Consider the following 288,358-nt stretch of genomic DNA (forward strand, 5'->3'; position numbering starts at 1 on the left):
CCACCACCATCTCCCTCCTGAACTACTGGCAGTATTCTCAGCCCTGCAGCCACAGCGGTATTCCTAAAATGTAGGTCACGTCATGACGTTCATTAAAAGTCCTGCATGGACGCCCCATTTCACCCGAGGAAAAGCCCAAGTCTCCATAATGGTCCGCAGGCCCAACATGAACTCAGCTCTGACTCCCACCTCCGAGCTCTCCTGCTTCGACCCCCTCCCTTACTCTACCCCAGCCACTTGGGTCTCTTTCCTGTTCCCCCAACTCATTAAATATGCTCCAGGGCCTTTGTACTTGCGGTACCCTCTGCCCAGAGATGTTCTCTCTCACCTTCTTCAAGTCTTTGTCCAATGTCACTTCAATGAGGCCATCTCTTACCACCCTGTCAATTCTTTATTCTCCTCATTGGACCCTGTTCTGTTTCTTCAACTAACCACTTTTACCTTCTAATTTACTACTTTATTTTGCTTATTTATTCCCCTGCCTGGAATGTAACCAAGGCAGGTATTTGGTTAGTTTCCTGCTGTATCCCCAGCACCTGCAACAGGGCCTAGCCGTAGTAGGGGATGACTACATAGTTATCGGATAACTGAAAGAAGGCACAGTTTGGACACCTGCCCTCAGCTCTGTCTGCAAGGCCAAGACAAGGAAACCCCACTGGGGACTCTGCCTCCTCCGCAGAGGGCAAGGGAGCTGGCATCTGAGCTGGCAGTCCTTGCCTGGCTCAATCCAGCTCGCCTGAACAGACATTGACGGAGCCCTGGGCAGGTGCTGTGCCTGCCTGAGACGGATGGGGCTCCACCCACCTCGAACTGGGTGGGGCGAAGGCTGCCTGGGGCAGAGGGGGCCTGCTGAGGGGCACAGGCCAAGCCAGGCCCAGAGGGATCTCCCAGAAACCTGAGATGGCAGGGCAAGCTCAGGCAGGCCTCCCCGTCACACCCACCTCATACCCCAGGCCCACTAGTCCGGCCTGGCCCGTGACCGTCCCCAGGGTCACTGCCCTTTCTAGGCCCTATTCCTGAGGGTCTGCGGGGCTCCCAGTCTCTGCCTCCCTCCCTCCCTCCCTCCCGGGTCTCCCTCCTCCACGCCCCCATTCGGCCAGACCCCTACCACCACAGCCCCTGCTCTTCCTCACCTCTCTCTTCCACGCCTTCCCCCTCGAATCTGGACCCCAGCCCCAGCCCCTCTCCAGGTCCCGTTCCCGGGCCTCCTTCCCCGACCCGGCTTCCGCCGCACCTCGCCCCTCCTCGCGCCTCCCCCTCCCCCCGGCCCGGGTCTCGCCCCGGCCCCGGCCCCGACCCGGGCCCGCGCTGCGGCTCCGGCCCTGGCCGGTAGGGGCCGCTCCTCGCGGCGCCCGGGGCCCCGCCGCGCCAGCCGCCGCCGCCCGCCTCCCCGCCCCTTCCCCAGCCGGCGCTCCCGTTACGCCGCGGAGCCGGGAGCCGGAGCCCGAGCCCGCGGCGGCAGCGGGAGGCGGCGACGGGGGCGCCCGGGCGGCGGCGGCGGCGGCGGGGCCTGCGGGGCCTGCGGGGGGGCGGGCCGGGCCCGGCCAGGCCGCGATGGCGACTAAGAAGGCGGGCTCGCGGCTGGAGACGGAGATCGAGCGCTGCCGCTCCGAGTGCCAGTGGGAGCGGATCCCCGAGCTCGTCAAGCAGCTGTCGGCCAAGCTCATCGCCAACGGTACGCGCCGGGCGCTCCGGCCTGGGCTGCTGGAGGCGCCGCGGCCTCCGCCGATCGCCGGGCCGGGCCCTCGAGGCGCGGCGGGGCGCGGGCAGGGGCGCGGCCGGGTCACGAGGGCGCTGCGCCCGGAGATGTGCGCGGCGGGGCTAGGGCCTCGGGAACCCGGGGTCCGCGGAGCGGCGCGGTGGGGGCGTCTTGCGGCCGAGGGCTTGTGCCGGGCGTCCCAGAGTTCCGGCGTGCAGGGAGGGCTTCTGCGGAGTCAGGGGGTGGGTGTCTCGGAGTCGGCTGCTGTACTGGGGTCCCAGGGGGTCAGGGGCCGGCCTAGGGGCTCTGAGAAGTTGGAGGCGATGGGGGGAGGGTGCGTCCTCAGGACTCGGGTGTGGATGTATGGGGATCCAGGGTGTGTGTATGGTGTACTCGGAGTCACGATGTATTTACGGGGCTCCTGAGAATGGGGGTGGTGAGCAGAGACCCCTGGGAAATATGCTGTGTAAACAGATGGCGTTCAAGGGGCTCCAGGTGGAAGCCCAGGCTTGGGGTGTGTGGGGGGCGGTGGTGGAAGTCAGGTTGAGATGTGTCCCAGGGTCCAGAGGGTAGGATGTCGAAGCTGTGCATCTAGGGAGGTCGGGTTTGGGAATATGGGGGAAATAGAGTCAGGGGAGCCAGGAGGTAGAATATTGTGGAGAGAGGTGGCAATGTGGTAGAAGAATGTTGGGAAATGGGGTTGGGTGTGTGAGGGGCTTGGGGCCTAGAGGAAGAGGGGGTCGGAGAGATCCAAGGAGTAGGAACCTGGTGCCTGGAGTTAGTCTATGACCCGGTTGACTCAACTGGTTCTCATACCCAATGGAATCAAAATTGCATCCAAAATACCATTTCAGAGCACAGATCCACGTGTCCTTATTTGTTTTGGAAGCAAGTATCCTTAATATTTGCTTGTCTTTTAGTGCCCGCCAAAACCGCAGGCACCAGTGCACTGGTGAGAGGGCAGAGGTTTTGTCACATTTCATCTCAGGCTTCCTGAGGCTGGTGAGCACATGGTGGCTGAACAAATGAATGAATGAAAGAATGAATGAATGACACTGTTCTGAGAAAGGACCGCCACACAGTTTTCAACCTTCTCGCCTCAAACTACCCAGAAATGGAGAGGGATGTCATGTGTCCTCTTCAGGAATGGTTTATATTTGTGCCTTTTATGGTATCAGAGTCTCAAAATAAGAACTTGGTTTTGTGCACTCTCAACTGTGGTACCTTGCTTTGGGCCGGTATTTCCTGGGCAGATGCAGGTGCCGTGATCATACCAGGGGCATGGAGGAAGCACAGACCTACCTGGGCTCAGCATGTGGAACATGTTGACTCTTCTCAGTTAAGCGAGCATTTGAGGAAAAGGTGTTCAGTCCCCTGGGCCCCAGTGGCAGCCTGACCTTGCTGTCCCTGTAAGGGTCACGAGCTTGCCCTCTTGCTTCTCTTCCCCGTACCTGCAAAGTTTTCTTGTTTCTTCAGAGTTCGACAATCCTGGGTCTACTTTGTCACTTCTCAGCTGTGTGGGCATATAATACCTTCAGGGCAGTTTGATTTTAGGATTGAATAAGTTCATTTGTGAGCCCCCTGGTTTTTCCCTTCAGAACCCACTTGTTTCCTGCTTTATTTACTCATTCAACCAATATTTGCATGCCCACATGTGCCAGGCATCAACAGTGGTGAATAGCGCTGACCAAGCTTCTACCGTCATGCACTTACCTCCTCTGAGGAGACAGATGGTAAGCAAATATGGACATAGTAAACAAGGTAGCTTCAGATAGTGAGAAGTGATTTGAAGAAAACAGACAAGATCATGTGACTGAGAATGATGGGTAGGGGAGGTGGGGTAACTCAAACTATGGTGGTCTCTGGAATGAGAGAGTAGATGGGCTTTCAGTGGCTTGAGCTGATCTTACCTTCACGGCCCCTCTAGGCTTGGCTCCCTTTCCAAGGCTTGGTCCCTAGAATCTAAGCCACAGTCATTAATGGGGCTTGCGGGGGGAGCAGGTTGTACGGGGCACTGTGGTCCATGGGTCTATGTGCAAGCTTGGTTTGGGGAAACTCATGAGAGAGAGATTTCTGCCCCAGAACCCACATGGTAAGCAGCAGTCATTGATGGCCAAAGGTCACACAGACTAGAAAAGGTCAAAGAGATTGCTCAGGAAGATAAAAAAAAAAAAAAAAAGCAAAGAAAAAGGATGAAACAAAACAGAATTATTGTGGCTTTCCTTTGGGGTTCAGAGAAGTGCTTGTAGGAGGGTCTTTCCCTTTCTTTGGCTGATGGGGGCTCCCTTGACTGGCAGTGGGACTTCCTCCTGGCTTTGGGGGCACCAGACCCACCTGGGTGCACTAGACCTCAAGTTTTGGGCGGATTTGGCAAAATCCCTAAGCTAAAACATTTGCTGTTTAGAATAAGGACAGCGAGTTAATGTCGTGTTTGTCATACTAAGACAGTTACCTTGAAGGCAACCACAGGCAGAAAAGGGCACAGTCTTTGGAACCAGCCAGACCAGTGCCTGAGTCCTGGACCTGCCACTTCCTCACTCTGTGACCTTGGTCAAATTACTTAACCACTCGGAGCCTCAGTTGTTTCATCTTAGAATGAGGATTAAAAGACTTACCTTGTAGGGGTTGTTATGAGATTCAGAGGAGTCTAAAGACTCCCAGGGCTAGCCACAGAGCCTGACACCTTAGTAGGCAGGCCCTTCATTCATTCACTTATTCATTCATTCATTCCACAAATACTGAGTACTTGCCAATGTGCTAGTCACTGTTTTAGCCACTGGGGATCTACCAGTGACCACATCAGACAAACATCCCTGCCCTTACGACGCCCACATTCTATTAGGGAAGGGGCAGGGAGACAGATAAATAAAATCATGAAGTAAAATGTACAGGATGTCAGATGGTGGTAAGTGGTATGAGAAGAGTAAAGAGGGGAAGAAGGAAGAGTGCTTTGGGGTGGGATGGGGGTGGGGCTGGTTTAAATGGGAGGCCGGGGAAGGCCTCGATGGGAAGGCAGCCTCCGAGATAAGAGCTAAGTTGGTGGAGTGTGTTCCAGGGAGGGGACTTCAAGGGCAGAAGCCTGGTGAGGGCAGAGGGGCGGCAGGGCCAGATGGCATGGGGCCTCATGGGTCATGCTGAAGGCTTTGGGTTTTCTCTGAGTGACGTGGGAGCCACGGGAAGGTTCTGAGCAGGGGAGTCACTCGTTCTGGATGCTCCCGCTTGCAGCGAGCCTCTCCGCTCAGCACGTCAGCTACGTGCTCGGGGCATGGCAGCCCCTCCCCGTGGAGGGCGGTAAATAGCGGACACTTTCAGAGCCTGCTGCTTCAGCCTGACTCCCCTGAGATAAATTGGTTTAGATAGTTTTGCCAAGAGGTGTACAAGGAAGAAAAGGGCCAATGCCAAGCTGGAAACAGAGCCCAGAAGTTCCTTTTCTGCCTCATACCCCACTGCAGTCACTGTTTTTAATCCCTCCATCTCAAGGAACCAAAATGTGTGGCAGCTAAATGCCAGGCCCCGATGAGTTCCAGCAAGAAGGTGGGGATGGGAATACATGCAAGCTAAGGGGCATGGGAGGGTCCACTCAAGCCCAGGCTCTTGCTACCTCAAGTGTGGTCAGGGGCCCGGCAGCATGGGCATCGTCTGGGAGCATGTGAGGAGTGCAGACTCTCGGACCCCACCCCAGACCTGCAGGGGATTGGTGGGCACAGGGAAGTGGGAGGGGCCCTGGCCTGGAGATGGCGTGGCCGCCCGAGGGGTCAGGGGGGAACACGGAGAACCGCACATCGGCTTCTTGTCGGCTCGCAGGTCAGCCCTGGCCCTGGGAGGGCAGTCCCAGCTGCCTTCTCTCCCCAGAAGGTCACCCTCTAGCCTCCTGGTGGTTAGGTTCACTGCTGTGTGAGAAAGTGCAGTGATCTGGCCCCTGGGCTTCAATTCGGACTCTGCCTCTGGCTGGCTGGGTGACCTTGAGCCAGTTACTTAACATCTCTGAGCCTGCGTTTCCTCATCAGTAATATAGGGTTAATAATACCTAACCCATCAGGGTGGCTGTGAGGATGAAATGAGTTGATATATGTTAAACTTGGTATATGCAAAATACCGGTATTCACTCCCTCCTGCTGACTCAGCATGACCCTGGGCAAGGCAGGCCAGGTCCTGGATATCACCTGGTTGGGAAAAAGTGTGGGAGACCTCGAGATGACACACCTGAGCTGTGCCTGGTCAAGACTTCTGCATATTTCAGTAACAGAACAGGCCTTTTGGAGCGTGCACCCGCCCCGAAAGACAGCCGCTCGCTCTGAGGCGGTGTCAGCCCCTCCACACTTCCCCAGGCTGCTCAGCGTCTCAGACGGGCTCAGTCGCTGAGCTCACTTAGAACAATTAGGCCCTAATCATAGTGTCTCCTTGAAGGGACCATCGCCCTTCTGGTTAGGTGTGATTTGGGGTCACTTTAATTACCTCTTGGTGAGGGGTAGGTAGGGAAGTGGTGCCTGAAACAAAGAATATTTAGGGGGGCAAAGTTTGGTTATGAAATATACTTAGACCTTTGCGTGAGAGTGAGGTTCTCGCCTTTGCCAATAGCTGATATTCCTGTGGTTTGAAGGAGGGCACGGGTGGCACTGTGGCTTCCCCTTTCGGAGGAGGGCTGGGCTTGCTCAGGCCCCTGGAGATTTCCCAGAGACGGGGAGAGGTAATGGTGGATGGGGGGCCCCTCTGCCTGCCCGAGGGGCTTCTTAGGAAACAAGGCTGAGGTGTAACTGAGAGCCTGCAGCGGGGTGAGAAGGTGGCCCTGGCGTGTAGGAATGGCGTCTTTGGACATTCCTGGGGTCCAGCGGACTCTCGGGAAGCCCCCAGACACAGGGGAAGGAAACGTAGGAGACGCTCCCTCCTGGCCTTCCCAGGCCAGCGTCCTGCTTTCAGATGCTCTGTCCTGCTGTCCTCTGAAGGACATGCCTTTGTGGCAGACCACACGTCCTGAGTTTTGGATCCAGAAGATTCACTTATTCCACAGTAGCACATGGGTGGCTCTGAGCTTGGCATTGGGGCGCATGTGGTCGTGGCAAAAAGACTGTGACCTTGTGGCTCCACACAGTGGGGCTGGGACCGCTCGGCTCCTCCTCCACGCCGCCCCCCCGCCTGCCCCCCGCCTCCAGGGCACAGGAATTTCAGGCTCCGAGTGGAGAGGAAGGAGGATTCCCGACATCCATCCGCTTGGCCAGCCGGCCTTTCCAGCCTGACCTCCCATCCCCTTGGTGCGCCCCCCTCCGTTGGCTGGTTTGGCCTCCCGGACCTTCTCTCTCCCCTTGCTTTTCATCTCTCACCTGTGCTCAAGCTGTTGGGCTCCAGAGTCCTCTCTGCAGGTCAGAAGCCTACCCATCTGTCAAGGTCTGGTTCAGGTTCCGCCTAGCTGTCCTTCCCCCACAGAAAAGGCTGTTTGCCTCTGAGAAGACAACCACAGAGAGTCAGAACCAGATGGGCCCTGAGAGATCACATTGGATAGCAGTTTTCACACTGTCCTGTCGAGAAACCACCCTGGTGACCAGGTGGGCAGGCCTCACTCACTGGAGCAGTTACATTTTCCCTTAAAGTTTCCTTTGAAGGAGGGCTATTGTGCTTAAAAAAACACATTTGAAACCCACTGATCTAGTCCAACCTCCCCATCTTATAGATGAGAAAACAGGCCCAGAGAGAGAGGTGTCTTCCTTAAAGCCACCAGCTGGCGATGGCAGAGGTGAGCAGAGTGGGTCAGAGGTCTGGACCCTGGGTCAAAGTGTTACTCTGCCTTGAGAAACCCCATGTGTAAAGTGGGGACACACATCCAGAGTTCCTTTTCTGAAACCCTTGGGGCCAGATGTGTTTCAGGATGCAGAATTTTTCGGAATGCAGTGTATATACTGGACATTATATGACACTCTCCGTGGGGTTAGTGGCAGTGCTTCATGAGAAAACAAGCAGTATTTCTGCGTTAAAACATATCAACAGTCATTGCAAAAGGGATAAATAGACTCCAAATAACCTTATGTTGGTTCAGTTTAATTGCCCAGTAAGTTAACAACAAAACCCAGCTTTTGGTTTGTAGAGAGGTCTGGATTTTGGAAATTATGGACGAGGGATCGTGAACCTGTAATGACAGTGCTAAACCGGTAAGGTGGCTGGAAGGACCACATAAGAACAGAACAAAACAAGCCAAAGAGCACCTGAAGGTGCTTTTAGCCCGGGGCCTGCACAGAGTAAGCCCTTAGCAGAGATAGCATGGGCTGTCTCATGGTGGTGGGTGCTAGCGTCTCCCACCTCCCCGCTCAGGGCCGCTTCCCCTCCCCCACACTGTCTGCTGGGCATGTGCCTGGTCTCCCCACTGTGGTGGTCCTTCTGAAGGGCGGAGGGCGTGCTCCTGCTTTAGTGGGCCACCAGCCTCCTAGCCCGCACTGGGTGTGCTGTGTCGAAGTGGCCCGCAGACTTTCACCAGGGGAGGCTCCTGACCGGTTGGAACCGGTCTTGCAGGAAGCAAGGCTGAGGGCCTTCCAAAATGGATGTGAGGGCCAAGGTACAGGTGATGACCCCGTCCCTGGGGAGTGTTGCGCTGCGAGGACTGGCGTTTACCTGTGGGGCTGTCCATCCCGCATTCTCCGCCTCCAGTCATTTTGCTTCTTCCTAATTGGGCCCTGATTTTGTTCAGCTGTCGGCCTCTCTGAGTGCCATGTGTTTTATGGTAGGTGGGCCTTGGCCCCAAGGGTCTACTCCCTTGCCTGTCATTGGTTGAGGCATGAGCATGTGACTCAGCTCCAGCCCATGAGACATCAGAGACATCTGCTGTGGGAGGGGGCTTCTGGGAAGGATTTCTTCACGCTTAAGAGTGATGTACATGCTTAAGAGGGAAGAAGAACGTTCTCTCTTCTTGCCCTGGAAATGGTTCATGCTTTTGAGACGTGGAGCTGCAGCCATTTTGTGCCAGGAGGCACTCGGCTCAGGAGTGAGGGGGCTCCGTGGGTCACGGAGACACAGGGAGAGCCTGGCCATGCTGTCGAGCTGCTGACGCTCCACGCCTGCAGCGGTCCCTCCCTGGACTTCCTGTTACCTGAGATAATAAACGCCTTCTTGTTGAAGCCTTGTTGAGTCGGGTGTTCAGTCATTACTTGCTACTGAAGGCGTTCTAACTGGTGCACCTCTTTGCTTACCCAGAGCACCTGCCGCCGGCCGGCTTTGCACCAGGCGCTGCACCCAGAAGGGCCTTTGCTCCTGATTCACGTCGCCCTCAAGTGGGTGGATTCCTGTCCCTCTGGGTGACCTCGTGCTTGGCAGGTGGTGGAGGGTTCCAGACCTTTGACTTGTGTGAAAGCCATTGCTTCCCATCTGAGGAGCCAGGAAGAGGGAAGAGGTCTTTTTCTTTTTAATTTTGAATTTTTATACAATTTGGAAAATTTACTTTCCATTTACAGTTATTACAAATATTGGCTATATTCCTCGTGTTGTACAGTACATCCTTGAGCCTGTCTTACACCCAATACTTAGTACCTCCCACTCCCCCACTCCCCCACTCCTATATTGCCCTCTCCCCCAACCTGGTAATCACTAGTTTGTTCTCTATATCTGTGAGTCTGCTTCTCTTTTTTTAAAAAAACATTTTATTTATTTATTTTTTAAATAAATTTATTTATTTACTTTTGGCTGTGTTGGGCCTTCATTGCTGCGTGCGGGCTTTCTCTAGTTGCGGTGAGCGGGGGCTACTGTTCGTTGCGGTGCGCGGGCTTCTCATTGCGGTGGCTTCTCTTGTTGCGGAGCGTGGGCTTCAGTACTTGTGGCTCGCGGGCTCAGTAGTTGCAGCTCACGGGCTCTAGAGCGCAGACTCAGTAGTTGTGGCACACGGGCTTAGTTGCTTCGTGGCATGTGGGATCTTCCCTGACGAGGGCTCAAACCCGTGTCCTCTGCATTGGCAGGTGGATTCTTAACCACTGCGCCACCAGGGAAGCCCCCTGTTGTATTGTTTAGATTCCACATATAAATGATATCATGCAGTATTTGTTTTTCTCTGTCTGACTTATTTCACTTAACGTAATGCCCTCCAAGTCCATCCATGTTGCTGCAAATAGGAAGAGGTCTTCTGAGACGTCTCAAAACCATCCCCGTCAGCCACCAAGATGAGACTGAGCAGAGTCTGGCAGGCGGGTGAGATGAAAGCCACGTAAACTATAAAGGGCAGCCGCAGCCACAGGAAACCTGGTGTTGTGGCCTCAGGCCCTGCTACCCTCCAGGTTTGTCTGTCCCTGTTCATCAAGCACAGCACGTGGTGGAGGTGCCAGAACCAGGCAGAACAGATGTTTTTTGGTCCTTTCACGGGCTTGCCAGACATGGAGTCAGAATCCCCAGGCATTTGCCCTCTGAGTGACCTTGTGCACATGACTTGAACCACTGAAACCTTAGTTTTCCCGACTTCATGGGTGTTAAAACAGTGCCAGTAAGGAGGGAGAATGAACAAGCATTTCTTGAGCTTCAGCTGTGTGCTGGATTCTGAGCATGAACTTTTACGTGGATCCCGGTTAATCATCACAACAGCCACGTGGGGAGTGGGGTCGGGGCTGTGATTCCCATTCAGGGCACGAGTAGACCGAGGCTTGGAGCTGTTCATAGAATAGGGCTCTAGCCCACTTACGCCTCTAGTTGCATTATTCTACACTAATGTTTTTCTGAACTTTTCAGATCAAAGAATCACCGAGCCGGCTTATTAGAGCCCGGTTTGTAGGGCTCCGCACGCGGTGGTTCTGATGCAGCCCGTTTGGGTTGGGGCCTAGGCTTCTGCGCTCTTTCTAAGCTCCCAGGTTGTGCCAGTGCTGGCGGTCCGTGGACACGCCCTGAGCTGCACCGAATTAAGGGAGCTCAGACCTTATGGATTGCCAGACCTCCCATGTAGGGTGGCGATTCTCGGTCCAAGATGCGGACTGGAAATCTGCATTTCAAAATTGAGCCTCCGGTGATTTGTGTCCTCAGGCGCGTCTGAAAGCCCCTGCCCTCAGCCAGCATTCTTAGCATTTAAGGAGCACCTCCTGTGGAGCGGGGCGGGGGACGCTGCACCAGAAGAAGTAGAGCCGAGAGAGTCACCAGCCACAGGAAGCTTCCCGGAGTCCCAGGCTGGGTCCGAGCTTCTGCTTCGGGAAGTCTTGGTGGCGTCGGGTTCAGGGAACAGGGTTGTTAACCAGCACCCGGGGGGTTGTGGCGCAGGGAGTTCCCGGACCACACTGAGGCGTGATTGTCCAAGTGGTGGGACAGCGTCACCTGCGGCCCGAGGAGAACAGTGACAGCATCACTGAAGGCTACAGCGTGCAGCTGGGTTACTGGGCGCCGAGGGTGGCGGGTGAGGCCTGGCAGAGCGTGGCTTTCGGCGGCCTCTCCCGGTCTTAGCGCCGAGAGTCCTGTGTCCCGGAGCCCCCTCAGTCCTGGGCAGTGGGACAATAGTTCACCCTCTTAGGCGGATGGAGGTATTTTAGCAAAGAGGAAAGGAACCTAGTACAGGAGAAAGCGGTGGATTTTGCCCTGTTAGATCCGGGTTCAAATCCTGGGTCCGACACTTACTGCTCTTCCGGCCTTGGGTGAATTACTTAGCTTCTCTGAGCCTCAATCTTTATCTCAAAGGTTACTTCGAGGAACAAATCAGATAATGCAGTTTCTAGCACAAGCATTATCTCAAGCAGCCTCACTGCATCAGGAGTATTGTGTGTGGAAGGAGGGTAGAAAGTTCCAGATACTCAGTCCTTTACAGGGTGTGGACGAAGTGGACAGGACAACAATAACAGCAGTGATAGCAAAGATGCTTAGTGGGGGTGGGGTTCTTGTTGTGCTGAGAAGCTGGCAACCACCCGTGTTTGCTGGGTCACAGAACTAGTAAGCGCTTCAGCCCAGGTCTGACAGATGCCTCGGGCCTTCTCTTCCAGCCACCCATTCGGCACCCAGTGAGGCTGGGGTAGGACGTAGGGGTGCTGCCATGGGTAATGGGGACACGAAGATGAATGAGACCACTGGGCTGGCTGCCCCAGGAGGTCACGGCCTTTTGTTCTTTTGTTCATTGCTCTATCCCAAGCACCAATCACATGGCTGGCACACAGTAGGTACTCAACTAATTATTCAACGAACAACTTGGCCTGTGCTCTGGAGGAGTTAACTTGGATTCATTTACTCATCAGACGCCTACTGAGCACCTCCTGGGTGCCAGCCCTGTCCTGAGGGCCTGGAACGCGAAGATCGCTGAGTCCAGGACATAGAGACTTGGCAGACTGGGCTCAGGGCTGGGGGTGGTGGAGGGACTGGGCTGTGGCGGCCCCCGGGGAGGGAGTGTCCACCCGCGTGTGGTTGCACATCTGAGCCTCTTGGTGTCGTCCTAGCGTGACTGGCCTGGGCCCGCCTGGGGCTGATGGATTGCTGTTGGGGCTGGCTGCCTGTGGCCTTCTCTCCCATCCCAGGGAGGGGTTCCGGTCCCCTCGCTGCCCCCTTTATCCCTCTTTCCTCCTCACGTTCGGGCTGGCTCAGCCCCTTTGCTGCAGGGCCGGGCTCCATTGAGGAACTGCCCCCTCTGGCTCTTGTAGGTTCGGAAGCAGCGTTCTCCCACGTTAGCCAGCCTTGGGGGAGTGTCCAGTTGGTGAGATGATACCCCTGAGGGGTGGGGTGGTGCCCAGCCCAGGGACCTGCAGTCAATGCCACCCTCCCTTCCCTGGTCCACCAGGCACCAGGCCGAGGCAGTCAGCTCCCCACTGAGTCTTGGGCCCGGAGGCCTGGGAAGGTGGGTCTCCCTGGCCCGTCGTAGCTGCCCCACACCCTGTGGCAGCCTCCTCCCCCCGCTGCCCCAGCACACACGCCGGCGGCGTGCAGTCACCCTTCTGCCTGGAGTCTCACTTGGAGAAATTCCTCAGGCCCCTCAGACCTCGCTTGCTTCTCACACCCTCCTGAGTGTCCCTGCTGGTCTTTGCACACCACCGTGCAGGACTTGGTGGTACCCGCCTCCCTACAGACCCTACCCCTTCAAGGCAAGGACTGGACTGGGGCTTTGGGTCTTCAGGAGGAGCTTGTTGAGTCCGTGTGGGTGTACGTTTAACAAGCCTGTGTGGGGCTGGCTTCCTGAGAGAGCCATTTCCGAGCCTTCTGGGCTGGCCTGATAACAGCCCCCCCTGCCCATTAGACTCACTTCCTGCCCTGCGGAGCTCTGGGGACAGGTCAGGCCAACTCCAAGCTCATGACTTCCAAGTTACCTTGTCTTTTCTTAGGCGAGGTTTCTCTAGGGGAAGTGCGTGCACGTGTGTGTGTGCGTGCGTGTGCTTGCGCGTGTGTGCGTGCGTGCGTGTGTGTCCAGCGTACTCGTCTACTCTGCTGGCGCAGAGGAAGCACGGTCTTCTGTTCCCACGTTTTACTCTCCCATCCTGTCCTTCGGCTTCTGCATTGTGTGTGGATATGAGGAGGCTTTGGCACGAGGCCTGGACCCTGACGATCCCAGAATGTCGTTTCTGCCAGCCTGAGGTAGACACAGGGAGGTCTGGTCTCAGTGAGCATCATGCCCCGACTGTGTGCCAGGCACCCCGGCGGAGGGAGCTGCGTCTCCAGAGACTACGGTACTTGGTTGGGCCATGTCTGTGGAGGGGAGACATGCTTATTGATTGACTCATTCCAGAAGTGTGTACGGAACACCTGCTGTGTGCTGAGCAGGGGAGGTGGAGCGTGGATGTGAGAGCGATAGGATGGAGGTCAGAGCTGAGGTGATGAGTTACAAGGATCTTGGCTTTCACTTTGGGTGAGGGGGAGACACTGCAGGGTTTGAGGGGAGGAGTGACATGACCTGACTTAGATTTGAAACAGGTGTAGGACATGTAATCCATATTTTCTAGTCAAGCTGTGTGCCCTTTTCTTCCCCATCCTCCTCCGTGACAGTGTCCCTACCCTGGTTCGGCCCAGCTCTACCTACCCGTGGGTCTGGCTGAGGAACGCCCTCACCTTGCTGACCACGTGCCCCTGCTGACCAGTGACCTCACCAAGGCACTGCCCCTCCTCCAGTAGGTCTGCGTTCCCCCTTTCCAAAATGTCTGTTGCACGCGTTCTTTTCTCTTCTTAGACCCTGTACATCCTCTGAATGCCTTGCTGTCACCCCTCGCTCATGACCTTGCCTCATTCTTTGTTGAGGAAATAGAAACAATCAGGAGACCAGCTCGTTTCCTCCCCCCGAGTTGACCCGCTTTCCTCCTGCCCTGCTTGGGGGCCTCAGTTCCTTCCAAAGGCCTGCAGCCCTGAATCCCTTTGCTCTTAATCCCTTCCATCCTCGCCTTCCCAGATTGGCCTCTGCAGTCCACTCTCTGCCTCCCTGGATCAGTTCTCTGTCTCTCTGTCTGGCTCTCCTGGACCATGCCCTGTGGGATGCACACATGCCCTAGGCTTCCTATTGGAACCGTCCTTAGCGCTACATCGCTGTCTAATTACTGCCTCATCTCTCTGTTCCCTTTTGGCAAAGGCTCTTCAGAGAATCGTCATCTCCTCTGCTCACCCTGGCTGGGCTTGTATCCCCTGGGCTTCCCCGAACCTTCTCATGTTAAGGTCTCCCCCCCCCACCCCCCGATGTTGCCTCCATGTTACCAAACGTAATGGTTATATTTATGCTCTTATCTTCCTGGATATTCCAGCTGCTTTGAACCCACTTGACCACTCCCTCTTTCTGGAAACTTCTAATCTCAGTCTCTCTTTCCTGGTCCTTCCCACTCAGTCTCCCCCAGCTTTGATGTGGACCCTCGTCCACTGACTTGATTTCTCTACTTGGATATCAAGTGTCATTTAACTTGGTTAACACAGAACTCTTGGGTATTTTCTTCCTCACCTCAGTACATGGCAAAGTGGTACCACTGTCCGCTCCACTGTGCAATCTAAAATCTAGAATTTACCTTTAATCCTCTCCTTTCCTCAACCCTCGTGCATTGGTTTCCTGCCGCTGCTATAACAAATTACTGCAGATTTACTGGCTTAGATCAATACAGATTTGTTTTCTTTCGGTTCTGGAGGTCAGAAATAGGAAATGGGTCTCACTGGGCTAAAATCAAGTATCGACGGGACTGCATTCCTTCCGGAGGCTGTAGGGAGGAGTCTTTGTCCTCGCCTTGTCCAGCCTCTACAGGCTGCCCGCACTCCTTGGCTTGTGGCCCCACCTCCATCTCTAAAGCTGGTGGTTCAGTGTCCTCCAGTCTCTCTCTCTCTGCTTCCATCACCGCGTCTTCTTCTCTGACTCTGACCCTCCTACCTCCCTCTTCTAGGGGCCCAATGTTCCCACCCAGATAATCCAGGAGAATCCTCCCATTTCAAGATCCTTAACTTAATCACATCTGCAAAGTCCCCTTTGCCAGGCAAGGTGACATATCCACAGGTTCCAGAAGTTAGGACATAGACGTCTTGATGGGGCGAGGGGTGGCTCCTATTCTGTCTGCCATATCTCCAGTCCATTCCATTAGTTAGTCTGGTTTATTTTATCTCCAAACTATGTCTCGCTCAAACGATTTCTCCCTCCCTGCGCTATTTCTCACCACTTACCCTCCTGTCCAAGTGTCTCTCACCTCTCGCCCGACTACTACAGCAACCTAACTGGCTCTGCCTTTGCCTCTGCCATGCTCCAACCCCAAGTTCATTCTCCACACAGCAGACAGAGGGATCTTTCCAAAACCTGCATCAGATCATTGCACACCCCCGTTTACCCCAAGCCCCCAACCAAAGACTTCCGATTGCACTCAGAGTGAATGCCAGACTCCTCACCTCGGTGTGTGAGAATGTTCATGATCTGCCTCTCTGTCTATCCCCACCTTGACCTGTTCCCTCTTTTCCAGCCACGCTGGCCTTCTTGCTGTTGCTAGAACACACCAGCTGTGTCCCCACCTGGGGCCCCTAGGTGAGCTGAGAGGATGCTGCTCCCTCAGCCATTTGCGTGGCTGGCTGTCACATCATTCAAGTGTCAAACGCCTCTCCTTGGAGACTCTTGCTCTGATCTGACCACCCAGTTTCAAGCAGCCATACACTTGCTCACTGTCACGCCACCCTGCTTTAGTTCTCTGCACATCTCTTACCACTGTCTGGCCTTTCTCTGGTTTGTCTCTGTCTCCTCTGTCCAGAAACGTAAGCTCCCTGGGGGCAGAGGCCTCTCCTGTCTCGTTCGCTGCTGTACGTCCTGGCGCAGGCTGGCTGGCGCCTGCATGTGCAGAGCCCTGTGAGGTACGTGGTTAGCTCAGGCGGAGGGAGCGGAGGAAGCTTCTCCCGGCGGACCCTGAAATGCATCTCAGATGATGCCTCGAACTTTGGCAGGAGAAGGGAGGCAGGCACAGCAAGTCCAGGCACCCTCTGGTGAGACACAGCCTTGGAAGGATGCTGAGGGCCTGGAGAGTGTGTGTGAGAGGTTGGCGGCCCAGGGAGAGCGGGTGCTTGTTTCTCAGTAGTAACGGCAGACTTAAAACATCTTCACATGGTTCTGAGATGGTGGAGTAGGTGGTGGGAAGCCCTCTGTGGGCGCCCAGACCAGCCGCTCTAGATGCAGAGTACACTGTAACACGGGCCATCTTCTTTCATTTTAAATTAACCAGTTAATACTTTCTAGGTAACGAATGTACATGGTTATTAAGACCTAATAATGCAAAGGAGTATATAGTGAAAGTAGCTGCCTCCTTACATCATCTCCGTGTCCTCTTGCTCCCTTCCACTGAAACGACCATTCCTGGGGGCCCTTTCAGAAACACTCTGTGTACCTATACATTTATAAGAAAGTATATTGTTGGTTTTTGGCTTTTACACACAGTAGTGACATACTGCACTCCCAATTTTGTATCTGTCTTTGAGTTGTTATCTATTACACTGTAACAAACCATCGGAACACTTAGTGCCTAAAACAACCACATTTTATTGTTTTTCATGATTGTGGGCTTATCAGAGCTTGCTCCTGCCTCGGTGGCCAGCCGTGGGTCAGCTCAGGGACGCTGCTGCCCTTGGCTGGGCGCTCTTACCTGGCTGGGTCTCACCTGAGACAGCTCAGCTCTGTTGCACGTGACCTTTCAGCCTCCTAGGTCCAGGCCAGCCAAGCATGTTCTCATGGTGGTTGCGGAGAAGCAAGAGGGAAGTAGAAGTGAATAAGCCCTTTTCTGAGCTTCTGTGTGCATCAGATTTGCTCCTGTCCTACCAGTTGGAGCAAGGCACGTGCCCAAGCCCAGGGTCAATGGGAAAGGCCACGAAGCACGTGGATTCAGGGAGGCATGAGGACCTGGGGCCATTTGTGCAACCAGGGTACCAGGGAGCTGTGTTTAGATCTGTTCCCTTTGTTTAATGGACACAGTCTGTCCCATTGCCTGGGGTGTACCATCATTCATTTAACAGGCCCCCTGCTGTAGTTCCTATCCTTTGCCATTACCAGTAGGGCTGCATGTAGTAAACTAAACATCCGTATATGTACATCTTTGTGCTCAAGAGTGCGTGTCTCTTTGGGAGAATTTGCTAAAACTGGAATTTTTGGGTCGGATGGTACAGGTACGAACATTGTTTTGTAGGTATTGCTGAGTTGCCCTCTGTAGACACTCCTATCGATTTATACTCCTCCCAACACTATCTGATGGTCTCTGTTTTCTTGTCAACACTCTTTGGGAGGCAGGAGGGTCACAAGTGCTGCAAACATTAAGGTACCTGTGATTTACAAGAAGCCAGAGAGACGCGGGGATGAAATTCAGAGTTCATACGGAGACTGGGAAATGCAGAGCCTGGCTGTCTTTGCTGGATAACAAAGGGGACAAACCAGTTCCTCCTTCCATAGGGGTTTGTTTTTTCCTCTTGGATTGGAGCCCCAGCAGGAATGGTTTGAATAGACCTAATGCTTCTCTATTGACATGTAAACTGAGTAGTTGAGATTTTTTATATTGATATCAAGTACTCCCTGAACAGAGTAGAAACCGAAGTTTTTTCTTCCCCATCTGATCAGATCTCTGGGTGTCAGCTGTTTATCCCACAAGGGAGAAGGCTGTGAGGAAGGAGCAGTCACTTCAAGTGGCAAAGGGCACAGCTCCTCCTTCCCTGGGCGGGGGTGGGGGGGTGCCAGGGCCACCTGGGCACAGAGCCGAGCCGGCCGCAAGGCTCATGGGACTGTCTGTGGACGTGAACCGGGGACCAGAATCCCCTGCCGGGGGCTAATTCCCCACACTCTTCCTGGTGAGGGCCCTCGGGAGTGGTCTCTGTTTGGCTTCCGGCTTCCTCTCTATTTGTCACTGGGAAGCTGGTTTCTGCCACCTCAAACCCCCAAAAATGCCCGTGGGAAAGTTGAAACCAGCCCCTGGGCCCCTGGGCCCCTGAGTCCTCCCCCCCTCCCCACTTCGGTCACCTGAGAATCCCAGCAGGTGGAGCAGGAGAGGGACTTAGAAACTGCCCGTCCCGGCTTGACCAGGGCTGGGAAGGAAGCTGGGCTCCTTCTCTTGAAGCTGACGTCCACATGGTTTGTGCCTGACCTGCTGGGGAGATGGGGCAGGAGCCATCTGGGTTTGAATCCCAGCGCCAGGACAGTATCCCAGCGCCTCACAGTAGCGAAAGGTGAGGAAACTAAGGCTCAGAGAGGTTAAGTAACTTGTCCAGTGCCACACAGCTAGGAAACAGAGGAGCAGGGATTCAAGCCCACGGCTGCCTGAGGCCAGAGCTGTTTCTCACATAGTACTACTGGGCTTCCCCATCCCGGGAAGTACACCCCGGCCCCACTTTGCAGTCCTGATGCTCTCCCCTGCGCCTGGGGGTGTGAATAGGCAAGTGGGGGAAGAGACACTCAGATTTAAGTCTTTCGGGAGCAGGATTCTGTGTTGCAACTGGAAAGCTCTCAAGGCAATTGTAGGGTGCACCTTGTTTGCTACCCAGTTCTCTGGGATCACTTTCCTCTCTTGCCTGATGTCCAATGTCTGGAAAACTGCTTTTCTTTTTTTTTCATATATTCTGTCTTGCTTTTGTGTTTATTTTAGATGGGAGGGTAAATTCGGTCCGTCTTGGCTGGAAGTGAAAGTCTATTTTTAACATTTTGATCCTCTTTATATATTTAATTCTTTAATACAGTGGGAATTCATTTCCTTGTGTGCCCCGAGGTGCCCTATTTCCTTATGCCTCATGGTGCCGGCATGTAGCGGGACACACGGTTGGGCCATGACAGCGGGGTGGGGGAACGTCTGTTTCTTTTGTCGATAGTGGATTCTGTTTGGGAAGCTGTGTGGTCCTTGGCCAGCGCCTGTGGAGCCCCCTCCATCACGAGCCTTGCAGCTTCTGCATAATTTCTCTGGCATGAGCTGCTTGATTTTTTAAAATAATTAATTAATTAATTAATTTTTGGCTGCATTGGGTCTTAGTTGCTGTGCACGGGCTTTCTCTAGTTGCGGCGAGTGGGGGCTACTCTTCGTTGTGGTGCGCGGGCTTCTCATTGCAGTGGCTTCTCTTTGTTGCAGAGCACAGGCTCTAGGTGCACAGGCTTCAGTAGTTGTGGCACTTGGGCTCAGTAGTTGCGGCTCACGGGCTCTAGAGCGCAGGCTCAGTAGTTGTGGCACACGGGCTTAGTTGCTCCGCAGCACGTGGGATCTTCCTGGACCAGTGCTCAAACCCGTGTCCCCTGCATTGGCACGCAGATTCTTAACCACCGCACCACCAGGGAAGCCCCGAGCTGCTTGATATTTTTAAGATTTCTGTCCTCCTCGTTGGGAGAGTGAGTGGCAGGAAAGTCACCTTTTTTGAAGGGAGGCCAAGAAAACAATTTGCTTGGGAGATTAATTAGAGCCTGGAAATTTAAAAAATTTCAAAAATGATTTTGTAGCCACCATGCTAAATTTCAAATTAGATTGTAAGCTCTTTACTCAGAATGTGCAGCTCCTTTTAGAACTGAGGAGCTGATCCTTGCCTACCTGACAGGAAACTCCCCCGACTACCTCCTCTCCCTCTCCCCGCCCTTCGTGGTTCAGCTCTTGGAGTTTCCCCAAGCAGCTGGTCTGAGTCATGCCTTTGCATATTCTGTTCCTTCTGCCTGGAATGCCCTTCCCTACATTTTCCTCCTTGAAAACATATACCTGTCACACTCTTGCTGAAGGTTTTGTCTCCTCCACCCAGCCAGAGCTACATGCATCTTTGTTAGAGCCCGCACCATGTTAAATGGTCTTGAAAGACCAGAACCTCCATGAGAAAAGGGGCGCTGTCTCCTAATTCTGAGGAGAGCCTCTTCCTCTCAGCTGAACCTCTGCCAGGGCCCACCCCACTGCTCTGAGAACACTAGACTCTCTTCACGTCTTAAATCAAGACTCTGGTGAGTGGACTTCCCTGGTGGTGCAGGGAAGGTGGTTAAGAATCCGCCTGCCAGAGCAGGGGACACGGGTTCGATCCCTGGTCCGGGAAGATCCCACATGCCGCGGAGCAACTAAGCCCGTGCGCCACAACTACTGAGCCTGGGCTTTAGAGCCCGTGTGCCACAACTACTGAAGCCCGCATGCCTGGAGCCCATGCTCCGCAACAAGAGAAGCCACCGCAATGAGAAGCCCATGCACCACAACGAAGAGTAGCCCCCGCTCGCCACAACTAGAGAAAGCCCTGGCGCAGCAACGAAGATGCAATGCAGCCCAAAATAAATAAATTTTAAAAAACCAACAAAACAAACAACAACAAAAAGACTCTGGTGCGTTGCCCCAGTGTTAGGAGATCGGTGAACATAAAGGGACGTGAATCCCACACAGCACTAGGGAGTGGTTTGTACACTCCTCTTCAACTGTGCAGCCCCTTGTTTACATAAACATCTTGGCAAGCCTAGGAAGTAAAAGCCAATGAAAGAGGAGAGGTGAAGAGTCTAGGGGTTCTACCAAAGCCCTCAGTTGGGTTCTGCAGAGTTCTGTTTAGAAAGCAGTGAACTTGGGGATGGGCATTGGTAAGTCTTCTCAAACAGTGTTTCTCAGCTGAAAGCCTGTTTTGTGTTTGGGAGATCTAGTTAGGATACGAGTTTGGCCACTGTAACAAAGGTCAGAATAACAGCGACTTGAGCAGAACAAGGTAAAAGTTAATGTTTCTCTCTCATGTACTAGTTGACCATAAGCAGCGCCCAGGGCTTGTGGCAGCTCCTGGCTGTTAGAGACCAAGGGTCCTTGTGTCTTGCTGCTCGCCATGCTCAGTAGATGGTTTCCACCTTGTGGTCTGGGACAGGTTGCCAGTATCTATCAGCACAGCCACATCCGGGCGGGTAGGGTGGGATGAAGAGGGACCAGTATCTATCAGCACAGCCACATCCCGGCTGGTAGGGTGGGATGAAGAGGGACTGGACAGCAAGCTCATCCCCCCTAAGGCCCTGGGCCAGATGCTGCGTGTATCCCATCAGCTGTAACTGAGTCACACGCAGCATCTAGCTCCCAGGGGCCCTGGGAAGCTCTGTGCACTGATGAAACCTGGGCATTCTAATGCTAAAGGAAGAAGGGGAGAATGAATATTAGGGGGCGACTGGCAGATGCTGCCACAGGCAGGGGCAGGCCTACCCTGGAGGGTGCAGCCCAAATGCCTCTGCCTGTCATCGAGTTAATTCACCATTTATTGTCACTCTTTGCCAGATGTTGTGCCCGGCCCCGGGACTCAAAAATAAACGACACTCAGGTTCTTCCTTTAAGCCTCTCCTTAGAGTCTAGAAGGGATTGGGGTGCTCAAGGTTGCTGGGACAGCTGGGGGTGGCTTGGGATGGGGCATGTCGGGGAGGAGATCCACAGCGCTTAGAGATCAGTAACGGCCAAGGGTGTTCTCAGCATCGCAGAGCCTTGCAAAGGCTTGGAGGAGTGAACCTGGCTGGCACATGTGGAGAACTTGGCCAGGACCTGTGTTCCATGCTAAGGGATTTGGGCGTCACCCCGTGGTGATGGGGCTGGGTAGGGAGGTGGGGGAGGGTGAACCGGTGAGTCTCTGAGTTCTGACCCCAGCTGGTCTTCTCACTCACCACACCCTGTTCTCCAGCCACTTTATTCAATGCAAAGGAAGCTTGCCTTTGCACCTTTCCAATGCTATGCTGTTCCCTCAGCCTAGTTTACCCTTCCCTCTCTTGTTTGCCAGTCCAGATCCTACGCATCCTCTAAGGCCCAGCTGAGTGGTGTGGTCACTCCAGGTCACCGCCTAGTCCCTACTAAGAACTCATTAGCTCCATTCTGCAGTCTTGCTCTGGTCACAGTATTGTTTCCATTTTGTAAACGGGGGAATTGATGCTTCAGTATGCCCCTGGTCCCACAGCTAGAAAGATGCAGCAGGTAGCAGAGGTCCTGATCTGTTGTCCTTTCTGCTTGCTGGCCTGGCGATTCTGCTCCGGGCAGCCATTTCCAGATGCAGGTGCAGAAGATCAGCAGCAGGGAGGTGAGCTGGAGGGGCAGGGAATGATGCGGAATAATTCAGAATAATGCGGAATAATGTGGAATAATGGGGAGAGAGGAATCCTCAGCTCATGTGTCCAGAGAGCCTTTCTTAGAATTACTCCCCAAAATGCTGAGGTTAAATCCTAGGGCCAAAGTCACAGAGCAACAAACTGAGATTTAAATCTGGGACTCTGAATCCCATTTTACTTTATTTTATTTTTTGGAAGCTTAAAATACACAGAAAAGAAATTCAAAGTATACTGATAGTCTTACCACTCAGAAATAGCCACTGTTAATATCCTGATATATATATATATTTTTTTTAAATTTATTTCCGATTTTTATAGAAGAGTTCATTTTTTCTAAAAGTAATATTAAATGATTCTGCTCAATATAAATAATTCAGACTTTAAAGATGAGAGCTTAAAAATTACCCCAAATATTATCATTCAGAAATTACTATCGTTTCCTCCAGTGGTAATCATTCTAGATGTCTCTGTAGGGATACAGACAGATTTAAAGAGAAATAGACACACTTTTATAAATAGTGATCATATTCTTGTTTAGTAGAGTAGCCACTAGCCACATGTACCTATTGACCCCTTGAATTGTGGTAGGTTTGAATCAAGGTGTGCTATAAGTGTAAAGTACACAATGGATTTAGAAAAATTAATATGTAAAAGAATGTAAAATATCTCAATAACTTAAAAAATACTGATTACTGGTTAAACTGATAATATTTTGGATATATTGAGTTAAACAAAATATATTAGTAAAATTAACTTCACCTGTTTCTTTTTTCTTTTTTAATATAGCTACTACAAATTTTAAAGTAACATATGGCTTGCATATATTTCTATTGGATGGCAGTGCACTATTTAGAAAATAAGGTGTTAGTAAGTATTCATGGAAAGAAGAAACTGAATCCGAAGGAATTGTTGAGCTCCAAATAAATGCTTCACCATGTGACAGTCATTTCCTAAAGAGTCCAATAAAGCTTTTTTTAAAAAAATATTTATTTATTTGGCCACACCGGGTCTTAGTTGCGACATGTGGGATCTTTTAGTTGCGGCACGTGGGCTCTTAGTTGCAGCATACGGGATCTAGTTCCCTAGTGACTAGGGATCGAACCTGGGCCCCCTGCATTGGGATCGTGGAGTCTTAGCCGCTGGACCACCAGGGAAGTCCCCAATAAAGCTTTAAGAAGATTGGAGTCATATTTGTTTTTTTTGTTTAAACATATATTACAGTGTTTTGAAAGATGAGGGCATGGCCCCCTGAAGTTCCTCCCAGTTTTTGACGTATTATTGTCTTTGCATCGTATTAATTTATAACAGTCATGTTCTGTTTTGTAATTCTCGTAGGCCTGCAGGCCTCTGCCTACATGTCCTTCATCCCTGAGCCCTGGATTTCTTTATTAGCTGGATTTCATTCTCAGGAAGGACTCATGCTTCTGGGAGGAAGCTGCTGTTTGGGCTGGCCTGTCCACGTGGGCTTTGCTCCGTATCCCCGGGCTCTGTGCCGACATGGCCTTGCGGCCCTCGGGGTTGATGCGGCCACGGGGCAAGCCTGACGTCCTCCGCATCTTGTAGGCAATTGCTTTCTCTTCTTGGACAGCTGAAGAATTTTTGTGTTCAGTAGCCTAACTCGGCTCTGTTTTTGTGTTGCTTGGTTCCTCCCAGGACCCTCGGTCTCATCTCTAAAAGATTATTTTCGGCTCCACAGTGCACAGACAGAGGCACTGCTGAGAACTATAGATTCAGCAGCTTTGGGTCACTGACCAGAGCACTTGGAAAGGCTCTTGTTACGGCTCTCGGCCTTCGGTAGACCTACTTCCCAAAATCTCAGTGGGTCCTCTGTGATATTTTTTTTTAGTTAATTTTAGATTACACAAATAATGGGCAAACCTGTTCTCCTTTCTAGGGCCAGGACATTACAGATAAAGCTAAAGCCTAATTGGCCACTAACCCCCGTTGAGGTTCTCCTTCCTGTACCCCAGTGGTAACTACTGCCATGGGTTTGAGGTATATCCTTCCAGACCTTTAAAAATTGCTTTTATATTTTCATACAATTATGTTCTGTCCCTTCACAGAAAAAATAGTCTGTGTTCAGGCCGATGTATGAATTGTTCTGGGTTTACTCAGAACAATCTGGATGTGTGGATTCCAAAGAGCTGCTCTTGGAGTGAGGTTTTTATTCTAATTAACGAGCCAACACAGACATTAACAAAGTTACAAGTATAAGTAATGCACTCTTAGGAGCAGAACCTTCATACAAACATTCCCAGATACCATGTCTGTAGAGCTTTGACTTTTAGGCAGAAACAGACTGCATGCATTCAGGTCATTTTGACACAAACTTGTTTTAAGAATCTGAGTACACAAGACTTTCTACCAGCTCATGTCCACGTATAAAGCAGTAGACCACAAAAGAGCTAGAAGATTTCACTGCATTGTCTCTGAAAAATACAGAGTATTGGGTTCTGTGTGTTTTGTAGCGATCATGCTGAATAAATCGTAAGACAACTTTGTGTTTTCTACTGAACTTGAGCTCTGTCCACATTAACGAGTATCCATCTTTCTAGTTCAATAAATACGGGACAGAGGAATGAATGCTTGAGCTACCACCCTTTTGCATTCATACTCTGGAACATTCTTAATTAAGAGAATTCACTGTCAGATGGTCCTGAGGTCCTTGGGGAGTTCCCAGCCCACAGACCATTCCTCACCCCCATTTAGCTTCTCACTGTGTTCTTTGTAGATGACATGGCAGAACTCCTCCTCGGGGAATCAAAGCTGGAGCAGTTCCTGAAGGAACACCCCCTGCGGCAGGGGGCCAGTCCCCGAGGCCCCAGGCCCCAGCTGACTGAGGTCCGCAAGCATCTGACCGCTGCCCTGGACCGAGGGAACCTCAAGGTACCGTGCGCCTCGGGATGAGGGCTTAGAGGGATATGCTGGCTCTACCGCCTCTGGGCAGCGTGTGCTCGGGAAGGATGCCCAGGGACGAACTGGGCGACAGGCGGAGCACATCTGTGGCTTGTCTTCTGAGGAGCAGGCCAACTCCCTGTGCAATTGATGTGGGGCTTCCAGACCAATAGGTTCTCTCTGACGAGAGTCTCTAATGACACATTATCCTGAGAAATGGCACTAATCTTCCCCAGGTGCTTGGAATAAAGCTGTTATCTGGGGCCCAGGACTCAATCTGACACTCTGTCCCACTGAAAAGAGAGAAGTTAATCAGGAGTGTCACTTACCGCACGATATCCTGCCTAAAATATGCAGCTCGTGAATGTCCCAGGCCGCTCTGGCCCGGACGGGGGTGCATATTGGTGCCGGCAGGCCTGGTACCTTGGTGTGGGAGGGAACCAGGGCAGGAACTTCTCTCTGCCTGAGCAATGACCCTAATCCTCATGGCACAGGAAACCCTAAGCGCTGCCCTTCTCTTCATCTACCCTGTTTCCTGGTCTCTATATTCAGCTTTCCCTCTCCCTCTCACGTCTTTCCTTGCTTGCTTCGTTGAATCTCTTTCATCTTGCCTTCCCTCCCCCCTGCCCCCTTCCCCACCCTGTTACTGCACTTACCGGTTTCTGGACACTTACCTGCCTGGAGTCTGGCTCTTACTGGCTTCCTGAAGTCAGCCTTGTTCAGATAGCTGACTGCATCCCACCATTCCTGTCAGCTTCTTTAGGGTCCCTTTAAAATCTCGGATGTATTCTCTATTGGGGAAGGGCAGTCTTCAGTGAACTTTTAAAGCTCTGAGTTCTTCCTTTCTTCCTTCCTTCCTTCTTTCACTTTTCTTCAGAGTTAGGGACAGTTGTCTCCATGTCAGTTGTTCTTAACGAAGATGGTTCTGGTGACATTGGTGGGTCCTAATCAGTGGGAAAGGGTGGGGGGACCTCATAGTGACAGCTGGTCAGACTCAGGTGTCCTTCCAGGAGGTATAAGGGTGAGACTCTGTGTTGGGGAGAGAGGTTGAAGATCACTGCTCCAGGCCTGGCACCTGGCTAGTTTCTATCCCACTTCGAATCCCCCTACCTTCATCCGGAAAAATTAACCTTTAATTTTACCACATGCTCATAGTTTTTGCTCCGCATCCTCCACAACCCAGTGCGGTAGTAAGAACATTGAATTTCAACTTAGAATTCTGAGTTTGCTTTCCAGTTGTGGATTTATAAGCTGTGTGACCTTGGGAAGTTACTTAACCTCTCTGAGCTTCACATTTTTTAATCTATAAGTGTACTTAGCTCAAGGTCATTTTGAGTCTCAGGTGTAGAAGTTCTTTCCAACTGAATAGCGCTAGATACGTGTCAGTTTTTGCTATTTTATTGGTTCTACCTAGAGAATTTTTCTCCTGTTGCCATTTTTTAGCTCCCTCTGCCTTATAAAGAGTGTTCCAAAGTCATATTGCTCTTGCTTGGGCGGGTTGACCCACTCACACTGGCTGATGTGAAATTTCCTCTCCTCTTGACCTTAAGTTCGGGTGTCTCCTAGCTGGGAGCTAGGGAAAGCCCTGTGCAGACACAGGTGCCCACAAAACACAAGTGAACTGAGGCTGGAGAGACCAGAGCAAGGTAGCCGTGTGGTGGCAAAAAGAGCCTGGGCGAGGAGTCAGGAGGCCTGGCTTCTGATTCAACTCAAAGAAAGTTGCACATGTCACAGGCAAGGTAACATGGCACCGGGCTGGAGCTGCTCCCCTCTCCCCCTCGGCCCAGGGGCCTTGGCCAAGCTGTTTCCTCCTCTGCACGAGGCCATAGATTGGACTTGCCCAGCAAGGCTCTCCATACCGTGCATCCATACTGCGCCTCTACTCTTGGAATTTTTTCAAGCTCCTGCGTATTTTCCATCTGGCCCTTCAAGTTACCTTTTTTTTTTTAATTAAAAATTTTTTCCGGTTTAATTTTTAAAACTTTTTTCTTGTGGTAAAATATAAATATCATAAAATTTGCCATTTTAACCATCTTTTAGGTTCAGTGGTTTTAAGTGCGTTCATATTCAGCTCACCACCATCTACCCCCAGAACCTTTTCATCATCCCAAACTGAAGCTCTGTGCCCAGCAAACACGAACTCCCTCCCCCTCCCCCTTCAGTTTGCTTTTCAGCCTATGGGTCTCAGTTCTGGGGAAAGAGGGAGGACACAGGAATCTCCTAGGAAGCCTTTTCTGTGTACCCAAGGCTGCCCTGTCCCCTCCCCTGGTGGAGAACCCCTGTGGTGGATGCTTTTTTTTCACAGCTCTTTTTCTCTTTTCTTCAGTCTGCTTTGATTTCTTTCTCTGTTTCCAAATATAATTCTGACGTCTTGCATTGGTGCCACTCCCTCGGGCCACTCTTAAAACCCTTTTGCTCCCTTCGTTCTCTTGCCTGTTCTATGTCCTCTGCGGTGCTGCCCCTGCTCCCTTTCAGGGACTGCCTGGAAGCCGACCACCTTGGCTGAAACAGCGGCTTCGCCATGCTCTGGCTGGTTACCTGTGTATCGCCCACCCCGTCTCAGCCACAGATTACAGGATAGTGCAGCTTCATGGTGTGCTTCTGTGAGCTGAAAAATCCGGCCTTGTGTAGCTGGGGTTCCAATGAGAATGCCTAGGAGAGGGTGATAAATCTGTTTCCTTATATAGATGGCTGGGTCGCCTCTTCTTTCCCCAGTGATGAGTGGGGCTTGAGGATGGGCTGAGGATGAGGTTGGTGGGTGTGGACTGGGGAAGCCAGCCTCTCCTGATGGAGAGGAAGACGAGCCCATCAGAGTTAGAAGTTGCAGCCTCTGGGAAGGGACCTGGGTCAGTAACCATAGCAAGCTGGAACAGCTCAGTGAGAAAAGTGTGTCCCTGGAAAGAAAGCAAGTCCTGACTTTTGCACCAATTTAGAAAGCCTCTCTCCTTGGGTTATTTGGGTTGCAATCTGTGGTATACCCCCAGTGCCGTGGGCAGGACCCACCAGGATGTCCGTGGAGCCTCCTTTTCTGAGACAGGTGCTCGTGTGTTTTGTTCATAACGCACGCCTTCCATCCTTGACCCAAGCCTGAGGCCTGAGGGGAGCCTGCTTTACAGCAGATTTATTGAAGTATAATTCACATGCCATGTAATTCATCCATTTAAAGTGTACAGTTCAGGAGCTGTGCAACCATTACGTCAATTTTAGAACATTTTCATCACCCCAGAAGTAAACCTGTAAGTATTAGCCGTCATCTCCCATGCCCCCATCGTCCCAGCCCTAGGCAACACTAGTCTGCTTTCTGCCTCAGCAGGCTCGACCATTCTGGCTAATATATGTCGCCTGTGTGACTGGCGACATATATGTCACTTTTTCACTCAGCGTCATGTTCTTGAGCTTCACCCATGTGGTCCCAGGGGTCAGTGCCTCGTTCCTGATGATGGCTGAGTAATATTCCGGGGGACGGCGAGACCACATTTTGCCTCCGCCCTCATCAGCTGCTGGCCACATGGGCTGTTTCCGCTCTGGGGCCCCCGTGAGCAGTACCGCCAGGAAGGCTCCCACGCCCGTCTTGGTGTGGAGAGCCGCGGGGCCCCGTGGGAGCATCACACAGCATATCGTAGGAAAATGTTTTTCTCTCTCCTTTTCCTTCTAGTCAGAATTCCTGCAAGAGTCCAATCTGATCATGGCCAAGTTGGATTATGTTGAAGGAGACTATGAAGCCGCTCTCAACATTTATGCCCGGGTGGGCCTGGAAGACTGGCCGCTGACGGGCGTGCCCCCTTACAGGTTGCGGATGGCCGCGGACGCCTACGCCACCAAAGGTGAGGCCCACGCCTGCTCTCCTGGGGGCCGTGCCCCGGGTCGCGCTGTGTGGAGCTGCAGGGCCTCCCCGGATCCTGCGCTTTGACCCCTGTGCCCTTGGCTGGGCTTAACCCCGGCAGCTCCCGGCGAGGCCCCTGGGGTCGCCCCACCACAGGCACTGGATCATTTTAAGCCCAGCGACACGGCGTTTCCTTAGAGCTGCGGCTCCTCAGTTATCCCCGAAGGAACAACTTGCAGTAAAGTTTCCTGATGATTAATGTGCAGCTTAAGCAGGGACCGTTCTTGGTAATTAAGATGCCGCACAGTGTATATACAGGGATCCTTACATATGGCCAGTTGGCCATGCGGCTGCTCTCATTTTTATTCATCAGTGCCACCTCTGGCTTAATTAAGGCTCAGTGGTCACTGAAACAGCCAGCCATGCAGTGTTTACCTGGGGGCCTAGGGACTCAGGGGATAGAAAGGGGAAATGTTGCCCTGGTTGCCACAGAGGAGTTTGTGATCTAATGTGAGGGAGTGCAGTCCCACGGGAAAAAAATGACAGAAAGCCAGGACACACACATTATTTGACCTTTCCAAGTTTCTACTTCCTCATCTATGAAATGAGTGTAATCACATCCACTTCATAGAGTTATGAGGATTAAGCCACATAATGTATGTTAAAGCACTTACTAAATGATATTTTTAAATGTCAGCCCCAAACAAAACAGCAAATGGAAAAAGCCAGGCCCAGTAACAGCTTTTCAGAGGCAGGAGAGGTCACTGTAGGCCAGCAGGGCCAGGAAGGCTTCCTGGAGGAGGAGGGACACTTTGAAGTAGATTTATAAAGGCCTCAGTAAGAAGGAGACCCTCTGAAAGCAGCTCCTCTCCTTCCTGCCACCTACCATCCAAACCATGCAATGTGGCTGACTGTGGCCACACAGAGGCCCGGGCCCTGGGTGGGTTGACCCTCTAGAACAGCACTGAGCTGGCCACTTGTATGCAGCCGGCTGTCTGCCTTGGTTATCCTATGCAATGTTGAACAAAGACCCAGCCAAGGCACACTTAAAGAGCCTTGTGACAGGGGTGACATGTTCACCCAGTTCCCTGGGGAACCTTGCTCAAGCACTTTTAGGTTCCTCTAATTAATCTTCTCAGTGTCCCTGTGGGCTGGGAAAGGATGCTGTCACTCTGACAGGCCACTCTGGTGGTTTAATGGGCACATCAGGGCTTCTGAGGGCCTGGGCCTGGACGTGCATCTGTCTGAGGTCTGTGCCACACAGCTGGCCTCTTTTCTCGCTGGTGTTCACCCAGCACCTCACATGCCTTAGGCTTATGGGAGCTGTGTGTGTGTGTGTGTGTGCGTGTGTGTGTGAGAGAGAGAGATTTGGGGCCAGGAACAATATTGTGCAGCAAGAGCAAGGCTTCATCTGGCAGTTTCCAGTCACCTGATTGACCTGGGGCCTCCTGGCTTGTAGCCAGGAGTTGGTTTGTCCTTTGGGGGAGGAGCATGGCTCTAAGACCTGATTAGCACCAAGAGCTCAGGTCTTGATTTGGGCTCTGAGACGGCCTGGTGGGCCAGACTGTCTGCAGGTGGCACCACCAGCTTAGTCTCACGGCTGCCGTGCAAAGTGGGCAAGGGGGACGGGAGGCTTGGTCCCCGAGTCTGGCCCTGGGTGGTGTGTGATGAGCAGTGGGCCCCAGCCATGGGGCTGAGGCATTTGGCTCTTGGGATATGCTGGCTGGCTCATGGGAGAAGGGAAGAGCTGTCCCCTCACTTCACCAGAGTAAGACTGGGCTGGAGCAAAGCCCAGGTGCACCTTGGATGGGCATGCACCAGCCCATGCCCCTCCCCTGTGCCACCTGTATGCTGCTGTCGGCCGGGGAGTTGACCTGCACACTTTCACAGGTCATCTCAACTTTTCCATGGTCCCCTGAGGTCTGACTCGACCCAGTGTCTCAGCCAGAGTCAATGTCCATGAACTCCCACGTCTGCTCTTGCAGCCATGGCCGGGAGCAGATTCCCCTGGCCAGGTAATACAGCCTCGGCTTGTTGGGAATCAGAAGCCAACGTCATTCAGTTGTGAGAACCTCCTATGGGCCAACACCACGTTAGGGTTTTATTGTCTCTTTAATTCTCCAAACCCCTAATTTACAGACAAAGGAAATGAGACTGGGTGAGGTTACTCGGAATGATATGGTGCCTACTGTGTGCCAGGCACTGTGGCCCTCATTTGGGTATCTCAGCCAAGCTTCACCATCACCCTATGAGGTAGACACTATTATTTTCTCCATTTTACAGATGAGAAAACCGAGGCACAGGGATGTTAGATATGCCATCCGGGGCCCTACAGCTGGGAAGTGGTAGAGCCAGGACTCAGCCTCAGTGGCTGGTTCCAGAGCCCATGCTCTCCTACTGAGTGGCGGGAGGGGGACTCAGTCTGAAGAGTGTTCAGCTCCAAAGCCCACGTTCTTAATTACTCTGCTCTGTTGGCACGTGGATGGGAATGCACTCAGGGCAGGTAAGGTTTCCGCAGGTAGAAAACATTCAGGTCACTAGAGAACACCCTAGATTTGTATCCATACCCCTCCTCTCAGCCCCACCTCTCACGTTCTTCTCCCTTAACTCCTTGCCCAGGTCCCTTGCTGTAAGTTCTGGCCCTTAAGCTCACGTGTCCTGTCTTCTCTGACACCCTCCGGGGCTCACCCATTCAGAGGCCATCGCATTTGATAGTATCACAGCCCAGTAGGTTAGAACTACTCAAACGTCATATTAGGACCAGTTGTACTGCGATCAGACACTCCAGCCAGTCTGTGAGTTCCACTCAAGGAGGAACTGTTTTGTTTGTTTGCCATCCTCAGAAACTAGCACGGTGTCTGGTGCCTAATTGGTGCTCAATTACTGATTGAAATTTGTAGAAGTTCCCTTGCTCAGATTTCTACCAAGCTGCCCATCGTGTAATTCAGGTGATTCTGGGTGCCTTTGCTTCTAGCTGTCATGGTCAGGTGCATTTTCTTTGCCCAGAGGTAACATACTGAGCATATTTCGATAATTCAGACTTACTCGCTGCCAGTTATGGGGTATACCTGTAAGAGCATGTTGACATCACACCATGACAGAGGCTGGCATGGATCCCTTCCCCAAAGGTTATACATTTCAGTTCATTTCCATTATCAGAGAGCCTCTAAATGGATCTCAACTCCCCCACACCCCGCATTCCCCCAGCGCCTTCCTCCTATGTCTTAAAACTAAGTAGAGAAACAGAGAATGAGAATAGAAGACCTGGAGAAACTCTTTAGCTTCTGGTAGAACTGGGTTAATCAAGTGAGTAGAAATCTTTGCTCTGAGTACAGATTGAGATATCACGTGAAATCTCCAGGACACCGAATGGCCACAGATGTTCTTTTCCCAAATGGGGAGGCTTGGGAACAGTGAACACATGGTCACTGTCTATTTTGGGACTTCGATCTGCTGGACATCGGCTAACTTTCTGCAGCTAGGACAGTGGGAGCTGTAAGTGGCTTGCCTTCCTAGAGATGGCCTTTATAAATAGCCTTGGCATGTTCCCTGTTGTAACAGAGGGACCACGAATGCATTGGTTCCAATTTGAGGGAAGGCCTGTGGCAGTCCTGCGATGGCCCACCTGGTCACGGTGGGTGGGCAGCTGTGTTCTGCGAGGTTGCTGTCGCTCCCCCGTCTGCCAGGGCGCAGTCCTCATCTGTGTGATGGATGACTGAAGCTGGGTGGCTGGCGTGCCGCAGCTTGTGGAAAGGGGAGAGGAGAGAGATGTCTGGGGTGAGCGGAAGTAACACACATCAGCTGTGCTGACAGTCCACTGGTGAGAAGTTACTATAGGGCCATCGCCACCAGGCACTTGGGAAAAAGAGGAGACTGGGGGGACATGTAAGCCTCTCATTAGACATGTCCATCAGAGCTTGGTCTCGGACCCAGGTGGGACCTGTTGGAGGATGCAGGGAGAAGAAAGTAGCCTGTGCTCAGGTGAATGAAAGGGAATGCGTAGGACCTGAGGCTTGGGATTGGTGCCCACGAGGAGGGAAATTACGAACCTGGAAACAGCAGCGTGGTATTAAACTTCCTTTCCAGATTGCATGGTACCAAAGCAGAGAAGGACTGACTCCAAAATATAAACAGAGCCTTCACAACCATCACTCATACAAACGTCTTATTTTCCAGCGGGGGAGACTATGCCAGAGAAGGTAAGGGACTTGCCCAGTGACACAGAATGAACTGGAGGCAGGGCCCGGACGTGGAGGTGTTTCTTGGTAGGAAACGTTCCTGTCAAGCTGCATGACGTCTGCCCAGGTGGAGAAGGCGGTATAGTGTTGGGAGCTTTGTGGGGCCTCCTCCACTTTCTTTATTCCTCCTTTGTTCCTGGGTTTGAAATTGCTCCTCTGACACACTGGCTCAGAGCTTGGGGTTTTGGAGCCAGACTTCCAGGTTTGATCTCTAGCTTTGTCACTTACTAGCTATAGGATCTTGTGCAAATTACTTTCACCTCACTGGGGCTCCATTTTTTCATCTATAAAATAGAGATAATAATAGTATCTACTTTATAGCATTGTTGTAGGGAAGAAGTGAACACATGTAAAGCACTTAGCACAGTGCCTGGCAGATCAACAAAGGTTAGCTATTTTTGTTCTTATGTATCCCTGGAGCTTGAACCCAAATGGATAGACCTCTTCAGAAGCCCCAGCCAGCTATGGGGAGAGGGGAGAGTTGCCCTAGTATATCTGCTTTGTGTGACAGAGGGCTTGGCTCAGGCTGTGGGAGAGCAAGCAGAGATTGGAGGCTCAGGGAGGAAAGGCTGTTGGTGCTGGAGGATGGGGAGTACCCAGTGGTCAGGGGCAGGTGGAGTGGGTACCCTAACGGGACTGCTTGAGGGTAGGTCCAGAGACAAAGTTCGTCCTGCACGTCACCAGTCTTGCCCCGGGCTGGCCCGGAAGGTTAGAGGTCTTTAGAGTTGGACCCACATTCATGGTTTTATCACAAAAGGCCATTCACGTTGGGATGGATCAGTTGATTCAAGTAGCGTTCCTTTAAGAGGCAAGAACAATTCACACAATTCCCAGATAGTTGTCTTCATAAGGAACATGCTAAATACATTGGCTGATAAGAGAGGAGATAGCGGAGGAGGAGAAACCAGCTCTGCTGGGCTTCAGGGAGGAGGGCTCGTCTCTGCTGACTGGACTTCACTCCCTGGCCAGAGGTCTCCCCTTCCCTAGAGTCTGCAGACCTCGTGGGCCTCTCACTTCGCAGAAGGGCGGGTGTGATGAGAACAGCAGCGGGAATGTGGTAACGGAATCATATAATGGCCTCCCCTTGGATGTGTTACTTCCTTCCTCATGTGAGACTGGCCCCAGAGCCCTCTTCGGTCTGCCCACTGTGTGCTCTGAGCATCGGGTCTTGGGGCATGGTGCCAAGAAGGAACTAAGGTGCCCGCCTCTCCGTGGGCAGCGCCGAGGGGCGAGGGAGCTCTCAGGGGCTTTCAGAAGTGCTGCCTGTTCCCTTAAGCTTGTAAGCACTGGTCTTCAAACATAGAACCCATCTCCAGAAAAGGTGTGGATCTCAGCCTTGCCCTCCCCAGCTTGACAACCAGTGTCTTCTCACACCCACGGACCTCAGCTTGCAGTAATCAGTCATTAGGCCAGAGGACAGAGACTTGAAACATTCACTGACAAAACGTTTTGGGAAGAGGCCCCTGGGAATTGCTCGCTGTCTTCCATGGGCCTCCTACCAGAGCAAAATTCAGGCAAATCAGCACAAGGGACACGGTTCATCATTGAGGGGCTTTTATTAGGTGTTGCTCACGGGCTTCTCCACCACACTTTGCTCAGTCCTGGGCCGCTGGGTGGTATCGAAAAAGGCCTGAAAGAAATTGAGCTGGAAATTCTTCAGGCGGTGGGTAGCTACGACTTGAGTACTGTCGTGCTCCCAAGAAGGCTGTCACATGTTGCGACCACAGAGGAAACAAATATCTTTAACCAGGGTTCCCCGCCCCCCACCCATGAAATGTAGGAGACGGGAGGAGAAGGGTGTGTCTGCTCTTTCTCCTTGGGGGCTAATTGTAACAGCCCTCTGGGTCAAGGTGAGGCCAGACTCCCGATGAGGTGACTTGAGGAATGAGTTTCCTAGAAGGTGGTTTACCTTTCTGCCTCATTTTTCTTCCTGGAATATTGTCTGTTAGGAGCAGCCTAGATTCCCCTGGGAAAGTGGAGACATGTTTGTTGGGGGCTTTCGCCTGGGGGCCCTGATGGGGGCTCCATCCTCAGGGATGTTCGTTTGCTGCTCCCAGGGGAGCCTGCGTGTGGTGGGTTGGGTCCAGGCTGGCCATGCTCCACCAGTGCCAGAGGCATCTGGGCGGAAGTCAGTGCTGGTCCCCTCGCACACTAGGGCCCCTGCCCTCTCCGGGCCGTGGGTTGACGTCTTCCGGACAGTTGGCGCCTATGCTCAGCTGACAGCTTCAGGCGCAGGCGTGGTGACCAGGGCTTGCCTCTTGAGCCAGCTCACGGAGACACTGGGTGGCAGAGAGGCTCTCAGGTCGCTTGTGTGCTCGGTGGGAGAGAGTGCCGGGAGAGAGACACGACAGCTGCTGGGACACGGTGGGAGAGGGGAGGGGCTGGACCGGTGGCAGGGTGTCCATGTCGCCTGCTCTGCCCAGCCCGACCCAGCTGCTCAGCAGATGTAGTGAACGCGTATGCTGTGCTCACCGAGAGGATGGAGGCAGACGTGCCGGTCCAAGTCAGCGACTCAGGCTCCATCCCGCAAGGCCAGAGCCCCTGCCTTGAGCGCGTGCAGCGGGTAAACCCACGCCGAAGACGCATTTTGAAGTTCTGCTGAGATCTGTGGGTTAGGGCCTTTCAGTTGTAGGTGAAAGAAAACCCAACTCAATCTGCCTTCGGGGGCAGCTGGATTCAGGGCTCAAAGGCATGGACGCTTTCTCTTCTTTTCCCAGCACATCTTACCCTGTGTTGCTTCCCATCTCAAGCTCCAGACTCTGAGTCTCTTAGGCGTAAGTCTTAGGAACCTCAGCCAGATTCTCACTGGGTCTTGTTGACCCTGCCTGGGTCACGTTCCCATCCTCAATGTCGTTACGGTGGCCAGCGACATGCCCTGTAACTGGCCCAGGACCTGCATGAAGGCTGTGACGAAGAGGGCGGGCCCTTCAGGGGAATGAGAGGGAGGGCAGATGTCCATGACAGATGACACAGCAGTGGCTCCTCTGAGTAGGAGCCTTCTTGTCAAAGAGGCTGGGGTTCTTTATGCCCTCTCTCCTTGGAGGCGATCCCTGCAGGGGAAAAGGAAAAGGGACAATTGAGGAGGAGCCAGGTGGCTGCTCTGTGACAGAGTCACTGTGGATTGGAGACGGCCTTGGGACCAGACCACATCAGGCAGTCTCCAAGGATGGAGGAGCCGACCTCGCCTGCGTGGAGGGCTCTTAGGGGAAGAGGGACTTGACTGTTCTGGCCTCGGGGATAGGGCCAGGGCCAGGCAGTGGAAGCTGCACGAAGTCCAGCAGTATTCGCATATCTGGAGATCTTTCGCACAGACACAGCCGCCTCAGGGTTCGGCTGCCCTGAGAGGTTGGGGTTCCTGTTGGATTAGCATTTGTGGAGCCCTCCCAGGAGCCAGGCATGCCGCTTTCAGATTTACCTGCATGCTTGCACTTTGCCCCGAGAACAATCCTGTGCCGTAAGGATGATCATTCCCTGCGGAGGGGTTGAAAGCCTGAATTTCAGAGGTGAGGTGGGATTCAAATCAAGGCCTGTGGACTCCAGAATCCATACTATTTCTGCTTTCCTGAGCTGCCTTTCAGTTGGAGTAGGGATGTCATTGATGGAATTCTGGTGTCAGATAACCTGCTAACCCTTGATGCTATTCTGTGATTCTTAAGTAAGTTAATCTAAGTCTCGCTTTTCTTATCTACACAATGGAGATAATGATACAAGAATACTGAGAAGAATGAAGAAGGCAAAATGGGAAAATGCTTTTAAATATATAAATCTGAGGTCAGCAAAAGGGAGCTTGTGTAGTCTTGACCTCAGGTATCCTGAGATTGGGAGCAGCAGTGGCTGTGATGGTCTCAACCCTCCCCATGGCCCCGCCTATCATGCTCCTTTGCTTGGGCAGCTGGTGGTGCTTCTAGCTGTCCTGGGTTGCCCTCTTGCCTCTTCCCCCATAATTTCCCTTTATTATTCTTCTTAATACAGACAAGATACATGTGCATTATATAAAAATAAGAAATACAGACCAGTCAAAAGAACATAAAAATATCCATCACCCTGTCTACCCAAAGCCAACCTCTGTTAACATCTTAGCGTGTTTCCTTCTAGATCTTCTCTATACTTATCATGCGTGTGGCTTTTTTTTTAATAAAATGAGATTATATCACATATACTGCTTTGTGACCTGCTGTCACTTTCTGCAACAACAGATACATTTCTGCAACATTTTAGCAGCTGTACAGCATTTCATTGCATGGATAAGCTATAATATATTTAACTAAAAAGCCTCTATTTTGGGCTATGTATGTTGTTTTCAGCTTTTCTCTGTTACATATAAGGCTGTGATGAATGCCCTCTCAGCCTGGTCTTTGTGCTTGTTCTTAATGATTTCCCTAGGAGAGGTTTCCAGAGGTGGAGTTTCTGGGTCAGAAGAGAAGTATTTCCAGACTGTGCTGCAGAACGGCTGTGCCTGTGTGCTTTCCTATCTGCACTATGTGGGACCAGCCGCCTCTCATTCTGACCTTTGATCTAAAAGTGAACATTTTTTTATTTAAAAAAATTTTTTTTAAATTTGTTTTATTTTTGGCTGTGTTGGGTCTTTGTTGCTGCGCATGGGCTTTCTCTAGTTGCAGCGAGCGAGGGCTACTCTTCGTTGCGGTGCGTGGGCTTCTCACTGTGGTGGCTTCTCCTGTTGCAGAGCACACGCTCTAGGCGCGCGGGCTTCAGTAGTTGTGGCACGCGGTCTCAGTAGTTCTGGCTCGCAGGCTCTAGAGCACAGGCTCAGTAGCTGTGGCGCACGGGCTTAGTTGCTCCGCCGCATGTGGGATCTTCCCGGACCCGTGTCCCCTGCATTGGCAGGCGGATTCTTAACCACTGCGCCACCAGGGAAGCCTCTAAACATTTATTCTTCACTTGTATGTTGAGTATAGGCTATTTGGAAAATAAAGAAAAATATAAAGCAAAAAATAAAACCAGCCACCCTACTGCCGCTTGAGTTAGTTAACAAATTTTACAGTTGTATTTTTGGGACCAGGGTTCGAGCCAACCTGGGCTGCACAGTGGTGTGCCTTATGGATATGTTTGAGCGAATTGCCTGTGGAACATCTGCGTTGTTTCAGTTTTTCATATTACAAGTATGCTCTATAGCTTTTTAAAAAAACAACTTTATTGAGATATAATTTACATCCCATTAAATACAACCTTTTAAGTGTACAATTCAGTGGTTCCGAGTTGTGCAACCATCACCACAGTCAATTTTAGGACATTTTCGTCACCCCAGAAAGAAATCAGTACTCATTAACACTCACTTCCTGTTATTTGATTAATGCCCACCCCCCCAGCTCTAGCCAGTCACTAATCTACTTTTTCTCTAGAGATTTGCCTATTCTAGACATTTGAGATAAATGGAATGTTGCAACATGTGATGTTTTGTGTCTGGCTTCTTTCACTTGGCATGTTTCCAGGGTTCTCACATGTTGCAGCATGTATCATTCCTTTTTATGGTTGAATAATAGTCCATTGTATGAAGGTACCACATTTTGCACATTTTCTTAATCCACGCATCAGTTGACGGACGTGAGGTTGTTCCTACTTTCTGGCTATTATCAGTAATGCTGCCTTGAACATTTGTGTACCAGATTTGGGGTGGATGTATGTGTTCATTTCTCTTGGGTACATACTTAGGAGTGAAATTACTGGCTCACCTGATAACTCTGTGTTTAACTTTTCGGGGAACTGCAGACCATTTAACAAAGCGGCTGTATTATTCTGAAAGATTCCAGTTTCTCCACATCCTTGTCAACGCTTTTCTGTTCTTTTGATCACAGTCATCCTAGTGTGTGTGTGAAATGGTATCTCACTGTGGTTTTTAACTTGTTTCCCTAATGACTAATGATGTTGAACAATTTTTCATGTGCTTATTGGCCATTTGTGTATCTTTTTTGGAAAAATGTCTAAGCAGATCTTGTGCCCATTTTAAAATCGGGTAGTTTGTCTTTTTATTATTGAGTTATAATTGTTCATTTTATATTCTAGATACAAGTCCCTTTACAGCTATATGGTTTTAAAATATATTCTCCCATTCTATGGGTTGTCTTTTTACTTTCTTGATGGTGTCCTTTGAAATGTAAAAGTTTTAAATTTGGATTAATTTTAGTTTATTTTTTTCTCTTTTGTGCTTTTGGTGTTGTATCTAAGAAACTGTTGCCTCATCATGGTCACAGATCTTTTTTTAACATTTAAAAAGAGTTTTATAGTTTTAACTCTTACATTTAGGTCTATGATCTACTTTGAGTTAATTTTTGTATGTAGTGTGAGGTAGAGGTCCAACTTCTTTCTTTTTTCTGTGGCTATCTGGTTTTCCAGCACCATTTGTTGAAAGACTGTTTTTTCCCCATTGAATTGTTTTGATGTCTTTGTTGAATTTAATTGAATATAAATGTAAAGGTTTATTTCTGGGCTCTCAATTCTATTACATTGGTCTGTATGTCTATCCTTATGCCAGTACTATCCTGTCTTTATTACTGTAGCTTTGTAGTAAGTTTTAAGATTGGGAAGTGTGAGTCCTCCAACTTTGTTCTTCTTTCCAAGATTGTTTTGGCTTTTCTGGGTCCCTTACATTTCCATATAAATTTTAGGATCAAATAGTCAATTAGTACCAAAAAAAAAAAAGCCTGCTGGGAATTTGATAAGGATTATGTTGAATCTGTAGATCAATTTGGGGAGTATTGCCATCTTAACAATATTAAGTCTTCCAATCTACGAACATGGGATGTCTTCTTTAATTTCTTTCAGAAATGTTTTCTAGTTTTTGGTGTACCAGTCTTACATTCCTTTTGTTAAATTTATTGCTAAGTTTTATTCTTTTGTATGCTATCATAAGTGGAATTGTTTTCTTAATTTAATTTTCAGAATGTTCATTGCTAGTGTATAGAAAACGCAACTGACTTTTGTATATTGATCTTTTATCCTATAACCTTGCTGTGTTCATTTATAAGCTCTAATAATTTTTTATGGATTCTTTAGGGTTTTCTATATATATCATGTCATCTGTAAATAGGATAGTTTTACTTCTTCCTTTCCAATCTGAATGCCTTTCATTTCTTTTTGTTGCCAAACTGCATTAGCCAGAACCTCCAGTACAATGTTGAATAGAAGTGACCAGGGCAGAGATCTTTGTCTTAGGGGCAAAGCTTTCACTCTTTCACCACTAAGTACTATGTTAGCTGTGGGTTTTTCATAAATGGCCTCTATCAGGGTGAAGAAGTATTTCTAGTTTGTTGAGTGTTTTTGATCCTAAAAGGGTGTCAGATTTTGTCAAATGCTTTTTCTGTTGAAATAACTGTGTAATTTTTGTGCCTATTCTTCTATTAGGATGTATTATATTGACTGATTTTCATATGTTAAGCCAACTTTGCATTCCTGGAACAAATCCCACTTGGTCATGGTATATAATCCTTTTTATGTGTTGCTGGATTTGCTACACTAATATTTTGTTGAGGATTTTTACATCTGTATTCATAATGGTGCAGTTTTCTTGGGATGTCTTTGTCTGGTTTTGGTATCAAGATAATACTGGTGTCATAGAGTGAGTTGTGAAGTGTTACCTCCTCTTCTACTTTTTGGAAGAGTTTGTGAAGGATTGGTGTTAATTCTTCTTTAAACATTTGGTAGAATTCACCAGTAAGCCATCTGAGCCTGGGCTCTTCTTCATAGGAAGTTTTTGGATTACTAATTCAATCTCTTGATACTCTATTTTAATAGATTTTAAAGCCATTACTTGTTCTCCACTTGCTTCTACATGGCATCTTTTCATTGGAGCCCTGAGGCTCAGATCATGGCAAACAATCGTGGTCAGAAAGGAATGATCTTTAGCCAGTTCCCATTTTCAGGGTAGATGACCGAGGAATGGTCTCTATTTTCTTCCACAACAATACCTTGAATAGCAGCTCACCCCATGTTACAGAGTAAACTCAAGTACACGTCCTCGTAGTCAAGGGAAACAGCACTTCCTATATTTGCACTTGATTGACAAAATCAGCTTGGTGGATGAGTCCTGTTTTTTCCTGCTAGAAAACTGTCAGCCACTGCCAGGTTTTAAACAGGAGGAATGACTTAATTAAGTTCATGAGCAAGAAGGATCTTTCTGGCACAGAGTGGAGAATAGATTAGAAGGAATTAAAGATTATGGGAAAGGAGACCGGTTGGGGAGGTGAGCTGGCTTTGGGTTCTGCATTTCAGGGGGCCTGACTTTTGCAGGCTGTTTCCGGGTGCCTGGGCTCCGCCAACAGAAAACACTGGCAGGAAATTAGGGAGCAAGAGGAGGGAGGGGTCAGGGTATTTTTTTTTCTCTCTCGGCCTTAGGCTGTACCTTTGACAGCGGCTGCATCTCTCCGGTTGTTCCAGCTGTAGCCAGACAGACTCTCCCTCTGTGGCTTCGGCTCCCACCAGGGAGCTTCTGCTGGGTTCCGTCTCCCAGCCAACAGCCCCAGCTCCTCAGCTCTTGTAACTCCACCTCCTCCCTCTATCCTTTCCAGCCCCGGGGTGTTCATGACCTTCTGCTCTTGCAGAATCCTGGGATGCCATACCATCCTGTTTGGCTTCTCATCTGTTTCATCCCTTATGTAGACAGTCCCATACACTGACTCTCCTTTATCTGAAAGAACTAGAGTGATTCCTTTGTCCTAGCTGGATCCTGACAGATAACTGCAAAAGCCTGGATTGCAGTAGGCCGTGGAGATGGTATGTGTGTTGATGTGGTTGAGGAAGGAACCAAGATGACTGTGAGATTTTTAGCTTAGCTCACTGGGCAGGCAATGCTGTTGTTGAACCAGGTAAGGATTACAGGGGGAGGAGCCAGTTTTCCTAGGAGGGTGGGGCGAAGATACTGCGTTGGAGTTGAGCGTGATGACACCTCTGCGACCACAAGGGGGTGCTGTCCAGGGAACCATTCTAATTCTGGGGCTGCTGCTCAGCACAAGGGTCTCTAGGCTCTTGGTTCCTTGGTCAAGATTCGGGAATTGACTGTGTGTAGATTTGGTTGCAACCCAGGAGTGGCTGCATCTCGTTCAGGGGACCACAGAGAGTGAGGAAGGCAAGAGGCCCAGCACATAACAGGGGAGCTCTACCTGTAGGCGGAGCGCCTGCCAGGGCTCTGGGCCCACAAAGGGAGGAGGGACGCAGGTGACAGAGAGCTTTCCCCTGGGGGTTACGGGACCTAGAACATGTGAGCATTTGCACATTTGTGGCGATTTTATATTCTTAAGTAGGTCGAAGTTAAAATGTGGTGAAGGCAGTAAGCAGTCTGAGGTTTTAATGTACCAGAGAAAAATCCACACTGAGGTCGTCAGGAGCAGACGCCCGCTCCCCCATTGTTACCTTTTCCCCTATTGTTGAAGCTCGGGTTCCTGATGCGTTCTGCTGACCATGAAAAGTCTAGGCACGGGCGTGCATCTTCCCCATTCTGGAGGCTCTGTCCTGGTCTGGCCAGGCTGGGCCCACATCCTGCTCTGTCCCACCCACGCTCTGCTCCAGGCCGCCTGCCGGCTGCCCGCCCGCCTGCCTCACCCCTGGCGGGCCTGTTCCCCCCTGCGCTTGTCTTCTCCCTCCAGCTGGGAGTCTCTCATTTCTCCTGTGAGGAGCCCACCCTCGGTGACACCTCTGTGATGACCTCTCCAGCTCCATCGTCCACTTCAACCTCTCCTTCCTCTGATTCTACCTCTATTTATAGTCAGTACCATCCAGTTGGGCATTCCGTTTTTAATTATTTCACACCTGTCACCTGCCTCTCTCGGGCTAGACTGTATGATTGATTAATTCATTAAATCAGCAGATACGTGAGTGCCTGCTCCGGGAGGGGGGGGGGGGGCTCTGAGGCTGCACCGCATCTAAGCTGCCGGCTGCGGATCCCGGCGTTGGCACCTGGGACAGTGCCTGCCACACAGGGGTGCTTGTGATGGGGTGGTTCTTTAAACATTCTCCCCTGGCGTCCAGGGCTACACTATCGAAGATAAACTCTACCCGAGTAACACAAGTTGCTTAAGCAAAAGTGCAGGGTTTTTAGTGTATTCTGAAATGCTCTCCATTTTAGATGAAAACAGATTTTGGTTTGGGCCCGATATAAAACAATCTTGTCTCTAATTCTTCTACCCACACTCACCTTCAGGTGGATCATCCCAATTTGTGGACTGTCTTTCAGGCTGTTTGGCTCTGACGAGCCCATCTCTCATGGCTCAGTTCTTTGAAATCCAGGGACTCTTTGGGCCTCCTTAATGCAGTTTTCTCCCCTGCATTGTGTGCTAGTGGCCGTATTTTTCACTCTTTGGACTTGGGGCCTTCTTTCTAGGTCCTTGAGGCCTAGACCCATATACAAAGCGGGCCAGGTTATAAAATGGGAGCAGTCCAGGCTCCCGTTTAATATTTTAAAACCAGGACTTCTGAGTCCTAGCACAGTGCTCGTTCCGCCACCACCCATCACTTGGCTTCCATCATTTCCAAACCATGTCTGGTGTTCATTTTCTTCCCCCAAATGTTCCTGATGCTTTGGGAATGAAAAAAGCATCCATATTTGGAAAGCTCAGAGCTCTCTGGGGGCGGGAGCAGAGCACAGACTGTTCTGGGGAGAGGGAGGGTGTCAGAGCCAGCTCTGCGCTCTCCCCCAGTCACCTTGGGACTGGTGCAGCAGAGCACGAAGCTGTGCTGGGCCCTGGCTGGGCCTCCCTGCCCAGTCCCTTTACCCGTGAGGCAGAGACCTGTGTCTGCCCTGCAGGGACACACCGCAGCCTCGCAAGACAGGGAGAGGAACTCAGGTTTGTTAAGCTCCTACTATGGGCCAGGTTCTGGAATAATAGTAGTAAATTATTAATAGTAATTACAGCATTAAAAAAGAAAAACCTTCCGAACACTCTTTAAGCACTTGCCCCCTAACGCCCTTAATCCTCCCACAGGTACCACCCCCAGTTAAGAGGAGGAGTAAAGGGTGGACCCTCTGTTTCAGACCCCCGTTCATTTTCTCCTTTGCTGTCAGACGCTTGCTTTGTGGACTGGGGCCGGTGTATCATTTGTGCAGGCGCTCCCGGGTGCAGAGGTTGCCGACGCCGCACCGAGAGAGGCTGAGTCTACCCTGGTGTGCTGTGAGGTGCCTTGGTTTGCGTTGAGTGGCTCCCAGAGCTGGTTGGACCTTGCAGGAGGTCTTGGAAAAAACATCCTTCTCCCTGAACAGCATCGATAACACTGGGGCTTCTTATTTAAACAGTAGGATTCTTTGGTACCCTGGCCACGTTCAAAAACCGGAATTCCACATTAAGCCTCTGAGCGGGTCACGTGCCAAAAGCTCCGTCGTGGGCCACACCAAAGTGGGGTGGGGAGGACCCTCCTCCACGCGGCGGGCACCCATCAAGGTCTTCCCGCAGTGCCGGCCGCCGCCGCCAGGGGGCGCGGGAGCCGCGTCCTCGCCCGGGAGTTCGAGCATGCGCAGAGCCGACCCAGCAGCCTCGGCCCTGAAATTTGGATCATTCTGAGATTCTCCTCGAGGTCAGGGAGCCGGGAAGGAGTGTGAACTTGCCAGCCGTCTTTATTAACCTTGGATCAGTGAGCCTCCTAAGGGACTCCTGGGTCATTTCTCGAAAGCTGTGCCTTGGATAGGCAATTACAGATAGATAGGCCTCGCCCGTTCTTCCTAGACCGGGAGCCGAACCTCTGCTGCTGCCTGTAGTCACGGCATTTACAGAGACTCCCACAGGGGCTGACTGCGTTCAGTACATTAAAGTCAGTGCATGGATGACTTGAAAAGAGAAAGGAATTACAAGTATGAATTCTGGTAGTGGAGGTTTAGCAGGAGTTAATATACCTCTTTTTTTCATGGACTGAAAAGTCCCAGGTCGTAAGGACTGTAGAAGAATCCAAAGAGGATTTTCCTAGAGTACTTCTTGGTAGATTAATATCAGGTCTTAAAGTGACAGAACCTAATCCTGACCTTTATGAATTGGATATTTGCTGATGACCATGACCTCCTAGGTATCCTGGAGCCGAACGACACACTAGTAACACGCAGGATGCTTCCTCCCTGGCAGGAAAATTCTACAGTCTTTTGGAGGCTGGGCCCCAGCTACTGTGGACCTGCCCTGGTAGTGAGCTCATTGCAGCGGGGCTCAGGGTTGTCTCTGCCAGTACCCACTGTGTGACCTTGGGCAAAGTATGAACCCTCTCTGGGCCTGAATTTCCTTATCTCCACGGTAAGGAGAGGAGAGAAGATAGGGGGATCCAGTTTTTTCCCTTTAGAAGCTGCTTTTTATTTTTTTTTTGAGATCGCTTCAGGGGCAGTGAAAAGAAGTAGTTTGATAGACAACTATCCATGAGCGGAGGGTATGGGGTGGCAGAGGTGGGGCCCGGGGGGGGTCCTTGCCGAGTGCTTTTGCCCATGTGCAAAACCCAGAAAATGTGGGAGTACGGGTGTGAGAAGGCGAGGAGCTGTGAGGCCGTGGCCTGCTGGGGATCTGCTGTGTAAGCCTTCTGGAGCTGTTTATCTCGGGCGCGGCACTCTCTCAGGCCTCTTCCCATCTAGATTTAACGGTTCTGCGGATGGTGGGAAGCTAGATGCTGCGTTGCATGTAGCCACTCATCTCAGGTTGCTAGTCAGAGCCTCCTGTTTATATTTAGATAGTGTAAGGAGAGTAAGAGCCCTTTTATTGCTGCTGACCCATGTTCATGTTTCACGTTGGTTGTGTTGATAGTCTCCTCATTGGTTCTTTTTTGGGAAACAAGCAGAGACAGAGCCCAAAGAAAGTTTGGGGCCTTACGTGAAGGTCCACTGAGGTGCTTGTTCTTAGTTCTTCTGTGATACCATGTCTGTCTCAGTCACCGTACTCTTTACTCTGTTTTGGAAATGTCTTTCTCCTCCATTCCACTAGAGGTGGGCCTTCTCAAGGGAGAAGACCGTGTCCTGCGCTGTGAAGCCCAGCCGTGGTGCTTAGTGAGAATTTGTGGAATGGAGAAAGGGAAGGCACATCTGTTCACTGGCCGCTCTCATTCCTTGCTGAAGTCAGGGCTACGCTTGGTGCTGTAGGGATCCCCTAAGGGTGATGAATCCACTCTTCTTAGGAAAGAAACTAGAACCAAGACCAAAGTTTACATGGTATCATGTATTAGCAAGGTTGAGGGTCTGTGCTAAAATGTTAACTATGCTTGATTCTGAGGGATGGGGACATAGATGATTGTTACTGTCTTCTCGACGCTTTTCCGTATTTTATAGATACTCCTCAGAAAATTGAGGAAGATTGCGGTTCTCCCCAGGAAAGGTGCTTATTGATAACAGTAGTTGTTATTTATCAAATACTTACTTTACTTGTAGCCAGGCACTGGACTAAACCTCATAATACTCGATTAGAGCAAGTGCTGTTATTTTCATTTGCTTGATGAGGGAACAGAGGCCCCGAGATATTGAGGAAGTTGCTCAAAGTCACAGAGCTAGAAAATGGAGGAGCAAGGGTTTGAATCCAAGTCTGTCTACTCCTGTATTTTCATGTATTTTCCATGTCCATGTATTTTCACTTCTTAATATTTTACCCAGCAGATTGGTAGTAGTAATAGGTGTCATTTTTAGCACAAAGATTACAAATATTATAACAAAACATAGGATTACCACCTGACCTACCAATTCTATTCTAGGTATGTATCCAAGAGAATTGAAAGCATTTGTCCATACAGAAACCAGTGCCTGAATATTCATAGCAACATGATTCAAAATATCCAAAAAGTGTAAACAACCCAAATGTTCATCAGCTGATGAATGGATAAGTAAAAAGTGTTATACCCATACAATGGAGTATTATTCAGCCATAAAAAAGAATGGAATATTTGGAACTAGACAGAGATGGAGGTTGTACAACATTGTGAACGTAGTAAATGTTGCTGAATTGTTCACTTTAAAATGGTTAATTTTATGTTATGTGAATTTCCCCTCAATTTAAAAAAAAGGAATGAAGCACTGATATATGCTACAATAGTATGTACCTTGAAAATATGCTAAGACAAAGAAGTCAGACGCAAAAGGTCACATATTGTAGGATTCCATTTATATGAAATATCTGGAATTGGCAAATCCAAAGAGACAGAAAGTGGGTTAGTGGTTTCTAGGGTCAGGGAGGAGGGGGGATGGGGAGCAAGGGCTAATGGGTAAGGTATTTCTTTTTGGGGTGATGAAAATGTTCCAGAATTAGCTAGTGGGATGGTTCCACAACTGTGTGAATATACTAAAACCACTGAGTTGTACACTTTAAACATGAATTTTATGGTATACGAATAATATGTCAATAAAGCTGGTATTTAAAAAATATATAAAAATAATTTAGCAAATGAATAAATGCTTCCTCCTGGAGACCTTCCAGCCTACTGTTATGTAACGAGAATAGTGATATAGAGAATAATCCTGATAGTGGCTGGGTTTTGAGTGCTTACTATGTGCCAGGTACTGTTTTAAGCACATAACATTTTACATATAAAGTCAGCTGTGGATTAGGAAGCAGGGAGTCTGGCTCCAAAGCCCACACTCTTAGCCACTATGCAGTACCGCTTTACATGTTAAAAGACAGATAAGTCCGAAATGTGAGAGGCTGAGAGCAAGAACTCGGACAGCAGAGGGTCTGCCACTTACTAGTTGTGTAGTCTCGGGTGATTTACTTAACAGCTCAGAGCCCCAGTTCCCTCATCTCTGAAATGAGGATGATAGTAAATTCTCCCTCGTTCCTGTGAAGGTTAGAAAAATTATTTTAAACTCTCAGAACGGTGTCTGGCATGTAGCTAGCACTTGTTGCATGTTGTTATTACTATTATATGGTTACTAAGTAGAGACTTTAAGAGCATTAATTCAAATTATAAACTCTTATTTAGTGAGCATTTCAGGTTGAATTAGCATCTCATTTGCTCACAGAATTATAGAGCTGGAAGGGACACTGAAAGATCGTCTGCTGTAGCAGGTGAATGTCTGATTCAAGGCCTGGCGTCTCTTTTTATAAGCAGTGTGTGTGTGTGTGTGTGTGTGTGTGTGTGTGTGTGTGCACGCGTGCATGTATGTATACGTGCACACCTCCTAAGAAGAATATGCTGACTCTGGAAGGAAGACAGCAATTTCTGAAAGCATCCAGAAGGGGCCACCTGTGCCTCCCAGCCCAGAGACCACTAAAAGTAGAGAAGCTCTGGATTGACGGGGAGTTCACAGGAGGTCTAGGCCACCCACCCCCCGCTTTGGGTGGTTTCCATTAGCGTCCCCTCTCTACACCCTGTGTTGGGGCTTGTCTTGCACTGAGTTGAGTACATCTGACACCTGTGGGAGCCCAGCTGTTCCAGAGGTGAGAACACAGGACCAGCAATCTGGGGCTGCCTGTACCAAGACCTTGCTTTGAGACTCTTGAATCTCTTTTCCCGAGTTACTTTTCAGCCTTGGAAACTGAGATCCCTGGAAACTGTCTTACTGCCTTTGAAGTCCTTGCCACAGAGACATGGTATTGTAATGACATTTTTCTGGTACTTCCAGTTATAAACTGCCCTGTGGGTCATGTTACAGCAAGACATCAGAGTGTACCTGGCCTGGGCCTGGCTTCAGAGATGCAGTTAAGATAAATGAGGAAACAATGCTTAATGTTTTAGTACGTAGTTGCTATAATTATATTTTATTGTGTTGCTTAACTTCATGAGAAATTAATTCCCTGTTCATTTTAATGCGATTAAAAAAAATCAAAATATTTGTTTTGGCTTGTAGTCCTGCACAGTCATTCAGCTCAAGATGGTGTCCCAGTAGTTCAGCCCTCACGGCACAGATGAGGAGCAGAGGCCGGTGATCCCGGGACTTGCCTAGGGTGATGCAGCTCCTGGTGGGAGAGGAAACCACTGCCCTAAGCTCTGGACTCCAATTTCTATGCCTTTACAATTTGAAACTCATTTTTATGGTCACTGCTCTTATCAGACACCGAATATGCTGTCAGCAGCTCCATGAGACAGGATATTATGAGCGGAGTTTTGTAGTTGGATAGACCGGGGGTCGAAACTTGGCTTTACCATTTACTAGCTGTGAGACCCTAAGTTCAATCTTATCTATAAGGTGCTGTTAACACCTTCCTCGCCAGAGTGGCTGTGGGGATTTTAAGTGGTGCATGTCAAACCCCAGGCACAGTACTGTGTTCTGAGTAGGGCCTTGACAAACAAACCTTTACTATTATGGAAACTGTGCAGCCTTACGCGCCCAGATCAGGCTCCTAGCTGAGGAATCTCAAGTTTAGACAATCCTGAAAGAATGTGGGGATGTTAACCCCTCAGTGATCACTGGATTGATTTATTTTTTTGGCAGTGAGATGTGTAGCTCTCCACTTCCTCAGCCAAAGCTCCAGTCCTTGAGGAAAGAAAATGGAGCTCCCTTTCAGAGGTGACGAAACCTTGGTGTGGAAGGAAACAAGGGACGGAGAGTCCGGGTTGCCGTATTATGTTGCATCTGTAAGATGCACCTAAACCGAGCGATTCGGGGGCTGAACTCATTTGAGCTTTTAAGTGTCCAGGGTCCTCAGCTGCCCCTCACTGACTGGTGTCCCCTCCCAACCGTGATGTCCCACTGGTCCCTGACGGCTGCACAGCACCTTTGCTTCCCGCAGCCCACCCTGCCTCAGACTCTTAGACCATCCATCACCTGGGGCAGGATGCACTTGTCCCAGCTCAGGGGCTCCCTTGTAATCTCAGTTCTGGCCCCTGTGCAGACCTCCTGTTTCTTTTCCCACAAGTTTGGGAGGAGGATAGTACCCATTAAACAGGCCCGAACAGGCTAACGCACATGGAAGAGCTTCAAAGCAGTCAAGTATGACCTAAATGACTTTATTATCATTAGTTTAGTTAAAATATGTTGCCCTTCATAGAAAGGACCTTTCAGAATCAGAAGTGAGTCCATCTGTGGGAATTTCCCATAGGAAGGGAGATAGATTTTGGGTCCATTGGCTACTCAGCATTCTTTAAATCACAGCCTGTAGTCAGCCCTTTTTCCACCCGTGCTTTATAGTTGGCCTTGATGATTGGTCATGGAGCACTTAATGTCTACTCTTCTGTACACGGCTTTGATTTTGGAGATGCAGATCTTATTGAGATGTTTATTAGGCATTGCTCCCACACCAGCTATTTTTCAAGTCTGTTTTTTATTTTTGTCATGCATTTCTCTGGAAGAAAGAAAGTAACCGAAAACATTATTGATGATAGCTTTCCAAACTGGCAAGGCATTATCTGACATTTTAATGGGGGCCAATTTGGACTGTGACCTCAGAACTCTGCTTCTCAGATAGTGTCGATCTGATCCCAGACACTTGAAAATTGACAGTCTAGTCCAGAGGTCCTGTAAGCAGCTTTTGACAGAGGACTGCATATTCTGGAACTGAGCTTCATAGCCACAAATTCACTGTGGTAAATCAAGACTCCACTGTTGCTCTGAGGTGTGCATGGTGGCACATGGAATGAACGTCACAGCATTTGGGAGAAGGAAAGGAGCAGTATTTACCATTAAGGGCCTCCTACCCGAGAATGGACTCCTTGCCAAAGACCCATTTGCCAGCCAAGACCTTAGGTGTCCACATATCTACCTAATCAGAACAGGAATCCACAGAAAACACCAGTCTCTCCTCATGGTGGAGGATTAAGTTGTGTAGCTGCTTTGAATATTCTTACCAACTATGCACGGCCCTGGATTGCAGCCCTAGATAAGTGGATTTCAGATATTTCAGAATGCGCAGTACAGATGATAGTAAAACTGTGTTGAACTGGATTTGCCTTTTCTTTGACTCAGTGGGCTTGTCAGATCCCTGGGGGCCTTGGTCATCTCCATGAGCTTCAGTGGTCAGAGTCCAGCCTGCAGTAGTCTCAAGTGCCAAAGACTAGACCCATTTTTTCCTGGCCCTTTGACATACTCTGGAGAATTCGTTTCCTTTATATGAAGTCCCTGATACCGACTTGCACATTATTTGGCTGCTTCTCATATAAGCAGAAGGCAGATTATGAAATAATTTATCTCTTTTTGTTGTTTTCTGGAGATTTTAATTTTGCACAAATGAGCACTTAAAGCACATTTAAGAAGCCCCAATCAAGTGCTTGCTTTTGAGTAGTTCCAGAGCTGTTCTACCAAATGGTGAATTTGTTCAGTTTGTCTTGTATTCTCCTTCGGAGAAAATTTTAAGAGGTTGAAACAGAGTTCACACTGGAGAAAGGATGCTTAATAATTTTCTTTTGCAACCATATAAACAACTTTGGCTCTAAAGGAAAGGGAGTGAATGTTGAGCGCTTAGGACTGGGGGGACATTAAAACAGTTATTATATCTATTCTTCATGTTCAAAAAGTTCAGTAGAGACATGGAAGTTAAAAATAGAACTGAATCTAATTTCTAGAGATGAAAACTACAATGTCTAAGATGAAAAGTACACTGGATGTGATTAATGGCAGATTAGACATTGAAGAAAAGATCAGTGAACTTGAAGACGTAGCAATAGACACCACCTAGAATGAAACAGAGTGAAAACTTTTTAAAAAGTGGAAAGAGCATAAGTGAGTTGTGGGATAACTTCACGTGGCCTAACGTGTGTAATTGGAGTCCCCTAAGGAAGGGGAAGGGTAAAAAAAACTTTTGTAGAAATAATGGCTGAATGTTTTTCAGATGTTATGAAAACTATAAATCCTCAGATCCAGAAAGCTCAGTGAGGCCCAAGCAAAAGAAACATGAAGAAAACTAAACCAAAGCACTTCATAATCCAAATTGCTCATGACCAGTAATAAAGAGAAAATCTTTAAAATAGCCAAAAGAAAGACACATTACATGCAGACGAATAAACATAAGGTGACAGCAGATTTGTTGTAAAAAACCATGCAAGTGAGAATACATAGAGGAGCATCTTTAGTACTAGGAGGGTGGGGGGCATGGGCAGGGGAAGCAACCTGTCAAGTGAATGAAAATGAAAATATTCTCAAACATGAAGGCCGAATAAAGCCTTTTTCAGACAGACAGTAACTGAAAGAAAGACCTCATCATCAGCTTAACTGCGCTATAATAAATATTAAAGGAATCCCTTTAGGTAGAAGGAAATATGAATCTGCACAAAGGAACAAAGAGCACTGGAAATCATAACTATATTAGAGACTATATCAGTCTTTCCTCATTATTAAAATGTCTTTAAAAGATAATCCACCATTTCAATAAAAATAATCATGTAGCATTGGGTTTATAATCTATGTAAAAGTATAATGTATATAATAAGAAAATACGGACTGGAAAGAGAGAAATGGAAGTATGTAATAGTAAAGGTGTTATGCTGTATGTGAATTAGTATAATATCATTTGACGTAGACTGTGATGAATTAAACCTTAAAGCAACCACTGGCAACAATCCTCAGAGACTTCCAAACCCTGTTTCAATAAATGATAGAACAAGTCACCAGATGATCAGTAAGGATACAGAAACGTTGCAACAACACAATCTACTAATTTTACCTAGTTGACGTTTATATGTCACTCCACCCAACAACAGAATACACATTCTTTTCAAGATTCTTACCAAGATTGACCATATTCTGGGCCAGAAACAAATTTTGACAAAATTAGAAGGGTTCAAATATGTTCTCTGACTTCTGTCAGAGATCCCCAAGACCACCCTCAGGTCAGTGATTCACTAGAAAGACTCACAGAACTCAGAAAAGCTATTATACTCATGGTTACAGTTTATTACAACAAAAAGCTACAGATTAAAATTAGTAAAGCCAAAAGGCACATAAGGCAGAGTCCAGAAGAGACCACAAGATTTAAGTCATCTTCTCGCAGTGGGGTGATATGGACAGCACTTAGTTCTCCCAGCAATGATGTGGGACAGCACTAATGGTGTACTGCCAGCCAGGGAAGCTCGCTCAGGCCATCATGTCCACGGTTTGTACTGGGGCTCAGTCAAGAAGGCATAGAGTGCCATGGAACTTAATTATTCGGTCTCTAGATTCCCTAGAGGTCAAAGTGGTATAGTGTGGCCTAAGACCTACACTGTAAATCACATTCTAAGTATAACTAAATGGTGTGGCCTGAGGCCCCAGATGTACAAAGACACTCTTATCAGGTAGAATATTCCAAGGGCTTAGAGCTTTTCTCCCAGCTGGTCAAAGGCCAGTCCTTTCTTTGGAATGTGCAGAGTTTGAACATCTCAAGCCTGTTTAGTCCTTTACTACATAGACCATAATGGAATTAACTTAGAAATCAATAACAGAAAGATCTTTGGACAATCCCTGAGTGTTTGGAAACTAAATAACACATTTTTAAAGAAGAAATCAAAAGTTAAGTTGGAAAGTATTGTGACCTGAATGAAAATAAAAACACAACATATCAAAATTTGTATGATACTGCTGAAGCAGTACTTGGTGAGAAATTTATCATACAAAGTGCATATAGTAGAAAAGGAAAAAGGTCTCAGATGTATACTTTGGCTTCCACCCTAAGAAACTGGAAAGGGAAGAGTAAATTAAGTCCAGTGTATGCAGAGGAAAGGAAATAATAAAGATCAGAACAGAAATGAAGTAGAAAACAGGAAAATAATAGAGAAAAATCAGTGAAACCAAAATCAATGAAATCAAAAGATCTTAATGAGAATTTCAACAAAACTGATAAACTGTTAGACTGTTCAGGATAAAAATAGAGGACACAAATTGCCAACATCAGGAATGAGAGAGATGTCACCATTGGAGATTCTACAGATACTAAAAGGATCAGGGAGCATTATAAACAACACTATACCAATACATTTGACAACTCAGAAGAAATGGACAAACTACTTAAAAGATGTAAACTACCAAAGCTCACTTAAGAGCAAAGATTATCTGAACAACCGTATATCAAAGAAATGGAATTTATAGTTAAAAACCTTCCACACAGAAAACTCCAGGTCCAGATGGCTTTACTGGTAAACTCTACCAAACATTTAAGAACAAAATAGTAATTCTACACGAACTCTTCCAGGAAATTGAAGGGAGGAGAATACTTCTCAAGTCATTTTATGAGGTTAAGACTTACCTTAATACCAAAATCAGACAGAGACATTACAAGGAACCTATAGACAAATATTCCTCATGAACATCGATGAAAAAAATTCCAAGCAAAAATTTAACAAATCAAATCTAAAAATATAAAAAAAGGATAATACATCATGGTCAATGGGGTTTATCTCAGGAAAGGAAGTTTGGTTTAATATTTGAAAATCAGTCGATGTAATTCACCAGATTAAATAACTAAAAGACAACAAGCCATAGACACAGAAAAAGGATTTGAGGAAATCCAACATCCATCTTGATATAAACTCTTAGCAAAATTGGTGTAGAAAGGATCTTCCTCAACCTAATAAAGGGCATCTATGAAAAACTGATAGTTAACATCAAACTTCATGTGAAAGACTAAATGCTTTCTCCCTTAGGTCAGGAATAAGATAGGGATGTCTGCTCTCACCATTTCTATTCAGCATTGTACTGGAGGTTCTTGACAGTGCAATAAGGCAATAAATAGAAATAAAGGCATCCAGATTGGAAAGGAGGAACTAAAACTGTCTTTATTTGCAAACAACATGATTGTGTAGAACTAACTGAATTTAGCAAGGGTACAGAATATAAGATCACTATTCAAAAATCTATTGTATTTCTATATGTTAGCAGTGAACAAAAGGAAATGAAAATTAAAACAATACCACTTACAACAGCATAATAAATATGAAATACTTAAATCTAACAAAAGGTTTGCAAGGCATGCACACTGAAAGCTACAAACTGTTGCTGAGAGATGTAAAGAAGACCTACATAAATGAAGAGACATACCCTGTGCATAGGTCAGAAAAGTCAATACTGATTTTAATAGACATTTCACCAAAGAAGATGTATGGATAACAAATAAGCACATGAAAAGTCAGTATCATTAGTCATTATGGAAATGCAAGTCAAAACCGCAATGAGCTACCACTTCACACCTACTTAGATGGCTATAACAAAACAGTCAGACGATAACAAGTATTGACAGGAATGTGGAGAAACTGGAATCCTCATAAACTGCTGGTGGGAATGTAAAATGGTATAGCCACTTTGGAAAACAAGTGTTTCTTAAACAGTTAAAAGTAAATTTGTTATCTGACCCAACAATTCCACTTCTAGGTATTTACCCAAGAGAATTAAAAATATATGTTCACACAAGAAAATTATACATGAATGTTCATAGCAGCATTATTCATAATAGCCAAAAAGGAAACAACCCAAATGCCCATTACTGGCAAATGGACAGATAAAATGCAGTATATCCATACAGCAGTAAAAAGAAATGGAATATTGCTGTAACTTGGAGGAACATTGAAAACATTATGCTAAGTGAAAGAAGTTAGACACAAAAGACCAGATATTATATGATTCTATTTTTATGAAGTGTCCAGAAAAGGTAAATCTACAGAGACAGAAAGCAGATTAACAGTTGCCTGAGCCTGGGGCTGAGAATAGAGATTGATTTGGGCAGAAAGGATCATTTGGGGATGATGGAAATGTTCTTAAAGTGGATTGTGTTGATGGTTGTACAACTCTATGAGTTTATTGAAAAAATGTTGAATTTTACTTAAAATGAGTGAATTTTATGGCATGTAAATTATCTCTCAGTAGAGCTATTTTTAAAAAATGATACACTGTATACTGATAATCCAGACACATAATATTGGTGAAAGAATAGACCAAAAAAATCAGTTGAACAGAATAGAGAGCCCAGAAATAGACCCACTCAACTATAATCAACTGATTTTTGACAAAGGAGCAAAGGCAATTCAGTGGGGAAAGGTAGTCTCTTCAACAAATAGTGCTGGAACAAACGAACATCCACATGCCATATTTATATATATATATATATAGAGAGAGAGAGAGAGACGAACCTTATACCTTTCACAAATATCAACTCGAAATGGATTGTAGACCTAAATGTAAAATGCCAAACTATAAAACTTCTGGAAGATAACATAGGAGAAAATCTAGGTGACCTTGGAATCTAGGTGACCTTGGATTTAGCCGTGGCGTTTTAGAGACCACACCAAAAGCACAATCCTTGAAAGAAAAAATTGATAGATTGGACTTTATTAAAACTAACAACTTTTGTTCTGTGAAAGACACTGTGAAGAGAATGAAAAGTCACAGACTTCAAGAAAATATTTACAAAATAGATATCTGATAAAGGACATGTATCCAAAATATACAAAGAACTCAAAAGTCAACAGTAAGAAAACAAACAACTGAATCGAAAAAAGGGCAAAAGATCTGACCAGACATTTCACCAAAGAAGGTATACAGATGGCAAATAAGCGTAAGAAAAGATCAATATCATATGCCATTAGGGAATTGCAAATTAAAACAACAATGAGACACCACTATACATATTAGAATGACTAAAATTCAAAAAACTGATAACACCAAATGTTGGCAAGGATGCTGGGCAGTAGGAAGTCTCATTCATTGCTGGTGGGAATGCAAAATAGTGCAGCCACTTTGGAAGACAGTTCAGTAGTTCCTTATAAAGCTAAAAATAAGGTCTTATAGAAAAACCCAAACAAACTTTTTGGCCAACCCAGTAATATTTATTCTTACAAAACTATTTGTAAATAAAATATATTTATTTAGCTATTTCTTACAAACGCATTCTTACCATACAATCCACCAGTTCCTCTTCTTGGTATTTACCCAATTGAGTTGACGTCTATGTCCACACAAAAACCTGCACGTGAATGTTTATAGTAGCTTTACTCATAATTGCCAAAACTTGTAAGCAACCGTGGTGCCTTTAAATAATGAATAAATGGAATGTTATTTAACGACAAAAGGAAGTTAGCTATCTGTCTACAAAAAGACATGAAGGGACCTTAAAAGCATATTTCTAAGTGAACAAAGCCAATCTGAAAAGGCTACGTACTGGATGATTGCAGTTATATGATATTCTGGACAAAGCAAAACTGTAGAGACAGTAAAAAGATTAGTGGTTGCCACGGGTTCAGGAGGAGGGATAGAGCACAATTTTCGGGCAGTGAATCAATTCCGTACGATGCTGTGATGGTGGATACATGACACTATGCATTTGTTAAAACTCACAGAACTTCACAACACAAAGAGTGAACCCTAATGTAAATGATGGGCTTTAGTTAATAAAAAATAGAGTCAATAAAAACAAAAGAAATCATGATGAAACATTTAAAAAGCGCAACCTCAATAAAGCTGTTAAACAATAACAAAATCTTTGGCCGATCTGCACCTTCTGTGACAACGTGGTCACCTCTGAGTTCCCCGGCACACTGTCCTCAGCTGTGGGCTCCCTGTGGATGGAAGTGGTTTCTCCTTCCCGTGCAGTATGACCACCTCCTGTCACCTTCTACAGCCTGGAGGGACTGTCACAGTTTGATAAGAGCACCTTGGAGGAGGCCGTTCTCAGAGTGATGCACGGGAGGCCCTGGGTCACTTGCTGGTGTTTGGTGTGTCTGGTCCCCTCTGCGGTGGTGTCTGCTCTGAAAGCCAGCAGCTCACTTGACAGGTGTTGCTTGGGAGGCCCCAGACCTGGGATCTCATTCCTGCTGTGCTGTTAACTGCCTGTCAGGTTTTGGGCGAGTCGCTTAACTTTACCATGATGGTTCTCAGCTTCTTCGTCTATAAAATGAGTGAGTTTCCCAGGGACCTCTCTGGCCCCTTCCAGTTGCAGAGCCTGACTGTGTCCGCATTGAAGCTTCTCGCGCCCTCATGCGTGGAGTGAACGTGTGCAGTGTGTGTTTCCCGGTACCCCAGGGCACTTGACACAGCAGAAACCCTCCCCGCGGGACTCCCTCTCTGCCTCCAATTGCAGGTGGGGACCTGGAGCCCGACGTGCCCCAGGCTGGTTGCCCAGAGCAGGGGCTGAGGTTGGTGCTGGGTTTACGCAGCAGCTGCTCCTCTCAGCATTGTTATTTCTCAGTCGTTCATGCTTTCATATCCCGTCCCAGCCCTGAACTCTCTCTTGGCAAAGAGTAACCCCTCCATCTCCCAAGAAGTGCCCACACAGCAACGTTCTGGGTGTTTTCTTGGCCTGGAACTGAGAGGTGGCTTGGGGTATTGTCATTGCTACAGAACTCTAGGGCTGAGAGTTGGAAGATTTTCCTGGTAACTGAGGCTCCTGAGAGCATTTAGAAATGTTTTATGTTCAATCGGTTAAGTGTACATCTTGGGATAGAAGATATTCTGTACCTGGTATTGTGCTGTGAGCCTACCTGTACTTTAAAAAATTCTTGAAGGACCTTGCAACATATTTGAATGAGAAGCTCTGTTAGATCTGAATGGAATCATGGTGAAGTACCTGATCAAATTCTCAACCTGGATATCAAAGTCAAATGGTGCTTTCTGTATCTTTAGGGACCTCCTTCATCTGTAACTTATGGATATTCTTTTTGGTACTCCATTTTGATGTTCCATTTTGTCCTTAAAGAGAGAGGGCAGAGTATCTGCTTCTCTCATATTATCTGGCCCTCTAGAGCAATATTAAAAAATTAAGCCCCATGAAAAACAACTTACCCAGTTTTTGTATGTTGATTTTTTTTAGGACTTTGTTTAGAGAAGTTGCCTATTTCTTCTTCTACCAGTAATCTCCATGTGGATCGGGAACAGGATGTCATCACCTGTTATGAGAAGGCAGGGGACATTGCACTCCTCTACCTCCAAGAGATAGAAAGGGTAAGTGAGGACCATGTGTTCGTTCAGTTGATAATTTTTTAAAATTTCAAATCAGATCTCACAGAACTGTGGTCAGCCTCTGGAAGCCTTCAACTTGTCTGTCTCTGGGTGCAAAGCTTTGCTTCTATTCTTTAGTGCTATGGAGAATATGGTGGTAAATGTGGCACCTTGTGAAAATAGATGGGTCAATGTTTGGGAAGCATTTTAACATCCTCTGAGCAGAAATGACACTATGCATCTATTTATACCCTCAGTGCCCCGAAGCTGGCTAATCATTCCTGTTCTCATGGGCAAAACAGGTTGAGCTTCCTTTGCACTTGCGTGGATTATGTATACCAACATAGGGTACATCTGGAGTCTGGGAGGCTTTACCTCAATGGTCATGCCAAAGGGCTGCTGGGGACTCTCAACCAACCTGCTTGGAGAGGCTGTGTATCCTTGAGACCATCCGGGATGGTTTTCTCCCAGCAGTCAGTGGTTTGCCTCTGCTGTGGGGAATGAAACCAGAAGCTGATCAGAGGGCCATCTGAGCAGAGAACGAGTGAGCAAGGGACCCTGAGCTCACACCCTCAGGCAGAGGAAGTTGAAGGCTGGATGAGGCTGGGGAGGGGTGGGCAACTTGTCTGTTTAGAAGGATCGCTGTCTTTGGCTCTGCTCTTTACTAAGTTACTTCCTTCACTTCTCAGCCTGAATTTTCCCATCTGTAAAAGGAGCATAATAATGGTTCCTACTTCATGGAGTTCTTGTGGGGATTGTAAAAGGTTGTTTAAATAAAGGCATTTAGCCCAGATTCAGAAACGTATTGGATTATTGGTAATTGACACTTACTTTTACTAAAAACAATAGCTCCTAGTCAAGTCTGCCCCTCGCAGAGCTTCCTGGTGTTCTAACCAAGGCTCGATCCTGATATTTCCCCTTTCAGACCCAGAGGTGCATCCTGTGAGATTGTTTGAAATGATTAGAAGTTCTGTGAGACTTTTTGAAAATGGTCAGAATCTTGTTTCCCATCAACTTATGGGTTCTCTGTTTCCTTAAGGATTAGAATAGAGGGGGACTACCAAAGTCTTGGTAGTTTTTGTTATTTTATAAGTGTACAGACTGGAAGTAGTTTCTTTCATAGAAATCTTTTTGTAGTGTGTTGATGTGGGTGGCAAGGATCAGAATTACCTTTCAAGATCAGGGAGAGTAGGGTGAGAGCCACAGAGAAGAGGTGGAGAGGATGATGGGAGTGGTGTCTGGCCTGGCCCATACCAGAATGGATTATACATCATGGTTCGCAATATCCAGGAATTCAGGAATATATTTGGCTGTCTTGCCAAAATATTGTTCTATAAGAAGTCTGCTATGAGAAAGGAATTATTTGTTATTCAGAATTTATGGTACGATCTTTAGAGAAATGATCATGCAGCTTGATTTTAAAATCTACCTGATTTTTGTTGTCTACCTCCCTGATGGCCAGTGCTGGGCAGCTGAGAAGTCTGCTTACGCCAGCTAAGCTGTTCTTGTGGACCCCACAGTCCTTGCCACATAGGGCACCTTATTTTGCACTTTACTCTCTGTTGTCACGCTGGGGCCGCCTTCTCCTGGCTGGGAGAAAGGAGGTTCATCTGTTATGTGTGTCTTTAATGATGTGGGAATTGGCAGATCTGGATGTACTTCCTGTTGTGTTCCTTTATAACCACCTATTCACCACTGGGTTCTTTAGCCAGACCAGAAAGGAGACTCTCATAATCATAGGATTTAAAATAAATATTTTTCGTTTTGAGGAAACAGTGATCATAGGATGTTAGATTTTGAGAAGAAAATGGAGGCCCAGAAAGGGAGACCCCAAGGACACACAGGAAGTTAGGGCCAAAGCTAAGATTAGAACTCAGCTCTTGTGACACCTAGTTCAGCATCACTTACTTCATTATCCCAGGCCGCTGCCAATAGATGTGGAACCCTGTAGTTTCTTACACCCTTATATATAGAAAGTGCTCAATAAGTATTTGACCAAGCAAGCCATAGCTCTTAGTAGTGTGGGGAAGCAGGCTCACTCAGTGTATGGTTCAATTTCAGGGTATATATTAGATGACTTTCACATTTCTGGCTCTGATTTTCCAGTCTGAGTTTTCCTTCATGGGAAACCACTTTGGGTCTCCCCAGATCCAGGAAGCTGGGATATTAGCAATGAGAGAGATTGAATGAATGAAACATCTGTTTTGACTGTAGTAGATGCTCAATAAATTATCTGTGACTAGTTAGAAGTCTAGGGGGAAAATGACCTTCCTTAAGTGACCACTGGGCTTGGTGGAAGTTCAGGGGTCTTTATGAGGCAAGACAATGGTGCCATGCAGAGGAAGATACCTGTTTGGCCTCTTTTTTCGTCCTTTAACTTAAACGACTTTTAAGAATTATGCTAAATTGAAAACAAATGTAAGGAAAATAAAATCTGAAGGAAGCAAAAGACTGGGGCAAGCTTAGGTAAATAGTGCTTTGCTTTTCTGGGTAGGTAGCCCTTTAAGTAGAAAACCCCACACACTCTGTTCCTGTGTTTGTTCTGCTGGGCAAAGGCAGTCTTTTCAGTGGTTTTCCCCTCATTTCCCAGCCATTCTTCCCAGCGAAGAAACTTCTGTTTGCCGGGACCTTTTGGCATTTTATTTATGTGTTGCCTCTTAATGTCATTCACTAGCAAGGATAAAATTTGAGGAGAACTTTTGAGCACAGTTTGGAGTATTGTGGAAAATGTTTTTTCATAATCTGGAACCATCGATTTGTTTCTGATGCAGCCTCATCCCTCTTCTAGTTTCTCTAAGAGTGGGTATGTTTAGCAACGTTAGTGTTGTTTGTTTCCTGAAGGGCAGGGGCTCTTCAGAAAGGGGGCTGACCTCGGCTTCCCCTCCAGGCGGCTAAGTTAAGTTGGGAGAGGCAGCAGGGCCCAGGGGTTACGTGACGCCGGGGCTGGGACCCTGGGCTTGCCACCTCTTAGCTGTGGAACATCAGGCAAATTACTCAACCTCTCTGTGCTGCCTCCGAACCTCAGCTGTAAAATAGCAATAATAATTGCCATAAGGCTGTTGTGAGCATAAATTGGGTTAACTCATGTTCTTCCCAGTACATGTGTAGCACACATTAAATGTTCGTTTTATTGTCATTATCTGTTCCTGTGTCACCTGGCAGTAGAATCTTTCCTAACCTTCGAAGATTTCAGATATTTAGATGAAAATATGGAGTATTTTAAACATGCTGTTTTATTAAAAGTGTTAAATAATTTTAAAGAGATACTTATGGAGTAATTTTTTCAGGAGAATTTGGTTTTCCATTTCTTGCCTGGAAGCTAATGGAACAACATGTTGCCTAGAGTCCCCATATCATACCTGGGTTCTGAGTCTCTGTTCACCCCGGCTGTTTGACCTCGGTCCAATCGTGTTTGTATCTGTGTGCTTCAGCTTTCCATTTTCATGGTGGGGTTAATACTGCCTGCCTTGTCTGGGGAAGAAAACCAGTGAGCCACCAGTGTTCTCCACCCAGTATGATAGGAGCTTTCCATGTACTGTTCTCCCTCCTTGTTCCAAACGGGGAGGCAGGGCCAAAGGAAATTTGAATCCCTGAAAGCCGTGTGCATTGTATTTATGTTTAGTGTTGTCCTTGTTACATTAGGGTCACAGAGACATCTGCTAGTAATTTTCTCTGATAGTTTGTTCTCTGAAGGGGAATGAAAGATACCTCCAAAATTATGCATATAGAAAAATGTAATCAAGGAAACCAAATTAGAATAGATGGACATGACATAGGTTGACCTTGATTAGTTTATCTTTGGATGGTGGCATTACACCAACAGTAAATAAAGTTTATCTGCCCCACAAGGAGCTTCTAAAGGTGCAATGATAGGAATAAAGATGACTTCACCCTCGAATATCATAATATGAGCCCTGCTTTTGGCAAATGAAGTCATCCTGTCTCCGTCCTTTGCACGCATCAGCCAACCAGCTGGGTATGACTTTCTTGAGCAGAAGCCGTGCCAGGGTGGAACTTTACCTCCTGCTGACAGTTCATTCCTTTACACCCTATTTTAGAAAAGAAGTTAATGCTAAATTATGGGACACCCGTAGATTTTCTTATGTGTTAAAGTTTTAAGAAAGAGCTGGTGCCCAAATGTTGCAGGGCCCAGCCTAGACTTCATCAAGAGTTGTTCACCGGTCATCGTGGTCAGTCCTTGAGTGGGTTCTGTCCTCCCCACAGGAAGAACTCTCAGTGACACAGCTGAGACGTTGGATTCACAACTGGATTAGATTAAGGTTACTGTGTGTCTTGAACTCGAACAAGATGTCCTAGGAAAAGTACTCAGTGCTACTGACACGGAAGGCAGGGTGTGACTCTGGAGGTCCACGTGGCTGTGCTTTTGGGTCTAAAACATGTGACCATGAAGAAAAGATGGATTCTCCCTTCTCTTCCTCCTTCCCAGTCCCTGCCTTTTCACTTAAGCTGAAGCAGCAGGTTATAGGTCATGGCTTAATGTAGTACATCTGAATAAACTAGTTCCTTAAAGAAATATCAAGAAACTGGCCAGGATGTTGCTCTGACTTTGAGGCCGCCATCTGACTGGCTGGGAAAGGAGGCTACAGCACACTTAAAGCTGAGTCAGAAAAGCCTGGAAACGAGAAAAGAACAGTAGCTTATTTTAATTTTTGTATGTTCTTGGTCAGTCTTTGCCCTCATAATTTTATAGCATTAAAGGGATCTATATCTGTCTTTTTTCACTCAACATTACATCAAAACTTCAAAGTGTTGTCATGGTTATGTAATATTTTATCAAGTGGATGGCCTCTATGATATAATTCACTTATAGTTGGGTATAGCCTGTTTTTATAGTGCTCTGGTGCCAGCTTCCTTCAGGTAGCTTTTCCCTTGTTTTGCTTTGTTTCCTAAGGGCAAATTCCCAGAAGTCGGGACATTTTTAACATTCTCGTTACTATATATTGTATCCAATTGCTTTCTACAAGTCATACTAACATCTTCTACCTTTGGCTGTACAGGAGAGTAGTGGTTGCTTTGCAGTCTTGACGGGGTTGCATTTGTTTCTATCTAAGTTACTTTGCTGATTTGCTAGGTGAAAACAGTACTTTGCCATTTTGGTCTGCATTTCTTTGACTATCAGTCAGGTTGAAATTTTTTCCATCTATTTGCTTACTAGCTATATTTCTTTTCTTTTTTTTAAATCACAGCATTATTGAGATATAATTCACATACCATAGAATTTACCCATTTAAAGTATTCAATTCAGTGGTTTTTAATATAGTCACAGAGTTGTGCAGCCATCACCAATATTTAATTCCAAAACATTTTCATCACCCCCAAAAGAAACCCTGTACGCATTAGCAGTCACTCCCCATTTACCTCCAATTTCTCCAGTCTCTATAGATGTGTATATTCTAGACATTTCCTATAAATCAAAGCATACAACATGTGGTCTTTTATGACTGGCTTCTTTGGCTTAGCATAATGTTCTCATGTTGCAACATGTATTGGTACTTCATTTCTTTTTATTGCCAAATAATATGCCATTGTATGGAGATACTACATTATGTTTATCCATTCATCATTTTATCATTTATTATTTGGGTTGTTTCTACTTTGGGCTATTATAATAATGCTGCTATAACTTTTTGTATGTAAGATTTTGTGTGGACAAATGTTTTCATTTTTCTTGAGTATATTCCTGAGAGTGGAATTGCTGGGTCACATGATAACTTTATGTTTAACCTTGTTATATTTCTTTTTTGTCTGTTTATACTTTCTCTCTGGTTTTAGGATGTAGTATTATAATTTGAATAAAGCTTTTATACCATAAATATGTTAACCCATTATTATGTTTGCTCTGAATGATTTCCCACTCAGTACTTTTCCATTTCTAAATTGTTCATAAATTTTAAATCTACTATATATATTAGTTGAATCTGATTACCTTTTTATTACATTTATTTCATTGTTTTAAAGCTGAAATATTGGGATAAATCTTCTCTAGGATTTAAAAAGTTTTCAACCATTTTCCATTTTTTAAAAAACAGCTTTTAATTTTCAAATCTTGTTGGAGAGACTTATTTTGGTGTATGATATTAGATATGACTCTAATGTTTTCCTCAAACTTCAGTACCACTTTAAGATGATCTTATCTTTCTTTTTTCATATTTTCTGTTATGTATTTTAAGTCATTTAATAAAATTTTAGACACAACAGTAATTTCTGAACTTTCCTATTTTGTTCTGCTAATCTTATATTGCACCAGTGTGACACTGTTTAATAAGTGCTTCTTTATGATATGTTTTAACATCTGAAGGGATTAGTAACTACTTATTTTTCAGAATACTCTTTGTCCTTTTCTGTTGGTATTTCTAGATGCATTTTAGAATAATTGGGATTTGGTCGAATTTTTATTAACGCTATATATTGGTTTGGAGAATTGTATTTAGTCTTTACTCATCTGTGACCATGATACCTCTTTCCATTTTGCAAGATTTTTGTTTTACAGACTTCAGTAGATGGGTGGTATTCCCAGATCTCTTCTATTTGTATTGCTTCGCGTATAGGATCATTTTTTTTCATTGTATTTTCACATAAAGCAATGCTTTGGTTTTTTAAATTCAATTACAGAAACATTTAATGAGTGCCTTCTTTGTTCTGCACACTGTGCTTGACACCAGGGGCACTAGAAGAAATAAGCCACAGAGCATGTCCTCAGGAAACTTAACTGTTTTCTGAGGACACAGGTCCATAAACAGCACGTGGGCTGCTTTGGTGGGGAACGCTCAGAGAATTCTGCAAGCCCAGAGAAGGGTCTTGGACCCGTGCGGACGTTCAGGGATGGCTCCTGGAAGACACGACACCTGAGCTGAACCTTGAAGGCTGACAAGGATAGCAGTATAGGATTATCAGCCACAATGCTGAACTCCTCCATAAAAATAGAGTTGATTCTTTTCATTTTTCTAAGAATATGAACATATGTCAGAGGAGTGATTTTTGTCATTATTCTTTCTTCCTTTCTAATACTCTCCACTTTATCTCTCTTTCATGCCCTTTCTCCAGACTTTTCTAAAACAATGTTATTTATAAAGGTAGTGGAAAGTATCCTTATTTTGTTCCTACTTGAAGGTGATACTTTAATATATCTCCAGTAAGGATTATAATGTTTACATGCTCATTAAATAGTTTCTCATTTGCAGTTCATAACAATTATGTAGGTATATATTATTATCCCCATTAATCAGATGAAAACAATGAAGATCTGAGAGATCAAAGGAGTTGTCCTAAGTCCACAAGTGGTGAGGAATGTCAGAACCAGACCTTGAACCTGGGCCTTTTGACCTAAAATCTTTGGCCCCTGCCCACTTTCTGCCATGCTTCCTCAGGTGTTGGGTGTGTGCTTTTGCCAAAACAGGCTGTACTTGTTAAGGATACTTGTTGGCAGTCCTCTCACAGGGAAGTGTTTATCCACAGAAAAAGTGGTGGCTTCGACACTGCCAAACAATGCTCCTGCCCAGGCCCATGTGTTGGAGGCTCTTTGTGAGGAAGGGATTAAATCCAAGATACTTAGACTTCAGGGCAAACTCTGAGCTAAGCCATTCTCTCTCTCTCCCACCTTGCATTTTTCCCATCCTGCCTCATCCTGGCAGCCCTGACCTTGTCTTTTGGACTTTGTTCTGCAAGCAAATGCAGACTAATAGGACAAAGGGAGAGGAGTCGGACTGCAGAGTCAGGTAGACCTGAGTTTCAACACCAGCCTTAACACTCGTTAGCCATGTGATTTGGGCAACTTGCTAAGTGGAGCAAAGTCTCAGTTTCCCCTTCAGTAAAGAGAGGGTAATAGTGTGCATCTCAGTGGGTTTTTGTGGGAGAATAAATGAGAGTCTATGTACCTTCATAGTGCCTAATGCAGAATAGGTTATTTTCTTACTGCTTTTTTCCCTGCATTTCTTATTGGCCCTGCAAATTTATTAATTCATTCATTTACTATGTGTTTTATTCATTTACTACATTTACTATGTTTATTGAATGCTTACCCTGTACCAGACACTGCAGTAGACACTGGATATATTAGTAAATGGAATAGACATGGCCCCTGACTTTGCAGAAGGTGCAGCACCATGGAGGGAGACAGCCAATAATCAAGTAAAAAATACATTAATAAACGCAATGAAGGAATAGAATAGGATGCTGTGGGAGGGAATAATAGAGGCCAGCCTGCTTTATGTTAGTGCTCAGGGAAGGCCCTTCTGAGAAATGACAATCAAGCTGATACATGAGAGGTGAGAAAGAGCATAAGAGTAACATGATCCAGACTGTGTTTTAAAAAATTATTCAGGCTGCTTGTGGAGGGTGGAAAGGAAGTTAAGGAGCAAGAGAGGACGTGGAGACTCTATTTAGGAGGCTGCTGTAGAAATCGAACGGGAAGTGATGGTAGCTTTGATGAAAGTTATGGTTGTGGAAATGGATATATACAGACGTTTGAGAAATAATTAGGAGGGAAATAGTAATAGATTAGATGTGCGAGAGTGTCAGGGTCTCAAGGCTCACTCCCCAGTGTCTGATCTGGGCAGCTGGCTGGATAACGTTACAGTCGCCCCTCGGTATCTGTGGGGGATTAGTTCCAGGACCCCCTGTGAATACCAAAATCTGCAGATGCTCAAGTCTCTTATATAATATGGCATAGTACAGTCGGCCCTCCATATCTGCAGATGTGGAACCCGTGGATACAGGACCAGCTGTATTTATAAGATGGAGTGATAAATAGAGGCTTCAGTTTTGGGCTGAATCTGGACTCCTAGGAGTGTAATCATGCTCAAAGTTTCTCTGGGGTAGAAGTTATATGGCTTTTGTCCCAGGAAGGCATTCCAGGAGCTAGGAGGGAGATGCCCAGAAAGGGGCCCTTGAAGATGAGCCCCATCCCTGAGGTTCTGGTGTACAGACCCTTCCTAAGACTGAGGCTGGACCAGGAGAACCAAGAATTTCTCCCTTCCACCACCAGCCACATAACAAACACAGCACCAAGTACTATGTAACAGCAGACTACTACTGGGAAAGAGGCGTGAATATGGAGAGAGAACCCCTCTGTAGTGCAAGCATACAGAGACTGCTAAAAACTGTGGGTGGAATAGAAACACTGAGGAAAACCCTCTGGCATCCCAAGTCCCACAGTTAGCAGCCCAATGCTGGAGGATTTTGAAGCCTGTGGTGCATTGGAGGTAACTATAGAAACAATAAAACCCAGCTCCAGCTCAACTACTGACTAGGTTGACTCAATCCCCAACACTTAGGGCCTGATAGAGAAAAGGGGTACACATTTTCAAGTGTAAATATTATTTAACTCAGTTTATTTCTGTATACACAATTGTCAACAATAAATAAAAAATTATAAGATACATATATATACACACACAAACAGGAATAAACAAATCACTGTGAAGAGCAATAAACAAAACCAAACCCAGAATGACCCAGGTATTGGAACTATCAGATAGGAACTTTAAAATACCCATGAGTTATATGTTAAAGGATATCATGGAAAAGATATGCAACATGCAGCAACAGATGGGAATTTCAACAAGGAGAAGGAAACTATAAAAAAAGTATAATTAAAATGCTAGAAATAACAAAACATGATATAAGAGATGAGGAACTTCTTTGATAGCTTATTAGAAGACTGGAAAGAGCTAAGAAAAAAACTTTCATTTGAAGATAGGATAATAGAGATTATTCAAAGGGAAACACAAAAAGAAAATAAAAAAGAGTGGGAAAAAAACAGAACAGAGCATCCAAGAACTGTGGGAAAATATCATATATGTATTGGGTGCCCCAAGAGGATAAGAGAGAGAAACTGGGACAGAAGAACTATTTGAAGAGAAAATGGTTAAGAAGTTTTCAGAATTACTGAAACACAGCAAAGAATCTCAGATCCAAGAATCTCAGAGAACCCCAAGCAGGATAAATACAAACACACATTTAGACACATCATAGTCAAAGTGTTGTAAATCAAAGACAAAAGTCTTGAAGGCAACCAGAGAAAAAGAAACTTTAAATACAGAAGAATAAAGATAAGAGTTATAGAAGACTTATCATCAGAAAATGATATGCAAATTAGAAGACACTGGAAAGACAAATAAAGACTTTTTTAGAACAAATAAAAGTTGACAGAATGCATTGCCAGCACACCTGTGTGACAAGAAATGTTAAAGAAGTTCTTCAAGCAGAAGAAAATACAGACCCACACAGTGAAATCAAGAACATCATAAATGGTTACAATGAAGGTAAAGAAGACTTTCTTATGTTTAATTTCTTTAAAAGATAATCGACTGCCTAAACCAAAAATATGAACAATGTATTATGGGATTTATAATATAGAAGTAAAATGTGTGGCAACAATAGCAAAAAAGATAGTGGAGGAAATAGAAGTATATTGTTATAAGGTATTTATACTATATATGAATTGGTGTAATATTACTTAGAGATATTATAAAGAGCTATATTGTAAACCCTAGGGCGGCCACTAAAAAATAAGAAAAAAAGAGACATAATTAACCAGTTGATAGTGGAAATGAAATGGAATCATCAATCCAAAAAAAAAAAAAAAGAAGAAAGTGAGAAAAAGGAACAAAGAGCATATGGGCCAATAAAAAAAAAACTAGCAAGATGGTTCCAACCATGTCAATAATTATATTAAATGTAAATTGTCTAAGCACCCCAATTTAAAGGTAGAGATTTTCTATCAACAAGAAAATGATTTAAATATTAAAACATAGGTAGATAAAAGGTAAAATTACACACTATGCAAACAATAATCAAAACAAAGCTAGAGTGGCTGTATTATATCATAAAGTAGAATTAGAAACAAGGGATATTATAGGAGATAAAGGGAGATATAATAAAAGGAGTCAATTCATCAAGACATTATAATCCTAAAAGTATGTATACCTAATAATAGAGCTTCAAGATATAGAAAACAAAATGTATAGAAGAGATTATAACATTAAATGTGTATAGTAGAAAGGAAGAAAAATTTCAAATCAATGATCTACATTTCCAACTCAAGGAACTAGAAAAAGATGAACAAATTAAAGCCAAAATAAGCAGAAGGAAGGGAATAAGAAAGATTAGAACAGAAATCAGTGAAACAGAAAACAGATAAACAGTAGAGAAAACTAGTGAAACCAAAAATGGAGTCTTAGAATAGATCAATAAAATTTGTGTAAACTATTAATAAGATGAACAAGAATTAAAGAGAGAAGACACAAATTATCAATACCCAGGAAAAAGGAGGCACTTCTATAGATCTATAGACATTGAAAGGGTGTAAGGGAAAATTATGACCAACTTTATGCAAATAAACTTGATCATTTATAGAAAATAGACAAATTCCCTGAAAGACACAAAGTACCAAAGGTCACTCAAGAAAGAATAGATAACTCAAGTATACCTATATGAATTAAAGAAATTGACTTTATCATTAAAAATCTTCCCATAAAGAAAACTACAGGTCAATTTGGCTTCCTTGGTGAATTCAATGAAGAGAGATTCAATTTAAGGGAGAAATGATGCCAGTACTATAGAAGCTTTCAGAAAGTAGAAGAGGAGTAAAACACTCCCTAACTAATTTTATGAGACCAGTATCTCTTTTTTTTTTTTTTAATTAATTAATTAATTAATTTATTTATTTATTTTTGGCTTGTTGGGTCTTCATTGCTGTGCGTGGGCTTTCTCTGGTTGCGGTGAGCGGGGGCCACTCTTTGTTGTGGTGCGTGGGCTTCTCATTGCGGTAGCTTCTGTTGCTGTGGAACACGGGCTCTAGGCACGCAGGCTCCAGTAGTTGCGGCACTTGGGCTCTAGAGCGCAGGCTCAGTAGTTGCGGTGCACGGGCTTAGTTGCTCTGCGGCATGTGGGATCTTCCCAGACAGGCCTCGAACCCGTGTGTCCTGCACTGGCAGGAGGATTCTTAACCACTGTGCCACCAGGGAAGTCCCAGAGACCAGTATCTCTTATGAATACAGATGCAGATATCCTCAACAAAATACCAGCAAACTGAATCTAACAGCATAGAGAAAGAATTATATACCATCAAGCGAGATTCTTTTCAGAAATGCAAGGTTGATTTAACGTATGGAAATCAATGAATGTAATACAACGTGTAAATAGAATAAAGGACAAAAACCACATGATAATGATAATCTCAGTAGATGCAGAGAACTCATTTGGCAAAGTCCAACACTCCCCATGATAAAAAAACACACAACAAACTAGAAATAGAAGTAAAGAAAAATTAAAAAAAAAAAGAAGTTAATATCCTCAACCTGATAGAAGGCATCCATGAAAACCCACGTCTAACAACATATATAACGGTGAAAGAGTGGATGCTTTCCTTCCAAGATGAGATTAGGTAGGAAAAAGAAATAAAAGGCATCCAGATTGAAAAGGGAGGGACTTCCTTGGTGGCACAGTGGTTAAGAATCCACCTGCCAGTGCAGGGGACATGGGTTTGATCCCTGGTCCGGGAAGATCCCACATGCTGTGGAGCAACTAAGGTCATGCGCCACAACTACTGAGCCCGCGTGCCACAACTACTGAAGCCCTCTGAGCCTGCACGCCTAGAGCCTGTGCTCCACAGCAAGAGAAGCCACCACAATGACAAGCACACTCACCGCAATGAAGAGTAGCCCCTGCTCGCCGCAACTAGAGAAAGCCAGCGTGCAGCAACAGAGACCCAACACAGCCAAAAAATAAATAAATAAATTTTTTTTAAAAAAAGAAGTAAAACTATATTTGCAGATGACATGATCTTGTATATAGAAAATCCTAAGGAATTCACACACAAAAAACTATAAATAATAAACGATTTCAACAAGGTTGTAGGATACAAGGTCAATATACAAAAATCACTTTTATTTGTATACACTAGCAATGAGCAATCTGAAAATGAAATTAAAATTGTAATTCCACTTCTAATAGCATCAAAAAGATTAAAATGCATTGGGATAATAAAAAGAAGTTCAAACCTTATACTCTGAAAACTACAAATCACTGTTGAAAGAAATGAAAGAACACCTACATAAATGGAAAGGCATCCTACATTCATGGAACAAAAGACTTAATTTGTTAAGATGACAACACTCCCCAAATTGATCTACAAATTCAACCCAATCCCCATTAAAATCCTAGCTGCCTTTTTTGCAGAAATTGATAAGCTGATTCACAAATTAATATGGAAATGCAAGGGACCAGAAGAGCCAAAACAATCTTGAAAAAGAACAAAGTTGATGGACTCACACTTCCCAGTCTCTTAACTTCCTATTGTACAAAGCTACAGTAATTTAAGACAGTGCACACAATTAGTATTCCTGAAAAAGAAAATGGAAAAAACCAGAATAGATAAGAAAATACAATTATATAATCAAAGAGAAGTTCTTCAACAAAGTAAGGCTTTATTCAGCACTTGCTATATACTGTGCTAAGTGTTCTATCCATTTATTATTCCATTTAGTTCATAGGACTGCACTAAGTGAAAAATTCTATTACCATCTCCATTTTACCAATGAGAAAACTTTAGAGACTGTGACTTGCCCATAGTAGTGGAGCTGGGCTTTGAACCCAGAATGGCAGCCCGAGTCCAGTGCCTTACTTGATACTACAGATCTGAATTTTTAGATTGAGAGTTCACGCTGTGTTCCAAGAATAGCTGACATAGAATGATGAATGGCAAGACAACGCCTGGTAGATTTTCTAGACTTCAGGGAGAAGAGGACTGCTCTTTGCAGATTGTCTACAGGGAGAACAATAAGGCTGGCTTCCGAGTTGTCCACAGCAACTGTCAACGTTGGAAGACTGGAGTATCGTCTGCCATGTTCTGAGGGAGAGAAAGTGGGAAATCCGAGAATGTCATACTCAGGTTTAGAGGAACAGAGACAAGAGACAGACATTCTTACACCTGTAAGAATTCAGGGCCTGTAGCATCCATGAGCCCTTTTTGGCAATATTCCACCAAGCAAGAATCAATTTAAAATAAAGAATTAAAGACACAATGAATGCATCTGATTGATTGATTGAGGTATAGTTGATGTACAATATTATACAAGTTTTAGGGGTACAGCATAGTGATTCACAATTTATAAAGGTTATATCCCATTTATAGTTATTATAAAATATTGGCTATATTCCCTGTGTTGTACTATATATCCTTGTAGCATATTTATTTTATACATACTAGTTTGTACCTCTTAATCCTCTACCCCTATCTTGCCCCTCAAATGCATTTTGATATAGAACTGATGCAAAACAATTATGGGGTAGAACATAATTGTTAGGTACCTTGGCAGTAAAAAACAGTACTATAACAAAAATAAGAGGCTGAGGAGAAGGCAAAGGAGAAGGTAGTATGATTATGTCAGTTTCCTCATTTTTGTTCTGGGTCAACAGATACTGTATAGTGTTGAAATATGTAGATAAAAGAATGACCTACTTTCTGTCCTTTCTCTGTCTCTTTCTTTGTCTCCCTGTCTCTGTCTTTCTGTCTGTATACACATATACACATACATATAACACACATGCATACATGTAATAAATATAACATATTTTTAACTTTAGAGAGACATAAATTTATGAACTATGTGTAAAAAACCCACATTTTTCTGAGGTTGAGTGATTACTTTGGTCACCCTTTAGTTTCTCCTGTCAAATTTAATTAAAATCAAAACCAGTATGTGTAACAATCTCAATGTTTGTAAAATGATTTTTATCTTTCTCTCCTCTTGATACATTTGTACACAGAGATAGCTGGGTTATCGTTCAATCAGTGTTCACTGGCTATTTCTATCTGGTAGAATTTGGGATGATTTTTAATTTTCTTTTTGTACTGTACTACATTGTTTTCACTTTAAAATAATCATGGCATTTTAAAAAATTAAAAACTATTATCAAAAGCAAATGGAGGATAATTTTTTAAAGTTTCAGCGTTGGACCCCCAAGTGGAAATGTCAAGGAAGTAGTTGGATATATGAGTCTGGGAAAGTCTAGACTAGAGATTATAAATTTGGGATTCAGCAGCATGTAGATGATTTTTGAGGAGTGGATGAGATCATCTTGAGAGACACTTAACAGAGAAGGACAAGGGCCCAGGACCGCACTCTCTGCGTCTCCAACTCTTCGAGGATGGGTGAGGGTGGAGCCAAAAATGACAGTTCTCAGAGGCAGGAGGAACACCTACCCCTACCTCTTAGCGCTTGCAGGGCCAAGGGCTAAGTCAAGAAGGAGCCAGGCAGTTTTGATAAGATGCTGGGATGTAGTTCAAAGGCAAGGGTTGCCCACCTGGATTTCGTTCCACAACGTATTGTTCGTTGTGTGTCTTCTACTTTTTTCCCCCTCCCAAAGCTCATAAGGTAGAGAACCAGCAATTGCTTCAACTCCATTTGGAGAATAATTTCAAGACCTCTGAAATATTTGGGGTTTGGCTAACAGCTGGATCTTTGGAGAGCTGCTGAGTCTCAGCAGATGTTGGCAGCATGTCTGGAGAGCACTCCTGTGGTTTTTAAATGGGCCACAAGTAGCTTCTGGTTGATAAATGCTTTATTTGACTTGTGAATTTAAGGAGAGCAGCCTCTGTAACAGTAGCTAAGTGTTTACCCTTCCCTGTATCCCCCTCAACTTGCAAGCCTTTCTCTTGACTAGTTGGCAGTCTTTCTGGCAGGGCTAAACACGTAAACCTTTAAAACCTTGTTATCTGCTGACAAGAGGTCAAGTTTGGGGAGAGGGGGAGTCGAGGTTGTTTTTCTCAACTCTCCCCTTGAGAATAGGTAGCTGCTGCCCAGTCCACAGGCCTCAGCTCTGTAGCCTGGTGAGTTTGCCCTCTCTGGTTAATTCCAGAGCCAGTGCCAATCACGGCACTCTCCAGCTCTTTCTGAAGCTCATCAAACTCTGGAGGGCTGAAGCCACGGGCCACCCATCAGTGACCTCAGCCACTGGTGGATGATGACCGTTTCTGTCCATTGCTGGACCGGCTTCTGTGTCACTCAGCCTCTCTGTCAACATCCTGGCCTTCGGCAGAGCCACTCCACCTCTAATGCTTCTCCTGGCACCGTACATTCATCAGCACCCTTCACTCCTCTGTCCTCAGTGCCAGGAGGGCCACACGTGGCCCGGGGTTAGCAGTTGTTCCCTGTCTCACAGAAGTCACTCTCTCTGCTTTTCTTATGCCTACACTTCTACAGCAGTGCCTTGCACTGACGTTTGCATACAGAAGTTAATTTTTCAAGTCCTGCAGTGCATTTAGAGACAGGGTTTGAAGGAGGTAGGCTTGCATGTGGATCTGATTAGTTTTCCGATTTTCTCCCCTTCTAGGTAATACTTTCTAATATTCAAAACAGAAGTCCTAAGCCTGGCTCTGCTCCCCACGATCAAGAACTAGGTTTTTTCCTAGAAACAGGACTACAGAGAGCCCATGTCCTCTATTTCAAAAATGGGTAAGCCTTCTTCTTTTTCTAAATCAAGTTCCTAAAGAAGGAAAATAGAAAGCCTTATAATGCTGTCTTCAGTTTAGTTTTTATCATAAAGCAATTTTAAATATAAACCACAATGGGAATTTTTTTTTTAAAAAAAGAATGAGCATAGGCTCTTTTGTCTCTTCTCCACCTGGCTCCTTACTTTCCCATGAGATCTGAAGGTGGGAGGAGGGAGGAGGAGGCTCCCCCATGAGTACGAGTCACAGTGTGGAGCATCAGGACCAGCGGGGGAGGGAATGGGGGCCATGCTCTGTGCTCCCTTGCCTCCCTGGGATGGTAATGCACAGGCCTCCCTGCTTTGCTGCGGGGAGAATTAATGGATTGGAAACCCTGGATCATCTCCCTTTGAACGGCTGATCCGTTTAGAGAACTGGATTTGCCAAATTTCAGACGGTTTTTATGAAAGCGAGTATGGCTGTAATGCCACACGGGTACATTTTCCCCTTGAGCCGCTTTTGAAAAGAGTTTTTAAAAGGTTTAAGAGCCTGCATGTAAGGGATAGCTCTCTCATGCATTTGATGCTTGTTTTCCTTTTCGTGTTGCTCTTACGAGAAATGCGATGATGCATGCCCTTCCAAATCTCTTCAGCTGTCCCTTGTTTTGACATTTTGCTGCAGGATACATGTGCGTGGAGACCAACAGTATGTATCTGGTTCCCCTGTAGCTCCTCCTAGGCTGTGCGTGGGAACAGTCCAATCGCGCTTTAAACTGCAGATTGGATAACTCAACAGGGGAGTTGCTCCCTCTTCATTTTCAAGAGCTTCAAACCTTGGGGCGTAGCTCATGGAAGTGGGATTTCATCTGCCCAGAGCCACGTGCTTCTGTTTCCCATTTGTTGGGGAGTAAATGCTTATTTTCCAAATCCTATTAAACTGTTTGTGGAGAAGGCCTGCTTTGCTCCAAAGGTTCAGATTGGCAGGGCCCACAAAAGGCTGCAATAAACACCCCGAAGTTTGGAATGGCTTGGTAGCTTTGGCATAGATGCTTTTGAGTTTGATCTCATCTGTCACTGATTGAGATCATCTGAGTGATGGTGCATGTCCTCTAGGCTGAGTTTTTGTTTTTTTTTTTTTAAGTATTTGTTTATTTATTTATTTATGGCTGTGTTGGGTCTTCGTTTCTGTGCGAGGGCTTTCCCTAGTTGTGGCAAGCGGGGGCCACTCTTCATCGCGGTGCGCGGGCCTCTCACTATCGTGGCCTCTCTTGTTGCAGAGCACAGGCTCCAGACGCGCAGGCTCAGTAGTTGTGGCTCACGGGCCCAGTTGCTCTGCGGCATGTGGGATCCTCCCAGACCAGGGCTCGAACCTGTGTCCCCTGCATTGGCAGGCAGATTCTCAACCACTGCGCCACCAGGGAAACCCTAGGCTGAGTTTTGAGTTCTAGTTTCTTTGCTGTTATAAATAGAGAGAGAAGGGAGGGAACGTAGAATATTTTTTCTGTTTATTCTCCCTTTTCACGATAAATAGTGTCATCACAGAGGAAACTCCAACCCTGGCTTTCCCTCCCTCTAACCTGTGAGTTTGTGTGATTGATATGCAAGTCCAGAGGCCGGAATGAATTTCCCTGGGGCTTTCAGGAGTCCCAAACCAATACCTTCTATTGAAAATGTTTTGTGTGAGATTGATAACGGTGGGCTGGGTAACTTATTTTACTGTTTGAAGCCTATTCGTCGAGGAGGAAGAAACGGGGCTATGGGGCTCTGTCCTCTTGCCCTGAACCTTTGGATGCCCACCAGAACCCAACTAAAAAATAATGATGAGAGGTTTGCACTAGGTGATGGATTACATGCTGGGAATTGCTTACTGGCTCATGTCTCATTTTATGTTACCCAAGTTCAAGAAGATTCCCATTGACATAGTCAAAGTTAAGGGACTGCTTAATTTTGAAGCCCCTCTTCCTTTTTTCTTGTCCTCTTGCTGTTCTCCCTGGGCTCTAAAGACCAGTGATGCATTGAGCCGGCTGCTCTGGAGGGCTCTTGTCAGCTGCAGTGTTCTAAAGCAGTAACAAGGGGTTACGTGGGTAGGTGGAGGTGAAGGCCAGTTTTGAGACCACAAAATATGGACGAAAGGAGAGAGACCAGTGGGAGGTTTTGGACATGCCAAGCGCTGTCAGGGCTGCTGACTTACACGGTGGGTCACTCGGGGCCCAAGAGCCACACCCGGGGGGCATTCATCAGGGGACGCCTACCGCCAGTGTCTCTGCAGAGCAAGTGGGGACAAATGGAGGTGGTTGCCATCCCTAAGCACCAGTGGCTTCCCATCTTCCAATGTGTTTGCTCTGCTCCTTCGTTGTCTCGCTCCCTTTTTGTGTTTCTACACTTAAAAAATATATATATCTGGAAGGATGTAATTGACAGGATTTGACTGATTTTCAGGGTTAGGAAAATGCATCATAGATGAGTTTGGCAATAAGAGTTACTAATTGGTAAAGCATATCTTTTTCTTTAGAAATATACTTAAATATGTTCAGCTTTTTAGTTGCCAAGCCCGTGAACTTGGGTCTCTTTCAGAAAGAACCTGACGCCAGGACCAGTTCCTGGGCCCCTCCTGATCCCTTAGATCCCTTTTCTGTTTACCAAATACTTTTATTTCATCGTTGATCCTCATGGCATTATATCTTCCACGTCCACCACCGCCCTTGGGGTTGGCGGTGTAAACAGTATCGCCTCTATTGCACGCACGGTGACCTGGCTGCCGGGCTTCTGACCTTTCAGTGCTGCCCGCACTGCAGAGGAAATGCTGTGTGCAGGGCCTTGGCTCAACCTTCAAGCCATGGCCTTGTCCACCATCCAGCCTCTCTTGTGAGGGAGCACTTGACCCCGGGATGAGACATTGCCGGGGGATGGTCCCCAGCCTCCACGAATTGGTGTTTCCTCATCACACTTTTCCTCATGTCTCATCTACAGCCTGTCACAAATCATATGTTTCTTCTTCTCTCCTCCTCCCCCTGCCCCTCTCCCCCCTCTTTTCCTCCCCCTCTCTTTCCTTCCTCACCCCCTTCCCCTCCGTCTCCGTGTTGCCCCGTCACTCCGCCTTCTCCCCGGTCCCCTTGGAGGGACCGAGCACCTGTCATCATCCCAGCCCCAGTGTCCTTGAGCGTGGTCTGGCTTGGCACACACCCACGTCGATTTCACGTGGGTTTCTCTTATCCCTCTGGGTGGCAGCAGCAGGCCTGTTACGGATGAGAAAAATATCCTGCTGAGGCGCTGCAGAGGGTGAGGGCAGAGAGCGTTAGCCTCGGAGGGCCAGGGCTGCTGCCTCCGAGCTTCTCGAATTTCCTCGCCCACGGTAGGCACTCGGATGAGGGCAAGCAAGGGCGCTGGAGCCAGAGGACCGGATAAGGGACCAGCCCTTCTCCTCGCTGGGTGCCAGTTTCTTTATCTGTAAAATAGTGCCAGAACCAGAGAGAGCTGTGTGAGGCGCAAATAAGAGAACGCACGTGGAGGCATTTGGTGCAGCGTCAGGCGAACAGGCGGGGGAAATGGTAACTTCCAGCGGTGATGAGGCCCGGCTGGCTTTCCAGCTGGAAGTGGGACCACATGAAGGTCAGGCTCCAGCTGAAGTGGAAGTTCTTGAAGCAGGCGTCACTCATTTGATTGCAGAGCCTCACACAGCAGAGTTTTCAAGGAAGGGCACTCGTATTTGACTGCTGGTGTGAGCGAGCTCTGCTCGAGATGCATAACAATTAGCTTGGATCACCCCTAATAACCGAGGGCCACCTCAGTGTTTCAGAGAAGGGGGGCGGGGACGCCTGGTGTGCGGCGGTAGCACTGGGTGTTCTGGGCAGTGTGCAGAGAAGGGGCCTCAGCCTGGGGCTCCCCTCAGCCTTCTGAGAAGTGTTGCCCCTCCTTGAGTCCTTGAGGCCACAATGCCAGAGAAGCTTGGGTTTGGGATGCCGTTTATTTACTCCATGGTATTTTAGGAATATTTAACTATACCTTATAAACAAAGGGTAGCCAAGGACACTTCAAGTAGCTTTGCTTCTTGTTCCACCACGTCAGGTGTGCTGGGTAAGCCACATGGATCGTAGTGTGTGTTTTCCCTGGTTCTGAATTGGTTTTAATTCAAGGCGGGTGGGGGTAGATTCGAGCAAGAAGGCAAATGAGCGTCAGTGTCTGGGAAATGTACCCGCTGGGTTGTCCTCTTTCCTAGGGTGCATCACGGAGTTCTGTGTGGGAGATCCTGTCTCGGAGAAGGTAGGAAGGCAGGCAATATGGTCAGACTCTGGGCCTCCCCCCCACGTGCTTGCAGCCAGGCCAGGGAATAAAGTGGGATGGAGGGCTTTTTGGAGTTGTGTTATTACAGTCAGTCACTGCTATGCGTTGGCTTTAAATAGACCTCTAATTACCACTACACATTGACTTTTAAAAGTTTTTCAACTTCCCCAGTCATCTTGTTGACCTTTGCAACTGTTCAGCCCTGCTCAGTGTAGCTTGGAATTAGAAGGCAGGAAGAAGGGCCATGAGGCCTGCGGTGTCCCATGGGCTGCTGAGGTTCCTGGGTTTGTGGCCTCAGAGAAACAGTAGCAGCAGACAGGCTCCCACAGGCCCTGCTGGGGGTGGGAGGGAGGGGGCGGGTGCCGGCCAGGAAGCGAGGGGCCTTGGCTCGATGCACTGGCCTCCCCAGGCACTGGAGCGACTTGGCCTTGTCCTCTGCATTCTTGCCTTCAGTACGTCTTCCTTCTGGCGGTGATAGAAGTGGTTGCTTTTTCAACTGCCCACTGCTTTTTACATTAGGAGTCAAATGCAAGGAACATGAGAAAATTCAGACACATTTCCAGTAAGCATTTCGCATGTATCAACTTTTTGTACATGACATTTCTCGAGAGATTCAGAGAGTAAAAAGAAATGAGCCTGCACTGTGGGAGACAGTAGGAGAAAAGAAAAAGGGTAAGATGTGAAAATAGGTAACTTTATAGGCGACAGTATGGTCATGTAAAAGAGTAAACAGTGCAAGAACACCTAATAATCACTTTAACTGAGCTGAGGTTTCCAGGCCCATTCATTCATTCATTCAGTAAAGTATTTATTCATTCATTTAATGAGGACTAATTGCATAGGAGCCAGGCCCTGTCCTAGCACTGGGGCTTTAATGCGGAAAAGGACAACAAAGTCCCTGCCCTCCTAGAACTTCACCTCAGGGAATTAATTAAAAGAAGCAGTCTCAGGATAGTCTGTACATGTGTGACAGGGGAAGTCCAGGTTGCCAGAAAACCAAATAAGGAGGCTGCCTGTTGAGACGGCTGCAGATTTGGGAAGGGGAGTAAAGCTTTGGAGAAGTGGGATTGAAATGATGTAGGTGCACAGATTTGGGAGAGTCAGGGGTACTTTCCAACTAGTTGGTAGAAACATGGGGTTAGAACTGTACTCAGTATTGTATATATTCTGCAGGGTATGAGGAGACCACTCTGGTTGGAGCAGAGGTTTACACAGTAATGTATGCGTTCCTATATAAACCTCCCAGCACAGGACCTGGCATGCAGTAGGTTTGGTCGGTTATCCAACATAGTTCTGCTATGTGCCAGTACTGTGCCTGGTACTGCGTTGGTGAATATAAGACACATAGTCCAGGTTCTCAGGGAGGATACAGTCTAGTGAGGGAGAAGATAATAAACAAGTAAACCAATGTTTATAATTACAAATCGTAATAAATGCTAGGAAACGAATGGGTGCAGCAAATAACAGAGGGCACCTGCTTAGGTAGGGTGGTCAGGCCAGGCCTCCTGAGGAAGTGACATGAGACCAAGACTTGAAGGATGAGAAGGAAGTAAGCATGCCACAAGCGGGAGAAAGAGTGGTGCAAGCAGAGGGCCCACCGCGTGTAAGGTCTTGACCCAGGAAAGTTTGATGTGTTTAGGAACCTGAAAAGAGCCCAGTGTGGCTGCAACAGAGTTGGAGTGGGGAGAGTCACAGACCCTCTTGGTCTGGCTTACCCTGAAAAGGCAGATCTACTATGGTGGCGTACACTGGGAGAGTAGTGATTGTCCAAAGAAAAATCCCCAAGTCACCAAAACAAAGGCGAGGTGACAATGGTGGGCAAGGCATTAGATGCTCACCTCAAAGATGACAGTGGTAGTAGGGACCAAGAGAAGTGGATGGATTAGAGATGTACGGTAGAACTGCTGTTGGTTGATGTGTGATCCCAACTGGTGTGGGGACTAGCTGATGAATTGGGTTTGGGGGGGAGCGGGAAGGGGGACAGAGGAATCAGGAATGACTCCCCGGTTGCAGTCGGAGCAACTGGTTAGATGGAGTGGGGACAAGGAGAGGATCAGATTCGGAAAAGGGGAAATCAGAGATTTGCCTTTGGATGTGTATCGTCTGAGAGCCTGTGAGATTTCCAAGTGGCAGTGTCGACTAGGAGGATAGATGAGCACAGGGGAGGTTGAACCTTGAGTTATAAGTTGGGAGTCTCAGCATGTTGATTATATTTAAAGCCCTGGACTGGATGAGATCTGAGAGGGACAGACCGTAAAGAGAGAAGCAAAGCCCAGGACCCAGCAGGAAACCTGCAGGAGTTGGAGTTGGGCCGAGGAGGAGGAGCCCATAGAGGAGCTGCCTGAGGTAGGAGGGAGCGTGTGTTCTCGTGGAAGCCTAAGGTGCCTGAAGAGGAGGAAGGGCTCACCTGATGATGCTGAGGTGCTAATAAGGGTAGATACCAAAGCACTGGATTCGATAGCGTGGAGAGCCTTTGTGACCTTGAAAGGACTTCTGGTGGATGGTCAGAGCACAAGCTAGATTGGGGAAAGAGCGGCACGAATGAAGTGGTGGCATCAGATGTGGGTCACTTTAAATAAATGTTATTTCCATTCCCATTTCCTTTTCCAAGTTAGGGTTCTTGCTGGAAGGATGGATGGTGGAGAGGTGGTGGAAGACTGAAAACCAGGCTAAGATGCAGGGAATTTATTCTTCAGGTGTGGAGAAGGATGGGGTATCAGGAAGGGCCAAGACTAGGGTAGTTCATTTGGCAGGAGTCTAGTGCCAGCAGAATCATGCCCACCATATCAGTCGGACTTGGTTCATTTTACTTGGTTTTCGGCCATAGGCTACGTTCTGATCTCAGCAAGAACCATGTATGTATTGGACTGAGAGAAAGATGGGGCGATGGAGGGAGTGGTGGTGGTGGGGGAATCCATGTAAGTGGGCTACTTCCTTTATTCGCAACAGCTTCAGGAGGGAAGTTTATGGACCGGTGTGAGTCCTGCAGCCTGGCCAGCCAGGACCACCTCGGTGATGCCACTTGTCATTCCAGCAGTCCTGTGTCTGGAAGACTTTGGGTCAACCTAGCAAACCGTGCTAAGCACTTCCCATGAGTCATTTCAGTAATAAGGAAAATTTTCATAATAGTTGAGCTGAAGGTCAGGTATAGAATCTGAAAACCCTGGAGTCCAAATGGTTAGAGCATATTTTTAAAAATCACTGCCCTTTGTAGATGAGGACTCTGAGATCCAGAGAAATCACATTCAATGATCATTTAATAAATATTTATCAAGAACCTCACGAGGTTATTTACTAGTGCCAAACACTGTTCTAAGGGAACAGGTCAGACCCAGTCACTGCCTTGATGGGGTTTACATTTTGCTCAGGGAGACAGTCAGTAAACAAGGCAGTGCTGGGGTGCGCTCAGAGCAGGAGCCTGAAGAAATGGCTCCTCTGCTTATAACACACCTGACAGGCATCTGGGTTCATTGTGACAGGGGGCACAAAACTTGTAGCCTTCCTATGAACAAATACCCTACACATGTCCTCCTGCACCTCCAGGTGGCCGCTGAGCGGGACCAGTGAGACAGGGCTCAATATTGGAAGAAAAGCCACAGTGTTTAGTGGGGGAGTTTGCCGCCTAGAGCCTGTGGTGGGCCATGAGTGGTGTTATAGACTTAAAGGCTTTGAACCTCTCTTTACAAGGAAAAAAAAAGATCCCATTTATATGCTATTCTGGAAAAGACCAAACAATGGAGACAATAAAAAGATCAATGGTTGCCAGGAGTTTGGGAGAGAGGGGAGATGAATACACAGCATATAGAAGTTTTTCAGAGCAGTGAAAATACTTTGTATGCCATTATAATGTTGGATAGGTGTCATTATACTTTTGTCCAAACCCATGGAATGTGCAACACTATTCACTTCCTTAGAGTGAACCCTAAGGTGAACTGTGGACTTTGGGAAATTTCTGTACCTTACTATCAATTTTGTTGTAAACCTAAAACTGCTAAAAAAACCTAAAACTGCTAAAAAAAAAAAAAAGAAAAGAAAAAAAAAAGAATTAAACAAGGCAGTGTGATTTATTCAGGGTCACACAGCTGGTTGGTGGCCTGTGCCTCCCCCTGCTGACACCCAGCCCAGTTTTCTCAGACTGACCACGCCCAGTTAGTGCTCTCTTCTTGAAGATGGAGCTCTGGGCAGCAGAGCTGCAAGGAATACATGCGACTCAGAAAATAAGGACTTTTAAAGCCAGTCTAGATGTAATTGTTGATGTAATGAAAAGCGTCAGCCAAGTCTTCTCTGTTTTGTTTCAGTGTAGACTAGGTCTGGCTCATCCCTTAATGCCATCAAAACTTTAGTATGAAAACAAAGGAGTCTTTGTCAGTCTTAATTATGAGATTCCAGGACCACTTTCCGTGATAAATTTTGGGGAATGAATTATGGGGGACGGGTGGTTGCTTTCAATGCACTGCATAAGCGCTTAGCACCCACGGCGTGTTCGAGGCCTGCGCCGTCAAAGCGTGATCAGCGTTCAGCAAGGTGGGTGCATCCAAGTTGACCTGTCCTGGCTTCAGCGGAAGAACGGGGTAGGTCATCTGAGGCTTCCAAAGTACAAGGCGGGGTAGGGTGGGAGCATGGGGCGTGGGGAGGGGGCCGGTGAACTAATTGGCAGTTACTTGCATCTCACAACCCCTCTCCGAACGGTTTCTCCCAGCTGTAGGCTGCCTCCTTCAGCCTCCATTCAGAATTGGAATTCCCTGAAAGATGAACTGGTACAGGAGATTATTCCAGTTCTTCACCTTGGGTTTGTCCGGGATAGTGATTTTCTATTTTCATGGAGGCAGGAGGGAAGGGGGAGGTTCTTTGTTTATTCATTCACTTATTTGTTCATCCAGCAAACATTTATGTGCTAGGAGCTAGGGTTGAGAGAGCAAATGATCCCAGCGGATTTTCTAGTCTAACAGGAAAATAAATAACTACAAGTAGGCTTACACCTTAGGAAAGGAGAAGAAGGCAATACTATCTCTTTAAATTTAGCCTTTCACTTTGCAAGTTTTCGCCAAAACAGATGGTTATATAACAGTGGTGGCTAAAAAAATCAAAATTAACTTTATTTTTTTGATATTTGCCAATAACTCTTGATACGACCGGAGATTGACCCTGGAATTTTCTGCTCTAGAGGCCGATATTTGCAGGCCAACCCTTGGGTCATGCTCTGGACAGGAGCATCATTAGTGAACATACACAGCAGGAACATAACAGGGTGGTGTGAGGACTGCTGCCCAAGTCTGTTTAGTTTCAGATGATTTGTTACAACATTCACTTGTTCTGCCAGTGTTTATTCAGCTGCTACTTCTGCCAGATGTTCTGCAGGTGCTGGGGGTGAAATGGTGAGCAGCCAGACGTGCTTCTTGCTTTCAGAGAGAAACCAGGTCCTTATATTCCTGGGTGTATAACTGCACCCCGAGATGGTGCTCAGGCGGCAAGGTACCCATTTCTGTGAGAGGCCATTTGGAAATGAAGTTGACCTGGAGCTGGTGGTGAGGGGCGGTTTCCCCGAGCAAGTGACTGAGCAGAGCCTGAAGATGAATCAGTGAAGAGGAGCTTGCTCACAAAGGCAAGGTGGGATGGGAAGTGTGCTCGTGTGCTGGTTAGACCTGAAAGGATCCTAAATAGGCATCAGAGGCATCTGGTCCAGCCAACCCATCCTTTTTCTCTGCTTTGTTTTTCTCAGTATTTAACGGGCATCAAATGTACTACGAACAGTGCTTACCAGGGATCTTCTTACGTTCAGTTAAGCGTTGCGACCCACAAGACTTTCACTGGCCACACTTGGCCCTCTATCGAGACAGACCTGGAACAGAACCGTAAGTTGCCAACCAGGCAGTGTCAAGGGTTTCTCTCCTATGTGAACTGTGCTCTTGGCAGCCCATCTGGCCCCCCAGGAGCTGTTCTCTTTGCCCCTCCCTCGTCAAGTGACAGCTCACGTGCTAGAGGATGAGCTTCACATGGAGTAGGGATGGGGTCTGCCCTGCCCTGGCTTAACGTCTCCCTGAGGGATATGCTCAGTTGTAAGTCATCACATCCAAGGAAGCCCAAAGCGGCGTTGTCCCCATCAGATATTTATAGTTCCTTCCAGTCCAGATGCAAGTTATCAGTCAGAGGTCATTTTTAATATAAGCAATGTTGCCTCGTAACATAATTGACATTCTAGCTTTATTAGGTTTCCAGGGAAACAGAACTAGAAAGTTAACCTAAGGTCAGATTCTCAAGCAGGAGAGGAAAGGAATTTGCTAACCCTTTGCCCACATTGTGTTTTTTTTTCCCTTATCTAATCTGTTTATTGTCTGTCTCCCATCACTGGAATATAAGTTCCAGGAATTTTTATCTGTTTGGTTTGGGGAGGGATCTGTACCTTGAGAGTATCTGGTATACAGTTGTACGTGAATGAATGAGTGAGTGAGTGAATGAACTTCTCATGTTCAGCCGAGATGGCTGTGGCTCACAGATGCCTGACAGTTGTGTGTTTTCTTTAAAATTAGTTCATGCAGCATGTATGTACTGAGAGCTAAGTGTGCAAGCACTGTGCTAGGTGCCGGGATGTAAGGAAGAAAAAGACAGCCTAGACGGGCCTCATGGAAGTGACCGCTCCTGTTGCTGTTTAGGGGGAGCTGTGCTCTGACCGTCCAGCTCTTCCCGCAGATGATGTCCTTCTGTTGGAAGAGGGTGAAGGGGGCCAGGTATCAAGTGGTTTCCTTGACCTCAGTAAGAAATAATACGTTTTCTGGGAAGGTCATAGGGACTTCTGCTGTCTGCCTTATCTCTGAGACTGGAGGCTGTTTCCAATAATGGTGGCTTTATTATAAGACACCCCCCAAGCAGGCCTGATAGACTCTTTCTTTTCTGAGAAGCTCCCAGCTTGGTGGAAAATTGGTGCTTGTAGCCCTCCTTACTTAAGCCTGGCATGTACACATCTGGATGGGATTCTAGCGTTCCCACAGCAGGAAAGAGAATGATCATTTTCCACGGTTTAGTGTTGAGAACATTTGCTCCCAGAGCCTCCCAGACCCGGATTTTTTTTTCAAGTATGTAGCTCTTTGAGTTGAAACCTCACAGGCTGAAGTTGGACACAGAAGCATGAGAGCCTGTTTAAGCATGGCCTTTGTAGGCAGCCCCTCAAGGGCAGGCCATTGAAATGACACATGTGTGTTGGGAAGGAGGAATTCATGTCCTGTCTGGTCAAGGAGGAAGCCAGATTTTACCCTCTCTGAGCCTGTCAGACTGTGGGGAGCTTTCTCGGTAATTTAGTGGCGTCTGTGCCACAGAGCCGGTCCAGATGTATCTGCCCGGGAAGAGGGGCGGATGGGCAGGAGGGTGTTGGGAAGGCATGCAGCATTCCTGTTCTTGGCCAGAGCAAAGCTCATCAACCTGTTCTTTCCCTTCCCCTTCCCTGGTTTAGGTGTCAAATGCGTTAATATTTTATATGAGGGCAGGGTGCGGGGGGTGGAGGCCCCAGCTCTTTTCAAGGGATATTTCCTACTTATTTCTTTTTAAGTCATCATTTTTCTCTCCATTCTTTTTTTTTTTTTTTTTTTTTTTGCAGAGGTATTTTTAGTCAGCTCTTAGAGAGAGTTGCAGAGAGGTTGAGTTAAAGCCCAGAAAATGACTGAGACATCTTTGGAAAATTTATGACTTTTCTTAGGAAATACTAGAACCTTCTATTGAAAGTGAGAGGGGCCATAAATTTTCTTACAAAGACCTGCCTTTATATTTGTATAGCAATGTCTGCCATAGATCTGCACACCAATAAGGATATCTACAATATGATTGTATGTTCTCATAGCAAAATCCCGCATTAAATTGTAAGATTTTTAAAAATTAATGAATTGTTTTTTTCAATTGACATTTGGTTTTTCCACCTTCCTCTGTATTTTAGGTTTGAAGTTTTACTTTTTATTCACAGGTGACCTTGGTGGTAATTCTCTAGGCCTGGCACAGACATACTGTACCTTTTTTTTCAGCTAGCTCTTCCTTCTGTGTCTTCTCTTTGCTGGCAGGTGCTTGGTTGATGGGTATGGGAGCTGGTTCTCCTTTGAATCTCCCTGGCAAATTAGCATCAGAAGCAGCAATCTCTGCATGTTGGAAACAAGCAGTTAAAATACCAGGAAGAATGTGATGTTGTGTTTCTTCTGAAGAATACTCAGGAAAACTCATTAGCCAGACTTGGTAAAACCTCTGAATTACCCATTTTTTTTAAAGATGCAATTATACTGCTTTCAAGTACATTTTGAGCTAGTTAAAAAAAAGAAGCTATTGCCTTCTCAGTTCCATGTATGTTTATTGAGAGCCTGCTGGGCACCAGTCACTAGGATAAGCTCTGGGATATGAGATGAATAAAAAATGTTCTCTGAGCTCATGGGGAAAACAAGGATGTCAACAAATAATTATAACACCTGATGAAAAGCACTGTAGAGAAGAGATGGGCTGGTGGGGGGAAGGAGAGGGAGGGGAGAAAGGAGGAAGAAGCACTTGCCTGGGTGCGTTCATCAAGTTCATTAGAAGAACTGACACTTGAACTTGGTCTTTGAGGGAGGGGTAAGACTTCCCCATCTCAGCGAGGCCTTGGGGGACAGCGCCGGTAGTCATGGTTGAACGCTAGAGCTACCAGGCCAGATACACGTTATGCGCTCTTGGCAGGCAGCATTGTCTAGAGGTTAAAAAGCATGGACTCTGGATCCACCTGCCTGGGTTTGAATCCTCCCTCTTACAGGCGCGGTGACCTTGGCAAGTTACTTAACCTCTCTGTGTTTCACTTTCCTCATCTGTCAACTGGGGATAATAATAGTACCTGCTTCATAGTGTTGTTAGGCAGATTAAGTGCGTTAGTAATTATAGTGTGTTTGGACAGTGGCACATGGTAAGTTTGATAAATAAATTAATAAAACCCTGCAGAGTGAAGGGTTTGTCAGCTCCCTAGAAGAAAAGGTAAGCATCAGCAGCTGAGAAGTCTGGGAAGATGATAGCAACAGTGGCAGTATAGTTTTGGGATCTTCTCATATCCTGTCATTAAAAAAGACACAGTAACCAGACAGCAAAACCAAAAACCCATGCACAGCATTTACAGTGAAACTAGATGACAAGGTGTACTCACGAACCCCAAAGTACAAGCTAATGGGGACAGACTACCAACAGCTAGAGACAAGCATGTTATTTGCATTTGTGTGGGAGAAAGCAGAAGGAAACAATGGGGGATCCGAGGGGCCTGAGGACAGCAGACCCGAAAATAGCCATCAAGACCACTGGAAAGCTTGTCTGGACAATTTGGGATTAGCTGCTGAAAATGAGAGGGTTTTGCCAAGTAAGGTCTAAGGGACTGGAGCAGTCTGGCCCCTGTGAAGCCTTGAAACCGACCCACTAGGGCTTTTTGCTGGGACTGGACCCCACAATGAGGAGAATGCTGAAAGTGGAATGAAAACTGACCAAGTGACACAAGAGACAAAAGAACGATCAGGTAGAGATAAAAGTGAAGGACGGGGAGGTAGCCAGGAATTATCATAAAGCAAGATGCTATTATTATTTTTTAGCAGCTTTATTCAGTTATAATTTATATATCAAAAATTCACCTGTTGTAAATATACAGTTCAATTATTTTAAATAAACTTATGCAAGCATTGCAGTCATTGGCACAATTCAGCTTTAGAACATTCCATCACCCTAAAAGTTCTGCATGCCTATCTGTAATCAGTCCCCATTCCTACCCGCAACTCCAGACAACCACTTGTCTGCTCTATAGATTTGCCTTTTCCAGAAATGTCACATAAATGGGATCATAGAATATGTAGTCCTTTGTGTCTTGCTTCTTTCTCTTAGGATAACATGTTTGAGGTTTACCCACGTTGTTGCAAATATCAGTAATCACGCCTTTGTATTGCTAAATAGTTTTTCCATTGTTTATCCATTCACCAATTGATGAACATTTGGATCATTTCCACTTTGGGGCTATTATGAATAATGCTGCTATGATCATTCATGGACAAATCTTTCTGTAGACATATGTTTTCATTTTCCTTAGATAGATTCATCGGAGTGGAATTGATGGGTCATAAGTTTATGTTTAACTTTTAAGAAACTGCCAAGCTGTTTTCCTAAGTGACTGTACCATTTTACATTCCTAGCAGCAGTGTATGAGAGTTCCAGCTTCTTTCCATTCTCTTCAACACTTGGTGTTGGCAGTTTTGAAATTAAAGCCAGTCTGGTGGGTTTGTAGTGGTATCTCGTGATTTTAATTTGCATTTCCCTAATGATTAATGATGTTCAGCTGTTTTGCATGTGCCTGTTAGCTATTCTTATATCTTCTTTGGTGAAACGTTTTCAAATCTTTTGCCCTGTTTTCAATTGGATTGTCTTCTTATTATCAAGTTGTAAGAGTTCCTTATATATTCTGGATACAAGTCCTTTATCAGATATATAATTTGCAGATATTTTCTGCCAGTCTATGGCTGGTATTCATTTTTTTAAATTATGTCATTCAGAGAGGAAAAGTTAATTTTCATGAAGTCCAACTTAACCAATTTTTCTTTTTATGGATTGTCCTTTTGGTGTCATAGCTAAGAAATTTTGGCCCAATCTAAGACCACAAAGTTTTTCTCCTGTGTTTTGTTACAGAAGTTTTATACTTTTAGCTTTTACACGTAGGTCTCTAATCTATTTTGAGTTAATATTTGTGTATGGTGTGATGTAAGAGTCTAAGTTAAAGTTTTTTTTTTTTTGCATTTAAATATCCAGTTATCTAAGCACCATTTGTTGAAAAGTCAACTCTTTTCCCATTAAATTGCCTTGACACTTCAGCAAAAGAATTAATTAATTGAGCATAAATATAAAGGTTTACTTCTGGAGTCTCTATTTTGTGTCATTGAGTTATATGTCTATTCTTAAGCCAATAGCACACTGTCTTGAATATGTAGCTGTATTGCAAGTTTTGAAATTAGGTAATGTAAGTTCTCTAATTTTGTTCTTTTTCAAAATTATTTTGGCTATTCTCAGTCTTTGATATTTCCATATGAATTTTAGAATCAGCTTGTCAATTTCTACCAAAAAAAAAAAAAAAAAGCCTGCCAGGATTTGGATAAGGGTGGCAGTGAATCTCTAGATCAATTTAGGGAGAATTGCCACATTAACAATAGTGAATCTTCCAATCCATTGTCTCTTCTTTTATTTAGATCCTCTTTAATTTTTGTCAAAATTTTTTTGCAGTTTTTATCACACAGGTTTTGAATTTTTTGTTAAATTTGTTCCTAAGTAGTTTATTCATTTTATGTTATTGTGAATGAAGTTGTTTTTTAAATTTTATTTTCAGATTATTCTTTGCTCATATATATATATATATATATATATATATATATATACTATTGATTTCTATATATAGATGCTGTATCTTGCAACCTTGCTGAACTTGTTAACTAGTTCTTATAATTTTTTAATAGATCGATTACTTAGGATTCTTACATATGGGATCGTGTCATCTGTGAATAAAAACAGTTTTACTTCCTCCTTTCCAAACTGTATGTCTTTTACTTCTACTGTCACCTTATTGCACTGTCCCAAACCTTCAATACAATGTTGAATATAAGTGGTGAGAGCAGACCTCTTTATCTTACTCCTGCCCGATCTTAGGGAGAAAGCGTGCAGTCTTTCACCATTAAGTAAGATGTTAGCTGTAGGTTTTTCATAGATACCTCTTTGTCTCTAGTAGTATTTCTTCACTTAAAGTCTGTCTTATCTGATATTAATATAACCACTCCAGCCATCTTGTGGTTACTGTTTACATAGTGTATCTTTTTCATCCTTTTGCTTTCAACCTATTTGTGTCTTTGAATTAAAGCACCTCTCTTGTATATCTCTTGCAGATAGCAGATAGTTGGAGCTTGCTTTTTTTATCCAGTATAAAAAAAATTGCCTTTTGATTGGAATATTTAACTCATTCACATGTAATGTAACTACTGATATGATTAGATCTACATCTGCCATTTTGCTCTTTGTTTTCTGTATGTCTCATGTCTTTTTTATTCTTTGTTCCTCCCTATGGCCCTCTTTTGGGTTAAACAAATACCTTTCAGCATTACATTTTAATTCCTCTGTTGATTTTTTACCTGTATTTTTTGAAAATTTCTATGGTGGTTCCTCTATGAATTACAAAACATATCTTAAATTATCAATCTATTTCAGTAAAATATGCAGGTTGGCTCTAATATAGCTTTATTTCCTCCCTCCTTTTGCTACTAATGTCTCTATATGTTATAAACACAACAGTGTGATATAACAATTATTTCCTCATACAGTCCTATTTTTTTAATATAAATTAAAAGAAGAAAAGATTTAAAAATATATTTAAACAATATTTTATATTTAACCACATATTTACATTTCTAGTACTCTTACTAATTTACTCCTGTGGTTTCAAAGTACCCTCTGTTGTCATTTCCTTGTAGTCTGAAGGACTTCCTTTAAAATTTTGTATTGGTCATGTCTGCTAGATATGAATTCTCCCACTTTCTGTTTATCTGGGAATGTCTTTATTTTGCCATCATTTTTGAGTGATAATTTTACGCCATGCAGAATTCTTGGTGATTTTTTTTTTTTCCTCTCATCACTTTGAGTACATCTTCCACTATATTTGATGAGAAGTCACTATTAATCTTAACTGTTGTTCCCCTCTATGTGATTAATTATTTTTCTGTTGTTACTTTCAAGATTTGTTTTTCAGCAGTTTTATCATTATGTGTCTCTGTTTTTCTTCAGCCTTTTTTTTTTCTCTGTTCTTTGGATTGGATGATTTTTATTCATTTATCTTAAGTTCAGTGATTTTTCTGCTATCTCAAAGCTGCTGTTGAGCCCATTTAGGGAATTTTTCATTTTAGTTATACTTTTTAACTCTAAAATCCCCACTTGGTTAATTTTTATAGTTTCTGTTTCTCTATTGAGATTCCCTATTTGTTGACTTGTTATTTTCTTTTAATCTTTAAATGTAGTTTCTATTAATTCTTTGGTCATACTTATAATAGGTACTTTGAAGTCTTTGCTAAATCCAATACATAGGCTCACTCAGAGTGAGTTTATATTGACTACTCTTTTTTTTTTTAAGTATAGGTCATGCTTCCCTATTTCTTTGATTGTCTCATAACAGATATAGTACAACCATAAACTAAAAAATGAAAGGAGAATGCTGATAGCATATGCAGAAAATAAGTTTTTTAGCTTTTCAGTAATCATAATGATGGTGATATGATTTGATATTGTGAAATGTTTTTGTGTAACATAAAATAGAGCAGCTTAATAGTCATGGAATGTTCTAATTCTGTTATCCCCCATGTCCTTGAGAACCAGGATTCTTGGTGTGAGAGAAAGGCAAAATAAACTTAAGATGGAAGGAATCAAGGAAAAACTCTGTAGTCCTGAATTTGTTTTTTTCTAATTTAATTTTTTAAAAGTATAGTTGATTTACAATGTTGTGCCCATCTCTGCTGTATCGCAAAGGGTCTCAGTTATACGCATATAGACATTCTTTTTTTTAATATTCTTTTCCATTATGGTTTATCACAGGATATTGAAAATAGTTCCTTATGCTATACTGGAGGACCTTGTTGTTTATCCATCCTATGTATAATAGTTTACATCTGCTAATCCCACACTCCCAGTCCTGTCCTCCCCTACCCCTCTCCCCCATGGCAACCACAAGTCTGTTCTCTGTGTCTGTGAGACTGTTTCTGTTTTGTAGACAGGTTCATTTGTGCCTTATTTTATTTTATTTTTTTATTGGAGTATAATTGCTTTATAATTGTGCCATATTTTAGATTCCACATATAAGTGATATCATATGATATATCTTTTTCTGACTTACTTCACTTAGTATGATAATCTCTAGTTGCATCCATGTTACTGCAAATGGCATTATTTCATTCTTTTTTATAGCTGAGTAGTATTCCATTGTATATATATGTACCACATCTTCTTTATCCATTTGTCTATCGATGGACATTTAGGTTTTTTCCATGACTTGGCTATTGTGAAATAGTGCTGCTATGAACATAAGGGTGCATGTATCTTTTTAAATTATAGGTTTGTTCTGGTATATGCTCAGGAGTGGGATTGCTGGATCATATGGTAATTCTATTTTTAGTTTTCTGAGGAACCTCCACCTGTTCTCCATAGTGGCTGTACCAACTTACATTCCCACCAGCAGTGCAGGAGGGTTCCCTTTTCTCCATACCCTTTCCAGCATTTGCTATTTGTAGTGTAGTCCTGAATTTGAATGACTGAATTGGAAATATCAGTATGAAATCATTAGGTATCTGTGTGTGTGTGTGTGTGTGTGTGTGTATGTGTATTTGTGTGTGCATGTGTGTAGATATACACATATATGTTTGTGTGTGTATGTGTGTGTGTGAGAGAGAGAGAGAGGAGGTCCTTTAAATAAGTCCTTCAGAGAGACAAGGAGAGGAGAGGAGGTCTGGCTCAGTGACTGACCCAGTAGCAGTGACTGTCCCTAGTGCCTAGGTTGTGATCTTGAAGTATCATTTTCCAATTTAAAAAACCTCATTCAGTTCTGGGGTAGGAAATAAATAAGACAAGCCTGTAAAATCTCTACATATCAGATAGCAAGAGAACTATCAAAGATTTCTAGTGCTATGTTTTCTGACATGGAATTCAGGCCATATATGGGACAATTTGAATTTCAAGAAGGATAAAAATTGCAATAGTCTCATCAAATATGTTTAAATTCATGAGTTCTAATTCAGTATCTAACAAAGTAGACAGAAAGAAAGAATCAAATGTTTTTCCTCCATTTACTATATGAACTGGAAAACCAAATATTAGATGAAGGGAAACACCTCCCTATAAAATTATTCCAGCTAGTAAGTGAAAATTCAGTGAGAGAATTAGAATGTCACCATTTTGTAACTCCCAGTGAATTAATGTATCTAACCATCAAGCATCAAGGGCAGCTAACAGCAAAAAAAGAGCAACAGCCGGACCCGATGTGCCTCCTGATGGAAGAACACACCACTGGCAAAGTCTTGCAAAGGGGTTGAACCTGAATGGGTGAAGCCTCAAAATCCAGCTCCCAAATGCAAGAAATACAGGGAAAGGAGGAATATATCGAACTGCATGACTCTGTGGTTTTCCTATCGAACTGCATGACTGTGTGGTTTTCCAGCCAATGGGAATCTCTACAGGTCAAGCAGTTCAGATTCTTTAACTGATAAATTGTAAGGAAAAGAAAGAGGTAGAAAGGGAACCTGTAGATTAACAGAGATTTTAAAGACTCATCAAGTAAGAAAAAAAAAAAAAATGGGCAAGTGCAGGGATGTATACTTGAGTGATTAAGCCGTAAGGAATGGAATGAAGCCATGACTATGAAAGTCAGGGGGGCAGTTACTTTGGTTGGATGGAGAGGCCTGTTAACTGGGATGGGGTGAGTGACGATGATCCTTTTTTTTTTTTTTGTAAACTTGGGTGATAGTTACAAGTGTTTTTGCCTTGTAATAATTTCTCAAGCGATATATTTGTTTTATGTGGCTTTCTGTGTCTATATTTTATCTAACAAAAAGTTAAAAAAAATAGTGGGGTGGATAGAAGGACACCGAGCAGGGGCAGGGGAAGGATCCCTGCACTGGGGGTCCCGGTCCTGGCTCCGCTGCCCGCTCAGCGCTGTTGGGCGGGCCTCTCCCATTCCCTCTCTGGGACTCAGTTTCCCTCTCTGTCAGTTGAGGGTAACGAGTCCTGTCTGCTCGCTAGATTGGTGGGAGAACCATGTGGAACAATGGGCTGGGGGTGGCGTGGGACCAGCTCGAGGCGATGATGGCGAACGTTTACTGAGCAGTGACTGTGGCCTCATGTGATCCTCACGGCAGCCCTGTGAGTAGCAGGTGTGCAGCTGGTCTTACCCTGGAAGACCCCGTCTCTGTCCTGAAGCGGCTGAAAGCCTCTTTTTCTTTAAAAATATTTATTTAATTTATTTATTTGGCTGCGCTGTGTCTTAGTTGCAGCTCGTGGGCTCCTTAGTTGAGGCTCGCCAGCTCCTCAGTTGCAGCATGCGAACTCCTAGCTGCGGCATGCATGTGGGATCCATGCACGGGTTCCCAGACCAGGGATCGAACCCAGGCCCCTTGCATTGGGAACGTGGAGTCCCAACCACTGCGCCACCAGGGAAGTTCCCAGCAGCCGAAAGTCTTAGGGAGGCTTTCTTGATGAGAGAGGGGACTCATTTGTAATTATCTTGTCAGGGGTCTATTAGTAAATGTCCGCTCTTCTGGATGGCTTAGAAGGGCTTGAAAATAGCTTATTCTGCCGAGCAAATTAAGTATTCTCCCCACAGATCATGTTTGCCCTGCTCATGTGCTTAACAAAGCTTTCTTTCTATAGATGGTGCAAAGGTACAGTTGAGCTCACCATCTGAGTGACTGGATGTGAATTCTGACTGGGAGGGGCCCCTCTTTGAGGCATATGATGAAAGCATCTGATGTAGAAGCTTGTCCTAACAAATTGTGGACAGACCCGTTTTTATATTATCATCGTTTTGTCAACGTTAGTCTCTTTGTCCATCCTGGTCCACTTCAGAGTTCTCTTTCTGCCGTGAAGGTTAGCTCACGCAGCAGAAATGCTCTGCTGTCCCTCTGTTGTCCGCCGCCACTGGCAGGGGCCATGAATCACAGCCCTTCTTCAGAGCCAGGTGTGTCCCGGTAGGAATTTGGCCTGGCCCTCGCTGTTCCCAGCCTTCCTTGCTTCTCTTCTGCCCTGTCGTGCTTTTGCTTTTGTGTCGTGGGAGCTAGTCACAGTTTCCAGACTGTTTGCAGGCTTCTGCGTGACAGGGACCATCAACTTTTCTGGGCACTGGAGTCAGACTGGGCCTGGGTTCAAATACCAGCTCTTCTGTCTGTGGGCTGTGTGATGATCACGGGCACGTTACATGATTTCTCTGAGCCTTTGTTTCTTCGTGTATAAAACTACAGAAGATGCTAAATAAATACTTGTCAGTTGAGAAAAAAAATTTTGACCGTAGTACATGATGGAAACCAGTTCTGATGTTGCAGTATTTTCTGCTAGACCAGAGGTACACAAACGTACCAGTGGCTGTCTTTGGCTTTTACCCGATAACAGTTTATGTGTGGACCGGAGGACCACGTGGGGGGTGCTGCGAGGGTTAGGGGAGGGGGGGGAATGGGAGGATTACGTGATTCTGAGCGCTGGGCCAGCGGCTTTACAGGTGTCATCTTATCCAGGCCTCAGGAGCAGGTATTAGTCCCATTTTACAGATGGGGAGGCAGGTACAGCAAGGTGAAGCCTGTTTCCCGGGCTCTTACCCCTCCCGTGGAGGCCCAGCGTCTGGTACTGTTTCCCTTCGCCTTGTTTCCAGATGTCTCACATTCCAGTCTCTGTTCTTCGTCTCATGATCACTCTCAACCTTTGCCCTTTCCTTCTTTTCTATCCCCAACTTACTAGTCTTTCCCAGCCTGACTCACAAGAACCTGTGAGAATTCCAAGCGGCACCATGCTGCCTCAAACTGGGCAATACTGCTTTGTTTTCCCCGAGAAAAATACCGGAGGCTTTTATGTGCCTGCTTCATGGCCAAGCTCCTCCTTTCCCCGCCGAGGGTGCCTGGTCTGGTTTTGAATGGGACCCTCGGGCTGACCTGGCCTGAGCGCCGCCTTCAGAGTTGCTGCCACTCCCCGTCCCCGCTCAGCTCTCCTCACCCTCATCTCTTGCCTGCTTGGCTCCTGAAGGCATTTGGACCCGTGACTCCTGGACATTTAAAGTCCTATATATATATATATATTTTTAATTTTATTATTTTATTTTTGGCTGCATTGGGTCTTCGTTGCTGAGTGCAGGCTTTCTCTAGTTGTGGCGATTGGGGACTACTCTTCATCGCAGTGCACGGGCTTCTCATTGTGGTGGCTTCTCTTGTTGCGGAGCACGGGCTCTAGGCACACGGGCTCAGTAGTTGTGGCTCGCGGGCTCTAGAGCACAGGCTCAGTAGTTGCGGAGCACGGGGTTAGCTGCTCCGCGGCATGTGGGATCTTCCTGGCTTGAACCCGCGTCCCCTGCATTGGCAGGCGGATTCTTAACCACTGTGCCACCAGGGAATTCCCTAAAGTCCTGTATATATTATTTTTAAACTGAGTCCCTTGGATTTTTTTCTCACTTGTCATAGCTTTTGAAATATTGTCCCCAGAGGTTGTTTTGGAAATGCAGTTCTGTTTCCTGCTATTGAAATGGAAGTGAACACTGCCCTCTTATCCTTGTATTGAACCTTCAGCTTAAGTACTGTGGTCCATCTGGAAAGACTGGGCCCCCCCCTTGATGTCCTCTCTGCCTTTCCCCTTCTCCACAGCCCAAGTGACTGGATGAACAGAATGGTCAAAAGTCCTTCTAACTATGTGACCCTGCGGCTTAGAATTCATGAGTGTTTGAAGCCATATTGTTAGCAGACCAGTTCTCCCTCCTAGGTTGTTTTCCTTCTGCTTTATTACTGACATTTTAAATGAGTATTAGATTGGCCTGGTGCGCATCAGGATTCCATGTAGTAAACTATGTCCCTTCTTGGAGGCAGGCCATGGAGCCCTGGCCTCTCTTGCGCTCCTTATGCTACGTGTGTGTGCGTCTTCCACCTCGGGCTGGTCTCGAGCAAACACTTCCCTCTGTGGAAGTGAATGATGTTGGTGCTGAGCTTTTCTCTTGTCAGCTTTGTATCAGGCTCTCCTAGAACTTTAGTGGCTAAACCGCCTGGACCACTAGTTTGAGCCACTAAACTACCTCTGGTGGCTCAGCCACCCAAGCTCACATTTTTGAGTTTGGACTGGCCCCTGTTGATTGATTCAGAGCAACCTCAAATTGATTCAGAGCAAACCTGTATTAACTGAGCCAGAACAAGAAGGACTCAACTGCTAACACCCTTGGTTCCTCTGCCTCATCTGTGTTGCCTTGGGCTCTGACCCTCGCCCTGTGGCATTTGGCGGAGACTCTCTGCTCCTCCCCATGGACACCAGCACTCCTAGGCGATGTCGCCATCCTTTCCTGCAAGAGTGACCACAGGGCCCCAGGAAAGAGCTTTTCACTCTTCCACCTGACATCAGTCGTGTCTTTTGTCATCGTGAGCATGGTAGGCTTTCAGTAAATAGCAGAGTGAATGAATGAATCAAACTGGGGAATATCTTTTTTTTTTCTTCAAAATTAAATGACTCCAAAGAAGTAAAACAGACTTTCGTGTCTGTGCGTTGACTGAAAGGTAGGTTCCAGAATTCCAAAACTGTTTGGATCAATGGCAGAGTTTTGAGGATAATAGTGATAATCATGGTGAATGCTTAAAAAGCACTTACTCCGTGTATGAACTCATTTAATTCCTACAGCCAGTCTATGAGGTGGGTACATTTGTTCTCACCATTCTACAGATGAGGAAACCGAGGCAAGCACTTGCCCAAGGTCAACAACTAGTTAAGTGAAAAAGCTTGGGTCTGAGGCCAGACTGACTCCCGGGTCCGCGTTCTATTTTGCCTAAGTTTGAGGACGTGGATTAGATGAGTACATGGATTTCCAGGTGGGTGCTTTGAAGAGCGAGCCTCATGTGTTAGACGCGCTCTGGTTTGTTTGTTAAAAGTGCCGTGAGATTGAGGAGTCCAGCTCTGCGTTAGGTACTGTGAGGCCTCTCGGGTCAAGCTGAGCCTCGTTACGATCCAGGTCTGCGGGAGGAAGCACGTTCGTTGGCCAGCCCAGCATTGCATCCCCGGGGTCCTCTCCTCGTGCGCAGTGGACACTCGCTGTGTATTGTTTGAATGAGCATTGGTATCCTTTGACTCATTTCCAAAGGTTGAAAGGAAGGAGGATGGGAGAGGAGCAGCCCTTTCCATATCCCTTGTTTCCCCAGAGCCTGGGGGTCGGGATGAGGGGAGGGAATGGGTAGGAGGGTGCGTAGTCCTTCCATCTGAGCCCCTATGGCAGTTTGTCCGGCTGTCATACATCACAGGCAGGACAGCTTGTCTGGCTGTCACATGTCACAGGCGTGAGCACCTGCTCGCTGTGCTGTGGCTGCCTGGCCAGCTGACTAGGGCGCCTGGGTTGCTCTGCTTTTGTCACGAGGAAGCCCTCGTTGCCAGGGTGGTCAAAAAAATGTTGTTAAGCCTAGTATGACTCTCATTAGGTTTGAAATGAGACTTACGGAAGTTTCGCCCGCTTGCTCAGTTCCCGGCGTGCACGGTTGTCACACCCTCCATTGCTATATCTAGGTTGCAGCTGGCTCGCTCCAGTGATCAGAGAGAGTCCTTTGCTAATGAGGCCAAGGTTGTGGGTTTGATCCCTGGCCCTTGACTACAGCAAGCCATCTGTCTTCACAAATGCATGTCACTGGATCTGAGGCAAGGAGTGTGCACAGAGGGAGAAGCTGGAATCCATTCTGGGAAAAACAGCTCCCTGACAGCCGGCCAGAAGTGGCCTTCCGTACTGTGAAGGATGTCTTTTTCTTCTCCCACTTTCCGGATCTGGACTTCTGGTTTCGATTCCAGACTCTTTCCACATAGATGATACTAAGGGTTGTGTAAATGAAGGGGAAGCAATTCCCAAGCCTGAGAACGAAGAGAAATTGACCTAGGGATACATGGTACATTTGTGTTTTTCTAGGGTTGTAAGTGTTGACAGTGTCCAGACGCTGACAGGGTGGATCTCCTGGTGTAGGAAGCATCTCTTCCGTTGTCCTCTTTGTGATCACAAACATGCTTTTCAGCCAGGAGATGGGGAAGGGGATTTCAGAACGTAAGATTGCCCTCACCCCGCAAAAAGCTTGCTGAGGGTCACTGGGTACCTGGTTGGCTCTGTGAGGCAGTTGGGACAAGAAGAGGTGAGTACGAGAGGGCCTGTGCTCTCAAGATGACCGCAGACATAAATACAAAGGAAAAGCACAGGTTTAGTGCTGTCTACACTCAAAATAGGTATAAACTTGGACTTCCCTGGTGGCGCAGTGGTTGAGAATCCACCTGCCAGTGCAGGGGACACAGGTTCGAGCCCTGGTCCGGGAAGATGCCACATGCCGCGGAGCAACTAAGCCAGTGCGCCACAACTGCTGAGCCCACGCTCTAGAGCCCACGAACCATGACTACTGAGCCAGCGTGCCACAACTACTGAGCCCACATGCCACAGCTACTGAGCCCACGTGCCACAGCTACTGAGCCCACGTGCCACAACTACTAAGCCCACGTGCCACAGCTACTGAAGCCCGTGCACCTAGAGCCCATGCTCCGCAACAAGAGAAGCCACTGCAATGAGAAGCCCGCGCACCGCAATGAAGAGTAGCCCCCTCCTGCCCCAACTAGGGAAAGCCCACGTGCAGCAACGAAGACCCAACGCAGCCAAAAATAAATAAATAAATAAATAAAATAAAATAAAAAAATGTACAAACTTGTTGGCCACACCAGGAGGCAGTGTCGTGTCTTCCTGGGGAAGCTCAGAAAAGGTTCTCAAAGGTGGCCTTTGACCTGGGTCTTGAAGGATGACTTAGGACTCCTTAAAGAGAGAGAGGAGCATGTGGAAAGGCACCTGGGCAGCAAGGTTTCCCTGAACTGTCTGAAAGGTTTTTTCAAAAGTCTCGAAATCCTCATTATCCACAGAACCCTCTAGAAGCTGTCAGGCTGGGCATGCCTGGGTACGTTGCTTGCTACAGGTGTGTCCCTGCTCTCCCAGGCACCCATGCTGCAACCACGACTGAGGATGCATGAGACGTATTCTGTTTAAAGGGAGCTTGCTGTGCTGCCTGTCAGTCCATGTGCAGTGAGAACGAAGGGGGTAAGAAGCAGGTAGAAAATGCATCCCCTTGGGGTCGTGGTTCACTCAGCTCATGGTAGTTCTGAATTTCATTCATTCAACACATATTTATTGAGCACTTTCTGGATGCCAGCTCTGTTTGAGGGGCTTGGGATATGGCAGTGAGCAAAACAAAGATCTTGGTCCTCACGGCGCTTATGTTCTTATGGGGGATGTGAAGCCATCCAAGCTTCCTGGTGCTTGTCCCGTGTTCACCAGTATATCCTCAGGGATGAGCCTGGAACCCGATATGTAATAGTGCTCAGTAATTATTGAAATAACCTACTGCTTAAGAGATTCAGAAGCGCCGGTTGGTAAGAAAGAACATGGAAAAAGCCAAATGATTTCTTAGCTCTGAGAGATCTACTGTGTTGACTTGTTCTAAAATTGATCTTTAGTTATAAAGTTCTCCACCACAGAGAAGGAGAAAAAATACTGAACCTACGCTGGCAGTGGTACCTTTCCCTTGTTACCCAGGAATTTGACATCCAGTATTTTATTCACATCAGAACTTTTTAGTTTGCAATGACAATGACAGTTGAGATTGAATTTAAGTGCATTGGTGGCCTGGGCCAAACTCTGAGGTTAGAAGAGAATTTGGAAGGACAGCTTAAGGGAAAAATTGTATTTTCCCACCCTGCTCCCAAGAAGTGAACATAAAAAATGTAAAAAAAAAATATATTGAGCTTGCAGTTGAAATAGCTGCCCATCACAAGGTGAAATAGTTCTCCCATCTCCGAATTTCTCCCAGCCTTGGTTTTCCGTTTGGATCTGGATTTTGGAACTCTGGCTTCCTTCCCGTATACGTTTCCCCCTTGGTTTGATTGTAGGTTTGTACGTCAGAATGTACATTTCAGAGACCAGCCTTCAGAAGTGCTGCTTTCAGGCCCCAAAGGGTCAAGAGGGAGGCCAAGTGCTGGCCAGTCAATGTCCTCCCTGGGTGTCCTCAGGAAGTCATGCTTCTGCACTGACCTAAGGGCCAGCACACGAGACCTGGAAGGAGGAGGCTCAGGGGGAGGAGGATGAAACCTGATGGAAAAGGGAGAAGAGAAGGAAAAAAGGAAGTAGGTCAAGGGAGGATTAGAACGTGTCCCTGTGAACCGTGGATGGGCTTTCCTTTGCCTGGGTTTGCACAAGAGCAAGGCTGAAGACCTTGCTGGCCTCAGAGCTCAGCTGGCCTGAGCCCTCCCTGCTGGGCTGGGGACAGTCGGTGATGTTGGCAGGTTTTGCCTGCCTGTTGGGCTGAACAACCAGCTGGTGCTCCAGGGACTTGCAGGCCCTTTCTCCTTGGTGAGAGCTTAGCTGTTGGGAACCGTTCCACGTGGAGGGAAGCGCACCCAGCTCAGGAAGTGAGGTGCAGGAGGTGAACCCCAAGTTCTGACAGCTTGCCAGTGCCTGCTGCTAGAATGCTGACCAGAACGTTCCTTTTAAGAATCGTTTACCATAATGGATTTTGACATCATTGCACTCTCTCAGTCAAGGGTGTTGAAATGGAACAAATGACCTCACGTCAAGGGTCTGTGGAAACCCTCAAAACCGGGGAAATTCCTTGTCTCTCTTCTCTTCATTTTGGAGTGGAGTTTTTAAGCAGCGATTCATTCCAGATAGTTCATGGGTCTCCACATTTTACGAATAAACTAATAGTTTAGAGACATGAAAACAATCATGTGGCTTTTGTTTATTTCCCTCAAATTGGGGTATTTCATAGCCTTTAGAATGTAATTCTTGCAAGTTAATTCCTTTTTTTGTTCCTTTCTATCATGATTATCCATCTAGCTTAAAAAATTTTTTTTCTGCTGTCATGGCAACAGTGGAAATGATTGCTTGAATAAAATTATGTGACTAAAACCATGTATGAATGGTATAAGAGTGGCTGAGAATTGTACGTCTTTGCGTTTAGGATATTTAAGCTGGGCGATCTCTCCCCTCCAGCCCCCCTCCCTCCTGCCCTGTGGGTGGGCAGGCAGCCTCATGGTTGTCCTGAAGGTGCCGTTTGACCAGCACAGCCGGAGGCCTCCTGAGACATTCTGCGGTTCCTGCAGATCCGCTGTTTACAAGCAGGATTCCTCCCAGCTTCAGGGAGAATCTGATTCTGAATCCTAACCTCTTCCCAGAAGTAAACTGGAAGCAGTTTGAGAAAAACTTGAATTAGCCTCAAAGGCAGTGTCCATGCGTCAGGCATACGCCCTCAGCTGCTACCGGTTTGGCCTCCTGTGCGGCGTCCCCTCGGTCACGGGAACTTCCTGCAGTCGCCACCAGAGGGCCTCGGTCCTGCACGGGAGAAACCACCTCGGCCTCAGAGGGGAGTTGAATTTCTCTACCCGTCGGTTCTCATTTAGGGCAGCTGAGGCCTCACCCTTGGACACCAGGCTGCTTCACCTGGGCCAGCAGATTTTCTTTCCAGTTTTGAACCAGTTCCTAGGAGAATCTCATTAGCTGGGAGCGCTGGAACGCATCCGATTTGTATTATGTATATATATTAATTTTCATATTAATGGTGTAAAACATAGACCTTTCTTGTATGCATATTTTGTTCTTTCTTCTAGAGCTGCACTTCAGTTTGAGGGCTCACATTTCTTTTGTCAGGAAGGTGAGAGGTTGGGTAGAAAGGCCCCAGCTCGCCCTCTCACTGGGTGTGGAGGTCTGAGCAAGCCGTTTCTCTTCTGTGTGCCAGCGGACTAGGTTGTGTCGGATCACTTATAGCTAGACAATTCTGTGCTTCCGTAACCGGATAGGTATCTCACTCTGCAAAGAGGGCCTGGGAGACGTTCCAAATGGCCAATTCCCATCGGATGGCCTTCCCTGACTTATAACATATAGATTTGATACTGCCTACTCAAGGCCTAATTTCCACCCTGCTAAAACAGCCCTTTAAACCTGGGTCTCCAACTATATTGTCCCAGTCCCACCTTATTTCACACAGTTCAAAATGCCATTCTTTTTGTACATAGTAGGAGCTTAATCTGCGATTCTGGAATAAAATGAGACTGCTCTGTCCTGCCCATCCCTTTTTTCAGCTGTAGCTGTTTTCTCCCCACCATGTTACTTAACAGAACCGAGCTTCAGTCCAAAGCAAATGTACTCTGGTGCCTGTGAACACAGATCCCATAAAAGCAAATGAAGGGGAAAGCAGCAGTGTAGATTGCATGTCCCAGGGCCTGTTACCTAATTTTTATTCACGTCTCCTTTAGTGCTGCCTGGACTGCCAAGCGCAAGCCTCTCTTTTTATGCCACCGTAAAGCTTCTGATCTGGTATCATCTGATATGTGTGGGTGAGAGGAATATGGGAGTATTGATGTATCTGTGCCAATAAACCATTACCTTCAAGTTCTGGGGCTGTTCTTGTGAATCAGAGTCCTGGGATGTCACGTTAGGTATAAGACACGAATTAATAGCCCTCGTGAGTGCTCGTAGCATACAGAACCCACCTTCAGTTTGATTTAATCCCTTTGTGTGATTTAAAATGTCATCCAAGAAGAGAGCTGAATACCTAGAGCATCTGCCACAGACTGCAGAGGCTGGCTGACAGGTCCGCACCGGCTGACCCGCTCTGTGGCTTTTTTGGAAAGCTGAGATGTGTTCTAACGAGCAGGTTATAAATATCACGGGGTTCTGTCGTAGGAGGTGGCGGTGCTCGATGTGAAGGGACCTGCTGGGAAACGCTCCCAGCTGAATGGGTCAGGCACAGCCTTCAGAGGGGGCAGACAGCAAGTGGGGTCTGGGCATATGGACCGGGATTTACTAACGAATTACTGTCCCTTCACGAAATGTGTCACCCTGCACGTCTCTGTGAGGTGTGTGGGCACCAAAATGAGGTATGCTGGCCCCAGTCAGGTGGCGCCAGCCTCCAGCCAGCGCTCACTAACTGTGGGAGGGGCTGTGACCCTCTGCCTCACTGGGGGCAGGAGGGGCCAATGGGTTTACTGGGCAGTGATGTATGTTCTCAAAGACGCGGAGTGGTTGCTTGGTGGAGCCCCTCATTCTTCATACCTTTTCTCTTTGTCTTGCCTATGAAGGTTGCAGGTCACAGGAAGCCTTTCCCACGTTGCACACAGTGCCTTGTTGATACTCCTGTACCCCTTTGCCACCCACCTTGCGGTGAAAAGATAGAGTTTTCAGCACCACTCAGCAGAGCAGGAAAACTCCTCAGCCACTGTGAGGTGGAAGATAGACTCTGGAAAGATATCTTTCCTTTTTTTTTTTTTTTTGCCTCGGATCTGATCTTCCGACATTTATTTTCTTGAGAAAATTGAATTGTGGAAGTTCAAAAGACCATTGATCCTAGGTCAAACTTTTCAGAGTTGAACAAAGATGGACAGACATGTGCAGAATGATGGCTTACAGTCTCGCCAACAGCTTTTATCTAGGCAAAATGCATTGAAATAGGTGTATAAAATATTTAACATTAATACACGCCAGACGGAAACCCTGTCAAATTCTGTTTGCACACAGGAACTTGACGAGAGGAGTCGGGAGGTTTAGAGAGATCCTCAGAGCAGTGGAGACGAGAACAACCCAGAACCTGCGAATGGTAAGTGTAACTAATGGCTTGGCTGAGGCCCGAGGCACTTCAAGCGCCTCTCTGTCTTTCATATGTGTCTTATAAATTATATATTATATATCATAACATACTATGTAATATAGACATTATACATTATAAATTATATCTCAGTGAAGCATATATATACACATATACATATGTGTATATATATATATATATATATATACACACACACATATACATATGTGTATATATATATATATATATATATATACACATCATACATTCACCCAAAGTCCTTGGATTTTAGTACTCACAGAATCGTTCAGCCATCACTAATATTTAATTTCAGAACATTCTCATCCCTCCCCAAAAATCTCCATGCCCATTACTAGTCAATCCCCATTCTTCCCTTTCCCCAGCTTCTGGCAGCCACTAATTTACTTCCTGTTTCTATGGTTTGCCTATTCTGGACATTTCATATAAATGGAATTATACAGTATGTGGTCTTTTTTGTGACTGGCTTCCTTTACTTAGCATAATGTTTTCAAGGTTCATTCACGTTATACCATGTATCCGTCTTTCATTCCTTTTCGTTGCAGAATGATATTCCATCGTACGAATAGACCACATTTTTGTTTATGCAGTCATCAGTCAATAGACATTTACTGTTTCCACTTTTCAGCTATTGTGAATAATGCTGCTACGAACATTCTCATGCAAGTTTTTATGTGCATATATGTGTTTATTTTTCTTGAGTATATACCTAGGAGTGGAATTGCTAGATCATATGGTAACTCTACATTTAACATTTGGAGGAATTGCCAAACTATTTGTCAAATCGGTTGCACCATTTTACATTCTCACCAAAAATTATGAGGGTTCCAGTTTTTCCACATCCTCGACAACACGTGTTTATTATCTTTTTTTTTAGTTCTAGCCATCCTAGTAGGGTGTGAAGCGCTGTCTCATTGTGGTTTTGATTTACATTCCCTGATGGCTAATGATGTTGAGCATCTTTTCAGTTGCTTCTCGGTAACGCTCTCTCCTGAAACATAAAAAATGCATCCTGTATAGCAGTTAGAAGGTAAACCCTCCTGATGCCAGTGTGGTGAAGGGTTAGTTGTATGTTGATAACTCATACCAAAACCCAGACAGAGCAAAGCAGATTAGCTCCTGAGGAGAACCTAGCTGTTTGACTAACTATATTGACCGTAAAACCCAGAAATAGACAAGCTAGTTAAATAAACTGGTTGATCAGCAGCTTGGCTCTCCTGTTGACTTGAGTTCTCTCTCTTTCCTTTTAAACCTTTCACCTTCCTGTCTGGGAGGCTCATTAATCATACCTCCACAGTTTACCCTTCAGAGCCAGAGTCATCGAGTGTTTGGGTGAAGGCCTGGTGCTCATGGAAGCTAAGAAGTGCCCCAGGCCCCAGCCATGTAGCAGCCCCACTAAGACTGCAGTGTCCTTGGTCTCGTCTTCCACACTGTTGTCCTCCCAATTATCATGAGTCCTTTAAATGCTGTGGGAGGGTGTTCAGTTGGGCAAGGCTAAGAGATTCCTGTCGTGGGAAATGAGGCTGTATCTTCATGCTAAGGATGTGGACATACAGCTCACTGGCCCAGATGGCTAAGCCATAGACTTTCCTAGAATTATGGGAGGTAAGACAAGACGGGCGACTTCACACACACACCCCATCAAGAACTCACTTGGTCTTCGATACCTACTTATGTATTGATATGATTTATGGGTGCCCTCAGAAGTTCAAACAAAACATTTTGATCTTCACAGTTCTTTAAGGGAAAAAACCCTGCAGAAATATGGGTAAAAATTGTTGCCGTCTATCTTTTCTCTCAAACTGACCTACTCCCAACATTCCATAAAACTTCTCAACTGGTCAGCATGAATAGCTTCTTCTAAGATTTGGAAGTACAATGAAAGCAACTGGTTGTACTGGCAAGTGTTTTTATAATTGTTTTAAAAGCACATTTAAAATGCCAATCTTTTGGGCTTCCCTGGTGACTCAGGGGTTAAGAATCTGCCTGCCAATGCAGGGGCACGGGTTCAAGCCCTGGTCCGGGAAGATCCCACGTGCCGCGGAGCATCTAAGCCCGTGCACCACAACTACCAAGCCTGCACTCTAGAGCCCGTGAGCCACAACTACTGAAGCCCACGTGCCTAGAGCCTGTGCTCTGCAACAAGAGAAGCCACCGCAATAGGAAGCCCACGCACCGCAACAAAGAGTAGCCCCCGCTCGCTACAACTAGAGAAAGCCCGTGCGCAGCAACGAAGACCCAACGCAGCCAAAAATAAATAAATAAATAAATAAATAAATAAATAAATAAATAAATAAATAAATAAAATGCCAATCTTTCAAAATTGCTTATAGACTCTCAAAAAATATATATTTTGTTAAGGAAATAAAAGGTTTTTCCTCGTTAATAGGTTGAGTGCATGCACTGCACTGTGAGAATCTGCCTGCTGCTTACTCCAATATTATTTTTCAAAATTAGACAATATCTTCCACTATTGTCTAAGGTTTATGCTTTTCAAATCAATGTGTTTTAACTTATAAAAAATCCTGTGAGGTAGGATTCTGACTAGAGATGTTAGGAAGGAAGACAGTTTTCTTCTTCTTTCTTTTTTTTTTTCTTTTTTCTGAGAAGTCCAGTGAAGAGGCTTCTAAAGAAAGCCTGTGTAGATAAGGCTGCCCCTGGGCACTTTCAGCTGTTAACTCACTGGTTGGTGTTAATGTAAGGGGGGAGTCACTTCCCACTCAATGTCACACTTGAGTTGCAAGTACACCTTTGGTCTTGGTTGCTGGTTCTCAAGTGACCTAAGTTAAACTGTTTCTAATCCCTTGAGTGCTTAACGAAAGTGTGCATCAGAACCATCTGAGGAACTTGGAGCAAATACACATCCCTGTACCTGACCTCAGGAATGCCAACTGAGTCAGTCTGCGGCAGGGCCTGAAAATCTGTATTTTCTAGTTTCCACAAGTGAGTCTTCGCCCACTCTAGTTGAGAAGCATTTCCTGGGAAGTCTACACTGGTGTCTTGGTTTCCAGTGGACATCAGGAAACTTCTCCAGCTATTGCCACTCATAAGACAGTGTTTCTATCAGCCTTAATTGCTGTATGATTCTTTTTAGATTAGCTGATAATTACAAATTTATGATATCCTTATGAGATGAAAAAGTTGCTTTGTAAACTCTGGTGTGAGACCATAGCAGAGAAGGATTTAAAAGTACATTCACAGCAACCCCATTTCTAGATAAGTACTCCAAATAATTGAAAGCAGGTGTTCAAACCAAAACTTGTATGTCAATGTTCATAGCAGCACTATTGACAATAGCCAAAAGATGGAAACAATCCAAATGTCTACCAACTGATGATTGAATAAACAAAATGTGGTCTAGCCATACAATGGAATATCATTCAGCTATAAAAAGGAATGAAGTACTGATTCATGCTACCACATGGATGAACCTTGAAAACATTATGCTAAGTAAGAGAAGCCAGACACAAAAAGACCACATATTATATGATTCCATTTATGTGAAATGTCCAGAAGAGGCAAACCTATAGTGACAGAAAGCAGATTAGTTGTTCCAAGGGGGTGGGAGGAGGGAGAATGGAGAGTGACTTCTTAAAGGGTATGGGGTTTCCTTTTAGGGTAAAGAATGTTCTGGAACTAGAGTGGTCATGGTTGTACAACATGGTGAATGTGCTAAATGCCATTGGATTGTACACTTTAAAATGGTCAGCATGGTGAATTTTATGTTATGTGAATTTTATTACAATTTAAAATCACATACAAAAAAGTGCATTTAATGACCCAGTTTGTACAAAGAAGTTCAAGTCTTCTTCCAGACCAGCTTCTCTCCTTTCCTGCCTTTAATTCTAAATGTATTTGAAATGTATTTGGGAGCTACCAACAATTTTTAGGCATTTAAACTGCAAGCTAAATATAACCTGAGTATAAAACATAAAAGGTATCATAGATATTGTTGATCTTGCTGATAATTTCTCATATTTAATCTCCTTTTCTGAACTTTATTTGAGATTTCAGTGAACACAGCCAACATCCTTCCTAATCGGTAATGCATGACGAGGTGATGCCTTTAAAATGTGCAATCACATCAAAACCTCATTTTAAAAATCTCTCTGGAAGGTTAATACCTTGAGGGAAAATGAGATCTAACATGAGCTATCCAGCAGTGGACAAGCAAACTGTTTTGAGGGCAGAGACTTTTACAACCTTAGAATCCCTCCATGGCAGATACATCCAGAAAGTGAAGTTCTTTGTTCATTTGTCTCCTTTAACATTTTTTTCTCAGCTATAGTGAGTGGAGGTTATTTTTGCTAGTTGACACTTTGAGCAGAAGTCATTTGCTTATATGACTGCAGTGAGATCAAAATGAGGCTGTAATGGAAGGTTTAAGAAAACAGTTCAGGAACTGTTTAGGTCCTGAAAATCGAGCTCTTATGAGATCTTTACAGATGGCTCAGTTGGGGATGATAGGAGTGCATTTAATTTCACATTTTTATAGACATTTAAAGCTAGTGGGTCTTACTCGGGAATAATGAAGAAAATTTGCCTTTACCCAGTGGTTATCAGAAACCGCTAAGCTAGTGATTTGGTTGCATTTAGGTTTCCTTGTGGTGTTTTAAGAGATTTCACACGGATGAAAGCCTAGCAAAGTTCTCTTCTGGAACATATTTGTTTAAAAAGGCTCCTTGTCAGGGAAGATCAGCATTCTTTGTCTTCATCTTCCAAAGAATGCTAAAACCTTGTGGAAAAACCTGCTGGTTGAAGTTGTATTTGGCCATCTCTGGCTGATTGTGAGGTGGCCTGGACCACCCTGAGATGCAGTGCTTCTATTTTCGGAGGGATTTTTTTTTTTTACTTCTCTTCTTTGTCACTGGAAGATTATGAGGTAAGTTAACTGATATGCATCAGTTAACAAAGTACTTCTTAGTAGCTGCCACATCTCCCTCCCGCATACATCGTATGTGATGCTGTTCTAGGCAGTGGAGCTATAGAGTTTGGAAAAACATAGTAATCTGCACCTAACTTAGAAGAACAAGATCTGGATATTTCTGGGTTTTCACAGTAAGAAAGGAGATCCCTGCCCAGCTTTAAAAAAGAGGTCTTCTTGATCAGTAGCCATAGTCACTTTGCCAGCTCTCCACTTTGCTCAAGGCCAGTGGGAGCCTTTGGGCTGGAAGGGCCAGGATGCAGTAAGAACGGGGCCTCAGGTACTGAGTCGCAGGGTGGGGCTGTGAAGGACTTGACCTTGGCACTCCGAAGACGAAGACATTCTAAAAATCTGCACTGAACATCATCTTATCATCAACGAAGAGATTTTTTTCAGGGATTACATCATCTAGGTTGAGTACTGGCTTTCTGCCAAGGTCAGGCTTTGGCAGGCCTCGGTTGGGAGGTGATGAAAATATTTGCAGTTCACCTATTATTTATAAGAGCTTTTGGAAAAGAGCTTAACTAAAAGTTTCAGTTGTTTCCGGTATAAAACATGTTTAGTGTTCCAGAGTATAACAGAGGCAGGGCAGCATTTGAAGGGCATGAACTTATTTTTTTTTTAATCTTTCAAATATCTTAGTGTATCATATTTTCTTTTCTTTTTTTGTCATCAACTGATATAATTTTCATCATAGGAGTAGAAATTTTTAATTATGAGTCTTGGAACAGTGATGACAAAGTGATGACTAAAAAATATTTATTAAATGAGCGAATGAATGAATGAATGATACAAAATAGATTCATGGCTGTGCCTTTGCTCCTTTGTGTCCCCAGACAATAGCCAGGCAGCTGGCGGAGATCTTGTTGCGGGGTATGTGTGAACAGAGCTACTGGAACCCTCTGGAGGATCCGCCATGCCAGTCACCTCTGGACGATCCTCTCCGGAAAGGAGCAAACACAAAAACCTACACCCTCACGCGGAAAGCCCGTGTCTACTCAGGAGAGAAGTATGGGAGTTGGTGTCCTCATTTGTAGGTTAGGGGATGGGAGGGAAACTTCAGGAAAGTGTAAGGATGAATAGAAGTTCAAGGGTAGATTTTTTTACCAGTTTAATAAAGATAGCTCTTTACTCTTCATAACTTCAGCAAATATCCATGCATGAGTGGGGACATTTTGAGTAGGAGAATGCTCTCATCTAGTGCTTGGCTGCCATTCTCAGCCTTCACTGTTGGTCTTTGGGATTTTCATTTCGTTGATTATAAGAACCGCAGAACCATACAGCAGTCAGCGACAAAGCTATTAGTAAGCCAGAGTTGACTTTTCTTTTCTTTTCCTCAGCAATTCCTTGATCCTTTTGTTTAAAAACTTGTTTTAAACTGAATTAGCTGTAAGAAGAAGGTGAATTTAATAACTTACAGGTGATTGGAAGGTGATGTCTCTTTAGAATGTTTTAATTGGTTTAAGTTTTGAATTTGGAACTTGATCACCTTTGAGGAAAATGGGCTAGCGAAACACTCCGGTCTCAGCCTGGGATTTCCCCAGGTCCGGGAAGGAGGAGGTGGGAGGGAGAGAGACCACAAGAAAGTGGGGAGACAGGAACAGGGGTTGACTCATTCTATTCCTCCCCTCAAAGCTTTCCTTCCCGTCTTTGTTCCTACAAGGACAAGGCATGATGGCTTTTCAGAACCTCTCCATGAAGCAAAGCGGAACGTGTAAGAATAAATACGGAAACCTTCTTTAGTCATTACAAATTGGAAAAATGGCTGAAAGACCACAGGCTGCTGCTTCTGAGGCCCCAGAAAGCACTGACAGAGATGGGGTGATTAGATAGTTATTACATGTGTGACTTCTGAACACAATGCCGCATTTTAAAAGGGGCAGCATTTCTCAGGGTAACTGCCTCTTAATCCTCTTCAATTGACCCTGGCATTTGTCTCCCTCCTCATCTTGTTCAATTTGCATTTCTTGTATGGATTCAGACTAGTGAGCATTTTCTTAACTTTTGCCTATGTTTACTCCTTAGTACTTATCTGGATTCGTAGAACATCTGTTCTAGCAACTCTCAAACTCTCACTTTTAAAATGCTGACCCCTCATTATGACCTATTTAGCAGCAGGATTGGGGTTCTTTTTTAGGTGATATTTAAATCTTAAAAATAGACCCTAGATTTTTCTTCTGCTTCAGATGCTTCTTAATAGCCAAAGTGCCAGTATATTGAAGAATCTAGTTCTTGCTCCCTCCTCCAATCAAGTTTGACACATGGATGGAGCTCTGTGTCTCTCTGGGTGCGATTCCAATGTGGCCTCACCCCTTGAAGGCAGAGAAGCTCACAGTGCTGGCCACTTCTCCCTTATTTCCTGAACCACTCAGCCTCTGTCACTCTTTTAACATCAGCTTCCCCATCTGTACAAGGAGAATTATCGAGGCAAAATGCAGATCTAGTTAAATGCAGTTATTAGTTAAAGGGAAGATTCCCATGTGACTGGTTACTGAGACACAAGTTTCATTTCACACAAATACACACAGTCATTTTTTTTAAACTGTTTCATTGAGATATAATTCACATACTATATAATTCGTTCATTTAAAGTGTACAATTCACATTAATATAACTTTTAATATAGTCACATAGCCCATCACTACAATCAAATTTAGAATACTTTCACTACCCCCAAAATAAACCTAGCACCCCTTAGCTGTAATCCGCCATCCCCCAAACACTTGTATTTTCACATGAATGTTAGGATCATTTTGTCTATTTCTGCAAAAAAAAAAAAAAAAAAAAAAAGCAACTGGAATTTTGTAGGAATTGCATTTAATCTGTAGCTCAATTTGAGGAGCATTGCCATCTTGACAATATTAAGTCTTCTGATCCATGAACATGGGATATCTTTCCATTTATTTAGGTTTCCTTTAACTTTTTTCAACAACAATTTGTAGTTTTCAGGGTATAAGGTTTGCACTTCTTTTGTCAAACTTATTCTTAAGGGTGTTTTGGTGTGTGTGCTATTCTTTTGGATACAATCACAAATGGAATTGTTATTATTAATTTCATTTTGGGGTTGTTCATTGCAAGTATATAGAAGTAAAATTGGTTTTCTATATTGATCTTGTATACTGAAGACTTGCTGAGCTTGTTTATTAGTTCTAATAGTTTTTTTTTTTAATTGTTATTTATTTATTTATTTATGGCTGTGTTGGGTCCCCGTTTCTGTGCGAGGGCCTTCCCCAGCTGCGGCGAGCGGGAGCCACTCTTCATCGCGGTGCGCGGGCCTCTCACTGTCGCGGCCTCTCCCGCTGCAGAGCACAGGCTCCAGACGCGCAGGCTCAGCAGTTGTGGCTCACGGGCCCAGTTGCTCCGCGGCATGTGGGATCTTCCCAGACCAGGGCTTGAACCCGTGTCCCCTGCATTGGCAGGCAGATTCTCAACCACTGCGGCACCAGGGAAGCCCTCTAATAGTTTTTTTAGATTCTTTAGGATTTTGTGTATACAAGATCATGTCATCTGCAAATATAGTTTTACTTCTTCCTAACATAAATGGCTTTTATTTCATTTTCTATCCTAATTGCCCTGGGTAGAACTTCCAGTACAATGTTGAATAGAAGTGCCAAGAGTGGACACCTTTGTTTTATTCCTGATCTTAGGAAGGGGAAAACGTCCAATCTTTCACTATTGAGTATGATGTTAGCTGTGGGTTTTCATAGATGCCCTTTATCAGGTTGAGGAAAGTCCCTTCTATTAGTAGTTCATTGAGTATATTTCGTTGTGAAAAGGTTTTGAATTTGTCAAATGCTTTTTCTGTATCTACTGAGATGATCATCTGGCTTTTGTCCTTTATTCTATTGATGTGATGTATTACATTAATTGATTTTCAGATATGAAGCCAACCTTGCATTCCTAGGTGAATCCCACTAGGTATATAATCCTTATTTATTGCTGAGTTTGATTTGCTAGTATTTTGTTGAGGATTTTTGCATCAATAGTCATAAAATAATTGATCTATAGTTTTCTTTTCTCATGATGTCTTTGTCTAATTTTGGTATTAGGATAATACTAGCCTCATAGAATGAGTGGGAAATATTCCCTCCTCTTCTATTTTTGAAAGAGTTTACGGAGAATTATTATTAATTCTTCTTTAAATGTTTGGTAGAATTCACCAGTGAAGCCATCTGGTCGTGGGCTTTTCTTTGTGGGAATGTTTTTGATTACTAATCCACTCTCGTTACTTGTTACAGAGCTATTAAGATTTTCTATTTCTTCAGTTTTGGTAGTTTGTGTCTTTATAGAAATTTGTCCATTTCATCTAAGTTATCTAATTTGCTGACATACAGTTGTTCATAGTATTCACATACACACACATACACACACACACACATATAATTTCTGTAAGATTGGTAGTCATGTACCCTCTTCCACTTCCCATTTCTCCTTTTAGTAATTTGAGTCTTCTCTTTCTTTTCTGGGTCAGTCTACCTAAAAAGTTTGTCAAATCTTATTGATCTTTTTGAAGAACTAACTTTCAGTTTTGTTGATTTTTCTCTATTGTGTTTCTGTTTCTCTAGTTAGTTAATTTCTGTGCTAATCTTTCTTCCTTCAGTTATCACCATCAGCTTTTAGCTTTCTAGTTTTGCATGTTCATACCCTTACTTCTGATTTATTAGTAAAGAGAGAAAATCTGCTTGGGGCTTCCTTATTAACAAGACAGGACTCTCCAATCAAGCAATTTTGTGGCAAAAAGATGTTATCACCAGTTCAGTTATGTGAGTTGGGAGGTAAAAAAGGGAATCCATAGATGATGTTTAAATCTCATTTTGGCCGGTGGTCCCTCCTCTCTCCCCTCTCCTCAGTCTCTTATGAGGAACATGAGCACAAAGCAAACTTTATGTGCCATAGATCCTTCCAGCTCCAGCAAACCACACGGACCATTCAGGACCATTGGTCATAATGGACAATAAATGAAAAATAACCTCTGCCAGAAAAACTCCCCTCCCTGTCACTGCAACCTGGACGTGAAGTGGGTACAAGATGCTCATCCTCTCTCCGTCTTAAATGTTGAAAGGAAATAAAATGCTGATAATCCAAGATAAAAAAAGAGAGGAAGAATCACGTGCCATGGGCCTCCTTGCTTCCTTTCTTCTAGATCTTTCTATGAAGAATTTTATTGACTTTTGTTTACTTATTTTTTAAGTAAGCTTTTTACTGACACATAGTATACATTGCGAAAAATACACGAACCAAAAGTAGAAAACTTGATGAATTTTCACTAAGTGAACACATGCAAGTAACTAGCATCCTGGTCAAGAAATAGACATTGCCAGAACCCTAGAAGGCCTCTCTGTACCCTCCCCCAGTTACTACTCCCTGCCCAAGGGTAACCCTATCCTGACTTCTATCACTGTAATTAGTCTGGCCCAATTTTTTTTTTTTTTTTGAAATTTACATGAATGGAATCATATATTAAGTACTTTTATGTTTAACTTCTTTTGTCTAACATTATACTGGAGAGATTCATCCATATTTTTGCATGTAGTAGTAGTTTGTTTTTGTTGTTGAATAGTATTCCATTTTATTAATATACTCCCACTTGTTGATCCATTCTACTCTTGATGGGCATTTGCGTTGTTTCTTATTTGGAGCTAATAGGAATAGTGCTGCTATGAATATTCTTATACATGTTTCTTAGTGCACATATGTGTGCATGTCACTCAAGTATATTTTTACTTCCATTGTATTCCTCCTTGTAAAAAGCACTTGAGGTGGCTTAGATAATTAAATGCATGTTAGACTAGATAATTAGCACTAAGTAAAGATGGAAGCTAGAAACCACTATTATGCCAGGAAGCGGATGATGATTTATTGAAAACTAGGAGTGCCATACATTGTGCTAAACTCCTCGGTAGGCCTAAGAGGAGAAAGTAATTATCATGGCGTGCTAAATACAGGTCTGAACCTCCTGGTAGCCAATGCAGAGGCTTTTGGTAAGGATGAGGATGCTGTTCAAAGTATAAAGATGGGGGACATTGAAGGGTCCTAACAACTACTTGATGGCAGAACCGAAGCTGTGAACGACCATCCCTTCAATCAACTTCCTCCAGGTCTAAGGCCCCAGTTTTCCGGCTCCACAAGGCTGAGGCCTGGGCACCCCAGGATCTCCCCTTGAGGCTCTTGGGCCCCAAGAGGATAATATCACAAAAGGAAGGCCCCAACAATTTTGACTGTCCACCCTGAGCTCCACACTTCCCTGGGCAAGGAAGAGGGAAAGAATGGCCAGAAATAGATCTAGAGAATTCATAATTATGGAGAAGGGGGCATTCCAGTGGGTAGTTTTTCAAGCATGTCTCTTAAAACTATCCTTTCCCCCTCCCCCGCCCCCCACTTCTTCCTGCCAGCCCTGAGAACTTTGCAGTGCCCCTGAGTACCCATCTTTCCTGCCTTGAAAAGAAGGGTAGAGGAAGTAGAATTAGAATCAGTTAATGTGCTACTTGTTAGCAGCTCTAGTAAAAATAACACAACCTCGCATTTAAGTAGGCTAGATGGCTCAAATGGAATTTGGGGATTATCTCTGGACTGAATTTGCTGGTGTTAAGTTATGATTAGAATGGGCTCCCTCTCTTTTCAATTAGTCTGGACAATGCAGAACTGGGTAGCTGTGAAAAAAATGATTAATGGTTCTGCTTTATTTATAAGGTCCCAACTTCATGTAAGCATGAGCCAGGATATCAGGAACTGATTGCTGGATGGGGATACACACAGACACACACACAGGCACACAGGCACACAGGCGCACACACACACATGAGCGTTCTTAATTCAAAGCCTGTTGGCTCTATTTCTGAATTTAAGGGGAAAGAAATGTTCCATCTCCCAAAAACCCAAATCACCTCAAGTTACCTCTTTAAGGAGGTCACTGCACATTCCAGAATCCTGCTTCTCGCTCACAGGACAGCCCTTTTATAAAATTTTAGCCCTGCAAGAGCAATAGGAACCATCCCACAGGTGGTTTCCTTACCTCCAGGGATGACCGAATTGTAAAAAGGTATCAGTCACTGGACTTTTCTTACTTCTCATGGTCCTTTGACACAATACAAAATTTGCCAGCACTTCAAAGAGAACGAATATTTGTAATCATTTGGAAAACATTTTTTTGGCCATTTTGGGGGGGAAATCATCCCTTCTCTTAAGTTAAATGATTGTAATATTACCCCTGGGAAGATGTAAATTTAGTCTTTATTTAGTCATCTCCAAAACATCCAGGAGTTTTTTTTAACCAAGTTCATTTTTATTGCACTCTTCTACCATTCCACAAAAAAGAGTTGGTGGGACTTCCCTGGCGGTCCAGTAGTTAAAACTCTGCGCTTCCACTGCAGAGGGTGCGGGCTTGATCCCTGGTGGGGGAACTAAGATCCCACATGCCTGCCTGGCATGGCCGAAAAACAAACAAAAAAACAAGAACCGAAAAAAAAAGAAACAGAGTTGAGTTTGGCCCAACTAGTGATAAGACTTACAATTCTACTCAAAGGATGCTAGAACTTTAGAACGGGGGAAAATGCTGGAGGTTTTTTTTTTTTCCGGCTGTGTCCCGCGGCTTGTGGGATCGTAGTTCCCTAACCAGGGATTGAACCCCCGGCCCCGGACGATGAGAGCGTAGAGTCCTAACCACTGGACCACCAGAGAATTCCCTGGAGGTCTTTTAAAACGCTCAAAGCACAAAAAATAGGATATAGGGAATGGAGATCAGAGTTATGTTTGGTTTTTATTGTTCTTTAATCCTGAGCAACATTGAGCTTAAAAGCTTTTTATTTTAATCCAAGATTGTAGAGTTCAGCCAAATCCCATAAAGTTGATGAATAAGACAGCTCCTGCGTGCCACGCCATAGTACACGTGTGTTTGAGTAAGATAGCTCACTAAGTTCTTACAGTATTCTAGAAATCATTCAAACTCTAAAATTGCTTCCTATCTCCTATTTCATCTAAATGACAACATACAATACGCCAGCTAGCAAGTAAGAGGTAAGAAGAGTACCATGTAGTGAAATGTCTTCAGTTTATACCTCGTAATGGGTTTAGGAGAAAGCTTGTGTTATTTAGATAACGTCAGTTTGTAGTGATCAAAATTTCCGCCTCTATAATAGGCACAAACGTTCTTTGGGCTTTTAACTTGGTTTCTACAGCTTTACCCAGCTGCCTGCTATTAAAATGCGTAGTTAAAATTTATACATTCCATAGATTACCATAGAAATAAACAAATTAATTCAGGGGCCCAGATTATACAGTATTTTTCATGGGTTCTACACTATATAAAAATCTAGAAGCTGTTAGCCTTCAGTTCTGCTCTTAGTCATGTATTTTGTGTTATTTTGAAATTGCCATATATCAAAGTCAATTTTCTTTATACAGCATTTTTTGTCCTCAAGAAAATACTGAAGAAGCCCTGTTGTTATTGCTGATTAGTGAATCAATGGTGAGTAGAATGTGTTTTTACATTTTTTTTCCCCTATTCCTATGGTCCCTGTTTTGATATGGTGACTCCATCAGGATAGTGATTCTTTTTCTTTGGAGAAGAGTACTTTCCAAAGGGGATACCTGATGGGAAAAAACTATAGTGGTTTAAAAAAAAGGGACGTTTCTAATTCTTGGACTGGCCAGATATGTCCCTGGGTCAGCCTGGAGCATGGAGCTTCTCTTCCCTTAGTTCATTCATTTATCCACCAAGTACTGATTGAACACTAACACAGTTGTATATGGGTAACTACAGCTAAAATGACCACCAAAGGAACCTTGAAAGGGGAAAGAAGCCCCCAAAAGGTAACCTTTATGAGCCTTCTCCATTTGCCTTGGTGGGAGGGAGAATTTGGGGGTGAAACACTTGTATACTTGAACCTCCGTTTTCCACAGCAGCAGTCTGATGAAACTGCCTCGTCCTCCTGCCCAGGTCCTCTCCCCAAACCCCCACCTGTTCCCCAGGCATTGCAGAGCTCAGGCCCAGAGAGCCCACTCCTGTTACCTGGCTCTGCTGTTGTGAGGGAGTTTTTGCCAGACCATCAAATTCCTTTGAAATGTTTTCTTAGTGTTTGGCCAGGATATCAAATGTAGGTCTACAATTTCATCACTCATCATTTACTGGGTTTCTACTCTGCGTATCACTAGACATGACAGCCCGGCTTGAAACATTCTGGAGTAATCTGTGTTATAGTAGTTAATACCTTGGCAAGTAAGTGGTGTCTGCTGAGCACCTGAGCAGAACAGCAAGCCCCTGGAACTTGGAGGGACCTAGAGGTCCTCACATCCACCTAGTTATTTAGACGAGGGACCGGAGGCCCAGAGCAGGCAGAATGGAGGCATCATGCAGTGGTCTGCTGCTTCTTCTAGCAGAGCATCCTGCCTTCTTCCATAACTCCCACCCCACCAGGCAGGCAGGAGGAGAAAGAAGGAGGAAAAGGAGTCGTAACTAAAGGAAGAGAAGGTGTTGCCTTCTTCCCCAAGCAGACAGTTTAAATGGAGGCGTGAAATACACTCGGGGAGAAAGACTTAGAAACGGAGCACAAGAGGAATGCCTGTGTGCTGAGTGAAAGAGGGGCAAAGAGGCTGGGATTAGGCAGGCAGCGTAGCGTTCTTGCCTTAAGTTAAAGCTTTGGGTTTTCTTGTTCTGTGAAATGGCCCCGAGATGTTTATAAGAGCGAGACTGCTTGAGTCACCGCTTCTTTTTATTTGGAAGCTCGCTGACATCATTGGCCCCACTTCCTCTGAAGGAAACAGGTTGCCCCTGCGGCTCATCTTTCCTTGACTGTCAGCTGGTGACTTAGGACGGTGTCATTTACATCCTCTACTCTGCCTTGGCACAGACGTGGAGGCACATATGTGCACAGGCTGGCGCCCAGTGGCCTCCAGTAACTGGTGTTCAGACGGGCAGGTCTCACCGTCATCAGTTCTGTGGGGGGGGGGGCGTGGGGGGGCTGCCCACACAGGCCTCATCGCTGGACTCTTCACACCCTGGCACTTGGCTTCCTTTGGGCAGACTTGGTTAGTAACGGCGTAAAAATTCTGAAAGCGTGGTGAGCATACACTTTCGATTTCTTGGACAATTCTGATTGAAAGTATTGAGTTCTATTGTCAGATCGTGTGTTCCAGATTGGAATTTGGGAAACATGGCCACATCTCTAGAATGCTCGCTCTAAGTGTTGTTGTCTTGGGAGTGATGTCCCCAACTCCCCTGCTCCCTCCTTGAAGTGGTAGAAACTAGTAATACTCAAAGTTCGGGTCCCCTGGAGGCAGTCAAATCTGACTGTGTCGTATTTAATTTCCAGGAAGTCTCTTCAGAGGATGGTGAAATCCAATGACAGTAAATATGAAGGACTAGGTTGCCAACCAAAATGATTATGTTGTCTCTGTAAATCATTCCATAGTTACGTAGGTAGAAATCTAAATTCAGTTGCCTTTGGAAGTCTTTTTTCACTTCCCTTGACTACTTGATTTTTTTCAGTTTTTAGACCGAAAATAGATGTGCTCAATTTCAGAACCAAAATGAGAATTGCCGGGCTTTTTTGGTGTCTGAGAAAATTGTATTCTTTACTGGTCCTAATTTTAACTTAGGAGCATAAATTTGTCAATAGTCCCTCCACCTACAAGAACTCATTTGGAATTGAACTGCATTCTTACCTCAAGTCAAATTAGTTTTCCCAGGAGAAAGGGGTTATCAGAACCGTATTAGTACAACTACCACTGAGACAATGTTCTGGGACATTTATTATTTGTGGACCTGTTTGAGGTTCTATATTGTACCTTTTTAATCAAAAAGCACTGATAGACTTTTTCTTTTAAAAAGAAAAAAAAAAACGCATTTGGGCATAACCTGAAAATCTCTCTTAAATGGTGTTTTGTCTTGTTCCCTTCTCTCCCAGGCATTGATCTCAATATGGAACATTTAGAGGAAATAAATAAAACGAGACCACTTACAGCAGGCCATGTTTTCCTCAGAGCTTCTTTTGTTGGCTCGAAAGGCACTCCTAACAAGAAAAACTTAGAATGAAATCTTCAAAAGCAGGCTTGTTTCCATAAGAGATGACTCACTTTGTAGGAAGTGGCCTGTCTTATATATTCTCATTTGTCTTTGACATTTAAGAGTAAGGAGTTTTAAAATGAGTAAGTACTGACAGGAGGCTACAGGGCAATGCCTTGGACTCACAGGAAAGAAAGCATTCACCTCGTTAGTGAGCAGGAGGTCGTGTGCGTGGCCTTTCCGACTGTCAGGCAGGAAGGTAGACATCAGCCCGCCTGGACCAGTGACCCTCATCCTGCACGTGCCACTTCCATGGGGAGAACGGAGGGGCCCTTTCTGTGCCCCTAGGGATGGACTTCTGTTCATTAGCAAGGAAAAGAAGACAGGAAAAAATCTAACTTTATTGATACTGAACTCCCTATTAGGGAGAAAAGGAAAATGGGCTATGTTTAGAGTCTCCAGTACATGTGATATGTCTGGAGGAATCAGGGGAGAAATTTCAAAAGTAATGAAAACAAGTCACTGTGAAGAGCGGTTGATTTCTAGATAGATGAGATGAATAAGCTTGAATGCACCTGCTGTATTTCTGTGCTAAGCAGTGGGGGAGTGAAATAGGCATGCCCTGGTGTTCTCCTGGGTCCTCTGTGCTAACGTCTTTTAAAACAAAAATCCGTTTGCTTCTTGCTGCCTCTTGTACATCTGTTTTGTGCTTCCCTAAACAAAGTTGAATTCGTTTCTGTAGTCTGTTCCAGTGAAGATGTCATATAGGGATTTGAACGTGGCTTGGGTGAGAGAGGGAAAGTACGCTGTATCTCTGTGGGACTGATGGAACTTGATGACACCATTTGGTGATGGGAAGTGTGGGGCCGGGAATTTTCTCCCACTCTTTAATGTACAGCAGAAACAGGAGCTACAAGTGAGGCGCAGCAGGGCTTCACTTGATGGATGATTCTGCTGCCCCAGAGCGCAGCTGTGTCTGCAGCGTGGCTGTCTGTGAACCCGAGCCCAGGAGAAACCACCCTGCTTTGCATCGACTCCTAAAGCTTCCTCCAGACGCCTGCTGACAGGGACAAGTGCCCGCCAGGCCTTCAGTGTTTGGATAATACCATGTTACCATGTGCCGTGGTGCTCTGGGGATTTTGAATAAATGACCCCTTGCTCATTTGTGCCCTTGTCTCCAGACCCTCGGCAAGCTCTCAGGGGCAGGAGAGCCTGGATGGCTTCTCTGCGCAAGGTGACAGCTGTGTGCACGGGCTGGCTCACCGTCTGCTTCTCTCTTCTGTGTTGTTTTCAGGCCAACCGGGACGCTGTGCTGAGCAGGATACCTGAGCACAAGAGCGACCGCCTCATCAGTTTACAGAGCGCATCTGTGGTCTATGATCTACTGACCATCGCTCTTGGAAGAAGAGGCCAGTATGAGATGCTGTCAGAGGTACAGCCCTTGAGTCTGGTTGACTTCCAGCAGTGGGTAGTGCTGGCGGTACCAGCACTGTGAAGAGCTGTGGGACCTGGTCTTGTCCCCACCACCCCCACCCCCCGTCGCTGGCAGACATGTGACCTTGGGCCCATCACTTAACTTTGGTTTCCATCTCTGCAAAATGCGAATTGGGCTAAACGATTAAGTGGTGGAATTCATTGGCGGTCATCTCCTACCAAGGGTCCATAAACCCACTGGGGTGAGTTCATGTATGAGAGAAGGCAGGCGTTTCTCAAGCAGTTTCTCTTTCAGTGTAATTTCCACCATAACCCCAATCTCCCATGTGTGATATTAATTTCCTTGTAAAACAGGTTTTATTTTATATAAGGTATCGATGCATAACTCCTGGTGCACTGGCAACTTCCGGCACAGTGTACGTTGGGTGAGCTGGTACAGGCTTCACGGGGAGTAAACACCGTCTTCACGTAGAGTCTTTCACTTGTTCAGAAGAGACCCCAGTTGCTCACAGATCTTGTAGCAGGCATTGCCGTCTCATGCCCTCAGCGGCTAAGAAGCATCTAGGATGGCAGCCTGACAGTTTACAGTTTCAGAAGAAGCTGGTTAATCTGACTGTGCGTTACTGAGTCCCCGCCCAGAATGCCAGATCCACCCTGGTAGGGGCTAAATCAGTAACAAGGTCATTTTATCCTCTCTTTAGTGGAGTAAAAAGAAAGAAGGGAAGAAAAACAACTCCTTTTGTTAAAATGAACTTTTCCATGTTATTTATCTTTCTTTTTCTAAATTTACACACATTGCAACAGCCTCTGGGCACGAGGACAGGGAATGAAATACAGTAACAGATTGGCTGAAATCAGATAAGCACCCAGCTCACCCTGTAGCCTGCCTGCCGGTGCATCGCCACATTAGGCAGGAGCCTTGGGAGAACAGATGAGCCTGCGTTGCTTGGATCTTTTTTTAGTCTTTGGTTTGGTGACTATACAGGGCAATGGTTACTCAGTCTTCAAAAAAAAAAAAAAAAAAAGCCCTCGCAATCTGGCTTAGATAAGGCAATGAGTCCAGATGTTCCTGTCATACACGGTACACCCCCTGGGACACTGCCCAGGCTTGGGATTGGTCCAGATTCTTTACCATCCCAGGGGCTTTGGCTTCCTGGGACCCTCTCCTTCTGGCCAGCTTAGTTCCTGTCAGCCGCTTCCACCAAGGAGCCCATCTGTGGGGAGAGTGCCACCCAGCTCACAGCTGAGTTCTCTTAAGGTGAACTCCCCTCCACCCACGACAAACCACTAAAAGTTTCTCGGAGGCCAAGGTTGAGTGTGGTTTGCACGTCTGCTTTCCTCCCATCATGTAGCAACAGAACCTGTCCCCAGCTTGAAATTCACCTGTGTCTGCAACAGGTGTGAGGAGCCTGAGGTGGCTGGCGTGGCTGACAGTCTGGATGGCCCCTGCCCACAGGCTTCTCGTCATGCCACAAATGACTCCAGGGGCACGGCTGTCATCCTAGCGGCATTCCTCCGCGAGCCAGCAGCTCCCTGGCATGTGCCTCTGCCCGGCACGGAATCCTGGGACCTTGTTTTCAGCCAGATGACTTTCACCTTGACATCACATGTAGCTTCATCTCGTGGTGATGACCTGACGCCCAAGTCACTGGGTAGTCCGGTTGGTTGCCGGAGCCTTTGCAATTCAGAATATGCTCTGGTCACATTGACAACAGTGGAAACAGCGTCAGGGATTGCCTTGAAGGTGCTGGAGCAGAACGGTGGAAGAAAGGGAAATTTATCACTGTACATCCCTTGGAGCCTTTTGAATTTCGTACCATATCTGTGTCTTATCTATTAAACATATAAATCGATGGATCAAAAATATATATAATAGAGGACATTCATTTCTTTAACACATATAAGTGCAGCCCCTGGTTCTGTGCCAGGGGCTGTGATTCAGGCCGGGGATGCAGCCGTGGGCGAGGCGGGGTCCCTGTCCGTGAGCGGCTCCCAGCCTAGAGGACGGCAGCCAAGCAGCAGGCAGTTGCCACCTGGGCTGCCTGCTGCCGGGGTTCTCCACACAGGGTCTCATCCAGTAATGAAGGATTTGAATCCTTGGCCTTAGCTTTTCTTGCTATTTCTACTTAGTTTTGCAGATGGAGCTTCCCCCAGTGCACATTTGGCGGCCACGGTGAAGCAGATCTCAGTAGAGCTGTCTTAGGAGGAAGGCGCAGGTGCACAGCATCTCGAGGGCTGGCCCCAGTTTTGGAGAGCTCACCTCCTGGAGGAGGGTCTTGGTCCGCCCTTGGCTGAGCACGGACCCCTCTCCCTTGGTCTCAGGCTATGACTTAAAGTGTCCCGCTTCCCTCATTTGCTGGGGTTTCCTTCCTCCCTCCCTCCCTCCCTTGCTCCCTCCCTCCCTCCCTCCCTTCCTTCCTTCCTTCTTCTCTTCTTTCCTCCCTCCCTTCCTCCCTCCATTCTTTCCTCCCTCACTTCCTCCCTCCCTTCTTTCCTCCCTCCCTCCCTCCCTTCCTCCCTCCCTCCCTTCCTTCCTTCCTTCCTTCTTCCCTTCTTTCCTCCCTCCCTCCATTCTTTCCTCCCTCCCTTCTTTCCTCCTTCCCTCCCTTCTTTCCTCCCTCCCTCCCTTCCTTCCTCCCTCCCTCCCTTCTTTCCTCCCTTACTCCCTCCCTCCCTTCCCTCCTTCCCCTTTTTTTCCCCCCAATTTGTATTGTATATTTCCTTCCTTCCTTCCTCCCCCCCTTCCTTTCTTTCTTCTCATCTGCTCTTCCATTTCCTGAGGACTTTAGGTTAAAAGGCTAACTGGATTTTTTTTTTAATTGCGGTAAATTTACATAACATACACTCAGCCATTTTAAAAGGTACAATTCAGTGGCATTTAGTACATTCATGCTGTTGTACAACCAGCACCTCTAATTTCAAAACACTTTCATCACCCTGAAAGGAAACCCCGTCCCTATTAAGCAGTTGCTCCCCATTCCTCCCTCCCCCCAGGCCCTGTCAGCTACTAATCTGCTTTCTGACTCTGTGGATTTACCTATTTCGAGTATTTCATATAAATGGAATCATCCATTATATGACCTTTTGTGTCTGGCTTCCTTCACTTGGCATAATGCTTTCAGGGTCATCCACATTGTAGCGTGTATCCGTCCTTCATTCCTTTTTATGGCCGAGTAACATCCCATCGTATGAATAGACCACGATTTGTTTCTCCGTTTATCAGTTGGTGGACATTTGGCCATGGCGACAGTGCTGCCGTGGAGTAACTGGATTTTAAACTTCCTACATTATTTCTCTGGGCCCCGCGGATGTTGGGATTATCATTATCATTCACGTGGCCATTGTTTATATCCTGTCTTCATCTGCTGCATCGTCACCACAGTGATCTTTCTCAAACACCCTTCTGTTGAGAAACATTTCATGGCTGTCCCCCTTGCCCCTTCTTTTTCTCCCTCTTTTTATTTTGTTTTGCTTTCCTTTTCCTCCTATAATGAAAACAGCTTCGTTGTCTTTCTGCCATGTGCTACAGCCCAGCAGACGCCTTGAAGAATCAAGCATTACCTACAAACATGGAAAAGAAAAAAGTCACTGAGAATCCCTCTCTCCTGAAATAGTTGACTACCCACTGACATTTTAGAGATCACTTTGTCCTATATCTCTTTATGAACAAGTGCATGTACATCTATGTAAGTTTCAAGGAACGGGACAGTATTATAGACGTTTTATTGTGGATATTCCGCATCCTTCTCCTCCCCTCCATTGACATCCCCACCCCAGCCCTGCCTCCTCAACCCCCAAACCCGGCTCAGCCATCTCATGTGTCCTGGGCACAGGCCCTAGAGTCAGAGAGCTTCGGTGGGAGTTCTGGTTCGGCCGCTTACTAGTTGTGTGATCCCGGCAAGTCATTAACCTCTTGTGCCTCAGTCTTTCCTTCTGTACAATAGGAATAATAATCACACCTATGTCAGATCATCATGAGGGTTATTCGCTAATTCCTGTGAAGTGCTCAGAACAGAGCCCTACACGTAGAGCTCATTAAACAGCAGCCGTGTGCTGCTGTGCTGTTTCTACTGCTGCGTGCCCAGGAGTTGCCAGGCATGTGGGAAGCAACTAAGTATACAAAAACACTCTTGTCTTCCAGAAACTTCCAGTCTAGATAGGGAAATCAGAAAGCAACACATGGAAAGGTAACCAGTTAGAGAAGACTAGATAGTGCAAGGCACGATAATTGCAGGTGAAGGGACTAGGCCAGGTGCAGCAGAGCTGGCAGGTTGGGGGCGCCAGGGAGAATGACAAACAGCTGACGTATGAATTGGCTCTTCGGGGCCTGATAGGAATTAAGTCTAAGAGCAGAGGGACACCCTCATTATCAAGGTCACGGAGGTGCAGGGACATGAGGCCTTGCTGTCATGGAGGGAGGAGAGGAGGCGAGGCTATTGGGTGGAAAGCATGCAGCCAGGTTGCCAGGCCCTGACGTGTCTGGCACATCACCCTTCAGCTGGTCTGTGAGCAGGTTGTCTTTGCCTCTGTGCCGCTGCAGGAATCTTCCTTTCTTCTGGGTGGAATCTTTCATGAGCAGAAGAGTTCACCTCCACCAGGCCGCTGTGAGAGAAGAGGTCTTGCCTCCTTCTCACCCCGTCCTCATACCTTCCTCCCTTCTCTTGTCCCCGCACAGCGTCAACACTCCTGCGTCAGGACGCGGCTAGCCCGGGCCCGGGCGCCCCCGCACCAGCAGGGACAGGGTTGGGTGGCTCCCAGCCCATCTTCTCTTAGTCCCTCCTGTCACGACACCTTTGCGTGTGTCGTAAGCATTGTGCAGACTCCGCCCCCTTAAGAACTGTGCTTAGGCAGGGAGCAGAGCCACTTTGCAAAAAAACTCTCCTCTCTGTCTCTGTGGTTCAAGAGGGAAGGCTCCCCTCGCATCTCAAGATGGGCTGCTTTCTTGTGTGCCCACACGGTGCCTTTCTTTCTCTCGGGGCGCTGTGCAGCCGGATCCTGAACGAGGAGCGCTGTGTGCAAGGGGAATTCAAACCAAAAGAGCATCACATCCTCATCCTAACAGGTTTAAATATAAGCGCAACGGTTACCGTATCTCCAGTGCTAGGAGTTTTCATGTTTTTAAAGACTGATGTGAAGCCCTGCTGAAAGGTTTGTGTAGGAAGGAACACTTCTTTTTCTCCCCCTTTTTAAACAGTAGCACTAGTTGGCATGACAACCTGCGCTATTAAAAGTGAAGCAACAAGCACCGCTTTCTCTGTTTTTTAGAATGAACCCAAGCTGCTAAGGAATTGTTTCTTGAATTTGACTATTAATGGCTCCATTTTGACAGAATGTTTTGGGGTCCCTTTTGAAGGGTGTGTGTATCCCCTCTACATGGACATGGCAGCTTTAAAGACAGAAATGGTATTTTTATCTTTCCTGTTGAATTCGTATTCATTTGTTTATGGTAAATCTCAACAACTTTATAGTTCTGTGGGTAGAACTGTGGCTAGTGCTTGTACCGAAGGGGCGTCTACACATCCCTACCCCAAACACTTACTTAATCAGGGAGCCTTGTAAAAAACACTTGAACGTCTAACGACATCTCTTTAACCGGCCTATCATTTGTTAGTTTACATTAACATTTGGTATTTCATGCAGCCTCACTCACTCTGCAGAAACCCAGCCTTGACCTACATGCCAGGGTCCCTAGAAGGCATCAGGGTGGCCTGATGCAAATGGAGCCGCAGACTTCTGAGAAATCAAGGCAGAGCGTTTGGTTCGTGATAGGTGCCCAATAAAAACTTGCTGAATAAACCCGTGCTTCAAAACCAATGTACATTCTCATCCTGCTTTTCTTTGGTTTGGGAGTAAACTGTCCCTGGATGTGCAATGAGTGTATCTTCCCCAGGTAGGCCCAAAGGTTAAAGGTCATTTACTTGGGAAATAGCAGAGGAAGAGGTGGACCCTGCTTGGGGCAGAGCACTGACTGGTGCAGATCCCAACTCTGGTCCAGCTTTGGGGGTCAGCCCAGTAGGGATCAACTACATCATTTTTGAATGACAGGCCTGCCCTGAAGAATCTCAGCCACTGACATGGCCACAGGTATCTATGTTCCCACCATTACGGGTATGTTTTTTGAATTAAGCATCATTGCTCTCTTCTTATGGCCCTCAAGGGAAAAAATTTTTCAGCTTAAAAAATGCCATGTTAACCATTTTAAAATATACAATTCAGTGGCATTAATTGGATTCACAGTGTTGCATAACCATTATGTCTGTTTCCAAACTTTTCCATCACCCCAAACAGAAACTCTGTACCTATTAAGCAATACTCCCCATTCCCGCAACCCCCATAACCTGGTAACCTCTAAGCTACTTTTTTGTGTCTATGAATTTGCCTATTCTAGGTACATTATACAAATGGAATCATGCAATACTAGTTTTTTGTTTCTGGCTGATTTCACTTAGCCTAATGTTTTCAAGGTTCAGCTATGTTGTAATAATATATCTGATAGCATGTATCAGAACTTCATTCCTTTTTATAGCTGAATAATATTCCATTGTGTGTATATGCCACATTTTGTTTATTCATTCGTCTGTTGATGGACGTGTGGATTGTTTTCACCTTTTGGCTATTGTGAATAATGCTGTGATGGACACAGGTGTACACGTATCTGAGTTCCTGCTTTCAGTTCTTTTGGGTATATGTCCAAGAGTAAAATTGCCAGGTCACATGGTAATTCTATGTTTAACTTTCTGAAGAACTACCAAACTGTTTTTCACGGCAGCTGCACCATTTTATGTTCCAAGCAGCAAGGCACAAGTGTTCCAGTTTCTCCACATTCTCACCCACGCTTTTATTTTTTGTTTTTGTTTTTTTGCTGTTGTTGTTGTATTATAGCCATTCTAGTAGGTGTGGAATGGTATCTCATTGTGAGTTTGCCTATTGACTAATGATGTTGAACATCTTTTCACGTGCATATTCATCATTTGTGTATCTTGTTTGGACAAATGTCTGTTCAAGACCTTTGCCCATTTTTTAAAAAAATTATTGTTTTATTTATCTATTTTTGGCTGCCTTGGGTCTTCATTGCTGCATGCGGGCTTTCTGTAGTTGCGTCGAGCGGGGGCTACTCTTCGTTGCGGTACGTGGGCTTCTCATTGCGGTGGCTTCTCTTGTTGAAGAGCATGGGCTCTAGGCGCCTGGGCTTCAGTAGTTGTGGCCCGTGGGCTCTAGAGTGCAGGCTCAGTAGTTGTGGCGCCTGGGCTTAGTTGCTCCACGGCATGTGGGATCTTCCCGGACCAGGGATCGAACCCGTGTCCCCTGCGTTCGCAGGAGGATTCTTAACCACTGCACCACCAGGGAAGTCCCCTTTGCCCATTTTTATATTGGGCTGTTTGTCTTTTTGTTGTTGAGTTATAGGAGTTCTTTATTTAATGTGTATAAAAACCTTAACAGATACATGATTTGCAAATACTTTTTCCCATTCTGTAGGTTGTCTTTTCACTTTCTTGATAATGTCCTTTGATGCACACAAGTTTTTAATTCTGATGAAGTCTAGTGTACTGATTTTTTTCTTTTTTGCTTTTGGTGTCATATCTAAGAATCCATTGCCAAATCCAAGGTCATGAAGATTTGTCTGTTGCCCCCCTTAAAGGACATCCAGAAGAATGGATCCTAACATTCAACCTATATTCAAGCATTCGTTGAACACCTACTTTGTGTAAGACACGCCTCTAGGGAGCACCTGGGACTCCTTACTTCCCTCCCTACATCTTGTGTGTGTCAAGGGGCAACCATGGTTGAAGTCCCTGGTGCCCAGAGCCAGGGGAGGACTGAAAACTAAGACCAAAAGGTGAGGGCAGTTGGGGAGGGAGGAGGGAGAGGAATGAAATGCCCATTTCCTGAATTTAGGGATTCATTTTGTAAGAATAACAAAGGGCTACATCAGCAAAAGAGCAGACAGAGCGGTATTTGAGCAGAAACCTGGCGACCCTTTACACACTGTGCAAACTTGATCCAGTTGCTTCACATCCTTGAAGGGAGGGCGTGCCGGAGGGTGGCGTCCAGCGTTCACGCTCTGTAATAAAGTCTGTGACCTTTGAAAAACAACCCACTCTCTACTCCTCCCACCATGGCCAGAGGCAGCGTCGGCCTCTAATTTAAGCATTTGCCGAAGTAATAAAGGTTTGACACTCCTCTGCTTGGAGCCGTATCGCTGTTTCGGGGCAAAAAGAGAAACGGGAAGCGGGGGCACGGATGTGGGGTTTGCTCTATTTTATTTCCAGTTTAAGGGGAGAAAACTTGAGCAAGCCTTGATGGGTGTTGTCTATGTTTTCTCAAAACTGGGTAGGAGGACTTTTATTTGTAGCTGAGAGTCCCATCAGCCTGCCTTTTAGAAGAAGCTTTTCCTGGCCCCAGACTCCTTGGAGAGTAGATCTCTCGAACTCCGCTTTAATTTGTACTTTTATATGCAGTTAATTTAGAAATAAGGGCTCTGACCTGAGCATCATGAGACCTGGCTTCTAATTTCAGGGCTTCCACTGTGTGACCCTGGGCCGGTCCTATCTCCTCTCTCTGGGTCTTAGTTTCCATGTACTTAGTAAAGTAAGAATGGGACGAGATAATCTCGAAGGTCAACACGCTCTCTGATTATATCAATCTGTGGGTCTAAGATAATGGTCCAAAATGTCTAAATTGCTTAGATAGTTTTTCATCGTTAAAGTAAGGAAATGAAATACTATTCATATACCATGTTAAATTTTTAAAAATTGTTACACACCTGCCAGGAATTACATTTATTAATTGATTCATTAAGTATACACCATGTAGAAAAGAAAACCTTCCTAATCAATCGAAGGATCTAGGTTACGAGAATTTGCAGGATATGGCAAACCTGTCCACAAAGGTGAATAATGAAGACAGTTCTCTATGTTATTTGTTCTATTTTAATAGTGATGAATTTTAGACTTCCCCTCCAGGCTAAATTTGAGGGGTATCTGATTATTTTATTCCTGCCCCCTCCCCCATGGGCTTTTGAATCTCACCGTTGAATTCCAAATATAGACGTTGGCTTTTCCTTGCTTGTGGTATCGTACAGCTGTCACTGCCATGCACCCAGTTCGTGTAATTGGGCTTTGCATACCAGGAAGGTAATTGCTAAATCCTTTTCTTCTGCCAGAAGAACTTCTCATCCCTGGAGCCCCCTCAGAGATGGCTGGTTTATGAACAGCCAAAATAGGAGACTGGGAAGGATGAGCTCTTGCTACCAAGAGGAAATAACATTTTTGGAAGTGACATTTTGACTACCACTCAAATGATTAGGATGCCAGTTAGAGTCTAATTATTGTTCTACCAAATATTCTTGGTATTAAATGAATGTTATCTGGGATTCAGAGAGAGGTGGCAGTAGTCTGATTACAGCAAATGGGCCTGTCTTTCCTGGTAGAGATAATACTGTTGCCAAATCCATCATCTTTTCTTGTAAGGGAGATGATTTGGAGATGTCACCTGCTGTTTTGTGTGGGTGACTCAGGGATCTGCAGATCTGGAGTCCATGTCCCTCTCCCCAGGCCCACATTGCCGTCTCTCCTCTGGACATTGGAAGTGGAAAAGGGCCTGCTCTCATCTCCCCCTTTCCAATTAGGGGCTCCCTTCCGCTCTCCCTCTGCCCTCCATTGGCACCCCAGCCCCGTTCCCAGGGCTCCTCGCTGCAGATCTAGCCCTGCAGCAGAATCCACTACTTCTTTGGTTCATGAAAGCGACATCAGCAGTAGCATGTTTATTGCATTCACTCTGTGCCAGACACTCTTCTAAGCATTTTACATGTATTACTTCCTTTAACCCTATAACAACCCTCTGGCTGGTGAGTGAGGTGTTTGGATTAAGCTCAGGCAGTCTGGCCTTAGAGCCGCTGCCGTCAGCACACGCTGCTCTCCTCTCGACCTCGTGCTGCCTCTGCTCTTCCTCTCCAGCCACCAGCCAGGCTGGGTCTGGGGGGCCGAAGCCGCCTCTTATATGCACCCCACTCCCGTCTGTCTCCATCCTGCAACACCTACATCTTCTTCCATTTTCATTAGTACTTCTTTTAGACTGGAACCGTTATTGAAATGTGAATTATCTCACTTTATAGCATATATTCTGTTCCCAGGCTCCCTACTTCATTAAAACTGGAATTTTTAAATTTATGGACAAGATGTTATGCTATCTGTGATCTGCATCAAAATAATATGTTGGGGAGAAATGGGTAGGGATATAAATGAAACAGAGTTGAGAATTGAGTTGGTAGTTGAAATAGGGTGAAGGGTACATGGGGATTTATTATGCTATTTCCCCTACCTTTGTCTGTGTTTAAAATTTTTCAATAATAAAAATTTTTTATCACCAAACTTCTTATTTATATCAAAGGCAATTAACTCACAGAGAACAGGAATAGTAATAATAAAAATTTTTAAGAAGAAAAAAAAAATGGAAATGTTTACTCTGTCACATACATGTGTGTTTAAGGTGCTTAAAAGGGATAGCCAAACAGAACTGGGGTGAGCAAAGACCTAGTCTAAGGGGCAGAGGCTGTGGATAGCAGATGCTCCAGTGACACCCCAAGTTCCCTTTGGTCTTAGGTGCATTCGCCTCCTTTGTGATTGAGGTATGTCGACCTGAGTGCTTAGAGATTTATATAATCTCAGTGTTTACAGGAACATAGGGGAGGACGTGTTACATAGCCTAGCGGTACGCTTGGCGTCAGGATTTCAGGAGCATCTGGAGCTGTCTGGGCACTTTTTCAGAGCCAGCTGCCGTCATTGTATAGAGGGTGCCAAGAGCCCACAGGAAGACAGAGCCATTGGCTCTGAGGCCGGAGCGCAAATACTTTTGAATCGGGGTGAAGGGTTAATTTGTAATTGCTGGTTTGCATTTCCTAACTCTCGTTATGACACCCCGACGGCTTATAATGGGATGTGGATAGTTATAGTTATGAGAATGGGGTCCGAACTGGGAGGAGTAAAGATCTGCAGTGTAGAGGAAACCATGGCCTGTGTACATCTTTGTCGAATTGTGCACCTTTGAGGTGGGCCACTGTGGTGCTGGTGGACATCTCTGGCATCTGTGAAGTTTCCTGAAAATTCTGCAAGCTGGAAAGGCCTCAGTCCTCAGAACTTCAGGGATCCCCAAGAGGACACAGGAGCGAGGGCCCCTCAGCAGTAAAAAATATTGTCGAATCTCGGAAATATTTCAGGGAACATGTGGCATTTTTAGGAGGCTTTTATTTAGCTATGCTTCGCTTTATGCAGTACGGGTGGGCCCAATCAGTGGAGTGGCTTATCTGTAATTAACGTCTCAGAGGCGGTGGAGTGCTATGGATAAGCGCTCCAGCTCTGGCACCAGCCCACCTGGGTGCAGATCCTGGATCTGCCGCAGCTCTCTGAGACCCTGCATGGTCACATGGCAGAGCTGTGCTCCATTTCCCTCCTCTGTAAATGTAACAGTACCTGCTTGGACCCTAATGTTGGGTCATTAGGACCAGCAAACGAGGCAGTTCTTGTAAAGCAATTAGAAGAGCACCTGGCTGCAGTGTTAGCAAAGAGCTTGTTGTCTCAGCGAGTCTGGGCGGTTGTAACAAAATACCACAGGCTGCGTGGCTTGTACACAACAAACGTTTATTTCTCACAATTCTGGAGGCTGGGAAGTCCAAGATCATGACTGGCAGATTTGATGTCTGGTGAAGGCCCGCTTTCTGGTCGCAGACTGCCCGCTGTTCACCCAGCGGAAGGGGCAAGGGATCTCTCTGTGGCTCCGCCCTCATGACCCAATCAACCCCAAAGGCCCCGCCTCCTAACACGGTCACATTGGGGATTAGGTTTCAACATAAGAATTCTGGGGGGCACAAACTTTTAGTCCGTGCCACTTATTAAGGAAATAATAAACATGTATCCTAACAGTTCGGTTCCATAAAGTTGTACTTTATTTTCAAGGGTCTCAGACTGAATCCTCTTCTAAAACGAGGAAACGCTTTGTAAAGTAAATAATTATTTCTGATATAATGTATTATACGTTTGAATTTTCATATATTAAATTTGGGTAAAATGATAGCTGTCATGTTCCATTTTCTCTCTTAATATAAGAATGTTAATTTTAGGTAATAGCTAACCTTTTTTTAAGCACCTACTAGCCTGTATCTGAAGTACTGTTCCTGTTGCTTATTATGTATTAACTAATTTAATCTTCCTGATAACGCTCTACATTAATTACTATTCTATTTCTCATTTTACAGTGAGGAATCTGGGTATAGAGAAGTTAATTGGCTTGCCCAAATTCACACACTTAATCTGTGGTGATTCTTTATTTCTAGCTGCTGTACAGGTCATGAATTCTCTATTCTGGAAGGTTCTCAGGCAGAAGTAGTACAACTACTTGTTGGGGGCTGGGTGGTAGAGGGCGCTATCAGAGGGGCCTGAAGCATTCGATTGGGTGCACCTTCAGAGCCTTGGTTGTAGGTAACAGACCCGACTTGTTAATTCAGGCAGAAAAGGCATGCATCTACCAATGCATACCGTTTAGCGCGCAGGATCCACAGAAGGCTAAAGAACAGGGGTGAGCAGAAATTAAGGAGGCAAGCCCCCTGCCCCAGTTTGGGAGGATACTGTTAACTCTGGAGGGCCTCCACCAACCCAGCTGCTACCGTAGCCCCCAGGCCTGGCCACGGAAAACAACTTCCAACGGCCAGCCCCCCTGCCCAGACCTCTGAATGCAGCTCGATGGCAGGAGCATCTCACTGGCCAGGCTCAGGTCACATGACACACTCCAGTTGCTTCCCTCCTTCATTCACCCTTAGGTTTGGTACCTGGAAAGCAGAGTCTGTTCCCCTTTTATCTAGGGTGTCCTTACCCCAACCCCTGCCTGAAAATAAACAGAAGAGTTTTGAGGTGATAGGCAGCCAAAATGACAAATGTCCCTTCCGTTAAGAGACTTCGACTAGATGCTTCCCAAGTTCCCTGGTAGCCCCACGATTCTGAGTCTACTCTTTATGAGGGCTGGTATTTCCCTGCAGCACCTGGAATGGAGCTCTATACCAATTAGGCTTCCATGAATGTTTCTCACTGAGGATATGAGTATGTTAGCCTTTGTCACAAAAGAAAATAAGGATGCACACTTATTTACAGGATCTAGCTTTCTGATTCAGAACAGACTGTTTCAGCTGTGAGCTCCTTTTGTTTATCAGGAAAGAAGTTGATATTTATCATTCTTCTTCACCAAAGGAGGCAGAAAAGCACTTAAACCTTTAAATGTCTCTGTGTACATATTTAAGTGCTTAGCGGTTGTATTGCAATGAATTACTTGAGTGGAGCTGTAGAACAAACCTCATTTTTGATCATCATCTACCTACTTCTCTCCACATACTGACTCCTTTGCCTAATTCTGTGATCATCATTCTTGTTTCCTTCTTCATCATCCCTCATCCCCCTTCCCTAAATCAGTTTCCAAGCACTGTTGGCTTTTCACCACTTGGCGTTCTCTCCTTAATACCTGTCCTCCCCCACATGTTCCCAGCCCATGCCACCCCACACCTGGGTTAAGTCTTCCCGCACCACCCCATCTTGCCCACTTGATCTTCTCAGTGAGCTGCTTTCCTCTTTTTACACCCACTGTGCTCCTTAAAGGCACAGTAATGCTTTCTTGTTGCTCATCTGTGTAGCAGAGCAGGTAAGAGGGCTCTGGGGACAGATTCAGATCCCAGCTCTGCTATTCAGTGCTTTTATTAGTGAGAGGTGTATCCAGAAGTAATTAACAAAACCAGCATATAGTGAGTGCCTTAACCAAATATGAGTTTATTTTTTCCCCATGGCAGGAAGTCTGATGAGAGGCAGCTGCAGCATCTCATGATATCAGAGGCCCGGCGCCTTCTCCCTTTCTGCTCAGTCATTCTAGAGAGTAGCATTTGTCCTCATGCTTCTCACTTCCTGGCTGCCCCACCTCCAGTACTGCGTCTGTGTCCCGGGCGGAAGAAGGACCAGGGCTGAGGGCAAAGTGTATGCCAACTGCAGATGCCCTCCCCTTAACTTCTGCCAACATCCTGGTCTAGGATGGAGTCACATGTCCACCCCCGAGTTTTCGACTAAGTGTGTTTCCAGTGTGATCAAAATAAGGGAACAAGTGTCCATTTTACATCCTACACCATCATTAGCATGGGCTTATTGACTGCTTATACTTCGCTTTTTAATATATTTTTTAGGGCAGGTTTTCACAGTAAACCAGCCAGCGTAATATTTGCTGTGACTTTCTCTGTGACTACCATTTAAAATTCTGGAATTCTTTCCTCTCCTCTCACCCCTTCACTTTACCTGTATCGTGACCTTCAGTGTCAGCTTCTCGGCGGCTCCTTTGTCTCTCAGCCCCAGCCCCCTGGCCCTCCCTCCTTGTCCATCCATTAATCCTCAGCGTCCCCCCCGCCCTCCTGCTCTGCTCCCGGGCTGCATGGAGCGTCACTGGAGACAAGTGGCCACATGGTGCCGTAGGTGCCACTGCAGGTCCACACCAGTCTTTGAGGTGCCCCTGATGGGAGCTCTCTGTCCTCTCAGGCTGAAGCTTTTGTTCTTGTTTAAAGCTTTTCTGTTCATTTAAAAAACTCCTAGCCCTGTTCTTTTTCTTCCTTCCCAGCAACCACCTCATTCCATCTTTAGAGAGAAAACAGTGGCTGAGCAGGACAGCTCCCTACCGGGCTCTCCTCTGTATCTTATGGAACCTGCCTCCATGGGAGAAGGCCTTACATGAGAGGCCCATTGTTCCAGGGGCCTGGCTTTCTAATTCATCTCTGCAGTTTCTTCTCTGCCTGCTTGTTCCCCTCAGGTTGCCTCCCCATTCTCTCTTTCTCTCTGTCTCTTTCTCTGTCGTTCTCTCTAATAAACACACACACACACACACACACACACACACACACCTGCATACACAGACCTTCTGTGCCATGGGTTTGCTCCCGGGTATGCAGGCCGGAGACTTTGGGGACCCCCTCCACTCCCTACATCTCACCAGCCACCTGCTCCTGCCTTGGGTGGCCCTTCCTTGCTGATTCTAATTCAGACACATTTCTTGCTTCTGTCCTTGTTTCTGAAGTCCCTGGACCATTCTATCCACCTTATTCCTGGCCTTCATCCACCCTGGTCATACACCCCCCTCGTCATACAGCCCCCTCATCCCGTGATCTTCCTTAGGTTCTGACGTGGTCGTGTCACTCTGTGCAGAAACCAGAGGCTCCTCATTGACTGAGTGACCTGCGTTTGTAGATCTCCCGCCTCGGGTGGGCACTGAGGAGACAGAGAAGCCAGGATCTCTGCCCTGGAGAGTTTCTCAGAGTGGGACTGGGCTGGGCTGGGCTGGGCTGGGGTGGGGTGGGGTGGGTGAAGACATCACGTTAACACAGGTATGAACTTTGGGAGCACAGAGGAGGGAGAACCAAAGCTGGGGAGGGGGAGGGAGATGGAACAACTCAGACAAGGAGCCGCCACGTCAGACTCTCAGTGACGTGGCCCCAGCCGCGCCTGCCTTCTGGCCCCCGTGCCCTCAGCTGGGTTTATACTGGACCACTTGTCATGGGCACGTCAAAGCGTACTCTTTCGTGCCTCCACGTCTTTGTTTGTCCCCCCTCTTCCTGGAGTACCGTTTCCAAATCATAGCTGTGTTTTTTCCCTTCTCATCCAACAAAACCGGCTCAAGTACCAGTCTTCCAGGATGCCATTCCTGAACCCCGTGACCACTTTCCCACAGTACTTTCTGTTTCCTCCTCTTGGGGCGCTGGTCAGTTGGGACCTTGTATTGAGTAGTTTGTGTACCTGCCTCCTTGCCTGTACTGGATGAAAAGCTCCTTGGGATCAAGGGTTGTGATGTAGTCAACGGTGGATTGTCCGCGGCTTCTGGCCCAGTGGGGTGCCTCGGGGGGCTGCTCGGGAGGGGTTCGGTGGAGGAGGAGGAGGGTGCTGTAAGCGTTCCAGGGAAGCAGATTTGGTAGGACTTCTCTTAGTGTGCACAGACGCAAGCTCACACCTGTCCGGCTGCGACACCGGCAATTCTTACCTGTCTGCATTTGTTCTTCTTTCCAAACCAGTGCTTAGAAAGAGCCATGAAGTTTGCCTTTGAGGAGTTCCACCTCTGGTACCAGTTTGCTCTGTCACTCATGGCTGCTGGAAAAGTGAGTCTCCCTTTGGAACATGCAATCCTCTGTGTTGATGGTTAACTTGAATTTCATGGGATGACGTGATGCCTGGTAGGTGTCTACACCAGCTATTTGAAACTGTCCTGTGGTCATTTATAAATGAGCGATCGAATTTAATTATTTGGGGCCAACATGGACACATCATTGAGAAGAAAATTTTGGAATTCTTGCCTTTTTCTAGTCATTGTAACTTTATTTATCTGAAGCTGTGGCTTAAACTAAGGTCAGTTCTTCACACTGACCCCTTTCACTCATTTGAGAGTGTAAACTATTCCTGGCGGGGGAAATCTGCTAATTATCTTTAGCAAGATGTAATATGAGGCAGTGTATGGTAGTGGTTGAAAGCAAGGGCTGTGGAGAGAGAGGTCTGGTGCTGCCCTCGAAGCCGTGTGACCGATGGCAGGTCACTTAGTGTCTCAGCTTCCTCTTCCGTCTCATGGAGAAGTGGTACCGACTTCATAGAATTGTCATCAGGTAGTGAGATGATACCCACAAGGTGTTTAGCATAGTACCCCCAAAACGAACACACTCAATAAAGATAATAGCCACTGTTATTCTTGTTAATTTGGGCCCTTTAGTGAATTGTAAAGTCTGAGACACAAGATTATTTGGGCTAAGTGGAGTGGTATGCTTTCAATTCTGAATGGTATGCTTTAAATTGGATAGTTTCTTTTTTATAATAACGTAAACCTCCACTGTCTTTATTTTCTTCTTACTTTTACAATGGCTGCACAAGTAGGGAATAAAAGTAGGGGGATTCTGGGGCAGCGTTTTCACTTGTTTTAACCACAGTTTACTCCCCGGTCCCCCAAAAGTTCCAAGCTCAGGTTATCACCATCCCCAGGCCCTTGCTTCATTGGGTGAAAGTTGGAAAACCTCACTAAGAGGGTATCCTAACCAGAAACCCCACTAGGAAGGCTTTAGTGTTTGGTTCTGTCAAAAATTTTGAGTTTCACAGAAATGATCTCCTTTTGCCAAGTCTGCTCGTGCGGTGAAGGTGCTGAAAGAGTGCATCCGCCTGAAGCCGGACGACGCCACCATCCCGCTCCTGGCCGCAAAGCTGTGCATGGGCTCCCTCCACTGGGTGAGTGGGGCTGGGGCCCTCCGCGTGTGCGGGGGCTGCCACCCTTTTGATTCCTAGGCAGACAGGAAATAGTAGCAGTTCATCAGCTACACAAAAGCAAGGCTGTTCAGAGCCCCGGGCTTCTGGCCTGGGCTCCAGCCCTCCTCAGGCCTCAACCCCACCCCAAGGACTTCGGGGAATCATTACAACTCCAGGTTTTTCTTTTTCATGGGAATGTGCTTCAAAAGTAGAAATGGTAAGATAGAATTGGAATTCCTACTCAGATGCATCCTGTATGCAAGTCATATGGGACTGAAAAAGTCTATGTCACTCAGTGATTCCCTCTTAGGAGAGCCTGAGTTTTTCTGTAAAGCCAAGAGTCAACCTCTACTTTAGCTCATGTGTAATCCCAACTTCCTTCATTCCTCTTGCTGTACAGAGGCTTTCCGCTTCAAATGTTCTTGTTCAGCTTTGAATCTGGGAAGAGCCTGATTTGTAACAGTTGTAGTACCTCAAAAATGTACTGTTTGAGCAGAAACTAGAAAACTCAGACAATCGCTGACGATGTATAGATGATCGCCACATACGGTGGAGTTTTAATGTCTTTCTCTAACTTCATGTCAAGGTTAGTGAGAAGAAGAAGTTGCCCAAAAGACTGAGGCACCTGGCTAAGGTTTTTTACCATTATGGTCCTTGCTGCTCGTTTTTTTTCCATCTATTCTCACGCAGCAGGGCGAAAGTAAACATTGTGAAGAAAGTGTCCTACTTCGGTCAAATTTTTCTTGGGAAAGTGTGGAAGAAAAAACACATTTTGAAATGTGGCTCTCACCTGAAACACAGCCGTGAAGGTGTTGTGTGGTCCGTGCAGGTTTTAACACTTTGGTGTGGCAAGTGAGGGGACATGCAGGCAGGCTCCGAGGGTGGCCGGAGCAGTGGACCAAATCTTTCGGTTTTGAAAATGCCAGCTTCCAGCTGTGACTCTGCCACACTCCTTCCAGCGATGGCATCGTTCATCACCATAACGCCTAACATAAACCTGACTCTTTTTTACAAGATGAGAATAACAAATCTTTTCTGTATTTTTTTTTACATTTTTATCATTAAAATTTCCAATACCACAAAAGTAAAGAGTATAATCAGCTATCATCCATGTACTATCACCCAGCTTCAATAACATCAACACTTACCATACCCCGAAGGAGCAAATCTTATTATTTTTGCCTCTAGGGAGTTGTGCAAAAGGTCTTATTGTGGGTGTAGTTTACAGGTGCACATTTTTCCCATTGGAATCTACCAGTGCGAGGTCTGTGTGCGGTGTATTGTAAAATAAATAGATGGAGTTTTGAAATTTCTAACAGCTTGTGGGAAAGAGAATCCAAGCCTAAAAGATTCTTTATGTCATGCAAAAAAGGAAAGACCCAAGCACAAAGTATTCCAAGAACTTTATTCTTTACAAATTATACATACATATATATATAACTTCTGAATACCTAGCACAATCTAATTACAGAGCCAATCAGTGAAAAATAGAGACGACAAAGAGCCCCACCAAGTATGGAAGTGACCTTGGAAAAGAGGGCAAAAAAGCAATAAGGAAAGGTTTAAAGCAAAAAGGCAAGGTGGGAATCCTGAGGACTGTTGAGAAGCTCAAATAAAGAAAACAGAATCACCAGAGTGGAACTGGAAGATCTGGGAGTTATTTTCACAGTGACTCATCAGAAATCGCTTAGGACAGCAGATGCTTACGGGAACTCATGTTAGAAATTCTGCAGGATGTTGGTGTTGTTTTTAACTTACCTGGTTTTTCAGTTGGAAGAGGCTGAGAAGTTTGCCAAAACCGTCGTTGATGCGGGAGAGAAGACGTCAGAGTTCAAGGCCAAAGGCTACCTGGCCCTGGGGCTTACGTACAGTCTGCAGGCCACTGACGGTGAGCGAAGTCCCTGCCCACGGGAGCTGGGGAGCCGCCAAGTCTGCACTGCAGGACGGGCCCATCCCGTCTCAGGAGGGCACATGGCTGGTTCCCCGTGTGCCGTCCCGTGGGGACCTGCCACCGCTGTCCTCTTTGCTTGGACGGGTCGGAGAATGGGAGGGAAGAAATGCAGGCCCCGTGCCCCGGCTCCCAGGCCCTCTTCACAGGTGCACTGTGCTGGTGGTGCCCAGCTGGCAGGTGCAGGGGTCTGTCCTGAGGAGTGAGGTGAGCAGGGCCCTGAGAGAGAATTCCCCCCACCCGGCCTTCACCTGACTCTGCCCCAGCGCTTGGCCTGAGCTCTCCCCGTGTGGAGGGATGTTGGGTCTTAGGCTAGGAATGTAGAAGCATTCAGGGCCCACCTCCTCCAGAAAGCATCCCTTGATTTATCAGTACCTGCCCCTTCTCCATTTGCACTTTTTTTTTTTAAACAACTTTTTTATTTATTTATGTTTTGGCCGTGCCGCGCAGCATGTGGGATCTTAGTTCCCCAACCAGGGATCGAACCCGTGCCCCCTGCAGTGGGAGCGTGGTGTCTTAACCACTGGACCGCCAGGGAAGTCCCCATTTGCACATTTTAATTCACAGATACGTACATGTGTAGTATAGCGGCTCATAGCACGTGCAGTGACATTGCACGTTTGGGATGTATTTACTGTTTTGGTGGATGGGCTTCCGGCTAAAAAAAAAATCTTAATTATGTTTTCTATACTTAATGAGTTTTCAATTATATGTTTGCAGAAAGGGTAAATTGGTAAATTGTTTTTCTGAACTCTTTCTATTATTCCTTTTACATTTTGTTGTTAAATGTAACACAAATACCAAAAAAAATCTCAAAAATGATTGTCCAACTCAGTGAATTAGTATAAGGGAAAATATTCTTATAAGCACCACCCTGCTTAGGAGATAGAACCTTGCCAGCTACCTGGGAGCCCTTTACGTACCCCTCCCAATCACAAGCCCCCTTAAGAGAAAACACTGCCCTGACTTTTATGGTACTCATTTTCTTTTGCTTCCTTTGTAATTTTGCTATAGTTTATTTTACATGTTACCCCAAATCTTTCTTTCCTCTGCCCTAAAATATCAAAGACCCTGGAGAAGTTTTGCTTATCAACTGATTTTCAATGATAGATTTTTTTTGCTAATTTTTCATATACACTTGATATACTGGCAATACCCAGAACATTTTTTTAACTATAGTAGGTTTTCAGTGAAGGGTAAATTTAATACCATATATTTATCCATATAACTTCTTAGTTGAAACTCTACACCTAATTAGCCCTGTAATTTTGGGAGAGTCACGTGACCCTGCTGGGTCTCATCTGTATCCATGGTTCACTTGGGACAGCTTTCTGGGTGCCTCTAGCTCATTCACTGTTGTTCTGAGTTAGTCATGGCTTACAGCTACATCCAGCTCTGGGCAGCCTTCCACCATCCTCAGAGCGATGTCAGGATGGGATCTGCCATGTTGGATTTGTTAGATAAGGACCACCTCCAGGTGCAGCCATAAATAGGTTCCTCTAGGACTTTTTCTGTTGTCCCAGTAAAAAGTACCTTTTTAGTTTCTACAAGACTCTAAGGTGGCATTTCTCACATGCTGTCTACAGGGGAAGTGCTGAGCTGATTTTCCGGTATCAGTGTTGGGTTTGCCCGGTCTGTCCCTGGTGTTCACATCAAGGTATTAAAGGTCCTAGCCATTGCCACCGTGAATTAAACTGGCCTTCCATGGCATCAGGCTAGTGTCCTTGGTTCTCGGTGCCAGAAGGAACTCTGAAGGCCATCTAATCCACCCACTGGTGCTTGAATCTCTTCTATTCCATTCTGGCAGAGCCATTCTTCACCCGTGAATTACATGCCTGCCCTTGAGAATGTTTTCCTCTCTGGAGTTCCCAGCTGGTCTTTTGAAGACAGGCTGCTATTCCTGGGGGTACCAAGAGTGACCAGCCAACTCCCACTCTCGCCTTGGCATGGTTCCACAGTTATGCCCAACAAGTGCAAGGGCCTCAGGCTGACCCGGCCTTCGTTTCCCATCCTCGACAGTGCCTGGGACAGGACTGGGCACATAAGCTCCCAGAATTTGTTGCTCTTAATCCAGTCAAACGTTTAGTTTTTGTGATGAGTTTTCTATTTGTCAGAAACTCCCTGATCTCCCATGCCACTGACTAACTGAACCCTTTTCTTAGCTTCTTTGCGAGGGATGCAGGAGGTCCTACAGAGAAAGGCGCTTCTTGCATTTCAGAGGTGAGTGGGAGTTCATCTTTTCACTCGGCTGTACATAATGACACCAAAGTATGATAAGTATAAAAAGAAGAGATATTTATAAAGATTATGTAAACAGTGTTTTACCCCTGGGAGTCTTTCCTCTCGAGTACCGAACAGACAGTATAAAACTTGCTGCATCACTTGTTGCCATGTAAATCTGCATTCTTGATCTGTTTATTCATTCAGGCACATTTTATTCATTCCTAATAAAGCGATTTCAGCTCTAAGAGAGGTACTTTTTTATGTCTAGGGAGATGATTCCTTTTATTAAAGACATTTTTTATCATCTAGAGAAAGGATCATTCTTTGCAACCTTTTTTTTTTTAAACATGTCAATCTGCAGATTTTTATATTACGAAATGAAAAGGCCAGATTTTAGGGCAGTCTCTGAAATACTTATAAGACAGTCAGGCTGGCAGGTCCCAGGCCTCTCCATCCCCGCCATGCTCCCATAATACCTTATGCTTATCTCCATCACTGTACCTTCCATGAAATTAGGAGAAGGCCTTATAATTAGAGAACGCTTGCATGTCCCAGTGCCCTTTCACACCCCTTACTTGATCCTCACCCCACACCAGTAAGGTAGATGGAACAAGTCGTGTGTTCACTGCAGGTGAGGGACCGAGATGCAGGGATGAAGAGGCGGAGCCCTGTAGCTATTGAAGTCAGGAAGGTCAAGGTCTCTGACGCTGACTGGCTTCTCTGGTACCTACTACACCACACTTCCCTCATTGTATTATTATTGCAGGCATAATAAATCACTAACATGAATCACTGTCTGAAAGTATAGCCCCATGATGTCCAATCTAGAATTGGTATTGATCCTGTCACCTTAAATATATCTGCGTTACTTGATTTCTTGGAATTATATTAGAAACTTAGTTACTTAACCAAAAGTTTTACGAGGACCTCTCAATACCTGATAACCGTTGTTAGATTTCTCTCCTTAGAATGAGGGTTACCTGAGGATTTGTCACGGTGTACATGCTCCTTTTTTTCACGAAATCATTATCGCTTGGTTTCATTTAGTCTGAAACACTTTCATCTCTTTTCTTTCCATTTCCTAGCAGGTTTGCCCATAGCTCCTTCACGTTGCCAGTCCCAGACAGGTTAATGACAGAAGGTACCAACTGACAGCTGCAAACAGACCTCCTATCTCTGTGCTAAGTTTTTGTTGATGTTCTTCGGCACGGAGTGTGGAAAGCATTTCCATTTCAAATGATCTGGAGTTTTAAATTTTCCAGTCCTAGTTTGTAAAACCCACACATGGATGCCTAAGAAAGTGGTCATTACATCTGTTTCACTGTTTCACTTTCCTTAAATCAGCTCATCTTACTGGCTCTCTAAAAACAGCCATGGTGGTGGTCTGCCTTGAGCCGCAGAATTCATAACTTCGTGTTATATAACAGCTGTTCCATTGGCCTGAATTTCTTTTTGTTCCTCTTTTGCTTAGTTTCTAATTCAAAGGGATTTTTAAGATATTAGTTCATATGGGAATAAAGAGGAATAAAATCCTACTAACCTACGTGATTATATTGGGGAAGGCTAACCTAAATTTGTGTTTATGTGTATTTAAGGATATTTTTCAAAGTAATAGAAATATTTGGTTTCAAGTACACATTAACTAGGACTATCCTAGTGTACTATACAAAAATCTATAAGGGAAGGATTTTAAGTAAATAAGAAGGATTTGTATTACTTCTTACATGTAAATGAGTATTTAAAAATCACTTGGATGAGAAATATTTTCTTACTATATATTTTAAATCTTCTCCCCACAATTCTGTTATTACTATTGTTTAGCAAATTTTGTTTAAAAAGAAAACGGTGTATCTCAAAAAGTGCTGAGGTTGCAGATATAGCGTGTGAAAATTAACTCAATTATGACTGGAGTCAGAATTCGAAAAGGTTTGCTCTCTCCTGGATTCAGAGAGGTGGTTTTTGAAGACATCCCAGTTGCATGATTGCATCTTAATGTTGAGACCCTCAGCTGTTCGTACACTCATAAGCTCAGCCCAAGAGGCTGAACCGATTCGTATGTCCTGTACAAAATTATAGTGAAGAAAAACCGTTGTTTGCAAAGCTTTCTAAGATGCTGTATTGATCTCAGTGGTGGCTCCTGGGGGCTCTCACATCCTACAGAGAAAAGCCAGGCTGGAAACAGTCGAGCGCATGTCTCAGTGACTTGCCCCCCAGTACGCAGGGATCCAGGCTGCTCCACAAGGAGGAGGTGGCGTGGTGTCACTGGTGTTTATCACTCAGTGTGGTAGAAGGGACACAATCTCACAATCTCACTTTTATTTTCCTCTCCCACTCCTAGCTTGAATTTAAGTTTGAATGTGGTATGTTTTGTGGGTATGGAGTGACCAGCCAGCCTGGTTTGTTGGGAACTGAGCAGTTTCCCAGAATGTGGGAGTTTCAGTGCAAAAACCAGGAAAATACAGGACAAACCAGGACAAGTGGGTCATCCTATGTGTGTAAGTAATGGGAGGTCCCTGAGTAATAGATTTAACCAGGTTTGCACTTTTCTTTCTTAACATAATGATACACTAATCCCATGTCTACTGTAATCAGGATTGAAGGGGACTTCAAGGAGAATTGGCTAAATAAGGCAGCAGGGTGATATGGTGGAGAGACCAGGCCTCGGAATTTCACTTCTGGCTTTACCTCTTTTGCTTGATGTTCTCAAACAAGATGCTTAATAGTAGATGCTTCATAAATTGTAGTTATTATTGTTACGAGGTACATGTCTTAATGGACCAGGGTCAAAATTGATCAGCTGTCTCTGTATTCTTGGTTCAGCTCCAGAGGATGTTGGAGCCAGAGTCTAGGAGAGTGATGGGGTGGACCTCAGGGCAGTCTAAGTTTTAGCCAGGTGATCTGGGAGGCCCATCCCATGCACTCCAGTAGCAGTCTGGCATACCCTTCTCAGGGCGCTGCTCCTACTGCACTGTAATGATCCTTTAGGTCTCCCCCTCTGTGGTGTGGGGGGGAGCTCCTCAAGGAAAGGCACTTGTATTATTCATCTCCAAGCTCCCTAAAGGTTAGCACAGGGCCTGGCATCACAGTAGGTACTGCATAATGTGGATGGATGGGTGAGTGGATGGATGGATGGATGGACGGATGGATGTTTGGATGGATGCATAGATGGATGGGTGGATGGATGGATGGATGGGTGGGTGGGTGTATGGGTGGGTGGGTGGATGGATGGATGGATGGATGTTTGGATGGATGCATAGATGGATGGGTGGATGGATGGATGGGTGGGCGGGTGGGTGGATGGGTGGATGGATGGATGGATGTTTGGATGGATGCATAGATGGATGGGTGGATGGATGGATGGATGGGCGGGTGGGTGGATGGGTGGATGGATGGATGGATGTTTGGATGGATGCATAGATGGATGGGTGGATGGATGGATGGATGGGTGGGTGGGTGGATGGGTGGATGGATGGATGGGTGGGTGGTGGATGGATGAGTGGGTGGTTGGATGGTTGGATGTATGGATGGATAGATGAAGGGGTAGATGGATGGATGGGTGGATGGGTGGGTGGGTGGATGGGTGGATGGATGGATGGATGGGTGAGTGGATGGATGGATGGATGGATGGATGGATGTTTGGATGGACGCATAGATGGATGGGTGGATGGATGGATGGATGGATGGGCGGGTGTGGATGGGTGGATGGATGGATGGGTGGGTGGTGGATGGATGAGTGGGTGGTTGGACGGTTGGATGTATGGATGGATAGATGAAGGGGTAGATGGATGGATGGGTGGATGGGTGGATAGATGGGTGCCCTCAGTGGGCCAGTGTCTTGCAATTCTTTCTTTTCCTATGGAATAAAAATGGAATTAATGGGTATGGAGGTGCTTTGACAAGGGAAGCACTTTGTGAGCATCCCTGTAGTGACATTTTTTAGGTCTCTGATTTTCTCTTAGCAGCCTCACCAGGTGCTCACAGCATGGGAATGGGATCCATAGCACTGCTCTAAATTCATGTACAGAGTCCAGCAGGCTTGCAGTTTTCAAGATCACTAATGTCCTTCCTCTCACCTGCATTGCTTGATGATTTCTGTCAAGCACATTTTCTGTGGGCATACAAATGTGGTGTTGTCACAGGAAGCCTAGCTGCTGAAGTTTTCCTGCACAACTGGAGCACGTTTTCTGGAGTCTACCTGAGATGAACATTTTGCACTTTTTCTAGTTTTTTTGAGCATCTCCATGTTTCCTTTTTTCTTTCATAGGCTAAAGTGGCCAGTTTAACGTATTAGCCAAATTATTGAAATAAGGTTTTTTTTAAAATGGGTATGTTTAAGTTGTGCCTCATTAGAAATTTGGCTGTTGGATATTCATTATTAACCAAGTTGACGATTCTTCCGATGTTGTCCTAATGTACCCCAGTGATGCCACGATTTCTAGAACTTCTGTTTGTTTCTTAGTGCTGTGGCTAACAGTTAATAATCATTTGAACAGGCTAAGGTAGGGCCTTTGGTTAGAACTATTCTTATCCACACCCTGAGTTCACCAGACCATTGTCAGCTTTTCACTTGGTTGGTGTTGGGTAGAAACAACCATGATTTGATTTAACTTCATTTGTAAAAAATCTAAACTGTGCTGAGAAAATTATAGCTCTGTGGAATTCTTTTTGAGAGTTGTAGAAAGCTGGTTTAATTGTGAAAGAAGATGAGATAAAATAAATAATGCTAAATTCAAAGTCTCTTCATAATCCATTTTGTATTCATTTTCCCTGAATAATTGGAAGAGACAGAAACCATGACATTCCAATCTCACTTTTTATGAACACCAAAGAAAAATACTCTTTGATGTACAAATTCATGGAAAAACCAATGCCTGTCAAGTAATAAAAACTGGGGCATGCTGAGTAGGCCTCTGCTAGAAATAAGACATCTCAAAGGGCAACACAGGCAAATCCTCAGCCTCGGCCTCTTAGACTAAAGTGAGAAGAGTCATAAGGCCGTGTCTGGAGGCAAGCTTACTAGTGAAGATTCCCCAGGGATGGGAGGTTTGCTCTTAAGGTTAAAAAAAGGACAGAGGACACCCCCCCACCCGCTAATTCCCCCCAGTCCCACACATGAGCTACCATATTTGCGTGAATAATGCCCCGGATTGTTGGACTTCACATATTTTCTGGATTGCAAACACTCAGAAGACCTTAGCCTTTTTGCCCACAGCAAACAGACAGTTCCATTAAAAAGGCCTTATTACTGTAGAAATCCATGCTTGGCATGTTTGCCACAATTGACTCCATAATGATTTGGCTTTCTTTTTCATCTTGAATTTGCTTTCTGCTGGTAGAAGATCCTCCCTTAATCACAGAATGTTGACAGAACAGCCTGAGGGTTTGTTTACTATCTGGGCCCCACCATTTGTAATTAGTCGGCTCCATAGTGCCTTTTAAAGAAAGTAAAAGTTTGTTTTTGTCTTCCCACCAGACTGTTAAACACAGAATTATGTCTCGTATACAGTCACATTTTGAGTTGCTTGTGGTACAAGATACAATTGACTTCCACATAAAAGCAAGAATGACATGTCTGCCATCAAGTAGGAGGCCAGCATAGCCTCTTCCCATTGGTGTCAAAAGCCAGTTGAAAGACTAAGTCTGGTGTCTGGCCACAAAGTCTTACATGTCATGGTTGCATGTAATTAGTTAAACTGCATGGAACTTAGTAGAAGCTTCAAAAGACTGAATGAATATCCTCCATTTCTCTCTATAGTTCATCAAAAAACCAAAACATCATTTTACAAACAATGCCAGGCCTTTGATTTTTATATGGTTTCTCTGAAATCCAGAAATTTGGATAAAGTAGCGTTAAGACCAAGCCAAAACTTAACCAAAGCAGCCGTCGCCTTGCCAAGTATGTTCACAGCCTCACCGTGTCCCAGCGTGACACGTGGACCTCTCCTGCTCAGCCCAAGGGAGGCGTCTGCTGGGGAGGTCAGACCTCGGGGCCTGTGGATTCTTCAACCCCAGGCTCCTTCTCAAAGTCAAGGCCCATTGGCTGCCATTTCAGATGCTAAACAAAACAGAAACGTGCTCCTGTGTCATTCCCATGTACAGTGGCAGGAGGAAACATGCATGCCATTTGTTCGTGGACAGAGGAGAAGAGTTTAAATGAAACATTAAATAGTTAAATTAAATATGGGGCCTTGGTAAAATAATTAATAAGAACCTACTGTATAGCACAGGGAACTCTACTCGATACTCCATAATGACCTATATGAGAAAAGAATCTAAAAAAGAGTAGACGTAAGTATAACTGATTCACTTTGCTGTACAGCAGAAACTAACACATTGTAAATCAACTATACTCCAATAAAAATTAATTGAAAAAAAATATGGGGCCTTGGTATAAATAAAAATACAAATGGGAATACCTGTTTGACATGAAAAATAAAAATGGCCTCTCTCATGTACTAATAGCCGCAAATACTTTTTCAGGGCCCACAGCCTGTCACCTACAGATCACCAAGCAGCTTTCTACCTGGCTCTGCAGCTTGCCATCTCCAGACAGGTCAGTCCTCCAATGTTCCCACACTTGGTGCCTGTTCTGTCTTGATACAGTTTGAGGGAGTAGCTGACCTGCTTTCCTTCACCTGAGGCCGACCTGGAGCCAGGGACTCTCAGAGGACGCTGCCTCCTCGCAGCGGAGACCCTGGTGTTTCGGTCAATTGGAGCATCAGCTGTGAAGACGCAAGGCAGGCAGGCTCTGCTTTTGGAGATTAAATCCGCACATCTGGAGGGTCCCACCTGGGGTCGGATGGCAACAGGGGATGCAGCCCATGGTGTATACCCTGACCGAGGAGTCCTCAGAGAGCCTTTGTCCCTTGCTAACAGAGCCCAGTGGTGAGCTGCATGGTGGGGATTTAGTCACTGCTGGGGCCTGGTCGTCATAAGCGTATCAGGGATGGACAGGAAGATGCCAGTGAGTGTAGACAAAAGAGACCAGTTCCTTTCAAATATGTAGAAGATATGAACAATTACACACAGTGGCTCCTCGAAATAGGAGACTCGACAGTATTCTCCTTGCTGGAGGGGCAAGCTTTGTTGGTCTTCATCTTCCCAGCGGTAGCTTCCAGAAGCTGCCTTTGCCATTCTCATACCCTCCCGTCCCCTCCCAGCTGTTCTGGAGACTCTGGCCCCAGGTCTGCCTGCCCACCACGTGCAAGACACTGGTGGTAACCCCAGCACATTCCTAAGTGCTGACTGGAGAGTGAATTGAAGACCAGTTCCCCAGACATGCCATTCCCCTGGCAGGCCTGGGCTGTCCGCATGTATCTGACTTCCCAGAGGCCAGGGAATGGTGCCGAGAAGTGGCTCCCCTTGGCGACCTGGGGAGCAAGGAAACCAAGAGAGCTTGTCTGTAAAGGTCCTCTCACCTGGCATTGTGTGGCTCACAGCTGGCCTGATCACGAGCTGCTGCAGAGACAGCTGTGGGCTGGTGACCGACCGTCCGCTCTCTCTCCTCCTCCAGGAGCTCCGCTCGCCTCCTCCTTGAAGCCCCCTTCCCATAGCAGGCTGCTCCTCTCCTTCCTCTTGCCCAGCTCTCTTGTTCAGTATCTTTCTCACTAGACCTTAGGTTCCCTGAGGGCAGGAACCCACGTCTGTCATCATTGCTTTGCCCTGGCAGCGGGGACACTGCCTGACACGTGGTAGGCCCTCACTAATACTCATTGAATGAAGGAACCAGCTTTGAATTCCTTTAAGTCAGCCTAGCCCTTAAGGACCTCACTTTGCACCCTGTATCAGTTTTTCCCTGATTACGCTAGTCATCCCTAAAAACGGATATCATGAGTGTACCTGCCTTTTGACCCTCCCAGAATACCAGTGCTGTTCACACAGCAGGCTGTCCCCCTGGGGAGGGGAGCAGTAGATGGAACCTTCTGGGTGCAGCAGCAGCCTTCGTGAAGTGGCGTGTAGGGCCGGATGATCTCTTCCCGCTGTGATAAGCTGTGATTCTACGGCTCAAAACAGAAAGCCTCTGTAACCAGCATTTTAAACTTACATCCATCAAAAATGGTATTTCGGAGAGGAAAACGAATAGATTTGGTAAAGACAGAAGTCACGGTTTCCTACTAAGGAGTGAGGTTACCGAGGGTTTGGGAAGAAGCAGGAGAGCTGAGAAGAAGTCCAGCCAGGGCCGGGAGTTGGAGGGGAGACAGAAAGGAGTCCCTGGGGTGACCGTGTAAGAATGCCTCAGTCTTGAGCCTGTTTCGAAATCCAGCTTCAGGTTCTAATTCTCCCTAGGTACTGTTAAACCTGCACAGAATCTCGGGTGTTCATATACCCATTGTGTATGCATTTTATCCATCCTTGTGCTTGGATGATTTTGAAGAAAGTCTTGAAGAGCTGTTGGATTTTGAAGGTTAAGGTTGTATCTGGTCCTACTTAAATTTGGATACACCTGCTCTGTATGTGGCATTGCAGTTTGTTTCTTGGGTGGAGTTCCTTTGGATTGTAGTTTGGAAAGGTGTGGGGTTGGTTAGTTTGTTTACATAGTTCCTTGATGTCTAACGGAGATGCAGGACAAAGGGACTTGAAAAGAATCACAGGTGTCTGATCCTCTGGAAAGCTCTGTTTAAGGTTCTGAAACTTATCAAGCACTTTAATTTCAGTACTACTTAAAAAATCAGAACAGTTCAGCTAAGTCAGTTTCATTCCAATAAAAACTGCTGGCAGTTTGGTATGGGTCCCCATTTAGAGTGAAATTATCCTGGGCATAATCGAAAGTAAATCAGTTTTGTGGAAAAAGAGACAAATTATTTAGGGAGAAGTAAGCGATTTGGTATTGGCAGTTATACTGAGAAACAGAGTCTCTTGTATCACTTCGTTAGTCATACTGTTGCTTGAAGGGGACCTCTGTTTTTGTGTTTGTGGTTAATATCCTGGGGCTGCCATGAAGATGGCTTAAAATCTGAGTGTGGCACATGGTGAAACAACTCCTGATATTTACAGAGAATCAGATACTGAAATGGTGGCTGTGTGTGTGTGTGTGAGTGTGTGTTTAAAAATTCTTTCTGGTTTTGTTTTAAACCAGATACCAGAGGCTCTGGGGTATGTCCGCCAAGCTCTTCAACTTCAAGGCGATGATGCCAATTCCCTGCACCTCCTTGCCCTCCTGTTGTCAGCACAAAAGCATTACCATGATGCTCTGAATATCATTGACATGGCCCTGAGTGAATATCCAGAAAATTTTATGTAAGTGATACTGGACTTGGTTTTTCCTTATACAGAAGGTATTGAATTTACTTCTTCTCGCAATCTATCTAAGTCCTTCATGCACATCCTGGTGGTAAATAGTACAGAATCCCCTTTACTCTTGTTTTTTCATGATATTTAGAAACAAACGTAGTCTGTCAGGTCAACCTGAGTTGAAATACTTTATCCATTCTTTCCCAATGTGTACCTTTGAGGCATACAAGATGATTTTAAATGCATTACGGATGAACATTTTTATTTTAATAGTTACGCATTTTTAAACGTACATTAGAGAAAATACAGCTGCCTATCAAAGTGTGATTTCATAGAAATTATTGCTCAGAGGGAGACTAAGAATTTTTAAATGAGTTGTTTTAAAGTGAATTTAAAGGGAAATATTAATATACATGGATATGGCAAAAGCTATGCTGAACAAACTCCAGTGACTGAAATTTGGGAAACATTGCTTTATAGCTTGTTTGTCCCACATTACATAAAGGACGCCCATTAGTTCCAGGTGATTACTATATTTTAGGCAACTTTGATCTGGATACCTGACCTCTTTGTGTCTTAGGTTTATTCTCTAGGAAATGGAATTCCTTAAATCAATCAGCAGTATTTGTTCGTAACCTAAGAATTGTCATTACAAACTGCCATGTGCTGGAATTGTCTGCTTATTCACCTCTTCCCTCTGAATCCCTGAATCCGGGCCTGTTGATTAGGCTTTGTTGAGAAGGACATTGTCTTTTGGGCTACTCATTTTATCCTCAGTGGAGTAGCCTAGTAACCAGTACACAGAGGCCAGAAACAGTAAACAGTCCTGCAGGCTGGCAGGTTCTCATTGTCTAAGTGGCGGGGTCAGCAGTAGGCGGGGGCGGCCTGGGGCAGGGGGAGAAGGGAAGGCGGGCTCTCTCCACTTCCAGAAATAATGCAAATTTTAAGTGGATCGGCCTTGGCTTTATTTCTCTGCCTCATCACCTCACTGTGGTTTTAATCAGTGTGTCTCAGCAAACTCCCCTCGGAAAATTGGTTCACACATTTCCATTACAAACATTTCTTTGTCTTCAAGTGAAAAGGGCACTTCTTTTCTCCCCATCGAGAAAATTCTCATTATAATCCAGGAAACCTCTGACTAGAGATTTCTCTTGTAGGTTCAGCTATTTATGCAGAGTGAATTAAAGAGCTTTGCCGCTTGCTCACGGAGTACATCTCAAAATGCCCACGGAGTCCATTTCTGGATTTTATCCAGAGCTGGTTAGCCCGTGGAACCGTCAAGTTGTTAAAGCACTTTCAAAAATACTCGGCCCTTTACCCCTCAGTAAAGTAGAGCCTGATGCAACTGAATTCAGTTTCTCTCATCAATACTCTTGTAAAGTGGCTGCTCCTGCCTCCCAAGCCCAGCACCTTCATTGGATGTTTGTTAGATGTTCGATGTTAGATTCCAGCATGTGGCTCTTGCGTAGACAGCCTGGGGTGTCATCTGAGAGGAGAGGAGGCTTATTAAACTAACAGCCACACCGCACAGTAAGCAGTAAACAGTGGTGGCTAATATGGTAATGCCTCCAAGTGACAGCAGCTGACAGCCTTTTCAAGTAGTAGAAGTAAGGAACAGCAGTAGAGGTATTTGAGGAATGCGAGCCTGTTATTTTAATGTTAAGCTGTAAGCTCAAAAAAGCAAAGCATATGGCAGCAGGGCTGAGAGCCTCTGATGACTTGCTTGCTTTTTAAATATTTGTATTTCTTCCTTTGTGGTGGGAAACTTCTTCCTCCCAAGAATACTTTATTAAAAGTTGGGGCCATATATAGTCAGTGGATCCCATGGTTTCTTCCCAACCTGGCTAAAACATTTCAACACCAACCTAAACAAGATTACGTGGGCACCTGTCCCAACTGCCATGTAGCATTATCCGTATGTTTGTGACAAGCTTGTCTCCAGCAGAGCCGCAGACTCTCGGAAGCCTGGGATGTCCTCGTGTCTCTCGTGTCCCAGCAGCCATAACCTACCACAGACTGAGTATGTAGTGGATGTTCCCTCGGCCCCTGCCCTCTGCTAGGGTCAGGCCTGTCCGACTGTTGAACCAAGAAGTGATTTCACTAGCCTCTTAGCCTGATGCGGAGAATTACAGAGCCTTTTGGTCTCCGTTAAACTTATTCAAGATACTTAAGCACCATCTTTTATCACTTCATGGTGACAGTAAGGACAGGTAACCCTGGAGAGACCAGCTGCTCCCCCAGGGGCAGTGAGCTGTCCTGGCCAGTGCATTGAAGGCATTCATACATGGTGATCACTCAGTAATTGAGAGGCATTCATATTAATATTATTACTACTGATACAGTGTCTTCAAATGTAATATTTTAGAATCCTTTAAAATGATTAAATATTGAGTAGAAGCAAAAGACTATTTATTAAATCTATTTAAAATGATAATACAACTAACCTATGTATACCCGCTTCTTAACTTAAGAAAGAGAACATTAATGTTGCCTGTGAATTTCCTGTGCGCTCCTGCTGTCCTGTTCCCTGACCTCTCCCCGCACAGGTTAACCACCATCCCGAATTCTAAAAAAAGTTTTTAATGATCTCCTTACACCACTCGCTTTCATTGCTTAACATTGTGTTCCTGAGGGCCATCCTTCTTGCATACAACAGCAATTTATTCATTTATACTGACAAATAGTACTTTATTGTATAAATATACCAAGATTTATTTTTTCTAGTTTACCGTAAGCGGATATGTGGGTTGTTTTCAGTTTTCAGCTGTTACACGAACGATGCTGCTGTAAATATCCTTGCAGAGTTCTCCTGGTGCCCGTGTGCAAGCATGTCGTCAGGTAGACACCTAGGAGCGGAATTGTTGAGTCATAGGATGCGTGTATCTTCAGTTTTACCAAATAATTCCAAACTGTTTTCCATAGTGGTTGTGTCCGTTTACATCTCCAGCAGCAGTGCCCAAGGGCCCATGCAACTCCAGACACCAACACTTGGTGCCCTCAGACTTGTTGGTTGCTAGTTAATGGTATCACACTGTGAGTTTAAGTTGCATGTCCTCATTATTAATGAGGTTGAACACCTTTTTCATGTGTCTATTGGTCATTTAGCTTTTCTCTTTTATGAAGCACATATAGAAGTCTTCTTTTCTAATCGGGTTGTCCATTTCATACTAATTTGTAAGATTTCTTTATGTTATGATTAAAAATGCTTTTGTTGGTTATGTGTTGTAAAAATCTTCTCCCAATCTGTGTCTTGTCTTTACTTTCTCTTAATGATATCTTTTGATGAACAGAAGTTCTTAATTTTAAAGTATAGTTGAATGTATCAATCATATCCATGGATAGAGACCATGGATATGATTGATATGATTTAAGAGACCTTTCCTAAGTTATCATCTCAAGCTCTCTCATGTTATCTTTCATCCTTGAAGCTAGGAGTCCATCTGGAATTGATTGTTTTATGTATGTGAGGTGTAAGGGACCCAGGGTAATTTTTTCCCATGTGGATACCCAATTGTCCAGCAACATGTATTGAAAAGATTCCTTTTGCGGTTTCTCCCCAGGGCCACTTTTGTCTTAAACCAAATGTCCATCTGTGTGAGGAGCTGCTTGTGAGCTTTCCACTTGGTTCCATTGGTTCAGGGTGCCCATCTCTGTGTGATTGCCGCTCTGTCGTCATTCTTACAACTTTATTATACATGAGGTCAATCCACCCCTGTAACTTGGTCCTCAGGGATATCCTGGCTGCCCTCAGGCCTTTGAGCCTTCATATAAATTTTCAAATTGGCTTTTCACGTTCCACCGAAAACATCCGTTGAGATTTTGATTGGAATTACATTTAATCTAATAGCTTAGTTTGGGGAAAATTAGATATCTCTAATTATTTAGGCCTTTAGAAAATACTTTTTAAATGAAGCTTTATAATTTTCTTTATAAAGATTTTGCTGATGTTTACTAGGCTTATTCCTAGTTACCTGAAAAAAATTCCATGCTTTTCTATTTAAACCTCTATTTAAGAGTTTAGGGAAATTTCCTTCTTCCGAGAAGGCTTGCTAAGAGTTTTTTTTTTCATCATGAATTGATATTGAATTTTATCAAATACTTTTTCAGTATTTATTGAGATGATTATATGATTTTACTCCTTTAATCTGTGAATGTTATATTAATTGATATTTTTAAATGTTAAATTAACCTTGCATTCTTGGAATAAGCCCAACATGATCATGATCTATTAGTTTTATAATGGATTCAATTTACTAGTTTTTTAAAGAACATTTACATTTATGTTCATGTGTGAAATAACTTGTAATTTTCCTTTCTCATTATATCCTTGTCAGGTTTTGGCATCAAGGTTAGGCCGGCCTCATAAAATGAGTTGGAGTAGTTCTTTTTTGTGTGTTTTGGAATCTTTGTGTAAGATTTGAATTATTTGTTCCTAGAATAATAAGTTTGAGTAGAATTTGCCTATAAAACCATCTGGGACTGGTCTTTTTTCCATGGAAGGACTTCTGATGCTTTTTAAAAATGATTATAGGGTATTCAGGTTTTTCTACTTCTTATTTTATTAAGCTATGTTTAATATACTATATATATTTTAAGAATTTGTCCATTTAATCTAAGTTCTAAATTTTATTGCCATAGAGTAGTTTATAATGTTTTTAAATTATTTATTGTCACACAGCATCTGTGGTTAAGTCTTTTTCATTCCTCATGCTGTTTAATGTGCCTTTTTTTTTTCTTGAACAGTCTTGCCAGAAAACTGTCTGAAACATTGATCTTTTCAAAGAACCTTTAGTTTTTTTTATCATCTCAACCGTATATTTACTTTCTCTTTTATGAATTTCTGTCCTTCTATTATTTCTTTTCTCCTATTTTCTTAGAGTTTGTTCTGTTTTGTTTTAGTTGGTTTTCCTTCTTAATTTTTTAAGTTGGATGTTTAGTTCATTAGTATTTTGCCTTTCTTATTTTCTGACATAAGCATTTAAGATAAAATATTCCGCTATGTACTGCTTTAACTGTAAACCACAAGTTTCAATATGTGAAATTTTTGTTATTGTTTAGTTCTAAATATTTTTAAATTTCCATTATTATTTTTTGATGAATTAATTATTTTAGAACTGTATTTTATAATTTAAAAATATATGGGTTTTTTTTAACTTATCTTTTGTCAATGGGCTTTTAACTTCATTGAATTGTGTTCAGAGACTATAATCAATATAAGTTTGAAATTTGTTGAGACTTGTTTTATGGCCCAGCATGTGGTCACTACTTATAAATATTTCACGTGTGCTTAAGAAGAATGTTTCCTGCATTTGGGGGTAATTTTTTTTACATTTTATTACATTAAGCTATCAACTGTGCTTTTCAGATCTTTTTTTTCTTCTTATTTTTTTTTTTCTACTTAATCTATCAGTTTCTGAGCAGAGGTATATTGAAACTACCTCTGATGGGTAGATTGATTGTCCTGTTTTACCCATAGTTAAAGCAATTTTTGCTTTATATATTTTAAAAGCTGTGCTATTAGGTACATTTAAATTTAGAATTGCTATGTCTTCCTAGTAAATTCAACCTTTTATCAATATGTAAGTAGTTGCATATGTAGTTTCAGCATTTTGCCTGAAAGTCTATTTTGTATGATGGACACATACCTACACATACAAATAGCCATGTATATGTGTACATATACATGTGTACACACATACTGTGTGTGTGTGTGCTTGGAATATCTTTTTCCATTCTTTGAACTTTTTATATTCTTATATTTTAGATGCACTCTTGTATTCATTAAATATAGCTGTTTTTTTTTTTTAACTCAGGCTGACAGTCGATCTGGAACATTTAGTTCATTTCCATTTATTGTAAATAGTGACATATTTGTATTAGTGTCTCCCACTTCATTTGTGTTTTCTATTTGTCCTGCTCTCTTTTCATATCTTATCCTCTCCTTTCCTATTTTAAATAATTATGTTTTTATTACATATTTTTCCTTTACTAATTTGGAAAAGAAACATTCTATTTTGGTTGTTGTTGTTTAGTGATTACCCTAGAAATTTTAGTGAGGGTCTGTTGTTGGCAAACTTTCTCAACCTGTGTCTAAAATTGTATTTGGCCTTTCTCTCAAAAGAGATTTTCAAACTAGATCTGTGATTCTAGGCTCACATTTCCTCACAGCACAGTGATCTTGCTCCTTTTGTCGTTGTTGAGAAGTCAACCTTTGGTTTAATTTTAGTTCATTTTAATGTCATCTGTCTTTTCTCTCTGGCTGCTTTCATTGCCATTCTTGCTGATGCTTGGCATTTTCACTGTGATACAGCTAAGAGTAGATCCTGCTTGGGACTTTTTAAAACTGTGGATTGGTCTTGTTTGTATTGTTTATCATTTCTAGAAAATTCTCAGCCATTATTCCTTCCAGTATTCCTTCTCCTATAGCTGGCATATCATTGGATCTTGCTTTTTTTGTTTAGTCTGATAAGTTCTCCCTTTTGTGTCAAGTGTTTGGTCCATTCACATTTAATATAATTAATGATGGTTGAATGTATGTTTGACATTTCTGTATGTGTCTTGTCTTTTTTGTTCCTCTAATACTGCCTTTTTCTTCTGTTGAAAACTTGTTTTTTTAAACCCTTTAACTATTAAATGCCTAAACAAAAGGATGAAAAATTAGTATTTGCTGATTATGTATTAAATATCTCTAACACACTGTAAGTTTTTTCCAAAATAAAATTTAACAAAGTACACATTTTTATATTGAACAGTGTTCACAGATTCTGATAGATTCACTATCTCTTATACTTGGTATAAGAGCCTCTATCGTTCTTCTTTTAAAATAGAGCTTTGCAAAAATTTCCTAATTGATTAATGTATTTTACTTAGTAATTTTCCTCATTGGCCCAAGAATGTAGAAGTAGATGCCAGGTGATGTTGGGAACAATTGTTTCTCCTAAAGACAGTGTGGCCAGGGCTTGGTCAGGCCCTCACAGACTTCGTGTTTCTGCCATGGGATTATTCATTTTTAGATAAAATATCGCAATGAGAACTGACAGTTTGTTACTTTTCTCTCTGGAAAATATACCAGATAGTATCATACCAATGGTGGCACATTTGAGAATATTAGTATAACTGAGATATTTTATTCTAATTCAGCAAGCCTTCCAATGGCTGCTAAAGGCAGCCACACCAGGGTGTATTTTCTTGCCCTGAGACAAATTGTGGTTGTACAACTTTCCTAATTACAGATTTTTAGTTGATTTGAACTTTACTCTTTCCTACTTAAGTAGAACACATACAGGCACTTATTCTCTGGCTCTCAGAGAGGTCATCAAATGAACAACACACTTAAGAAACCATCAAATGTTACCACAAAGCACAAAAAGTAAATTTTGAAACCTCTCAAAGATAAAAATAGAAGTGGGATCATTATGGTGTTTTCTGATCCATGACTTTGATATATCAGGTGTTGAAACAAATCCTCAAGTCACCAGATTGGAAAACAATCTTTTCTTCTGTATGTGGTCTTCTATTCTCGTACCCGTGGAAACAGATTTTTTTCAGACAATCGTGCTGCTTTTTACATCAACAGGAACTAACTGTATGGAAAGAAATGAACATATATAACGTTCATTCATTCATTCATTCATTCATCCATTTGTTCACTCATTTAGCAATAATAACCACTCGCATTTATGCACTGCTTTGTGACAGGCAACTCCTATCAGCGCTTCACATATTTTAAACTAATTTAATCATCATGAAACCATCAAAGATTGGTAGCATTATCATCCCCATTTTACAGATAAGGAAACTAAGGCATAGGGAGGTTTAGTGATTTGTCTAGTTGTGTACCTAGTAAGTGGCAGAGTCATACTTTGAACCCAGGCAGCCTGGCCTTGGCCTCTGTGCTCTGTGCCTTTGAAGCATTGCGTTCTTCCCACATTCCAGTTGCCGTGTGAGGTGTTGGACATGCCGCCATGGACAAGAGGAAGGCAATTTATGCTCTCTTCAAGCTAACAATCCAGATGAACAGGATTTTTATCCTATATCCTCTGTTAATCTCTTCAATAAACCAGAAAACTTGATGAGGATCATTCTTTTCTTGAGTGGAGTATATATACCTGGTTTAAAAAAAACATTACTTGGCAAGTAAGATTGTGCCTTTTTCTCAGTCTGTCTCACTTAACACACATAGTCTCAGAGAAACTCAGTTTAAGTTGAAATATCATCTTGAGTAATGTTTTGATGTAGTGATTACTGAGAGGCCAGGTGTTATGGGCTATTTTTATGTCTGAGCTGAGTGATGGAGTAATGAACATGCCTATTAAATTTGCATTTGATAGAAAGTTGGACCACAAGGAAAGAGGCTGTTCGTCTTATTAAACTAGAGAAATGATTCATTGGAAACCTGAAGGATGTCTGGGAGGGATGAGTGCAAGGTAACCAACCCAGGGATGCCTGTTCCTCAGATACAAGCTGGGGAGGGGATCTTTGGGCAAAGGAGAGTGGGTGACAGCCTAAAAGACACCACAGAACAAAGTGGAGTGGATTCAGTGGTACAGTAGCTTATTTAAAATCAACTTTCCACGACAACAGCAGCAAAAGAACTTGAATAAAAAGTGGACAGAGGACTTAAATAGACATTTCTACAAAGTAGATATTCAAATGGCCAATAAGCACATGAAAATATTCTTAGCATCACCAATCATTAGGGAAATGCAAATCAAAACCACAATGAGATACCATTAGGATGACTATTATTTAAAAAAAAAAACCCAGATACTAACAGGTGCTGGAGAGGATGTGGCGAAGCCGGAACCCTTGTGCTCTTCTGGTGGGAATGTATAATGATGCAGCTGCTTTGGAAAATAGTGTGGCCGTTCCTCAAAAAAATAAAAATAGATTACTGTATGATCCAGCGGTTCCACTTCTGGGTAAATACTCAATAGAACTGAAAGAAGGAATTCGAACAGAGGTTGTACACTCATGTTCATAATAGCAGTATTCATAATATCCAAAAGGTAGAAATCACCCAAGTGTCCATGGATAGATGAATGGATAAGCAAAATCTGGTCCATACATAAAACAGAATGTTATTCAGCTTTTTAAAAAGAAGGAAATTCTTAAAAAAAGAAAGAAAGAAGGAAATTCTGACATGCTGCAACATAGATGAACCTTGCGGACGTTATGCTAGAGAAACAAGCCATCCACAAAAGGACAAATACTGTATGATTACTCTTAGATGAGGTTTCCAGAGTAGTCAAAATCATAGAGACAAAGTAGAGTACTTAGTGGATACAGAGTTCCAGTTTTGCACGCCTGTCTCCCTGTCCGCCTGGGAAGAGAGCTTGTCTGAAGGCCCGGCTGCTGGGAGAAGCCAGGCCAGGGCAGCCACCCCAGAGCCATCCATCCCCGATGGTGGCATGCAGAAGGTTTATTTATTTCAGTGCTTTCATTTACAATGTCTCAGGTTCTCCTAGATATCTCATCCCACCATTCAAAGTATGGCGTATCGTCTTCAGAATTCATGCGGGGTGTTTCCTGGAGATCTCTGGATCCCCAGCCCCTAACCCAGAGCTTGGCTTGCTGCAAACATTACTACGCGTTTGTACACTGACGTCCCTGCTGAGCAGCCTAGAGGCCTTAGTTCATAGCTAAGCATGTTTGCCTGTGTTTCGTCTAGTGTCTGTTTCCGCTTTCACTCTGCCAAGTTCCGCTAGATGATAAAATGATGATGTCTACTTATTTCAGGGGTCATATACAGTTCCTGCTAGTTACCCAGCCAACTGTGAAAAAACCTCAAGTAGTACAAGTACAGTTGAATGCCAGTTCATTTGTAGTGGTCTTTGCATTTTAAGTTAATGACAAACAAAACAAAAACACCTGAGAGCTAAAGGAGAGCAAGAAAAGAATCTTCAAATTTATCTCCTAAGCATTCTTGTGGGATCCTGAGCCGAAAACAGCTGGTGGGGAATGCATCACCCACCTGCAGATGGTCAGACTTGCTCTCCTTTAAACATCCCTCCAGTGAAGGGTTAGAGAGCCCGCTTTCTGCCAAGTGTGTACCAAACCTCATGATGTGCTACGTGAGAACACAGAGAAGGTAAAGAGAGAATGTGGATAAAACGGGCCAGGATTCATGGGAGCAGGTTCTGTGCAAGGACCCGTGGCTCCATTCAGCCTGGGATCCTGGCGGGATGCCTCATCCACCTCTGGTCCCACAGAGCTGGCCAGCTTCGCAGCACCCGGCTGCTCTCTTCCTTTCTGGCGCCCTTCTTGACTTTGGGTGGAGGCTGCCATTTCTAAATTACAGAACTTCATGGCTTCCTTAGAGTCTGTGTCTCATCGGGCTGAGCCCTCTTCCTTCTAGGTCTAGGTGATTGTAGGATCCCCACTCTTTGGCATCTGCCTTTATCCCTGAAAAGGGCCTCCAGTGCATCTTTTCTTCTTGAGCTCCCATCCTCAGACGTGGGAATGTGGGGAGATCCAGGCCGTGGCAGCTGAGTCAGAAATAAATCCTGCAGAGATGGCTTTTGGGGAGCGGCCTGTCAGTAGATCTGCTCTTGGTTCACCCCCTCACGATTTTAGAGATGACCAATGGCTTTGTGGTTCAGACAGAATAGATTATTTCTTGTTAGAGCTGGGGTAGTTAAATGGAAAACTTTTTTTCAAATTTTTCCTGTTTACACGTTTATATAGCAGAGGGCTCACCGGGCCCAAGGCACTTGCTCACCGAATCGCTGACCAGAGCTGGGGGCAGGTTCTCGGCCTGCTGCTGCTCTGCACCCCGTTAGCCCCTCGTTCCACCTGGTCAGACCGTGCGCAGGAAACCGTCCTGACTGCTGCTTTGTGGATAGCACTGAATGAAAGGGCTCCCTTCATGAAAACGTCACACTCAGGCATGGGAGGAGGTCTCCCAAGTCTGGGCAGTGTGATGCCACACATGTTCTCAGGTCAGACTGTCCTGGTCGTTTCTGGCTTAGGTGCTGGTTCCAGGACGCTAATTGGAGTTGAGATTAATAGCTGAAGTGGGAGCGAAAAATGAGCCAAACTGGGGTTTCTTGGGGTGATTTATTTCAGCTAAATATGTCAGTTGTTTGTTTGTTCTAAAAATATCGTGAGGAGGATGGGGGAGTATTCCAGATTGTTGACACTTTGACTGAAATGAGAAGCAGAGTGTAACTGATACGGGATCGAGCCGGAGGCCCTGCAGGTCATGAGGAGGCGGCGGGATCAGGCTACCGAGAAGCGACGGCAGGACCGTCCCCAGCACCGTCACTCCGAGCAGCCTCCCAGGCCGGGATGAGGGGCTGCTAAGTCCTGCAGAGCGAGGTGTCTGACCCTGATGCTTTTTTTTTGCTGAACAAGCGTGGTGTCGATGTTCCAGGAACCAGCAGATCTGGGAGCCTGAGCTGGGGTCAGGCTCACGGCGACCGGGAGCCGTGCTGAATGTCCCCCCAGACCTGCCAGCACCCTGTGCGGCGTCTCCTTCCACGGCAACCACGGGCCCTGAAAGTAGTCAGATTTCAAGAACTTCCTCGGTGGTAAAAACTCCCAGACAGAAGTTTGCCCATGAGCCACCTGTGCCAGTCGCTCGGCAGGGCTTCGTTCCTGGAGAAGATGCACTCATAGCAAGAGTGCATGCTCTCCAAACCCTCCTTTGGTGGTCCTGTTAGCAAAGCCAGCCGGAGTCAGCGTGCACTTGGGGGTTTTGTAAAGGAAACCAGGCACTCAGATTTGATCCCTTTAAAACTTGTAGACGAAGGGTTTCTGTCTGACAGCCTGTGAGCAGACATCTCTTAGAATTCCAGGAGGTCAACGCGCATTTCAAAGATGTCTGGATTTGATTATCTTCAGGCTAGGCAGGCAGGACTCCAAACGCTCCCTGAGATCCTGAGCTCAGCTCCTGTTTACTTGCTGGGTTCGGGAAGACGTTTGAGTTTTCCAGCCCTGAAGAGGGGGACCCCGAAGGGCAGTGGATGGTTATCCAGTGCTTTGCAGACTCAGGACGTGCCCTTTATGTGGGTGACAATGCGAATGGTACGCTGCCCCTCACTGGAGAGGCTCGGGAAGGACCTGGGCAGGGTTATAGCACATCCACCAGAAAGCCCTCCAGAGAATCTCTCCAGAAGGAAAGGAAGGTTCAAGACCACAGGTGGGGGTAGCCTTCATTTGTGAGCTTAATGTAGGTGGTTGATCAGAATTGCCACTGAATTTAAGAATAAAATACCCTCAAAATCCTTACTGGAATGAAATAAACACAGGTAGAATTGCCTAAGTGTAGGGACTATGGGAACTCTTTTCCTTGGATGTCTTTTTTTAAAAAAATCAGACCATTTGAAGGCTAAGATGGAGAGTTACGAAGTAGAGTGGTGCTTTTTGAACTTAAGTTTGCACAAGTCACCTAGGACTCTTGTTACATGAAGATTCTGACCCATTGGGTCTAGAGTGGTGTGTACTTTGTGCATTTCTCACATGCTCCCAGGGGATGCAGAGGCTGCTTGTCCCAACCACGCTCTTGAGCAGTAAAGCATTATAGGACCTCTCAAGGCCTTTTCCAGGGCTGGGTTAATTGGAAAAATCTATATTTTTTCTAATGAGTCAATGAACAGCACGTCAATACAGCAATTAGGTGAGCCAGATGATCAAAGGAATTGTGTATTTCCTGTGTAATAGTTGAGTATACAGATCATTCATTCAGGTGACATTTACTGAACAATCACCATTAGTGAGACCCCCCCCCCCACCAAGCAATGTTTGATATCTAATGGAAGCAGTCACGTGACTGGTTCCACACACCCCCCCCCCCATCCCTTTCAGCTGTTGCCAGAGGGTCCTCAGGGGGCTGGTAGCCTCAGCTCTGGGGCCTGCGCAGCTGCGACCCCACCATCATGGGCTTGCCTGGTGGTGACCGGGCCTGTGGAGCTGCGTCAGGCCGGGCAGCTCGCAGGCCAGTCGTGGCATTGATCTCCAGTGACAGTGACTCAGCCCCGGATCAGAGGCTGCTTTTTGCAGAGAACACCACCTCCTGGGATTGGGCTGCTTTGGAAACCCGGCCAGGAGAGTAAGGGCTCCAAGACCAGCAGGACGTGAGAAATGCTGGTAACAAGGACCTGAGATGGATTTCCTTCACGAAAGCCCCACCGAAACCTGAGAGCAGCCCCTCGTCCCCCTCTGAGGGGTGGGTTAGAGGTGTTGGGAACATCCTCTCCGTGACCGGCTGCCGCTCGGTCCTGTCTGACTTTGTTCCCAGCTGACTCATCTGGCTTCAGATTTCCACCGCTCCTCCTCATCACCATGTGCTTGGGGCACATCTCTTTTCTCTCACCATCTGATCTGTGGCTGCCAAGCCATCTTCTCAATTTAAAATTTCATTTGAGCATACCTACCTCCTCCCCACCCCTGCCTGATGTACTGTCACTTGTACCTGGTGACAAAGTGGTGACACTTCCCTTCAGGTGTTTGGCAGCCCGCCCCACTCCAGCTCTCAGGTCAGGCTCCTGGGAAGTGAGAGATGTGGGCGGTATCCAAGTCCCCTGTGGCCATTTGCCCCACGTGGGCAAATACCACATGCGTTTTCTGCACAGCTGTTTTGCATCCCAGCCTACATTCAGCAGATAAACAAAGACAGGTCCCTGGCATGCTGAGCCCAAGAGCACACAAACACAGATCAGCACAAAATACCAAACGTTCAAGGTTCCCGTGATGTTCTTTCTGAATCAGTTGCCTTGAATACAGCATTTACGGATCTGCTAATTAGTGAGGGTTTTGTTTCTTAATATGCGTGTTTCCTCCTTGATGCACTTAATGAGCACATTGTTTATACTGCCAGATAAGATTGGAGGGAATTATTACTTTAGAATTTCTCTAAACTTTCCTAGTTTATTTTCATGGACAGTTCTTCATCAGAAAGCTTAGTGAGGCGTATTAGATTTTAGAATTAAGCAATATCTACCCTTTTAGCTTCTTCTCGGGCCCCAGCCTTATATGCCAGACTCCAGACACCATTCCTTGAGTGCACGGGACGCTCCTGCCTTTGTCGAGATAGTCCATCTGCCTGCCTGGAAGGCCCCTCCCCAGGACCCCTCCCACCCTAACTGTGAAAGTCCTACTTCTCGGCTGTCTTGCATGACCCCCCAGGCAGACCCTGTCTCCTTCCTTTTGTGCTGCCAGAGAACCTTGTCCATATGTCTGTGTTCATCACATATGTGTATGTAACACTAGACTGTGAGCTTTGGTGGGGAAAGATACCATGTCTTATTCCCCTTTGTGGCCTCAAGGGCATAATAGGCATTCTTTTAATGATTGACAAAAGGATGAACAAATTCAAGTTCATTATCAGGCACACTGACATGTAGGTAGTCAGCTGTACAAATTATGGGGTGAGTAAACAGATTACAAAAAATATTTTATACAGATGAGATGAGGAAGGAGCTAGATGCTGCCTGGGGGGCGGGGGGTGAGTCATAGGAGATGTCAGACGGTGGGACTTGCACAGGTAGAGTAGGAGGGGCGCTGGGGAGGGGACTTCAGGCAGGCGGAGGGAGCACCGTGAGCGCAGGCAGGAAGATGGGAGGGCGTATGGCAAAAGCTCGAGGAATCCTGTTGAGTCTGTGTCTCATGGGGGTGGGGCCCAGGGTGAAGTTAAACCAGAGAGATGTGCCAGAGGGGGAGCCAGTGCTTGGGGGCAGTCTCCAGGGAGTGAGGAAGGTCTTCCCGGGGATGAGGATTAGACATTAAACCTGGCCCTGGTACATTCTCCAGGGTGCCCAGTGAAAAGTCACCAGGCCACATGGCCCCAGAGCTTCACCAGGGGCCTGTATCTTCTTTCTAAGGTCTACACTAAGCCAGTTATTTCAAGAGTTATCTTGGGATTCTCAAAAAATTCCAAAAATGGGGTAAAGTATTGTTTCTGTTAGTTTTAATGAAAAGTAAAGCCTTGATTAACTGCATCGTTCAAGTGTCTAGAATTTTATACATGCCTGACTTTTTTTATTTTTTGTCTGTGTTGGGTCTTCGTTTCTGTGCGAGGGCTTTCTCTAGTTGCGGCAAGCGGGGGCCCCTCTTCATCGCGGTGTGCGGGCCTTACACTATCGCGGCCTCTCTTGCTGCGGAGAACAGGCTCCAGACGCACAGGCTCAGTAATTGTGGCTCACAGGCCCAGTTGCTCCGCGGCATGTGGGATCTTCCCAGACCAGGGCTCGAACCCGTGTCCCCTGCGTTAGCAGGCAGATTCTCAACCACTGCGCCACCAGGGAAGCCCTGGGCCTGACTTTTGAGTGAAAGAGGCAAGTCACAAAAAGCACAGGCAAATGTGATCAATTTTTTTTTTAATGTGATCATTTTTTAAAGAACCATGTATGATGTATCCTAGGAACAATACCCCAGGAGCCCAAACTCCACTTTTTCTGCAACCCTACCCGAATTTCAGGGCCTTAATCTGTCCCTAAGCCAGAAATCCTGCCTAATATTCGTGGCAAGTCTTTCCTGCTGATTGGCCTGTAACTTCTCTGAGGGCAAGGGACTGTATTTTATGCCACTTTTATTCCACACAGTATCTAACAGATCTTTGCACATTTTAGGGTTTTAAATATTTAACAGTGGCTTAGAAAATGCTACATATCTTCATTAGTGTCAGTAGTGTGGTTAGAACATCTCAAGTCATTCTCCTCTGTTTCTTGTTTGGCTCTTCGGAGTCAGATGGGTTTGGGTTTACATTTCTGTTCTAACAGCGACTGGCAACGTGAACTTGGGCAGATTCCTTAGCTCTCAGCCTAACTTGGAGGGTTGTTGTAGAGATCACTGATTACATATTTACAGTGTCTGGCAGCTGCTGCTGTTATTGTTATTATTTCAACTGTCTTGAAAGCAGAAGCTTCCTGGCTTATAGCTTATTATTCCACAGTTGAGAGCTCTTGTATTTTCTGGAATTGCATTTCCATTTGGGAGTTTTAGCTCCTATTACTTAAGGCTGGCTTCAGCGGTTGGGGGTTGGGGAGGCTTTTTGACCTGAATCTCAAAAGATGAGTAGAGGCTTAAAAAGCAGAAGCGGATGGAAAAGGCATTCCAGGCAGAAGGAACAGCATGTGCAAAGACCCAGGGGCATGAAGGAGAGTGACATGTGGAGGAAGTTGATCGTGGCTAGAATGGGGGATGTACGTGGTGGGCAGAGGGCAGACAGAGGCTAAGCATGTGGGCAGGAGCCAGATCATAAAAGGCATTGCACGTGATGCTAGATTTGGACTACCAGGAACATTGTTAGATTGGTATTTTAGCGAGGTTCTATTCTTCATTAATTTCCTGTAAGTATTCAATGAGTCTCTGGGCAAAATTTTTTTTAATTAGATTAATGGACTTTAAGCCAGGTATAGGGAATAGGAATAGACCATTTTCCCAGCATGTGATGCCTTACTATACTTAAGAGGAACATCTCACTTAATTTGTGGTGGGTCCTGGGTGATGTGGCCGGCAAATGATCTCAGCCCGGCCATCCCTTTGCCCTCTCTATCAGGTTGACAGTTCCACAGATTGAAATGCAGTCAGTGCTGGTTGGTCCCAGGTTTTTTGCCTCAGGGTTTCCTCAGTAGATGGAATCTACAATATCTTTGGACATCAAATTAACAGCACATTAACGCTTACCGTTGTTTGTGTACTCTTCACGTCTGTGCCAATGTAACATGCACCCAGCCAGATGTTTTCGAACAATCTTGAAATGTGTGAGCAGGGCTCGGCAAACATGTTGACAAGTCCCTTGTTCTGTTTTCGGCATTGTTCTCTGCCTTATAAACCAGCCGAGGTCTGGGGAGTGGCGAGAAGGAGCACAGTTCCTGAGGCCTCCAATCTCCTGCTTCTCCTTTGCGTGCAAGAACATGTCAGAGCTAAAGGCTCCTGGAACTTTCTGCCCATCGCTCTGGACACATCTGACAGTGGCCGAGAGGCTTTGCTTTTTCTCCCCAACCTGTGCTCTCAGCTCCTCTTCTCTGTCAGCCTCTCCTTCACGCCGCTCCCCTTGCTTCACTTCCAAGTACCTTTTCCATCATTTGGGCTCAGCAATTCTACTATTGTTCTTCCTGTCTGGTTTTCTGAAATCCAGCCCACACCTTTCAACTCCATATCCTGAGTCAAGTGTTTGAAAGCTGTTATTTCATGTTAATTAGAAGTTCTTTTTCCAGCCAAGAAGCCTTGCACAGAACTGTTCCCCCAAGCTGTGGCTTAGAGACGAGCTCTGGTGTTTTGTACTTTGGTACAGTTAGAGGAATCGTGGATAATTGCTCTTAGAGCCGCAGCACTGCCTGCCAGGCCAGGAAACCTTCCCCACGACTCCGTGGCCCTCCGTGGGCTGGCAAGCTCCGAGCTTGACTCAGCCAGAGGACTCGGTGTGCCTCCAGAGAGCACCATGGTCTCGGTGGGGTCTCCCCTGGCCAGAATTGCTTGGCACCCAGACCTCATCCACGAGGGTCTCTGGCCTCCAAGTAGGTCTCCACCAAGTGCTGGCAGGTGACCGTTTGGCAGCTCCTCCTTCCTTTGTAACACATGTTCCAGTTGACCCATGTCAACTGGACCCACGTCATGTGGGAGATTCTGGTGGAGAAGTACTCCCACCACCTTCTGGACTCCTGAAGACATCAGCAGGAGTTGGCTTCTGGCTCCTTAAAAACCCCTCAAGACAGCCTGAGTGGCTGCCATTCCTTGCAGGCAGTCCTGGAAGGGCCTCAGGGAATTTCCGCTTCTTGAGGCGTTTTTGAGCAGAAGCCAAGCCCTGTTCTCACATCTGGCCTCACTCTTTACGCCCACCTGCTGGTAGATCAGGGCCTCCATCCGTCTCATTACCTGGCCTGTTACTCCATCGTCCTAGGCTTCTGCAGACCCAGGCTTGAGAAGGCTGCAGCCCTGAGCCCTCTGGGAGCCACCAGCGCCCCCTGGGCATCCTGTGTTCCATTTGGAGGGAGTAGTTGGTGCTAACCCATCCTGAGCTTGGGTGGTGACTGTTAGGACCGCCCTCATTCCACCTCTCCTGGGGCAGGGGGCGGACGTTCCTCCTCCGAAGGGCCTGCCTTCGAATGAGTAGTGAGGACTTCTCCTACGTGTCTAACTTAAATCACTAGAAACATATTTCTTTACCTTCTGCGGTTTATAGAGAAAATAGTCAGTGAGCAAATGCTGATTTAAAGCCCGCTGACCTCAGCGCACAGTTCTAAGCACTGCGGAAGTGAGGCCAGGGCTTCTTTTACTGAAGGGAGGTGAAACCCCTTACTGAGAGGGGTCCTTACAAAGATAACACTGATATTGTTTGGTAAAGTGCCAAGCACGGGCACAGAGAAGACCTTTAAAAAACAGGAGCTCCTCCCTGTCTTTGTCTTCTTTTTATTAACAACAAACACCAGCTAATAGGATACACACGGGGTAAAGATAAAGGTGTGAAAGTGGTATCCATGGAAGACCTATTTGATGAGGTGGAGTTTTAGCTGAATTTAGAAAGAATTAAGGAGCGACGTGGATTAGTAGAGATTAAGATTGAGAACATGGCATATATTCTTAGAGTTATGATAAAAACATAGCCTTTGGCCAGTGAATTACATTGGTAGGAGTAAAGGGCCCAGTGGGATACGTGGCACTGAATGGGATGGTGACATAGGAGTGGGCCAGTGGGCAGAGTGTCTTAAAGCAGTGGTCCCCAAGCTTTTTGGCACCAGGGACCAGTTTCACGGAAGACAGTTTTTCTCCGGACCGGTGGGGGGCCGTGGGAGGCAGGGCAGATGGTTCAGGTGGGGTAATGTGAGCGATGGGGGGCAGCAGATGAAGCTTTGCTCACTCGCTGCTCACCTCCTGCTGTGCGGCCCGGTTCCTAACAGACCGCGGACTAGTACCCCTGTCTTAAAGGACTCGATAAGGAATTTTGACTTATTACTACAGTCAGTAAGGAATCGTTGTAGTTTCTTGAGCTGGGAATGAAAATGATTTTTGGAGATCTTTATTATATGACTTCTTAGAGCCGGGCAAGTGAGTCGACAGCAAGACCATCAGGACGGTCCCTGGGCGCGTGGCGGGGCTTTCACAAGGACAGTAGTGATGAGCCCAGGGACCAAGGGAGCTGATGTCTAGAGGGACATAAGTAGACTTAGGGGGCCGGGCAGCTCTGAGGGGCCACAAAAGGGAGAAGGGGCTAAGCTTAGTGCCCTGAAGGTCTGGGCGGAATGCGAAGCCATCGGTGGTAAAAAAAAATTGGGAAGAGGTAGTGGGTGACTATGGGTGACTTGGTGAAGTCCTAGACCCTACAGAGCAGGGCTGGAGAAGATCAAAGAGGAGAGGGCCTTAGCCCGAGGCCCCTTTTCTATGTGCCCTCGGTTCAGGCTTTCATCTCCTTCCCATGATGAGGATCATTGTGGAAGGTTATTTGTAGATATTTATGTAGATAATTACATCTCCTGTGTAATTTTGTAAATAAATCAAGATTCGCTTTTGATGCATTTTTGAAGTTTTGCAAATACATTGGCTTTGTTCTAAAAAGCACGGTCTTGATAAAATCCCTGTGTTCTGAATGAAATTAGCCACTCCGATACGTTTCACCTGACCACACATGGTGGCATTGTGCCGGCACTGGCCTTGGGGGTGAGACTTATGCAGAGGCAGATATTGAGCCGGGAGTTCTGGAATCCTCGGCCCTGCTGCCACTGCTTCCCTCGGATCCAGCCTTTGGACGCCCCCTTCTAGAATGAGTACAGAGCTTCCGGCTACTTTGTTTTGTTCTGGTGGGGACTCTGGCTTGAGCTGTGTTCTTTTCTCCCTTTATCTCCCCACCACAGACTACTGTTTTCCAAAGTGAAGTTGGAGTCGCTGTGCCGGGGCCCGGATGAGGCGCTCCTCACTTGTAAGCACATGCTACAGATTTGGAAATCCTGCTACAATCTTACCAATCCCAGGTAAGAGGCCAGCGGCGGCGCCTGTTGTGCGTGGGTTTTGCATGGCCCCTGCCTCTCAGTCCATCCCCGATTGGCATTTAGCAGGACAAATTCTCCACCCCTGTGCACCCCTAGGCCCCCGGGAGCCACAGGTAAGAGCAGCGGAGCCTCACACATTACATTTTTAAGGAGATTTTCTCTTAGTGTCTGATGAAATCTCCAAATCGTGGGTTTCTTATGCTTTTGTGGCCACGGTGGCCCTCTAGGCTCACTTCCAATCGGTCTCCATCTGACTTCTCTCAGCCAGCCATTTACGTAATTCCCTTTGACGAGTCTTTATCTTTCTGGTGATTTATGGATAGACTAGTCAATTATATATTCCAGATGGGGTTCTCACAGTAATATTTTAAAAAGACCTGCATAGACAACAGGCCACATGCTAATAAGGAGAATAGAAATTGCTTTTGACATGATAAAGTGTAACTTTCAAAAAGTTAAAATCATGACTCAAACAAATATAAAAGATGAGCACATATCAAACATAAAAGATTAGCACATATGAAAGATTTTATTTACCTCATTAACTAATGAGGGAAGCAATAAAATGTTAAGACCCATTCAAAGAAGAATTTGAAAAATAGATTTGCTGAAATGAATTTGCAAATACATATAAAAACAATAATATTCTATAGAACAATGAAATACATTGTTTGGGGTTATCTTTCCTACGAGGTGGACATTGATTGTATCTCGACCAGACAAAATTCATAGGTTTTCTACCGGCCAACTCTGCCCCACAGAGATGTGAAAGGGCCCAGCCAGTCGGAGTCAGTCAAAGGCGCCCACCCTGCAGAGGCAGATAATCTGGGGAAGGTCCCCTAGTCAACTCCCAGCATGTCCCTGAAAAACACCATCTTCAAGTCTTGAGCAGTGTTTCCCGGCATGTGTCTGGATTACGAAGTGTGCCCTGACCTGTGAAGGAAGTGATTTAATGAAAAGGGACCTTACGATGCAGGTGAATTCAAACAACTGCTCAAACACTCAGAATAGTTTTCAAGTTCGCGGCAAGATGCACGGACAGCCCACATTCTGCTCTTAAGAGTCAGGAGCCTAAAACTGTATAAGTCAAATGGTAAATGTGTTCAAGGGTGTGGCCCACCCAATCCAGCCCAGCAGGAGGCGGGCAGGTGGGCTGGTGAGTCGCTGTGGGCGGGAGGAAAGGTGGGGTGGGGTTAGGGAAGCAGCTCGGTGCTGGTGGGGTTCCATGTGAGATCTTGTCTGACAAGTTTTTGCCGTGAAAAAAAAAAAATTCAAAATCAGGGCCCTGTTGAGGTGATGGGTCCTGATGAGCTGACATGAGACAGAGTTGAGACCACAAGCCCCGTGGGCGGTGTGGCTAGAAGATGGGGGAGCCTGGCTGAGAGCCCCCCCCTTGCAGAGCCCGAGCCACAAGAATTACATGAGAGTCCCCTTCCTAACCGTAGCCTGTGGCACGTTCCCAGGCCCACGGGGCCCATCTTCCTCTTGGTGAAAAGCTAATCCTGAAACTGGCCTCTTCCCTTTTGTGGGTATGTTCTGGAGATAAAGATCATTTTAATTTTTTTAAAAAATTCTACTTTTCTGAGTCTGTAGGCAGAAATAGGAAATGTCCATATTTATGTCCCCCAAAGTCCCCACTCCCAGCCTACCAGACGCAGCAGGATTTGAGGGAGGGTCTTTGCCGCGAGCCCAGCTACAGGCGATACTCCCCGAGCTGGCTGCTTCCTACTGCAGCACATCCCTTTGTCTGTACCCCCTTTAGAAGTGAGAAAATAAATCCATCAGCTTTCCCGTTGCCAGTTTTCCCTCAGTTCTCCACACCTCTCCCACCTCCCCACATTTCTTCCCACTTAGCAACCAAGAGTATTGCATGTGAGGAGAAGAAAAAATAGCAGAATTGGAAAGCTTTTTAAAAATACTTAACCAAATGCCTGGGCTGTGTCCATACTTGCTCGGCTCCCTGAAGGATCCTTCAGGGCCAGGCGGTGGGGGGGGAACCCTGGCTTCGGGCGGCGCAGAGTCTGGCTGGGGGTGGGGATGGGGGTGGGGCTGGGGTGGGGTGGGCGGAGGAGGACCATCAGCTCCACGGAACTGCTCCCTCCGGCTACTCCCAGAGCCTTGAGGGAGGGGGGCTGGCAGTGCAGCAGTCCCTTATTAAGGAGTTTCCTGTTTGTTTTTTTAACTCTGTTTTCTCTGGGATATAAATAAATGTTTCTCCTGTAGCCCTCACACCAGTGTGCAAATTTAGACATCCTCCCCAGTACGGTCGGGGAGGGCGTGACCCTGGCAGTAGAATAAAGCAGAAGAGGGGAGGGCAGCGTCTTGACAGGGACAGCACACCCCGCAGTTCTCCAGATAAGGGCAGCTCTGGGCCCGGCAGCCTCAAGTCGGGAAACACGGGGCTTTAGAAGAGGAGAGAAACGCATGGCCAAGGCGTGAAAACTGAGCAGAAAGCATGCTGGCGGGGGCGGTTGGTTTCCAGCTGGAGAAGGTCCTCACTGACTTCCGGGCTCAGGCGCCCGTGTTTCTAAGTGTTCTCAGTTGTGAGGGGCCTGCGCTCACCCCTCCCAGGGCGTCCCACCGCTCGCCACCCCCAAGAGCCCACCCAGGGGCTGGCACGGGCCTCCAGAGCGGTGGGACTGAAGGGGGCGCAGAAGAAGACACGGGCAGTAACAGGGCCAAACGGAGACAAGACCTCGCTTCCTGTTCTCTGCGACCCGTCCCTCCTCTTCGCTCTTGCTTGAAGCAGAACCACCCTCTGAGCCAGTCGCTGAACGCAGCCTTAGGCCAAAGAGCGGTCCCTGCAGGCTGAGAACGCTTCTGCTGCTGTGAGCAAAGGGTGGGTGGCGTTCTCCTGAGTGTACATTTGGCAAGGTGTTGGTCGTTTCAGAAGCCTGGGTTTATTTCCCGAGGCCTGCAGCTCTGCTTGCCTTTAGGACAGAAATCTGCCTCACGTTTCGTCTTCTCTCCTGCTGAAGCGCACAACTCCCTCAGCTCTTGTGCGCCTTGACTTGGCCACTTAAGACAGTGTGACTTCTGGCCAGAGCCTTGCCAGACGGTCCAGCGCTTCAGCAAGGGATGCTGTACCTTCCCCGTGCCGCCCCGTGCGAAGCTGTTTATACGTTCTCCTCAACCCCTGCCTCAGCCTTGCAAGGAAGCTACTGTTCTTTTCCACTTCATAGAAAATAAAAGTGAAGCTACACTTCACTTTTATTGAAGAACTTGCCCTAGTTTTCTCAATTAAACAACTAGTAGAGCTATTATTCAAACCCAGGTCTGCCGAACATCAAAGCTCTCTCCATCACCCATGCTGCCTCTCTGAATTGACAACCAGCTTTTTTTCCTTTATTTTTATTTTTTATTATTAACTACTTCTTCCCCCCTCTTGTCACTGCCACTTAAACCATCTCCATCATGTAGCCATATGATCGGAAGAAAATTTTTTCTTCCTAAGTCCCATTTCAATCACATTAACGAATAGCATATAAACATTTTTTAAAAAGACAATTTCTTTGCTCTAACCTCAGTTGGAAATTGGAAACCCCATTTCACGCTAGTAGTCATCCGTATTTTGGTGGAGCTTTTCTTTTCACAAAGTGTGCTCTCATTCATCTTCAAAGTAGCCCCATAAAATGGCCAAATGTCGTGTTACATCAGACCCATTTTACTGATGAGAAAATTGAGTTCGGGAATGTTGAGAACTTGCCTTGATTCGTGTAATCCAGCCTTAAGTTGCCTGGGAAATGTTCTGGTTTCCTATCCAAGGCCCCTCTATTACATCAGTGTTTATTGTGTGCCAGGCACTGTCTCAGAGCTGGGAAAGGACAAAGCTGTGACAAAGACCCCAGGGTTCTGGTTCCCAGGCCACCACCAGCTCGCCTCCTATGTTTAATCTCTGTGTAGCTGTGTTAGAGGATTTCCAAGAGAAGCTTCCAGTTTCCAGGAGAACTTAACCATCAGTACAGCGTACTCGGGATTTTCAGTCCGTATTTAAGGGAATAGAAATTACCTGGATGTGTACATCTACACACGTGGATCTCTGCAGCTTACGTGCGGTGGATTTGTGGTTCCTTCCAGTTTCCTTTCCCTAAACCCTCTACGAACACCGCTGACCAGGAGTGGTTTTCCTCTCCTTCCTGTCATCCTCCTTCGGAGGTGGTCCTGGCACCTAAGGGCCAGGCAGAGAAGAGGTGAGGTGACTGAGCTGTAGGGGGAGGTGGTCCACGGAGGTGCCCAAGCAGATGTGTCCCAGAGGGAGAGAGGAAGGCTTGCGGGAGAGAGGCTGGCCAGAATGAGAGAGCGAGGCCAGGCCTCCCTCTGCCCCTTCTTCCACATCCTGTGGATCATGGCAAAGGCAAATTCTGCACCATATAAACAAAGAACTAAAACCTGCTTAAAGCATCCAGCAAAATTCTCAGTCAGTCACAACCGTCAGAGTGGAAATGAAAGCATCTCCATTGTGAATAGTTATTTGTTGCTATATAAGCAACAGATACTATGGAGATAAACAAAGACTATGGAGATAAACTAAGGAATGTAACCAAATATTGTTTCTCAGCTGGTGGAAGGGAAATATAGGTCGTGGGTCCCTATCACTGGCTGAGGTTCATAAGTTAAGATCTTCGTTTTAGTTGGGGTTTATAACATCTGGAGTAGGAGGTCCTTAACTCAGCTTCTCCACACCTACCGTTGCACCAGACAGCTGGGAATGAGTTGTCTCCAGAAGTCAGCCAGCCTTGTTAACCCCAGATGCATGTTTGGAGGCATGGTATTTATAAGGACACCTGGCGTGTGTCCAGAAGTTATAGTTCTTCTGCATGTTCTGTGTCCATGACCTCAGTTCAGCCTGACACACTCCTGTGTGGGAAGACAGTCCTTATCCTCACCTCACAGGGAAGTCACTGAGGCACAGAGAAAGGGGCCTTGCTCGAAGTGACCTACCATTAGTGACAGAGGTGGGATAAGAACCCAGACTCCTGGTTGGGTCCCAGGACCCAGCGTGCCATGCAGCAGCCAACCCTGTGCTCTGATACTTGGTGAAATGAGAAGCCTGGAGGACTGTGGCTGAACCAGACATTTCCCATCCACTTACTGTGATTTGGTCCACTGAAAACCCAGGCAAATCCTTCCTTGGCAATTCCAAGACCTCATTGTGTGTCCTGGAATCCCCAAGGTGATGAAAAATTTCACTGTATTTTGAGATAAGATCTTCCGAAAAACTCCTAAGTGGGGAGCCATTGCAACATTCAGATAATTAACTCTTTGTAATATTTTTGTAGTATTTTTTGTAATATTTATATTAAAAATACATGCATGAACAGATCAATGCTAGAAATATTCAGTTGCTAATGTGATTAATGCAAATTTGCATGTACTTTTATGCTGTCTTCTGCTCAGAGACATTTATTGTTTCTCAGTCACGGAAATAATTAATAGAACAGATTCCAGAAAGCATGTATCCAGTGATGTCATAAGTATAGGCTGACAAACCAGTCTGTACTGAAGCAAGTTTCCTTCTGTTTCCTGTGGATTTCTCTAACTACATCACTGGACGTGGAAATTGCAGCCTGCAAACCATATTAAGTTTCATAGCAAATCTTGTTTGTACCACTTTTAGAAACAGCTGCATAGAGGAAGGAAATTGTGTCCCTTTATTGTGGAATTCGAACTTCTTAACAAAAAAAAAAATCATTTGTAGAGCCCCCAGATTGGAAAAAAAGAAATGGATTCAAAGAAAAGCATTAAAGGCTCAAACCTCAAGAGACAGATATGCATCTTTTGATAGAATATCATGATAGAGGAAAAAAGAATGCAATTGTTTCATTGTTTTTACTTACAAGCTTCTTAGAATTAAAAAAAAAAAAAGTCTTTATGAGCCAAGGGCCCTTAACGGTGTTTCATTCCAGTTAGTCCCGATGTGGTCTCCCACGTGACTCGCCCGAGGACTGGGGCTGATCCCGTTATGTTACGCAGGAGCAGCCTGGAGAGGGGGATTCAGTGCAGGCAGCTAACGAGGAGCACCGGCCTGCAGGCTGCTGCCAAGACGCTACCGTGTTCTCTCCAAGGCCCAGCCTGCCCAGCGCGGGAACACTGGAAGGGGGCTGTAGCTGCCGCTCTGCCAGCACCCAGCTCAGTGTAGGGCCTCACACCTCCTCTCTCTTGTCTATTAAACAGAGGTATCAACCACGCCATTCATCTTAAAGGCTTGTTCTTAGGACACAAACGAGGCCGTGGCTGTGATCTCCCTTTGCAAAGGAAGGGCCAGTGGTTCTTGAATTTGGCTATGCATTAGAACCATCTGGGGAGCTCTGAAAACCAGAAATTCTGATTTTTTTGGTCTGGGGCAGGACCCAGGCATCAATGGCTTTTAGAGATGCCCCGGGTGATTTTTCTGTGCAGCCAGGGCTTAAATGCACTGGTGTAGAGCGTTGGTTCCTAAAGACGACTCGAGGATGATGTGTTTATGGGCTTGATGAGCCTGAGACTTACCAGCACAGAATGCTCATCAGTTTCCCCCACACGGTGGATGGAGAACGTGGCTCGAAGTTCTCATTTTTGTGTCTTACAATGACACAAAAGAGACGAAAATTAGCTTGGGTCTCTGCGTGCGGTTTAAGCCGTGTTTGTGATACGGATCCTGAAAGGAATCCCAGCGCAGGCCGGGCGGGGAAGCAGGATGCCCGGTGATGAGTGGAAAGGTGCTGAAGAAGCTCAAAAAATGCACAGAAGGTTTTGCTGCATTTCAGGAGTCGGGATTGGTTGACTCTGTTTCCTTCCCCTGCCCACCCTTCAAATGACTGACATTTGTAGCTGTGTTTTGCAGTGATTCTGGACGTGGGAGCAGCCTCTTAGATAGAACCATTGCTGACAGACGACAGCTTAATACAATTACTTTGCCAGACTTCAGCGATCCCGAGACAGGTGAGAATAAAAAGCCAGAGGGGCCGAAACGGTGTCAACCAGAAGGGACATGGGGCCTGGCCCCAAGCCGCGCGGGATGAAGACCATCAGGGCCTGGGGTGGGAAGAAGTCCTCACCCAAATAGGCTAAACTCTCACCTGAGGTGCATTTTCTCCAGTGTCTTTTTTCAAGTGTGTGTTCACAGTGGGGGAAGTAATATTACTTGCCCAGCACAGCTCTTTGAAATCTTTCTATTTTTCCCCTTGCTCTTGGAGCCGAAAATTCGAAACTAAAATTAGACTGTTCCCATCCCCATCAAGCTTCCCCTCTGCTTTTCTGTTTCTTTCTCTTTCTTTAGATTTCAGACCTTGCTAAAATCAAGCTTTTGGTTTCTAATCAGTTGCACATATGAACTCACACAACCCCACAAAAAACCCTGCAGGGAGAGGCAGGTGGGTTCAGAGCTTCTGAATCTACTGACCCCACGAGCAAGCTTGTGGCACTGACTGCCTCGGAGCAGATATTTACACCTCAGTTATCATTTGCGTTTCCACAGTTGCCTAAGTACAGAGGGGTAAAGATACCTCTGTAATCTCCGGAACTCCAAACAAGTAACTTTAGTAGTAATACTGACTTTTCAGTGGCAATTCGGAGGACTCGACAGACCCACAAAATGTAAAGAAATCCACGGCGCTTTGAGCCTCAGGGGTAGTTCCAGAACATCCTTTGGAAGCTGGTTTTGTTGCTTCTCCCGCCGCCCCAGAGGGCCCTGGGTCAGGCTGAATCGCTGTCTGGGTACACCTGGTCTTCTGTGGCTTGATTTCATGAAAGGAGCCTCCGGGTCTTTCTCCTGCACTGTGCCAGGTCCCGGCTCCTGACCAAGCCCCTCCAAAGAGCCAGAGAGCAGCCCTGAGGCATGCACAGCCATCCTTGGAAAACCTCTCCCCAGGTGGCAATGGGAGCCGGGTGTGGTACTCACCCAAGCCCGTCCTCACAGCTGCCTGCCTTCCTGTGCTAGCCTCCCTTTTGCCAAATTTAAAGTCGGCTTAAGAAGCCTGATCCCAGGGCCCTGGGGCTCCTAGGTCAAAAGAGTGTTGGGCATTGGAAGCAGCATGAATTATAAATTAGTGCAGTTTAACAGGGCTTGCAGCCACTGCTCAAAATGCAGGCCAGCTAGGCCACAGAGAAACTCGCCCCTGGAGTAGCCTGGCCCCTGGGTGGCGGGGCAGTCATCGGTGGGCTTAGACGGCGAACCAGGCAGACTCTGACCTGGGATGGCACAGCAGAGTCCTGCTCGTGGTCCAGACCTGCTAGAGCGACGTGTGTAGCCCCCCTCGCTGCAGGAAAGGGAAGATCAGGCTGTCAGGACTTAGCCACTGAGAGGGGAGGCTCGGACCCCGGGGAGAGAGGAGAGGGCGGTAACATTCACTACGGCTGGCTCACAGCTGCTGTGGCTGCCCAGGGCCAGCTTCCCCTTCTCCCCTACCCCCAGGACCCTGCGAGGACACTCGTACTAAATTCAGACCCCCTTCCCCTCCAGCTGATCGGGACCTTAATTTCCCCTGAGGTCTGAGACTTTCATCCACATCACATTAAAAACAGACAGTGGGAGAAAATGAGTGAGGCCCTCGGGATTCATTCTCCCCTTTGCCCCTTGGGACCTTTTCCCCAGAGCCTCCAGGAGGCTCCCTCTTCAGGTTAAACATCAGGCGCCGCAGCTTCCAGCCGAGGCGTGTCTCCGTGGCAGAGCCGGGGGTCGCTGCCCCTTGTCCGTAGCGGACACTGCCCTACCTCACTCCGGAGCCTGGGGGGTTGGAGTCTGGACCTCTGGGGCAGGTGCCCTTGGACAACAGGACAAAACCACAGCCTCCCAGGCGCTGGCCAGTGACCAGTTTATTGTGTTGGTGTGGTTGTATGTCCACACGACCCCCTCCAAGACTCCTCTCACCGGCCCTGCCCCCAGAGCCCCAAATCGTTGCTTTTCACATCACCAGTTACTTACCCAGGAGGCCAGGAATCAGGGAAACGGAAGGCCGTGTTAGCAGGCCTTATCAGTTGCAGACCGATTATAAATGATGGTAAAACATTCTGAAGTGACTGTTTAAATCAGAGAGACTTAAACATTAGGAAGGCTCGCCTATAAATGGAAAAGATGCCTCCATCTTGATTAATAAAGCCCAGTTTTATATAGTTCAGCCCGTGGCTGGTCGCAGGAGGGCAGCGGTTCTTATTAGTGCATCAGTGGGGACCGCCTGTCTCGTGAACGACCCACAGATTTGGTTCAAACTCTGATTCCGAAGGTTCCATAGAGATGTTCTGCTTGCATCCCTGCCCTTCCATCTTGCCTTTCCCTAAAGATAACCATTTTTTATTAGCTTTTTGTTTACCCTCCCATGCAAATAAGATTAGATCTTATTTCCCGTGTCCCTTGACTTGAAAATAGCATACCATATACGTGCTGCACAGCCCCTGTGACGTGTCCCTTTACGCATGCCCTGAGGATCCCTCTGCATCCGTTTGCGAGAACGTCCTCAGGCTTCCGCAGTGCTTCTCTGCTTTTCGAAATGCATCCGACAGGAGCACAGCGGGCAAAGACGTGTGGCCAAAGCCGAGGCGACCTGCCACGGTTGTGATACTGCCAATTCTGAGTCACCCAGTGTGCAGTAGACTCCTTTGTGAAGCCACAGGCCCTCTTGGCTTGTTGTTTTTGTCTTCCAGAACTAAAATTTATTTCCTTTTTTAAAAAATTTTCTACTGTGGAAAAATTTCAAGTAATACCAAAATAGAAATACTCGTATAATGAATCCCCATGTACCTACCACCAGCCTTCAACAATTCCTATTCTTTTTTTCCTGTATCTCTGCTGTCCCACACTTAGTTTTTGTAGACTATTTTGAGGCAGATCTCAGACATCATATTTTGCGGCAGATCTCAGACATCATATTTTGCCTGTTAAAATTTCAGTGTATATGTCAAACAGATAAGAGCTCGGTTATAAAAATATAACCGAGATACCATTATTATACATCTGGGTCATTATAAAGTACAGGCTCAGTGTTCTTGATTTTGGAAGGTGAATAATTAACTGGGGTATGGTTTTCCACCTCTGAAATTGTCCATATGCAGATCTGTGCAATAACATAAGGGGAACCCATGTCTAGAAGCTTTGGACTAGCTGAGTCCACTGTGGCTAAAGAGTGGACATTGGTTTTATTAAATGGATGTGGCAGACTGAAAAAAAAAACCCTTAAAGAATATGCTTTCCCTTCTAATATCACCTCTGGGTCCCCTTCCCCCCACCTCTGTCATCCAGTAGGTCCTAGCCATCAAGAGAGAGGAATCAAATGGAGTGAGTCATTTAACTCTGAAGCTTTGAATCATTGTCTTTTCTTCGGAATAAGTTAGTTCCTTAAATAGAGGAGGAAAAAGAATTCTTTTTCTTCCTTTTGCCTTCAAAACAGGACGTGGAGTAAGGAGATTTATCTTTAATCATTGGTACATATTAACAGACACCGATCCGTAGTAATGATTCTTTTACCTTGAAAGTTTGATCCATTTTGTCTGGGAAAAATTTTAATTTGTCACTGCGGTGGTTCTCCCTACTGCTGTGTATCTCTCCAGCTGAAGACATGGAAGTGACAGTAATAGCTTCCTTTTCAAAGTGCCTGGCCAGTGGACCCAACCGTAGACCAGCTTAGCAAGCTTAGACTCCATTGTCACGATTCGGGGACCTGACCCATTGTTGCACCTCAGTATCTGCACCTAGAAAGACCTTAGTTTTCAAGTAAACTTTATATAAGTGCTTCTCATAAAAAACAAATCAAGGAAAAGTCAAGTTCTAATCCTTTCCAATTGAAAAGCAAATAGTTTCTTTTCCTCCAGAATGTCCTGGGTATTCTAGGTTAAAGAGGTATTATTTTCAATGGATCATACTGCTGAATCTGTGCCCAGGTAAATCTGAGATGTTTTTATGCCGTGGTGTTGTTGCAGAACAATTAAATAACCAGTGGAAAAAACAGCAAATTTGTTTTCTTCGAAAAGCACTTGTATTCTTTTGTCATGTAGAGGAATGATTGTGTATTACATGACCTCATTTTCTTTGCAGCTTATGTGAGTATATTAAAAGCCAGTTTATTTTTTTTCTTTGTGTTTCTAAAGTTTTTTTGCCTTTATCCTTTTTTATTTTTCTCTTTCACTTTTTTAGTGTCAGATTCCTCCTCCTCCTCTTCTCTTTCAAGAACCGAATCTCCTCTCCACCTGTTTGTATCTTCTCATCTTCATTCTCATCCCAAACCCGATACCTTTGTGTGGCCCCCGGCAGCTCATTCAGTCAGTGACCCAGGTCCCCGCCAGGAACCCTCTCTGTGTAAACATGGTTTATGGTTTTTTCCTTTCTTGTTAGATCTGCTTCATTTGCCTGATGTTTTATTTTCTGATAATCTTCCTAACTGATAAGCTGGATCGGAAACTCCATCAAATTTATCTGAGAGAAAATCTTGCTAGTTTGAAAATCCAAAAGCTGAGCGGGGCAGAAGGAGACCCTGGTGCCCAAGTTCCAACCTCCCTTTTAAAAAGTAAAGGAAATCTGTTTAGAGCAGAATCAATAGAAGCTTCTCTGGAATATCGCTTCTAGTTCTTGGGGACTTCTGTGCTTTCCTGGAGTTGATATAAATTCATACAGATCTCATTTTTTAAAAAGACAAATTAGAACATTTTGCAAATAATAATTTACTCCTAATTATTTCTGGTTTTCAGTTTAGAAATTAATTCAACAAGTATATAGTAATCAAGGTAGTATTCTAAAGATATCGGTCACACGCCTTTTAAGTATGTGGTTCTCGAACCTTACTGTGCGTTAAAATCACCCAGAGAGCTTTGAAAACTGCAGATTCTCTGGGCCCTACCCCCGGAGTTTATGATTCAGGAGGCCTGAGGTGGGGCCCAAGAATCTGGATTTATAAAATACCTTCTTATGATCCCGATGCCAGTGGGTTGTGTACTACATTTTGAAAAACAATGCTATAAATTGTTTTCTGTTTGCAAGGAAAGAAAATGTAGGGCTTGTGTCATGAAACTATGCAGGGAAATTGAACAGTATTTTAATGTAATCATGATTTTAAATAATAGGGAAATTTGAAAGTCTGTTTTAGGGTGTTCAGGGACCTGTCAATGGGAAAAAAAAAAAGATCCCTGTATTAAAATGAGACACTGGTTGATAAAGCCCTTAAATGGCACCTAAATATGGATCTCACCAGGAGATCCACCCTTGTTCTTCCACTCATTTATTTAATGTTCACTTTACCCGCAACACGGCCAGAAAATTTAATCTCTATGTCCATGATTTATAAGGGCTCATCTTTGTTCCAAACACTCAGTTATATGCTAAACAATAGCTCATAAGGGGAGCTGCTGCCAGAAAGAACTACTTTCCCTAATGCACTTATCTTTCTGATGGTAACCTGCTGTGTTAAGCGCACACACACACACACACACACACACACACACACACACACACACACACACACACACACACACACACACACACACACACACACAGTCGGGCAGAAAGGAGACTATGATCTATGATCTAAAATAAATAATTCAAACCAAGAAACACTCTGACCTTACTTATCTGCATATTAAGTGTTCTGAACCCAGCCTCAACGGCAATCCCAGTTTTATGCAATGGAAGATGAAGATAAAATTTACAAACTGCTTATGTTGTTTTTAATCCACTTCTTAAAATAGACATTTTCCCTTTAATATGATGCCTAGGGGCAATTGCCAACTTTGTTTTTTTTTTTGCTTTGGTTTTTCCAGAAAAAATTGTTTACTACATTGACTTTCGCCCAGTTTTGGGGGGTCTTAAAATGGGATCTTACTGTTCTAGAATAATGTTAGATGTTCCCACTGCCCCATCCTTTCTCATTTGCACAATGAACCCACCTACCTCCACACCCTGCCGGTAGTTATCTTGTTGCATCCCAAGGAGCCCTGTGTCCCTTTAAACCTCAGAAGATGATTGAAGTCCAGGCTCTTCTGGTGGGGCACCTTATATCAGATTAATTAGCAAATTGTTAGGGCAATGAGCACCCACTGGGTTTTCTGCTGAACGTAATATGTACCAAGCAGAGCTCAGTTGTTTATTCTCTGTGAAGCTCTTAGTCATCTTCCATCCTTAGGGAGTGCGTAGCCGGTAACCAGGTGTTTGAAGTAGGACTGCTCCCCTCCCCTCACCCCATAAATACAACATTTAGTTAGAGAAGGGAAAACATAACATACATTTAGTAAATGTAGAATTTCTTGATTAAAATTATAATGAATTTGAATCCCAACTCTTTGCCTTAGGACAGATAGCCAAGACCTGAAGTTTTATGAATTTCTCCCTCCAATCCTTTACTTCACAGGATTGAAAGCTAGCCCAACCCTACAAACTGTTGGAATCATGATTAGGGTTAACGTGTGGAAAGATCTGAAAACTGCTTGTTTGATTATTTTTCCCTTCCATTTGGAATTTCCTGCCCTGGAAACAAAACACATTACATGAATTGGTCAGCTTTCATGGGCTGAGTGAACATCTAAATGTGGAGGGGAATGCCCAGTTGGCCTTTCTTTGCTTTAAAAAAAAAAAAAAAAATCATTGTTAGTGGAAAAACATATGTCACTCTTGAATTGAAATCTGATTCCAGACAGCCAGACTTACAGTTGGAAGGTTATTAGAACTCCATTTGCTTTTTTAGCCTTAATTTTGATTTTTCAAATGTTTGTTTCTTGGTTTTAATTTTTGGTTTGATTTGTTGTTCCAAGGCAACTCTCCAGAAGTATACTTTCATGGTTTTCCCTCCCTTTTTTCAGTTAGTAAGTAGTTTACCAATCTATCTGTTAACTTTTGTGAGGGTCTCCAGAATCACGCTGACCCCACCATGCAGTGTGTGTTGTGGCCGTTGATCAGGAATGTTGAGATGGCTTGGACCTGAAGCTGCCACCCGCTTGCTCAACCCTCCCGCTGGGACCCAGCTCTCCCGGGCTCTCTAATGCTTTCTGCAGCTCGGGTGTAAACACTGAGGAGGCAGCACTTGTCTGGGAAGGACTACAGAAGAAGGCATTGCAGGAAGAATGCCCAAGTAGGGGCGTGCAGTGGCTTGGTCAGCAGTCCCACGGGGGCTGATCAAACATGTGAGGCGTCCAGGCTCCCCAGTGCGGCTCATCTGTAAATCTGGGGTAGAGGGAACTAGTTGAATCTTAAAATTCCTTTCCAATTCAACCATTATTGCTCATAGAAAACAATTCTAATAATTCGTTTTCCTAAAATAAGCTAATAAGACGTCATAAAACTTAAACTACTTCTACCAGAATTTAAAGCAGACTAGGCAATTCCCTTTAAATATGTTAAAGTGAGGCTTGACATATTTATACAAGGGACTTAACTATTTCCATAAAAACAGCTCCAAGTCTCTCGAGGGTCAGGAAACCTGGGTTCCGGGGCCAGTTCTGCAGAGGAATCCAGGCAACTCATTTAACCTTCCTGGCCGTAGCTTCCTCATCTGTAAAGGTCTTAGTTGACTAATTATTCTGTTCACACACACCTTTGGGGTTTGCCCGTAGCTGATCCTGATTTCAAGCCTCGACCAGGTGCCTTTCTCCCCGAGTTGCAGCCCGGACTCTGTGGCCTCCAGAGGGCAGTGACCGGCCGGGTGGGGAGAGCCGGCCTGGAACGCAGCCGCCAGGACCCCCCGCCCTGCCCTCACTCCTGAGTCCTGAGGACCCCAGGCGCCCCCAGCAGTGAGCGCCCCAGCAGTCATCATTCTGGGGAGAAGTGTGGGTTGAGGTTTTATTCTTCTCTCCAAGAACGTGCTGGCTTTGGGTGCTTGGCTTCATTTTTCATATCACCAATTCTGGTGAAACTGCTGCTCTCTTTAGGAACCAGGACAAGAGAACAGACATTAACGAGCAAACATACCTGTCAAACGAAATAAGGTGAGAAATAAAGCCAGGGTAGTCGTTTTGTCTCCTTGCACTGTGGCTGGCATTTTATTATTGACTTTGCATTTTTCTAACATTCAAAAAACATCTGTCATGATCAGGAAGTGACGAGTCAGTTAGGTGGTGAATTTCACCCTCTGCTACTGCTTAATAGAATAAAGTCATTTTTGTCACCTGTATGTGACAAAAAATCACTCTAGTGATGACCCCACTGCTTTTGAGGAGTGGCAGTTTAAAAAATTCAGCCCTAACGATTCAAGTATAAACCGTTTCTTGCCATTTTAATTAAATTAAAATTAATTCCCCTTAAGTAGTTCTGGGGTGTCTTTCTGGAAACAAGGTCGGATGGAATTTTAGGAGATGGACGAGTCGATAATAAATGGCGCTCGGGGAGAAGTGGAGGAGCACGTGTCCAGCAATTAGGCTACGGCCTGAGCCTGGGAGGCTTCTCCCATGGGCTGCATCAGAGACAAAAGCCTTTCGCAGGCGGAAGGACACTTCATTCCAGAGACACGGCCTCATGGCTGTGCACTGGGGAGGGTTTGAGGAGGTGGGTAGCCTCTGCCCGGTGTAGTCCTCCGGAAGGTGCTGTCTCCCGCCCAGAGCCGTCTCTCAGCTCACCCTCACAGCGGGCCCCTCCCTGCATGTGCGCCGCTTTGCCCCGCCAGCTGCCATCAGCAGCACGCAGGCCAGCCCCGCATGCCCACTGGGGGTGACCACATACCCCTGCCTTAGGGGGATCCTTCCCTAAAGCTTTCCCTGGAAAGGACTTTCCCCTTTCAAGAGAAGGCACATCCTGTCAGGTTTCAACTGTGCTTGATATTCTGTTAAAGTCATTTGGAAATTGTGATCTCGTCTTGGGACCATGGGTTGGCTGTCCAGATTTCCTTGGCTATCTTAACCTCCCTTTTCACTCAGTGAAAAAAGAAAAGTATCTACTAGAATGACCCCCCAGAGCTATTTATCGGCGGGACCCACAACCAAGAGGCCCCATAGTCGGTGGGAGTTGGATAGACCCAGCAGCGGCCCCATCACGTGGGTGGACATGCTGTGAAGAGGGCAGGGGGCAGCCCTCGAGGGATCAAAATGTGGAAGGGAGATCTCTGACAGCGTGCTGTGAGGAGCCCACCACCCCCAGATCAGCCTCCTCGAGAAGCAGGACCGCCTCCAGCAAAGATAGGAACTGCCCTCGCCCGGGGTTGGCAGGGTGGGGAGTGGAGGAAAATGGCTCATGTTTTTAAGGTACAGAGAAAAATATGCCTAATTTGAGTGCTGAAGTGAGAGCGGACGCTCGTATCTCTCCTCCCGCCTCAGAAAAGAAGAGACGGTCATCACTGTCTCCTCGGGTCCAAGGACGTTCTGGTTCTTAGCGCACAGGGGCCAGGTGTGAGGAGGTCGCTGGGCTGCCAGCAGTCCGCAGTGTTGCACTGATTTACGCGCAAGCCCTATCTTGAGAAACAGGCATCCTTTTCCTGTTAAAAACGAAAAATTGTAAGCAAAGCTCTCGGGCAGAATGCTTAGTCATTCAGATCGTTGTTTAGTTTGCAGGGTCTTTAAGAAGGGGAGCTGCTGCTTTTCTTTAATTCTTTCATTGTTTTGGGGGCACAGCTTCTAAGAACCGGAAGCTGAATAAATTCTACTGACAGATACTATTGAATCACTTCAGAACTGAGGGAAAATCAGTACAGAGATTTATTAGCAGTGGGTAATTTCTGCACACTCGGTTTCTTTTCAGAAAAACGTGGGGAGGGCCAGTATCTGCTGCGGCCGCATTAGGCAGAAAGAATGTGGGTGACAAGCAGAGAGATGGAACTTGGGGCGCGGCCACGTGCTCTACATTCTCTCACGTTCATGCCTATGAGGCATCCGAGTTAACTCTCCAGGGCCGGGAAGCAAAGAGCAGCCTGAATCCTGAGCAAACACCTGTGAGATGCGCCTACTGGTGTCTCTTCGGTAGAGGATTTTTTTCGCACATCAAGTAACACAGCTGTCTGTTGTTCCTGGACTGTGTTGCTCAGCAAGACAGCAGGCAGCAGGGCTGCATCTGAGACCTGTTCATCTCCTACATGCTGTGACGATATGAGGGGACAGGGAAGGTGGACATCCTTCAGACCACAGCAGCTTACATAATGCGACCAGAACAGCCAAAAGGGTAGCTAGAATATAAATACACGCCATGCACTCAGTGACCCTGCTTGTGAAAATACAGGTGATGGGACCTAACTAGGCCACATAATTTACTGAGCCTTTTGCTTAACAGCATTATTGGCTCTGAGACCCCTTTGAATGATGAACCGTGGATATTGAAATAGGGTCCACATGTGATCGCCACATTTGCGGTCTGTGTGAAATGGACCGCAGGTGTAGTGTGCTTTGGAAAAGGATTTTTGGAAAGGCTTCAACTGCAACGGCAAGTTGACCTGGCTGTGCCTGGCGTCCTACTTGTGGCAGGGTTTCTCCACAGGCTTCAGCAAATGATAGGAATGTGGGGCAGACATCCTCCAAGCTGAGCTTGGACTCAGCTTCCTGAGGTCAGGGCCCTGGGTTCCTGGCCCCTCCGCCCATGGGGAGATGACTCTCCACCGCAGCTCCTGGGGCCTCTCTTTCACTGCCCCTGTCCCCCACCCCACCCAGACAGTGGTCCAAGGCGGGGGGACTCAGATAAAGACCCCGGATGTAGGGATCAGAACAATTCTTCAAGTGGCACTTTGCCTATGTATCAGGTGTCCGAGATAACATTTCCTCTCGGGCCTCTAGGTGGGAGGAAATGCAGATCTCCTCAGCTCCAGGGCATCTTATGCCCCCTGGACCACTGGGGCAATCAGGTCACAGAACCTAGGCCAGATTTTAGGGCATGCTCTCACCTGCCTGTGTCAGCTGTCGGTTCAGTTGGTTTTGCAGTAGCTTTTCAGAGCCACTGTGCCCTGTGACTGAGGGACTTGGTGGCTGCTCGGCTCTCAGGGTTACGACAGGGACAAGCGCTTCTCAAATTAACGTGATAAATAAGAGATGTACAGTGGCCGGACACATTCGCTGGCTTACCTGTCGAACCTGATTATTTGGAAGCTTATTTCTCCAGAGTCTTGGATTTCAAATTAGAAATATGTCTTCTATTCCTCCCTCTAATTCCTTTCTCAAGCCTCAATTTGTCCATTTCCCTTAGGGGAATAATCCTCTTAACCCCCATGCACGCTGTAGGAGTACATTTGCTTTGGTGAGAAAGAAAAGGGTTGCTTTAAAAATAGGTTGGTTAGAACTAGCATTTCTAGGTGTTTACCAACAGAAATCAAAATCTGTTTTGGCACTTACCATTTTCAATCCTATGAAACAGTTAAGTTACAGGTTGTTTTGATTATTTGATTATTTGAATCATTCTGATTCATAATGATGTTTAGCCCTTTTTTCCTCCAAATTCTAACCCAGTGGAAGAATTTGATATACTATGCTATTGCCAGAAAGAGCAGACATTAACTATTAAATAATTTTACCATTATCATAAGCCACCTACCATTATTAATAAGTACTGAATGCCCTAATATCCATCCCTAGTTCAGAACCTGAAGGGTCTCTGCCCCTGTGAGGCGTGTGTGAAAAGGGATCGACTAGGAAGGAAACGGTTATTTCTGACGAACCTCAGTTACCCTCCCTATTTAAGCGGGTTAGTTATGTTAGGGATGGGAAGCCCCTAGGTGAGTGCGGTGTCAATCCAGCCGTGCACCACTGTGGTTCTTAGTCCAGGTTGTTGGAAGTGAGCACAGCCGTGCTGAGAAGCCCCTTGAGCCAGGGAAGGTTCTGGCCTCTGAGCCATTAGGGAAGGAGAGTAGGGCACCCAGACATGCTTCCCCAAAGAGGGGCCACTCTTCTAAATTTCACACAGCGATGTGTGTATTGACAGCACTCATTCTTCCATTCATTCATTCATCCTTCACTCATTCCGCAAGCATTTACCAAGGACATTGCGTGGGCCTGGCATTGTGAGCCCCTGAAAATGCCTAAATGGAGGGCGTGTTCCTGTCTTCCAGAACCACCCAGTCTCAGAGGAGAGACAGTTACATCAACTTTTAACATAAAACAGTGTGGTCTGTACGGTGATAACCACACCCACAGGGTGAGATGGGGCATGAGGACCCGAGGCCTAACTTCTTACACGAGGGTGGTAGGGAGAAGAAACAGAAGGCTCCCAGCAGCCTTCCTGGTGGAGGTGGCATCAGGGCTGGATTCAGAGGCTAGATTTGGAGTTAGGCTAGTGTTTGAGTCCTGGTTTTGCCACCTGCTGGCTGTATGACTTTGGGTAAGATACTCACTAAAATCTCAATTTTGCCATCTAAACAATGCAGGTAACAGTGTTACCTGCCTCAAAGAATTGTTTAAAGATTAAGTGAAATAATATATGTAAAGTGCAAATCAGAGAGCCTGAAACAGGCCACGTTCACTAAAGCCGATAATCACCACTGCTGGCGTCATCATCATCATCATTTGCCAGAACTTTTTCACAGTGAAACACTGATTTTAATAATAAATTAAAATTTATTATTTTACAGATTATTATGTGAAGAATTAATTAATTTAGTTGTATATAGATACCACAAAGAGAAGGAACTTTGACGTTAGTTCTGCTTAGTTCATTTGTGAACCAAACAGTTAATCCAAAAAAGCAAAATTAGCCCCTCCAAAAGTCACAAGTCCTTGTAGCAAAGGAGCCTGAGAACCTGGTAGAAAATGTGTAGGATTTTTCTAGAGCGGTAGTTTATTATTGTTCTTTTTTTAAAATGAATTAATAACTAAATATTTTGAGCATTTCTCAGTTTCGATTTCTCATATGTCAATATCAATAGATATAACTCATGTAAACCAGATCTCTCGAGGGGTCTCAATAAATTTGCAGACTCCTAAGGGATTCTGAGACCAAGAGGATTCTGAGAACCTCCGTCCTAAAGAACAAGATCTTCCCGGTACTCTTTCCCCAGACTGTTGGGCTGCAGGGAAGCAGGACAGCTCAGGCTGGCTGGCCTGTGTAGAGGACGCTGCAGGCTTTTCTTGACCAAATGTCAGTTAATAACACCTGCTTCCTCTCCCCCCCCCCCAGGTCAGGGGCCTCAGCCTTAGCTGCACATTGGAACCACCTGGGCTGTTAACAAATAGATGCCTGGTCCCACCCCTAGGGTCCGTGATTCGGTCGGTCTGGGCTGTAGCTATGGCATCATGATTTTTTAAAATCCCTAAGCGATTCTGATGTGAAGTCAAAGTTGAGAACCACTGTTGAAGGTAGTCAGTGAGGAGGTGAGCCGGCTTGATAATGTCAGAATGTAGCAACAACAACCTTATTTATTTACTAATAGTTGCTGTTAAAAGTCTCAGAGAAACTACATCAAATCCTTGTTATCAAAGTTAAAGCATTGATTTTTCCGTAAAAAGGTTAAAAACAAAACAAGACCAAAAAAATCAACAGCAGTTTAATCATTTTGCTGTTTAGGGTTTTTTTAAGTAGTCCGACACACTTTGTCTAAGCAAGGTCAGTTCTTAGCTGAACTTCATCAGTTCTCCTGGATCATAATGATATCGATCAGCGTCTCTGAACTGGGCCTCAAGATCCTCCTTTCATGGCAGCGCTCACTCCGGAGGACTCACTGGTCCTTCTCCAGAGGCGCCCTCCTCATACTCTTCCCCTGGTTCCCATCCACCTCCTGCATTTCACCTCCACCAACCCCACCCCACTGACGGATTTGAGTGTATTTAGAAAAATCCATGTTTCCTTTGTGTTGGAATATGGATGGCCAGTCTGTTGCTGCAAGTAGTCTTAAAAATGAATAAATTAATTTTCATTAAAAAAAAAATTTTTTTTCAGATCAGTTAATTTCCAGATTTTGTTTTCATGAAATACAATCATATAATCTGAAAATAATAATTTTATGCTTTCCTCTTTTCAAATCTTTCATGTCATTCACTGTTTAGAACTTTTAGAAGCTTTCTTCCTTAAATATTCATGAAAATAGAAGACATTCTTATGTCACTTATGACTTTAATAAGACAATCTCTGATGTTTAACTGTGAGAATAACAGTTGCTGGCTGTTTGTGCCATACTGAGAATATACTTTCCCATTTCTAGATTAATATTTTTCTATCATAAAAAAGACCAACTTGGTGCATTTCAAAGCCCCAACAGAAATTATTTTTATGCTCACAATCTCATTTTACCCGGAGTGAAATTTATTTGGGTAGTCAGCATTTATCTCTCTATATTACCACCATTTTCAACCTCATGATAAGTTGATAGTTACCACTGACGGCGTTGGAATGTTTATCTCCACATTACACTTTACGATGAGTTATAAATTAAGAATGTTGCCAGTGAATATAACTATCACCAGTTTTAAATTTGAAATAACCAAGACTCCCGCTCTCAGTTCTGAAACCATTCCTCCAAGAGCGGATGTTGGAAAGAGACGGGGAAAGAGCCCCTGTTTTGAGAGGTGGCCTCCGATCGCCAGGACCTCTCGAGGGTCAGCGTGGAGAGGAATGTGTCATTTGACTCAGCGGACTTCTGACTAGAAGCCCTGTGGCCAGTGAATGTGCTCTGCCTGCCGCCTCCCCCAGCTCTCGGGACAGTGGCTTCTACAGAAGAGTGAGGCGGGTGCAGCCCCTGAGCTCCGGGCCACTTTGCTGTAACCTGTCCTCGGCGAGTCTGGTATTAGCCTTAGTGATAGACACCTGCTTAGACGGCAGGCAAATTGTGCTTTGTCTACAGTTTTTAAGCCATGTCCTAGAATATGGTTCCAAATCCCTCAAAGGCCAGGGAACGAAACGGGCGGTTGCTGGGTTTGTCTTGAGAATGGCCTCCATCTATGCCAAATCCTGCCCCAGGAGGCAAGTGTGGTTCCTCCCCCTGCCCCCCAGGTAGTTTCTAGGTTCAGGCCCAGGCAGGGGTGCTTTGTCACCTCCCTTTGTAGTACTTCACACCTGCCAGGTTTCAGCAGCGTGTCACGGCCTCGTGGCTAGCCGTGCCCCTCCTGCCCCGACACGCAGCCTGCGCTCGACTCAGCTCCCGGACGGAGCATTTGCGCAGCGTGTGCCCTGTCCTGACTAAAAGACGAGCTAAAGCGAAGGACAGAAACTAAGGTGCCAGGCCACAGTGACTGTATAGACAGTAAGGACCATAAGCCTCAGAAACATCGTGAGGGAGGGGTGTGTGTATGTCTTGAACCCGTGCCTGTGTGTGAGGGGGACGGCTGGCTGTGTGGGTCGGTGGCTGGCTGGCTCTGTCCTTTCGCCTCTGATGCCGTCTTCCCGAAACCCTCCCGCAGGCTCTGTCCACGCCACGTCGGTAGCAGCCTCCAGAGTGGAGCAGGCACTGTCGGAAGTGGCGTCGTCTCTGCAGAGCAGCACCCCCAAGCAGGGCCCGCTACACCCCTGGATGACGCTGGCGCAGATATGGCTCCACGCAGGTACCGCTCCGCCCCTCAACCCCACGCCCACCTGCCGCTCTGCCAGAGGGGAGCTTGCGCCCTGGGCCGCAGGGTTCATGCTGTAGCAGGGGCCAGAGATCTACACCCCAGATTTTCTTTGACGGGGACAGCAGAGCGTGGTGTCCCAGACCCGACGGAGGTCTGGCAGTCCTGCAGCCTTGGAGTGGAGCCTCAGCTCTGCTACTTACCAACAGCTGCACAGGCTGGAGGTGATAGCCTCCCCTCTCAGCCTCGGTTTTCTCATCCGTACGGTGGGGTTAATAGCATCGTCTCCTAGGGTTGGTGAGCACAGTGCCTGGCACACCCCGGTGGGGAAGTCTAAGAGACCCTGGGACAGGGGCCAGGTGTCCTGATGACACAGATGTCTTTATCTAAGCCGAGGGGGTGAGGGCTACAGCGTTTTTGATGTCCGAGCTCTCCTTTCTGATGGCGCTCCTGGTAATCCTCAGAGAGCGAGGCAGGTACCAGCAGCTGCCGAACTGGAAACTAGCCCAGAAGGCAGGTGTGAGTGCCCCTCCTCCAGTTCCACGTGCTGCTTCTGCATAGCTAGGAAGTCGCCACGATAAATCCAGCCTGCAGACATTGTAGCAGTGGGAATCCCACCGTACAGAGCAAATGGTGGCTATAGATTTGCTTCCATATTTATAGTTCCATAGGAAAGATAACTTCTGTTTCTCAAGTTTTACCCCTTGATCTGCAAGGCCTTCCCCGGCTCAACTCTCAGGGTGCACGGCAAAAGCCCAGGTTTGGCTGCGAAAGTGCTTATTACCCACCACTGGCCATCTGTTTACTCCTTTTTTGCCAAGGCTAATTGTGTGATGTTCAACCTTGTTTGGAACCTTCGTGTAAGAAACACGACTGGATTTACCTGGGTTTGGCATGTCCCAGAGCCGAGCTCAGTCAGCCGCTTCCGTGTTGGCATCTTTAATTGAGCCAAAACAACCACTGTAAATTAACAAATTATGTTCTTCTAAGCAGAAATACAAAAGAGGGGTGATTCACGAATGTGTTGATTGTTCTTCATGTGCAGATGCTGGCCAGCGTTCAGCCTCTTACTGGGCTCTAGACAGGCTGACTCAAGGGCCCAAGAGCAGCAGTCATGCCTTCCTCTGCGGCTCTCTTGAAGAAAAGCTGGTCCCCAGTCTAGGACCTGGTGCCTGTCCTACTCAGTCGCCCTCACGAGCAGTGACGGCAAAGAACAAAAAGAGAAGGGGTTCACTTTAGTGTCCAGGCCAGGTGAGACTGGCCCAACCTGCAGGGCTAGTAGAGGGGCAAAGTTGTCCTTCAAAATGGGCATGAAGTTGAGTTTTTAAAGGGCCAATGTCTATGAAACCACAAGGGCAGAAGGTGATCCTTCTAGGCTGGAAGCAGCTCCCTTGACCTCCCAGGCATTGCTTCTCTTGCTTGTGTCTCAGAAAAGCTAATGACCTTGGTGAGGGTCACTGAGTTCCAGGACCGCTTTGCCCAGTGGCTTGCTGCCCCTCACTCAGTTATCCAGGCTTTGCTCCTCTTGACGTGACCCACCATGACTCTTGGGAGGAAATTTTGTAGCTGCTTATTAGAACATTGAAGAACCTGGCAGCTAAGATTCCGTTTGGAGTTATCCTTGAAGTTTTATTAATCGTGTGACATCCATTTCTCATTGCCATAGCCTATAGGACAGAATAAAGCTCTCATTGCTATTAATGTGTGTGGCTTTTAACACTCTACGAGTTGGTGGAATTGAATTCTGGAAATGGAGTATCATACTTGCCTTAAACTCCAGGCAGAATATAAATCACACTTATGTAGTATGAATGAATGGAGCAAATTATAATCTTTATAGGATTGGTGCTATATTGACTCTTTCAAAGCACTGACTTTGAGTCAAGATTAGAATTGTATCGTATATTCAATATGGTCTTTGAAGAAGTAAACTCAGAAGGAATTCATAAAACAAGCTTCCACTGAACTGTAAGGTTTTACTATATGTGGTTTGAGCTTTACTGCTCTGGGTGGCAAACTAAAAGTGACTCACATTTTTTGACAACTTATGGAAACCAGGTAACATCTGCGTCCATCATCAGCTCTAACAATACTGCCAGATTCTGTAAAGGTCGCAAGCTTTGGAAGAAACTAGATCAAGGCCTCACACCCAAGGCCATGGTGTTTCTGTGGCGTTTGTGGGTCTCTTCTCTCCTGGTTGTTTTTTCTGGTGAGCTGAGTGTAGTGGGAGCTTGTGGTGGAGGCCCGTGCTGGAGGTGGCCCCAGATTTGAGGCTGGCAGGTAAGGCCACTCTGAGACGACCTCAGATTTCCAGCCTATTATATGAGCAGGTCCCTGAGCCACCTGTGTGTCATTTGGATTGCAAAGAGATCATGACTAGGACGCCTGAGCCTCTGGCTGCTCTGTGAGGAAATCAGCCACAGGCCCAGTGGGGAGCACAGACCCAGAAGTCCAGGGATGCTTGACCATCCGGGGTCCCTCCCGTCCTGTGTGGTGGGACCCACGCCCTGGGCGCCCCTTCCCTCTGTACCTCCTCCTCCTTCCTGGACACTTCTGACCCCAGGGCCTCAGTCTCCTCACAGGATACATGGTGGCCAACTGGCATAGGTTGTACATGTTTTGTTGCTTGGTTTGTTTGGACCCATGTGACAATTTGATTTAAATTATTTTTGAAAAAATAATACATGCACATGATACACAGTTTAAAAGGCACAAAAGACGTGAAATGAGTGGCTTCCTGCCATCCCGAGTGTCAATCACACTCACCCACGGCAACCACCGTTAGTGTGTGCACACCTGCCAGGGTGTAACACTCGCTGGAGATCATTGCCTGTCGGCACATCAGAGAGTAAATCCATTGTATGATTTTACCATAATTTAACCAGTAGTCCACTGATTAACATTTAGATTATTTCTAGTATTTTGCTGCTACAAACAATGCGTCAATGAGTAGCCTTCTATAGATTGTTCTGTACCTGTAAGGTAAACTCCTAAAAGTGGAATTGATGGATCAAAGGGTGCATCCTCTTTAATTTTGGGAAATTTTGTCACATTGCCTTCCACAGAATTGTGCCAGTTTGCATTCCAGTCAACAAGGTGAGGATGCCCATTTTCTCACATTCTTTATAACACAGCAAATTATCAAACTTCAAGATCTTTGCCAATCTGATAGGTGAAAATGGTATTTCAGTTGTCTGCTCATGGTTTCTGCCCATTTATCTTCTTAGATACTGAGCTTTTCTTTTTGAGTTGTAAGCACTTATTATGTGTCAAAGAAATTTGCCTTGTGTCATATGTGCTATAAGTATTTCCCCCCATTTTAATTTTGTTTGTGTTTTGGGGTTTTGTTGGGGGTTTTTTGCCAAATTTTTTTTTTTTTTTACATTTAGCAATCTTTTCCTTATAGCATCTGGGTATCACATGATATTTAGAAAGCAACTACCCATTTTTATGGTCTCTTTTCCTGAAAGTTCCAAGTATCTTCTAGTGCCATTTGTATATACACCATCTTATATAGAAGGTCCAAAGCGTTCTTTTCCTCTGTTACGCAGAAGGGAAACCCAGGCCAGATAGAAGCCAGAACCTCTGTGGTCTCACTGGGCAGGAGTCAGGAGAGCTGAATTAGAGCATTTGATGTTTGTTGCGCCTTGAGACGTATCTCCCTGGGAGTCATACATCGTTTTCTTTAGAATGCACATCTTATCATTGGCCATTGGAAGTTCATACATTCATAGTCGTTCAGAGTTGAACCAGGGCCTTTCCCAAGCCAAGCAGCTTCTTGGTGTCCATCCTTCAATTTCCACTTCTGGGATGGCAGCTAAAAATGACTTTGAAGTAGGTGGATAATTTCTGCTTGTTACTTACTAATAATTATAGCTTTCACTTTGGCATCTCTCACCGTCGAAACCAATGGCTATTCTTAGATGTGCAAGATCAGATTTTCTGATTTCTGCTGGGAATGTAAAGCTGTGATACTCTCACAAATTCCTTGGCCCTGGCTGGCCTGGCCTGTTTGCCCTTCCCCCTGCCAGGTTCCTCCCAGCCGCCGGGAGGCTGCATCCGCAGGGTTGAAGGGTAATCCTGTGGCATGGCCACCATGACAAGATGAAGACAGCTCCCAGACAGGTGACGTGAGGGTCACTGCACAGGGAGTGCTCGCAGGAGGGAACACGTGGTACCCAGGGGTCAGGCCTGACCTGACACGGTGCCAGTCTCTGTGGGTCAGCCCCGCCAGACCTGCCCCTTCTGCTGCCCTGGGAGGTTTTGATTCATGGTCTACAACCTGCAGGTAGCTGACCTTTACCAAGCACAGTGCATGTGTCAGACCTTAATCCTAGGACTTTATGTGTCTTAACTTGTTTAGTCCTTGTAATAGCCATATAAGGTGTAAATACCCTTTAATCACCCCATTTTACAGATGGAAAAACCAAGACACAGCTCTCATGTCACGTGCCTAAGGTTACATGACTAATAAGTGGAGAAACCAGAATTCAGACCCAACCAGTGTGGCCCCAGAGCCCCAGCCCCTGCCCAGGGCGGGCACTCGGCTATGGAGCACGCACCTGTGAGCAACTGTTCACGTGCGTCATCAGGGCGAGGCTCCAGAGCTCAGTGGTCGGCAGACGGACACGGGCTCTGCCTTCACGGAGCTTACAGATGCGAAACGTAACAATTGCAGAAGCACTTAATTCCATGGTGCCGAGTACCCCGGAGCAGCAGTGTGGGCTCTGGGAGAACTGGGAACAGAGGTCTTCCCCAGCCAGGGCCGGAGGAGGCCTGAGCACATGGCAGGCGTAGGACACACGTGGACAGGCCTGTGGGCCACGTGAGCCCTGAGATTAGAGAAATGGCAGGGCCGCAGGGCATGAAGCCTAGAGAGGAAGAATCACGTGGCCGGGGCGAGGCCAGACGAGCCAGCGCCCTGGTGACCAGGTCAGGATCTCTTCCTAAAAGCACTGAAAAGCTGCTGAAGGACGGCAAGCGGGGGGATGAAAGGGTCAGAGGGAGGTTGCTAAAAGATCACCCCCGCGGAATGTGGGGCACGGAACGGGAGACAGTGCAGTGGGGAGGGAAGGTCAGGAGCTTTGGTCTGCGTGACCGCGGGGAGCGGCCGCTCTGAGGGTGGAGAGAGGGGGATACCTGAGTTGCATTTTCGAGGCAGAACTGATAGGACTTGTTGATGGGTTAGATGTAGGGGTGAAGGAAAAGGAAGACTCCTGTGTCGGGAGCTGGAGCCAGTGGGTAACTGGTGATTCCTCTTCCTGCCACGGGCAGCCTGGGTGGTGGGAACCGATGGGTAGGGATCGGGGGTCAAGAGCAACCAGAGCGCTGCTTGAACTTGGGAGCGTCGGGTGCCTGAGGACCCACAGTGAAGGTGTCAGGCAGGTGGCTGGATATTCAAGTCTACGCTTGAGGTTTGGGCTAGAAACGTCAAGTTGCAAGTGGGGATTTAAAGCCAAGGGGTGTGACGAGAAGGCCTAAGAAGAGAATGTCAATGGAGAAGGGAAAGGGCCAGGCCCCAGACCTGAGCCCCCAGCATTCAAGATTTGGGGAGGAGAGGAAAAGCCAAAGCAACAGAAAGGAAGTGGTCAGCAAGGCAGGAGGGAACCAGGAGAGGTGGCGTCCTGGCAGCCAAGGGGGGGTTATGAAGGCGCCTGTGCGGTACCATCAGGGGCTTGGGTTCTGGGCTCAGACTAGTTGAAATCCTGGTCCCACCACCCTAGTGTCCTCCTCTGCAAAATGACGACAGTTTGACAGTCACACAAGATAATGCATGAGAGTGTTCAACACGTAGCAAACACTCAATAACTGTTAAAATAATGATTTCTTAGTCAGCATTGTATCTTCATTTATTTTTTAAAGGTTATACTCCATTTATAGTTATTATAAAATATTCCCCACGTTGTATAATATATCCTTGCAGCTCATTTTATACCTAATAGTTCATACCTCTTAGTCCCCCACCCCTCCCTTGCCCCTGCCCCCTTCCCTCTCCCCATTGTAAAATAATGATTTTTAAGTGCGTGTGGCAGGTAGGAAATGCTGCGGAGGGCTTGAATAAGGTGGAGACAGAAACATTTGTTGGATCTGGTGTGGAGCGGTGGGGGCTGGAGCCGCACTGGTGTGGGCTGCAAGGTGGGTGCAAGTGAGGATGTGGGAGCAGAGGGGGCACAGTCTTTGCGGGGAGAGTCCCTATGGAGCGGAGTGGGGACATGAGGGGTCAAGAAGGGGGTTAAAAAGGCTGACGCAGAAGGCTGTTGACTGCTCACGGGGGTCCCTCATCATCCAGAAGAGAAGGGGGGTCTGTGAAGGCATGAGTCCCTCAAGAAGGCAAGAGAGTGGTGAGGCCCAGGGCACCGGCAGAGGCATCGGCCCTCAGGTGTAGCAGAGGCGGGCAGAGGATGGCACAGAGGACAACGCTGGGCTTGTCGCTTTGGCGGCGAGAAGAGGCTCCAGGTCTGCTCTGCCGGCCTCTGCTTTCTCTTTGAATGATGAGTCAAGGTCAGCCAGAGGGGTGGGGGGCTTTGGGGAAGGAGCGAGGAGTCAGGAAAACACCTGGGCCAAGGGATAAACACCTGGGCCAACGCAGTGAAAGGACGAGGGCCTAGTCTCACCATCCCACCCACGAAAAGGGATCACTCTTGACAGTGGACACAGCCATTCGCAAACTCGGAAATAAACGTCAGTTGTGCAGCCAAGACCCTGACGGAGGCATTTGGCCGGGCCCTCAGTGAGGACAGGACCTGGGCTGTGTCCCTCGTGGGGACTACAGGCCCCAGCTTGGGGTCTGGCCCAGAGGAGCTCAGGGTAAGACCGACGCATGAAAACAAAATCACCGCCTCCCTTTGCTTCCTGAGTCCCCAGAAAAGAAAGAATAATGAACAGTCCGGGTGAGAGCTGATAAGGATAGAGGCCTGCCCAGGCCTTGGTGACTTGGCCAGGTGACAGGACACTCATCAGTTCACTGACCCCTGTCCTCTTCGGCCCTCATGCTGGTTTCCACCTGAAAGAGTCATTTGAAGTCGCAGGAGCTTTGCTGCTCCTGGCAGACACCTGCGCCCAGCCCCGGCGCTGCTCTGCCCTCCGCGGCAGAGGCTGTCCCAGGACCAGCTTGCTAAGGTTGTTTCCCAAGTCTCCTCTCTCTAGGGAAGCAGGGTTTGGGGTAAAGGAAATGGTTTCGAGGGGTCAGCGAGTCTGCAGGCCTAACTCCCTGCTGCCTGCAAGACTGAGAGAAGCTGATGGCCCACGTGCCTTTTCCTGCCTCCCTCTCTGCCAGACCTCTGGTGGAATGGAGGATCTGACGGCGCGCACACAGGTACAGACCTCGGGCCGCCTCTCACATACACGGCTCCTTTGTGTGAGTTTCACAGAAACGTCCCCTCTGGGTAGGCTAAGCCCCAGGGAGCAGGTGTGCCTTAGCTGAGGGCACCTTGGTGAGAATAGCTTCCTCGCTTTCCAGGGGCAGATGCAGCCCTACGCCAGGCTCACAGCTGGCCAGCGGGGTCCAGGCTGGTCAGCCCCACTCCGCCCAGTGCCTTTGCACGGCGCACGACCCAAACAGCCCTGAGCCCAAGGCAGGCAACGGGAGCCTTGCAGCCGACGTGAAGCACGTGCTTGACAAGTGTCAGAAGAGTGAATGAACGAGTGAGGAAACTGGGACCCGTGCGGAGCTGTGGGTGCGTCCCGCTCCAGGTCCCCCTATCAGGAGCCCCCTTCACCACTGAGGAGGAAAGAGTCCCCGGGCCTTGGCAGTATAGCTCAGCCCTTTTCAGATCCCATCTTTAGCCTGGTTTGGCCAACGATTTCGGAAAGCCCTCTGCGCGAGGCGCAATGCAAAGGGGAGCGGACTCGATCCCGGCCCTCCAGGGGCACGACCTCTGCGGGATAACACAAGTCAGGGGAGCACGAGGCAGCCTGGGGTGAGGGACTTCCCAGAGCACACAGGGTGGTGGAGGGGTGACGCACCCAGGCCTGTCTGGGGAAGTCGTGTGCAGGGTGGGGTTTGGAGGAGCCCAGGGTGAGGAGTGATGGGTCTGCAACAGTACAGGGAAGACACTTTGGGCAGAAGGAACAGCACAGCCGAGGTGTGGAGGTGAGACCGTGAACTGAGCACGGAGGGAGTGAAAAGGTAGCAGGGTCCTAGTTTAGAACGGGAAGCAAAAACATGTGGGTCACATTCACCTGCAATTGGGAACCATTGAGGGTTTGCAAGCGGGGGTGGGGTGGAGGGGTATTTCCAGCATTTTTCATAGTAACCTGGTAGCAAGGAGAAGCCAAGGGATTCCAGAGAGGAGAGCCAGAGCTTAGTCTGAGCTTCAGAAAGGGGTAGAAAGTGTCCGTGACCCTGAGTGGCACCTTACCTTTGGTTAGAGGCTGTCAGTTGCCAGCGACCAGGACAGACTCTGTCCCTGTGACCTCTTCAGAGAGTGACCCTTCAGAGCCCACCCCGCAGCGGGGGCTCTGACATTGCACTGAACTGTGTTCTTATTAGGAGCCGATCAGCTTTAAGTTCCCAGAACCAGCTTCCCTCTGTGTTGCTGTTCCTTCGGTACAAGCTCTTATATCTCTTAATAAGCTCAAAAGGCCCTTTGTGGGTTTTTTTGTTTGCTTTTTTTTCACTTGAATTTAGCCCTTGGTGAAGGGGTCAGGGGAGCATCGCTTGCTGTGGCTTCTCTGGCCTTTGACTCTTCATCGACCCGGGCCACAGAGATGGTTGCCTTCCTCTGACCTGCAAGCAGTGTCCATTAATCTACAGTCTTTCCTTAAGCACCTACTAAGTGCTAGATCCTGTGCTAAGGGATGCAGTGGTGACGTGGCTGGCAGTTGCTCGTAGTTTTAGTGGGAAAAGACAATACCGATCACATTTTTTGGAGGCTTTAGGGAAATAGTACACCTCTGTTTACGTCCTGAGTTCTGAGCCAATTAAGAGAGAGACAGGGAGTGAGATGGAGATCACACTCCCAGCTTTGTGCCCAGGGAGGCTGAATCGGAGAATGCATCATGACTTCTGGCCTCAGCTGGGCTCCCAGTGCATCACAGCTGATTGAATTCACCCGTCCCAAATTGCTGGCCTCGCTGTCGCAGGGGCAGAGCCCAGCATCATGCCCGCAGGAGCAAGCCGAGAATGCGGGCATCCAAGGCTCCAGGCTTCCACCCTCTTGGTTGATCCTTACCACTGCCCTTGGAGAGATGCGGGCCAGCCTCAGGCCCCACCTGGCAGGTGAACAGGCCCAGAGAAGTTGCTGGCCTTGCCCAAGGTCACACACAAGGCCCGGGCGCAGGAATCGAACCCTCCATGTTCCCATGACACTGGCTGACCAACGGGGTACCCTAGAGCCCTGGGGTCCCCAGTGCTGCCTCAGAGACCCAGAGAGGGGGCCAAACCAAGAGGGAGGCCAGCTGTCCACTCTTAAGATCTCTTTGGAGGAAAGAGGCTCCACTGGGGAAAAATGGTTTGAAAATCACCCCAGCCCGTTGCGCCTATGTCCTTCTGTTTGATCTTAAAACGGAGGGATCGGGGAGCAGCGCAGGCCGTGCACCCGCCTGCCCCTCTGCCTCGGGAGCGCAGGCCTCCGCAGTGACATGAGCCGCCCCTACAACTTGGACAGCACGGCAAAGAAGCCCTGGGGGGTCTGGATCCTCTCTCCCACCTTGGCAATCATGACTCAGCTCAGCCCCCGTCGTCTGTTTCCTCCTCACGAGGAGGGAGCAGAGGCACCAGACCTGTGGCCGAAGACATGGAACCAAGAAGACACTCGGTCCCGTGTTTGTTTTCACAGGGACCCACACAGAACAGGGTGTCATCTACATCGTTGTGTTGGTGTTTAAGGCTCCCCGCCCACCCCTGCTGCAACATACACCTTGATTCTTGTTATAAAAACTCTGGGGACTTCCCTGGTGGTCCAGTGGCTGGGAGTCCACCTTCCAATGCTGGGGATGCGTGTTCGAGCCCTGGTCAGGGAACTGGGATTTCACATGCTGCGGGGCAACTAGGCCCGCACGCCACAACTAGAGAGGAGCCCGCATGCCGCAATGAACGGCCTGCGTGCCGCAACTAAGCCCCGAAGCAGCCAAAAAGCAAATAAATGAAAATAAAATAAAACAAATTTTAAAAATTAAAAACAAAACAAAGCTCTGGAATCATTTAGTCCCCACTCTCCCAAGTTGGCCTTTTTTCCGGAGCGATCTAGATGGGAGAGGCCTGTGGCGTCTCACCCACCCGCAGGCATCCCTGGGACCTTGGAAATGAACACGAACTCACCCCCAAAGGGAAGCAAGTCAGGAGGCAGCGTACAGTGGGAGGAACGTTCGGTATAGCTGCCCCCGCAGCCGCCAGGCTCCGGAACCTGAAACTGCCAGATACACCCCGGACTCTTCTGGCGGGAGCTTGGAGAGAGTCGTGTTACTGGAAGACAGCGGGCAGCCCTGCGTGTCTATCTCCCAGGAGGGCAGGTTTTGCAGAGGCCCAGGCGGAAGGACAGACGCGTGCGGTCTTTGTTCCTGCAGAGGTCCCATGTGTAGTAGGTGCTCAGTAAGTACCTCGAGAGCGGAGTCTCAGAGGACGTGAGGTGGGCACAGTGCCAGCCCGGCCACGCTTAGAGCTCAGTTGTATGTGAGTGTCCGAGTTTCCAGGTCTGAGAGGCTGGGCCTCTCCCCGCAGGTCCCCAGGCCAGCCCATCACCTCTGCTCCCTGTTGAGGGGGACTGACGACCAGAAGCACAGATGGGGGGCAGGGCGGGTCTGTGCCTCCCCCGGGCTTGCTCGTGGCCTGAGGAGTCAGTCACTGGCGTGACTGTGGTCACCAGGGAAGTGAGGTGCTTAGGAGAGGGCCATCCAGTGGCATCGACACTGACCACACCCTGTCCAGAATTTCCAGTCTCCGCGCCTGAAGCTGGAGGTGGGAAGACAGAAGGGTGGATGTCAGCAGAACGTGCTGTCCGGGGGCGTAGCCAGGACCCCTCACAAAACGTCTCTAGGGACAGAGCCATCAGAGGGACACCCAGGCTGGGCTCCCCTTCCAGCTGGGGGGGTGGGGCGGGGTCAGAGGTGGCTTCCAGGGGTGGTGGCCATTGAGCTGGGCCTTAAAGGGGGTACAGGGGTGACACCATCAGGGCAGAGGCAAGAGAATAAACAAAAACCCAGGGAAACAGTGGCGGCTTAACACGGCAGAGCCCGGGGGTGTAGGAAGCAGTAGGAACACAGGTTAGTAGGGGTGGTGGAGACAGTCACCAAGGGCTCCAGATGCCAGGCAAAGGGGTCTGGATGTTATTTGGAGGCAGGGGAGACACTGTTCTCTGTAGAGAGCTGAGAGCACAGCCGCAAAGCCACGCCTGCCTATACCTTGCCCTGGGACCTCGGACAAATTGCTCAGCCTGTCTGTGCCGCAGTTTCCTCGTCTGTATAATGGGGATAAAATAATAGTACCTAGTGTACTAGTGTACTAGTGTACTAGATCACTGTGCAGATAAAAGCAGAAATGAGAGCACTTCTTTGCACAAAGCACATGTTTGATGATAATTAGCTACTGTTATCATTACTGTTACCATTCATTCATTCGCAACCATTTCCTGCCCTCTGACTGCCGGGCACTCATGCAGTCACTGGGGACACAGCAGTGAATAGTGCGAAGCTGGTGGCTTATGTTCTAGAGGGGCCCCCCAGACAGTGAGTGAGACAGACAAGGTGAGCCTGGTATTGGCCGGAAAAGAAAGCAGGGAAAGGAACTGGGTCGTGCTGGGTCAGGACGGGGCAGGGGTAGCAGCAGTTTTAAGTGGGATGGTCGGCAAAAGCCTCCCAGAGGCCGTTCCGGGGAAGATGAAGGGGGTGAGGGGTGCACAGGAGCGGAAGGAGCGCTTTTCAGCAGGGTGGTGACCCCACTGGAGCTTTGCCTGGGGAGGTTGGTCTGTCAGTGGCTGCACGGGGCGGAGGGGCTGGAGGAGAGACGGGAGGGGCGTGAGGAGGCCTCACCTCCAGGAGACAACTTGAGAGGTGTGTGAGGAAAAAAGTAAACACTTCCTATTTCTTTTTATTGTGTTCTTCTATCATTCCTATTCTCGTGTGCCTTCCGTTGTACACAACATATGCATATACACGTAACTTGGAGATATGGGCACAAAACATCCTTCTCTGCCAGGAGTGGAGGCCAGCGGTCAGGGCAGGAGCGGGCGAGGAGGGGGCTGCCCCGGAGGTGGGAGGAGGGGTCCGTGGGCCCGGAGCACAGCGACCACCCGAGCGGGGCTCTGGGCGGTGGTCTTGACAGGTGTGGCTGAGGAGGGAGAGGAGTCTTCCCACATCCAGCCAGCGCAGGCCCTACATTGGAGAGGCGGTGGGGCCGTGACCTCAGGGCCCTCAGGAGATGAGGGATCTGAGCGGAGCTGGGGACAGCCGGGGGCACTGGACGTGCATGATGGAAACCAGGGCTGCAGAGCAATTGGGGACCCTCGACGTAGGCGTGGGAGGCTTGAGGCCTGAGATGGGAGGAGAGCTCATTTTCCTGCCTCGTGGAGAGTGATGGCTCGTCACTGTCCTACAGTTACTAGTCTCCCCGGTGCAGTGGCTTTCCCTGGTCGCTCCAGGGCAGGGTCTGATGGAGCAGGGATTTTATGTCGTGCCCATAGCAGCCACCGCCTGCTGGCCTTGTCACACTTCCTGGCATCAGGAGAACCAGCCCGAGAGCAGAGCCGTTGCCCTGTGAGGGGCTGTGCACCTCTGGTTTGCCTGTCCTTGGGTTCATCCAGCCCTTCTTCTGTGGTTGTCAGAGCTGAGGGCAGGTGTCCCTGGTGGGCCCTGAGGATGTGTGACCTCCGAAGGGGAGGGGCAGGGCCCAGGCAGGCCTCACTCCCCTCTCATCGGTGGTGACAAGTGTCCCCTCCCAGGCCGCACGGCCTTGACTCGAGTGCCTGTGAACAGTGGGCGGGAAGGACCGTCAGCCCGCGGCTGTTTCCACTTGGGGTTGGGGGCTAGGCTGGCTGGCTCTGGGCCCTGCGTATTCCGGGTGGGCCCCTGCCAGACTCGCATGGTGGAGGGGAGTCGATGTCTCAGGGCCTCTGAAGGGCAGTGACCCAGGACAGCATCTGCCTGTGCTCTCCTCCTCACAGCTGAAGTCTACATCGGCATTGGGAAGCCGGCAGAAGCCACAGCCTGTACCCAAGAAGCTGCCAACCTCTTCCCCATGTCCCACAACGTCCTGTACATGCGAGGCCAGGTAGCCGAGCTGCGAGGAAACATCGAGGAGGCCCAGCGGTGGTACGAAGAGGCCTTATCCATAAGCCCCACCCACGTGAAGAGCATGCAGCGGCTGGTGAGTCTGAGGGCTGCCGGGGCCTCCAGCCCTGGACCAGGGGTCCCCTGGGAAGCAGCACATAGTTCTTGACCCTCAAACCCTGTTCCCGTTCCAAAGGCCAGATGCACTTGGCCTGCCAGGCTGTCAAGGTGCACGAAGCCGGCGAGCGCCGTTCCTGTTGTAGTTTACACAAATGGAGCTCATAGGAATCGGCAGCGCACAGCCTCAGCGACCCTACCTGGGGGTCCTGATCGGTGTGAGGGGAGAGTCTGAGTCAGCGGTTTCCGGCCAGCAGTCCAAGCCACCCTGTGGCTCTGGGTTTAATAAAGACGTATTTGTGGCCCTGGGCACTGTCACTGTCATCTTGGTCTCCGAGCTGCTTATAGCAGCCACCCTGGGGGTGTCCGCACCTTGGGGAGCCTTCAGTACAGAAGTCAGAGCACTTTACCTCCTGGGGGGCTCTCTTACCTTGAGGGAGCCGAGACCCCAGCCTGTCTCCAAGGCCACTGGCTAGTGGGAGCATCCTGTCAGAGGACGGGGGCAGCCCTACGGCGCCCAGAGGACCCAGGTAAGTCACCCCAGCGTCCACACTGCATACGGGTGTGGTGGTTCTGAAACCGCACACGCCCCTCCTCTGGGTGCCCAGGCCAGGAGCCCGGGGCTGCCCCACTGCTCCCCTCCCTTCCTTGCCTGGGAATTGGCCACCCGACCACCTCGGTTTCAGTCGGGCGGGGTCAGTTAGACCACTCTGGAGGGTTCTCAGAGCACACGTGGGGCACAGCGGCTGCACAGGAGCCGCTCGTCTGCTGTCCCCTTCCTGCGAGAGTCCGGACGGAGGCTTGGAGATGAACCGGGTCCAGGGAGCGGGTGAAAAGCCGCTTTCTCTGGGCCTGTCGGCCAGACTTAGCTTCTGAATTTGTGTTTCATTCTTAGCGGTAGGACATCTCTGATTTCATGAGCCACGGGAAGGGACAAGCCCGTAATGCAGCCGAGGTGTCCTTCAGGTGGGCAGCCCTCGGGAGCCCAGCGTGTATGATCAGGGGGATGTGACATGGAGGAGTGGGCACCGGACAAGGTGTCCAGGGACAGAGTTCTGGCCCTGCCGTGTCACTCGCTCACTCTCTGACTTTGGGGAAAGCCCATAAGCTTTCCGCACTCGGTTTCCTTTCTGTAAAATGAAAACATTCAACTAGATAGGCTGTGAGTTTCTGTCCAGTGCTAAGAGGATACGGTTTTGTAACTAATAAGTAAAATGTTCTCCAGAGGGTCCCAAAGGCTTTGTTCTCTCACCATTGCTCACAGTAACATCACAAAATGTAGATGGAGCTGAGCAGTAACTACTGGTTTTCAGCAGAAGAGGGCCCAGGTGCCCAGCATTAGGAACCATGGGAAACGTATGCTTCTGAGTCAGATCTGGGTTCAAACTCAGCCCTGTCCCTGCCCCCGGGACATCTTGGGCTAGTCACTTAACCTCTAAGAGCCTCGGTGTTTCTGTGCATTGAGCTGTTCCTTACCCAGTTCCTTTGTGAGAACAACATGAAATGATTTACATAATGAGGCCAGCAGAGCTCCTGGCACCTAGTAGGTGCTCATTAAATAGAAAACTGAAGACAATCATTTTCAGTTTTAAAAATAAATCAGACCTTGTAATAATTACAATCATTTAATTTTCAACTTCCCTTTATGAGCATTTTGTAGTTCAATACAGCTTTATAAATAATTTTACGTATTATCCAAACATTGGTTTGTTTGATTAAAAATATTCCATGGCTTTTCATTTTTGTCTCACTATTGTAAGAGGAATTTGTAAAGAGCTTTTGAGATCTCCCTGCTTTTGCTGAAGTATCACAGAAGAGGTATAATCAACACCGAGTACCCAGGCTTTTTATTAAAAAGAGGCAGCGTGTTTCTACCCCGGGGCCTATGAATTATTCAGAGAAGTATTTCTTGTTCGTCCCCAAGGGGAACACATGAGACAAAAGATCAAATAGGAAAATCGCACCGGGAAAGTTTTCTGTTTCACCTTTGGAGCTTGTCAAGACACCTGAGCTCCCTGCCAAATGCCAGACGCTTTCCTTTCTGAACGGAGCAGCCGTGGGCCCAGCGGAGGAGAGCTGGTGAGCGAGGGCCGGGTGATGGAGGGGCCTTGCCTGTGGGATCCCAGGCAACGACCAAGCCTTCTCTGGCCTGAAGACATTATTAGCTGCCTTGGAAATCTCACCAGGAGAAAATTGCGATAATAATAAACTCTTAAGACTTCTCCACACATCCTGATACATTCAAAAACTATCCAGACTGGAGGCAGATTGAGACCAACAGGCCTACAAATTTGAGGAGTTCAGATTCTCGTGGTCCGAAACTGCCCAGTGACCGTGATTGTCGTGGGTCCCAAAGGGTGGCTTGGCCGGTTCCTTCTTGGTGACCTCGTAAACGATGCACGCTGGCCTGCGTCCTCCCAGCCCAGCCACAGCTGGCGGGAGCTCCGCTGCAGCCAAGGTCAGCTTCCCTTGCCACCGGTGCTGCCGTCTCTCCTGGTGCCCACGGCGGGGCAGCCCCTGGAACCCAGGCCCCCAGCCCTGAAACACCACAACCCTCTCTTTCCTGCCTCCCACCCCAGCTGCACAGGAAAGCTCTGTTTCTTTGGCTCACCCTCTTTGTGCATAAAGAGGCATAATCTCAGCCCCAGACACAAACGAAGCATGGGAAGGGAAACCTCTTATTGAGTCACAGAAGGTCCTGCCTCTACCCTCGTGGCAGCCAGACTGGTTTGCAAGCCCCTAAGTGAAGATGAAGTGTCAGCAGGGAGATCAGAGGCCGTCTTTTTACCAGGTGACGTCCAAGGGAGGAGTCGGGGGCTCTAGACTTACGGGGCAGAGGAGGCGGAAACAGACATGAGCGTTGGCACCTGCCTGGCTCTCGGGAGTGGGGTGTGCAAGTGACAGGGTGGGCCAAGGAGGCCTGGCCGCCAGGCCACGGCGAGGGTCAGAGGTCAAGACTAGAAGGAGTTTGGAGGACCTGAGCCGCAGAGAACACCACCCCAAAGAACCAACCAAGGGGGTTCCAAGGGAAGGAACCGACTGCAGGCAGATTGCAGGACATGGAAAAAGCCCAGAGGATGGAAAGTGCGTCTGCGTCAGCCCTGATGCTCAGAGAGGAAGGAGAGGGGCCGAGGGACAGTCGGAGGGAGACGATTTGAAGGAAGGAAGCCACGTTGTGTGTCACAGGTGGAGACCAGGGGCTGACGGTGGCCACGGAGATCGGTTAGCAGTCGGGGCGCGAGCTTGTTCCCTGAGGAATGATTGTTTGTTACCTTCCAGGGCGGGTTAGTGGGAGCATGTGCCAGACCGCCCAGCCCAGCTCGTAGGAGAGGCACGATTTCAGAGAAATGCAAACACATTAATATTGTTAAAAAACAATAACGACTTGGAGGCAGATGGTATTCATTAAAGTATTAAATGTATTAAAGTTAATACAAGGTCAGACTTGACAACAGAAATGTAAATTAAACCCCAGTGAAAATTGACAGTTTTCTAATAGTTTCAGCCTTCACAGATGTGTTTAAGTTCACATACAGGGCAAAGAAAGAAGAGAAATAATGTGTTTAATATTAATAATGAGTTAGCACAAGACAAGAGAGCTGAGTGTGGGCAGATAGTAAGGGAGCGGTGAGCTGACGGGATAAAGAATTACAAAGTGATGTTGTTGACAAGGGGAGGGAATCATAGAGTGACCAGACTTTTTTCCAGAAAATCTAAAGGCATATTTTCATATCATTTTTGCATAAGTGTATACCTTTACATACATTTGCATGCCATGGTAAAAAGCCTTTCACTCCCAGGACCCGAGATAAATTAATGAAACATAGAGCAACTGTTTCCATACCAGTAACCCTGTGATCAGGAGGAGGGGGTAGAGGAGGGAGATGGGGCTCACGGCGGACTAAGGGCAAAGGAACAGCCTCTGGGTGATACCACCCAGGCCAAGGACAGGCACAGACTCAGGGTCGACAGGGACACGATGACCAGGACAGGGACAGGCTCTGCAAACAGGGCCACCTTCTTGCCCTCTGATAATGTCAGCCTGGGCTCCCGAGGGCAGTGTGTGAGATGGGAGGGTAAGAAAGGAACAGAGCCAACAAGAGAGAGATGAACGTGGAAGGAAGCCAGAAAGGCTGTGTGCGGGGAGCTGATGTTGGTAAGACTAGAGGGGAAAATACTGCTGAGAAAGTAACTTATCCTGGAGCATATTACCAATGAACTCGACGGGTCGAAAAGAGGTGTGAAACAGAAGCAGATGGTGGGGGTCGCCCAGGGCGTGCTGGGGGCCGGGGCCGCACGTGGAGGAGAGGGAGACAGGCGTGCTCTGCTCGGGCGGCTTAGGGGAGGGTGTGAGCTGGAGAGGGGCTGGGCCCGGAGAGCCCCGCTCGCACCCCAACCCCGCCCTGCAGGGAAGGAAGAGGACTGACGTGTCCCCAAGGGATGGGCCTCCAGCTACGGCAAGATGAGGGTCTCTCAGAGCTAATGCCGAAGGGGGGAGAAACCAGAGGGAAAGCACCAGGGACCACGCCCTTGAATGTCAAAGGTCCCACGACAAGGCTGGACACCTGGACAGGGACAGAGGCCATCCGTCCTTCAAAGGAGGGTAGCTAGGAGACCGGGGGTGGGCAGTGTGAATTTCACCCGCTCCGCCACAGGAAGTAGTGAGAAAGGCCCACTGGTGGAGCTCCCCAAAGAAAGGGGAGGACGATGGGGAAGAGAGACCGTCGGAGGCCAGGGGTTAGGCCCCAGGGGTCTACCCAGGGAGTGGGGCGGAGGCCTCCCTGCCTCAGCCTGAGGGCCCCGTGATGGTGGGTTGTATGAATAGCTTGGCAAGGACCCACCAGGGAGGCTGCAGGGGGTTCCTGCTCAGTGGAAAGACAGTTTGGGGGCTATTTTAGGGGGCCAGTTGAATAATAGAATAGGCTTTTTGTTTGGGGCATGAAGGGTCCAAAAGTGCTGGTTGACCTCTGTGGATGAGGCGTGAAACACCCCTCTCCCCACACCCCAGTTCAATCCAGCCAGCTCCAGGCTAAAGATTTCAGCACAGGTGTCTTCGAGGGTTTCCTCTGTGATCTTACGTTTTCAGAAACATCAGAAATCTGTAGTGACATCAAGCATGAGAACTTCAGAACGGGTGCTGCAGTTCTGTTCCCGGAGCACATTAGTAGCAAAGGCTGTCAGAGAACGGTTGCGCTGTCGGAAAAGTGCATTCTGTTATGAAATACCCGGAGGCACGCCACGTTGGCTGGAGGTCTAGAAGGAGGACCTGAAATGCGCGGTGAAGTGGGACAAGTCTTCTGGATGGTTACTACATTTTAAGTTGTTTTCACAGCTCTAAAGTTTGAGCCAGAAGCATCCTAACAAGGCTAACGACATTGCTCGGAGATGGCGGCAGCTCTTCTGAAGTTCAAAGAGGGACCTGAAGTCGGAGCTTTCCTTAAACTGTCCTCAAGCTTACACGCTTGTCTACTGTGCGAAAATACTTCATCCCATTGCGCATGACGAGCCAGAAGGGTGGCAGGCAGGGCAGGTTTGAATCAAGGGAAAGAGGTGACTCTGGCTTGCCTGAGGCAGCTTGCACTGCTAAATTATGAAACTTTGGTGTTTTTCTCTCTCTCCCTCTTTTAAAGTGTTTCATGAGATTTGGAGGAAATTGCTTGTGTCTATTTTATGATTTAGAAGCATGTTTTCCAGTGGATGCCCCTATTGGAGGAGAGATGCAGCATGAAGTCGTGAACTTTTCAGGGTGATTCCAGAGGCGGCAGCTGTCTGTGTATCTGTCTAGTTTATCCATCAGTTTAGTCAGGGGCACCCAGGGCCCAAGGCACAGACAGGGCAGGGCTCCGCATCCTTCCCTTGGAGAAGCCAGTCTTAAAGAAGGGAACTTTGATCCTTACTGTTACTCTGGATAAGACCCAGGTACAATTAAGGTAATGAAGCCGAATGGAGATACCCTTCCCCTTGCAAATGCTGATCTTGAGAAACGGATCTCTTTCATCCAAAGTATCGATTTCTCTCTGTACGTAGAAAGAATGATTGGCGGGGAACAAAACACTACCATCGTCTAGTGAGAAGCCTTCTCATCTATTAATAGTATTTCATTTACTTTCAGGATTTTTAAAATGCTTTTAAACATAAGGAGAACAATTGTTTTCTTTAAAGGAAGACTACTGAAATATTTAGATGTCCACCTTTCCTACTCATCTGTGTGCTATTGACAGTACTCTTTGAAAAGTATACAGGCCTTAACTTCTCTACTGTCTTTACTGACAGTATTTGGGACTCATACTAACAGAGGAGAGGAAACAGCAGGGCCTTCTACCAGATGCTTAGCCCCTGTTCTTCACTCCAGCTTCCCTCCCATCCCTTAATGGTACACACTGCCTCTGAGCAACTTTGACAGCTTCAGGCCCTTCCAATAATTTTTTTTTTAATAGATTTATTTATTTATTTTTGGCTGTGTTGGGTCTTCGTTGCTGCGCGCAGGCTTTCTCTAGTTGCGGTGAGCCGGGGCTGCTCTTCGTTGCGGTGCACGGGCTTCTCATTGCAGTGGCTTCTCTTATTGTGGAGCACGGGCTCTAGGTGTGCAGGCTTCAGTAGTTGTGGCACGCAGGCTCGGTAGTTGTGGCTCTCAGTCTCTAGAGTGCAGGCTCAGTAGTTGTGGCGCAAGGGGTTAGTTGCTCCTCGGCATGTGAGATCTTCACCAACCAGGGCTCGAATCCGTGTCCCCTGCATTGGCAGGCAGATTCTTAACCACTGCACCACCAGGGAAGTCCCCCAGGAATTATTAATAATTAGCATGAATATAACCTTAACCTCTAAAAAGAGATGTAAAACCTCATTCGCCGTATCTGATGTTTATTCTTGCGGTATGAAATATGAAATAGAGAATTTCATTTTTACTGATGGGGACGCTGCCCTTGGTGACCTGCCCTAGGTCATACTTCAAGTTAGGAGCAGAGCCAGGACAAGAAGGTAGAGTCACTTAAGAGTCTCCAGCTTGAATGATAGGACAGCACAGAGGTTGAGAGCATGGCGCTGGAGCCAGCCCACCTGGGTCCCAGCTTTGTCACTTACCAACTGTGCAGCCTGAGATAAGTCCCTTAATCTTTCTGTACTTCCATTTTCTCAGCTATAAAATGGGGATAATAATGGTGACCCCCTGGCGGTGTGATTTTGCAGGTTAAGTGAGTCACACAGGCTGCCTAGCGCTCCATAAGCACTAGCTATGAGCGTTACTACCAGTCTCCATAATTTAGGTCCCACCTGCCCGTGGTGGAAGCCTCTCTGCCTCGATTTGACAGGGAGTTCTTTTCTGAAGGAACTGACCGTGGGTGTGGCTTTCCTCCTGAACCAAATGTCAGCAGTTGGAGGAGCTGAAATAAGAATATATCATGGCCCGTGCTTGGCCGAAAGCATGGTAGTACACTTTCCTTTTTAAGTATTACTTTCTGTTTCTGTTGAGCCTGTAGCCCTGGTTATCAAGGCTGAAAGGAGTCAGGGAACAGTGGAGGCTGCAGCTGGCCTGACTTGTTGTCAGGTAGAGGCGGAAAGCATCTCTTCTGACTGGGTTCAAGGGGAGGCCCAGCTGGGCCAGACCAGGGCTGCTGTGGAAGATGGGTGCCCCCATGGCCAGGGTGGGGTGGGCCCTCGGCCTGTGGGCAAGAGGTGGTCAGGTACCAGGCATCAGCCTGGGCGGCAGGAAGGGCAGAGCCTGTCGTGGAGCCCAGCTCAGGTGTCACTGCCTCTGAGAAGCGTTTCTTGGCCCCCTACCTACCCACCCTGACAGAGGGGCCCTCAGCCCCTTGACTTCCCTCCCCGGAAGCACCAGTTGAACCAACGCGGACTTGTTTGCTCATGGGTCTGTCTGCTCCTAGGGGGAAGGCGCCCTGCCTGAGGCAGCCCAGTGACCGCATAGACCAGGGGGGGCCGGCCGGCGTGGGGCGGGTGGGGTGGGGAGGAGGGAGGGGGGAGAACAACTACAGGCGACCGTGAACTTGACAGATGTCATTACTCCCCTCTTATGAGTGAAGCCCCCCCAAAGCCTGGGTGCTAATTCCGTTGAGTAGACTCTGAGCGGCTCTCGTGGGAACATGCTGGTTCCGGCCGGGCAGGTTAACTGGGTCTTTGTTGGCTCCGCCTCGGCACAAAGTCCCATCGACCACGAGGACAGGAAATGACATTGAGGTGGGACTGGAGACCGTGGAGGCCCGGACAGGGCTAACTGATGCACCTCCTGGGGCAGCGGGAGCTCAGAGAGGACTTGCTGGGCTGCCAGGCAGGGCTCCCGTCAGGTGTGTCAGCTTAGTGGTTACCTGTGTGTGGACCTGCTCCAGGGGCTGAACATGACAGAAGGCTGGAGGGGCAGCTCTCTGTTCGGGGGCCCTGGGAGGGGGAGAGCGACGGCCCCTCTCACGTTCAGACACTCTGTCCTGTTGTCCCCAAGCACATTCTTCTGTGTCAGACCCTGAACCCCATTTGGGGAGCATGGTGGTCACCATCCTTAGACCACAGACGGCTGTGGGATGCTACTGGAGTCCACAGTGGCCTTCCGTCCTCACAGGCGGCATCGCAGCGAGAGAGGCCTGGGCCGAGGGCGGGCAGGCGCCCCCGTGCAGCTGTCTGCCGGGGCTGCGAGGCTCTCTCAGTGCAGTCGGGGAGGGTCACCTCTAAGAAACAGACTCACCTGACCACGCCCACGAGAGACCTAGTTCCAGACCAGAGATCAAAATGGTAATGTAAAAAGAATCCACCATTCCTTGGTCGAAGCCCCTGTGCTCTGTTTCCCCGCTCCCCAGAGGAACTCACCTGCCAAGCTAGATGCCAGGCCCCAAGGCCTGACTCAGACTCAGGTGCCGGGGAGGCTGAAACGGCCACCCCGGGCGGCCGGGGGCACCAAGGCAGACGTGTTGACGTGGCAGCCGCCGAGGGGTTGGAGCTGCGTGGACCCAGGCAGCACCCGTCCTCCGCCACACAGACCTTCTTCCTGGGCCAGAGCTCTCCCACCTGCTACCTCCCCTGTAGGCCAGAGCCTCCCTGCTAATGTCCTGTGGCTACAGCTGAGCCAAGAAAGGGGTAGCCTCAGCCCTGTGTGCCATGCAGGTATCATTAAACATCATTTCCTGTCTGAAAACAACGCACCTCCAAACCCCACTCCCTCAGGCCAGGTGAATTCTCTTGTAGTGGACTTTCTGTTGGTCACCCCCAAGCCATCTCTCCCCAGGGACACTCTTTTGTCCCTTGGTGGTGACTCAGGACACATCCTCAGCCCTTCCTGCTGGTTCCCTCCATAGATGGTGAGCCTGGTGTCCCGTTCAGGGCGAGACCACCTTCTCCTCTTGGTCCCAGACTGAGGGGGCCTCTTCTTTTGCCCCTGACCCCCACCCCAAACCCAGATGAAAGCAGCTTCCTTATTTCCACAGCACCAAGATATCGTCTCTGCTCTCACGTCTTGCTTGGGTTGGGGAGGGGAGTCTTCTGAGGAAGGGAGGGGGAGGCCACATTGCCCTAACCAGCTTTGCAGAGCACCTGCACCCGTCTTTGGGCGGGAGGTGACAGCAGTGGCAGAAACAGTCAAAGAGCGAGTCTGCCGAAGCGGGTCAGGGGAGCGAACCCAGTAGAGAGGACCTTTGAGTGGGGACGGGGGGCGGGTATTGGGAATGACTTGAGGGAAGAACCAGGTAATTGAAAGGTTTTACGACACAAGCTATGTCTTCACATCCTTTTGAAACTGTGTGCTTCTGGCTTGTTGGGAACGTGTGTCCTTGTTGGAGCAAAAGGAGTGTCGCCTGGGAATCCGGAACGTGTGCTGTACATCCCCATGATTCCTGTGTGACTTGGGGCCCTTGTTCCTGCCACCCCCCCGCCCCCGCCAGAAACCCTCCCACCCCAAACAGCATCAGTCGGTGCAGGGATGTTCTCTGCAGACATTTTCTGCTTGATGATTGGGTCCATCCTCCCACTGCAGCATTTTCTGGGTGCTGGCCAGGGAGCCGTGGCATCGGGCCACCCCTGCGTTCCCCGAGGACTGAAATCACAGACCCAGAAGCAACACAGACCCAGGACGGGCTCTGAAATGCAAGCCATGTCACTAGGCTTTCCTTTGCTTCAGCTTAAGGAAAAAAATGAATTCTGTGTTTAATTCCTATTTTGTTTTGGAGTCTTAGATGACTAATTACAGGCAGCGTGGTTCAGTGTCTCATTAGTAATGATGATCTAAAATTATTTAAAATCTGACGTACTCTACCCAAAGCATTTCTTCTTAGAAATTCTGCCCCATTATTCCAGGACGATTTGACGTTTCGCTTCCACTGCTTTCCTGCCTTGCCACAGTTATTGCTCCCTAGCTTGGATCAGGAATTTGATCCAGATTTTTTCACTTAGCAGGGTCCTTCTGTGTTCTCAGATCCCGGTTCCTAATTCCCCCTCCTTATTTCAGGCCTCCCAGGATTTTAGCCCTGCTGCTTAACTTGGATTCCTCAGCACCCTCCTCCCCCACGCAGCCTGCCTCTGAACTCAGCCAGAGGGCGTAGCTGCCACCATTTTCTCATGGTGGCATTTGGAGCCACCCGGGCTGGCAGCCTCCGACCCGTCTCGTGCCTGAATTGCTTCCCCATCATTTGGGGCTGGTCCCAGAGATGCCCCTGCTGGTGTTTCTGGGCTCTCTCTGGGCCATGTCTCTCTCATGTGTTGTCCGGACCTTCTGACAGTCTGAGCTTAAAACTCTTCAGCCCAAAGGTCTAGGGAGGACCTCCCGTGAGACGTCTCCCCCAGGTACTGCTTCTGGTTTTTCTTCACCGATATCAAGGATGAGGGCCTAGGGTGCACAGGTGGCAGATGAAAGCCTTTGGACCTGATGCTCCCCAGGCAGTGGAAAGCAGTCCAGGATTTAGAACGCCAATGGAATTCCCTAGTCTAAGCATCCCCTTTTACAGTTGGGGAAGCTGAGACAGGCAGGGGAAGGGACTTGCCAAGGGCGCAGCACTGAGTGGCAGACCCACCAGGAATCCTGATTCCATCACTTCTGAAGGTTTCACGCCCACTTTCCTTACCTGTAAAACGGGATAATAGCACTTGCCTTCTTGGGTTGGGGGTGGGGTGAAAGGGATCGGCTCTCTGAACCCCTCCAGGGTGACCCTGGCCCCAGAGAACTCTGCCCCTTGCTCTGGTGGGAGGAGTGGAATTTCTCACCATCTTCTGGGGATTAGAGGGCTCGACTCTGTGACCTGACAGTCAAGCAGCAACTGCTGAGCCTGTCTCCTCTCTTTTGCTCTCAACTGCAGTGACGTCTCCGTCTCTCCTCTTGCCTCTCACCTTGCCCAGAGGGGTCTCTCCCTGCTGTGTAGCTGTAGCATGCTCACAGCTGCCTGGGCCCTGGATATGCCTGAATCGACAGCTTCAGCACTGGTTTAGGAGCCCGGGCACATGCAGAAAAGTTTCTGGGTTAGCCTTTGGTGTCCCTCCTGTTACCAAGGGGGTGGGGTGGTGGTGAAGGATTGCTTTAGGAGGAAGGAATGCCACATGCACCAATGACGAAATACCAAGAATCACCAGGTTTCAGGCTCTGGGAAGGTCGTGACTTGGATCCAGGTGTGCAGAAGCCTCCTCTGGGGCCTGTCATCGCAGACCCCTTGCTCTTAGAACCTGCTGACCGAGGCGGGGTACAGGTGTGCAGGGGCTCCACGCTGGGGTATTTGGTGAGAAGGCTGCCCGGGGTCCGGAGGTGGCCTTGCCCCAAAGTGCCTCCAAGGCCTCAGCTGCCTCCTGGGGAGAGAAGAGAACTGCAGTCTGAGAGACCCCTCACTAGCTCTCAGATCTGGGCCTCAGTGTCCAGAAAGCCCAAGACTCCAAGAGTTTAGCAACGCCCCTTGCGAGCTCCTTAGTTCGACAGCTCCTCCGCCAAGGTTCCTGGGACTCCGACCACTTCGCCCCATGGTTACTTTGCCCCTTCACTTCCCACCAGGTCCACTGACTGTCCCGTGGTCCCTCTCTTTCCTCCTCCAGGCTGCGCCCTCCCTCCCCTTTCTCATCTGCTTGGTGTTTACATAACACCTGTCTCTTTTTCTTTTTGTTTTTAATTTTATTTATTTATTTATTTTTGGCTGTGTTGGGTCTTCGTTTCTGTGCGAGGGCTTTCTCTAGTTGCGGCAAGCGGGGGCCACTCTTCATCGCGGTGCACGGGCCTCTCACTATCACAGCCTCTCGCTGTGGAGCACAGGCTCCAGACGCGCAGGCTCAGTAGTTGTGGCGCACGGGCCTAGTTGCTCCGCGGCATGTGGGATCTTCCCAGACCAGGGCTCGAACCCGTGTCCCCTGCACTGGCAGGCAGATTCTCAACCACTGCGCCACCAGGGAAGCCCCAACACCTGTCTCTTAAAATACCTTTGCAGGTATTGTTTCTTTTCAAGCCTCTCAGAACATCAGCTAGTCACCCAGAAGGCTTGTAAAGCAGGAAAGGACTCAGTATTTGAGCCCCTGCTCCGTGTCAGGGGTTGTTCTAGCTTTACCTAGACTCCGATGGTGTCTGACAGTCAATGCAGCCTTGGTTCTCGAGAAAAATGTGAACTGTCCCCTCTTCATGTCTCCTGGAGACCTGATTCTCTTGCCAGCTGGCAGCCTCCCGGGTTGCGGGGGTTGGGAGGGGGATAACCCAAGCTGATAACAGCAGTGATTGTTTCTCCGAGGAATCTTGGACACACACACACTAAGCCTGGGATCTGGCCTTGCCAAGAGGTCAGCCTTGATTAGATCCGTAATTGAAATGCTGGCTGATATCCTTCCAAATGAAGCAGAAACTGCTGGCCCAGCCCCACAGGGGAAGCTGTGGGGTACGATGCTGTGTCTTTCTTCATAAACAAAGGCGTGAAGCAGGCCTGTTGTGGAAAACGGCCCCTCCCCTGTAGGGACCCGGGTCCCCGCAGGTTCTCTCTGATCCTCCACGTCCGGGCAGCGGGCATCCGGACAGATGCAGGAGGCTAGAATCAAAGTGCCAGCAAGCGATCCCTGCGGGGATCTTGCAGAACAAACGAGAAGCAAAATCTGCTTCTTCCTAAGGACAAACATGCATTTTTCCAGGCCTTTCAAAGCTGGGCAGGTCAGTGGAGTTATACCTGGCTCTCTAATTAGAACTCCCACAAGCTGTTAGGTTCTGTACCTGCTGCCTGGTGTCTTACACAAAGGGGACGAATCTGCTCCTGCCTCTGGAATGATTAAAGCTGCAATCCCATCCTCCTTGCTGCCAGCAGCCTCTCCAGTCACCCCCCACCACCATGCACCCACCCACAAGTATGACAGGACGCAGCCCGGTGTACAAGAAAGTTGGCTTTAGGGAAATCCAGGCTCAGAAGGCCACGTTGCCCAATGATCCTTTGGAGACTGAATGGGAGAAGACAAAGGTCAGGTGTCGGAGGTGTTACGAGGGCATTTCAATGATGCCTTAAGCTTCCCCGAGTCAAGTTGCTTGATGACAGAAGAAAATGGGCCTCTTTTCTCCCTTTCTGTCCTCGATCCTGAAGAAAATAGTATTTTTGTGCTGACCCCGCCCAGCCATCAAGATAACATGTGCTTTGGCCGACGGGGTGGACGCGTTTCAGGGCACCAGCATCGCCAGCCTTTCCTTGCCCCTCTCTGCTCTCGTTGGGGGCAAGGAGCTCAGGGCTTCTGCCAGTTAGAGGACGCAGATGGTGCCTGCGGGGCCAGTGGGCTGCTCTGCTCTCTGCTTCCCAGCTCCGCCTACAGTGACGTCCTGTGAACTCAGCCACGGAGGGAGTATTTATACCGCGGAAAGTGGCAAATGCTACGCATCAGGGGTTTTTTCTTTCAGAGAGCAAATTTACCAGCACACCGCTGGACTCAGATCCAGATGGTTTAGTTGGGGGGAGGGAGGCAGAGGAGAAGGGGGAGCAGTGGACATCGGCAGAGAAGAGCACAGGTGTCCCTGAGTCAGGACTTCCGGGCGCAGGGTGCTTGGGGCACAGATGCGGTGGAGCTCACCTCACCACTCTCCGCAGAGACAACAGCTGAGAGGAGGCAACGGGGAGAAAGACTGAGACTCAGAACTGCCCGGGCAGGTGGCAGGGAGGGAGAGGTGGTTGGGAGAGCTCACATTTTGGAGCCAAGAAGACCCACGTTTGAATTCTAGCTCTACCACCCATGGGCGATTCCTATGACCTTGGACAGTTTGGCCTCTGTCATGCAGACATGAGAATTCCATCCTTTTTTTTTTTTTTTTTAACATCTTTATTGGAGTATAATTGCTTTACAATGGTGCGTTAGTTTCTGCTGTGTAACAAAGTGAATCTGCTATACATATACATATATCCCCATATCCCCTCCCTCTTGCGTCTCCCTCCCACCCTCCCCATCCCACCCCTCCAGGTGGTCACAAAGCACTGAGCTGATCTCCCTGTGATCTGCGGCTGCTTCCCACTAGCTGTCTATCCTTATAGGTGTTGTGAGGGCACCTGCCCAGCACATAAGAGCTGCCTAGCAGGCATTAGGTTTCTGCACCTTCCCTTTTCCCGAGGAAGCATGGCTGTGAGAACCGAGGGTGAAGTGAAGAGGTCCCCAGGGCCCATGCAAGGTGGACGTTAGGTCCTTTGGGAGAAGGCCAGGGCTCACTTCTCAGCAAAGCACCCCAGTCGGAGAGCGGGGGGTGCCCGAGTGAGTTACCGGGAACCCGCTCAGCTCCTGGGGCAGCAGAGCCCGGGGCCGGTCCCCGCTGGCTGCGAGCGGCCACCTCTGTGGACCCAGTGAGTGTTACCTTCCCTAATCCACACACGTGAGAGTCGCAGGAGCTTAGCCACGGGAGCGATGTTTGCAGGGGCTGTAATTTCCTCCTCCGGTTGCCTGTCTCCGTCCAGGTGATTGGTCAACCCCTCAGGGATCCGCTGGGGAGCTCCCTGCACAGGCACGTGGCCTGGAGAAGCCTTCACGGCCCCGGGCACCGAGGCCCAGCGCCGAGGGCCTCTGTTCAGGGGAGCCACCGCGTCACTGCACCCTTCCCGTGGGGGCTGACGGGGGAGTTTTGAGGAAATGGCCCTAATCTTGATGCTGTTCACTCTGTGTTGAAGTGCTCAGTGGCAAGAGCTCGGCGCCGTGGGGACGGAGAGAGTGGGCCAGGTTGTTCCATTTCCCCGGCAGCCACACGGTTCCCGGTGGCAGCTGCTCCCCGCGTGTCCCAGGACGAGGCCTGAGGGCCCTGGGGAGAACGTTTATAACAAAAGCCCAGGCGTGGAAGTCCCCACGTCTGTCCGAGCAAACTGCCTGTCTTTCTTTTCCTCACTGCAGCGTAGCTTCCCCGGGCTCTGGCCTCCAGGCTGGCCCGGCCCGGCCCAGGGGTCCCAGAGCCCACACCTACCTTCCTGCCCGGACTCCGTGGGGTGAGTCCTCCTGTTATCTGTGGAAAACGTTTTTTCCAAGGTTTATCAATTCCTGTCCTCCCGTCATCAGAAACTGTCTTATCATTTCTGTTTGTTCCTGTGTAAAAATGGAAAAATTGTTCATGCCGAACCCTGGCAGGGATGGGGGAGGCGCTCGCCGAAATGACCGCATCCTCCTCGGCGGAGAGTAAATCAGCGCGCTCGTGTCCCGGCGGGGCGGGTGGGGAGCACTGTCCCGCCCCAGCGGGTGGGCCTCAGGTGGGCAGCCCCCGGCAGGACCCGCTGGAAGCCCGGTCGCGGGAGCACTTGGCCTTGAGGCGTCCTAGTGGCTGTCGTGTAGCTGGCATTCTCCATCATATCCCCAAGGAGCCTGCAGGGCTGGGGCCTGGAAGCCCTCCCCTCCGCTCCCCCGCTCCACTGCGCCCAGAGGTGCCACGGAGGGTGCCAGCCCTTCTCAGGGTGGGCGCTGCCTAGACTGGAGTGGGTGACTGAGCAGGGAGATGACGCCCATACACAGCCATCTATTGAGTGCCTGTAGTGTACCGAGCATGTGCCAGGGACCGGGACTGCCTTTCAGTCAAGCAGCATTTACCGAGCGCCCACGGGGTTCCAGGGCACACAGGTCCCTGGAGTCCCCAGGGTCCCCCACAGAATCAGAGCAGAGCCTGCTCCCCTCTCTTCCGCCTGGGCTGCTGCGCCGCGGTAGGGAACGTGCCTCCGGGGCCGCTCTCCTGTTTGTGTCCAGTTTTGCTGCTGGAGGGCAGCCCTGCTCTGGGCCTCTCCTCCGCCGGGAAGCCCTCCCAGCCGCGCCGGCCGCTGCCCCTCGCCCCTTCCTTTCACGCTGTGGTCAGTTACCCTGCAGACAGCAGGAAAGAGGCTGCCCTGTAGTGTTTTCTGCTTGTTTCTCCAATTAAACTTTAAGCCCTGAAAAAACAGATAGGCACCAGGTGTGTAGTAGGTGCTCCAAAAATACTTGTTGGGTGGGAAATTCTACCAAACCATAGTATTTTCATCTGGAGATCATCTACTCCACCCCTTCATTTTCTAGGTGGGGAAAGAGGCTAGAGAGAAGGTTTTGCCTAAGTTGGATAGCTGGCGGTGGACCACGGAGCTGGCCTGAGAGGGCGTGCCCTCCACCAGCGTGCCGTTTCCCGGCCCCAGCTGCCGGCCCAGGGTAGACCAGGACTTCTTGCTGGAAATAACAGGACCGGCTTTTGCTTTCATTATTTGGTGGTAAATGTTCAGACTCACGTACAGTGACATCCCAGTCAAAGGTGTGACCCTCCCCCACCCCATTCCCCCATCTGAGGATAGGTTGGGACAGAGGCCTGATGAGGGTGTGTCAGGGTCGTTGGGAAGGGATCTCAGCCTGGGACCTCAGGAGTGGGGCTGGAGTTTCTAGGACCCTCCCACCCTTGGCTTCTCCCAGGAAGCTCATCAGCTCAGCAATGAGTTGGTGGCCTGTGAATTGTTTTTCTGACCGTGGAGAAACTCCACTCCCCACACCAGGGCTCTGGGGTCATGTCTCCCTCCCCATCCCCATCCCCATCCCCACCAGCTTCTGGAAGAGCCAGGTGACTGCCTGGGCTGCTGTTCTCACCGGTGGAAGCCCTGGGACCCCACGGGGAGGCTGGGCCCGAAGCAGGACCCGGTTTACTCTCTGGCTGGGCTGCACAGGCCTGGAGAGGAACGCCATCTTCCCAGACACACCTGGAGTAGCAGCAGCCTCCCCTGAGGGTGGGAGGCTGGGCCTCGGCCTCCGGGGGGTGATTAGCACCAAACTTTCCACTGCGCGGGTAACTCAGACCGTGGGGAAATGCTGACTTCCAGACAACCCCTTGCTGTTGTTCCTGCCTGACTTGTTGCTGGGGAAGGTGGATATCCCCCCTTATTTATTATTTGTAAATAAGTCAACCAGGGAGACGTTTAAATAAGTCAGCCAGGAGTCTCTTGCCCATTACCAATGGAAAAGTACGAGGACGGGGAGCCGTGTTAGCACCTACAGAAAACACTGGCCGGGGCGTGGCAGGTCCCACAGCCCTGGGGCCAAGCTGTGGCTTTGTCTCTCCTCAGAGCTGGCAGCTAACACTCCGGTTCACGCTGAGACTCTGAGCTAATACTCAGTGGCAACAACAAAGCACAGGATTTAAATAGCAGATTGAGGGAGATGAGGCTAGAGACTTATCTGGAATGTTACCAAGAACTGTCCCAGGCTTCAGAGTAAGGAAGATGCCCAGCATCTCCACATCTTTCTGGGGACACCAAGGCTCCCCCCTTCGCCCCTCGCCAGGGCCCCCGCCCAGCCTGAGGTGCAGAGGTAATCCCGAGATTCCTTCTCACGGGTGCCCCTTGACGCTGCGTGGGGCTGGCTTGATCTGACATTTCTTCAATTAGGTCAGTGCGCCACGCAGAGCTTTGGAGATGCTTACGCTGGGGTTTCTGAGCGCGAGCACGTTGAATTTATGAGTGCCTTGCCTCAGGCTGCGGCCGGTGTGGAGCTCACCTGCCCGGGCACCGGACTCCCCATCACCCTGCCGGCCTGGTCTCCGAGGGTCCTGCCTGCCGCAGTGTGGGACACCCAGGCCTCGGGACACAGATAAAAGTAATTCCACCCCCAGGGCTAGGGGTCGGGGCAGCACGTGGGGTAAGGAGAGGGAGCAGCTCCCAGCCTGCCTTGGCACTGGTTTTCAGGGAGGAAGGAAGCCGACGCCTCCTTAGTCCTTCCAGTGTTCAAGTCAGAGAGATGCTCAGACATACTGATGTTGAGGTGACGTCATCCTTCTGTTACCGAGGTCAGCTCTCCCTTTTTTCTTTTCCTGACTAGCAAAATCACCACACCATGAACTCTGAAGGGCAAGTGAAGGGGCTCTGAGTTCTAGACAGCCAGGTTGCAGTGGGGGCCAGGGGAGACTGCCGAGGGCACAGGACACCCCATCTCTAATTTGGAGTCTGAGCTCATCTTCCAGCAGAGGTTACAGGTGGGGGGTGGTTATAAGATTGGCACAGCCAGCGGGAGGGGTGCTGCTGGGGTTACGTCGCAGGGAAGGGAGCCGGCTGCCCCCGTCCCAGGCTGAACGGGCGTGCCGCGTGAGTAGCGTGCCGGGTAGGGTGGGCGCCCTTCACGTCACACAGATGTGGGCAACGCTGTCAGCCCCCCTCAGGCCAGGCGCTCTGGTGGTCACCTGGGCCTGGAGAGCCCATGGTCTGGAAGCCACCACGTGCAGGAAGGGCCTGCGCTGCCCAGGCAGGCTGACAGAGCCAGGCGGGGATGTCACGTCCCCAGAACTTCTCCCCCACGGAGGATTGCTCCCTGGACAAACCAGCCACGAGCTGTGGGGTCAGAGCCAGTCAACCCAGAGAAGGCTCTTGGCATGGGTCTAAGCCCCCTATATGCCCGCTGCCCTCTCGAGAGATCCTGGTAACCTGACGTGGGGCAAAGAGCCCTGAGCTGGTCCTTGGGAAACCTGGGTTCTGGGACCCAACTCCCAGGGCCATTTCCTCATTTCTCTGTCACCTCTAAGGCCCCTCCCCGGTGTGGCTCCCCCATATAGGAGCCTGCCTACCCCCAGACCATCCAGGGAGAGCCATTGTCCTCCAGGAAGAACTAGACACGCGGGGCCAGGTACCAGTTTACAGGAAGCTTTTAGAGGTGGAGGCATCAGATCCGATTTGGGGTGACAGTGCCTCACCGCTGTGTGGCCATGCACGGTCACCCCAACTATGAGCTTCTCATTCGTTTTTTATAAAGCGGGGGAGCATCATGTTTTCTCTCCTGGAATGTTCCCCCTTATCCTCCTTCCAACAGCCTGGCTCTGTCCTCGATGTGTCCACACGTGAATGACAGCCCTGCCCTGCTCAGGGGGCTCTTGGTCTGGGGCAGGACCCCCAGCAAACCAACCGCTCCAGGCCAGAGAGAGCAGGGAACGTGGCCAGGGTGTCGGCCTGTGCCTCTGAGCGCCCCGCGCGCCGCACAGCTCCCGACACCGCGGTGCTCGATCATCCGCACATACTCAGAGGAAGTTTGCGGAAGGGAGAGAAGAGCTAAAAACAGCTTTGCTTGTAGCAAAGTGAGCGAGCCCCGTCCTGGGAACCCGGGAACTGGGATGCCGTTCCTCAGCTCACTCTGTGACCCTGGCAGCGTGCGTGCCCATCCATGGCCCCCTTTCCCGCCTTTGGGGGCGCGCACGTGCCCTTCTGCACACGCCTGAGCGCCCTCCCGACGCCTGCTGCAGACGCGACAGGCTGTGGGTCTTCCGTGCTTGGAAGCTGCTGGCAGGCCAGCTGTGGTTCCTCCCTGAGGGACTGTTCCCTAGGAGCCACCACGATCTGTGGATATTTCAGCACTGACGCCGAACTACCCACTTTCAAAGAAATTAGGCCAGAGGAAATTTGGGGCCAAGGGCCCTGAGTCTGTGTGACATCCACTGGGGGCTGGACGGGCCCTCTGGCTCGGGCCAGACTTGCCCCCTCCTCACCGCTAGTGTTTACTGCCTGACAGCCCGATGCTCTGCTAATCGTAGAATGAGCTCCTTCAGAATATTCCACACCATCCTGGAAGAAAGCAGCTTTGAAAGATTCTGCCAGTCAGACGCTTAAAAGTAAAGGAAAAGCCACACTCGCGGTTTTCTGGGGCTTAACGGCTCCTTCTTCTGAGCCCACAGTGAGGTCTCCTTTGGGCGCTGCACTCAGCACTAGAGTCCAGTGAGATGGGGGCAGGAGGGTGGGAGGTCTGAGCTTACCATTGCTCTAAAGCCCTGGAGTGGGTGTGTGGGTGTGGGTGTGTGTGTCTGAGAGAGAGAGAATTGTGGAAGCTTTCTTCAAAGCCTGAAAGGCTATAGGGCAGAAAGGGAGGGGAGGGAACTTTTCTGCATGACTCCAGAGGACTCAGCAAACATCAAAGAGTAGGAATTAGATAAAAAGCCTGATTAGGGCTACACATTTTTAACCGACAGTTCAGGCTGCCCACCAACAATGTGGGCGGCCTGGAGAAGTAGTGAGCTCCCCGTCACTGGAGGGTGCAAGCAAGAGTGGGAGGCTGCCTGTCGGGGACCGCAGCAGGGACTTCTGTGTCATAGAGCAGAGGCCCAAGCCCCCCCCCGCCAACCCTGAGGATTTCTGCTTCCGTAGCTGGTTGGCTGCTGGCTTCGAAAAACAAGAGGTTTTCGAAAAATTGAGTTTTGTTTCCTTCTGAGTTGAGTTCAATGCTAGAAAGGCCTGGTCCCCAGAAGGTACATTTCTTCAAATAAAACATTTGACCTGGGAAGGGGCCCCCACGAGAGCACAGCCTCCTGCAGGCGCCAGGCATGCTGGTGAACAAAGGTGTGGGCGGCCTCTCAGCCACGTCTGCTCATCCTCTGGGGGAGGGAGGGGAAGGTCTTTCCCTCCTCCCTCTGGAATACTCAGCACCATTTCACAGCACACACTGCTGAGGGAATGCCTCCCAGGGTGTCTGCTTGGTGCCCAGACCACTGGTTCCTCGGGCCGAGGCTCCCCTCTGGGTGCTGCACCCACATGCCTGTCTGAGGACATGGGGGCATTTGGCCTAGTTGACTTGAAGGGGGGTGGGGGAAGGAGCCACCTCGTGATTTGGTTCTGACACTGGAGCAGGGAGACTGGGGGCATGTGGAGGACGGAGGCCACAGGGGTGCAAGGAGATGTCCCCGTAACGTTCATCTCCAGCCCCAGCATACGTGGACGAAGTCTGGCTACCATGGAGGCCTGGCTCCCACTCTCCTCCCCGTGCCCCCAGCTCTTCTCAGTCCCACCAGCCCCGGTCAGGAGCCATCCTCAGGGTCAGTGTCCAGTACTGGCCCTTCCCCAGGAGCCGCTCAGCCAGCACTGGCCCTCCTCTTCATGAGCCTCAGTCCAGGGCCCCAGAACAGGACGTCAGCGGCCCTTTGTTGCTCTGAAGGTCAGGTGGCCTCATGAACGCTCTGTCCGCACCTGAGGACCAGGGCAGCTAGGTGGGACTCTGAGACCCCCCAGGTGACGGTTGCAGCAGCCGTGCACATGCCCTGCTGTGTCCTGGCTCAGATGAGTACACGGTCCTCAGGAATGGCTAGCCTTGGCCTTTGGGGAAACTGGGTCAAATTGAGTAAAGTGGCAAAGAACCAGCCCCTCCCCAAAACTTGAGATCTGTTGATAGGAAAACTGAGTCACACCAACTCCCAGGGGTCCTTCTCCAGGGCATTCTCGACTCACTCTTGACGGCCTATGGAAGGCTCTGGAGCTCCAGCGGGCAAGGGGCTGTAGGAGGTAGGGTTGCAGACGCCCTCAGCATCAGCCAGGACCCCTAGGATGGGGCTCCTTGGGGACTCCTGGCCGGGTTAGGCGGGGCTTCCACGGCTGCCATAGTTGCCAGGATACACACACTCGAGCCCCTGGCAAGCCAGTGCGATTTCTAAGCACTCAAAACAAACAGAAATGAAACACAAAACAGAGCCCAGTATAGACCCGGCCTCACCCAGAGCTGCTGGGATCCAGGTGGAGAAGCTGGAACCCCACCCCATCCGAGTATGAGTTCAGTTCCTTTTCAAGGCGTTGTCGGAAAGCAGGGCAGGGCTCAGGGCTGCCGCCTCGCTGCACCCACAAAATGCTCGTGCTCAGAACCAACAGTGCCTTTGACGCTTGCAGAGAAGAGCGGGCCTCCCTAGGCTTGGCGTTCAGAGCTGCTCCGAGGAAAGCCTTTCCAAGTCGGTCGTCTCCTTGTGGTCTTCTGAGAGTGGCACTGACTTCTGATTTAAAAGAAAAATATTTTTGAGAACACCATCGCTACCACCCTGCTTCTCTCTGATGGATTGCATCTTCAGGAAGGAGAATGCAAATACCTGAAGAGAAGTGGTGACGGCAGCGTGCTGGTTTTTCTCACCCAATGCTGATGTTTCAGCTGGTGCCGACTCCCAGACCAGCCGACCTATGGCCTCTGGGAAAGGGTGGGAGCTCGTGCGGGGTCCCTGTTCCCTCTTGGGGACCTGATAGGCTTCCAGAAAGCCCTGACTCTGCCGTGCATATACAGCTGTGTTGAGGGCAGTGTTAAAGCACTGGGCTCCGAAACTAAAACTCGGGGTACTTGCCACCAGGCCTCTCCTCCTGGCACCTTCAGGGGTCAAGCCCCGCTCTGCATCCAGGGGTCGTGGCCTTGAGCATGGCTCTTTTCCTCTCTGGCCCTCTGTTCCCTCATCTGTAAGAGTGTAGGACCAGAAAGTCTGTAGGTGGGTTCTGGGGTTTTCTTGGGGGGCAGTGTCAGATCTGTGGCGAGTGAGCAAACAGCCTGAGGGAAGACCATGGCAGGCCCTGGGCTCCAGCGGGAACCGGGCACCTTCTCCCACGGGGCTGCTCCCCTCCCTCACTCAGCCACCATGCTGATGTCCCCGGAAGGCGGAGAAGGCTCTGAGCGAGCGGGGTCTGACTTGGGAGTGTGGACAGGGGTGACCTGAGGCCAGAACCTTGAGGGGCTCATTAGTCAGAAGCACCGGCAGAGGCCATGCCCACTTCTCCCCTCCCCACCATCACACAGCATCCACACCGTCCCCTTTTCCATCCTTCCGTCCATTCAACAAACATTCACCTAGAACCTCAGATGTGCCAGGCCCGCCTGAGGTGCTGCAAAAGCAAAGGCAAATCAGATGGTCCCTGCTCTTACAGAGTGCCAGCCAAGAGGGCATCAGGGATGGCAGTGACGTATCATCTAACCGTGGGCATCCTGGAGGCCCTCCCTGCCCCGCGATCGTTAGGAGGAATGATAATGCTCATAATCATAATATTGATGATGGGGACCATTCGCCAAAGTTTTATTATACTGAGTACTTTACAAACTCTGTCTCATTTAGGCCTCGCTGCTCTCCTGTATTTTAGTATTTGTCCCCATTATACAGACAGAACACCTGAGACCCAGAGGAAGTTGTCCAAGTCAGTGGTGGAGCTAGGATTCAAACCAGTTCAGGGGAACCTAGAGCCCGTGCTCCTGACCTACCCTCTGCCGTCTCTGAGCGATCCACACCTTTCCCCGGCTGCTGGTGGGTCCCTCTAACTCCGGAGCCACCAGCAGTGACCAGGGCCTGCAGAACCTGTGTCTTGACCCCCTGACACACCTCCCCCAGCCAGCACAGCCACAGCTCAGACTGCAGCCAGCTCAGCAGCTCTGTCATTGTCCCCGAGAGTAACAAGCTGGGGAGACAGGCTTTCCTTTAGCTGCCATCACAATCCCAGGGTCCTGACAACAGGAATTCCACCAGGAGGAGGCTTAACTATCCTTGTCCAAAGCTCGGAGGTGCTGGCTTGCCTTGAATGGTCCCAGCAGCTCAGGTGCAGGCCAGGCCCTGGGAAAGGCTGCAGATCTGGTCAATAGCCCCCATCCAGGATGGGCCCCCTGGCTCACGGGTGCCAGGGAAATCCTTCCCCCTCTCCAAGGCATACTGTGGTGGGGATCTTGCGGCGATGTTATCTCCCTGTACCTGTACGCCTAGGGGGACAAGCAGGGGTCTGAGACACGCCCTTGAACCCAGCGAAGGGCTGACTTGGCACTTGGGCAGAGCACCACAGGGATGTCTAAAATCTCCAAGGAGCTTTTTGTCCTGCAGCCCGGCTATTGGTCTCCTGGGAACGTGGACAGAGGTGCTCCGCAGGGCCAGGGCTGCAGCAGTGGAGCCTGCACAGGCCTCCTGCACGGGTGCCCTCAGCATGGGGCAAGGTGTTTAGTCCTTGGGCAGCAATTTCCACACACACACGAAGGACATGAATGAGGAAGATGCTAATTGTCCTCAAACTAGCCAAGGCCATTTTGTTTCATTTGAAATAACAAGTTTAATGTAATCCCTTCTTTGCAACTTGGTGCATCACCAAGATCTTATTTGTACAAAACACCTGATTATAATAATTACAAGATTGGGAAGCTGTCTCCATTTGTGTCTGAAGAAAGGGACTAATGAGCTACCTCCTCAGCGGTTCCCATCTTCTCAGAAGGCCAGCCCCAGCCGGCTGCTCACCTCCAGAGTCTCCAGAAGCAGCAGGGCTGGCAAAGGTGGAGGCCTTTTTTTTGCACATCCTCTCCAAGAGGAAGGGAGAGGACCCAGTGTTAGGAGCACGGACTGCAGCGTTCACGTCTCAGCTCTGCCACTTTCTCCCTGTCTTAGGCAGGAGCCAACACTCCCTGCTGAGGCTCCGAGGTGTAGACGTGAGGGAGGGTCTTGGCGCGCCGGCCGAGGTGTAGCCCAGCACCTGGCACATAGCTCGGTCATGTCAGGATTGTCACCAGGCCCCAGCTTTGAAAGCAGGCCTGCTTCTTGCCCACATCTGTGTCCCCAGCACATGGCTGGGGTCTGGGTGATCACTCAGTGAGTTTTTGTGATTTTGATATGGGGGGTACTTACTAAGGTAATGAAATATGTCAGTCATCGAAATCTCTGTCTCCTGCCAGCCTGAGGGCTGGAGCTGGGAGCCGTGTGCCTCTGGGTAGCCCTGCCTAAGGTAGGCAGTGTGGCTTGGGCTTTGGGGGGAATGGGGGTCATCAGCACTTCGAGCAGATAGACTAGAGCTCCAGGAGCAGGGGCCAGGCCGGGACTGACTGAGGTTGGAGAGGTGGAAGGGGGCTGGGGGCTGTGTCCTGCAGAAATACCTGGGCTGACAAATCAGCCTGGATGAACCAAGAGGTCTGTACTGGGAGAAAGTTGGACCCAGCTGGTGGTGAGAACATTTTGGCCTTTGATCTTTGCAGAAGAGAGGAGGCAGGGCCTGAAGAATGAAAAAGACAGCAGGGTCCTAATGCATAAGAGCACATCAAAGCCAGGGGAGGCCTCTCACGACGTAGAGGGGCTTGGGAGGTGTGTCAGTCCCGACAGCCAGGCACGTCCAGGTCCCATCCCACCTCTGGCCAACCTGCCAGCAACGCTGGCCCAGTACAGTGACTCACACCCCAGCTGGAGCTTGTTCTGGTTGGTCTCATTGTGTGACTGATTTCTGAGCTGCTCTTGGCTCACTGGGGCACTGGGGAGAGGCCGATTTTTCATTCCCCGGCCAAGCCTGAGCTGGCAGCCCCCAGCAAGTCTGATGCCTCCCCGAGCTGCTCCAGCTTTAGGAATTAGTTCCACTAGACAGATCGCTCAGGAAGCTTCAAGGTCATCTGGAAATGGTAGCCTGTTTGTACATTCGGAATATAAGTCCAGGAATGGGCTGGAAATTTCCAAGCCCACAAGAACACTAGAGAATCACAAAGGCCCTTAGCTGCCCAGCACTGAGGGCGACGGGTCAGATTAGCCCAGTGGCTGGTTCCTGCAGGCATTTTTGGGGGTGCACTTGCCGCTGCCACATACCCTAGAGCCCCCAAGATAGGGTAGATTCAGCAGCCTGCCACTTTCTAAACAAAATTCCCAGCAAAAGGACTGGGGTTCTTGTCCCCACTCCAGCAGAGTAGGGGCAGGTCATTGCTGCTGAGAGCAGTGACCCCCGGGCCTTGCTGGACCAAGGCCCTGGTCCTCCTGGGTCTCCACATCTCATTGGTCTGCTTTCCGGCTAACAGGACCCCCAGTCCTTTGGCGGCCGCAGCCACCCCAAGCCTCAAGATCACAGCCGGCCTGTAGGCCACCAAAGGGAGGCAAGGAGCCTTCCAGTCCTTGAGTGAATATACAGGATGCTCCCAAACAGCAGAAAAACAGGAGAAAAGCTGTGCCCTGGAGAGGAGCCACCTCCCCATCGTAACCGTGGGAAGGAGCGGCAGAGCCAGCCATCAGTGGTCGGAGAAAGTGGAAGGGAGAGGCGGCATGGCAGGTGCACGTTTACTGTTGCTCAGATGTAAGTGGGTTAGTGCCTGAGGGGCACCGGGCTTGTCTCTTAAAGCGACAGAGGCAGCAGCGAGCGGATGAGAAGCCGAGGTGGGGAGATCGGGGCCTAGGCCTCAGGCAGACCTGGGCTGGCCTGCAAGCTCCATACTCCTGTGCCCTGTGACCTTGGGCCAGACACTTGGCCTTTCTGAACCTGTCTCCTTATATCTAAAGTGGAGGAAATAGGAGATGAGCCAAAGCCAAGCTCAAGTGTCTAGCATAGTGCCTGACGGGGAGAAAAAACTCTGGGTACAGAAAGGAAACAGCACGAGGTTGCTTCTACTGCAGCAGAGCCAGTGGGACCTAAGTTATATTCTCCACCTGCACCAATTAACCAAGCATGCCTCTTTCTGGCTTACCAGGTGGCTTGTCCCCATCACCATTTGCCAAACACGCAATCTGTGCCTCCCTGCCTGGTAGAGCCGCTCAGAAAAGGTGTGTGTTCAATAATTTGATGCATTGAGAAAGTCTTGCCTTGAAGGAACACGACAGGCCTCCTTCTGTAACCTTTAAATGCCGATGTTTGCTGCCACTACCCAGACCCTCCTCCCTACTCTCATTTCTCTGTTGGCTAAATCAGAATGTTCTAGCGTGAGCTGGGGCTGATAACCTCTGCTGGAAGAAAGGAGGCATAGCCCTCACGTCCTGGGAAAGTGGCCTCCCGTTCTTTCCACCTGACCTTCGAGGTTGGGAAGTGCAGGTGTCAAGCTGTCAGGTTTTCTCTAACGGCGGAGGGCCGGAGTAGGGGGGGCGCCGGCCGGAGTAGGGGGGGCGCCACCCGGGAGATGGATGTGGTTACTCCCCACCCCACCGTGCACTCCACACCCAAATGGCCTTCAGGGAGGCCCGAAGAGTTGGGAGACGCAGGTTCTGGCCCGGCTCTGCAGTAGGCAGCTTATGCCAGAGCAAGAGACCCGGAGCCTCTAGGCACCCCGGCATACTCACCTGCAACATGGGGGTAGGAGGACCCAGTGCGTGAGCATATTTTCCACCGCATAGTAGATGCTTCTCAACTGTGGGCTCTTCCTCCGCAGCAATAAAAGCAGGCCTTGCACGCAGGTGCTTCTGTGTCCTGGCCACGCCTGTGTGAAATTGCTCTGGGGTCCCCGGGTGAACTAAGCACTTGGAGCAGGGCCTGGTGTGCCATAAACACTGTTAGCACTCGCTGCCATTCTTATTATTAATATTCATCCTGCCAGGAAGCCCGGGTCCACACCGAACGTCCGCCCTTGTTCCCTTATCCCCTCCTGGGTGGGTAGGGAGTGGGTGCTCTGGGGAGGGAGCCGTGAGGAGAAAACCCTGTGGACGCGGGAAGTGCTTCCCTGCGGTGGCCTCATGTGCAAACAGGGGGCTTTCACGGTAGTCCCAGCGAACCTGACCCTGACCAGCCTAGGAAGGCAGCCGAAAGCCAGCAGTGCTCACTGCAGAACGGGAAGGCCTTGCAGTCTGAGGACAGCAAATTCCAGAAGCCCAGTAAAATCCTAATTGCGAGCACTGGCTTCTGCCACCTCTTTTGTTCCGAAGCTTGGAACACCCTCCTGCCTGGCCCTGGCCACCCCCACGGAGCCCCCAGCTCTCACAGATCCAGTCCAGGACCTACTCGTACCCAGGGACTCCAGGGTGGACATTGTTACAGCGTATCTAGATGTTAATAAGAAAGGTCCCTGGTGGCGCAGTGGTTAAGAGTCTGCCTGCCAATGCAGGGGACACGGGTTCGAGCCCTGGTCTGGGAGGATCCCACATGCCGCGAAGCGACTAAGCCCGTGAACCACAACTACTGAGCCTGCGCGTCTGGAGCCTGTGCTCCGCAACGGGAGAGGCCGCGACGGTGAGAGGCCCGCGCACCGCGATGAAGAGTGGCCCCCGCTCACTGCAACTGGAGAAAGCCCTCGCACAGAAACGAAGACCCAACACAGCCAAAAATAAATATAAATAAATAAATTAATTAAAAAAAAAAAGAAAAAAGAAAGGACACGCATGCAGTTTGCCTCTTAGAGAGGCTGGACCTGACCTTGAAGTCTGCAGCCTCTGTTGGCCTGAGGCCTCCTCGCCCTCCTCACTCAGGGAGCCTCCCCGAGCTGCCTCCCCTCCCAGAGCTGAGGCGTCACACTCTGCGCTGGGGCCGTGGGTCTCCCAGGCCCCTCTGACCGCAAGCTCCTCCGGGGTTGGCCTCACGGCTCCCGTGCCAGCTGCTCATAGGTGCAGGTGACTCTGGGAAGTCAGGCTGCTTTTGTGGCTCTCAGACACCACCCCCAGGGCCACACGCCCGGGGCAAGGTCAGCCGGACAGCCCTCGGGGCCTGGACACCGCCTGCTGAGGGCACCTCCTACCCCCTCTCAGAGCTCATCTTGGAGGCCAGAGCCCTTTGGAGGGGGCCCACCTCGCCCAGGCTGCACGTTATGCCCCTGCACCACCTGGTTCTGCCCCTCGCCCGCTGGTGAAGTACAGCCTGGAGGAAACCAGGGAGGGCTCACCCTTGCCACACGTGAGCCACAGAAAGAAAGTACAGGGCTGAGATTTGAAGGACCAGTGAGTCAGGCCACATTCTTGGGCAGGAAGAAAAAACACTGTAAGGGTGTTAGGCTTCTCCACACTCTTAGAGCTTTCATGCAAGTACAACTCCCAAAGGGAAGCCACAAAGTGATTTTTTAAATTCATCTGGACTAGTGCAGGGTAAGATTGTCAATAAATACACTGAAAGCGAAGAGCGATGAGGAAAGGCTCTAATCCCACCTGTTCAATCCTAATGTGGAATAAGGAAATCCAAACAGCACGGTGCTTATGCGAAAGGAAGGTGGTGTAGCTCATCGGAAAATTTAAGAAGCCCCCCCCCATCTCTTGCAATAATTCACTGTGTGACAAAGGCAGTGCCTCACAGGAATGAGGGGAGGGAGGAGTAGCTAGTGTCCAGCTACGTAGAGGAGACCCACGGAGGTTTCCTATCTGCCGGGGAAGGTGGACAACCACGGGGAGAAGTCAGATCCCAACACATGGAATCCAAGGCATGTCAGTTCTTTGAAAGGATAACTGTCTAAGTTTCGGAGTGACAATCAATCAATCAATAACCAAAGATCAACAAATTCAACTTAAAAAACTAAAAACTTCTGTTCACAGAAGGAAAAAAAACCCTCAAAAGTCAAAAACAGGCTTTAGACAATTACGGTAACAGATGCATGTCTTCTAATGGGCATGGGAAATATTGAATATTTAACCTCAATTGTTATAAAAGAAATGCAGGTTTTGACAAGGAGGGGACAATCTGCACTTACAAAATTAGTAAAAATAAAGAGTAATGATAGCGGGTGTGGGGCAGGGGACGGACCACTGCAACTCTGTAGATGGCTAAAAACGTGATGCCACCCTTTGGGGATATCATTTGCAAAATATTTGGAGAACCCTGAAGAGTCTTATCCTCTGACCCAGTAACGCCACTTTGGGGAAATTTGTCCTAAAGGAAGGCTCTCCAAATGGTTGTCAGCTGGTTCCACTGAGCCTGTCCAGGGCCTCTGAGGAGCCCACTGGGGACTCTGGGCCCCTCCCCCCTTGTCCTACCCCCAGCAGTTCCTTTTTGTCTGTTTATACCCATAATGTGTGAGCGTGAGCAGTAAGATTCCATTTAGCCAAAGATTTCCGGGGCTATAAAAAAAGCTTTGAGGGGCTTCCCTGGTGGCGCAGCGGTTGAGAATCTGCCTGCCAATGCAGGGGACACGGGTTCGAGCCCTGGTCTGGGAAGATCCCACATGCCGTGGAGCAACTGGGCCCGTGAGCCACAACTACTGAGCCTGCGCGTCTGGAGCCTGTGCTCCGCAACAAGAGAGGCCGCGATAGTGAGAGGCCCGCCCACCGCAATGAAGAGTGGCCCCCGCTCGCCGCAACTAGAGAAAGCCCTCGCAGAGAAATGAAGACCCAACACAGCCAAAAATAAATAAATAAATTAATTAAAAAAAAAAAAAAGATAGAGCGTATCACTTCTTAAAAAAAAAGCTTTGAAATCCATTCTTCTAAAAGAGCACAGAGGGCTGTCTGGAAAGACGTTCATTGGGTACAGCCTAAATATCTCCCCCGTGAGGGAGACGTTGAGTAAATGAGAGTGTATCTGTTGGATGAAAGAGTACAAACACATCAGTTGCGGAGATGCACAACTTGGAAACAGGGTTATGATAAAGTATTTGAGGACCAACACATACGCCCTGATTAAAACTAAAATGACAGCTGTGCGGGGGCCGAGCCTGGAGTGCAAAGGGGACAGTGAGATCGGGGGCGTGGTTAGGGTAGGGGACCCTAGGGTAGGGTAGGGGAGCAACTAGAAATCTCTGTTCTAATTGTTGTGGTAGTAAGGCCACAGATGACACTTCTTGAGGTTAAAAAAAATAAAAGCTGGCAGACACCCTTCTGTGCAGGCAAGTGTCAGCCGTTACACGCAGGACACCCCTGAGTCAGTACAGACCATGGCCGATCCAAACGGTTCGTTCCTGGGTGAACCCTTTGAAATCGCCATTTTTATGGTTCAAAAATGGCTGAGCATCGGTAACTTCATACAGTTCATGGTTCGAGCGATTCTTTCGACTCTTAACCCCGAGTGCAGGAAGAATTTGAACTTACGTCGTGCCCAGCCCAATGGAGATGCATGCCTCCCTCCAAGGAACGTGCCGAAACTCAAGGACAGATAGGAGTGCAGAGTGGTAGTCTCTCTGATTGTCTGTCTCTCTGTCTGTCTCTGCAGGCCCTGATCCTGCATCAGCTGGGCCGCTACAGTCTGGCCGAGAAGATCCTCCGGGACGCGGTGCAGGTGAACTCCACGGCCCACGAGGTCTGGAACGGACTGGGCGAGGTCCTGCAAGCTCAGGGCAACGACGCGGCGGCCACTGAGTGCTTCCTGACGGCCTTGGAGCTGGAGGCCAGCAGCCCCGCGGTGCCCTTCACCATCATCCCCCGCGTGCTCTGAGCAGCAATCGCCCCAGCCTCACTGCCGCCCAGGCCAAGGGGGCCCCGCCTGAGCGCTGAGGGTCGAGTGTGCGCACAAAAGCCCTGGATGAATGTGCGATTGACCACAGTGGACTAACCAAACCAACCCCCGATCATCGCTCTCCACGTGCATTTCTGTTGTCGTTTTCGCCAGCCCAATGATAGTTTCTGAATCTACTGACATTGTTCAAAATGGACCATGTGCCATATTTTGTTAGCTGACATCCTGAGTTTTAAGTAAAATGATCATGGAATTAATCTGCAAATGTAGAAGAATATATTCAAAGTTAAAATTCAGTGGCAGAACAGATTATTTTTATCAGAGCTATAAAGAAAACTGTTCTCTCCCCACCATCACCACTCCTGCCCTACCCTTGGCCCAGAAACCAAATGTGAATTTTCTGTTTTCCGCCTCAGTACTCGTCCAAGCCAGGACACCAGCCGACAATTTCTTGGTTTTGTTGTCAGTAATTGTACCATGTGATAAATTACTGCCCTCACTTAGAACAAAGCCTGAGTCCAAGAATATTTATATTTTACCAATATATGCCTGTTACAAGAGAAGGAAATATGAGTTATTTAAGTTTAACTTTTTTATGTGAATTCAGAGTTTATTTATCGATGGAAATATGTACAAAGAAGCTTCAAATGGAATATTTACCGACATTCCTTATACATGACAGACACTTGGCTAAATGGAAAGATGAAGTTAATAATAAAATGATTTTTAAACGGACCCATGGCTTGTGTTGTTCGTGAAAGCCCACAGACCCGAGAGAGGTTAAGACTCAGTTCCTGGGGTGGGGAGCTTTCGGCGCCTGGGGGCCGCCCTGGACAGGTCAGCCCTTGGAACTAGGAGGTCCAGCCCTGATTTTAGTGTGGGAATTCACCTTTCCCAGCTCTCCGCATGTTGCCTGGGATTGGAGCATGTGACTGAGGCCTGGCCAATCAACATCTAGCATTCACTTCTTCGGAGAATCGGGAATGAGCATGTGACCTGAAATGGTCCAATGAGAGTGGGAGCTGCAAGGAAAGACTCTCACTCTCCTGAAGGACTTAAACCTGAGAGGTGAGGCTGGAACTGCAGTAGCCCCCCTGCCACCGTGAGGAGAGGGCATATAGAGGTTTGGGGGCCAGATGTGAAGTCAGAGACTCAACCCAACAGAGTGAATAGTAAAGATCAAGAACCAGAGAGAACTTGAGTAGGCCTCTAATCCCCCAGAGCTACTTGGCTGAGCAGCTGTGGGGTGACCCCACCCTGCCAGGACCCAGGGAAGTGTGGAGAGCCTGAGCTCTGATCTTAGGCACGCTAAGTCTCAATCCCCCTCCCCCTAAGCTAGGCACAACCTCCCTGACTCACTAGGCAGGCAGGTGAGGGGGCAGCTGATGTCTGGAGAGAGACTGAAGGCAAGAGCTCACTGTAGGCAGAGCAGGTAGGCATCCCAACTTTAGCCCTGACCCTGCCAGGCAGCACCTCGAGCTGTGGGTGGTCATAAGTCATGGAATTTGCAACGTGAGACACTGGCAGGAAAGGACAGGTGCTCATAGGGGCAGCAGCTAGCCCTGGCTGGAGGGTCAGGGCCAGCCTGCCGTCCTGCACAGCACTGTGGGAAGAGACCCTCCCAGGTCAGGACTGGGAAGGCAGGAGGCCAGGGCCACCCAAGGATAATGGTCTAGGTATCATACCAGCCACTCTCTCCCAGGCTGGCTGTGTGCCAGGACCTTGCCTTGGAAAGTCCTGTGCACATCAGCCTGCACAGGGGTGCTGGTGATGACTGCTGTCTGCCTGCCCACCATCTGTCCCCTCCACAGTGTCCCATCTCCCTTGGGAGAACCCAGTCTCCACCCGTATGGCTCAAGGATGAACACATGGGCCCAGCCTTTTCGTCCAGAACTCTACAGCCCCCAAATTTAGTGACTGGTTCAGGTTTAGACATGTGGCCCAAACTTGGCCAATGGGAGGCCCCTCTAGGACTTGTGTTATGGAAATATTAGAAAAAATCTCTTTCTATTGGGTTTGACATCCTGATAGAATGCCAGCCTGGGGATGCGGGTGGCCATTTGGCACCAGGTGGGATGGCCTGCCTGAGAATGATGCCAACTCAGGAAAAGTGAGGAGGTGGAGAGACTGGGTCCCAGGGTCATGGCTGGAACACAAAAGCTCCAACTCCCCCCCCAGTTGGAGGGGAATGGGAGGGCAGGTGGGCCAGGGAGGGGAGGACGAAGAAGCGAGGGGAGAGGGGATGCCCTTCTTTAAAGGGAGCCAGCCCTCCTCCCCACCACCAGCAGCGGGGAAGGGTCTTGGGGACAGGGCCAGGTTAGGGCCTGGGGCAGGTCCCAGTCTCACTCTCAGGACCAGGGAGGGCTGTGAGCTCAGGATCTCCCCAGGTGGGAACCAAGGCCTCCTTCCCCTGGCCCCCTTACCTGTTCATGGCCCAAGAGAGGGCCTGTGCGTGTCCATGTCTGTGACCACGTGGAACAGCCCCCAGAGTCCTCCGGATGGTCACTCCGAGCTCCTCTGTGGTCACACGATCATCCTTGGATGCCCCATCCCATCTGCCCCCCGGAAGCCCTGCCCTTAGCCAGGCACCCTCCCCACATACTCTGGAGATCTTCGCCCTCCACCCTGTCTGCTCTGGGCACGTTGGGCAACCTCTCACTCCCACCTCAGCCGTGGCCCCAGCCCAGCGGCCCCTCCCCAGCTCCCCCGGCATCGCCGGCGCGGGGTAAGATGGCAGCCTGGCTCGGCTGAAGGCTTGGGGGCAGCAGAAGGGGGTTTTGAGGTGGGACCAGCCACTCTGTGCCCTGCCGTCTCCCTCTTCCACGCCCTCCCGGCCTCTCCCACGGGGAGCCTCTCGCTGTACTGTGTCTCCTTCTTTACCTGCGCCTGACTCCTTCCTGCCCTCTCCCCCTCCCCCCGCCCCCTCTACCTCTCATGTCCAACTGGGGGGCACCAAGTGAGTTGTAGAATTGTCACTAGCCCGCTCAGGCCTCCTCTGGTCCCTCCCTGCCCCTCTCTCTGGCTCCTCTCCCTCCTGCCTGCTCTGGAAGCATCCACACACGGGACCACAAGCTCCTGAGACCGTGTTCAAGTCCTGTCCAAGGGTAGACGGGCAGTGGGCAGACCGTGCCAGGCTGTGAGGACCCCAGCCCCCTTCCCCCCACTCCACACACACAAGGGGATGGCTGGTCCCCAGGAGACTGACCCTCAGAACTGCCACCAGCCTTCCTCCCACTCGAGGTCAGCTCATTTCCTGCTGCCTCCACCCGCTCCACGGCCAGATGCGACCAGGAAAGGGACATCCTGCAAATGTCTCAGGCAGGCAGGGGCTCCTCCAGAAGGTCTTTGGGGGCCAGGCCGAGACCCGCGCCCCCCCCGCCCCGCCAAGGCCATACCCTGGGGACCCATTCCAGCTCTGTGCCTGCCGGGGGGTGACCCTGAATCACTGTCCCTCTCTGGGGACAGGCCCTCCTGCCAGCCTGCCCTCCCGGCTGAGACATGAGTCAGCAGGCAGCTGTAGCGGGTGTGCGGTGCCAGGAAGGGGCCGCCACCCCACGGGGCCACCGCGAGGGGCCTGGGAGACAGGCTGCAGCTGGACTCCTCCTGGATACTCAGGCCCAGAGTGGCGCTGGCCAGGGGGGGTGGCGGGCAGGTCTTGGGGTGCCTTCTGCCGTCCGCCTGGAGCGGCAGCTCCAGCTGGGCCGCCCAGAGCCTCCAGGGCCCTCCCTGCCTCCCCCGTCTTCTACTGCTTGACCCCTGGCCCCCTGAGGACAATAGGCTTTCCTGGTGACCACTGGGCTGTGGGTCACACAGATCTGGCTGGAATCCCAGCTCTGCCCGGTCACGTCACCGCCAGCAGAGAAGGGCCTCCAGCTCCTGTCTCAGCGTAGGGGTGACATTTCCCCTCACACCGCCGTTAGGCCTGTTAATACAGCCTCGATGAAGCACGGTGCCTGGGTCCTGGGTGCACTGCAGGGACGCCCCTCTTTCTCCCCTGCCTAGGGTGAGGCGAGTCCCTGCGGAGACAGGCCGCTCCCTTCTCCCTCTTCCCACACAGAACTATTTGCAGCCACATGGCGATTCCCGCCGCGCTTCATTCCCTCTCTGCCTGGAGGAGGAGATGAGAGGCCTGGGCTGGGGGCCTCCTGCCCACAGCGCCAGGTCAGCAGGGGTGCAGCTGGTGGCCTCCCTCACCTTTGCCTCCTCGGCCCCCGGGTCCAGGAGAGGGGAAGAGCCAGCCCTGCCCACACGCGCCATGAAGCTCACGTCTGCAGCTGCCTGAAGCAGGGCCTGTGTCCAAGGGCTCGGGCCGTGGGGCTGGCCAGCCGGGCTTTGAATCTGGGCCCGGATGCTCATTCTCTGAGGAAACTTGTGGTGGTGGGGGAGGGGGGGCCGTCACTGGTCCTCAGTCTCAGCTTCCTCATCTGTCAAATGGGCAGAACAAGATCACTGCAAAGATTCAGAGTGTGTGTAACATAAGCACAGCGCTCGACAGGCACATGTGCTCCATTGATGATGGTACCCGTGTTAACATGACTTTCACCACCGCTCTGCTTATCGTTACTCTCCGGTGAGAGCCAAGCCTGGCCCTCCCACGTAGCACCCCCAAGGTCATGGTGGGAAGGAGGGAATTCCAGCCTGAGCTTCAGCCCCAGCCCCCAGCCCCGCTGCCCCTCAGCAGCACCCGGGAAGGTACAGCTGCCGGGAAGGCGGACCCACCCGGATCCCCCTTTGTTAGCTACCAGGTTTTGAGCACCTCCTGTGGCCTTAGGTGGTCACAGTCTAGGTGGGGACTGGGGAGAGAGACAGCAAACAGAGCAATAAATAAATAATTACCGGATAGATGGCACTGCTGGGAACACGTTTTAAGTGATGGGTGGATGGCTACTTTAGATGGGGTGGCCAGGGGACACTTCTGTGAGGCGGTGACACTGAGTGACGGGAAGGCCCCCACCATGGAGAGATGTAGGAGTCTGGGGTTCTCTGCCTAAAAGAGGATCATGTACAGCCTTCCTGAGGGTAAACCATGGCCAAGAAGCCTGTGGTTCTGCCACTTTTTACTCTAGATGCCTGGGCCCAGCAGTGTGCAAAAGGGGGCCCATCCTCTAATTGTCAGCAAGGAACTGACAATCTGACCATGTGAAGATGAAAAAGCATTCTCTAAACTGAAAAGATGTGGTCCACTTTAAATCCTCTCAAAGTTTTGGGTTTTTTTTTAACATGGTTGGTCAAAGGTTACTAAATTAGTTTTTACAAATATTTTCATTTAGCCGATCATGGTCTTAAAAATAAAATTCATTAAGCAATCAGATAGAACTCAAAAACCACAAGACTTTTCAGTACAGTATTTTGAATTTTCTGGCTTTCAACTTCATGAAGAATTTTTACAAACTTCACTTTCTCGTATTTAACATCTTGAACCTGGGCAGCTCCTTCCACACTGGCAGGTGCACGTGGCTCTCTGTGGAAGTGAAGTTGCTTCACCCATAACTCTGCCTTTTTAAAAATAACAAGCAGCTTTCTGTGTGTGTGTGTGTGTGTGTGTGTGTGTGTGTGATTATAAAATACATGCTCACTGTGTTAGTTTCCTATTGCTGCTGTAGTCAAGGCCACTTAGTGGCTTAACACACGTTTATTCTCTTAGAATTTTGAAGTCAGAGGTCTGCTATGCGTCTTAAGGGGCAAAAGTCAAAGTGTTGGCAAGGATGTGTTCCTTCTGGAGGCTTGAGGGGAGAATCCGTTCTTGCTGTTTCCAGCTTCTAGAGGCTGCCCACATCCCTTGGTCCGTGGCACCTTCCTCCATCCTCAAAGCCAGCAGTGAATCACGCTGACCTTTGATCTTCCTCATCATAGCGCCTGCTCCAGCCCTGACTTCCACCTCCCTCTTTCCCAGGTAAGGACTTTATGATTACTTTGGGCCCAAGTGCATAATCCAGGATCTCATCCCCATCTCAAGATCCTTAACATAATCACATCTGCAAAGTTCCTTTTGCTCTCTAAGGTGACAAATTCACAGGCGTGGACATCTTGGGGGTGGCGGGTGCATTGTTCTGCTGAAAAATGCAGACAGTTTTCATTCCCACCACACACAGTTTCAGGAATACTAAGGTAAAGGTCATTAAATTCTACCATCTAGTGTTAACTTTCTCAGCATTTTGGCCTATTGTCTTCCAGCAATTTCCTATTAGTATATATTTTTTGAATGATAACTGCATTTTATTTTTTTAATTTTCATTTTATATTGGAGTATAGTTGATGTACAATGTTGTGTTAGTTTCAGGTGTACAGCAAAGTGATTCAGTTATAGATATACATATATCTATTCTTTTTCAGATTCTTTTCCCATATAGGTTATTACAGAGTATTGAGTAGAGTTCCCTGTGCTGTACAGTAGGTCCTTGTTGATTATCCATTTTATATATAGTAGTGTGTATACGTTAATCCCAACCTCCTAATGTATCCCTCCTCCCCGCACCTTTCCCCTTTGGTAACCGTAAGTCTGTTTCTGTTTTGTAAATAAGTTCATTTGTAGAGTGTATATTTTTAATAAAGTGAAATCATACTATATGTAACACTTTATACACCATTTCACTTAATCTTCCCCTTGTCATTAAACTCCATGAACAATTAAAGACAGCCTAACCTTCCATCATATGGATGCCCTGTCAATTACTTAACCCTTATTATTATTATTTAACCCTGGCCCTTATTATCAGCCATTTAAGTTGTCTTACCTGTCACACCACATACAATGGAATAATTAATGCTAGCTCACATTGATTGAGCATTTACTGTGCACCAGGCACTGTTCTAAAAGATCTACATACATCTAAAAGTTGTATGAATTCATCTAACCCTTATGACAACTCTATGAGGTGGATGCTTTTACTACAGATACTGGTACAGATGAGGGATGAAGCTTTCTTCAGAAGATGAAGAAACTTGCCCACGGTTGGGTGATTCTGTGGTAGGTTCAAACCCAGGTCACCGAACTCCAGAATCCACACTCTTAGCCACTCACATACACATTTTTAGCATCTCTGATTATCTATCTTAGGATAGACTTCTAGGAGGAATGTTAGTTTGTGCAGGAACCACACTACACACTTTCTGTGGATTGTCTCAACCCTCACAATTCTATGAGGTGGTCTATAAACTGAACAGAGCCCATGTGGGCAGCTCTAGTTGCTAGATTCTGTCTGACGGTTCTGTGTGGAGGCCAATCGTTAACAGCACTGAGGGCTATCGGCTCCTCCCTCACAAGCTCACCTTGCCAGCTGGTGCCCCAATGCATGTGAAGCGTAGACAGAGGGTACCATCAGCAAGCAGGTGCCAAAGCAGGTACCCGGTCTGGGCTGCGTGGGGTCCCAAGTCTCTGGCATCTCAGGCACTGAGAAGCTCTCCCATGAAAAGTCCGCTAGGGCAGATGCAACAGGATTCTGACGGCAGGATTCAGCTTCCCTCCTGGTCCGATCAGGCAACAAAATCCTCAAAGGCATATGGACACAGAATTAGATGGAGGTTTGGTCCTAGGTGCTCCAGGAGGGGTAGAGGTTACTGGGCGCATTAGAGGTACCCGTACAATATTGCTAACCAATCCACCCTGATTGTGGATTCACGCACACTTTAACACCACTAATTTCACCAAAAAAAAAAAAAAAAAAAGCATTTCTCAAATCTACCCTCATTTTGTAGATGGGAAAACTGAGACTCAGGGTGATAAAGTGACTCATGGAAGAGCATAAGCTGTATTCCATCCAGGATCCATCTGATCCCATGGTCCATCCATGGTCTCCCTGTGGGAACCAGGGCAAAACCCATTAACACTTTTAATGCGCTTGATATGTATGAACAAATTACCCTACCAGTTTATACTCACACCGTGGGCTGTGACTGTGTCTGCTCACTACGGGGACTCTGACCACTTGGCAGGTTGTTCGTAGGCAGCTGAAACCCCGAATCCAGCCTTTCTGTTGTGTGGCCAGCTTGGGGGGCATTCCAGGCGCACAGCAGGGTAGTGTGGGGTGGTCTGCCCTTTGGCATCACCCATTCTTGCCTCCCTGGTTTGTGCAGGTACCTGGGAGGCACAAGTGTCCTGCCTGGCTGTCTGCGTTGTCCTCAGAGAAACCTTATCACAAACAGAAGTCCTTATCATTCAATCATCATATGCTCAACTCATCTACCAATAGGTGTCTACTCTGGGCCAGGACATCCTTCCAGACCTCTGCCCTGATCCAGTGCCCCAAGACCACTTCTGCTTGTAGTGTGATCATAAGTGAGTCACCTCCCTCTCTGGGCCTCGGTTTCCTCATCTGTTAAAAGGGTAAGAAGGGTTTGAATGAATGATCCCTGATCCTTTGTAACTTTAAACATTGCCGAGTTTAGGGATAATTGGACCCTCTCCCAGTGGGACAGTGGAAGAGCTGGGGATTAAGGGAAGTATCAGTGTGAAGTGCCTGGCAGAGAAGATCCTCAAATCAAAGTGAGGCTTGAGAAGCTTAAACACTCAAGTGTGGGCTGGAATTAGCAGCTCCTTTCTGAAGAGGAGAGTTTGGAAAGAGGAAAACTAATAACACTACAGTGGAGAAACCTGGCAGGAGAAACCTGGCAGGAGAAACCTAGAGATCAGGTCATCACCAGTGGTTAGTCATGTGGATGGCATGTACCCTGATAGGATGGGATGAGAAGGCTCTTCACCCCTGTGGGCTTCTTCCCCAAAACCCATAACCCCAGTCATGAGAAAACACCAGAAAAACCCAAATCGAGGAACTTTCTACAAAACACCTGACAATACTCCTCAAAACTGTCAAGGAAATTCTGAAAAACTGACCCGAGCTGGAGAAGCCTATGGAGACATGACAATATAATGTGGTGTGGGGATCCAGGCACAGGAAAGGACATGGGTGTAATGGATTGGTGACATCTAAATAAAGTTTAATAGCAATATACCAATGCTGGTTCCTTAGTTGTGGCACATGTACCAGATAACATAAGGGGTTAATATTAGGGGAAACTGGGTGAGGGGATATCTGAGTATCTATGTTATCTTTGCAACTTTTCAGCAAATCTAAAACTATCCCCAAATTAAAAGTTTATTTAAGAAAGAAGTGTGATTTGGGCCAACAAGCACATGAAAAGACGTTCAACATCATTAGTCATGAGGGAAATGCAAATCAAAACCACAGTGAGATACCACTTCACACCCACTAAGGTGTCTATAATCAAAAAGACAGACAATAACAAGTGTTGGCTCGAATGTGGAGAAACTGGAGCCCTTGGGTGTTGCTGGAGGGAATATAACATGGTGCAGCCACCTTGGAAAACAGCTTGGCAGTTTCTTAAAAAGTTAAACATAGAGTTACCCAGGAATTCCTTTCATCTGCCCTGTGTATTTACCAAAAAGGAAATATCTGTCCACACAAAGACTTGTCCACGAACATTCAGAGCTGCTTTATTCATAATAGCCAAAAACTGGAAACAGCTCAAATAGCCATCAACAGTTGAATGGAGAAACAAACTGTGGTCCGTTCACATAATGGGATAGTCCTGGCAATAAAATAGATAACTAATGAGAACCACTGTATAGCACAGGGAACTCTACTCAGTGCTCTGTGGTGACCTAAATGGGAAGGAAATCCAAAAAAGAGGGGAAATATGTATATGCACATAGCTGATTCACTTTACTGTACAGCAGAAACTAACACAACATTGTAAAGCAACTATACTCCAATTAACAAAAAAAAAAAGGAATGGACTATTGATACACACAACAACATGGATGGATTTCAACGTAATGATGATGAGTTCAAGAAGCCAGTCGAAAAAAGAGAGCAGACTGTATGATTCCATTTACAGAAAATTCTAGAAAATGAAAACAAATCAGTTACAGAAAGCAGACTCGTGGTTCCCGGGAGCAGGAGGGAACTGAGGAGGGTGGAGGGGGGCAGGTGGGGGGTTACAAAGAGGATAAGGAAAGTTTGGGGGATGGTGGGTGTGTTCACTGTCTGCGTTGTGGTGCTGGCTTCATGAGTTTAAACCTAGGTCATACCAAATTGTACTATTTAAATACGTACAGTTTATCATTTGTCAATTATACCCCAATAAAGCTGGTTTTTTAGAACAAAAATAGAGTCACAGATGTAGAAAACAAACTTATGGTTAGGGGGGGAAAGCCGGGGAGGGGGAGGGGAAGGGATAAATTGGGAGATTGGGATTGACATATACATACTGCTACCTATAAAATAGATACAGCACAGGGAACTCTTTTCAATAGCCTGTAATGGCCTATACGAGGAAAGAATCTACAAAAGAGTGGATATATGTATATGTATAACTGATTCACTTTGCTGTACAGCAGAAACTAACACAACATTGTAAATCAACTATACTCCAGTAAAATTTTTTTTAAAAGCTGTTTTTTTCAAGTGAAGACTGAAAATGGGGACAAAGGCCACATGGCTTAAGTCTTCCCACCTGTAATTTGGGGTGATCGTGTGTGCCCCAGACGCCCTGAAAGCCCAGGATGAAGAGGGGCCGAGGTGAGCCCTGCCCTGGCCCGAGGGCCTGAGCACCTAACTCCAGGCTGGGCAGCTGCAGGGCCCTGGTGGTATGAGGACCCTCCCGAAGGAGGGGGAGTCCACTTACCCTCTCTGTTTTTTCTTCCTGAAGAAATGCTACATGTACTTTGGGAATTTTTCAACACAATTGTCTAAAAATAGCCTGGGCCACCACAGCCCGATTCCTTTTTAGGAAGGGTTTCGGCAGCCCAGCCTGTCCTGGCTACCGGCTCAGGAAGTGGAGGCTTGGCCGGGCAGGGCCCGGGGCAGAGGCCGTGGTCTGGGGCCACGGGGATCCTTCCCTTGCTCAGGCCAGGCCCGCCTCCTGTCTCCCACTTCCAGGAGCACAGGGCAGGGCAAGGCAGCCAGCTTCTCATCATCGCTGCTCCCTGTGCCGGGCCCACGGCCCCAGTGCACCTCCGGCCCCTGCTACGGTGCCCTGTGTGGCTTCTCTGTGCCTCGGTTTTCCCATCTGGGAAGTGGAGGGCTCTGCTACCTTGCCCTGCTCACTCTAGGGCTGGGCTGTGCCCGCTGGGCTGAGGGTATTGACGGCTCTTGGAAACAGTGCACATCTGCCCTTTTCTGTGGTGGAGTGGACAGGGCAGGCTCGAGAAGGCTGGGCTCCGGCCAAGGGTGCAGCCAGACCAGGCACCGAGCCCTAGCACCCCCCCCATTTCCTGGGGGCGCAGGCCTGTGCTCCGCCCAGGCTGTGAGGGTTATGGATATAATGTACGAAGACCCTGGCTGGGCTGTGGTGCCCAGACCTGCTGGCTACATTCCGTGATGAATAATCCTCACACCAAACCAAGGAGACTGCTACTCATATTACACCCTATTATGGATGGAGTTGTACCCCTCCAAATTCACATGTTGAAGTCCTAACCCCCAGTACCTCAGAATGCAACTGTATTTAGAGACAAGGGCTTTAAAGGAATGGAAAACTTATATGAGGTCATATGGGTGGACATTGATCCAGTAAGACTGGGGGAGACTGGGAGACAAGAAGAGGAGATTAGGACTCAGGCACGCACAGAGGGATGACCGTGTGAGGGCACGGGGAGAAGGCGGCCGTCTACGAGCCAAGGAGAGAGGCCTCAGAGGAAACCAGCTCTGCCGACACCTTGATCTTGGACTGCCAGCCTCTAGACCTATAAGAAAACAAACGTCTGTTGTTTAAGCCCCCGGTCTGTGGTACTTTGTCATGGCAGCCTGCACAGACTAGTAGATGCTCTATCACACGTGAAAAAGCCGAGGCTTTGGAGAGGTTAAGAAACGTATACAGGGTCACATAGCTGGTGAGCAGCTGGGGCAGGAATTGAAGCCTGGGCCATCTGTCCCCCAAGCTCTTTCCACCGAGTTCTCTGGAAGGAAGAGCGGTGCTCTCTGTCCCTGAGCAAGCACGGCGGTGAAGGGCTTGGCCATTGGTGAGGCCACGGGTAATGGGCCTACCAAGCTGCCTCTCCCCAGCCACAGCCCCAGGAACCCCACCGGTGGGGAGGGGCAGGAGGGACAGTCCGACGCATGCAGGAGACTCAGCTTCCCCAACCTGCGGGCAGCTGCTCAGCTGACCAGGGTGGAGTCGAGCCTAGCTCCCAGTGCCCTTTCCCCTGCCACCTCCTCCTGGTCCTCGGCCCTGTGGGGTCCAGGCTCTGCCCCTGCCCAGGGACCCCATCAGGATGGGGCCTCCTGCACAGCTGTTCGCAACTTGCCTCAGGAGGACGGATGGCAGGTGAGCCGGGAGCTCTGCTCAAGAGCACCAGGCACACAGTCCAAGGACAGGGAAAGGTGTATTGTACAATCTGGGCCCTGCACCTGCAGCCAGAAGGGGTGACAGAGGGGACCGGGAAAGAGTCTGGGCTTGGATCCAGCAGGTCTAGGGGGAACGCCACCGCCCTGCTATGCTGTGGGCAAAATACATAATGACCCTCAGTTTCCTCATCTATAAAATGGGGGGATGTTTCCTGGATAGTTGGAAGGATTAACCAAGGCACCCTTTTTTTCCCTTCCCCTTCCTTCTCCTCCCCTTTCCTCCCTCCCCTTCTGCTACAGAATTGAGGGCTACATGCTCATAGGCTATGGTACACACAGAGAAACACACCAAGGCACGCACACCCCTGCTACACACTCCTGCTCGCACGCCAGGCATGCACCAGGCACACACACACCCTTACAGCACTTAGGGGTGAGCGGGCTGGGCTGTGACTCCCCAGCACCCAGCTTCCCGCCTCCTCTCAGCCATCGGGCCTGCCTCCCCTAGGGCTGCTGTTGCCCTGGCAACCAACTCGGGCTCAGGGTCTGGAGCCAAAGGACCAGCTCCCCGCATCATCCAGTGTGGAGAGGGGCATCTCTGTTTGAGACCCAGTTACACCTGGTTTTACAGAGAGGTCAGGAGGGCAGAGGGTGGTGTGGAGCCCGCCTGTGGCTGCAAGAAGAGATAGGATTGGGCTGGGGATGGAGGAGGCCTGCCCTGCCCTAGCTCCCCTCCAGGAACATGAAGCTCCCTTGGGGGACAAGTGATGGGGGCAGACTCTCAGAGCAGAAGCTCCAGAGACCGGGAAAGACCTGTGGCTGGGAGAGAGAGGAAGCCATGGCAAGAGCCCGGGCAATCTCTCTGGTCACCTCCATGCCCAGCCAGGACCAGGCACCTGGAGGAAGCTGCCCCGACCGCAGCCCCTGTGTCCTTCAGCCAATGGCTCCTCCGCCCACTACCCCGGATGGGTTTCCCTGAGAGGGGCTTCCCCTGCGCTCTGCTCTTCTGTTCCTTTCAAGGGTCCTAACTGGCCCCTGCATCCTCAAGGACATCCCCGCCTGTCCTTCCTCTCGAGCAGAGGGCCTTTGGATTAACAGAGGTTAATCGTTTGCGCTTAAGCTGCACTAACCACTGTTTTAAGTGCTTGACCTCAGCCCCTTCCATTTCTTCCATGGGGTCTCAGCCAGAGCGCCCTGTCGCTGTGACTGCCTAGTCTGCGTGCATCTCAATTCAGTGCCTCATCCGCTGGGCGCCTACTATGCACCAGGCACCCTGTAGAAGGCGCCCTTGCACCCTTCCCACCTGGCCCAGGTTCGGGGTTCGGGGAGGGAGGGGAGGGAATGGAGGATTATGTCAGCTTCCCTCAGCCCCCATCAGAGGCCACGGCCACGGACACTGGAGTCAGACGCCCTGGGTTTGAGTCTTAACCCTGCCGTGTGTCAGCTGTGTGACCTTGGGTCTGTCCCTTGCCATCCCAACTAACTCATCTGTAAATGGGAGGGTAATAAATGTGCCTAATTTATCAGTTTGTTATAAAAATAACTATGATCATGTACTGAAAGCTCAGAGCACTAGACCCCAAGTGCAGTAAGCACCCAATAAGCATCAGCTATTTAGTTCTGGGGATGTCCTTGGAGGTCCAGTGTTTAAGACTCCGCCCTTCCACTGCATGGGGCACGGGTTCAATCCCTGGCCGGGGAACTAAGATCCCGCATGCCACGTGGCACGGCCAAAAAAAAAAAAAAAAAAAGCATCAGCTATTGAGTCCAAGCAGGATGCAGGGAGAACCAGGAGATGTGTATTCTAGCCCCTGTCCCGTGGGAATGCCCGCTTTGGGCCTGTTTCTCCAGCTGAGAAAGAGGCTCTTGAGGGCCGCTCTCTTTACTGCTGTGATGTCTTCTATGGACCAAGTGTGGGACGGCACGGGGACCACGGGGGATGTGGGAACAGCCAAGGGTGTCCCAACTACTCTGTGATGTCAGGTAGGTCATTGCTCCCAGACCTCAGTTGGTCACCTGTCCTGTGAGAGTCTCAGGCTGGTGCTGGTCCCCCTCAAACACGCTTGTGAGCTGTGGGAAACAGCAGAGCCCTCAGGAGTTCCTCCTCACTGGGGCCTGCTCTATGCCAGGTGCCAGGTGGCTGTCCCCAAGGGCTGGCCTCTTGCTCAAGGCCTCATCAGGAATGAAGCTGGGCTCCCCAGCTGGGCTGCAAGGCCCCGGCCATAAGCACCCTCTTCTGCCTCACTCTGCCCACCCCCCCGCCCCGCCCCCAGAAGCTCTCCCCAAGTTCCTGGGAGAGGGTCAGTGGCCTTGGTGTGTGACAGTGGTTGGCTTTGTCCTGTCAGAAGAGAAATTTTTTCCTCTCCTTGGCTGTACTTTCTTTTAATGACTTTTTGGCTCAGGGCCCAAGCTGGATCAAAGCCTCCCTGGGGGGAGGACGGCAGGGCAGTGTGTTTGTTGTGAGAAAATCATGGAACTGAGGCCTGTGGCCCGGGGGCTGGAGGTGTTGGGTGGGCCCAGGAGGTGGGAATGCCTTGAGCTCTAGGTGGGAGGGAAGAATCTCCTTCTACCAGAGATGCAGAAAAGGAGGTGAGGACAGGGAGCAAGGGGGAGGAGAAAGGCGCCCTTCAGGGTCAGGTGAGAACAAGAGGGTTTCTTTCCCAGCATGTTTGTCGTGACTGGGCAACGTCTGGGCCAGAGCTTAAGGTCCTAGTGGACCCCTGTCTTCAGGACAACCTGAAAGATCTGCTCCGACAAGGAGGAGGGTGAGGGTGGGGCAAGGAGCCTGGGATCATCTCTATAAGCTTCTGACATCCTTCCCCTGGCCTCTCTTTCACACAAGGTCCCCACCCCTGCCCCCTAGGCTGGCCCAGCTGGAGAAGCCTGGGAAACACCCCTTGTTTTGGGGGTCTTGGCATCAAAGGAGAGGGAAGCTCTCCTCAGGAGCAGCTGCACCAAAGCTGGCCCTCAAAGGTGCCAGAGGGGAAAATGTCAGGGGCCTAGAAAACACACCTGCTGGTGGCAGCCTGGAGCAGCCCAGCAGGGTGAGGCCCGGGCAGGTGGTAAACAGGAGGGAGGCGGCTCATGCCCTGGGAGCTGTTACCAATGCTGCTGCTGATGTTGTTTTGGCGAAGGGAGCAGGAGGCGCCAGCGCCCCGGGAGCTAGCGGGAGTCGGCACACAGGAGCAGCCCCGCCGGAGCCTGGGAGTCTGGGAGAGCATGTGACTGCACTGTGTGACAGTGTGCACACACCGCTGCACACACACCCCTATACATACACCCCTGCACAGACGTACCCCTGAATACACACCTATACACACGCCCCGGCACACACACCCCTATACATACACCCCTGCACAGACGTACCCCTGAATACACACCTATACACACGCCCCCGCACACACACCCTGCACACACACGCCTGCAACACACCCCTGCATACACACCCTATACACACACCCTGCACACACACACCACATGCAGCCCTCCAATGCCCAAAGCACTGTGTGAGGCCACATGGTGGAGCAGAAAATCCGGTTCAAGTCCCAGCTTCCCCACTTCTCAGCTCATGACTTCGCCACATCACTTAGCCTCTCTGAGCCTCGGTCTCCCCATCTGCCAAGTGGAGCCAGAACTCTTGCCCTAACTGCGTCATCTTGACACCTGACATATTAATTGCCAGTTTAGTTAGTCGTCATCATCCTCTGAGTTTAATTAAGGAAACTGAGTCTCCCGAGGTTAGGGGCATGCCCCAGGGCCGGGCCGAGTCACAAGACCTGGACGTGAATTGCATTCCAACTCTAGAGGTCACGTGTACGTATACTTCACACATCCATCATCCATCTGCACGTACCCCTGTGAGTAAGCGACCGCATACACATGCAGCACATGCACCACATGCCATGGTGATAATGGCCACCGTGCTAGGCGCTTCACATACGCTCACACTGAGCAAGTCACACCTCACTGCCTCCCTGATGTGTTTGGCTGCAAGTATCAGAATCCAGCTAAACCACAAGTGCATTAATTCCTTATTTAAAAAGAATCCTGAGGCTTCCCTGGTGGTGCAGTGGTTAAGAATCCACCTGCCAATGCAGGGGACATGGGTTTGATCCCTGGTCTGGGAAGATCCCACATGCCACAGAGCAACTAAGCCCGTGCGCCACAACTACTGAGCCCACGTGCCTAGAGCCCGTGCTCCACAACAAGAGAAGCCACTGCAGTGAGAAGTCCGTGCACTTCAACGAGGAGTAGCCCCCGCTCCCTGCAACTAGAGAAAGCCCGTGCACAGCAACAAAGACCCAACACAGCCAAAAATAAAGAAAAATAAAAATAAAATAATTTTTTTAAAAAAGAGTACATGTCACAGAGTAACCATCACCACAATCAATTTAAAAATAAATAAATAAATAAAAATAAAAAATAAAAAGAATCCTGGGCATAGGGGGCTTCAGGGTGATTTGGCAGTTTGGTGAGGTCATCAAGAACCCAGATTCTTTCCATATCTCTGCCCACCATCCTCAGTGTTAACCTGGTGCCACATGGTTGCAGGATGGCTGCTGCAGCTCTAGACATCAGGCCTGCGTTCCATTATGAAAAAAGAGGAAAGGTGGCCTAAGAGAACTCTCCTTTGATACCTGTCCCTTTTATGAAGGAGCAAAAGCTCTCCCAGATGTCTCCCCAACTCCCCCTCCACTCAACAGACTTTTCCTTATATTTCATTGCCTGGGATTGAATCAGTGGCCACCTAGAGCTGCAGGGGAGCCTGGAAAGAGAGAATCTGGAAAAAGGGCACAGGACCGTCAGTGAGGCAAGATTCGTCCCGTGGGCCTGGCCACTCTGCTGTTTTGAACAAAATTGGGATCTGGATGCCCAGGAAGAGGAGAGGGAGGGCCTGTTAAAATGTCTGACACTTGTGCATATGTGACCATGAGCTCCATCCTCCAGGGGGCAATGTGATGATAGAGGACACAGAAGGTACAGGGGTTTGAACTCCCTGGGGGGGGGAGGAAGGGACCCCAAATCCCAGTGCAGCTGTGCCCCAAAGATAGCAAGCCCAGCCAGAAGCAGGCCTGCTGAAGACAGCCAGCTTGCGAGAAGCAGGAGGGGGCCACTTACCGGGCTGTGCCCACCCCAGGCACCAGAATCTTGATCATAATATCCTGTGTCCCCCAAACCCAGACGTCTAGAGCTGCAGTGCTCAGCCTTTATTTCTTCCTACCATGACACACCTGATGGCGTTCCCGTGGGGTCCCACCCCCACCAGCCCTCACCAAAACATCTGCCTGCCTGTGTGCAATGGTGTTGCGGGGTAGCCTGGAATCCCCTTTAACTCTGAACAAATAGGAAGTCATTTAGAAGCTCAGATGCTTTAGTGTGGCCCCTCTCCTTGGACCCCGTGACCCCAGGGACCAGTCAGTGCTGAGAAGCCCTGAGATGGCGTGCAGCAAATAAAGATGATTTATCAAGGGATGGCTGGCTGTCAGGCACCTTCTGAAATAAAAGTTCACATGTCTGCCCTGCAGTTAACAAAGCCTAAGGATGGGGAGCCTGGCAGTGGGGCTTGGTGTGATCAGGGTCCAGTTTCTCCTCTCTGAGGACCGGTGACGGTCCTTTTCTTGGAGACGTGGCCCTGTTCTGATGTTATCCGCATGCCTCCTCTTTGGGGTTTTGCTGACTCCTGTTGTGCCCCATGAGCTCTCGTCCAGGACATGGGATCTGGGAAGGGGCCCCTCCTGAGGCAAGGCCCGTTTCACCGTGTGCACCAGATTTGGGGTCTCTGAACCTGCAAATGCCCTGAGCCCCAGATCTGGCAGCTCCAGCCCGGCAGCTGTCAAGAGTTTCCTTCCTTCAATGCCCTCTGTGCCCTGCTGGCCACTTGCCTACCTAGAATGGCTTTTCGCTTTATGTTTGGCCCTGCAGCAGGAGCTGCTTTTGTCCGAAGCATTGGCAGAGCGAGGTGACGGAATCCCTTCCGCATCAGAGTCTGAGAAGGAAGCAACCTCCCACCTGTGCAGATCACGGCCCCAGGATGTTTGCTGCAGGAGCGCCCCTGCCACCCACCCGGCGCCCTTCACCTGGCATCACCCCTGCCCAGGACCCCTCCTGGCCATCCCGGCCCTGCACATCTACAGGAGAATCACCTACAGCGCCCTTCCTGGCTGCAGTTCTGAGAAGTTAACACGCCGTAAATACTTTAGCGTGTTAAGGATGTGGTGCTGCATCCGGTGGCAGGTCCTCCTGAGAGAGCGGTGCCGGGGAAGGATGTGTGTGAAGAATGCGTGTGCAGAGACCCGCGCAGAGGGAGTCGCCCCGACGGCCGCTGGCCGCTGTGTCCCCAGCGCTGGCTTCCCTGTGTGCGAGGGTGGGGTAGAGGGCAGTGTCTGCAAATGTTACTAAAGCTTGTTTCACTCCAAGGATTTGGTTCTTTTCATCATGGTGACTCGGAGACCAGAGCTAGGGGAGGTGGGAGGACACAGTGGGGCTTTCAGTATCCTGGGCTGGGCAGGCAGGGGGCAGGGCTACTCCTGCTGTCTCTGCAGGCGGGGGAGGGGAGGGCCGGAGCTCCCCGTTTGGCTGAAGAGCTTCTGTGCACTGGGCCTGAGCTGGGGCTCAGAGACCCTGCCCAGGAGGAGCGTTCGGTCCTGGACAGGGGCTGACGGCCATGTAGGTCACTGTGGGGTCCTGGTTCCCACTTGAGGGTGATTGTGCCTCCCAGGGGTCATTTCACAGCGTCTGGAGACATTTGGGGCTGTTATAACTGCCAGGGGCACCGCTGGCATCTAGTGGGTAGAGGTCGAGGATGCTGCTACACATCCTGCAGTGGACAGGGTCGGTCCCCGCATAGAACTATCTGAGCCCCCAGGTGTCAATAGCGCATCTCAAGACATCCAGGGGCATGGCTGGAGCACGGGGAATGAAGCGCGGCATCTCCTGTAACTGCACAATGCTGCCGGGCAAAAGCCTTGTGGTTACTAATCAGGCTGCCGTGGGGTGGCTCTGGACTTGGCCTTCATCAGGCTCTGGGGTGGGAGAGCCTGCCGACCACAGGAGGATCCAGCCCTTTCCCCAGGCTCACCGTGTCCCAGCAGGCGCAAGGGGCCCAGCTCTCACTGCGGGTCGCGGGATGGCCGAGGCCCTACTGGACTGGGAGAGACACAGTCACGGCTGCAGCCCCAGCAGGCCTCATGTAGGCACGACTTGCTTATGTGTGAGCATCTGGCCTCCTCGGGCCTGTCCCCTCCTTTCCAAGGCTTTCCTGCCAGGAGCGGTGAGGCCCGGATGTGAGCAACCAAAAAGGGACAGAGGCACCGGGTCAGGGCCTGCGCCTTCTCCCAACATTCCAGATAAAATCCACACCCTGCACCTGGCCCTCGAGTCCCTGGGATCTGACCTCAACCTACTTTTCCAACTGCCCCCCTCCACCCCATCCTTCGCACCCCTGGACTCCTCCAGGTTCTGACCTTGCAGGGTCCCTCCTGCACTGATCCCGGGCCCTCCCTGCCTCTGTGCTGCCCTCCGTGGAGCCTTCCTGACCGCCGCCCCCCCCCCCACCATCAGGACGGTCCACATCTTTCCCGATTTGATTCACTCCGTGCCCTGGTTCATTTCCAGACGCTGAGAGGGAGGCCTGGATGATTCCATTCAGCATATACTGCATTTGAACTAGAAACAACAGAAAATAGCTTTAGGAAGATTTTTTAAAAACAACTTTATACATGTTTGTTTGTGTTTTAGTTTAAATAATACAGAAAAATGTAAAGAACAAAATAAAAGCTACCTGAAGAGAAAACCACTGCTAGCATTCTGGTGAATATCCTCACACACAATACAAAACCTATAAATCTATGTTTACAATTTCACATAAATGGGATCTCTTTGAATTCTCTGTCACATGATCTGCTTTTTCATCCCTCAGTGTGACGGGTATCTGATCTGATGGCTGGGCAATATTCCATTGGATAGATGGATTATAATCTAATCATTCTGCTCCCTATTAATGGTCGTTCAGACTCTTTCCAATTTTTTGTTTTTACAAACAATGCTCTGATTCATATCCTTTTAATTACTCTTTGCCCACTTGTCTGATTATTTCCTTAGATCTGGAACTGGTGGGCAATTTAAAACTGGAATACATGTTTCCAAATTGGCCTTTAGGAAGATTGTACCAATTTATATTTTGAATAATAATAATAATAAATAATAACTATCATATATTAAGCACTTTTTCCTTGCCTGGCACTGCTGTAAGCACTTTATACCGAAAAATTCATTTAATCCTCCCCTCAAACCTGCAAGGTGTGTACTTTCATTACACATTTTACAGATGAGGAAAGTGAGGAACAGAGAAGTTTATGTTGGTGGTCAAGAGTTAGAAAGTGGCAGAACGTTAGTTTATGGAGGCTCCCATTTCCCCACATTTCCTTTTTTTTAAAAATAAATAAATTTATTTATTTATTTATTTATTTATTCATTTATTTTTGGCTGTGTTGGGTCTTTGTTGCTGCGCGCAGGCTTTCTCTAGTTGGGGCGAGCAGGGGCTACTCTTCATTGTGGTGCGCAGGCTTCTCATTGCGGTGGCTTCTCTGGTTGCGGAGCACAGGCTCTAGGCACGTGGGCTTCAGTAGTTGTGGCTCGTGGGCTCAGTAGTTGTGGCGCACGGGCTTAGTTGCTCCGCGGCATGTGGGATCTTCCCAGACCAAGGCTCGAACCCGTGTCCCCTGCGTTGGCAGGCAGCTTCTTAACCACTGCGCCACCAGGGAAGTCCCCTCCCCACATTTCTGACAATACTAGGAGAAATATTTCTAGTCTTTTGATAATCTAATAGGAGGAAAAGAAGAAAATCTCATTGTTGCTTTCATTTTCATTTTTGTTTCTGGTGAGGTTGATGTTTTTTCCCCAGGTGTTTATCAGCCATTCTTTTATGAACTACTTTCTCGTGTCTTTGCCTCATTTTTCAGCCTGGGCATCCATCTTCGTATTGATTTGTAGTAGCGCTTCACACACTACACAAGTCAGCCATTTGTCATGATCTGCCTTACCCCCTGTTTAGACATTGAGGGCCAGTGGGGAGAGGGGATTTCCCCCAGGGCCTGGTACAGAGCAGGCTTCCAGAAGAGGGGCTCCTCATGTTCAAAAGGGGACCTGGGAGCCTCCGGCTCTCGACAAGGGGGCACAACCTCTCAAAAGGGGGCACAACCCATTTATCGTCGTCTCTCAGCACCCAGCCTGAAATGACACCTCCCTCTGCTCTGTCTGCCTAGGGGTAGGGTTTATAGAATGAAGGTCCTCAGACATTCATCTCATTTGATGCCCAGGTGGCCACGTGAGGCAGATGGTGTGCAGCCCCTTGTTACAAATGAGGAAACGGAGGCCCAAACCTGCTTCGTAACGTGGTAAAGGTTTCACGGCCGAGAGTGGCATCGATCCCTCCCACCCCACTGCACTTCCTTGGTCCAAGGCTCGCCCTGCTGCATCTCTGATTCACAAGCGTGATAGAAAGAATCGGGTGGAGTTTCCTGCCTGTAGAGGACGGGACCCTCAAGGGCCTGGCTACCTGACAACCCAGCCCTCGCACAGCTGGTCCCGTACCCACCCCTGTCACCTGCCTGGTGGCCCGGCCCTGCCTCTCCCAGTGCTCCCAGCTGGGGCTGAGCCGGGGAAGGAGCAGAGGGCCGGGCGGGTGCACAAAGGCCCCTTTGTGACCGTTGCTAGGGCCTGGGTGTATTTACTCAGCCTCGGTAAACAGGAGGTGCCTGGAGGCCCACTCTGCTATGACAACTCAGAGAGCCTGTCTTTCCTTCCTGAGGCTGCTGGAGCCCCAGGTGGCTCAGGGGAGATTCCCCAGAGCGGGGGGCTTCCCCGGGACTGAGCCGGGGTGTCCTTGCCACGCACGGGCAGGGCTGGAGGACATCAGAGAGGTCACTCAGCTCAGCCCCTCGCGAGTCTGATGGCCCAAGGTCACAGAGGAGGGGCCGGCGAGACGGGCTGGGCACTGAGGTCCTGTCCTCTGCACGGAGCCGATTTGGGAGGCGTCCACCTGCCCCTCACATGCTGGTCATCAGCACTCGGCTCAGTCCCAAAGCCTCGTCATCTTCCCGCCATCCCTGGGGGATGGGGGTGGGGAGGGCTGCCCGCTCGCCCCGCAGTCCCGGGGCCAGGCCCCCGGAGATGGACGACAACCCGAAGCACGGTCATTACCAAACCACGACATGTCAAGATAGGGTTATAAGAATCACAGAGTTATTTTCAAGCTTGCAATTAATAAAATGCTACTGTTAACACCCCACCTCACCCCCAGGGCAACGCCATAGTGATAGTGACCAGCTGGTTATAGGATTTATTTTCCACATACACGCGCTCGGGGGCCACGCATGGGAGGTGCATCCAGGGATGGGACCCTCCCTGGTGGCTATAAAATAAACTTCCTTTCACCCTGCAGACATCTCAGTCATGCCCAAGGCTGTCACCTCCTTCAGAGGGAGTGTCAAAGGGCTACTTCGAGGCCTTTGGTGCATGAGAGGCCTCCCGTGACAGGCCCAGCCTGGGGTGGCCAGTGGCCAAAGCTCCTGTGTGACCTTCAGCCCGAGCCACCCGCCCCAGCTCCCCTGATGCAGGGCAAGGGCAAGCTGTGCTCTGGGCTCTGTCTCTCCTCACCCCGAGGTCCCTGTTCGGCCTCACCTCACACAGGGAACCCAGGAGGGCTGGAGTGGGAGCTTTGGGGGCTTGAAGCTGATTTGGGGGGGATACCCACAACTCCTGGGCAGGTGCCTAATGTCCTTCCACCAGGCCCGGGGCTCCTGCTGGCCCGAGCCCTGCCCGCCCCTCCTGCCCACACCCTGCGCTTCACAGAGGCCCCGTGTACCTTGGCTGGCAGGACGCTCATGCAGGGAATTCTTTGGGGAACAGAGTGGATTTCCTCATAGATGGGGGCAGGCCGTCCTGGGGAGGCCTCCTGACCTCAGGGTCACCCTACCCTGGCAGACAGCCCACAGCTCAGGGCCAGGCCCTGGGGCTGCTGCGAGCCTGGCCCAGTGCTATACAGAGCCAGCCCAGGCTCTCGGCCTGGCAGAGGAAGGTCAAGGGCACAGGCCCCCACTTGGGGATGGCACACTCTGGGGCCTCACCCCAGTGTAGCCAGCCATGGAGTCTAAGGGTTCCTTGCTGGCTCTGCTCTTACCTCCTTCCATCCCAGCAGCTTGTTCCAGCAGAATCGCATCAGCAAGAACTTCTGAGCCAGCCCTGGCCAGATGGTGGACAGAAAGGAGAGGGTATGGAGACCCTGTACCCAGGCCTGTGCCCCCGCAGAAATGGCCATTATTGTCCCCACTTACGGATGAAGAAACTGCAGCTCAGGAGGCCCCACGTGGCACGTGGAGGAGCTTACAGGATAATATTGTGTCTGGAGATGGGCTTAGAACAATTCTGTGCCCTGTTCTCAGCTGCTGCCTCTCAGAAGGAAGCAGAGAGCCCTGCTCTGACATCCATTAGCCATGTGACATCCAGCAAGTTACTCAACCTCTCTGGGCCTCGGGTTAATGAATAGTACCCATCTTCTAGAGTTGATGTAGTAAATGAATTCACATTTTTTTGAACACGGAGAATAGTGCCTGGTATATCATAATCATTACTTAAATCAAATACAACATTTATCAAACATTACATTTACCAAATAAAACAAATACATTGTAATGGGATGATGACAGTGAGATGACAAAGATTACAGGTTGAAACTGATGGGGAAAGCAAAAGAGATCAGGCCTGTGGGTTCTAGAGATTTCTCCAGCTGAGGTGCCTCCAGGGCCCCTGGATTCTGGGAAAGGAAGAGTCAGTCACCCTCTGAGTCTGCACCACCTACAGTGGGCTGGGCTGGGCTGGTCCCTGGGTTACTGTCTAGGAATTCTCCGAAGGCCAGGTGAGCTGACAGCAGTCTTCCTTGGCCTGCCCCTGCCCGCCTCTGCCTACCTCTGCCTGCTGACTCACCCCAAGGTGTTGCTTGGGACATTTTTCCCTGGGGTTCTCAGCCCCAGCTGGAGCTGTGAGCTCACAAATCAGTCCATATTCACCCCTCTGACTCAGGCTGGTTTCTCTGCGTGTGTCCCTGTGCTGGGCACGGGGCCCCTAACAGAGGACATGGCGGAGGGTCCCAGCCCTCCAGGTGCCCACACGTGAAGGGCAAGCAGACCTGTACACAGATCATCACCATGGGACTTCTGTCCAGGGGGAAGGGGCCATTGGACCCGGAGAAGGCGGAGACCAACTTCAAAGTGACCTCAGAGAAGTATCTTGGTTCAGCCCCAGAGTCAGGCAGGCATGTGTGACACCTCAGGACTGGTACTATTGTGCCCACTTCAGAAATGACAAAACTGAGGCTCAAAGAGGTAAAGGAAATTGCCCAAGGTCACACAGCTAGTAAGGAGCAGAGATGTGTCCCCCAAACCCTCTGGGGGTCCATGTTGCTTCTAGCAACCAAGGCTTGAGCCATTTGACTCTGATTCAAAGGCCAGTTTTCAACACTCCTCCTTTCCTGGACGCTTTTTCTGTTCATTTGGGCTAAACCAGAAGAAAGAGAGGCTCTGCCAAGACAGAGAGCAAGAGCTTATTCGGATTTGCAAGCCCAAGAAGGGAGCTGGCAAGTGGCCCTGGGGTGGCTCCCTGAGCTCTGAGGATGAGGACGAAGCACTCACCAGAGTGAGCGACAGATCGTCATTTAATGAGAAGCACTGGGCCCGGGGCCACAGAATGTGAGGTAGGGGTGGAGACAGGGGCAGTCGGAGCCGACTGTATAGCACAGGGGACTATACTTAATATTTTGTAATAACCTATAATGGAAAAGAATCTGGAAAAGAAGATATATATATATATATATACCTGAATCACTTCGCTGTACACTCAAAACTAAATCAACATTGTAAATCAACCATACTTCAATTTTTAGAAAAACACAACATTTTGTTACTATAACCTACATTTCTGGGGGTTGACTGGCTCTCACTTGGGGCCTCTGATGCAGTTACGGTGTCTGGGACTGGAGTCATTTTGAAGACTTCCTCACATGTGTGTCTGATGGTTGAGGCCGGTTATCAGCTGGGGCCTCAGCCAGGGCTGTCAGCTGGAGCCTCTGCTCATGGCCTTTATGTGACTTGGGCTTCCTTACACCATGGCGTCTGTGTTCCAAAGGCAAACATCCCAGCAGAACTGGACAGAGCTTTGTCACCTTTCCTGACCCAGTCTCAGAAGTCACCCAGTCTCAGAAGTCACCCAGTCTCAGAATATCATACCCAACATAGTCACAGGCCTGCCAAACTTTGAGGGGATGAAGCGCTGGCCCCACTACTCAAAGGGGGGAGTGTAAGCCTCGTGCTGTAAGAAAAGCAAGTTGCACAGGGAGATCAGCTCTGTGCTTTGTGTCCACCTAGAGGGGTGGGATAGGGAGGGTGGAAGCGAGACGCAAGAGGGAGGAGATATGGGGAGGTATGTATACGTATAGCTGACTCACTTTGTTATACAGCAGAAACTAACACACCATTGTAAAGCAATTATACTCCAATAAAGATGTTAAAAAAAAAAAAAGTAAGTTGGGGGGGAAGTGTGGTGGTGGCCATCTTCGGAAAAATATAATCTGCCATCTTTAGTAACTATTGTGCACCTACCATGAGCCAGGCAGAGTACAACCACTGGGGACACAGCAGTGACCCGGAGACAAAAGTCCCTGCCCTGTGGAGCTGACATTCTAGTTGGGGAAGACAGCCTGTCAGCTAAATAAACAGGTAAACTAAATGGCATATTAAGTAGAGGTAAATGCTAGAGAGGAAAACCTACATTGCAGGGTGGAGGGCTAGGGTGCGCTGGGAGGCAGATGACTTCTGAGAGTTGGCCGTGGGGAGGTCTAGGGACAAGATTCTAGGAGGCAGATCAGCTAAGGCAGAGACACTGCAGTGGGAGTGTGTCCAGGGGCTCAGGGATCAGCCCAGAGGTGAGCAGGACTGGAGTCAAGAGAGGGAGGGGGATGGGAGGCAGCGGGACCGGGACAGGCAAGGTCGTCCATCTTTGTGGATGCTTTGGTTTCTGCTTTGTGCCGAGCACAAAGGGCACGGAGAGTTTTGAGTAGAAGCAGAGGAACGTACACTCTAAGAACGGGAGTGTAAGGAGAACCCAGCCCAATCCCCCCATGCCCCAGCCTCCGCTTGCCCACCTCCAATGACAAGGAGCTCACCCCTCCATTGTTTATGGGTGTCTTGGGTTGCTTATGTCTCGTCATGAATGAAAATAAACCCCCTGTAACTCCACCCCCCCCATTACAGCCTGCCTCTGGGACCACGGAGTCCCTCCCCAATCCCACAATGTTTTAAAGGGGGGGTTGTCTAACTCTCCAAGTCTTCTCCACACAGAACCCCAACAAGTTCTTTCCCTAATCCTCCTGAATGTTTGCCATACCGGCCATTTATGTCTGTCCTTTTTCTAAAGAGGGACTGGCAAAATACAACCCAAGGGTCAAATCAGGCCCTCAGCCTGTTTTTGTAAATAAAGTTTTATCGGAACACATTTGTTTGCTATTGTCTACAGCTGCTTTGTTCGGAGTTGCGTTGCTGACTTGGAGACTGTGTGACCCACAAAGTTTACAATATTTACTCTCTGGCCCTTTACAGGAAAGTTTTCTGACCCCTGTCCTAAATGTGTGTGCCTTAAGTTTCTCTCTTGGCGAGATGCTGAAAATGACTGTAAGGGGCAAGGGTAGAGGCAAGGAGGCCCATGAAGAGGCTGGACTCTTAAAGACGTGCAGTAATAAAATCCCAAATTACAGTATTATCGCAATTTTGCTACATATTTCTACAATTCAAATATTAATTTGCATATATTTGAAAACTAGACTTTATATATCTAGTTCTTTGTAGAGGCTTCTAGGACTTGTCTCTGGTTGAGTAAATACAGATCTCTATGTGTTTTCATGAATAATCAGCGTGACAGAGCCTCAAAACTTACCTTGAGGCCCTGCTTTCGCCTGGAAGAAGAGCAGTGGTTGGGAACAGAGTAGGGTGGTATCCTGGGGTGCAATTAAAAACCACAGATTCTTAACTCTGAAAAGAAACAACATTTAAAACCGCAGCAGGCGGGAGGCCCTCAAAGAGCAGAGTCTGAGGCCGGCTGGCAGGGGTCGGCCAACCGCGTCTGCACCAAAGAAAGCGAGATGGCCCACACCCGGCGGCCAGGCCAGCCTCCTTAGGAAACTTGGACTCTCCCCCAAGTTTCCAAAGCAGACTTTTTTCAGTCACTATGGTCATGAAGCATGAAAAGAAAGCCCTGAATTGTTTTCCAGGAAGAAAGGGAAAAAAAGAAAATAAAATGTTGCCATTTCAAAAATACATGCTTTGTCCTCAGGCTGCCTTAAAGAAAATGAACAGGCAGCAGGACTTCCAGAGTTAGACAGAGATGCTGAAAAAGTGAAGTTCTCACCTCGCCTTAAGGGTACCTTCCAGAATCTGTGCCCCTTGGTAACTGAATCGTGTGACCTCTCTTGAGCCTCTTGCCCCGGGTTCTGGGTCTACAGCTGTGTAGTAGAAACCCTAAGTCTCTCCCCGCAAGGGGGCTGCTAGAAGTCTCCACGAGCGGTAAAGGAGGGAGAGCCAGAGGAGGTGACCACCAGGTGCCCCAGAGTGGGGCTATGTGTGGAAGGAAACTGGAAAGAGGAGCCAATGGCACCCCAGGCACGGCTCTCCTGGGTCATTGCCGGCCTCACTGGGATGCAGGGATGCAGGACAGTGTGTGGGTACCACAAGTGGCCAAGCATCTTCTGGAAGCTTCAGTAATAAAGTCCGTGGATGTAGAGCTAAGAATGAGAGGAGTCAGTGCTGCGGAGGGGACAGGGTTGGGGGCACAGGTAGAGGTTCAGCCTTTGGACCTTGACCACAGAAGGCAGGTGGGAAAGTGCAGAGGGGCCAGATTCCTCCACGGCCAGGCCCTGTTCTGGGATCCATGAGGGGCACCCTGACCTCCCAGCTCACCTCCCCCGAGGGTTCCCAGGCACCCAGACCTCGCTCTAATGCTGCACAGACCTTTTCTGTGTCATGGCCCTGGCAGGGTGCCTGGAAGCTGGCACTGGTCCAGATTCCCTTCCTCCTGCTCAGGAATGTGCCCAGGGTTACGCTGGGTGTGGAAAGGCAGCTGCCGCGCTCAGGTCTCCCCGGCCTCAACCCTGGGTGAGGTCATTTCTTTTTCGCATCTGTTCCATGAAAAAATCTCTCCTCAGGTTGGTGGACAGGCAGGCACTGCCCAGAATGAGCCTCCGGGGAGAAGGGCAAGTCAAAGAGTAGCGTGCAGAGCTCGGGAGGGAGTTAGAAGAGCTGCGTTCAAGGTAGGTAGCTGAGCTCAGGAGCCGGCTGTGACCTAGGCAGGCTGCTTAACCCTCTGAGCTCCGGTTCCTCTGATACGCCCATGAGTCTATTGAACTAAATGATCTCTAGAATTGTAGTTCTTCTTAGTAACCACAAACTGATGATGAGTTTATTGTCTAAGGTGAAAATGTGCAGTATAAATGTGCCAGGTCAGGCAGCTGGGGCCAGCTACAGGGACTACCTGGGAACCTCTGACTGCCTTGTGAGAAAGCCGACCAGCTCGAGCGGCATAAAAACTCACATCTATCCACGAATCACATCTGAGCATTCATGCCTTCACTCAACCATCCTTCCATTCTTCCTCCTATCTTCCCTCCATCTTTTCATCCTTCAATCCATCCATTCAACCATCCATTCATCCATTCCATCCAACTATTCTTTTATTCATTCATCTTTTCTCTCTTCCTTCCTTCCTTCTATCTTTCCATCTTTCCTTCTTGCCTTTCTCTCTACCCAGCCACCCATCTATCCATCCATTTATTCATCCATCCTTTATCATTACATCCTGCCATTCAATATCTATCCTTTTTTCCTTCCATTGAGCTGTCCCTCCTTCCTTCCATCCTTGTTCCTTCAACATATCCATCCATCCATCTTTCCTTTTTCCTTACTTCCATCCGTTCATCTATCCAATCATTCTTTCTTTCATTCTTCCATTTGTCTTCCCATCCTTGCTATCTAACAATACCTCCATTATTTACATATTTATGAACACCTACTTGAGCTGGATACTGCTTATATTTAAATATTCACATTTGTATTCATGTTCAACCTAAATAAACCGTGAGCCTATTATAGAAATACGTCATAAGGGAGAGAGACATCCAATTCTTAAGGTACAACATGAGAAATGTAATATAATAGATGTATTCACAAAAGTTGTACAACTCTGGGTGGTCAGGATGGGTTTCCCTGGACATTCTTGAGGGATGTGAGGGATGATTGTTTATCATGCGGACAAGGGAGGCCTTTTCACATTCCAGGCCAAGAGAATGGAATGAGCAAAGGCACAGAGGTGTGGAGAGAGCATGGCGGTTCCTGAATCATAAGGGGAGTGTCGTACAGTAAGAGGAGAGGGGCGTGGAGAGGCAGGAGTTCTGGAAAGATAAGCAGAGGTCCAGCTTCCAAGGGCCATGCAGGGCCTGCTGAGGAATTTGGACTCTGTCCTGAGGACAGTGAGGAGCCCTGGAGGAGAAGGACCCACCTGGCTGCAGTGGGGAGGATGGAATGGTGTGTGTGGTGGGGAGGTGACACTGCAGAGGGGCCAGCTGGGAGGTGACTCCGGAAGGTAGGAGGGGAGAGGGTGTGGTCCAGCTAAGGTGATGAAGTTCAGATGGAGACAGTGGGTGGAGCTGAGATTATTAAGGATGTAGAGGGAGCGGGTGATGGACAGGAGATGAGGGTGATGATTCTGAGGGGACTCCTAGGCGGTGGTCAGGGGCAATGATGTTGAGCAGAAGCCGGGGTCGGGGGGCAGGCAATGAATGGGTTCAGTTATAAGGAGTCTGAGGCCTGGAAGCATCCTGAAGGAGGGGTCCAGTTTCCAGTGTGTGCACAGATCTGGAGCTGGGACCAAGTTGAGCTTTGCAGCCTATTATCTGGTTTCCACTACTGCCGTCAGACCAGAGCTGGGCATTCGTTCATACATTCATTTACTTACTTGACAAATACTCTCTAAGCACCATCTACCTGACTGCATTGTAGGTCCTGGGATACATAGCGAACAGGCCATCAAAGTCCCTGGCTTCCTGGGGGCTGCATTCTGGTGATGGGAACTCCCACTGGACAGTTTGTAGGTCTAAGAGGTAAAGCAACCTGCCCAAGGATACACAGTCAGCTAGTGGCCAGGCCGGAGCAGAGGCCGAGGCTCAGAGGTGACGCTGGGCAGGGGAATGGAACCGAATGCATGAGCTGATTCAGGCAGCCCAGCTCTGCAGGAAGCCTGAGGAAGCTCTGGGGCTGTCCCAGCTGCTGGGTGACTCAGCACATGACTTTTCTGCTGCAGCCCAGGACCCAGAGTCGAAGCAAGAGGGGTCTGTGGGGACCTAATGGAACGGCCAGGTGTCTGGGGTCAGACCTTCCCCTGCCCCTCGGGAGACTGCTGGGTTTCCTCTCCCTCTTCCTGCTGGAAACTGCCTCTCTCTCCCCTCAGCCCTGCCTGTCTCCTCTGCTTCCTGCTGCAGCCCTGAGCTCCCAGCACACCTTCACTTGGGTTCCCTCAGTAACTGCCTCTCTCCTGAGCCAGACCCTGGGCTGCGTTTGCCCTGAACCAGCTGTAGGGTCTGAGAAATGTCATCTGGCCACTCAGAGTCACCTTCATTTCATTCTTTGTAAAATGGGGTCTCCTGAGCTCACGCGCTGGAGCAAGCCTTGTGAACCGTGGCAGACCAGGGGTTGGCTGGACGGAGCGGAGGCGGAGGCCAGTACAACGTCAGTCTCCATCTGTGACGCTAGAGCCTCACGCTTCTTGAGCGCTCACCGTGTCTAGACTCTTTCCAGGCATTATCCCACTTTATTGTCACAAAAGTCTACAAAGTAGGTTCTCTTACTCTCCCCTTGTCTGCAGTAGAAACTGAAGCACAAAAGGAGTTAAGCTGTGTAAGGTCACACAGCTAGTAAGCAAGGGGTCTGAATTTGAATATCTGGCTCTAGTCTGTGAACTTTCTTTACACTGTGCTATGTTCTCTCTCACAGCTCTGTGCTGGGCACGGCCAGTAAGGGGCAGGACCACCCCAGCCATGGGGGAGGGTGCGTGGCAGGAGCCGGGCTGCTCAGTATGGAGAAGAGATGTCCTGAGGACAGGGAACCCCTTCCGCCCGCTCTTCATCTGGTTAACTCCTACCCACCTCTTAAGACTTAACTCAAGGCTCCTGACCACTGCCTTTCTGGATGCTTCTGGAGCACAGGTGATTATTCTGTCACAGGTGACTATCTCATTGTATCTAGCACCTTCTCTTCACCAGGCATAGGGATAAGCATTCAACACATTCTCTCACCTAATCCTCACAGCCCCTCTGTCAGCCCTTGGCTTGGCTGGGCAGAGCTCTAGGTGGCAGGAGCAGAGCCCGCTGGAGCCAGCTTAAGAGAAAGGGAACATCTGTGGGGAAGCTCCAGGCGTCTTGGGGAAACCCAGTCTCATACAGGATTGCAGCCAGACCCTGGGAAGGCGTCAGGAGCCCATATGTCTCCTCTACATCTCACTCTCTCTTACACCGGAGGCGACCCAGTGTCTCTCATCTGCGTTTCTTTCTGCGGTCCTTAGACCCCTGGTACAGAAGTCTGCTCAGTGCAGGAAGAGCTTCTCTCAGTCAGGGCTGTTCAGACATACAGGGGCTGCCTCAGCAGACAGTGAGGACCCATCCCTGGGGACACGCAAGCAGTGATGGGAGAGCGGGAGGGAACGTGCCAGCTCTGATGGGGGCTTGGGCTCAGGCAGCCATTCGAGCCACTCTGGGCTGTGAAATCCAGCTCATATTTCAAATGCCTCCTCAGTGTCTCCACCGAGATGTTCAGTGAACATCTCGAAAAGAACACAGCTGAAACTGAGCTCTCGTTCTGTCCCCCAAACTGCCCCTTCCACAGCTTCCTCCTCTCAGTGGATGGCAACTCCGTCTTTCCGGTTGCTCAGGTCAAAATTTCAGAGTCATCCTTGAGTCCTCTGTCTCTCTCTTCCATCCCACGTTTGATCCTTCGGCAAATCCTGTTGGTTCTACCTTCAGAATCTATCCAGAATCTGACCTGTTGCCTCTACTGCTCTGGCTACCAGCCTGGTGAAGCCTCCCCACGATCTGGTCCCCTGCTGCCCCTCTCGCCTACTCCCTGACTGGTCCTTGCCATTCCTCCAATACACCAGGCACAGTCGCCTTCTCGCAGCTTCTGCAGTGGCTGTTTCCTTGGTCTGGACCTCTTCCCCTATGCGTCTGCATGGCCACGGCCCTCACCCTCTTCAAGTCTTTGCTCAGGGGTGACTTTCACAGTGAGACCCACTCTTTCCTCCGTATTTAAAATTGCAACTGCCTCTCCCCCACCCAGCCCATCCTGGTGCTCCCAATCCCTCTTAACCTACCAGGTTTCTTCCTTTCTTTCCATAGCACTTACCACTTTGACTATACTATATAATTTTAAGTTATTTGATTATTTACAATCTGTATTCATCCACTAGAGTATAAGCTCCCTGGGGGCATTGGCTTTACTTTTTCTGATATCTTCTAAACACCTAGAACAGTGACTGATCCAACATAGACGCTCAATCAATAAATATGATGATGGAGAGATGGGACTGCAAGTAAGTCAGGATCCAGGAGCCTGGGGATGCCCCTAGCAGCTGGTCAGGGAGCATGGGGCCCCCAGTACCTTCCTGCGGATCCAGGCAGACTCAGCCAGCTTCTCTCGCCACCTATCCTCCCTCCCCCTCCCTTACACTCATGCAGGGTGGGTTATACCCTGGAGGGGGACTGGTTCTTAACTGTGTCCATGGAGGGCTCGGGCACGCTAAAAATCACAGATACAGAGAATAAACTAGTGGTTACCCGTGGAGAGAGGGAAGGAGGAAGGGACAAGATAAGGGTAGGGGGTTAAGAGTTACAAACTATTATGTATAAAATAAATAAGCTACAAGGATATATTATACAGCATAGGGAATGTAGCCAATATTTCATAATAACTTTAAATGGGGTGTAATCTACAAAAACATTGAATCACTATATGGTACACCTGAAACTAATATAATATTGTAAATCAGTTACACTTCAATAAAAAATAATAAATAAATAATAAAGAGATGATTTTAGAATGCCAGAAAGAAAAAACACCTCCTAAATTATACCAAAACATTCGGTTCACTTGGGTCTGGTTTGTTTTTTTTTTTTAATTGGGGAGGGAGGGTTGCTTTTCTCAGAGCATATATCACCTCCTGACACGCTATATGATCTGCTTATTTATCATGCTATGTTTCTAAATTTATTCTTTATTATTTGGCAGATTCTCAGAGGGATTTCTGACTCTAAACAGTTTGAGAACCCCTCGTCTCAGTCATCCTGCTGTTTTGCTTGTGGCCAGCAGGGCTCCTGGGCTCCCGTGCCTAGGTGCTTACCAGGCTCTTCTTGGGTCCGGTGACTGCAGCCGTCACCCAGCTGGAGAGGTGACAGTTGGCACCCTGGACTTCAGTCAGGTCCCCAGACCCTCCTACCTCTTCTTCTAACCAGGTGGTCCCCAAAGCGCCACAGACCTGCCCTTCTCCTCAGGTCTTAGCCCAAGTGGTGCACCTTCGAATTAGCAAGGTCAAAATGGTGGGGAAGTCCCTACGGTGCTCTCCGTGGTCCTGAACTACCTCTCTGGTCTCTGCTCAGAGTGAGGTTGTTTCTTTGGGAAGTAGAGGTGAGGGACGGGGAATTGTGTGGCCCCAGAGAACCTCTCCCCCTCCAGGTTACACTTATCTTTCCTAGAACTCTAATCGTACTTCTTTTGCTTGCATTAAACCTTCTTATCTTTGAGGTCTTGGCTGAGTTGTCAGCTCCTCAGGAAGGCTTCTCAGGTTCTGCAAAACTAAAGGTGGTGGTCTCCTCTATGTTCTGTACCTCCCACATCCCAGTGTGTGGGGACCACCTACTTGACCCCATGAGTTAATGATAAACTCGTCTGTCTACCACACTGCTGTGCCCCCAACACATAAGTGATGAAAATAAATTTTGGTTGAACAAACGAATGAATTAATTAATGAAATGAATGAGAGGTGGATGGTCTGGGGAAGGAATGCCCTCATGGTTTGTTCCTACCCTTTGATTTCACCAGGACTACTATGCCAGGCTCTCTGTAGTAGGAACGTGGAAGAGAAACAAGAGGTTGACATGGTTCTTCCCCTATGGAACACATGACCTGGTGAAGGAACGAACAGTGGCCACCTTTTATAGATGGGAAGACTGAAGCTTAGAGAAGTGATGCAATTCTTCTGTAATCACTTAGCTCAGGAGTGACAGAGGTGGATCTTGAGCCCCTACCCCTTGGCTCTGGATCTTGTACCCATCCCCTGCCTATGCCATCACTCCTCCCTCTAGATTGCAGTTCACACCCCTGGGTAATGAAGACATTGGGCTAAATCTATCTCTAAGGGAATTTTCCAAATCCTAGCTTCCATGGAAAATTGGGACTCATGGGCTTAGTCTCTAGTCTTTGGGTAACAGCTTCCAGGGTCACTAAGATCACATGAGGAAAGCCCTTTGCTTCTAATAAGTTGTTTTGTTGTCCAAGTCATATTATCAGAAACAGGGTGGGAGACCCCTTCTTTGCAAGAGCTGGATTCTCGGCAGCAACCACAGAGTCTTTCGTATACCCCAAAACGCCCGGACACTCAAGACTCACAGGAAATGGGGGTAGGCATGATATGGCCCATCCTGGCCTCAGTCTGGTCAGTAGCCACAGCTCCCAAGACAGTCCACATCCTACCCACTGGTGGTTTGTGGGACTTGGGAGAGATCCCATTGTCGCCAACCTGGAGACTGTCACCTGAAGGGTTCTAAGGTGTGAGGACCATGAGTCCTGAGCTAGCGTCAGTTTTCACTTCTTGGAACTGTCCCACGTATCCCCCATACAACCACACAAGTCCCGTGTCTCTGCCTCTGCAGCAGTCAAACCTGGGATGTAAAGGATTTTGATGATCAAAAATGAGCTGTGAAAAAAAAAAAAAAAAAAAAGAGCTGTGTGAGCCTAGCCACTCAATAAAGACGTTTTGCTCAAGGGACAACGTTTTGAAAATATGGGATCCATAGAAGAAAAATCACACAGAAGAAGCTGAGTAGGTGAAAAGTAGGAGAAGCCAGGATCTGCCAACACCTGAAGGAAATAGTTGGCCTCCTTCTGGGAACCAAGGCTCAGTCTAGGGGGAAGGGAAGGGGTGGAGGAAGGAGCTGAGACTGGGCAGTGGGACCCTGTCAGGAAAGACCAGAGGGGGGCTGCTAAAGGCTGGCTTTGTGACCTTCTCACTTTGGCTGAAAGTCAGGGCTGTTGGGAGGAAAGCAAACTCAGCACCCCAGCAAACCCCACCGACAACTGTGATGCGGGAAGGGGGCAGTGGTGCCCCCCACCAGAGTCCCATTGTTTTCCTGTGTCCCCCTGGCTCTCCGCAGCTGCCCAGTTCTCTGGGGCTGGCCTGCCCTGCCATGTAGCAAATGCTGTGATGTCCTCGGGTACCCCATGCCTGCAGGATTCACAGCTGAGCCCAGAAGAGAGAATACAGGGGTGTCAGGAGCCTTGTGTCACCCACGTCACCTCCCAGGCCCAATGTCCCACCTATAAAATGGGACAGGCTAGATGTTCCCTGAGGGTGCTTGGTGCCAGTCATGCCAGGGCTCCCATCCTAGATTCTAAGGGGGGAGGGCTGGTCTCCACGGAGAGGGAGAGGCCGTGCTGGCCCCGAATCTGGCAGCAGTCGTAGCTGGCCGCCCACGCACAGGCAGGCAGGAGGCAGGGTGCTGCAGTCTCGCTGCCAAGCACAGAGAACTTTCCACTGGGTCCAGGTTTCCATCACCATGGCAACTGCTGGGGGGTGGAAGCAGAATTCCTCAGAATTCCCAGGAGAGCATATGGGGGAGGGAAGAACAAGAAAGTGAGCCCTGAGCAGGCCCTGGGGGAGGGCAGGGCCAGTACCCAAGTGGGCCCCACATTTCCTCTGCCATTTTCATTCCCTTCTCCCTCTTTTGATGTTTCTATGTTCTTTTCTCCTTTCTCTAGGTCCTCCTTCCCGCTCCCTTCCCTGAGCCCTTGCCCTTAGGAACGGTAGTTGATGTTTATTGAGCACATACTATGCACCAAGCACTGTTCCAAGTGTTTTACACATGTGAATTCATTTAACCCTCTCACCACTATGTGGTAGGTACTATCATCATCCCCATTTCACAGATGGGCAAGTGGAGGCCCAGGGAGGTTGGGTGACTTGCCCAGGAACTGGCAGACTCAGGAGTTTGGCTGGATGCCAGTGACTGCACTCTCAGCCACTGTGGTGTCTGGATGGTCTCCATTGTCTAAGAAACACCAGGGGCTGCTAATGAAATGAAGGTGGGTGGGGGGGACACAGAGGGGCACAGGCAGCACATGTCCATGCTCTGAAGACCCTGTCCCCACTTCCCCTCCCCACTGCCTGCACCCCACACCGACCTTCCTGGTTGAAGCCAGGGTGGAGGGCAATGCCAGCTGCCCACACCTGCCGGGCACCACTGTTGGCTGAGTTTCCTGGCCTTGGCTGACCAGCGCTCACTCTCTCAGGCCCAGAGAAGGCTCCTATCCTAGAGATGGCATTGGGAGGTTCAGGGAGCCAGAGACCTGGGTGCCATTCCCAGCACCCCCTCATTTCTCCTGGGGGACCCTGGGGATTGAGAACCTGACCCAGGGTTCAGGTCTGCCTATGCCCATCATACTCCTACAAGAGACTTAGAATTCCAGAGGGTTCACTGCCCTCCTCAGAACCTTTCAGATGATGGTGAGGGGTTGGTGGGAGATCATGTATAAAGATATTGTGGGAGCAGCAAAGATAGTAACTCAGCCAGGCCAGTCACTAGGCATGACCTCCATGGTGAGCCACTCGGCCAGATGTATAAAGACCAGCACAAACTGGGGACTGGGAGAGACCTGCTTCAGCTCTGGCTTTAAAGATGACCAGCCCCTCTCCAGGCTGGCTTCTTGCTTTCTCCTGGTTTCTGTATCCTTTTGGCTCCTGCTGCTCTACTCACTACCTTGGGTGGGATTTTTGTCTTCAGATCCCTCTAAGGCTTGTCCCACTCTCTCCAACTCTCTGGATCAAATTTCCAAGGAGTCCAGCCTGGACATCTTAATTGCTGGCACCCTGATGGCACAGAACTCCCCCTCCAGACCATCCCACTGGCTGCTGGCCAGGCCACTGATTGGCTGCTCTGAGTCTGGTTCTTTCTCCTGGTCCAATCAGCTGTGGCCAGGGAGGCGGGGTCCTATATTACTGAAGATTGTTGCTAAGATAATGGATGGATTTCTTCACTGTTTAAGCCATTTGGAATTGGGGATTCTTTTACCTGAGCAGGCACCTCACTAACTTGGACTTGGGTCTCATACCCTTGGTGATGAGTCACTTGCTTCTATGCTTCTATGTAGTCAGGTGAGTTGTGGTTTCTGTTACTAGTAACCAAAACCTCACGGCCGGCCTGCCATTCCATAGGTTTACTGCAAAATTGAATGAGTCAGACCTGGTCAAGCTCGGTCGTGACCTTACAGAACTGAGGTGAGGGGATCCAGAATGTTGTCTCAAGAAACCTGGAGGTCCCACTTCTATTTGCAAGCCCCCTTCCAGTGGTCAGCCAAAAGTAATGAGCGAGGTTTATGCTCCCATCTGCTGGCCTCAAGACATCTATGCTGAAAAGGACCAGAGAAATTAACTCATCCAACGCCTTCCCACCATTTCGGTCATGGGGGGAGCTCTGAATGCTCAGTCCTGGGCCAGGCCCCCTATTTTAGGAGCCAGCTTTCTATCACCCATAAGGGCAGGGGGGTGTATCTGCAGCCAGAGGCTCCCCATCCTCCACAGGGCTCACTGCAAGTCTCCTATCAAGCCAGCCCTAAAAATGTCTCCCCGACTCCTGGAGCTTCATGATCAAAGGGACTGTGGCTCCATCTCCCATGTATTATTCATGCCTCACTATGTGGGCAGGATGTACCAGCTCAGCACTGAGTACTGGCAAGGATGGGAAGACAGGGCCGTCATGAGAGGCAGAAAACCTTTTCACTCCAGAGCAGGACTGGGCATTAAAGAGCACCCAGCCCAATTCCCCCATCCCCCAGCCCCTGTTTGCACACCTCTGATGATACAGAATCATCTCCTTGTTGGTTTATGGTGTCCTTGTTGTCATGAATGTAAATAAACCTCTTTGTGACTTCCCCCTATTATGGTTTTCCTTCTGAGACCACTGAGTGGGCACACTTAACTCTCCATAGTGAATTCCACTCCTTTCTTTAACCAATCCACATATGCCCCAACCTCCAGGACCCTCACCACTCCAGTCATTTATGTCTGCCTCTTTCTAAAGTAGGGATTGCAAACTACAGCCTAAGGACCAAATCTGGCCCACCACCTTTTTTGTAAATAAAGTTTTATTAGGACACAGCCACACTGACGCACTTATTATTGTCTATGGCTGCTTTTGTGCTACAAAGGCCAAGTTGAATAGTCAAGACAGACACTGTATGGCCCACAAAGCTTAAAACATTTACTACCTGTCCCTTTACAGAAAAAGTTTTCTGACCCCTGTTCCAAAGCATCAGTGGTCCCCTAGATGGTACAAGAGATCCCAGGTATGGTCTGACCTTCAGGATGGGCACCTCCCTTGGTGTCCCCTCCTAGGATCCTGTGTGTGAGTGCTTGGTGCAGCATCAGAAGCTGTGGGTTTCAGCGGTCATAACCCGGCATTGGCTCCATGAGAACCTGTGGTCAACAGAAATGCCCAGGGCACTTCTGCACAGCCTGTCGCTAAGGCTTATTGCCAAAACAAGTGCCCCGGCCCTTGAGTTTTGCAGGACCTGCATTCATCTTGGTTCATTTTCCTTTGTTGTCTTTGTCCCAACTTCTTGCTTAATAAAGACTGTTTTAAACCATGAGTCCCTCATCCATCTATGAACCAACCCTCCCAGCTTTGTGTTTTCCATATACAGACTGTCCCTGACTCACAATAGTTTAACTTACAATTTTTTGACGTTACGATGGTGCAAAAGCAGTATGCATTCAGTGGAAACCATACTTTACATTTTGAATTTTCATCTTTCCCTGGCTGGTGATATATGGTACAATCCTCTCTCGTGATGCTGGGCGGCAGGCAGTGAGCACAGCTCCCAGTCAGCCAGCAATCACGAGGGTAAACAACCCGTACACTTACAACCATTCTGTACCCAGACAACCATTCTGTTGTTTACTTTCAGTATAGTCTTCAATAAATGACATGAGATATTCAGCACTTCATTATAAAAGTCTTTGTTTTAGATGATTTTGCCAAGCTGTAGGTTAATATAAGTGTTCTGAGCACTTTAAGATAGGCTAGGTTAAGCTATGATGTTCATTAGGTTAGGTGTGTTAAATGCATTTTCAGCTTACAGCGTTTTCAACTTACCATGGGGTTTATCGGGATGTAACCCCATTGTAAGTTGAGAAAGATCTGTATTTTTTCAGCTTCCTTTCTGTGTGTTCATCCAAATTGTTGATTTTAAAAGAGCCCTGTAGCATGTCACTAGAGACCTCCTTTCCCAGTTGTTATTGATCTACTTATCAGTGTTCCTTAGGTATCATTAATCAACCTGCTGTAACCAATCTCCACCTACAACCTGCAAGATTCCATTTTACTGTATTATTAGTAAGGATGATTGGGAGCATTTTGTCAAATATTTGACTGGGTTTCTGTTCTCAAGTATTACTACCCACCTTTTAGGAAATAGACTTGTAGAACTGTAGAATAGAAGAGACTTTGGAAATCACCTAACTCATCCTCTTTTCTCACAGATGGTGAAGCCAAGGCCCCGAAAAGTGACTGGTCCGAGATGACAGAGTGAATTGGTGGTAGAACCAGGAGTAGGGTGCTCTTTTCATGACACCCTGATGATTCAGACTGTGTATTAGTTAGAGTAGGCTAACTGCTGTAACAAATAGGCCCAAACATGTAACAGATCACCACAACAGAAGTCATTTTTGCTCACACTAGTCCTGGCTGAGTATTCAGGGTGGTTAGTCAGCTGTCCTCCTCACTGTCCTTCAGAGACCCAGGCTCCTTCCATCTTGTGCCTTGGCCATCCTGCAGGGCATTGTCATGGTTCACTGCCATCATCTGAAAGATGGAGACAGAGCCCTGGCCCGGTCAGGAGAATCCTACTTCTACTTTGCTGAAATCCCAAATGACTTTTTTCTGGCTCTTACTGCTCCCTTCATGCTGCCCTGAAGCCATTCCTCAAAACTGCAGCCTTCTCTTGGCCCCTTGTGTCACATGCTCAGCCCCTCTGCCCATCCCAGAAGGGTTGGGTCTGGAGTCAGGGCTGGCCAGGTGGGCAGGGCTGCAGTCCAAGTCACCAAGCAGAGGGAGGCTGGAATAATTGAGCAGCTGGTGTGCGTCCAATAATCATCCATTCTGCAAGGCGGGGTGGTGGGGGGGGGCGCTTCCCCCCATCCTGTGGCAGGAGAGAACAGGAAGCGGCAGCTGGCAAGTTCACAGTTGGAGTCTGCCCACACAGAATCACAAATCCTTCTCTCTGAATTTAAATGTGCCTGGTGCCAGGGCGAAAGAAGCAGTTTCTACCCTGAGGATATTCAATCAGGCTGAGAGGTCTACCAACCAGGCCCTCTAAGAGGTGGCCTTCTTTGTCACCACTGCTGCTGTGGCTGGATAAGATTGGGAACACACGGCCCCAATTCTTTTTTTTTTTTTTGACTGCGTTGAGTCTTCGTTGCTGCACGCGGGCTTTCTCTATTTGCGGCGAGCGGGGGCTATTCTTTGTTGTGGTGCGCGGGCTCTAGAGCACAGGCTCAGTAGTTGTGGCACATGGGCTTATTTGCTCTGCAGCATGTGGAATCCTCTCAGACCAGGGCTCGAACCCGTGTCCCCTGCATTGGCAGGCGGATTCTTAACCACTGCGCCACCAGGGAAGTCCCCCGGCCCCAATTCTTAATATTCTACGTCCACCAGGCCCTTTCCCTCTAGTAGTTTTCTGGGAATCTGTATTTGTAAAGCCTGGGATCTTACTCCTACTGCTGCAGGAAGGGGGACACCTTCCAGGGTCCGAGAGTGGGCTCCAAAATGAATTGTCCAAGGAGACACACGTGCTGACAAAGCAAGAGACTTTATTGGGAACAGGCGCCCTGGTGGAGAGCAGCAGGGTAAGGCAACCCAGGAGAACTGCTCTGCCACGTGGCTCGCAGTCTTGGGTTTTATGGTGATGGGGTTAGTTTCCAGGTTGTCTCTGGCCAATCACTCTGACTCAGGGTCCTTCCTGGTGGCGTGCACATCACTCAGCCAAGATGGATTCCAGTGAGAAGGATTCTGGGAGATTGGTAGGGACATATAGACTGGTGTCTCCTCCCTCTTCTTGACCTTTCCCGAATTCTTCCGGTTGGTTGTAGCTTGTTAGTTCCACGTTCCTTACCAGGACCTCCTGTTGTAAGATAACTCATGCAAGTGGCTACTATCATGCCTGGCCAGGGAGGGTGGTTTCCGTCAGTGCTTCCCCTAACACTAGCATTCAAGGCCGTTCCCTTCAGACACGCCCCATTCTCATCTGTCCTTACCATCTCCTCGAGCCATGCTCTTTCCTGAGTCATTGTGGCATCAAAGGTCTTTAGAGTCATGCAATTCTTGCTTCTGCCATTTACCAGCCGTATAGGCAAACTCCCTGCGACCCAGTTTCCTTACCTGTAAAATAGAACTAACAGTGAGTAATTAGCAGGGATATTGTATGGATTAAGTCAAATGAAGGTATGTAAAAGAGCCTAGTACAGTGCTCCATAAATACCCGTCTTCTCTGTGACTTTCCCCTCTCTCACCTGGATTCCCATAGCTTCCTCTTCCTCTCTGCCTAGCCAGCTGCCACTTACGCCTCAAGCTCCACCGCCAATATCTTCCAATGACTATCGGAGGTAGACCTTCTCTGACCAACCCATTCCTCAGTCACCTCTTTGCTGTAGTCCTCATTGATAGGGAGTAGTTATAAATCTGTTACCGGGATAAGATGCAGGGCTCCATGTGGTCAGTCTTTGCATAGAGTTGCACTCAAAGACAGAAAAGCAACCAAAAGTAATTTTAAAAGACATTTCAGTCCTTATTCTTGATGCTTGAAAAACAAATTCGTCATCCATAGCAGACTTCCCAGAAGCTCCTTGGCAACTCCCAAGTTCTCACACAGCCTGAAGCTGCAGCTCTCAAAAGCCCATCCCAGCCCCAGCCCCTACAGATTTGCTTTCATTCTCTCCCCTCCAGTTCTTTATGATGTACATTGCAGGGTGGGGGAGGGGAACACAAACACTCACAAATTAATAGGCATCTTGTCCTCCTCATATGTGTTTGAGTTTCCAATGGGTATCTGCCTCATCTAATTATAAGCTCTAACACAAAGGAACTATTGATTTGGGGGACTGACTTTTTATTTCATATCATTTCAAACAGACAAAAAATTTGCAAGAATATAAAGGCTCCCCCTTATATTCTTGACCCAAATTCATTAATAATTGCTTACTTTTTGCCCCATTTGTTTCCTCCCTCTCTCTCTCCATATATATTACCATATATTACAGTGTTTATATATATTATACATTTTATATATTTTTATATATATAATAAAAAAATTTTTTCTGAAATCATTTGCAAGTAAGTCAAAGACTTCATGCCCCTTTATTCCTAAATACTTCAGTGTGAATTTCCTAAGAAAAAGGACATTCTTTTATATAACCACAGTACAGTTATAAAAATCGGGAAATTAAACATACCAGGAAAATACAATTATCTGTTGTACAGTCCATATTAGAATTTCATCAACTGTCTCAATAATGTCCTTTATAGTCCTTTTATTTTTCCAGGCTAAGACCCAACCCAGGGTCTAGAATTGCTTTTAGTTGTCGTATTTCTTTAGGAGGAAATATTTTATGTATTGTGGGGGATTTTTTTCTGAATCCCTACCCTTACCCAGCAGTGCTTAGCACAAAGCTGTGAACTTAATAGCAATTCAGTAATCACTTTGAATTGAATTAAGAACAACAGGTTTAATAGTAATAATTTCAGCTTCACACCCTATGGCAAACACTGTTGGTTATGTACCCAACAGTCATTCCCCCACCCCTTCCCCGGGGTTGATGGATGTCATGGTGGTTGGATAGAAAGATGGGTAGATAAGTGAGTGGATAGATGGATGGTGGATAGGATGGTGGGTAAATGGATGGATAAGGACTCATTGGATAGACTGATAGGTGGATGGATGGATGATAGATGGGTCATGCATGGAATGAGGTATATGGGTGGGTAAATGGAGCAACTGGTGGATCTGTGAATGGATGATGGATGGTTGGAGGGATAACTGGTTAAATGGGGGGAATTGGTGGGTGGATGTTGTTTGTACCCAGTATTCACAATGATGTACTGGATGAAGTACTTGGTTGGGAGTCAGAAGTCCGTGGTTCAGACTCCAGCTTGCCTCCTACTAGCTGGGACTCTTGGAGAGCTCCTTCCCCACTCAAGATCTCAGCAGCATCTTCTGTAAAACGAGGTTGCTGGACTAGTTGGCTTTTTTGATCCCTTCCAGTTTGGACCAACTCCGGTCTCAGAAACATTAAGTGATTTTTCCAAGGTCATGATGGGGCCCAGATTTGGATCTGGTCAATCTGGCTCTAAAGTGCATTCTCTTTAACTGTACTGCTTCACTGCCACTATTGGAACATCAGAAGAAAGGCTGGAAGTCCAGTCAGGGGCTCCTTGTTCCCCAGTCCCAAGCCCCTAATCCCCTATACCACCAAGTACCATTTGGGTTTGTTCCACATTTTTCTGCCTCATCCAGAGCCGAAGCGATGACGCAGGTGGCATTTTCCACGGGCCCCTCCCGACTCACTTTCCTCCCAGCTCAGCTTCTCCATTGCCCACCCGTCCCCGTCCCTACACCCTTTGTCACACCCTCACCCCACACTCGGCAGCTTGCAAGACTTCCTTCCTCCTCCGAGTGCCAAGTGCCACGGGAACTGGAGAGAGGTGCTGCAGCTCTGAGACCTGGCTCCTTTCCAGCCACGTGCGAGGGGAAGTATTAGCACCTACCCACATGGACAGGAATTGGGCTCCGCTCCCACAGACACCAGGGATGCGCAACTTTCAAGGTGCTTTCAGATGAGTATCACTTGCCTCCTGGATCCTAACACAGGAGGCCCAGCAGGTGCTGAAGAAGACTGCAAACAGGGTCACCAAAAATAAATGAGGAAAAATAAAACATTTTAGAAAGATGTTGATATGTAATACTGTAAAAGCACTGTCAAAATAATAATCATGAAAAAAATCAGAACTCATTTGGACTATGGTATTTCCAGTATTGTTTTAATTTTGCATGACTTCTGCGGTGGTGGCGATCCCCAGAATCTCTTCCAAATATAGTGGCCCTGCCTGTGGGGAGTTTGGAGCAGTGAGACTGTCTGGAGTTGAGCTGGGCAAGGCAGGAAGAGCTGAGGCCTGGGCCCATAATTCTGGTATTTGCTGACATGAATGCCACTTGGGACCCCAGAGAAGCCGTAGGGCGGCCTCCCCCAGCCTCAGGTCCCTGTCGCTCAGCTCCCCTAGGCCCACATTCAGCTCAGAAGTTATCTCCCCTGCTCCCAGGTACAACTCTCTGAGCTGGAGGGGTGAGTCCGGGGCTGGGGGCGGGGGGAGGGGTAACATGTCCAAGGCTGCACAGCCAATTCCAGACAGAGCCAAGGCTTGAACCTTATGTGGTAGGAAATGAAGGGCCCGTGCAATCCACGTCATTTGTACCAGTGCAAAAACAAGAACCTTGGGACTTCCTTGTTGGTCCAGTGGTTGAGACTTCACCTTCCAATGCAGAGGGTGTGGGTTCAATCCCTGGTCGGGGAGCTAAGATCCCACATACCTCACCACCAAAAAACCAACACATAAAACAGAAACAATATTGTAACAAATTCAATAAAGATTTAAAAAAAAAAAAAAAAAAAAACAAGAGCCTTTACTGAGAGCTGTGCCTGGCAGTGACCCAAAGTTGTAACTAGGCCAACAGTTCGCTTTGAGACTTAAATTTGGCCGAGCAGGTGAGCGTGTTATTTCCACACCCTTTTGCAGACATCAGCTAGCCTTCCATCTTTATTAGAACATGGATGTGATGCATCTTCATACTACACACATTCTTCATTCCACCCGCGAACCTTGCTGAACACCGGCTGTGGGCCAGGTGACTAGAGGAGATATGTAAACAAAGAATCCACAATCCAGTTTGTGATTCAGGCAGGGCTTGTGCTAAGTGACCTGAGAGCACAGAGACAGAATGACTTATTAATTTTGCCTGAGGAGGTTGGAGAAAGTCTCACCAGGGAGCTGGCATTGTGAGATGGGTTGTAAGGGATGGGAAGAAGTCATGTTTACTGAGCATGATATTACTTAGGGTAATTCTAGTTGCTGTAACAAGCAAACCTTGAAAAGGACAATGGGTCAAACATGGTAGAAGTTTACTATGTATTCAAGTAAAGTCTGAAACTATGTTTCTGATTAACGAGTGACTCTCCTCCACAGGGCAATGCAGGGGCCCAGCCTCCTTCCACATTGCAGCTCCACCATCTGCGCCTTGCTTGTCTGCACGAAACTAGCAGAAGGGGAAAAGCATGGACAATTACCTGTGGGAAGTTTTTTAGGCCCTTACCTGTAAGTATCACACATTATTCTGATCTTATTCCATTGGCTAGCACACAGGCACCTGGCCACACCTAACTGCAAGGAAAAACGGAAATGTTTTTTAAGAATATGCTCAGGAAGAAAGGATGGGTTTGGTGAGCAGCTATAACAGACACGTGTTAATTGTACTGTCTCTTTCATCTGTTACTCTTATCAGCAATACTGTGAAGTAAGGCACTATTATCATTTCCATTTTACAGATGAGAAAGTTGAGGCTTGAAAAGATTCTACAATTGGCCCAAAGTCACAGAACTGGTAAGTGGCTGAGCTGTGATTCAATACCAGGTTGGTCTGTGTGAGTCTGAGGTCTATTCACTTACCCAATCCCATCAAGATTCATAGATTCCCAGGAAAGAGAAAGAACAGAAAGCAAACATGAGGGTGAATGGAGAAGAATAAAAAACCAATGGAGGGTGAGAAAAAGGAAGCAAAGGGGAGGTATATTTTGAAGGTGATAACACCAGCCAGTGTGGAGGAAGAAGAGAGGAGAGAAGATGTAAAGTGAAGTTCATGAGAATCTTTGCAGTTCATGCTGTCACCCATGCTTAGGCCATGGTTACCATGGAAAGGTTTAAAAACAGGCCCCACCAATCTCACCTATGAACACAAATAGAAAAATCTCAAATAAAAGACTAGCAAACAAAAACCAACAGCACATTTAAAAACAGCACATTGTGACTATTTAACATGCATTGGAGATATTCACCAATGCAATTAGATAAGAGAAAGGAAGTAGAGGTACAAGAATCAGAAAGGAAGAGGTAAAAACTATCTCTATTTGCAGATGATATGACTATATATATTTGGAAAAGCCAAAAGAATATGGAAAAACTGCTATAAATGTTGAGAATTTAGTAAAATAGTAAGATAAAATTAACATGCAGAAACCAAGTCTTCATAAATATAAAAAATTATGTTAGAAGAAAATAACAGCAGAGCAGACTCCATTTATAATAGCAAAACTTAAAAAAAAAATCAGACATAAACTTAACAAGAGATGTGTAAAATCTATAGGAAGAAAAAGTTTTAAGTTCCTGAAATGCAAATATGTACACTTGAGTAAATTGACGTATATACCATGTTCTCAGGTAGAAAAATTCAACGTTGTAAAAATGCCAATTCTCCATAAGTTAATTTATAAATTTAATGAGATCTCCCACTCCCAAAATACCGTCTATTTTTCCCTGGAGCATTAGAAGTTGATTACAAAATTCATAAGGAAAAAAGCTAGTAAGAGTAGCCAAAAAAAAAGAAAAAAAAACTAAAAATGAAGAGTCATAAGGGATCCTAGCATTAAAAGATATTAAACATATTTTAAAGCCTCTATAATTATAACAATATAGTATTGGTGCACAAATTGATGAAAATCCAGAAATAAACACAAGTGTATATGGAAATTTAGTATATGATAAAGGTAGCATTTCAAGTCAATGGGGACAAAGAAGAACATTTTATTTTATTTTTTTAATTTATTTTATTTTTATTTATTTGTTTGTTTGTTTGTTTGTTTTGGCCATACCACACGGTACGCAGGATCTTAGTTCCCCAACCAGGGATCGAACATGTGCCCCCTGCAGTGG

At 47.9% G+C, this 288,358-nt stretch overlaps 1 protein-coding gene across 7 annotated transcripts; it reads left to right on the plus strand.

Annotated features, from left to right (window-relative positions):
- Positions 1-1,378: 1,378 nt before the first annotated feature.
- TTC7B (tetratricopeptide repeat domain 7B) lies at positions 1,379-241,403 on the plus strand. 7 transcript variants are annotated; one of them, XM_082451245.1, is made up of 22 exons: positions 1,379-1,675; positions 24,817-24,971; positions 28,636-28,804; positions 58,637-58,767; positions 75,121-75,242; positions 105,782-105,860; positions 111,648-111,820; positions 119,212-119,275; positions 123,105-123,242; positions 139,320-139,403; positions 140,407-140,511; positions 142,300-142,417; positions 144,640-144,697; positions 151,181-151,253; positions 153,777-153,937; positions 173,722-173,838; positions 180,680-180,777; positions 184,961-185,122; positions 187,564-187,614; positions 196,042-196,182; positions 209,286-209,488; positions 209,588-209,887. In XM_082451245.1, the coding sequence occupies exons 1-22, from the start codon at positions 1,555-1,557 to the stop codon at positions 209,741-209,743; spliced, it is 2,679 nt and encodes an 892-aa protein (XP_082307371.1). In that variant the 5' UTR covers positions 1,379-1,554; the 3' UTR covers positions 209,744-209,887. The 7 variants fall into 7 exon arrangements, with proteins under 7 accessions (XP_082307371.1, XP_082307369.1, XP_082307370.1 ...); XM_082451243.1 differs by lacking the exon at positions 209,588-209,887 and adding an exon at positions 240,426-241,403 and having other exon boundaries at positions 1,383-1,675; XM_082451244.1 differs by lacking the exons at positions 187,564-187,614; positions 209,588-209,887 and adding an exon at positions 240,426-241,403 and having other exon boundaries at positions 1,383-1,675.
- Positions 241,404-288,358: the final 46,955 nt, after the last annotated feature.

The sequence above is a fragment of the Balaenoptera physalus genome (assembly GCF_965194825.1).
Source record: "Balaenoptera physalus genome assembly, chromosome: 2".
NCBI classification, from domain to species: domain Eukaryota; kingdom Metazoa; phylum Chordata; class Mammalia; order Artiodactyla; family Balaenopteridae; genus Balaenoptera; species Balaenoptera physalus.

Bases quoted from the DNA above. Each gene is read 5' to 3' on its own strand.
- TTC7B (XM_082451243.1), top strand. From the start codon at position 1,555: ATGGCGACTAAGAAGGCGGGCTCGCGGCTGGAGACGGAGATCGAGCGC. The intron at 123,243-139,319 runs GTACAGCCCTTG...TTTCCAAACCAG, and splicing joins AGTATGAGATGCTGTCAGAG to TGCTTAGAAAGAGCCATGAA. The intron at 142,418-144,639 runs GTGAGCGAAGTC...CCCTTTTCTTAG, and splicing joins CAGTCTGCAGGCCACTGACG to CTTCTTTGCGAGGGATGCAG.